Source organism: Sebastes umbrosus, chromosome 18 (genome assembly GCF_015220745.1).
Source record: "Sebastes umbrosus isolate fSebUmb1 chromosome 18, fSebUmb1.pri, whole genome shotgun sequence".
NCBI classification, from domain to species: Eukaryota; Metazoa; Chordata; class Actinopteri; order Perciformes; family Sebastidae; genus Sebastes; species Sebastes umbrosus.
The window spans coordinates 17,692,531-17,952,728 of NC_051286.1; the positions used below are offsets into that span (position 1 = coordinate 17,692,531).

General features: G+C 40.6%; 4 protein-coding genes and 3 long non-coding RNA genes across 12 annotated transcripts in view; 5 read left to right on the forward strand and 2 right to left on the reverse strand.

Annotated features, from left to right (window-relative positions):
* Positions 1-2,072, forward strand: part of vps18 (VPS18 core subunit of CORVET and HOPS complexes) — a 7,765-nt gene extending 5,693 nt beyond the window's left edge. The window contains exons 7-9 of the mRNA XM_037751697.1: positions 188-397; positions 779-1,015; positions 1,178-2,072. Of these exons, the coding sequence (XP_037607625.1) occupies positions 188-397; positions 779-1,015; positions 1,178-1,474 (744 nt within the window). The 3' untranslated portion in view covers positions 1,475-2,072. The remainder of the gene's footprint in view (positions 1-187; positions 398-778; positions 1,016-1,177) is intronic.
* A 5,994-nt stretch (positions 2,073-8,066) lies between these two features.
* On the forward strand, positions 8,067-50,253 carry ino80 (INO80 complex ATPase subunit). Its single transcript, XM_037751696.1, has 35 exons — positions 8,067-8,218; positions 8,526-8,686; positions 8,786-8,853; positions 8,961-9,107; positions 9,217-9,337; positions 9,478-9,683; positions 9,797-9,850; positions 9,939-10,142; positions 10,238-10,442; positions 10,904-10,971; positions 11,070-11,291; positions 11,691-11,771; positions 12,189-12,284; positions 13,124-13,183; positions 13,310-13,452; positions 14,587-14,671; positions 14,774-14,891; positions 15,099-15,184; positions 17,111-17,278; positions 17,640-17,773; positions 18,116-18,183; positions 18,803-18,896; positions 19,056-19,272; positions 23,425-23,565; positions 24,261-24,486; positions 33,813-33,940; positions 40,521-40,615; positions 41,040-41,112; positions 42,575-42,733; positions 42,832-42,934; positions 43,074-43,162; positions 44,515-44,673; positions 45,133-45,304; positions 47,706-47,924; positions 48,601-50,253. The coding sequence occupies exons 1-35, from the start codon at positions 8,067-8,069 to the stop codon at positions 48,846-48,848; spliced, it is 4,770 nt and encodes a 1,589-aa protein (XP_037607624.1). The 3' UTR covers positions 48,849-50,253.
* A 2,380-nt stretch (positions 50,254-52,633) lies between these two features.
* On the reverse strand, positions 52,634-54,987 carry chac1 (ChaC, cation transport regulator homolog 1 (E. coli)). The gene is made up of 3 exons (XM_037751226.1): positions 54,366-54,987; positions 54,195-54,230; positions 52,634-53,577 (listed from the first exon to the last, which is right to left on the reverse strand). Exons 1-3 carry the CDS (start codon positions 54,546-54,548, stop codon positions 53,185-53,187), a joined length of 612 nt encoding a protein of 203 aa, XP_037607154.1. The 5' UTR covers positions 54,549-54,987; the 3' UTR covers positions 52,634-53,184.
* Positions 54,988-62,131: 7,144 nt separating this feature from the next.
* Positions 62,132-72,505, reverse strand: dll4 (delta-like 4 (Drosophila)). Its single transcript, XM_037751220.1, has 11 exons — positions 72,077-72,505; positions 71,682-71,942; positions 71,249-71,306; positions 70,342-70,605; positions 67,191-67,251; positions 65,768-65,898; positions 65,386-65,555; positions 65,075-65,294; positions 63,960-64,698; positions 63,717-63,825; positions 62,132-63,282 (listed from the first exon to the last, which is right to left on the reverse strand). The coding sequence occupies exons 1-11, from the start codon at positions 72,128-72,130 to the stop codon at positions 63,277-63,279; spliced, it is 2,073 nt and encodes a 690-aa protein (XP_037607148.1). The 5' UTR covers positions 72,131-72,505; the 3' UTR covers positions 62,132-63,276.
* LOC119477247 lies at positions 67,380-162,683 on the forward strand. Of its 6 annotated transcripts, XR_005204209.1 has the most exons (5): positions 67,380-68,047; positions 70,036-70,110; positions 105,822-105,988; positions 130,348-130,479; positions 131,597-132,235. It is a non-coding gene; the product is annotated as an uncharacterized LOC119477247 (long non-coding RNA). The 6 variants fall into 6 exon arrangements; XR_005204212.1 differs by lacking the exons at positions 130,348-130,479; positions 131,597-132,235 and adding an exon at positions 161,705-162,683 and having other exon boundaries at positions 67,380-68,141; positions 105,819-105,988; XR_005204208.1 differs by lacking the exons at positions 130,348-130,479; positions 131,597-132,235 and adding an exon at positions 161,705-162,683 and having other exon boundaries at positions 67,380-68,141.
* A 17,291-nt stretch (positions 162,684-179,974) lies between these two features.
* On the forward strand, positions 179,975-181,315 carry LOC119476681. Its single transcript, XR_005204079.1, has 3 exons — positions 179,975-180,180; positions 180,289-180,369; positions 181,079-181,315. It is a non-coding gene; the product is annotated as an uncharacterized LOC119476681 (long non-coding RNA).
* A 52,320-nt stretch (positions 181,316-233,635) lies between these two features.
* On the forward strand, positions 233,636-244,182 carry LOC119477427. The gene is made up of 3 exons (XR_005204231.1): positions 233,636-233,776; positions 236,509-236,511; positions 244,172-244,182. It is a non-coding gene; the product is annotated as an uncharacterized LOC119477427 (long non-coding RNA).
* Positions 244,183-260,198: the final 16,016 nt, after the last annotated feature.

A 260,198-nucleotide genomic window follows, 5' to 3' on the forward strand; every position in this document is an offset into this window, starting at 1 on the left:
CATTGCATGTAACTATTCAATTACAAAACATATCCAAATCATGCCACTACGGCATCTGTATTTTTATAATTATGTATAAATAATTATCCAGATTATTGTCAAGAATTCCTGTTATTTTAAATATTTAATATTTATTTAAAATATAATACAGATTTTAACGAACTTACAACGCATTTACCGTCCATAGGTGGATGTAGACTTGGCCAAGTCGTGCGCAGACCTGCCTGAAGATGACGAGGAGCTGAGGAAAAAGCTTTGGCTGAAGATCGCCCGGCACGTGGTGCAGGAGGAGAAAGATGTGAAGAAAGCCATGAACTGTCTGTCCAGCTGCAACCTGCTCAAGATTGAAGACATCCTGCCCTTCTTCCCAGACTTCGTCACCATCGACCATTTTAAGGTCTGTAATAAAGTAATTCCTTTCTTGTTTAAAGTATTAATAAGAAATACACCTAATCAACACCTACTATTTTTTGTCCATTTCATTGACTGTGGAGTTGAACCTGAGTGTCTCCTACAATACTTTATTGATACTATGTATTATGAAGTGAAATTAGTCTCAAAATGGTCACAAATGTGTATTACATGATCTACAAATGACAAATAAGATTTACAAATGTGTACGATTTGTGCATAATTTTTGGTGCTCACAAATACCAGTTCCAGTCTACACACAAATTCCATTTCAGTCATTAAGTAATGATGGTTAACATACAAACTAAATTTTATATATCGCTTCAAAATGAATGTACTTCATCCTCTGTTCACTCTGGTTTCTCAGGAAGCCATCTGCAGCTCCCTGGAGGAGTACAACCAGCACATCGAGGAGCTGAAGCAGGAAATGGAGGAGGCCACGGAGAGCGCCAAACGCATCCGAGAAGACATCCAGGAAATGAGGAACAAATACGGCGTGGTGGATTCCCAAGAAAAGTGCGCTGCTTGTGACTTCCCATTGCTCAACAGGCCCTTCTATCTGTTCCTATGTGGACACATGTTCCACTATGACTGCCTGTTTCAGGTAACTGCTCCGAGGCTGCTTCCATACTGCTTTATCTATGTCAATATGTGCCACTGCACACATAAGATGTTCTCTTTTGGCTTTTCTTTAATTAGTAACTATCTTATTAAATATGATCATGTTTGAAACGTATTCACATAATTTTCTTCTTCCACCTTCTAGGAAATAACCCCTCACCTGACGGCCTATAAGCAGAGTCGTCTGGAGGAGCTGCAGAAAAAGCTGGCCGCGACCACGCAGTCCTCCAGGTCCCGCCACCGCCCGGCGCCCAAGGACGAAGGAGACACCGCCAGCCTGGGGAAGGGCAACGCAGGCACGAGTCGCGAGCAGATCAAATCAGACATGGACGACATCATCGCGTCTGAATGCGTGTACTGCGGCGAACTGATGATCAAGTCCATCGACAAGCCTTTCATTGATCCGCATAAATTCGAGGAGGAGAAATCCAGCTGGCTATGAACGAGGCCTCCTCTCCTCTCAAATGTGAAAAGACATGACCATCTTATATGTCAATGACACTGCACCATCCGTAGGACTGACCCATTCAGTGGATACAGACATTCACCTGATTGCCTGTTAGTAGTGCCTACTGTTGAAAACTCTTATCAGCTTCAGTTCTTCTCTACAGAATACACTTATTTTGCTGGCCGTATTTAAAGCTGATTTAAAGACGTTTGCACTTCGTATGGGAGCGTGTAGTTAAAGGTGGACATTGTTGGCCATTGTTCCAACATTATGTTGTGATGTACAATATTGCCAGGGCTGTACGGTGCATACAATGTGCCTGAACCTCTGATTAGAATGGCGGAAAATAATTCAAAAGCTAGAAACAGATATAACTGCACTATACATCTATTAACAACTTACGTTATGCACTTGTTTTGTCTATTGGAAACATAACCTTGCACTTGGACAACATTCTGTGTCTCCTTAGGTCAACCACTCCACCCTACAGCTCTGTGTTCATCATAACATGAGGCAGATTATCAAAATGTTGTTTCATGTATTCTCTGTTCAATTGTGGTACATTAAAGCTTGTCAGCACGGATGGACTGATTATTCTGGTTGTTTGATTGTTATAAATATTTAACAAATTATTTTAACGATCATCTGGACTGAGAGAATTTAATACCCTTCATCACAGTACCTCTGGAGGGCATCTACAGCTCCCTGGAGGAGTACAAAAACACCCATCATATAGGGGAGCTGAAGCAGGACATGGACAAGACCATACTTATGGTTTGGGTGTAAGCTGTGGTAAAACTGGTTATGAAGATTTGAGTTTAGGTCACTGACAGTAAGCATTGTTTGACTCCCTACCAGCCCCATGATGAACATTTTGTGTGTATCACATAATCATTACTACTATAAGGGACAATAAATGTTAATAAATTTATATATGAATGAAAGACTTTATTTCGAACATAAAAATAAATAAAAACATACAAAATAAAAACAAACAAAACAAGAGTAATAGTGTCCGAAAAGGAGTAGGTAGAAGTAAAACTTATATTTCCCTACCCCTTTCTCACTTCTCCTCTAATAACTCATATATCATAGAATGCAAATATAATATAATATATAAACTATCCCAGATGTATTTACATCCCAAATTAAATATATGAACAGCATCCCAAGTTTATTTACAACCCACATATCCATCCGGAGTTAAAAAGTAGATATAAACCAACTCTTATCACAACTCTTCCTCAACCATATACCTCCCAAAAATATATTTTTTCTATAGCTTTTTAAAATGATTTATATATAATAAGTAAATAAGTATGTATGGAGTTCATAGTCAACACTTGACATCAGAATAATTATAATAAAAGTCACATTTTTACTCTGGGTATCCCAACTGCCTCACCATACCTAATAACCATATACCTCCCAAAAATATCTTTTTTGTATAGATTTTTAAAGTGATTTATATATAATAATTAAATAAGTATGTATGGAGTTCATAGTCAACACTTGATATCAGAATAATTTGTATAAAAGTCACATTTTACTCTTGGTACCCCAACTGCCTCACCATACCTAATAACCATATACCTCCCAAAAATATCTTTTTTTGTATAGCTTTTTAAAGTGATTTATATAATAAGTAAATAAGTATGTATGGAATTCATAGTCAACAATTGACATCAGAATAATTATAATACAAGTCACATTTTACTCTGGGTATCCCAACTTTTTAGTTAAAAAGTAGATATAAACCAACCCTTATCACAACTCTTCCTCAACCATATACCTCCCAAAAATATATTTTTTGTATAGCTTTTTAAAGTGATTTATATATAATAAGTAAATAAGTATGTAGGGAGTTCATAGTCAACACTTGACATCAGAATAATTATAATAAAGTCACATTTTTACTCTGGGTATCACAACTGCCTCACCATACCTAAAACGGAGTTCCCGTCTGATGACGTCAGACGTCGCTCGGTAATCTTCGGAATGAGCAGACGCTATTAATCGACATCGGAAAATAATCGATGCGTTTGTATTAAGTGTGCATAAACGCTCCAAAATGACATATATAGTGAACGTGTGCTTTAGTAAATCAGCGACAGATAAAGCTGGGATTTCTTGTCTTAGTCATGTCCACTAAGACGTCGACGAGCGAGCGTCCCTCTCTCTGCGATTGATTAAACCGCCTGCTCCCTTGCTGTACCCTCGCCATGGCGTCGTGTCTCTGCTCTCCCTCAGTAACAGAAAGTGGCCGCCTCTCTGCTGCTGCTGCCGACTCACAAAGCTCAACCAGTACTCCGCTCGGCGCCTCTAACCGCCATTTTGGAGTCAAGCGAGAGAACCGAGAGTCGGCAGCAGCAGCGGAGAGGAGAGAGAGACACGAGGGCCGAGGTGAGAGAGTGGTTGTTATGGACGAAGGAGCAATGGGGGGAAGATGGCCGAGGAGGGAGAAAGAATTAAAAACATGGGGATCATTCTGTCACCAGGCAACCCGAGAGCTCCAACCCGCTGCCAGGGTAACGAGAGGAGCGGGTTGACAACGGGGCCTTGCTGAGTGGCGACTAGTCTGTTTAAAAAGAATAGACATTAAAAGCAATAATCATCTTAATACATTGTTGAGGGAGGTGGTGGCCTTAAAGAGACAGGGCCGGGATTTGAATACTTCATATTAATGGAGTCAAAACGGAGTGTTTGATGTGAAGCTAACACGTTTAGGATGAAAAGCTACAAGCGACAGCAAAGGAGAGTGTGGTAACTAATGGCTACATGTTTATGACATCAACTACTAATATATGATGTGTTAGTTTACTTAAAGCAGTAAGAAGCTGTCACTGTGTGTGTCAAAACACCTTGACCCTTTACTATCAATGATAGGAGTGAGCTGCTTACACACACACAGCGAGGCAGCTAACGGGGGTTAGCCTGCATGCTAAGCTACAACCCATCCAAGGTTAGCTGGCTAATGCTAGCCTGGATGTGCTAGCTAGCTAACAGCTAGCTAATCATAATAACGATGGGTAAGCAAAAGAAGATATGTATAATAACATGTTTTCTTTATTTAAAAAAGAGGATCAAACTCTTTGCTTGGCTTTAGTTGTTGTCTTTAGTTGTCTTTATTTATGTTCATCCTCTCACACAGGAATCAGTGAGGTTGCCTCAGAAAGTAAAAGTGAATATGTAATGAGTAGTAATTACAGATGTCAAAACAGTCACTGAACACTTTGCACACTCAGACATGAAATCACGACTTAGACAAGGTTTCAGGTTTATTTGTTATATGCATTTTAAAAGTACAGTGAAATGCAATGAAATGCATTTTACCCTGGCTCTCTCTCTCAGCCCTTAAAATCTATGAATAGTACACTAGACAAATACTACAATAAATAAGACAATACCTGAGAATACAATGTAGTAGTACTTGGCTGGCTAATCCTAATAACGATGGGTAAGCAAAAGAAGATACATATTAGTTATAATAACATATTTTCTTCATTTAAATAAACAAACTCTTGCTTGGCTTTAGTTATTGTCATCCTCTCACACACACACACACACACACACACAGGAGACAGTGAACATGCCTCAGAAAGTAAAAGTGAATATGTAATAAGCAGTAATTACAGATGTCAAAACAATCACTTCCACACTCAGAAATAAGATAAGATATTCCTTTATTGTGTCCCGCAGTGGGGAAATTTGCAGTGTCTAGCCTGGATTTGTTAGCTAGCTAGGGTAAGCAAAAGAAGATGAATATGATTTATAACAACATGTTTTCTTCATTTAAAAAAAAAAGAGGACCAAACTCTTTGCTTGGCTTTAGTTGGCTTTAGTTGTCTTTATGTATGTTCATCCTCTCACACAGGAATCAGTGAGGTTGCCTCAGAAAGTAAAAGTGAATATGTAATGAGTAGTAATTACAGATGTCAAAACAGTCACTGAACACTTTGCACACTCAGACATGAAATCACGACTTAGACAATGTTTCAAGTTTATTTGTCATATGCATTTAAAAAGTACAGTGTACAGTGAAATGCAATGAAATGCATTTTATCCTGGCTCTCTCTCTAAGCCCTTAAAATCTATGAATAGTACACTAGATAAATACAATAAATAAGACAATACCTGAGAATACAATGTAGTAATACTTGGCTAGCTAATCATAATAACGATGGGTAAGCAAAAGAAGATACATATTAGTTATAATAATATATTTTCTTCATTTAAATAAACAAACTCTTGCTTGGCTTTAGTTATTGTCATCCTCTCACACACACACACACGCACACACAGGAGACAGTGAACATGGGAAATTTGCAGTATCTAGCCTGGATTTGTTAGCTAGCTAGGGTAAGCAAAAGAAGATGAATATGGTTTATAACAACATATTTTATTCATTTGAAATAAGAGAGGACCAAACTCTTTGCTTGGCTTTAGTTGGCTTTATTTATGTTGATCCTCTCAAACACACACATGAGACTGAACTTGCCTCAGACAGTAAAAGTGAATATGTATTGAGTAGTAATTACAGATGTCACTGTCAACAATGATACTTGCACACTCAGACAATTAAATCATGACTTAGACAATGTAGTAATACTTGGTCACTAAGACACATTTATAGTGAAATTGGTGAAATCAAAATGTATTATAAATTATATATCTTATATATATATATATATATTTATATATATATATAAGATATTCCTTTATTAGTCCCACAGTGGGGAAATTTGCAGTGTACAGCAGCAAAGGGGATAGTGCAAAAAAATAAGATGCATCAGCTAACACAGTAAAAAAAAAAAAGCTAAACAAAGTGTAACAAAATATGAAACATTTAAATAGAAGGAAGTATAAAAATAGGAGCAGTATATACAGTATTGACAATAAACAGACTATTAACAAAATTGCACAAGTGGAAAATGATATAGCACAGTGAGAATGAATGAAATTCCACCTGGAAATATCAGGTTATTGAATGAAATCATGACTAAAGACAATGTAGTAATACTTGGTCACTAAGACACATTTATAGTGAAATTGGTGAAATAAAAATATATTATAAATTATTATTATATATATATATTATATTATAATATATTTTATTATAATTTATCTATTTATTTTTCCAGTCTGACCTTTTTTAATAAGATGAAGTGACTGATATGAAGTTAGTAACATTATGCAGTATAATGGTCTTTTTTTGTGTGTTATACAAACAAGAGGAAAACAACTCTTGTTGGAAAAAAAAGTAGAGCTGATTCAGCCAGTGCATTTCCTTTCCTTCAATTAAGTATTAACATTATAAACATGATAGCAAATCATGTACAACTGAAAAAGGCCGACTAATGCTGCAGGAGCTGTTGTTTGCTTTTTTGAACATTTGTAAAAAATATATGTTGTTATGGAAAAGTTCCTTGAAAATCATGAGCACTCACATTGTCTATATTTTTTTTCCCATATTGGCATTTGATATAGATATCTTATTTTGAATTTTAAACTCAATTTATTGTACAAATATGAAATATTTTTCCTTTTTTCCTCTACCTCAATGTAATGTAATATTTTTGAACATAGGTGATGGATTTTCAGATATATGAGATGAAGAATAAGACATAAAATAACATGCTTGATATTTAGAAGCATGATATTAGAAGTATGCCTTTTTCTATTATTGTTTTTATGTACTTTATCAAATTGTGAATTGTCTGCGGATGTTTTTATCACGCTGGTGTTTTGGATGAACTACACCTGTCATCATAGAGCTCGTTTGTCCATTGGTGTGCTTTATGGATAAATATGGGTGTGGTTTTCACATTTTCAAACATTTTGACCTGATGAAGATCCAAGCAGGATCAAAATGTAGTCAATAAAAATATTGTGGTATGGAGTGGTGTGCAGGCGTTACCTTTTTCTTTACTGACGCTGTTCTGATATAGCCTCGCACCAACATGATGTGTGTATAATTAATCTTCTTCAAAAGAGCACCAACTTCCCATAAAAAACACTTAATTATTGTCATGTGAGTATCAGTGTGTGACTGTGGGCTTCTTCTTTTCTTTTTTTTAGGGGAGTTCCACCATTGTCTGATCAATTATCTTGGAATCAAGAACAATGGCATCCCTTACTGAGAAGGTAGGTCCACTGTTTATACTGTATTTTTCCTCAATGAAGTCTGCCAGTCCCATACTGCATGCCCAGCCATTGGAAGAGAGTGTTGTTACCATGACAAAGTTTGAGATGTAGGCAGTGATTGAATCAGGCTAGAAGGAGATTATCTCCCACATCCCAGACTAGCTGGGAAAATCTGGATTGGAAAAAATGAAGGCAAAACTGCTTATGAGCCTCTCATGAACCATTTTACAAATCCTTTAACCTTCATACCTTCCGGCTATGGTTGAGGTGAATAAAATAAAACAGCGGAGCATTATTCAACCCGTAGTTTAACAGTGTCATATGCTGCTCACTCTGACCTTGAGCCATCTGCCTATCCCCTTTCTTTCTATCTCCTCTCTACTTCTCTCTCTCTGCAGTAAAAGTTGCTGCCCTGCTGGGCAGAGGTGTGTGTGTGTGGTGCATGGCGTCAGGGCAGGGTGGCCGACTGGAGGCCGGGGCATCAGGGAGCTCCGGCCTGGCCAAACCTCTCTACCTGCAGCGCTTGGAAAGATCCCTGAGGTTGGACAGTTTCCTGCGCCAGACTGCTGCCATCTTCAACGGAGATATAACCAGGTACAGGCAAAGTGTGTTTAGCTTTGTATGTATAGATTAGTTCTGTAAATGCAATGTTGTTGGTATGGGGCTGCAAGCTGAACCAAATGCAGCTAAATGAATTTAAAAACTGTGTGTATTGTGGCAATCTTCCATCCTATCTGCAGACCATCCAGTAGATCAGGTCATTAGTAACTAATGTTCTATCCCAGTATGCACCCTGTCATGGATACAGTATTTATACTACCTGATACACACCCAAAGAGAACATTTGATATATATAGGATGCAACGAGTGGGCTTACAGCTACATACTTCTCATGCTCTAGTGATGACAGCGATGACAGCGATGGCGCGCTGGGGACAGGGCTATCCCTGGACCCCTCACTCACTCAGCACTCAGCTTTGACGGTGAAGAGTGAGCCGTGTGAGCAAGGGGACGGGCTGTCAGAGGGGAAGCCTCTCAACGGAGTTCTGCTGCAGGGTAAAGGTAAGATGCATTCAGTAAATATTTCTTGTTATTCACATGTTACTACACACCCTCACTGGTGTGATTTCATATTTTTTGCCCCCCCTTTAAACTCCACAGATCAGAAGGCAGATAAAGCTAGCCTCTACAATTTCTCCAAGCTGAAGAAGAACAGGAAATGGCTCAAGGTATTTTTTATACACATGTTCTCTGTCGTACTACAGATTTAAGCCTTCAGTTGATTTAATAGATTACACAACTTCCTTTAACCGTGTTCCTCCTCTGTCTCCTGCAGAGTATCCTGTTGAGTGACGACACCACAGACTCGGACACGGACTCAGATGACTCCGACTTCAGTTTGTCTCGGGAGGAGCTGCATGACATGCTGAGGCTACATCGCTACACCAGGCAGCATCAGAGCAAGTTCCACTCCGACCGGGAGGTACTAACGCACACACACAACACACAGAAACACAGTAGCCTGGTAATATTAAGAATACCTCTGACGTGTTTTTGCAATGTCATCACTGTGTGTTTTTATTGTCCTGCAGCTTCACCAATATCAGTATTACAGCACTGGACTCCTCTCTACCCATGACCCCTTCTATGAGCAACAGCGCCACCTACTGGGCCCGAAGAAGAAGAAAATCAAAGATGAGAAGAAATTCAAGGGTAAAAGACAAAAGAAAAAGAAATCTGTGGGATAATGTTGAAGTCGTGATTATGTCAATGTCCCGAGGAAAAACAAGCTGAATGATTATTGGAATAGTTGACAAATTTTTGATCATTCACACGCCTTTGTTTGTCCTTAGCCAAACTGAAGAAGGTGAAGAAAAAGAAGAAACGAGGAGATGGAGAGTTTCTGGACGACGGGCGTCCTTATATCACCAAGATCTTCGCAAAGTTTTCCCACGATGCTCCGCTGCCCATGGTGAAGAAGAAACATCTCACCATCGAGCAGCTGAACGCACGGCGACGTAAGGTCTGGCTCACCATCGCTAAAAAGGAGATTCCCAAGGTTTGTACGCACGACACTGACAAAAATGAATGCTCAGGAATTTTCCTTTTTTTGGTGAAATATTCAGCACCATCTTTAAAGGTGCTAATTATCCTGTTGTACCTATTTTGCAGTCGTACAAGCAGAAGACCTCTGCTAAGAACTTAGTATTGACCAATGCTAAAAAGGTAAGTTAAGTAAACACATTCAACTTTTAAAGGGTAAATTGTGGATTATTAAATGCAAAATGTAACCTCTTTTTTTTGTTTGTCCCAGTTGGCTCATCAGTGCATGAGAGAGGTTCGGCGTGCAGCCATCCAGGCTCAGAAGAACTGCAAGGAGACGTTACCGCGGGCTCGCCGCCTCACCAAGGAGATGATGCTTTACTGGAAGAAATACGACAAAGTGGAGAAGGAGCACAGGAAGAGGGCGGAGAAGGAGGCCCTGGAGCAGCGGAAACTGGACGAAGAGATGAGAGAAGTAGGTGGAATATTTGCATCGATATCAGTTTTGAAAACATGAAAAAACAACACAAGTTTTAAATATTTTCTCTTGCTTTTCTCTGTCCCTCGCAGGCCAAGCGTCAGCAGCGTAAACTGAATTTCCTAATCACCCAGACGGAGCTGTATGCTCATTTCATGGGCGGTAAAGCCAACACGGGGGGTCCAGAAGGAGACACTGATCAGGAGGACATTCTGAGTAAGCTGGAAGACACTGCGGCGCACAGACAGATTGACATCGGAGGAGGTGTGATGGTCAACATGAATCAGGAGGACTACGGTATGAACGGCTCGGTCAAATTCATTCTGTTGTTGGAGCAGAGACTTAAGTCCCTTGGAGGAACTGTTGAGCAATTCCCCAGAAATATGTCAGTATGAAATGAAATGAAATGCCAAATGGGCCACTTATCATTATATTTATTGCCTCTATAGCTTATTTTCTCTCTGTGGATTATATTTCATTGTTTTCTTTCCCCACAGTTTTAATATGCTGTTGAGCAGTAGAGATATTTATGCAGTGAACTACAAAAAATATGAAGCAGGTCATTCAAAGGGGCTTATCACTTATCACTACCAATTACAATCTAATGACCATATCCTACTCTTTCATTATTTTCATCTTAATTAGAAAATACATGGTCATATTTGAATATGGTTTTAGACTTTGGTAATATGCTCTTGTGTATGGGAATGAATTGGATTCTGTTGTTTTATGCACAAGCTGATTGTTTGCGATTTCAGATAGCGATTACTACAAGGCCCAGGCGTTGAGAAATGCCAAAGAAGCCTACCTGATTCATCAAGAGAAAGTAAGTTAACGTGTTCACGCTCTTAGAGATACACTCATCACACACACGCACACTACCCCGTCTATACTTGTGCTAATCTCTACATCTCTCCCCCGTAGACGCGGATGTTTGACGAGGAGGCTAAGGACAGTCGCTGCGCGTCGCTACACACAGACGTCGGCTCGTCCTCGGGCGCCGGCTCCGGGTTCGGAGAGAGCTACAGCCTCGCCAACCCGTCCATCCATGCGGGCGAAGAGATCCCTCAGCCCACCATCTTCGACGGGAAACTCAAGGGTTACCAACTGAAGGGCATGAACTGGCTGGCCAACCTCTATGAACAGGTATTTTTCTGACATCTGTCTGGATCTGCAGGGCTGATATTTGCGTCTTTGATTTGTGGCGATATTTCTGTAACACTCAGTGTGTCTCACAGTCATTTCGTGGCTAGAGGTATGAATTGCTAAAAGAGCTCAATGCTAATGTTTTCGCAAGGTTATACTAATAATATGGCATTAGAATATCCTGGAATTATCTGCACTCATGTGGTGAGCAACCACTAACATAATACGGTTGCAGTGCCCTTTTTTTGTCAGCAGATGTTGTGCATGGATGCTCGGTTCAGTATTTCTGAATCAATTCAAACAAGGTTTTTTGGCATTCAAATGTTTCCATATTTTTATGTGCATATGTATACACATTGAGTGATTTCTTTTCTCCTCTGTTTTCCTCTCTCTCTGCAGGGAATCAATGGAATCCTGGCAGATGAGATGGGACTGGGGAAGACAGTCCAGAGCATCGCCCTGTTGGCACACTTAGCAGAGGTAAGAGAGAGAGAGAGAGAGAGAGAGAGAGAGCACCACCACCAGGCCAAAAGGCTTTCATTCATCACACACTTTCAGAAAGCTTTGTGGAATATTCAATTGTCTCCGCTGTTGTTGCTGACTTATGAAAACATCTAACATCCAGCTTCTTTGTGCACCTGCATCCTTTTAAAGGGTCCCTTGTTTCGGGATGTGACTTATTCACATGACTTATTTCATTGTAGTGAACAGCTGATTTAGATCGTTTTGGTCTCAGAACACCAAAAGGAGAAAAAGTGGAATTTTTGGGTTGAGGTATCGCTGACAGGAACATGCATGCCGTGTTCCTCCAGGGCTTCCTGTTACCACAACATACAAAGACCACCTGTTGTTTGCGGTTGACGACGTATTCTTCTTTTTTTTTTTGTTCCTGCACAGAGAGACAACATCTGGGGTCCGTTCCTGATCATCTCTCCTGCATCCACTCTCAACAACTGGCATCAGGAGTTCACCCGCTTTGTGCCCAAATTCAAGGTGAGAGAATTCCTTGGCGCTGCCGGCGGAAACACCTGCGAAAAACACAGTCCGCGGGAACCCTGACATCCACATTTCTACTGCTCTCTTTAGTCGTTTTCACTCCTCTATGAACACGGTGCCGCTTTGCTCTCGTTAGAAATCCTGTCAAACATCTGAGAACTACTGTGAAGCGAGGATTAAGGGCTCAAAGCTGCAAGCATGTCTAGAACTATCCATTAGGGGGCAGTATTGTACTACTTTGTACATTGCCTCTGTCAACACATGACTCCGAGGCTTGTTGAGTGGCTGCACTTGTAAAATCTTTTTGCACGTCTTAACCGGCCTCTGACAGGCTGCATGCATTCTTGAATTTAAAAAAAAAACGATTCATCAAACACATCAATATGTCGGCTATGCTTGCGTGCACACCCACACACACCATAATATGCATAACTCTTTGCCGTGCTCAGCACTCAACTATGCCCATTTTTCTGTGAGAGTTTGAAAATAAATCAATCCCAGTCTGTTTTGCTAATGAGGTGTGAAAAGACCCTATTACACAATTTGGAGATAAGCTTCCTGAACACTCAAAAGCAAGACTGACTGAAAACAATGGAATACCAGCATGCGTTGAGTGATGTAATGATGTGTAAATCTTTTCACATCACATTTTTACATCAACAACTCAACGGCTGAAGCTGTGATTCATACGTGATGCTATGCCCTAAAGGTTTCCCCAGGGAACATCACTGTAGCTCTGTTTTCATTCCATTGCTACGAGTAAATGTTAGCGCTTTAGTTTGACGGACTGATTCACTGTTTCCTCTTGTTTTAACTTTACCGATTTGTCCCGTCAGGTGTTGCCATACTGGGGAAATCCTCACGATCGCAAGGTGATTCGGAAATTTTGGAGCCAGGTAAGGAAGAGATGATTATGAACACCAAGTTGTGTATTGTTTGCACAATAAATTCTCTTCATTTCTTGTTCTTCTTCTTCTTCTAGTCCATAACTCTGTCTCTGTATGCTGTTTATGTCTGAATAGAAAACCCTTTACACGCAAAACGCACCGTTCCATGTGGTGATCACGAGCTACCAGCTGGTGGTCCAGGACGTCAAGTACTTTCAGAGGGTCAAGTGGCAGTACATGGTTCTGGATGAGGCCCAGGCGCTGAAAAGCAGCACCAGGTACAGTAAAACATTATTGCTTTATCATCATGTAATACTGTATTACCAAACACATCGCAGGGTTCCTGTGTGTTAAAATATGTAATTATGTAGATACTTTTACAGAGTTTGAGGAGCATACTGGTGTTTTCTGCATGTTTCAGCCCACTCATTATGAATGGAGTCTAATATACAGTACATTTAGTATACATTTTAAGTTTTGTTTAAGTTTGTCAGCGTTTTATAGATTGATAAATGCATTTTTCCTGTCCCAGATTCAAGATACTTTTATTGTCATTGAAGGCATGCAACAAAATTACATTTGGCATCTTTGGTAACAAGATAAAAACAAGACAATAGGATGAAAACACGAAGTATAAAAACATGTAATAAAAGATAATAAATACTAAAAATGTATTGCACAGCCACTAGTTTCATCAGATAAACAACACACCATCCAGAAGACTTTCCTTTGACACAAAAAACATAGTAATATACTGTATAATATAATGGAAAGATTCAATTGTCTGCGCGTTGATTCCTATACAGCGCTAACATGAACCAGTAGTTCCTTTTAAATAGGTTTGATATGCAATTTGTAATAAATTGGCTTGTTCAGTTTAGAAAACTTGATTATCCTCAGAGAGGCAATTTATTTATTACAGCACAACAACGCTGCGTCAGCTGTCCCAGCATCCTTGGTCAAGGCAATTCAAATCATGAATAAATAAATACATACATATATTACACCCCGTCATATAAGGCTACCGCATCTTATTTAATTGTGTTAATACCATGGGAATAAAATTATGTTTTGCCCAGTTGGTTCTTATTTTGGGGTATCTGTACCTGCAGTAAGAAGGTAGTATCTGGAACTCTACTGCTAGTGTATTGCCGTGATGATTTTTCCACATAGGGAAAAAAAATGCTAGAACAACAAGAGTAGTGATATGGTTCTTAAGACATTTTGAAAATGAACAGACAGTCTGAAAAACGGTGTAAGAAAATATTTGTTCATCTTTGCAACTACATAAGTATGCAACATTTCATGGCAACTATTATTATTATTATACAGTGGCCAAAATCTATAAAACAAACAAATGGCGTTCCACATTGTTAGTAATTGGTGTTACTGTTTCCCTCTGTGTTTCTCAGTGTTCGGTGGAAAATCCTCCTGCAGTTCCAGTGTCGAAACCGTCTGCTGCTCACCGGGACGCCCATCCAGAACACGATGGCTGAGGTGAGCAGCGTGTGATAGTGTGTGTGTGTGTGTGTGTGTTCATGTGAGTCGCTGTGAGCGAGACAGATGTGTTGACGACTGTGTGTTATTACTGTCTCCCAGCTGTGGGCCCTGCTGCACTTCATCATGCCCACGTTGTTTGATTCCCATGAAGAGTTTAACGAGTGGTTCTCCAAGGACATCGAGAGCCACGCCGAAAACAAGTCGGCCATCGACGAGAGTGAGTGCAAACTCTGAGAAAATATGTTCCTCTCAGCTGCTTTCTTTTCATGTTTTTTCTCTCCTGTGTTGCAGCTGCCAACACGTCAGCTCATTTATGCGGATAGTCTGTCATTTGTGTGCCAGCATTGAATTTTTTAATCTCTGCTCAGTGTTGCATGTGATGTGTTCTGGAGCTAAACACGACTGTTTGATGTCTGCGTTTCAGACCAACTTTCCAGACTGCACATGATCCTCAAGCCTTTCATGCTGCGCCGAATCAAGAAGGATGTGGAAAACGAGCTCTCGGACAAGGTAGGGGAGCAAACTGTCTTCTCTGTGTTTGCTGAACCGAGCTTCTTCTAGCCAGAGCTGCACATTTAATTGGACACAAATCCAACGGTTTTCCATGTAGATTCTGGCATATGATTGGACATAATTCTATTATATTTTGTCAATATTTTGTCTCTCCTCTCCTGATTAAACCTGCACCCTTCCGCCATTTGTCTCACCGCAATGACACACAAAGTGTTGTAATAAGCTCATGAGCGATGCTTGTGCTGGCAGATCCTGTTGACAGATGTTGGACACTTGCTGTCACACAACGCACACACACACTCACTCATACGCTGTGGGAGTCTCGATACACAGAGTCAAAGGAATGGCAGAGTTCACCGCTCCCCCACATCTGTCTTTTTCACTTTCCTTTCGCACCCACACGGAGTCCTGCCAGCCCACTTCCTTTTTTTTCTTCTCCACTTGTTGCTTTCTCTCGTCGTTTTGTCAGCACGCTGAAGCCAACGGTAACTGGCGAAGTTCACTCGCGGTTCATGGTTGGGTCTTTACGGTTTGTTGATGTTCAGTTTCGCTGCTTTCATCAAACCGTGACACCAGATAAAAACAGATATTTAGATGTGTGTTTAAAGAATGTGGGTCAAGCTGGGCATGAAGTATGCACATATTTTTAGCCTATGTGAAAATACTGTGTGTGTATAATGGAGGCATAACATCATTTATCTTTGCTGTAGCCACATGTTATATACGCAGCCAACTTTTACTTTATAAATCAATCTTTTACAAACCAAGTCCAATTTAGAAGATTTTCATTCACTGTTATCATATTACACATATTCCATACTTACTTCAAGAAAACCAATGAGACTATTTACAGTGTCATTGGCCCAATAAAAATAGATTTTGATGTTCTAAGTGTTCATTTTTGAAGAAGTGAAACATGAAAATGAGTAGTGACATGAAGGAATCGTGTATTAGTGTGTCATAGTGTGTTAGGAACACTAAAGGCATCATAACACCCACCCGTTTTATTTATTTATAGAGTTGTTCCGATACCGATGCCAGTATCGGAAATGAATCCGATACTGCCCAAAATTCGGCATCAGGTATCGTAGAGTACGCCAGTCTATGCACCGTTCCGATACCATAATTTATTAACACAGAAAATAAATCAACTTGTTCAACTGGAAATCAATTCTTCTTCGCTGCTCCAAAACAGTAGCCTTCACTGTGCTGTCGCCTTGGATGATTCATGGCTGCCACTGGCAACTACTGTTTTAGAGCAGCAATGAAGAACTGATTGCAGGTAGTTTGTCACATGACGATATGCAAACAATAGCAGTGCGGTGCTAATGGAGAGTGTAACAGTAATGGTAGTCAGAGCGAGGAAAATGGAAACAACTATTCCAAATTGGAAAATCCAACAAGCTGTTTAATAATAATAATGATAACAATATCTATTTTATTTATCGGATTGGTACTTGGTTACGGCCGATATCGCAAGTTCAGGTATCGGAATCGGTATCGGAACATCTTTATTTATTTATTTATTAATTTTATTTTATTTATATTTCTCCCTTATTTAATTTTTTTTTATTATATATTGTATTATTGTTTATTTTTATTATTTATTTACTTACAGTTATGTCCATATGTTTACTGTTTTATTAAGCTCAGGCTTGTAACAAAATGATGATGTTATTGTTAATGTGGAAAAAATAATAACATTTTATTATCAAAGAAATCCTACTGCACATACAGGAACTTCTTAATAATCCTTTTCTCTTTCCATTCTTTTACTCAAAAGACAAGATAGTAGTAATGATGGTGCTTTAGTAGCACAGTCTAATAGCTCCTTCTTTTGGCCTCTCCAGTCAGGTTTGTGTATATCTGTTTATCGTTTTAAGACTGTTAACATACACTCGTTCTACTCTCCCCCCTCTACAGATCGAGATCCTGACCTACTGCCAGCTGACGTCCCGGCAGCGGCTGCTCTACCAGGCTCTGAGGAACAAGATCTCCATCGAGGACCTGCTGCAGTCCTCCATGGGCACGGCCCAGCAGTCCCACACCACCACCTCCTCCCTCATGAACCTGGTCATGCAGTTCAGGAAGGTACGAGCTGCGGCCTGTCCTTTTCTGGTTTCCAGTACAAAAATAGAATAAAGTGCAGCGAGATGATTACAGCTTTTAAAGAGTTATGGTTATTTTGTCTGACGCAGCAGTTGCGATGACTGATGAGAGTTATTAGTCCTAATGGATCACTTGAAGTATCATATTATCAAAACTCAGATTATTATTGTCTACAGTGGATTTTCAAAGGATGGTCCAAATGTAATAATAGCCCTTTATTTTATGAGTGGAAATAAAATCTGAGGTGTACAATTAAACAATGAGTTGGCAGTCTTGGAACAAGCAGAAGCATGAGTAGTAGTCTGAATACACTGTCTGTGTCTGCTTGTGTGTGTGTGTGTAGGTGTGTAACCACCCCGACTTGTTTGAGCGCCAGGAGACACGCTCTCCTTTCCACATGTCCCTCAAGCCCTACGTCATGTCTAAGTTCCTCTACCGCCACGGCCTCGTCCACGCACAAAACCAGGCCAGAAACAAGTAAGCTCTTCTGCACAGATGCACTACCTACACATACACCCTTGATCTTTGCAAATATGCTCGAAAATCCAATGAAAACAAGTCTATTGCAATTATTGCATGAGTTGTTTTGAATAGGATTAGGGTTACATTTTAAATAACTGTGTAAAACACAGTCAAATATTGACTTTTTCTACGGGAATCTGTTCTCGTGCACATTTGCTGATTCAGGCTATTATCCCCAATTATAGCTATTAATACTCAGAAATGTTGTGGGTCAGATAATCATCACCAAATTCAGTCTCTTTTGCTTTTTCTCACATTCAGTGGTGTAACTCTGTCCCGTCTCTACTTCCTCCTCAGATTACTTCAAGTGCTGCTGTCTCCGTTCTCTCCAAATCACATCCAGCAGTCTCTTTTCCACAGAAAAGGTGAGCATAGTATTACGCTTTTGAATTCAGACGTACACAAAGCTCTTGTCAGAACCAGGAGTTTCAAACCTCAGTTTCACCCATAGACTGTATATAAGAAGTGGACGAAGTCACCGTGACGTCACCCGTCGGTTTGTGGACTGCTGTTTTGAAGCCTTGAGTTTGGCATTTTGGCTTTCGTCATCTTGTTTTTTTGCAACCAGAATTGACTAAATGGGACCATAATTTACTAAATGAACATCATGCTGTTTTGAAGAAGACTTGAAACTAGCAATTGAGACCATAAACTCATGTTATCAAGTGAGAAGTAGGCTCATTTTCTCATAGACTTCTATACAATCAGACTTCTTTTTGCAACCAGAGGAGTCGCCCCCTGCTGGCTATTAGAAAGAATGACAGTTTAAGGCACTTCAGCATTGGCTTCACTTCTCAGACCCGGCGGTAGCCCACTAGTTTCACCCCAGTCCCTCTCTTCTCCTCTTTCTTCTCCTCTTCCTCCTTTGATGTTTTTGTCATTCCTTCCTATTCTCCCTGTTTGTTATTTCCACATTTTTTCCTTCTTTCTTTCTTTGTTTCAGTCTCATATTCTTCACTCTATTTTCTGTTTTTACCCGTCCAGGTGATGACAAAGGAAGCTGTTTCTCCTTCCTGCGCTTCATCGACGTCTCACCGGCTGAGATGTCCAATCTCATGCTGCAAGGCACCTTAGCCAGGTGGGCTTTACGTTTCCATCTTCAGTTAAATAATTAATAGTGGCCAACGTTACACAGCAGATATATGGTGATGGCAGAATTCTTTATAAGTATTTATATCAAAACTCTTTTTGTTATTTAATTTTTTCCTCTCCTGCCTCCTGTTATTTTCTCTCTCAGATGGTTAGCCCTTTTTCTGTCCCTGAAAGCTGCATATCGGCTCCACCACCAGCGCCTGTTTGGCCTCGAAGAAGAGGGTCAAGAGGAAGCCGGAGCCTCTCAGGGGGAGAGGGGAAGGTTGCAGCCCAGGAGTACGTGTCTGTCTCGCAAGGACCTCATTCTGTGGCTGAACAGACCCACCAATTTCCCCAACACGCACACCAGCCCTGTCGTACAGGTGAGAAACATACAAGACACACTCAGACTAAAATCTATTTACTGAAGCCTCTGGAGTGGCCATCTGCAGTGCAAGTGGGTGTATGACAGACGGGAGAAACTCCAGCGGCGAGCCATGTGCTGCTGACGATGCTGAAATTTCCCCCCAGAGCATCAGTCAGTGTTTGGCCACACAGCTTGCTCTCTGCCCCAGGCTTCCTCTCCCTCCGCTGGGATCCAGTGTGGAACTCAATCCCTCTGTAGCCCCGTGACCCAGTAACACTGTCTTCCCTCTCTCTATGTGTCTCCAGGGTCTGTTCACACCAGCGTCTATCTCTTCTTCTACTGTCACACATGTAGAGGAAAGACACATTTTCAAGATTAAAAGATGGAACCCAGGGGTTACTTTTTTTTGACGGCCAATATGGTCATTATTATTACAGAATTCCGGCCATATAGAACAACTACCGGACATGTGTGTTAAATAGCCATATAATAACCTGCATTTGACATATTGAAAATAAGTTAAATGAAGAAACGGTCTAAAAAATAGAATGATAGGCTGGTCAGTCCGATTTCCGCATTTGTTAAATTCAAAATAGAGTTGTGGGGCTCGTAGGGCTGTAGCCTACCGAATAGTTTGAGGCTTCATTCATCACGTTGACATTAAAATTATTATTATTAATACTTTACCGAAACATTGAGTGCAATATTCCATCTCCTCATCCTCTCTCTGTCTCTCTCAAACACGTTCACTCTCACAGCGAGCGCAGCAACGCTCCTCGTCTCTCTGTAAGTTTCTCAGTCCAAAGTCCAAAAGTCAAAATGCATTGAAAAAAGACGAAAGTAACCATTTCCAAAATTCACAACATTATTATATCTAACAAAATATTCTGCTTCAGTCTCCATATTTGTTGGCTTTTAGCCTTTCAAAAACAACATTTTCACTGCAGTCAAAAAAACATCATAAAATGTGACGACAGACATTCAAAGCTTCATTCAAAAACCTCAATAGAAGCTTTGATTATAAAAAAAACAAAAGCCAAAATAAATGACATTCAGTACCTAGTGGCTTTGTTTCCCATGTACACAGTCAGCTGGCTGTGTATGAACACTGGCTTATTTTGTTTCAGTGCACACACAGAACGGGCCGTGAGGAGATGTTCGCTGAATTTGACAAAAAGTGTATTGGATTAGAATCACAGTGGAAGCATATACAGTAAACTTTTGTATAATATAAGTTTATATTTAAGTTGTTTGGCAACATATATTATAGGTCACACAATATTAGGATATTTAATGTGCTATTAATGAATTTATTTATTTGGCATATTTCCCAACCTACATTTTGGACATTGCCAATTTCATCTGATACTGGCAAAAAAGCCGGCATATGCCAGCTAACGTAAACCCTGATGGAACCCCTTCTGTTTCTTGTTGCTATTTTAGTCTTGCAGACTTGTTATGGTGTGATAAGTAAACAGTTTGGTTGACCGCTGTTCTTTCAGCACCTCAGAAGCTATAATGCTTACAGGAAAGCTGGTTCTGAGGACATATGGCGCTGTATGGTTTGGAATGATTGGCACATTGTTTTTGTTCCATCAAACTATCCTGGTAGCTCAGCCGTCCAGTCTGTAGCGTTTGTCAGTTTCGTATCTCAGAGGATAAAAGCAGAACACCACAGTTCTTTTCAACTGCGTATCAAATGCTTTCATATGTGTTGGATTCAACAGCGGAGAACCACATGGTTACATTGAGACAGCCCATATTTCCTCCATTTTTTTGTATTATTTGGCAATGGGGAAACCTAATTGTTGGTGGTGAAGAGACAGCACAAAGCATAGGTGCCAGTTCAAATACAGAGACCGCCTCGAAAGAATGTGAACAGCTGCAGCCTGGCAGATCCACCACAAGGTCACTGTGTTTTCTTCTCGGCTAAAAAAAGCATTAAAAACACATCCCATCAAATCTTTCACCGAGTGGACAGTCACCCATTGGCAGATATGTATCACATTACCGTCCTCCACCAATTCCAACTTAACTTGTTGGGTGGAAAACGCTGTCGGGGTAATTCCATCCTCCTCTTCCTCTGTTGGCCTCATCGCCTCGTCGAGTCAGGCAGATGCCTAGCGTCTTAGGTTCCCCCCCGGAGCGGCTTAAGGAATGAAAGAGCAGGAAAAATATATAAGAAGCGAGTTCAAGAGAGAAAACTTCCAAACACCTGGAGAGCTAATACTGTGCGACCACGCTGACCCCCAGACTCCCACTTAAGCTTCTGGAAATTACACACTCCCACAGTTTACGTCTTTCAACTCCTCATTTTTCTTTTGAAGCAGTGTGTAGCTGGCAGTGGCACACACACTACCTCTTCTCTCCGCTTGGCTCATCTCTCTCTCTGGCTGTGTACCTGACAGTGTGGTCAGCATTGCTTTCAGCTTTCCTGCTGCGTCCTGTTGAGAAATTGAGAGAACCGGGCATCTCTGAAATACCTCCTTAACATGTTTTACTCATGGAGCTTTTTGGGGCTTTAAATGGGCTCTCTGTATCAACTCAACTTTATTTATATAGCACCTTCTAATACAAACATGCAGCCCCAAGTGCTTCACATAGCAAGATTAAAACAACACAGACAAAACAATAAAAAAAAAAAACAATAGATACAATTTTGCAAGACTGAAAATTACAACAATAAAACAATAAAATGTTGAAATAAAATAAACACCAGGGATAAAATGATTCAAACTTAAAAAGCAAGGCTACGACATAACTCCAAATTAAAAGCCAGATTAAAAAATAATAATTTCCTTTTAAAAAATACAGAGAGAGCTTGTCATTCTAATATCCAGAGGCAGTGAGTTCCACAGTTTAGGGGCATAAAAACAGAAGACACTCTCACCGGTACTTTTATGAGACACATAAGGAACATTTAAAAGAAAAGCAGTGATCTGCCCGGAACATAAAATGAAAGAAAATCTCTGATGTGTGTAGGCACAAGGTCATTTAAAGCCTTATAAACAAGTAAAAGAACTTTAAAATCGTATCAGTCTCTTCCTCTGTCCATCCCCATAGGAAAGGCATCTTTCAAAACCTTTTTTTTTACATTTAGAATATATACTGTCTTGCCATCTATCTATCATGGATGTTAAAACTACAGTATATGACTGCACTCTGTGTGCCTCTTGAGCTCCCACACTGTAGACACTGTAGAACGTTACGCTGCATTGGTACCGCTTTTGCACTGGCAACATAGTTTTTAAATTTGATGTCTCATCTGATACAGAAAAACAATCTGATCAGTTACCATTTATGAAGAACTTACTCTTGAAAACTTGCATTGAATGACCAATATGTTCTATATTTAGATGGAGGAAACATTGCGTCTTTAAAAATCAAAATGTATTTTTCTCTCACAGAGAGCTGTAGCATCGTCCTATTTGCCCAAAGTGTTAAAAACGAACAAATACAGACGACCTATTGTGAAGCAGAGAAATGAGTATGGTGGAGATGACCTGAGTCTGGCTGGAAAGGATGTCATCATATAAACTCTGCCATTAGGTGGCACTGTGGATCCACCATTTTTGTCTGTGTCACACAGGAACATACGCATAACCCTTATATATTCCTTTAACACCTACCACTGCATTATATTTGAATTATTCATCATTATCCTTGCTTTAATCAAAATGTATGTATAATGCATGCCTTGCGCAAAAGATTACATGATAAGGCGTGCTGTTTAACCTCGTGACATACGCAATTAAAATCATATAAGCTGCATATTCATTGATTTTACATAACATTTTAAGCTGACGTTTTATGTAGCATTTCAGGCATGTAGCCAATGAAACTTAAATATAATGTCAGAGCAGTTTATAAAAAAACAAAAACATGAGCGCTGCACTCGGTGAACTCTGTAGCTTTCAGTTTGTTTACCTCGGTTCTTTCTTTTGCTGCTTATTTTTTTATATTTCCTATAATTTGAAGATAATGTTTTTCTGTAATTGCCCACTTTGCCACGAATCAAAGCACACAAATCAGTCCTGCGGGAGGCGTAAAATCAATTGTGATGTTTTTGAAATGACGAGCAATCTACCGCTGAGATGTAATCACTGTGTTTGTGAAGTTTTGGGCTTAATAAATCAGTGTAGTAATATTGTGTGTGTGTGTGTTTCAGAACTTGGTGTTCACAGCCTTAAGACCCGGCATGATGGGACACACAGACGTGACGATCCACAGTCGAAACTCTTCCACCTCCACGCTACGGCCCTGCCAGCTCACACTGCCACCCAAGTTCCTGCTAGCTGCCGCGCCCAGGGTATGTATGTGTGTGTGTGTGTGTGTTTGTGGGAGCATCAAGTGTCCCGATAAAAGGCACTCTTGCAAATCCTCTGAGTGTTTGTGTGTGTCCGTGTGTGTTTGTGTGTGCTGACCCGTGCAAGACAGACAAGCGTTTGGGTGGTCGTGGAAAGGGAAGAGGGAAGCGCTGTGCACATTGCCTTTGTAGGCTTTCAACAATGAGCAACTCTTATCTGTGAGATGTGTGTGTGTGTGTGTGTGTGACTGTGTGTGGTTGGGGTGTGGGGGTGACCGCTGTGGCTTCCAGCTGCATTTAAAACAAACAGAGCCTCTAAAAACAGAGGCTTCTTGCTCAGGTTGTTCACCAGTGGTTAAGCTTCCTCTCGCCCCCCCCCTCCTATACACACACAAACAAACACACACACACACACACACACACACACAGAACCTGCTGATTCAGTGAAACCAGCGTTCATGCTGTGGTTTTTCCTTCTATCTCTAGTGTAAAAGTACAAATCTGAAAAATAGCCACATTCAGATAAAAGCAAATGTTTTCAATAACTAAAATGTAATGCTTAGCAAAAGTAATAACATCCTTTGTAACACATTATCCTAAAATCTTCCTTCTCTTCTACCACACACACACACACACACAATATTTTCTTTTGTTTCAAATGTGGAAAAAAGCCCTCATCTTTCCTTTCGGTTTCCTAGGTGACAGCAGTTCCCATGGAGCGTTATTGCGACGACCGCAGTGCAGAGTACGAGTGGCGGGTGACACGCAGCGGAGGGGGCACGGTCTTCAAACAGTGCTTCCTCTACGGCTCCCCCGAACTCGCCTCAGACTGGCGCACGAGGGCCAATGCCTTCCACCCACAATGCCCCGGGGGTGTGATGGCCCTCTACCCGCGACATGGATGGTCCTACATCCGGATACCTGGTAAGGACTTTGAGTGTTTGAGTGTTATGTTGTTGCTTATACTTTGAAGTTTGAGTTTCAGTTCCTGCCGTGACCTCATTATCGGACAGATGTGCAGCTCTGCTGTAGCTCACACTGGCTAACTTTATGTGATGTGGCTGAAGGGTAAAACATAAATGAGTGTGCAGTATCTAAGTCCATTTTTAAGGTTGTAGCTGGCTCAGTTTTAAAGCTGGAGTGAAGGTACTGGTATCATATGAAACTTGAAAACCTAAGGAATCCATTGGAACCATTTCATAATAGCATGTCGTGAAGGGGGGTAAATAACGCTCCAAACTTATGCTTTTAAAGGAGTCCCTTGACCTCTGACCTCAAGATATGTGAATGAAAATGGGTTCTGTGGGTACCCACGAGTCTCCCCTTTACAGACATGCCCACTTTATGATAATCACATGCAGTTTTGGGCAAGTCATAATCAAGTCAGCACACTGACACACTGACAGCTGTTGTTGCCTGTTTGGCTTGAGTTTGCCACGTTATGATTTGAGCATATTTTTTATGCTAACTGCAGTACCTGTGAGGGTTTCTGGACAATATTTGTCATTGTTTTGTGTTGTTAGCTGATTTCCAATAATAAGTATATACACACATTTGCACAAAGCAAGCATATTTGCCCACTTCCATGTTGATAAGAGTATTAAATACTTAACAAATCTCCCTTTAAGGTACATTTTGAACAGATATACAATGTGCGATTAATCACAATTAACCATGGACGATCATGGAATTAATCACGATGAAATATTTTAATTGATTGACAGCCCTAAAAAAAAGTCAAAATTCTCTGATTCCATCGTATTAACTGTGAATATTTTCTGGTTTCTTTACTCCTCTATGACAGTAAACTGAATATCTTTGCATTGTGGACAAAACAAGACATTTGAGGATGTCATCTTGGGCTTTGGGAAACACATTTTTCCCTATTTACTGACATTTTATAGACCAAACATTAAACCGATTCATTGAGAAAAAAATCGACAGATTAATCGACAGTGAAAATAATCGTTAGTTGCAGCCCTAGACAGTTTTATCAAATGGTGGATATCCAGTTTTTGACTGAAGGGTGCAATAGGGGCCCCGTGGGAGAATCAACAGAGGCCAGCCCAGGGTCAGCAGGGCAGAGCCCGGGCACGTCACCCTCCTCCGTCTCTGCCTGTCAGTCCGCCAGGCAGCCAATCCCTCACAATCTAATGGAACTGCTTCTTCAGCAGAAGTTCACTCGCATTAACGCATACCAGCGATTTCCGTTAAGGTGTGAATACGGGACCGTGTGTGTGTGTGTGTACGTGTGCTTTACAAGCGCCTTTTATCGGAAGAGCTCGGGCTTGTCGAGTTAAGGGGTCAGCCGGAGCAGAGTGGGAGCTGATTCGCTGCCAGGGTTCAGATGACTGATGGATGTCCAGGGGTGAGAGAGGCCGTTACAGTTTTACAGACAACACTTCCCTTCTCACTGACCCGCTCGGCCCCCTTCTACGTCTGATAAACTCTCTCTGTCGGTAATTATTATGATGACTGCTCTCTTTTTTGTTTTGTGTGGCAACAGAAGTTCCTGGCACCGAAAAATGGACGTGTGTGTCCTTTTTCATACGTGTTTGATAAGCCTGCAATGCAATCATTTTGTGGGTTTAACACACAAAATGAACATCCCTAAACATGCCACAGGTTGCAATATTGTAATGCTTATTTCTTTTTTTCTTCTACCCATCTGTGTATACATGTGCTTGTGAGAGTGTTTGTGTGTAAAAGTGAGAAACAAAACAAGTATTTGTGTGTCTGTGTGAGAACCGTCTGAAAGCTCTTGTGAAGTTATACGGAGGCAGACAAAGCGAGGAAGTTTAGCTACTGGTCATTGTTCAAGTGCTTAGTTAGGTAACACTAATAGATGGTCCGTCTGTGTTTGTGTGTGTGAGCGAGTGTGTATATGTGTGTGTCTGTGTACCATCAGGTCCAGTCAGGGAACTGTGCGGCGCTCACACAGGGGGCCCTGAGGTGTCCCTCACCTCTCCCAACACACTCTCCCACGCTCGCTTTCTTCTCACACACAGCCCGAGGACAAGCCTCACCTCCGTCTCTCCCGCTAACAGACTGATCTGAAATCAGCATCTTGGCCGCTGGCCTCTCGGTCCGTCTGGTCTCCCACTCCTTTCTCAGCCTCGGTAGGAAGGAAGTGACCCAACACTCCGGCACCCGTCCCTCCGCTGAACACATTGTTGCCACATCAAGGCCCAGATATGTACAGTAGCCCAGCTGAAGTTTCCCACCCTCTCTCTCCTCTGCGCTCCCAGCCCCACACCTTGTTAGAACAAATGGCAGAGCTGAATGACTGTTTGTTTTGAGCGCCATGGCGTGAGTACGGCTGCCCCGCTGATATCGACGGAGGAATCTAATCAGAGGGAATTATTAAGAATCGGGCTGTTAGAGGAGGAAAAAACAATCCAGGCTGTAATGTCTTGGACCTCAGATTTGTTTGTTTTTGATGTCATTGGTGATGGCAAGGAAAGATGTATTACATTCAAACAAGAATCTACTCTATGCTGATGACGTAATGTGATACTGCTGCACCTGATCACAGAGAAAGCAAGATGCATGCAGGGTAGCATCAGCCACGAATCGAACCCCATGCAGTCATCTAGTCTGAGCCACCAACAGAAGAAGAGGTTTTGACTATAACCAGAGTGACATTCCATGTTGTTTGTTCGCTAAATCGCTGCAGTTCTGTGGTCGCCTCCAGAAACTTTCACATATAGACAAATTTCATGCCGAGAAATGTCATGCGTCAGGTTTAAAAAAAAATCAAAGGAAATAGTTTTGCGTGCTGCGGGATTATTTGCAGAACATTCCAGTGTGACACAGAAATAACCCTCCTCGTAGTCTCGCTGTGTGGCCCCCTTTGCGTCGCTTCCAGTAATTAGAAGGAGCCGCTCCACAAAATGACGGCCTTTCTCGCTATAGCGCCGACTCTTGGCTCGCTTCGGTGCGAGCTGGGAATTGACTGGAGGGTAAAGGACTTTGTTTGTGTGTGCATCTTTCATGTGCAACTTGTGTTTAATGACCGTATTTGAACGCATGTCTGTGTTTGTATCAATCAGACTATGAGAGAGACAGAGCGAGAGAGAGGCCAGTCAGGTCTGGCCCAGCAGCCCACATCAGGCTGTGGGAAATGCAGTTCTGCCTTCCTGTCCCTTCAAAGAAACTTTGCTCTCCAGCAAAATGGCAGGAAGCTTCCCCGGCCCTCTGATAGACAGGCACAAAACAACACAGACAGACGGCCAGCCCTCGCCACATCACCGTCTGACTCTGCCCCTCTCAGTGCACGTTAAACTGGCACCGGTAACCGTCTGCGGAATTTTTCTGGCAGCAGAGGAGAAAAAAAAAACATAAAGGGATGGAGATGTTTTGATTTCCTTGTCCCAATTCATAGCCATTAATGTGTCCACAAGATGGAAAAGCGTGTTCACTAAGAAATTCCAAAGTAGACTGAAGGGGGAGACATTAGCCACATTATACCTCTCTGATGATGATGATGATGATGATGATATCTTTGAACATGGAAGCCAAGTAGTATCTAGCTCACCCTGTCCCTCAGCCAGATAGCTTTCATCTGTGGTGTGTGTCGAGTCGGTGCCGGCCAAGGGTAACTAGAAGTAATCTGTCTTAATGACAGAGTTCACAGTGGGCTGCTGTGGTGTGGTGAGATTCCCCCGCGAAAACTCCCGAGTCTTCATCAGACTGTCTGTCTCTTCCCCTGACTCCCAGAGAACCAAGAGAAGTGCTCCTCTTGCATGTTTGAGGGAAGACAATGATGTATATATGTATAGATACACACATAAACGCAGTCCATCGCTCATTTTCTGTCACAAAGTGGTCACTCAGATGCATTTTTGGGCTTATACGTTGGTCATTTGGCTCTTCTCCAGATACTTTCTTGTAGATGCAGATGCATTTTTTTGGGGGGTAGCATCTGTAAAGCTTCACCGAGCCCTAACAAGATGCTAATATCTCCGGTTTTTCTGTCAGCCACTTCGCTCCCAGCTTCCAAAAACCTCCCGCTGGCATCTGGCTCTTAGCGACACTACTGCGAGGAAATTAAGTTTAAGTCCGACTTTTGTCAATACACGCAGAAGCAGCAAAGTAGTGTCGGGGCTAATATTTCCATCATCGCCGGTGCTGAACAAGTGTTGCCCATTGACTTATTGATTGCACAGTGTAATGTATCATTATACAGTGAGAAGGGGTTGGTTCGATCGTGGCCCCCCATCTGTCTCTCTTTCTCACATAACCGTCCATCTATCTTCTTTCATCAGCTCATCTTGACTTTTTTTTTTTTTTTTTTTCATTCTGCAATCTCGCTGCTGTTCCGTCTCCTCCTTTTGCATCTGGTCCCTCCCTTGGTTAGGGCGGCTCCACTTTTGGCTGCTTTTTGGCAGCAGCCAGCAGCAGAGGGGACAGGACAGGACAGAAGATTGTAGTGGCGTATTAATGAAATTAGCGCCGTAGTTGGTTTGGGAGTATCAGGCGCCAGGCACCAGGGCTGGGCCGGGGTTAATTAGCTGGCAGCAGGCCTCTAATTGGGTCAGGACCGTGTCAGGCCCCTGGCTCTGGCCCTACAGGGATTGGATTACACTGTCGGGGGACAGACAGTAGGGGGAGGGAGAGAGGGTGTACAGGGAGGGGGGGAGAGTTTGTAGTAGCGGAGGAGGGAAGGATGGAGAGGGAGCTGGAGGGTGCAGAGAGAGGAGGGACAGGGGAGTGTGTAGCTTAATCTGCCAGCAGGAGGTACGGAGAGGAGGAGACGGGGAGAGGGCTGAATACCGCTGTTAGACTGGATTGGATTTAGGCGGGTGGGTGTGTGTGGTGGGGGTGCTATGAAAGGGGGGGCAGGGCAGGTGGTGAAGCTTGATATGTGTATCCATAGCAACAGCAGAGTGGTGTGACACCACATGGGATTTGCTTGTGTTTTTGGGGTGTGGTCTTCTTAACGCAGTCCTTGTCCTCGTCAGTCCACAATTAGAAAGTTGTTTTGTGTCCCATTTCGGTGCATTTTTTAATCCCAATTTGAATTTAGACACTCAGAAATCGATCCCGAATGTCCTGCTGTTTGGTTTTTGTGTGAGGTGATCCGAGGCTCCTTTTGTTTTGCCATCGGCTGCATCGACCTCACGTCGCCTTTGTCTTGGCCAAAAAGTTGCACTTGAACACACTACAAAGACAACAGCCGACGGCCAACTACCACGTACGTTCTGCGCCTGCGTGAGAGGAAATAACTCCTTACCAGCAGGTCGCAGTAGTCTGTATTCGTCATTCAAAACCGGAAGACCAAGGACTGTTGTTATGATACGTTCATGAAACAAAGCGACATTTGCCCGACCATTTCACACCACTCTCATAGCGGAGGTTAATAGCTTATATAATAAAAGATCAATACTTGACGACGTCCGTGTATCGATACACTATTGCCACGCATAATATCGCGATATTATGCTGCATTGATTATTTCCTCCGTCCCCGTATATGATATGACTGTAAACTCATTTTGACTGAATTTCAACTGAATGAATCCCGAAGGCCAATTCATTTAAAGCGCCATGCGAGTTAGTCGTATAGACGTATCCATTTTAATCCCTCGTAAGCTCTCCATAATTCATGCTACATACATGGTTACTACATCCTCACGTTTATGACCAGTGGTCATGCATTTCACTGCAGCCACATGTAGCTTATAATGTAAGCCATAAGTGTTATGTTGGAATGAGACGGCCCACCAAAAGCCCTCCCGAAATCCCAATTATTCATTTTCTTGGCTCCGTTTCACAGGGTATGGCAGCGATATTTAGAAATAGGGATTTTCTGTATGCTGCTCTAAATGTTTTGAACTCGGCCACCTCTCTCTCTCTGTAAGCCACATCGCCGGGCTTTAGGGAGTTTGGATAGTTGCAGGGGTCAGACGGCCTCGTCGTTTTCTGTCGGACATATGTTTCCCTGCTTCCCTTCGATAATGCAACATCTTTTTTTTGTTCTAATCATTTCTCTGCAGGCTGAATGCCACTGAGTTTCAAATATGTTAGTGATCACAGGCTGCCCTCAGCTAAAGATCAAAATGTAGGAGATATCATCAGTGTGGTCAAATATCAGAAGGTGGCTTTCTTAAGGAGCAGAGCTGCTCTCCTATTAATGGTCTCCTTCATAATCCTGCCATAAACAAAAGGATTACCCCGACTGCCATGGTCTCTTCGTACAGAAATAATAGCATCCAACTGCTTAACATGGGATTTTCAGATTTACAGTTTATGCCCTTCAAGAATCAGATTAAATACATACAACATCCAGTCCTGTTTGACCACAAAAATCCTCAGATGGGGGGCTTTAACCCGTCTTCAAACACGACAGCGGAGTCTGGAGGCTTAAATATAATCTGCTAAACAGAAACAGATTGGTGGCAGGGGGTTGAGCAATTTTGCCTTTTATATGAGCATTTTGCGTCTTTGCCAAGCGGTGGTTTTGCATCTGGGTGGTTGGTATAGCGTGGCCCGCCCGCGCTGGTTTGGTCAGTGCCCTTGACTGAGCAGCAACCCTGGTTAGACTGGCACCTGCGGTGAGGAGGCCCCCACGTCTGATCTCGACCACAACACCACCGCTGCCGCCACCGTGCTAATACCGCCTCGCTGTAGCCGGAGCCACCGCAGACCCCCTTCACTCTCCGTCTGGACCTTTTTTCTTTTCCGCACGTCTCACGCTCTCGCTTCCTTTTACTTTTCAATTCATCCACTTTTCTTCGACGCCAAGGCCAATTATAGGCCTTTGATGGGAGGATACAGTGTTTGTGTATCTCGAGGGAGTGTGGTGCGCTGGTCTCTTGGTACATACCGATTTGGACCACAGCAATGTGTAATAACTGCCTACCTTTATAGTAAATCTATAGTTAAGTTGGGTGTGCTTCAGTTAGTTTATTGTCTCCTGCTATTAGTGTATTATGAGTATCTTTTCTTATCCCCCTTGTCCATTTTCCCCTTCTTTTTCTCCATCTCTCTATCTTTTACTCCCATTATATCTCAGTTATTTGTATTCACTCACTGAGAATAAAAAGGAATGACAACAATAGTGAAAAGCATGTACACTTTGCCCCGCAATACACCAGCTGTGTGGAGGAAAAACCCAACCATATAACTTTGATTCAGAACTCAACACTTAGGCGTTTTAGGACTGTGTGACCAGGGTCGAATGTATTTCACATGCTGACACCACACTCTACTATGACCTGTAGGTGAGCGCTCCAATACCTCCCCAGAGTGTTTCCCCTGTTCATCTGTTCTATTAGTTCCTCTTTAACACCTCTACAGGGCCTGACCTTTTTTTGGGAGGCTATACTAAAGGGTCACAGGTCAGGGTTCAGCCTGAGTACACATTAGCATAGAATGCTTCTGGTTAAAAAACGGAGAAAGATCCAGTTTGTTGCATACTTTAGCGCGTGTGATTGTCTTTGTGATGACTTCATATCCGGGTTTTACACATATTTGTGGCAGGAAGTTGCTGTATGCATGTATCACAGCCTCAGTTTAAATTTTCCGAGCATGTGTTTTGGATTAATGGGACGCGATTTTAACGCGTTTGGTTACATTACATTGACAAAGCAAGGAAATAGGACTGGGAAATATTTATAAACCCATGTTTTCACTGTACAAAAGGGCTTGGGAACAAGTGTCCCAACTCGAGTGCGAGTACGGCCGAGCCTGACTCTCCCACAGGGACTCTCTTGTAACCCTGGCCCGACCCAATGTCACCCGACCCTGGACCTGGCCTCAGGTTCTCCCCGCTCAGGGTCACGACCCCTTGGTCAAACACCATAGTGTGCCTGTCGCCGGGTCGATGGTGGCCCCGGCCCTTTTTCTCATTGTGCCATTGTGCCAGATGACGTTAATTCCTCATCAGCTGGACGTGGAGGGAACCACTTCAACAGCACACCCAGGGTCAGGTTGCTTCCCCATTTGTTGGTCGTTTGAGGGCCGAGGAACACCTGATGTGGTGCTGGCAGTAACGTGACCAAGGCCAACTGCCAGGCCTGTTTGTTCGTCTTTTGTGCCATTGTGTGAAATGGAGTGTAAATCACCTTTTTTCTCCTCACAATTTCTCTTTCTTTCTCGTTCTCTCTCTCTCTCTCTCTCTCTCTCTCTCTCTCTGTGCTCTCATCAGCAGTCCAGTCAATAAGGGCACACGCTTTATTTAAACAATCACCAGATCAGGGGCAGATTTAGAAGGATTGATCCCCGGGCTGATCCGCTCTGGAGGATACAGTCTTATTATCGAAGACTTGTATTGATTAGGGAAGAGTTAATACCCTCTGAATTGATTGGGCTGCTTTTTTCTCTATTCTGCCAGTGAGCAAGTAAGTCCATTCTGGTAAACGATAAGAGATAGATGGGTGTTTTTCAGGTTTTGTTAATGATCTAAACGTACTAGGGCTGTCAATCAATTCAAATATTTAATCGCGATTAATCACATGATTGTCCGTAGTTAATCGCACATTTTTTTATCTGTTCAAAATGTACCTTAAAGGGAGATTTGTCAAGTATTTAATACTCTTATCAACATGGGAGTGGTCAAATATGCTTGCTTTATGCAAATGTATGTATATATTCATTACTGGAAATCAATTAACAACACAAAACAATGACAAATATTGTCCAGAAACCCTCACAGGTACTGCATTTAGCATAACAACATATGCTCAAATCATAACATGGCAAACTGAAGCCCAACAGGCAACAACAGCTGTCAGTGTATCAGTGTGCTGACTTGCCCTAAACTGCATGTGATTATCATAAAGTGGGCATGTCTGTAAAGGGGAGACTCGTGGGTACCCATAGAACCCATTTTCATTCACATATCTTGAGGTCAAGGGACCCCTTTGAAAATGGCCATGCCAGTTTTTCCTCATTAGAATTTAGCGTAAGTTTGGAGCGTTTTTTTGCCTCCTTCGCGACAAGCAAGTATTACATGGTTGGTACCAATGGATTCCTTAGGTTTTCTAGTTTTTTTCTGTTTTCTAACTACAAATTAAAAATCGGAAGTTGCGATAATGCATTGAAGAAATTAGTGGCGTTACTGTCGCGTTAACTTTGACAGCCCTAAAATGTACATAATGTGGAGATCTCATATTTGGATACAACCTCAGGGAATGCATTTTTAAAAATGTTGTGCTTGACATTCTCACTGTGTAAAATGAGTCGCATCATTCTCTCGCTGTCTAGGTAGTTTGGGTTTTCACTTCTCTTGTCTCTTCCTCTTTTTAGATAAGGAGAGCCTGATCACGGAAAGTGGCAAGCTGCACACCTTGGACATCCTGTTGAGTCGGCTAAAGGCCCACGGACACCGAGTCCTCATCTACTCCCAAATGACCCGCATGATAGACCTGCTGGAGGTATAAACACACACACACACTGGACAGTTATTGTGATATGTTTAAACTCTTCCTCTACTGAAATTAGTTATTAATTAAACGATAGTTTTGTTTTAATTTGAGTTAAATAAGAGTCCAATGTCACACAGAAAACACTTAAAACAAGAGTGTTATTGGCAAGAATCTGGCGATACAATGCGTATCATGATACAGGGGTTACGGTTCAATATATTGCGATATATTGCGATACTGTAAGAAAGGCGATATATTGTCATTTTTTAAAATGTAATTTTAGGAAAACTGTCACAAAGAACACACCATCATATGCATAAAATCTGAGTAAAAAAAGTTGACTTTTTTTATGCAATGAGAACAATGGGATCTGCATTTATCACTGTCCCTGTAACATCCGACATCATAGCACTACTGTGAGAGGACACACACACTGAGAGGTTGCATATCTTTGCAAATGAAACAAAGTATTGACTGAGTTAATCTTTGCATGTAGACTACTTATTGAAAATCGATACCGTGTTTTGGAGAATCGATACAGTATCACAAACCATAATTATGCAATACTCAATATTTTTTCGATATTTTCTCACACCCCTAGATAACACACCTTTAATGTGTCATTTGCATATACTTGTGTTGTTCCGAGCCAGTTGTTTAACCGGTCGGCTGCCACCGGCGAGGTATTGAGCTGCAGTACCTCTAATCAGCCTGCCTGTCCCTCGTTAGCGGACTCATTAGACGGCTAATTAACAGGTCAGGGCTAATTAGCGGGGTCTCATCTGCAGGGGAGGCAGCCAGATGGGAGAGAGATGACTGGAAGGAGCGAGGTGGAGGGGAGAGGGGGGGAGATGGGAGTGGCAAGGGCCTTGGGGTTAGAAGAGAGTGAAATTCAGCAGAAGACAAAAGGTAGTTGAGGAGGCAGAGGGGGATAAAAGAAGGGAAAGAAAGATCAACACAAAGCCAGAAATGAGAAAAGCCAGGACGATTTTAAGTGACTCTTATTACTTTTATCTACACAGCATAAGTGCTGTAAGCTGCCTGGATGGGCACAGAGTCAACACACATACGTCATTATTATCGTTTAGGTCATTTATGAACAAGGACTGTTAAATTCATGCTGAAGAAAACCACTACATCAAACAGAGAGACACTGTCTCTGTTTAAGCTTCTTGGCTCGCTGTAATCTGTTTTTTGAAGTTGGGGGCAATCAGGTTGAAGTACAATTAATTTATATAAACCTGCGTCACCGCCGCTCTCCGTAGGAAAAACAATGGCGCAAAGCAATTCTGCCGGCGGTCATGTGTCGACAGCCTCGGTGCAATACTCTATTGTTGCCTCCATATTTGTTGCAAACATCGCCATGGAGCCAAAAGCCTCTGGCATGATGTCACTGGGAATTCCTTCCCCATTCACACGGTGCAGCGCTGTTTCCACGGCCAACTCTTTTGACGGCAGATGGACCCAGCCCAGGTGGTTAAGGGCTGTCTTCCTGCGTGTCTGGACAACAGTGGGAATGCCTTGTATTTAATTTAAGGCCGTAGGAAAACAGCAATGGTGAGAAGATGGCTTAGATAACGCAGGCTAATTAAGTTCTTTGTTAACCCTTTCGGACCCAGGCCAAAAAGTTATTTCTTTCTCCTGCCAATTATGTGCTTCTTAAAGGGAACCTATTATGCCTTTGTGCTTTTTCCCTTTCCTTTAGTGTGTTATAGAGTTTATAGAGTAAAAGGTCTGCAAAGTTACAAAGCCCCAAATCCACTCCAAAGGGAGTTACTCTCCCCCACAGAAACACTGCTCCTGAACTGCCTGAAACGCCTCCCTTGAAGTCCCGCCTTTTCTTCCATAATGTGGTGATGTCACCAAGTAACACGTTTGCATAATACCTACCAGCTAGTTTGGCACGCTCTCGAACAAAGCTAGTTAGAGCAGAGCTGGAGCGGAGTCCGAAGAGTTTGTTTCGGTTGACCAGTCACAACAGAGTGGGCCAGCTGACCAATCAGAGCAGACTGGGCTTTTTGGGAGGGCGGGGCAGGAGCTGAAACAGAGCGTTTCAGACAGAGGGTGAAAAGAGGTGCTGCAGCACAGCCAGTATGAGAAAAGTAGAGCGTTTTTTTTAACAATAAAGCGTGTAAACACGTTCTAGTAGAAACACAAAATACAAGTATGCACCTGAAAATATGCATATTAGGTCCTCTTTAATGTCTCTTATTAGCTTGAAATATGGATGTATTGCACTTTTTTTTCTCAGAATGACCAAGACTATTTAAAAATGAAGATTTATATATAAAGTGAATAGTTGCAGTCAAGATTTCTAATGGATTATATATACAGTATAAACATGTAGAATTTGGTTTCGCATATCATTTTATTAGAATTGTGAAGGTGTCAAATATGATAGCTCATTACAGGACAGTAACACAACCAACCAGCATAATATGTGTTTTTTTTTGGTGAAACTGACAGCAATTATGAGCTCAAAAGTAATTTATGAGTAACTTTTATCCAGGTTTTACTCGAATCAAACCATATTACTAACCTTTCTGACTTCAGAGGGGTCGAGACTAAACACCTAGAATGTGAATAGTTCACTAAAACATCATAGCCAATGAATAACACTTGGATTGCTATAACAACATGCAAAGAGGGGTTACAACCAAGTGTGATGGTTAAGTTTGTTCATGTGCACCAGGGCTATTTATATGTTGAATGACAGCGAGATAGACCAATCAGTTTAAGTGCAAGCCACACTTAAACAGTGAGTAGGACGGTGGTATTCTGCTGAGACTGATTAAGGGTTAATGTTCTTCTTACTGACAGCCCCACCAAGCAATGTTCTCCAGGACTAATGAGCCAACATTACAGTGCCTTTTTTACAGTATAAGAAGTGACCTCATACAGTAATGGGAGGCCGTGACAGCGTCTCCTCTACTAATGCGTTAAAGAGAATCAAGAATTCACCCAATCTGGCTTCAGTTTTCCTAGACCGTATTATCTTTGTCATCGGTTATGGGGATAAAAAATTCTGCAGATGGAGTTGATTTCCTGAACATGAGACTGTGACTAAGAGAAAGAGTGAAGGAGAGGCTGATGCTAATCTCTGTCATTAGCGTCATTGTTTTCGTCGCCGGTCGGCTGCCTGGTTCTTCTGGTGACATCACGTAGCTTTGGGTGATGGATCGTCGAGGTCCGGGTGGCCCGAAGAAAAATAACATTGTTGAATTTCTCTGGCAGCGGCCGATAGTGGAGCGGGACCGCCAAAGCCACTGCCCTCCTGCTTTGGGTTGTGTGTCTGTGGCTGCTTAGACGGCACTTTACTGTACTGCAAGTCTGCGGCTTAGGTTACAGCGCTGGCGGGAATGCCCACAATGACTCGATGGTATTGCAGCCAGAAAATCAGCAGCAGATTTTTGTTTATAATGTGGGATACAGTGAGCCACCATTACGCAATACCAAGCATGGATGAAATTGGGATAGTTTTATGATACAGTATATTTCTGCTACACTAAGATTGTAAATACAAAGAAAAAGTGTGAATTAAGAGCCATGTTATAGGGATTATGGTTGTGGATTTTTATTTATTGTAAACATTAATTTTGATAGATGGATGGATAATGTTGATCCACACTTCTATTATGGTTCATGTTCATGCGATAGTCTGACCCGTGACGCTGTTCTTAGATGTGACTGGCCCAGAAGCTACTGTGAGTCCATGTGTTATTTGTATAACACACTTTTTAAAGAGTACTCCACTAATTTAGCGTTACACTCCTATAACACTGTAGGACTCATGATGGACAGTGTGAAACAAAAATGATTGAAATCGATACAGCACAACCAGAGAGTTTGTCTTTTCGTCGTTCACTCTGAGATTTGGAAGTGTTATGCTTGTAGCGGCTAATGTGGCCTCAAGCCGCTAGCCCATGGATGTATTATAAGAACTGGATACCGGACGTCAAGATGCCGCCTATTCATTCCAATGAGGATTGCTCGCCTGGCGCATGCGCCAAAAAAGTTTTCTAGTTTCCTGGTTTACTTGCGTGGTATGCGGCCCACTGAATATGCACAGTAGTGTTTCTGCCGCTGGCTCCACCCGCGATCTCCTACTCGGCCCATAGACTCTACATTGTGATGACATCACATATTTCTTTAATCGCCTTTCTCGGCTTGAGGAAAGTTTTACAAATATATAACCTCCATGGATCAAATATTCACAATAGAAAGAATTGAATAGACCTTGTTTGCAGTTTTGAGATCTCCTGTCAACAGTTTTACAGACGTCTATAAAACAATGGTGGTCTATGGGGAAAATGCTTTTTGGGCCACAGTGGAATTTTTTTTGTTGCTGCAATACAAGTGCAAGTGGCCACTGGAAAATATTGGAAGTAAGGCTGATTGGCAGCACTGTATCCAGATCTTGTTTCTAACTTGTTTCTAACTCCACACCCCCGTATTTTTTTATTTCCAAACTTATAGTCGTGAGACCCAACCAAAGCTGACTCAAATGACATCACATGGGGCAAAATATCAGACTCAGCGCAGCTCCATCTGGAGTTACAAAAAAGGCTTTATACAACTTTTTTCACATATTATGCAAGACCTGCAAACAGACTTCGACGTGTCATTTACGTTAATTGTAGCACTCAAAGTTGTTCTGCTGTCGCTTTTCCAGTATCAGGCTGGTAGAAATAGTTTGCTACTGTATGTATTATGGCACTGAAAGCAATTATGACACACTGGTGTGAGATGCAACTCAGCCCTGATAATGGCTTTTGTTATAATGTTGGCAATCTACGCTGTTCGCTGGCAAAAAAAAAATTATTTATAGTGCCACTACATGTTCTTTTCTTTTTCTGTAGTATTTTTAGCAGTTGTCGGGTTGGGAACAGACTGTGACTGTGCACACTGTGTTCCCAACCGGGGAAGTTGAGAACAACCTGGCTGCAACTCCTTGCTTTTTTTGGTTTTGGTTTTCATGCACGTCCAAGTGCCAACTCGGAAGATTTAAAGTAAAAATGCAATTTGAGCAGAGACAGAAATATTAGACAGGAAAGAGGAAATGTCACCATGCTTTTTAACAAATAGCTGTTCTCCCTTGCCTCTCTCTCTCCTCCCATACATCATTTCAAGTTTGTGGTTATCATATTTCACAACCAGAAATATTTTGTTTGACTAAATATGCTCTTATAATAAGGTGCTGACAGAACAAGATTAACATTTTGTCCAGTTAAAGGTCGTCCTGAACCTACACCTTGATTTATAACATTTGCATTGGAACACATTACAGAATCAGTGAAACACTTCAGAAATAAAGCAGCGTCACTTATGATTAAAACCAAACCAAATGAAATACGAGAGAAAACCGCCAGCTGTTGAGGTAAAGATTTCAGGACTCGACAAGCTTTAAATCATGGCAGCTGAAGGTTGCAGAGATTGTTACCGACTCTGCTCAAGACTGAGAGACCTCTGATCTGTTTCTGAAACCTTTTTTTTCCGCTGATTTAGCCACAGATGAATTTTTAAGATTAGGGAGGCTGAGTAAGGCTTTCTGTAAGAGCAACAATATCTGCAACATCCTGCTGGCAAGCTATCAAAACCCAATTCAACAAGGTTAGCGGCATCTTGGCGAGCAGAGGGGCTAATGGTCCCTAATGTGGTGTTCACTCGGAGCAGATGGGGCTGTTGGGAGCGGAGCCAGGAGGGCAGTCCCTGCCGGGACCGAGGCCCCGAGTGTCATGACAGGGGTTTGTGGGGGTCACAGAAAACATAGTGTCAAATCATTGATATCATCGTTAATGATTGCGAGAGGTGACTTGTGATGTGCGCCAGCGATTGTGGCTGGTTCATCGGTTCGGGGGCACCGACGTGTTTGAGTGAGGAGGTCGGGGGTTCAGGGCAGTGCTTTAAAGAGAGATCAACGTGTCACCTCATCACTGCTGTTGCACTTAAGTACCCCTCCCGTCAGGACCCACACACAAACACACTCTCACACAGAACAGCTTAGCGGACATTTGGGAGGATAAAGTATCAAATTCTGCATTTCTCAGTGTCTCTCTGGGCTTGGATTGAGGTTTCAACTCTAGAAAATGCACATAAGAAATGTGGGATTTTGACATTTTGGACTTTCTGTCAGAAACAGAAATTCTTACATTAAAGATTAGTATTTCTTGACCGTTGGAAGTTGACAAGTAGACCTGCGGGGCTTTATCTGCTCCTCAAGAGAAACACTCAAGTAGCAGTGCATGTTTGAGAACTTATTAAATTCAGAATAACAGTTTCAGATTCCAACTTCTGGAAGTTTGTTGGTTCCAAAGTCAGCAGGGAAAGTGATCCAGGAAGGTTTAGTTCAAATCCATGTCTTCAAAAACCTTATTCATGAAGTCTATGCAGGACAGGATGAAAGTGATTGTTTATGACAAGTTATAGCAAATATTTTTCTAATATTTGAATATTTGGAGACAATCCATTGAACTTGGACTGTACTATACTGACCTCTGGCAAACAAAAGAATAAACGTTGGGCTAAGTACAACACCACATATTGTCTCATTGGTTTTCTTAACAATTTTTTCCCATCTCTCTCCATCCAGGAGTACATGGTTTATCGTAAGCACACCTACATGCGCCTCGATGGATCCTCCAAGATTTCTGAGCGCAGAGACATGGTGGCTGACTTCCAGAGCCGGTGGGTAAAGATATTTGTGTCTGCATGAAACCAAACACCCACTTTTTACCACTAACTAACTGTATATCCGCCGTTTTCGTATATTGCAGCAATCAGCAAATGGTTTAATCTTACATGTGTACGTCCAAATATGTGTGTGCATATATTTCCTAGTGATGCTCTGGTTTACATTAGTGTGCAGCTCGGAGGCGCCGGTGTTATTGGTTCTTTTGTGGTGGGGGGGGGTTGTAGGTGAGAGAGTTTGTGGTTTATTCTGCGGCACTCTACCGTTGGTCTGTGGTGTTGAGAATGGTTCTTAACTTATCCATTATGCTGTATATGGATATTTGTACTTGTACAGTTGTAAATGATATCTTTACATTTTTTTGTGTGTGTCTCCCTCTCTGTCCCCCCTCCTCCACTTCTCCCCCTCTACCCTCTGTAGGACGGACATCTTTGTCTTTCTGCTGAGTACGAGGGCCGGAGGGCTCGGCATTAACCTGACTGCTGCTGACACTGTAAGTCTCGGTTCCTCAGCATTAATAATACTAGTGCAGTGCCCATTCTGAGCGCGTGCCCGTCTGGAACGGGCAGTGTTGTCGAGATCTGCGGTATGGCTGCTTGTACCCACCAAGTGTGAAGTTGACTGGATGAACAGTTCTCGAGATATGCGAAAGACAGTCATATATACATACACAGACAGAGAATACGTCCTTTATAGTTAGGTGATGCTGCTGCAGCGCCAGCTATTGGCCAAATGGCTCCAAATTTGCCATGGTCATTCAGACATGATATCTACACACATCCACCAAATGTGGTCCCAATAGCACAAAGCGTTCAGGAGCTATGACATTTTTTGTAATATAAACCCTGCCAAATTTGATGGCCAGCTATAGCAAAGCTGTATGGAACATCAACAATCCAAAACTTTTTCCGGCTTGGTTCAGAGATGTTCTGTACCAAATTTGGTGACAAAACGCCCAACATTTGTATGAGGAGTAGCAAAATATCAGATTTGGACACAATTCAAAATGATGGAAAATCAATCTAGATGCAAATGGGCGTGGCTTATATAGATAGATTCGTCTGGACCCACAGAATCCAGGAAATTGTGTTAGTTTTGAGAGTTACGGTTCATAAGTTACAAGCCAAAACGAAAAAATTCATTGTTATAGCGCCACCATCTGGTCAAATTGCACCACATTCGACACCGCACTCCCTTGGGTCCTGAGCAATACACCCGCCAAGTGTGAAGTAGATCGGATGAGCGGTTCTTGAGATATGCGAGGGACATACAGACAGACAGACAGACAGACAGACAGACAGATTCCTCGCTTTATAGTTAGATGTTAATATAATGACAATATATAATGTGTGTGTGTGCATTGCAGGGGGGTGATCATTCATATAAAAACAATGATCTTGTAACAGGAGAGACTTCAGAGAGCAGTTCCAAAGCACACTAGAGCACACGGATTGAAGGCAGTAAACTTTATTAAAGACAAACTGCGTCTTCAGCAGAGTCGACGCAGTTGGCGTCGAAATGTTAATCTTTAATAAAGTTTACTGCCTTAAATCCGTGTGCTCTAGTGTGCTTTGGAACTGCTCTCTGAAGTCTCTCCTGTTACAAGATTGCCCTGCTCTGTGAGCACCGGACAGGCCTACTATTCCTTGTGAGATAAACAATGATCTCTCTCTGTGTGTTTATCTCAGCATAATCTCCCTTTGTGTCCCCATAGCCCCGTTCAAGTGGGATTAGCTTTCATGACAATGAGTTTGAAGTGACTGTTAACACGGGACATCTGTCATGTTAAAGGGCAGTTCACTCGGGATAACACACCCCTGTAATTAGACTCAGGAATTGCAGAGAAGGGGAGTGTCCGCATCGCGTCCGGTGCTGTCGTCACGCAGATTGACCAATGTGGTAAACAATAACAATACGGCAGAAAAGTGAAGTTAAAAGATGTTTTTTTCCTCCAGGTCATCTTCTACGACAGCGACTGGAACCCCACGGTGGACCAGCAGGCCATGGACAGAGCCCACAGGCTGGGTCAGACCAAGCAGGTCACCGTCTATCGCCTCATCTGTCAGGGGTCCATCGAGGAGAGGATCCTGCAGCGGGCCAAGGAGAAAAGCGAGGTCCGAAACACAAGCACTCTTCCATACGACGCACAGAACATGACAAAAAGTTTCAATTTGAGAGTTTGATTAATGCTTTATTGTTCTTGTGTATTAAGATCCAAAGGGTGGTGATCTCTGGAGGCAACTTCAAACCAGACACACTCAAACCCAAAGAGGTGGTCAGCCTGCTGTTGGACGACGATGAGCTGGAGAAGAAATGTGAGCGTTCTTTGAGGCACCTTTGTCTTGGTTTAATTCAGTGTTCTTTGCACAAAAGCTAACTCTCACCACAACTATATAAGGAAGGAAGAAAAAATATATTAAAAAAACTAAAAATACATTGTGTCTTCACCTGCAGTGCGTCAGAGACAGGACGAGAAGAGGCAGCTGGAGGAGTGCAGCAAGGTGAAAGAGCGCAAGAGGAAGAGGGACAAGTATGCCGAGAAGGTACAGTACAGCATGATCAGCGGGAAACCCTCAAACATCAGCAGTTGTAGGTAGAGCAAAGAATACATAGAGGAAAAAAGAAAGGATAGAACAAATGTAGGGGCGTAAAATAGGATAGGAATGAGGTAATGGAGGAAAATAGAGGCTGCATTAAGACCAGGGGGGGGGGGTAATTGAAAAAAGGTTCACCCTCATGTGAGCATGACTGTGCTCAACAACCTTAATTGCATTCTGGCTATGAGATTTTAACCCTCTAAGACCCACAATAGACCCATTTTTGTCTTTTTTAGGGGGGTACAGGGGGTCTTTAGGGGTAAATAGCAGGTCAACAGTAGATGTCACATAGAAGTGGTGTACATCATCTGAAAGCTGGGAACCTGAAGATTGATTTGAGATGCAGCTCAGCACTGTGTCTGTGAGGAAATAAGTATATATTATATATATATTTTTAGTTTGATACCACTTGTTACACAGATTTGGTGCTAAAATTAACAATTTTTCCCCCATCGAGAATTGATCAAAATAATCAGTAATCCCTCCAAAATACCACATCAAGACACCAAGACCTTGAAGAATACCATAGAAAAAGCCATGCTATGATTTGGTATCAAAAACCTTTGACATTTGGACATTTCTGCAAGAATTGCATTTTTCTGCGATTGAATGGCGAGCACTTCAGTTCTGGAAACTGCTCAGAAACGCCCTCATCTTCAATCTACCTAGGAAAGCCATCCATCCTCTGAATACCCTAGGTCTCGTCAAAATGTAGCCACATTTTGGAGCATTATTTAGCCTCCTTTCCCGACAAGCTGATATGACATGGTTGTTACCAATAGATTCCTTAGGTTTTCATATGATATCTGTACCTTCACTCTAGCTCTAAAACTGAACCTGCTACAGCGTCTGAAAGACAGTAAAGTCAGTCGGGTCACGGGTCTCAGGGGGTTAATATGTCTTATATATAAGCGTATAGTTTTTCCTGATGGTGAATACATTGGGATTTGTTCTCTGGAAGACCACAACTATTAAGGGCAAATTTCAAGGAAATCCAGCCATTTGTTTGAAATACTTTGTCATGGACTTCAGAAGAGCTAGATGTGAGGTCAGACAGGAGGTCACAAGCATCATTAGCTATCATCCTCTGGGGACCGTATCCACAGATCCACATTTCATGGCAATCTGGCCCGTACTTGTCGAGTTATCTTTCTCTGGACTTGAGTGTTGGGACAGATGTCCTTAGACCTCTCCAGAGGTGACTAAAGGGTATGAGATTTTAAGCTGCGACAAGAAACAGAGCGGGTGTGTGAAAATGTATGCAAGCTGACCTTTCCCCCTCATCTGTTTCTAACCAGAAGAAGAACAACGAGGAGTCGGAGAACAAGAAGAAGAAGGAGGTGAACCTGGTCATCTCTCACGCGCCCTCGGCAGACAACTCCAACCTCTCTGCAGACGGAGACGACTCCTTCATCAGCGTCGAGATGGACTCGGCCATGCCCAGTCCCTTTAGTGAGGTGAGGGAATCCAGGGGGGAAATATAGAAGGGAGAGAGTGTCTGTGAGGCAAGTGGAGGAGGGAAACACTGTATATCACTGTGATTTATGTTGCAGAGAATGGTAATGGCTGCTCCATTAGGATACTTTGGAGTGAATCCACAAACTGTCTCCTGTACTCCTTTTTTTGGTTATTGATTCCTCTGTTACTTTCTTCTTTCATTCTATCCACCTCTCACTCTTTGCTTTCCCTCCTTCCTCTCTTCTTTCTTACTTTCTATATCCTATCTATTCCATCCTTCCTTCTCTTCTTTCTGTTGCCTCCTTGTCCTTCGCTTCTCCCTTTCTTCTCCTCGTCTTTCCTTACACACCGTTCCTCTATGGTTTCCCTTTGCCGTACCGGCCCGGTTCCCTTTGCTCCCCCGTGGTGCTGACCCCCAGCCTGTGTGTGTGTCTGTGTGTGCTCCTGTTCTCGGCCAGATCTCCCTGAGCAGCGAGCTCCAGCCCGGCTCGTTGCCCCCGGATGCCGACGCCGACGAGAGCAGCAGCGACATGCTGGTCATCGTGGACGATCCGGTGTCCTCCGCGCCGCAGTCCCGCGCCACCAACTCCCCCTCGTCTGTGTCCGGATCGGTCTCTGACAACATGAACGGTGAGAGAGGAAAAAAATAAAATTTTAGCCGAGCTTTGACCTTGAGGTGTGAGTGAGTTGAACAATATACTGTATAGCTGCTAGTGTCTTATTTCAGGATCGTACTGGAATGATTGATGACGGGATATTTGCTCGTCAGTGTCCCCCTGAAATATGTTGGAGCTGAAGACCTGATTTTACTCAGCCAGCTTCAGAAATTGCAGTCTGTAAAATTGTAAATGAACTCTTGTTATTTTGCCTTATGAAGCAATATATCACAAACTTTATTTCTCCTTTTAACCTAGACAAAAGCAGCACAGACCAGATGTCAGTTCTTACCTTTCACAATAAAAGCCCTAGACATATAATATTCGCTAGGCAAGCATTTCGCGTTTTCGTGTTGTTTATTCGTCACATCCCTGTTGTGTAGCTGCCTTAAAACAGTTGTGGAAAGTAACTAAGTATAGTTACTCAAGTATAGTATTTAAGCACACGAGGTACTTGAACTTGATTATTTCCATTTTATGCAACTTTATACTTCTACTCCATATTTTAACTGACATCTATAATTACCGTTTAATTTGCGGCTTTAAATTTGATATACAAAACATATGATCAGTTTATAAAATCGTATATTAAGTAGTTCAAATGAGTTTGAACAACATTGAACATTGAAATTCTGCTTAATGTAACCCCAAAAATGTAGGCTATGATAAATGTAATTAGTGGATAAACTGTTCTGCCTCCTATCTGGACACTCTATTTATACTCACAATCTGTCATTCTAAAAGCTCCAAATGTGCCAAATAAAACCTAACCTGTGTGTTATCTCTGAGACAGTATTATCGTGTTTGAACGCTGTTGGAAAAGCAAATCTCACATGAAGGTCATTACAGCACAGAAGTCCTACTTTGTTATGTTCTCTTCACTATCAGGACTTGTGTTTTAATAGGCTCGCGTCCATCGAGACAAGTAGTCTGTTACCTCACATGTATTACGCAGCTGATTATTTAGATTTATGAGGGTTTTATTTTTGCCTTGGACGCAATGTTTCAGTATGTTCCGTACTGTGGGATCCAGATAGATAGTGAGCCTATAGTTTATATCGCTTGTACTTTGGATGCGCTGCAATAAAGTAATCCCTCCTAAATACATGCTGCTCGGTTGAAACCCATTTGGGCTTTTTGCCGCCATGCTAAGAGGCTCCTGCCAGAGAGATGATTAAAGAAGCCCAGCGTGCGGGGAGAAAGTTGGTGCTTTCATAGTTTCGACTGACGTTATAATGACAGGTTTGAAAGAAAGAATGAAGGTTAGAATCAGTGAATTGAGTGAAAAGGGAGGAAGGGTGAGATTAAGGCCTGAAGGGGAGGGTAAGAGTGAGGGATTTATGGAGGGTTTTCATCTGTGCCTGGGTGTTAGTGATAGGATAGGCTCATCTCCCCTCAGAGAAGGGTCAGATATACAGTATTTGGATGGGAACATGCAGAGAAACGCAGACCAGAGGAGAGAGGAGGGGAGTCAGAAAGAGGGAGGGAAGGTACCGGAGGGATTAAGCACATTACCAGTGAGGCACAACACTGGCTCTGATTCTGCAAACACTATGGAAAATGAGAGCAATATTCCAGTTTGTGCTTGAGCCTGTACTTAGGGTAATGATGAGTAATGATTAATGTGTAGTTATTACTCTACATTACAGTAAAACTATCATGTCTGTATATTTGAAGGACTCGGTTAATGCCAAGCTAGACAGAACATCTCTCTTGCAGTGCTGCTGTGTATTCCTGCCTATCTGCAATTTGTTTAAAGGTCCCACATCATGCTCATTTTCAGGTTCATATTGTATTTTGTGTTTCTACTAGAACATGTTTACATGCTGTAATGTTAAAAAAAAACTTTATTTTCCTCATACTGTCAGCCTGAATATGCCTGTATTTACCCTCTTCCTAAAACGCTCCGTTTTAGCGCATTTTGACGGAATTGCAACGGAATTGCAACAGAATTGCGCTGCTAGGCAACAGCTTGAATCCATGTGTACTTCCTGTCAGCTGATGACATTCACATACACTGCAACCCGGAATAAACTGGGACACATTTAGAATGTTTACATTTAAAATTGTGTCAAGGGTCTAAATATTGTATATTCGTGACATCACGAATGGACAGAAATCCTGATAGCTTGTTTCAAATGCAGAGTTTCTGAATACGGGCTGTTTGTATTTCCCTGTGGATTGAGTGTTTCGATACTTTCACAGTATTTATATAGGACTTAAGCCTGCTTTGTAATAAAAAAACATGAAAATATCACTTTATTATAATATGGGACCTTTAAGTCATTATGTATTCAATGAACTTGTACCACTTTGCTTTGGTACAAGAGCCTGATTTTTGTTTTTACTTTTATGCGTTTGCCTTCCTCCTTCAGGTGTTTCAGCCTCGGAAACGATCAGTCCTGGCAGAGGATGCAGGTCTGGGCGGAGTCGGGGGCGGCCCAAAGGATCAGGAAGCGGGACTAAGTGTGGAGGGAAAGGACGTGGACGCAAGTCAACGGCAGGCAGCGCAGCGGCCATGGCAGGAGCGATGGCTGGGGCGGCAGCTGCATCTGCAGCAGCTTATGCTGCGTACGGTTACAGTGTTTCTAAAGGTTAGTGGATATCGTATACGCTTTCACACAAATGCACTGACACTGGCGGGCCATGTGTGCCCTGCACAGTAGGGCTGCAACTTACGATTATTTTAGTAATCGAGTATCCTACCGATTATTCCATCGAGTAATCTGAGAAGAAACATTTATGCTTTATTATTAAAGAGCAATAGTGAATATACAAAAGAGAAAATACGACGCGTCTTTTAAAATGAACAACTAATTGGTTTCTTTAGAACAATCAACATTTTTATTACTTAAAAAATATTATAAATCATTATTATAATATTATACAATAATAGTATCCGTCAAAACTAAACCCATTTAATGCTTTTAAGTGCAATATTACATTCTGGGTTTCAAATAAAACATTTTCTGAAATGCAAATACAAATAAATAGAAAAAATAGTTTCAAATTGCTTTAATAAACGGTCCACATCTTATGATCTACTCCTATAAAGGTTCTATGACTTTAACTGATTGAACTGTTATGATGTGTTCCAATTCAAAATTGATATTGAAATACAGGAGCTTTATCCACCATTACAAATTAGTAACTAATTGATTAATTAACTAAATAAAGGAAGCTTCGATGCAAAGAATTTGCCACGTTTTCTCTTGACGACACACACACACACAGAGAGTAACCATGCTCCATGTCCGTCCCACCTTCCAGCAGGCCTCGCTGCATCCAGCCTCGCTGCATCCAGCCCCCTGCAGCCTTCCCTGGGCCGGTCCGGTACCAGCCCCGCCTTCAACCCCAGCAGGAGCTCCTCTCCCCAGGCCAGAGGAGGCGCCTCCACCCCGAGCCCCCAAAAACAGCTGGCCCAAAGCCACCACCACCACCACCACCACCACAGCAGCAGCAGCAGCCACGGCACTGCCAGGAAAGGCAAGGGCCCCGGCGGTCCTGGGGCGCGATAAATAATGCACACACACACGCTGTACACACATGAATGTGCCCTCACACACACACGCACAAACTGTCTCAATATAGAACACACACACACAGATAACTGACCTACTCTCACTGTGACGCCCTACGCCTAAACTAATAGGGAATACAGTATATATATACAAAGTAACAGAGGCTCACTACCTGGAGGACCATGTTGTGGCAACTAAAATGACCCTCTTGACACCTACACACACACACACACACACACACGGTCATTTGAAGGTACAGTCCCTACCAGCCTCCAACATTTCTTCAGTTTCATTTTAACGTGTCCGGGTCAGTGGACAAAAATCTGCCTTGAATATTTTTGTTTGCGTCGCAACAAGAGTATTTCCAAGTGCTTTCTGAGAAGACAGACTGTACTTTTCTATTCGTGACAGGAAACTCTTTTGATCGGCTACCTAGCTGTGACGTGAACCAACACATGTAGCTTAAAGGGCTTTGAGATGTTCGCCCAGTTTAGGGGAGGCAAAGGAGTTTCCGTCAAAATGCACTGAGCCACGTCTTCCATGTTTTTTTTTTTGTTGGCGTTATTGATTCTCATACATGTACATTAGGTTATTTAATTGTTCTGTAGATACGCTCAGTGCAAACTGGTGGATGGTTGTGCATTTCACAGAGCTTAATGTGAACCCTTACAAACCCACACCTTACCAAACCATAAGCTTTTCTACTAAAGCTCCTATTTTTGTAATAAAACGACGTGAGTACCCACACCGACATGGCAGGTCTTAACATTTTGAAAATCCGTAAAAGTGTATTCCCGTACAGACGCAAATGAAACCCGATGATATATTTTTTGTCTGATGGGAAAATGAATGAATGGATGACGTGAAAAATGATATTCCAAAATGAGGGGGTACTGGTTGATCCGGCAATGCTGCTAACGGTAAATTTATGAATCACTCAGATTATTTGGTTGTCTATATTTAAGTTATTTGAGTTATGTTTAAAAAAAAAAAAATGGCAATTTTCATGCTAATTGCGAAATGGGGTTATTCACCTGTAAAACAGTGTACATTGTACTGAAGCCATTTTTTTATTTTTCCGAAATTAGTTTTTTGTGATGAGGAGTCTGTGGTTCTCTTTGATGTCATTGATGTTTTAGGAAGAAAAAAAACAAGAAGAAGTTTGCATCAGTGTCCTGAGTTGAGCACTACATGTTATCGGTTTGTTTGTTTTGTGTTAATAGTGTGATTAAAATATGATGTTCTATATTGATTGTACATAATGATGAGAGCGACATTTCCTCTGGCTTTTCCCTCATTTGCCTGTCTATTTTTATAGGTCATGTGTACATATGAAGAAAATGCATCTGCCGTTTTACTAACAGGAGGAGCCAACTGAGAATAAAAGAGTGCTAAATCAGCATTTCTGCTTCTTTTCAATCATTTTGTTTTTCCAACTCTGTCTATGTTAAAACATCTGAAAATCCTGAATCCACCTTGCCAGCTGAAGGGCATCCTTCGGCTTTTTCTTGAAGATAAACCCTTCTGCATGCAGCACACTTTCTTTTATTGTTCCTGGGTCCATGTTTTGTGTTTTATACTCCAGGTTTATGCAGCTTTGCAGGGTTTTTTAGATACAAATTGTCGTGCTTTTGCAGCCCTGCTACGAATATCAACTTCACGTAGCTCAAAAAAAATATGTGTAGACTATCACGGAGGTATTGAATCAACTGTGGCTTTTGGAAACCTTACCTTTGTGGTCTTTGGCACCAGATACGCCTGCAGTCAGAGGTTCCAATTGTAGTGTGTAAACATTTCTGAGATATAAAAGTCACTGACACATGAAGGTCATTCCAGATCTCTCACCAAGTCTGCAAACTATAACCACATTTCCCCGCTTTGTGTTCAGTTTTCAATTCAAAAAATCCTGCACACAGTTCTCTATACTAGACAATGTTCAATCTCATTTGGAAGACCGCCCCTATGTACCCACACAGGTCACCAACTATTCCAGAAACCAAGTGTCCAATTAGTTACCCAGGATAATCTACAGACCTCACCAAGGACGGTTTTCATTGGAACTACTTTCTATTGAAGAAATAGTTCCTATGAAAACTGTTCACAGGAATTGGGACATTGTTTTTGGAAAGAAATGTTGCTATTTCCTAATGTAGTTTTTAAGTGCTTTGAGCAGCAAAAAAACAAATTCCATTCACCTCCGTTGTATTGGTGGATGAGGTGGAAATGTCAAAGGCAGATATTCAATAGCACTGTGAGTTTGTGAGTAAGATGGGTTTTTTTTTTTGTAATTTGGGTGAACCGACCCTTTAACAAATAATGTAAATAATGCAGTTTTGACGTAAAAAAAAAAACAACCCATAACACAATCAAGGTAAAGTATTATATTTTTTTATGATTTGTATTTTACTTGAGTTTTCAGAAAATTATTAAAACAATAGAGATTGAACATGAAACACAAAACAACAATTATAACTACCTATAAATGTATAGCCATGTAAAATACAGTAAACAGATACAGAAAATATAGCTGTATAGAAAAGGAAATGAAAAACTTAAATACGTACAAGAATAAACCAAAAATAGACAATAATAAACTAAATACAGAATAAAAATAAATTAATAAAATAATGTGAAGTGCACCTGATCATGTCAGTATACTTTCTCATGGTTTTGGTGAGAGGCCGGTGAGATTTTCATCTCGATGAGCGCCTCAGCAGCATGTTCTTCCTGGTGCACTCTGACATGACCACCGAGCACACTGTAAACACAGGACTTCCAGGTCTGAGCTCGTTCCCGGCCGGCGGTTATATAAGCCTCTGCAACTAGATGGACTCTGGACTTGACTCGCGTCCAAGGTACAAGCTGCTCCGGCCAGCGTTTTGGGAGTGTCTGATGTATGTTTGTATATGGGGCATGTATCCAGAGTCATCTGGATGATGATGATGCTGAGTACATTCTGCAAACAAGTCAAACCTGCATCTTGGAAACGAGCCTCAGGCCTGGTGTGGTTGTCCAATCTGGCATGTACATATGCGGTTGACATATCCATTTATGTATTATGAGCAATATTTTGTGTCTGTCTGGTTCCCAACCTTTGACTGTTTGATTCTGAGGCTTTTTAAAGGCCTAAAGGAGGTGATTTTCAGTAATTCTTAAGAAAAAAAGCACCAATTATTGAAGTGCGTTGCCATATTTTGTTAAAACCGTAATCATCTTGTGCCTCTCAGATTTATCAAAGGACCCCTTAGGGGGGTTTTGATCAGTGGTCTAGGTCTAATTCAGCCTTTGTGGCCTTTCATAGATGGATGTAGACGCATCACACTGCCCTGTTCTCCAGATGTATCATTTTATTCACCACAAAAACTATAGAAAGGAGGTCACATAAATGCACAACGCATATTGTACTTTCAATTTGCACAGCAGCTATATCTTTAATTATGTTTTATTGTATTAATTTCTTTTACCTAGTTAAAAGTAGTTGGTATGTACATTTATATTAGAGATTTGTAAATAGTGTTTTTCGTACGTACTGCATGTTTTTTGTGTGAGCAAAGCACATTTTTTATGAGCTATGTTAATTGCTACCGTAACAATCACAATTTTCTCTGCAGACGATTAACAAAGTCTATCTAAATGAAGCTTTATTGGAGTGATCAAAGCTATGACCCACATCTTATAGGATGTTTTGTACAAATCAAATGAGGTTGGTTGGCAATAAATTTGTATAAATTCCATGTTCAGAAGAAAATTCATTAGGGAACAAAACACAAAAACAAAAATAGTTCTTTTCACTTTTTATTGGTGTTTGTAACTGGATGAAAAAGTTGCCACAAGCAACTTCTTAAAAAACAGTCTGCACCTTTAAAAAAAGAAAAGAAAAAAAAACACAGCAGCCACTTGGTGAATTGCAAACCGTTTCAACCATCACCACAATTAATTGCTGTACCGTCTGTGTGGAGCGGACGGAATCAGAGCTGTGCAAATAATAAAAAAAACGTTAATGTGCCTTTTAAAAGACAGCAGTGTACAGATGTTTACAGTTAACAATCCAGTCATCATAAATTTCGTAACAGATGTACAAACATGTACCAGGTGTTAACATTACAACATGCTTCATCAACACTGCATAATGCTTCGGAAAAAAAACACTTGATGACATGCTTCCCTTTTGTTAACACGTCAGTATTATTCAATGGATTCAAGTACACTGGATGGTCCATTTCACAACATGAAACATAGATGAAGTGGTATGACAGGTGACAAGCCTCAATGTTAGTGTGTAGTGTAAATGTATTCATCCACTATATGAGCTAGTGAGACAAAGGGGTACGAGCTACTGGGCTGCTAACAGATAGGACACCGCGGTCAGCGCCGCCGCCTCGATGGAGAACAGGTGATGGTCCTCCACGTGCGGGCAGCTGCTCCTCATGAACTTGGCCAGCCGGAGCAGATACTCCAGGTTGTGGCCCGTCTTCCCTCTGCACACGGCGATCTGGACGCCGATCATCTCCGGGCTGGCCGGCCCCAGGTACAGGGCGTTGTCCGAGGTGGCGATGTACACCAGCGCCTGAACCGGAGGCTGCTTCTTCTCCTCCTCCCCCTCGGGGAAGAAATCCACCATCTTGGTGACGTAGCCCCCGCAGGCCGTCTCGCGCACATTCAGGTACTTCAGGGACTCCTCGACTTGAGAGCCCGTCACCTCGAACGCCACACCCCAAGTGCTCTCCTGTGAGGAAAGAGGGAAAACATGAGTTATTATTATGCATTATACACTGAATTTTCTGAAGCCTGTAAAGCAGTTTCTACAACACATCCACCTTATTCTCAGGGGTGTTACTGTAGAAATGATTATATCCGTAACTTCCGGTTAAGTTAAGATCATTAAGCTTAACGGTATTTATGGCTCAGAGTGACGGCCAGCATTAGACTACAGATAGCTTCAGTACGGTTATCTGTGCGTAGGAAAAAACTAAACCTCGTTACTATTGAAGTACTGATCTGCCTCAGAGCTTTTCAGATTGTTCATCACTTCACCGTCTGTAGCAACGGAGTCAATAACGTAGCAAAATATTCTAGTGTATGTTATCTAAGGCCACTTCTTCAGGTGATCCTCCATCCGCCCATAGTAGAAGGCAGAGCTATGTGATCACATTATCCTGTCTGAGCTGTAATAGGTGGTGTTTTACTAGATTTATTAATACAATCGCTCTAGGATAGCGTTACAATGGAAAATTATTCAGTGACACCACGCACTGGAAGTTAGGAACAATTCACCCTAGGCATCATGGGGACTAGGAATAAGGTGGGTAGCAAAACCAACAGGAAGTAGAGCGTTCCACTTACGTCATCATCTTCAATCAGCGTCACCACTCTTCCGGGCTGCAGAGAGAGAGAGGGGAAAAGAAATGAGGTCACGTCATTGGACAACGCCTGAAAGCAGTCTGAGCTCACACCGTGCCAAAGTAAGAACATTATGTGCCACAAAGTTAAGCAAAAACACATTTATTATCTTACCAACTCATTGTTCCCGCGGTGGAAGTTGTCTCCGTGCCAGAAGCGTCTCTTGTAGCCTTGAACGTAGCCCACCTGGCTCCTCTTGTACCTGAAGTCAGGCTTCCACACCAGCGACCCGTACCCGAAGATCCACAGGCTGGGGCTGCTGCTGCTCTTCACGGCGGTGATGTCTTGAGGCTTCATGTTGTGTGTTGACGACGTTCAGATGAATAGATGGATAACAAATTGATGTTATTAGATAGATAACTAGCTACCTAGTGTTATCTTCCTCCGGTCCAGCAGCAGCGGTACCGGCTGGCTCGCAGGTATACCGCGGACGGTATTAGAGCGAGGTGCGAAGATGGAGGTTCGCAGGTGATGGTGTTGCCTAGCACTATGCATTGCCGTTGCGTTACAGTCGCCGCATTATGACCTTAAAAATCCATGGCTACCACCGCCTAATGCCTTTAAAACCAAGCAAAAACAATCACAAAACGTGTGACATCGCGAATTTAACGCTGACGAATGAAAAAGATGAAGGTTTTGGTGGTAATAATGGCGTTTCTTGGATGTTAATCTTCCCCGACGGGACAAGAAGCGGCGGTTGGTTTGAAGCGTTTCCTCCTCGATAACATGGCGCAGCGGTTCTTTACGTGTTTATATACCAGTCCAGTGCGAGTGGGCGTGTCCATGTCAGTGTGTTCGACCAATCAGGCTCGTCCTCTATTTCGTTTCATCCAATCAGATTTCGGTGCGTTGAATGAGGCGGGACTTCAAACCAAACCGGTTACGCTATTGGCCTAAATTTAACTTGAATCTTTCAATCTGATTGGCTGATGAAATGTCCCTCAAACGAACTCGATTTGTGATTGGTCGCCTCTATTGTCACTCTCTGAAATATATTTCCATATGGTTTCAGGATGATGTGGCTGATGCAACTTCTCACAGCAATTTCTGGGCCTATAGCAGCAGCAAACCAAGCAACATACCAAGACATTGCATCAGACTTGAACTAGGAGAGAGACGCCTATATATAGGGCAATGTATATTGTTTATGTTTAATGTATATTTATTGGCATGACTGTCAGGTGAACAATATTGCCAAAGCGTCAATTCAATAATAAATACAAATAAAAAAAAGAACAAAATAAAAACAAAAACATATATGTACATATATAAAATTCATTGAGCAAATTACAATATATAGATAATTAAAAAGAACATGCATGTTAATGGAAGAAAACAAAGAAGTAATTAATGTTTGTTGTGTCAATAAAACAAACAAACAAATAAAAAACAATTAATAACAATATATTGCAGTATCAAAGGATAAATGTAAAAAACAACAAAAAAAAAACATTAAATATATTATTTCACAATATATACCACAAAGAAAACAAAAGGAAGAGTATATAACATTTTATTTGAAGTTAAAAAACAACACAAATAGGCATAATTCTTCCTGTGGGAATAACATGGCCTGAACCCAGTACAGATGGAAATCACTCTTGTGTGTGACATGTGAGTACGTTAATAAGCCCCTACATGGATGTTCAAATGAGCCAGTGCCTCTATAGTCCCACAGCGCAAAAGATCCAAAGGCAAGACAAAGGTCACTGACTGCTGAGAATCTCTCACCACCACCACATACATCTCAGCCCTCTGCAACCAGGGAGAGAACTTGTTGAATGAAGGTGTGGACAGGTACTTATCTTTACACATTCGATGTAGCCTATTGTACAGTGTCGGAAAGTAATGAAGTATACGCCTATATTCACTCAAGTACTGTCCTTAAATACAATTTTGAGGTACTTGCACTCTAGGCTACTTGAGTATTTCCATTTTATGCTACTTTATACTTCTACTCCACTACATTTTCAGAGGGAAATATTGTACTTTTTACTCAACTACATTTATTTTACAGCCGTTGTTACTAGTTACTTTAATCAACTTATTAAATATGATTCATTATTAAATATTAAAGGCCCACATCCCTGGGAGAGCCCCTGAAGCAGAACCTTGAAGTTTTCATAATTAAACACCACAATCTGAAAGGGACCAGTTTGCATATTGAGGAATTTTACTTTTGCTACTAAAGGGACTGTTTGTAACTTCTTACACGTATAAATCAATCCGGGCTCGTGTCCCAAGCGTGCTCGCGTGTGGCTACGCTGTTCAGACTCAGACTCACCCAACACAAACTACACGGAAGCACCAAAACCGCAAAGTTATATCTAGTGAAGCCCGTCTTGCAAAACAGGGTTGGCCGCAGTCGGAGAACGTGGGGGAGACCGTAGCTTTGGTCTACAGGGCCGTAGTCTCTGCTCCTCTGCTCCTCTGCCTGCTTGCCTTCACTCACACACCGCGCGCGTTACTCACTCAGCTCGCTCAGCTCGTTCCACCTCTACACATGCATGCATGCTCACTCCTCACTGCAGAAGAGTTAGTTTAGCTCTGAGAATATCTAGTGAATGTACAGTGGATGTTTTTGCAGAAATAACTGCTGCAGCTCCTCCAGACCAACAGAGGTTTCCCGTGTCTTCTGAAGTGACGGGGCCCCACAGCGAGAAAAGTCATCGTCTCCGACCGGGTGCCGGTGTCTCCCTCCGGCCGCGGTCGGGAGGCTGAGGCAGGAAAAGCCAACACTATGATCAGCATTGATTCATGGAGAGACCTTCGTCTGGTCAGCTAACATTACTGCCAAGCAGGTGAAATATAGAGTGATATTGTGGTTTTAGCTGACGTGTGTCGCCTCACTGTTTCGAGCGATGCTCGTTCATGTCTATTTAGAGCGAGCAAGTGAGAGCCCGACACTGAATTTCGTTGACTTAACGGCCACAGGTGTCGTTGTTACAACCAATTTCTGATTCTTACAAACAGTCCCTTTAAAGTACATTTTGCTGGTTATACTGTAGTACTTTTATTGTAGTAGAATTCTGAACACATGACTTTTATTTGTAACAGAGTATTCTTACAGTACAGTATTGTTACTGTTACTTAAGGAAAGAATCTGAGTACTTCTTCCTCCACTGCTATTGTGTGTAATCACAGGTTAATTGCAGAATTATTCAAACTTTGCTAACACACACATAAGTCCCTTTTTCCTACTTTGGCAGCCATCTATAGTCTCATAGAAGAAATGCCTGATTTCTGAGTTGATAACCACCCCAGGTTTAGACTGTGGGTGGACAACCCATGCACACATCTAATAAACCAAATACTTGGAAATAAAATAACTAAAGTAAGAAAAACGCAATAAAGAATCAAAACTGCCAAATCACCGTCCACAGCAAAGACACACCAAGAGAGATAACAGTGATCAGAGAGATGGAAGACGTGATCAAATGTACAATAATGCCCACCTCTCCTGCTGGATCAGATATACTGTAATAGCAGAGGCTCATCTGTGCTCAATAGATAGATTATCTATAAATAGCTGGCATTATCTGCCTTGATAAGTGGCCAGACAACTGTATCAGCTCTTCATAAATCTAAAGCGCCACACAATCCAGGCCTTTTGAGCGACCCTGTGTCATGCACAAGCTTCCATCCCATTATGCCATGGCCTTTCATGTCCATCCACTCCTCCAGCCTGCTGCTGCCACAGTATCTCCGCCGGGCTGCTCTAAGCACAGGCCACTATAAGGCTCCACTAAGCCATACTGACAGCACTGCCTGCATGTAATCTAATCTAGCGCTGCTTGCTTCGATGTTTTGACTAGTCGATTTATCAAATATTCACCAGTCTATTTGTCTTTGCTGTCAAAATAATGCATTTAAAATAGATCGTCATTCAAGCCCCAGGCTAACTACAAATATGAACTCATGTAGTAACATGTGTGCCCTAAATATCCCCGCGTTTCTGCTTGTTTATCCAGCTCACAAGATATGAAGTATATGCAGACAAACAAGATATACTGCCCTGGTTAAAGAGGGGTGGAGGCAGCACTGCATATATCACTCCTGCAACAATGAAAGTGGAGGTTGTGTTTTTTTTAGTATGATGTAAACATTCTTTAGTAGGTCGGGCGTTTGTTACTCCGAAATCTGCGACCGCAGAGACAGCAACGCATGAGGTCACCATTTCTGGCGGCTGTCATCGGAAAATGTGACTCCACTGTACCTGTATAATATGAGGCAAATATGTGACAGAAATGATATAAAAGTAAATTGTATAAAAACATAAATGTATTTCAATATTTTTACTAGGGCTGTCAATCGATTAAAATAGTTAATCGTGATTAATCGCAAATTAATCGCACATTTTTTATCTGTTCAAAATGTACCTTAAAGGGAAATTTGTCAAGTATGTAATACTCTTATCAATATGGGAGTGGGCAAATATGCTGCTTTATGCAAATGTATGTATATATTTATTATTGGAAATCAATCAACAACACAAAACAATGATAAATGTTGTCCAGAAACCCTCACAGGTACTGCATTTAGCATAAAAAATATGCTCAAATCATAACATGGCAAACTCAAGCCCAACAACCCATGGCCCAACCCATTTTTCAGTCACATATCTTGAGGTCAGAGGTCAAAGGACCCCTTTGAAAATGGCCATTCCAGTTTTTCCAGTTTGGAGCGTTATTTAGCCTCCTTTGAGACAAGCCAGTAGGACACAGTTGGTACCAATGGATTCCTTAGGTTTTTTAGTTTCACATGATACCAGTATCCTCACACTTTAGATTTATAAACGAGCCTGCTACAACCTCAGAAAGATCAGTTGCATTAATGCGTTAAAGATATTATTATTATATATATTATATATATATTATGTGCCAAATTTTTCCAGTAGGTTTGTCTGAATTATTGGTTCATCTTGTATTTATGATTTATGGTTGAAGTCAACATAATACAAATCAGTTTATGTGCTGAACAAGTGTACCTGTGGTTTTATTTTGGCATGTACTGACCACCTATTTCCTGTGTGTGGGTTTTTTACTGACACCTAGTGTTAATTAATGAGACGACTACAAGCAGCAGTACAGGGCAAGGTTACAGAGGACTGAGTAACAGCATCATAATGTATCAATATGATCTCTCCACACATGCATGTACAAACACATGCGTGATCAGGAGCCAGATGAGGAAGAGACAAAGAGTTGCAGCTATGAAAGAAAGAGCTAAGTAGCAGTTCTGCGCTCTTGATTGTGATTGAGCATCACCATTTTTTGAAAAAGTGCCATTTAGAGGCACTTCCACATTCCTCATGAAGAGATGGGAAGATTTGAATTTCAAATCTGTGACATCCGCGTCACAGATATCCCCCCCTCTTCCTCCTCCGGAATAAATAGTTGCTGATTAGCGTGTTTGTCTGCGCTCTCTCTCGCTTGTTTTGAGGTTGTTTTCCTGAAAACCCCGAGTGCAGATTGAAGAAAGCGATGCGTGAGAAAAGCAGTTGGCCTGCGCCGGCATGTTCTGCATTTTTTTTTAATCAGGGAGGAAACAGGAACTGATGTCACGCAGGTCACAAACAGGATGCTGTGATTATAACACAATGAAAATGCCCGGCCGTGGCTGTGGAGGACCCCGAGGCCAAAGAGCAAAAAGCTCTAGCATGTGTTTGCCACCGCGAGCGAGTGTTAAAAGAGGGTGTGTGTCTGCTTATAGGTGTGAAGGCTGGGTCAGGTAACAGATCACAAATCACGAGGGACTTTAACTGGATGATTAATCGTTGTGAATGTTTTTCTTGAGCCAGACCGGAAGCACCTTTTTTTTTCAAACTTTTTTACGCACACACAAGCCCCTTAGATGAGGATGCCTAGGTCAACAGGCTAACAGGATGCGTGCGAGGGAAAAGCCATCCAGATTCCCAGCCGAGTGTTGATTGCTGATGATTAGGGGGTGTTGACTGTCGCAGGATTTCTGTTAATTGGAGGCAGGAGAGGTTTTGCATTTGATGTGGACAACACATTTTCATAAAAGGGATTTTCAGACACACTGGAACAAATTATAAGACTGATCCATGCATGATATCTCTTCAACATCAAAGAATGTTTTTGGCATCATTGGGCAAAAATTCCATAATAACTTTTCATCATATTATAATTCAAGTGTTCTGAAAGAGACTTCTGCACCTCCTCATGGCTGTGTTTTCAGGCTTTAGAACATCAAGCCCGTGACGGGAGACGTTTGCCAATCACAGGTAATTTCAGAGAGAGCGTTCCTATTGGCTGTTCATTGACCGGAGGAAAACAACCATTCAGAGCCGAGCTGGAGCCTTGCTGTCTCTGAGCAGCTGTCAATCACTCGCAAACTCCAATGAAACGGTCAAACTAGGCAGCGCTGATCAAATATGAATCAATATTCTATCACTGTAATGCCTATTTCTCACCTCAAATGTTTTCAGAAGCATCTTGTAGTGTACTGTTTAGCTGGAAAATGAGAAAGTTTGCTCCGGCTGGTGGGCGGTGCTTGGTATTTCCTCAACTGATCTCAACATGGCTGCAAACTTTCAAATTTTACAGCTAAACAGTACACTACAAGATGTTTCTGAAAACATTTTACGTGAGAAATAGGCATTACAGTAAGAGAATATTGATTCATATTTGATCAGCGCTGCCTAGTTTGACCGTTTGATCGGAGTTCACGAGTGATTGACAGCTGCTCAGAGACGGCAAGGCTCCAGCTCGGCTCTGATTGGTTGTTTTCCTCCTGTCTGTGAAATCTTGCAGATGCCATTAGGAGCACCTGAGGACAACGGAGGACATGATTTTTTTCAGATTACCTGTCTCATGCACTACTGTCAGGATATAGTGACCGATTTAGAAAAATAACTTTTTTTAATCATATTTGCTCCATTTCTACCCACTGCAGCTTTAAACTGTATGGAACGACAGCATAAGGCAGAGCAGATGGCTCTGAGAAGTTTTCTAAAATCATTTTATTTCTGTGGATTCATAGCAGATCCATTCGGTTTCCCCCTCCCTCCCCTCCGGTGCCAGGCCCTCTCCCCCCAGCTTTGTCTGCAGGAGTGGGTGGTACAGAACCGGGCATTGAAATATTGCTCTTAACCCTGAAGGGGAGGCCGGCAGTTGGGGAGCCTGTAAGTACTCGAGTGTGTTTTTTTATGGGAGGAGGTCTGTGCACTCTGTGTCATGCACACTGGGCGAGAGGCCTGGCATATGCTGCTGTTTTTATGGCACTACAGACTCACTCCGCGCTCCCCCCACGGCATCTGTTTGGTGGGCTGTGTGTGTGTGTGTGTGCGCGGACGCGTGTGTGTGTGCGAGCATTATGAAGGGTGTTGGTTTGTGGGGGGTGGGGGGCGTTCCCCTTTGCCCTGCGCCTGGCTTTGTTTCGCCATTTCCAGCTTGAGGGGGTGGTATCCGTGGAAACGGATTTGAATTTCAAGCCAATTTAGGGCCAGAGAGAGAGAGAGAGAGAGAGAGAGAGAGAGAGAGAGAGAGAGAGAGAGAGAGAGAGAGAGAGAGAGAGAGAGAGAGAGACAGAGAGAGAGAGAGAGAGAGAGAGAGAGAGACCGAGGGGTGGGCGAGCAAGCAGGGTGGGAGCCAAAGGCGTTTCCAGGAATTACTCGAAGTAGTGATGCTACAGTTCATGTTTCTACCTACTGTCCAAAACATTAAATATGATGTGTGAATATGGGAGAGCAGCTGGGTTTCATATTCATAAACCTGCTCACAATTTAAGAGGTCTAGCAGATGGGTATGAGAGTATACAGGATGAAGCAACAATCTTCCCTAGATAAAAAAAATAAATACAAGACACATTTGATCATCATTTGTACTCAATTTCATTATTTAAAAACACCTCAAAAATAATTTTCCATTTACCGACATCAAATTAAAAACAGTTTTCAAGGAAGTTTTATTCTTCAGAAGTTTGGTCCTTATAAATATGCATTATATACAAAATAATATTATAAAACATATAAAGAGCAGTGTGTCATATTTAAATTAAACTCTGGAAATAATCATTTTAAAAAAATTACATTATTGGTTCTGTAGTTTTTGAAATTTATTATAGGCAGGCAGTGGTGTGACAGTCTTTTCTCCTTGTTTTCGAGTCTCTTTGTTTTTCTCAGTTGGGTTGCATAAAAAAAACTTTTCTATGCAAACTTTTTCTCTTGGATCTTGCTGGCACGGCACTGACTATTGCGCTCCTGTGGTTTTTCTCTTCAAATCCCTGTTGATTAAAAAGTATTTTCCCCGATTTTTTTTTTGTAGTAGTGCAAATGATCCAAGAACAGACAAGGGCACAAATTTAGCATTCAAACCCCCTCTCTTTTAAGGCTTCTAGTGAATTTGGGCTGCATACAATCTTCACCGTTGCGTGGAAAAGTCTGTCATTTTCACGTGATTGACAGTTGAAGATTAGTTTCAGACATTCATAACTCTCAGTGTTTGTGAGGTTGGATTGTGACAGTGGGTGAGTTCACTCGTCTCGACCCTGAGTCTTTGCATAGCAGGCGAAGCTGGCAGGAGTGAGTGTGTTGGGGGTGAGGGGGGGGGGGATTGGAAGGGGTCGAATCTTAGGCACCTTTTTTTACTGATTGGTTGGCTGTCAAAGTCATCATGATTATCACACAAGGCCGGGTCAGACACGAGGGATCCACCTCCTTCTACTGTCCAGGATGGGCGAGATTTTAAATTAATATTTGAGTCTTCACACCTTGCGTAGTCAGTCTATTCGCCAGTCCTTTTCAACCATTGTCACAACTGAGAGGAGGTCCTTCACTGTACATGTTTTGCATACAAACACTCGGTCAACATAAAGTTTCTGTTTTTTTTTCAGAGCAGAAGTTTCTGCCCTCTCCAGTTCTCAAGTGTTCCAGAGCAGCAGTGGACATCTAAAACAATCTCCAGTCTCTTCTCAGCATTTGTAAACAATCCAGAATATTTTATTCTGCCTCGATTGTGTCTTTTTTTTCCTCGTTCCCTTTTGCCTTCGGACCCCTCACAGTTTATACCTGGAAGGAAAAAAAGAAGAGAGAAAAATTGTAAAAAATACAACAAAATAAAGTTACACTCTAATGTGCTTTTTGAACTCTTGTAGGTCATGGTATCACCGTTATATTTTCCTTGGAAATGAAACATCTTAAAAATTCCACAAAATGCCACAGCAGTAAAACATAGCACCTCCGAGACAGAGCGGAGCCAAACATGTGTGAGGAATCAGTATAAGTTCGGACTTAAGGTCATCACATAGCCAGGATAAAGAATCGCCGGTGTAATTTACACAAACCAATAATGCAGTTTACCCAGAATTCAATCTTTCTACGATGAGCAGTATCCTCCTGTCATAAATGTTGTTGCACCAGTGAGGAATGGTGCACCTGGGACAACGTTTCAAGTAGGAGGATGGGCGGAAATGCAGATGAAGATGTGATGTTTTTTGGCTTACCTCGGTCGCTATGACGCACTCCCTCCTCGCCTCCGCTATAACGAATACCGACTGGTACATGGAGTCTCTTGAGGAACATATCGTTGATATCCGACACTCTGGCTTTTCACTGCAAACACAAATCACGCTTTGCGTTATTACACAAACTCAAAGCACATGGCGGTGCTGTGCATTATAATCACATATACAGTGAGTTGTTAAATATATAGAAACTATGAAGAATGTGAATATGGTTTTTCTTACCTGTACATTCTACTCAAGGGCATTTTGTCTTCTAAACATTTGTCATAAATAAGACTTTTATCCTCGTGTGACTTTTCATCCTTGAACTCCTTCGATTTAGAGTTGTAAGAGTCCAAGTGATAGTTTTTATGGATAAAGTTTGATTTCTCCGAATCGCAGTCCACCTCCAGGCTCATTTTCTGGTTGGTGTTTTTCAGCTGCGACTCCGGGATCAGGTTGTCTTTCTGAACGTTGGACAAGTTGTTCATAGTCTCCGTGTCTCCCCTCTCTCTCTGGGCCTGCCTGTGGATGTGCCTCAAAGCCAATCCCACCATGCACAGCAGCACCAGCAGCGCCACCAGCCCCACGGCCAGAGACACCGCCGCCCACTGGAAGCCGTCTTGGGTCTCTCCGTCGGTCACGGGAGAGGTCACGGCGGCGAAGAACTCGCAGCGAGGCCCGGTGAAGCCTGACGGGCAGATGCAGGTCGCCGGAGACTTGCCCGGCCCGCTGCCCCCGGCGCAAAGCCCCCCGTTGAGGCAGGGGCGAAGGGAGCACTCGTCCAGGACTCTGTCGCAGTTGCGTCCCCCGTACCCCGCCGGACAGGCGCAGGTGTAGTCGTTGATTCGGTCTTGGCAGGTGCCTCCGTTGAGGCAGGGGTTACCGGCACACTCGTTGATGTTGATTTCGCAGCGTTGGCCGATGAATCCCGCACGGCAGCTGCAAACGCGCGCGCTACTGTGGATCAGACACAGTCCTCCTACAGAAGAAAAAGGAAGACAAGACAGAAAAATTAGCATCCATAAACCTTCCCATGAGGCTTCAGTTCACACATCTCCATCAAGTGTGACCACAGCATTGTTCTCCCAACGCAAGCCAATCTCAGAGCCCGACATGTTTACAAGAAGACAGAAATCAAGCCATGCTGGATATTTGTCCCCTTTTTCATCAACAACCGCGGCGAGCCGTGGCGACATTTACAAGCTGCTGCTCCGAGCTGCCGAGTGTTTATACGGAGGACAATAGACACCAAGTTCCCACCAATTCCTGTTGTTCCACACTGCTTCCACTGTTGCAGGAATTTGAAGGGGGGGTAATAAGCGAGGGGAAGTTCAGAAAGGGGAGGAAGACTGTACCATTAGCGCAGGGAAGCGACGTGCACTTGTCCACTCTCTTCTCGCAGTTGAGTCCGGTGTAGCCGCGGGGACACTCGCACATGTAGCTGCGGCCATTGTCCTTCTCCCAGCACTTGCCGCTGTGGAAGCAGGGGGAGTCGGCGCAAGTCAGCAGGCTGTGCTCGCAGTGGGAGCCCTCGAAACCTTGGATGCACGTGCACATGTAGCCACTTTCCAAATTCTGGGGGGAAAAAGAAAGTAAAAGTTAGGGCGGACAGTTAAAAAAAAAAGTGAAATATACTAAAATATAATGTGTGTTGTTTCCAGCTTACTGTGCATATCCCTCCATTCCTGCAGGGGTTGCTGTCACACTCCTGCATCTCCAGCTCACAGTTGACCCCCGTGAAACCCGGCAGGCAAGTGCATGTGTAGCTGCCCTGTCCGGTGTTCATACAGGTGGCGCCATTCACACAGGGATGGTGATGGGTGCAGAAGTTCAGGTCTGGGGGAGAGAGAGAGAGAGAGAGAGAAGAGTGTTTGTTTACAGGGAGGAAAAAAAAATAATCTACCCCGGATGTGCACAAAGCTAAGAAACAACTTCAGGGGTAAAGCTAATTTGCTAATGCCTTCAATTTAATTCAAATGAATACAAGTAATATGAGAAGATCTCTTAAAAAAAGGAACAGCAGCAGTGGTCCAAGTTGTCGAGTGTACCTTGGTCACATAATAGGCCTCCCCAGCCCTCCTGACAGTTACACTGCCACGGCAGCTGGCAGGTGCCGTGCTTGCAGGCCGGGTACTTCTTACACTCGTCGCAGAACGTGCCCTGCCAGCCCTCTCTGCATCTGCAAAAAATGAAAAAATATGTTCCTTGATTAATCACTTATTCCTCATATTGTAGAACTCCTAATTGCCATGAATAACATATCTGAATCTGGCACTTGAAACTTGCCAATTTCAACTCTATTTAAATCATGCACACAGTCGACTTAGAGGAAACGAGAGCAGACATCTATGCTGTACAGCCCTGTCATGGATTAGCTGGCGATTACATTAAGAAATCAGTCATCAATCACGTAACCAGACATTAATAGCTGCACCAGAGTTGGATACAGTCATTAAATGCTCATATAAATCCATCACCAAAAAATTAAAAATTAAAAGTGATTTTCAAGCACTGGTAATTGTTTTTTCCCCTCAACCTCATGACATCATTACACATTAGTTATTGCATGCAAACAACTTTGTTTTTTTTTGTGTAACCATGACGAATAATGATATAAGTGTAGTCTACATTGCAAACAATGTGTATGCAGTGATTACAGGGTAAACAGAGGCAAACAATCACAAAGGTTTGTGCAGTATATTAAGGATAAATCATGACAATATAATAGCACAAAGGTGAAATATTGCTTTCAAGATTTCTGGCAGCAAGCCAACAGTCGAAGCATTTTTTTTTCTTTTCTTGTTTCCCATGAATATCCGTTTCTCAGCAACCTCGTCCAAACCATGAGATTGTGGGACTTAAGATGTACTTTTAAGGTTTCAACATTCGCTGAGTGAGCAGAGGCAGCTTTACGGTGTTGGGTATCTGAAGGGTTTAACCTACATTTGGGCTAGGAATTTAGCGCTGGGAATGATGGATTTGTGTCTAAAAAAAAGAGGGCAAAATAGGATTCAGGGGGGAATTTCTCACAGAGAGCAGAGCGAGTGGGTGTGTGTATGTGTGTGTGTGTGTGTGTGTGTGAGTTATCCTTGCTGGTGAGTGAGTGAGTGAGTGATACTGGGGTAGTGACAAGAGAGGAACATGGGAAGCAGAGCGAGTGACGCAGGGAGACGAGTGAGGAGGGAACATGCTTACATTTTGTTGATTTCCTGACCTTTAACCTCTCTTGATAAATGCTATGGATGCTAGAAAAGCCTATGTGAATCTTCAAGGGATGAAATATCCCGCTTTGATTAGTTGTATATAAATATAATTTGTAGGAGGAGACAGAGTTGCTGATGTAAGACAATGAACTTTAAAAATTGTTTTTTTTTTTTAGAGAAACATAACACTGTGTGTCCCATATGTGTACTACCTTCCTACTCAACAGCCAACACCTATTTCAACACTTCCCAATTTATTAATACTTACACACACTCCCCGGGTTTGGAGCAGTTTCCATTCCTCTCGCTGCAGCCCTCCAGACAGATAGCTAAAGGAAAAAGGAAAAAAAAACTTTTCAGTAAGTCTGCAGATGTTTCTGGTGTCAAAAGTTTCACAACTTTTCAAATTGTTAAAAAAAAAAATATTCAGATGCAATGTAAGAAATACTCTTACAATGAAATATATGCAGTATAAAATAACAGTGTGGAGCCACTCACACTCTATAACAACCAATGCTGCAGAGGCCTCATTCTCTTGAAATAGCCCACTGTGAGCCTGTATATGTTGAAGTACATGAAGGCCTCAATCTGTCTCAACTTTCCTTCATTTGATCTAAACCTGTCCGCCACACCCCCAGCTGCCACAAATCGGTTGAGGGTTTTGTTTGTCCTGTTTTAAGTGTACCGGTCTTTGCATGACAGTGATTCTGCAGGGCGACATATCAGACGGCTGACGGTAAGCGGCCGGTTTAGTGCGGAACAGATGCTCGCTCTCAATAGCAGACAGCTGTCACTATTGTTGTTTGTGGTCTGCCACAACCATATTTGCAGCTGCTACTACCGCGCGCCCCAACAATGGGTAGGGGGACTAAACATCGATGGCGCGTGGCGGATAATAATGCCCGCGATTAACCTTGGCGCGTGCAGTCAGTCGCCCGCCCGAGCTCCTCCTATCGATGCACGCTCACCCCCCCCCACCCGTCTGCGGATTAGGTTACCGGGCACGCGCGGTACAGTATGGAGGTACCAAAAAGAGATAGATGTTATTTTAACAGCAGCAGGAGCTCTCAGTTCTAGGTGGGTGGGACTTTCTTTAGGCACAAACTGGAACAAACAAAACTCCAGGTAAATGCACACCTGTGTGAGCTGATTTAAATATTGACAAGCTAAAGAAGTAGCTGAGCTCGAAAGTGACACTTAAATTGTAACAAAACACCAGGTAAATGCACACCTGTGTAAACTGATTTGAATGTTGAGAAACTAAGGATGTAGGAAGTGACTCTTAAATTGCAACAAAACGCCAGGTGAATGCACACCTGCGTGAGTTAATTTGGATATTGACAAGCTAAGGAAGTAGCTAAGCTAGGACATGAACCTTAAATTGCAACAAGACGCCAGGTAAATGCACACCTGTGTGAGCTAATTTGGATTAGTGATGGGAATTCAGGCTCTTTTTAGTGAGCCAGATCATTTGGCTCAGCTCACCAAGAAGAGCCGGCTCTTTCGGCTCCCAAACGGCTCTTCGTTTTTACCACTTCTGCCTTTTATAATTCAGCCAGATTTATCACTGTTTTGACCTATTATTAGCATGTGTGCACATATATCACTTAAATTATTCAATATAATTATACTAAACCTTGTAATTTCCAGAATACCATAATTTTACATGCTGCTTCGTTTCAGACTGTCACTCATCTTTTCTGCTATTCGCGCACCGCACTCCTCTCTCTTTCTCTCCCTCCTGCTTTGTACCTGTAGACCGCGCGGAGAAGTTCGTCCTATCATTCTACCTTGAATTAAGTAAAGAAAAAAAGAAAAAAACGTCTCTCGGACGGGAGCCGGCTCTTATCGTTCACTTAAAAGAGCCGGCTCTTTGAACCGGCTCGTTCATGACCAACACATCACTAACTTGGATATTGACAAGCTAAGGAAGTAGCTAAGCTCAAAAGTGACCCTTAAATTGTAACAAAACATCAGGTAAATGCACACCTGTGTAAGCTAATTTGAATATTGACAAACCAAGGAAGTAGGAAGTGACTCTTCAATTGTAACAAAACACCAGGTAAATGCACACCTGTGTGAGATAATTTGGATATTGACAAGCTAAGGAAGTAGCTAAGCTAGGAAATGAACCTTAAATTGCAACAAAACGCCAGGTAAATGCACACCTGTGTGAGTTATCACACCTGTGTGAGTTAATTTGGATATTGACATGCCAATGAAGTAGATGAGCTAGATAGTGACCCTTTAGCCTTTACAGCTGTGCTCATTAGCTAATCTTCTGGTTTAATTAGGATGATTTTGACCCCTACTGCTTGCCTGTGGTTATCTTAAAATCACAGTTATTGTGCTTTTCAACTGAGTTTCTTCCAACTTCCTAAACTATTTAGGCCCAGGCTTGTTTAAATTGATGCATGGGAGTGAGAGAGAGAGAGAGAGAGAGAGAGAGGGGAAATTATAGTGTGTGAAAGATGCCCAATCTATCTTTCTCATGTATATTTTCTGTAGTCACCGGACGATTGATGTGTCTGTAATTGCAACACGTGAGCCCATCTGGTTAGAATTTGGCGCCACAGTCAAAATAGCACATGCCAATTTCTCTTTCGCCACCGAGTGACATGGATGACAGATCCGCTGTCACCCCGTGCGGCCACACATCCAGCACATGGTAACTATTACTCTCACGGTGCCTCCTTCCAATCTACTCTTTGATTAATTTGTTTTGGTGAAAAAGGGCCCTTCGTATTGTGGAGCCAAATGGCACCGGGCCTCCTCCTCATAGACCCATTCAGAGCTGTCCAAAACATGGGAGTGTTGGCCTATGATTTGGCAAAGCGGGGTTAGCACGAGTATAATGTGCCTGTTGTCATGCTAAGCCGTCTGTCCCTCGACCCATATTCAATGAGTGTTCACAAACCCACAACCAATTACACAACGGAATTATATGACTGCAAATTATATGAGGCATTCTACACCAAAATTGCCTGTCAGACTTGCCAGATATCATTACGTCATGTCTCGTTTTAGCACTCAGCATCTTGTGGCCTTAATGATGATGACCTTTGGGTTATCTTGCAGCTTAATAACTAGTGATATCTTTTTTTTCTCTCCAGGACTTGAACCATGATGATGAAGGTCAAAGGTTGTACATCATGAGGAGACCTCGCAGAAGTAACAACTCTTTTAAGGTAAGGACCCGATCCTACAACGAGTTCTTATCATACCACAATAGGCCGAAACAGATTGCGCTATCTATAAGTCATTTGCAAACATCTGGATGACCCTCTTGTGTTAAAAAAATACTTCAACACAGGCTCAGAGCAACACTGAACAACAAAACTCCATATAAAAGAGAGCAAGACCAGTGCTGATATACAGTAAATCATCCAGGTGAATAGGCCTAATAGAAGATTCCTTACGTTCTTCGCAGTATTTCCCCTTCCAGCCAGGCAGACAGGATAACTGCCCGTCACGGTTGCAGGTGTAGTGGCCAAATCGGTCATCCCGGGGCGCGCATTTTTTGGAACAACTTTCTCCGTAGTAGCTTTCGTTGCAGATGAACCGGTAAGAGTATCTGAGCTCTGTCTGCTTTTCAGGTTGTGTATACTGAGTCCAGTCAGTGCTTACACCCAGCTGTCTTTGGATGGCCATGAAGCTAATCAAAAAGTCTGGGTTGTTGGTATCTGAAAGAGGAGAAAAAGAGAAGGAAGTCAGAATTAATGTAGGAGATCTATAACCTCTTTTATGTCCTGGGATGATTGTGTGGTTTTGTGTCAAGAACTGCATCATAAATGGCTTGTGGGTTCAAAAGTCATCCACTTTCGCTTTAATAATCTGCCCAGCACCAAGCTGCATCCCTTATCAAATCCCGTACAGCTTAGATGAAAGATAAACTCAGGTTGAAATTTCCTCTTTCTTTCCGTCAGCGAAAACATTCCCAGGCCCAGTCCCCTCTTCCAAAGGGCGGAACAGAGTAAGGTGTAAAATACAGGAAGATGCAGTCAGGGGTTTTTGGCAGGCGCTGTGTATTCTCACCAAAGCCCACGGCTCTTTCCCACGACCAAAATAAACCAGAGGAAGTTCAATTGTATTGGGTATAAGAATGAAAAAGGTGTTCTGAAGTTCATAACAAAGGAGTGAAAATGTGTGAAATTATGAACAATTAACGGGAGGGAAATGTTGGGTGACTGAGCTGTATTTAATAGGCAATAAACATTTTGCTTTTTTATGTGCATGTATTTGTGCAAAAAATGGGGAAACTAGTTGGAAGGGTGTTAAAATGTACAGACAGAGCTCCCTCCTGTGGTGAAAAAACGTTGCACTTACCTACAGGTAGATTTCCATAAGGTGAATGCCAGGCTTCAATTATTAATGAAAATGACCCCTATAAGGACAAAAACACATGCAGTTCATTAATATCCATTGTATTTTTTCTTAAGATCATAATTTACACATTTTCTTTTTTCTATTCTGTTTGATAGACTGCTGCTTTTCTTTAAAGAGCCATTATCAATTAATATGTGTCACAATGATCATCAGCATGGCCTTGTGGGGTTTTGAAATGAACGACGTCGCAGCAGTCCAATCTGTTTGTCTGCTAGAGTATTACCTAATGATATGGATTAGATGAGCTGACCAATAACCGGTGCGCTCCCAAAATGCACAGCAGTTTACACACATAAACAACACAATAGCAGTCGCTGTATACATAAAAAAAACCCAAATAAAAGTGGATGCACTGATCCATGCATGCTCTTACCGGCCATCCAAAGGTGAAGGGTATCTGGATCGGTCTGGGTAAAGTGCCACTGTCCTTGGCGCTGAAAGAGTTTGTCCCCAGCACCGCTGTCATTGTACTTCCAAAGATGCAGTCACCTGGCGAGACCACAGCCTGATAGTTCTTCAAGCAAATCCTGAAATAAGTCCTGCAGCTGGGTTTGCACGCGTTCCCATTTGCCAGCAAACCTTTGTGGTTTTTAAATTCGTGCAGATCGAGCTCAAAAACACCGGATCCAAATACCTAAAAGAGAAGGAAAATAGCAATATTTAAATAGCTTATTCTTGTATAAGTGAAACAAAGTGGCTCATCTCCATCTCCATCTGTTTGGACCACCCTTGCATAGGAGATGCGTTTATCCTCCTTCATATATATACCTGTGATATCAACGAGGTGCTGAATGCGATGGTAAAGGTGAACCAGGCTGCCATCCTTTCTCGCTTCTCCAGGGCAGCCAATAAAAGCAGTTTCCTATTCCAAAGTATTTACACCAAGGTAAACAAATGGAGAAAAAAAAAATAAAAAAATCATGTATAAATCCTTCTTCACTCCCAGGGAGTAGCGTATAGCTCCTTGTTTTTGGCGTGCGTCAAAAAGCTGTCCAGAGAGAAAAAAGCGTCTCCAAGTTATCCAAAAGGTGAGACCAATATCCACTGCTTCTTTTTTCTGTCAGCAGGCGTCCTCTGTCTCCTCGCGTGGTATACTGTATACTCCACAATGGTCACTCCGTCAGAGCTTGTTTTGGTGCTGAACTTGGTGCGTCAGTGCGCCACACGGACGTTCATCACTCGTCTTATTACACTCAGTGAATGAACCGTGGTGCGTCTCCTCCCAGATATATAGACTTTGCACTGCGCTTGCTCATTACATAAACCGTCAATCACTCCAGCTGACGCCGCCCACTCTACACTGTTAAGAATCTCCCAGTAAAATAACAGTAAAGAACTGATGGCAGCAGAGGGTTGCCTTTATGTTACTGTAACATTAACATTATTATACTGTCGCTGAAATGTACAGCTTTGTACTGTCAATGAAAAATACAGTTTGAACTGTTTTTTTTTTAATTTTTTATTAATTTCACAGTATTTTACAGTTAATTTACTGTTTAAAGATACATTATATAGCTGCTTTTCACCTTTCTTTTACATTATTTTACTGATTTTCTTTAATGCACTATTTAGGTTGTGTTTTTTTAAATACATTTTAATAAACATTATTTTTTTGCCTTGATGAATTATTTATTTATTTGACCTTTTATTTAACCAGGTAAAATCAATTGAGAACCAATTCTCATTTACAATGATGACCTGGCCAAGAGGCAGCAGCAAGAGTATAAAAACACAGTCCACACAAGCGACACAAACAGCACAGATACATTACAGTATGACAAAAACAGCATAGGTAAATAAATAGGTCAGAAATTAATAAACACTATGTACAAAAAAAGGTGGATTACTGGATGTTCTTTGTAAAATTGTAATGGAAGAGAGAGAGAGAAGTGAGGGCTGGTCAGCAAGTACAGCAGTCAACCATGACTTGTTGCAGCTTTTGTTTTAACATATTGAGAGATGTCAATGAGATGAATAGACTTAGCAGGTTACAGACATAGGAATAGTCACACTAAATACAATTAAAGGCACTTGTTAGGAAAAAGGCTATAATAGACTTGTTGACACTTTTCCCAAAATGTCTGTCTATATCTGGCTACAAGCACAGAATGCAAACCAGAACAACATGTGAGTGAAGAACAGTAAAGCTAATTCACTGATTTTACAATCATGTACAATGTACAAGCCTCACATGTGCAGATCAGGTCCCAGAATTAAAAAAAATACTGCATGAAACTGTTACTTAAGATACTTTAGACAGTTGATCAGCAGTAAAGTGCAGTTTTTTAAGAATGCATTATAGTTCAGTTAAAAAACGGCCTATGAGCGTAATTTAACAGGTTTTCTTTTGTATTAACAGTAAAGCACTGTAGCAATAACAGGTTAATACTGTTGAAATCCTGCTGTAAATTAACAGCAATTGTTTACAGTGTACATATTCAACCCCCTTCCCTTCTAACCCAACAACAATTATCCAGATTTAATACCCACACTGGCACTGCATGCACTCACCACCACCATGGATATACTGGGGGTGATTATTAACAAGCCCCCTAACATCTGTTGACTTATTTTTAGCGCACAATGCGAACCCTGACGCACATTTTACACATTATAGGACAGTGAGGACAATGAAAGAGAGAGCTGGAACTTGGAGAATGGAAAGCAAGGAATTCAATTTACTCCTTTGCACCCTTTTGCCCTTTGGTTCCACTCAATTGCACGCCTAATTAGCCCTCACTATACTACTTTCCTGTCAAATCCTGCTCTTTCTGTGGGGGTCATACGTGTCTCTCTCTGGGGCTGTATCACAAACAATGAAACTAGAAATGAGATTAGAAGAAAATGAATCCCCAGCATTTTTTTTAATAGATGTTGAAATTCACTTTTTTTTTAGGTAGTCAGAAGCAAAACAGATTCATAATCTATACCAGATACACCAGAACAGAACAAATGTCCTATAATATAACCTATCTAGATTAAACTACAAAATGTGTATTTCTTACATTAATATCGATTTATCCATTATAGAAAGGCAAGGCAGCTTTATTTGTAGAGCACATTTCAGCAACAGGGCAATTCAAAGTGCTTTACATAAACATTCAAGAACATTGCAACAAAGTTCAAAAGAACATTAAGACATAATTAAAACAGCTATAAAAACATTAATGATTAGAAAATAAAAACAAGCTCAAAATAAAAGCTAGGATAGAAGCTAAAATAGAATAATAACACACAAGAGTAAAAGCTCTAGTGCAGTATAAGATCATTATCTGGTTTAATAAAAGTCAGCAGCAGCAAACAGGAAGGTTTTAAGCTTTGATTTAGAAGAACTCAGAGTTGGAGGTCCTGCAGGTTTCTTGGAGCTTGTTCCAGATATTTGGTGCATAAAAACTGAACGCTGCTTCTGCATGTTTAGTTCTGACTAATGCAAATGTGGTTACTTTTACGCACGGATATACGCAGGCCCTCATTGTGTCCAAACTGGCATTTTGTCCCTGACATGTCATTGTGGGTGTGTTTCATGTTGTTGGCGGCTCGTGCCCCTTCATGCCCACCCATGATGCGTTTTACGGTTTAGAGGCAGCGTGCCTCCTATTGTTGCGGCGCGTGTCCCTCTCTCGCCCTCATGCGGGTGTAATGTGCGGGAGACAGAACTATTCAGCTGTATGCAAATGAGCTCTCTCTCTCTCTCCCTCTCCCTCTCTCTCTCTTTCTCTCTCTCCATCTCCCTCTCTCTCTCTCTCCCCTTCTCTCTCTGTCTCCATCTCCCTCTTTCTCTCTCTCTCTCTCCCTGTCCCTCTCTCTCTCTCTTTCTTTCTCTCTTTCTCTCTCTCCCTCTCTCTCTATTTCTCTCTCTCTCTCCCTCTCTCTCTCTTTCTCCCTCTCTCTCTCCCGCTCATTCTCTCTCTCTCTTTCTCTCTCTCTCTCTCTCTCTCTCTCTCCCCCCCTCTCTTACACGTGCACATATATATACACACACACACAGTCACCTGGATCCATAAAATTGGTTTATTCTCCCCCTTGGCCTTTAACAGCTAATAGGAATGACATGGGGCCCCGCGCGCAGCGAGGTTCCCAGGATTGAGATAAAAGATTTAATTTGATGGCCTGACATTGACAGTGGTGATGCGCGTGACTAATAAAACTGACAATTCCTCCCTCCTTGAATCAGTTGGCCATGACGAAAAATAACTTAACACACTCTTGAATATTGAAGGATGCCATTACCATAAAATCACTATACTATAAAAAATAATAAAAAATAAAATAAATAAAAACAAAAAAAAATATTAAAGTCCCTCCATATACCATCTTAAATTAGTGGATTTTTATTCTATTCACAAATGAATATAAGGCTGAACATCTCAAAAGGAAATAGTCCTTAAAGAAATTAAAGTAGAAATTAAAGTAATCCATGTAAACACATTCAATTCTATACAGTACATGCTGTGGTCAGGGGTTTGAATTAGATGAATATTTCATGGTGTTTTTTCCCTTTCCACATGGGTTGTTTTTTGATAGTCTGATTGGTTGTATCTGTTATTCGATCGCCCGTGTCTCTCTCATTTACCATCTGGTGGGAGACTGGCAGCCCCGACGCACCGTTTTTCTATCGTCTGTTCACGGAGGGGGACAAGCCAATTTCCTCCAACCTGTTCATCTAAATTCTGTTTGGCATCGGTTGTGCGGTTTGTGGAAAAAGAACTACAGTAATCCTGTAATAACATGCAGAAGGATGTGTTATTTCCCCTGTTGTAGAAACTGGAAATATGCGGCGACACGATTTGTCCACAATTATGAAGAGGATACAGTAGGCTTCTGTGAAATATGATAATAAGGTCACTGATCAAGTACCAAAACATGGAATATTACTGTCATTCGTAGTGTTTTTTATGTCAATAATGCTTAAAAAGTAGTATACAAAGATATGAAAACCTATTCTATTCAGAAGTGAACACTAATCCGTCATTTTTGCTCAGTTGCTATTGTGTCATTGACTAGTTTGTGGTTTGAATTTTGATAAATGTTGTGATTAAAATCAAGTTGGTAAGTTTTAACATATGCAAACTATCACTTTCCCTCCTAATGGTATTATCCATGAATTAATGGATGATATCATGTATAGAAAGTGGATGTAAAAATGATTGTTTCTTAAAAGAAAATCACACTTTTCCATTAGTGATTTGCCCTCGAACTCCACATGATCTCCAAATGTTTGCGTTCCATCCATTTTCGTATGGCATGTGCACCGCTGAGAGTGAAAATGGAAAGCATCTATATTTGTTCAGTGTTTATACGAGCCTGACATAGTGGGATCGGTTGAATGCTTGTCATATTGACACACCTGTTGTGTCTCCAATGGGTCCACAGAGACACAATGGCATCGCACGGCCGTACGCCACGCGGCTCCTCTCTGTGTCTATTTGCCCTCGGCTGCTAATTCTGTCACTTGTTGACATTACGATGTTTGGTGATTCTTTGTGATTTAATGAAATGAAATCTCAGACTGAGCAGAGGATCTTTGGTAAAGTACAGCCAGGATTTGATACTCTTCATAGAATGAACTGAACTCATTGGCACAGTGTGCTAAACAGCAACATTATTCATCTGCACTTAACGTGTTTGTTTTACGTCCTGGATGGAGTTGTGATTGCAGCAGGTTGGCCCTCATTATTGCATCGCCTGTCCTGTGCCAATAATGGTAAATATTACCCAGCTTATCTCTTTTTATAGCCATATATCTCCTGTCCAGTTACCCAGTAAACTGCCATAAAACAGGGTGCCAATTGCACTTTATAGTAGCTCTAACAGGTGAGCACAGCTGATAACACAAAACTCTCTTCGCTATACGGAAAAGTGAATATGTGAGCTGTGTGTTCTTTTCCACACAGCTGAAATAAACCATACACACCGGCTGTACTTCATCATAACGCTGTCAGATGGTCTGTGCTTGCACTAGACACACATCTCACATGTTGATTCACCTTAGCGACCTGTTCATTCGTCAAAAAACAAATATATAAATGTTTCAGGGTGAAGTAGTTGAGAATTAATTGAATGATAGTGTGGAAAAAATCAAAAGCAAGAAAACCTTTAAGCCCAGTTTCTAAACTTTAAACACATGTCGTGTGATGTCTGCACGAAGAGCTTATCTGCTGTCAACAAACTCTTTCTGTGGTTTTATTTATAACGTGCCTCGCTGAAAAAGCATTGTATTATTACACGCTTATGCAATGCCAGGCGGCAACTGGAGCGTACGACAAACCAACTGCTCTCATACCGAGGCTAACCACAAGCTGGGACCCTGCATAATGTTAAGATGTCGCATCAAAGCCATTCGCTTTACTGCAACACAGCAGGATCTGACTGACCAGACTTTAGTTCATACTCAAGTATTTATTCAAAAGCTTTGATGTTTTGCATGTGTGTGTGTGTGTGTACAAGCTTTGTGGAAGACGAAGAGAAGCATCTCATGTCTCCTCTGCTTCCCCTCTCCCGTGGGTTCGCAGGTCCACTTCAGATTTTTCCGTCTGCTTGACGGATGCCTTTCCGATTGTTTGTAGGATTTGAGGAGAGAAAGCCGCAGTTCCTGTTCTCACCATTCTGGCCGGTTCTCGTGCATAAACCGTGATCTTCTGACAAGGGAAGTGTAAACAGTTTGATTGGTCAGAGAGCGGATACGAGAATATCTATTGTTGCCGATGGAATGTGGAGAATGCTGCTCTATAAAATATGAGACAACAATGCCGCCATGACATCGGCTTCCCGTTTTGTCACCTGCTTTATATGAGTCATCTCAAAAAGAGGAGTGAACGCTTATAATTTATACGTTAAGGCACCTGTAATGCAACTTGAAATGAGTAACAAACTTTTGGACAAATATACTGTTATGGTGATATGCTTTGTCATTGTCAAGCCAAGTCAATTTTATGTATGCAACCCCAAAATCACACCTCCAAGGACTGTACAGTGAGGATCTGTACAGTATATGACACCATCTATCCTCAGACCCTCGATCATGATAAGGACAATACTAAAACTAACTTAAAGGTAGGGTGGGTGATCTTGAGAAACTAGCAAGAGTACACTACAAAAACCAAGCCCAGTCTTGACAACTCTTTTCCAATGAAAGTAGGTAGCAGCACTCGCTCCAAAAGTCCCTAAATCTGGAGAGAAATTCGCCAAGTCGGCAACACTGACAGTCCGTCGCTTCAGGCCTACCTCCAAAGCCACTCCCTCCAAATTATCAATACGAACATAAACATATCATAATGAACATGAACAGCTAACATGGCTATTGTTAGTACTTACAGCTGTCAAGCTAGCAGCTTGTGGAAGACTCTGGTGACAGGCAATGCGTGCACGGGCAGAGTGCCCGCAGGCAGGCAGATGGACAGGTAGCCCGTCCAATCATTACGTTCCGTCCGAATGAAATGATTGGACGGGTTTATGACAGTCCTGCAACAGCCACATATACCAGATATTCTTTTCTTTTTTTTTTGTCAGGGCATTTGATTTATTGATTGCTGTCTGGATGTAATGAGAATTTCAACTAATGTAACAAAAAGTGTTTCTAAACTCTTTACCAACCCGGCCTTTAAGGAGAGGTTCAGCCACAGCAGTCAACAGTGCCAGTCAGAATCAATGTAGGTCCCAGAAAGAGATCTTTAAAACGTTTAGCTGGTAGGTAGGCAGTGGGGTTTAGAAGTCAACATCAGCTTTGAGAGAGCATCTCATAATTTGTGGGAACAGGGATTATGTGGGCCTGTAGAATTAAGTGAAAAAAAACATCTATTCTTCAAAATGACTTTGTGCAACAAGATGAATACCAGTCCTAACTCTGGTTGTCCATATTTGGAGTTGTTGTTGTTTGTTTGCGCTGCTTCTCAGAAGTGACACAAAATACTTCACAAAGAAATCAAACCACACAGTTTTATAATAGCAAAATTAAATGTCTTCCAAAATATATACTTTAATTCTCCAGACAATTAAACTCCTTTTCATGCAGACAAAACGCCTCAACATGTTCAGTTTTAGACTGCAGACAGTGAGGAGAAGAAGAAAGGAGCCGTCATCAGATAACATGTCATTCATTTAAAGCCTTGACAGTTTCTACATGTCTTAAGGGCGGACATGACTCGGGCACATTTTCTGTAAAAGTAGCACAAGCACAGCAGGTTAAATAGATTTGACAGCAGACTGAGTCGGCGCTAATATACCACGTATCTGTCATATTTATCTGATCTTGTTAAGCCTGGCCGACGGGCCACCTGTTATATTGATCAGGAGGCCCCGGGGCCATATTTGCTCTCCGTAATGCAGCTTATGTTTGAAGTCCAGCTGGGCTTTATTGTAAAAGTATTATAAAACGTGATTTAAGTGAAGGGAGGCCAATATGCTGCGGCAGATTGACAGTGACGTCGGCGGTCAGACCAGAGGAGGAGGGTAGATTTATGACCTGCCCTTCAGAGGCACAGGTTCATGTTCCTTGGCTGTAAGCCGGGTCCCGCCGAGCCACACCTGAAAGAGCTCCCTTAAGGAAGTCACTACATAAAAGAAAGTCAGAGAAAAAAAATCAGCCATCAGATTGGAGACTCTCTGGATTTCTCATTTGCTCCAGTTGCAGGTGAAGGAAATGACCCGCAGAGGTCAAGCAGTTAAGATTTGTTGGTTTCTTTGATGAGAGAATGTAGAAGTTGAATATTGTAAAACGATCTAAAACCTGAAGTCTTTTATGTTGTATTTGATCTGATGAAAACGGAATATAAGACCGTAAAGACGAGTAACTGAAACATACTGTAGATAAATCCACAAATTAACATTTATATAGAAGTCAGTATGACCCGTCACACTTTTCAAGTTCATTAGTTTCGTTCTGACATTTTGGCTTCACAGAAGTGTATTAAATCTCATCCGTCCGCCTCGGTAATGCTCTCCCCCATGCTCTGTTTTGGAACTTTCTTTTCCTTTCTCTGACTTTTTTGCTGTTTACTACAAACAGCAGTGCACCAGCACTGACCTGGCCTTTTGACGATTACACTGGCAACATGAACCAACAGGGTTGTTTAGCCGTGCTGGGACGGTGTCATCATCGTCATCAAAACTCACCTTTTCCATCAGAACACCGTGATCTGGAGGAGGGGTTCGAGGTCAACTTTATCAAGTTCACATGGGGTACACGTGTTTTTCTTTTAATGTTTTTAAGGTTTAAGGTGACCTTGTAGTTTGCAGAGCACAATAAGGGTTAGGCAAGAACGAAAGAAGTCTTAGTTGTCAGGCTATACATAATGGATTGGATTTGAGTGTAACTGAAGAGGGGCCCACTTTTAGTGGAAATCAAACCAAGCACAAAGGACTCATGATTGTAGTGAATCGTAACAGGATTCTCCCATTTTTAGGGATTTAAATAAACCTTATTGCACTCTATTTAAAATAAAAAAAAAATGTCTTCTCTGAAAATTGCTCTGTGGACTGAGAGCATTTTGGAAAACCCCTTTAAATTGGACGCAGTATGTCTGTAAGTTAATGACATTTAGGTGCATGAATCGTATTATGGGACCCAGGTGGAAGTGATTCAGAAGTCAGACACACGCTGTGATTACTGACGTGATCTCAGAGTATATAGATCGTATAAATTTGCTGCCTTCAGCACACTTCAACTCCGGTAGCCATGGAAACACAGGCTGTATAGGCTAAATATAGTGACAGGCAGCTCCTGAAGTTGATAGAAGCATTGAATATCATTCACCACGAACAGAGAGCCTTCATTACTCATTCAGATAAGTAGAAGGACTCATACCTCTCTCTGATAATTAATGAATTCATGAACATGTAGTCCAGGATCTAGACCATAGACTAATGAGGAGTCCTGCTGTAAAATAACGGCTTTATCATGTGGTGAATGATAAACAGTTAATACCAAACTCAAGCACAGTTACTCCTCGTTTTGTGCGTTTAATATGAAAAAGAAATGATGATTCTTTATAACGTGCCTAAAGCAAATTCACATGTTTATTTGTATCCTTTTAAAGCTTATAAAGTTCTTAAAGAGTTCATATATCAGTGATTTAAACCACCCGTAAGATGAGCAGCGAGCGAGAGAATCCGCTACACAAATCCCACCTCGGGCATAAACGTCCCAACGGATTGGTGCCACAAATGCGAGTGTTTGGGAGTGAGAGTGAAGTGGGTGTACACAGTCTCTCCAAAGCCTTAACCACAATGAGATTAGTGTCAGTCGGCAGCATTAATCCCAATAGTCTCCCAGCAGCAGCAGCACCAACCAAGCTGGCCCACCGTTAGCCGAGGAAAACACCACGAGGAGACCGAAGGGAGTGGGCCGGAGCGACTTACCCAAATAATGGATTAATCAGATACAGCTAGAGGAGGAGACGTCTTTTTGCATAATACGTAAAGCAAAACAAATGCCGGGGTGTCAGTGATACAATAGTGTCAGATGGGGCAGGCTGAGTGATGTCATGGAGGAAGGTTTGGTGACATGCTGGTTTTTAATTAGGGTCCAGTTTTAAGGGTGTGACCCTAAAATGAGCTTAACAATCCCATCGACACGAACACTAAGGCTGATTATTTTCATTGTTGATTAATCTGTTGATTATTTTCTTGATTAACTGATTAGTTGTTTGGTTTATAAAATGTCAGAAAATGGTGAAAAATGGCGATCAGTGTTTCCCAAAACCCAAAGATGATGTCCTCAAATGTCTTGTTTTGTCCACAACTCAAAGATATTCGGTTTAGTGTCATAGAGGAGTAAAGAAACTGATGAAAAATATTCACATTTAAGAAGCTGGAATCAGAATTTTTACTTTTTTTTTTTTAACAAATTACTCAAACTGATTTATTGATTCAATCAATTGATTTAATTTAATAGTTGACAACTAATCGATTAATCGTTGCAGCTCTAACGAACACCCAGACATAGGGTTAGGGTTAGATATGTACTGTATGTTTGACCTGTGGCCTGTATTGCAGCTATTTTTTAGATGCTATGACATATATATATTTTTTGTCATGTTTTTTGTTCCACATTCTGCAACGATTAGTTGATTAATTGATTATTTGACTAATTTGATCGTTTTAGTCATTTTCAATCAAAAATGCCAATTACTGATTTACTCTTTTCTTTGTCCTATATGACAGTAAACTGAATATGTTTGGGTTTTGGAGCGTTGGTTGAGTTAAACAAGCCATTTGAATACACCATTTGAGCTGTGGGGAATTATAACGTCTTTTTCAAAACAATTTTATGACATTTTATAGGCAAAATGAATCAGTTAATCAAGAAAATGATCAACAGATGAATCGATAATGAAAATAATTCTTTAGTTGCAGCCCCAGTGGCATCTAAGTATTTGATCTCTTATGTGTATTGATTCTGACAGACTACTTTGATAATCGATTAATCAGTTTGAGTATTTTTTTAAAGAAAAAAAGTAAAAATTCTCTGATTCCAGCTTCTTAAATGTGAATATTTGCTGGTTTCTTTACTCCTCTATGACAGTAAGCTGAATATCTTTGAGTTGTGGACAAAACAAGACATTTGAGGACGTCATCTTGGGCTTCGGGAAACACTGATTGCCATTTTTCACCATTTTCTGACATTTTATAGACCAAACAACTAATCAATTAATCAAGAAAATAATCAACAGATTAATCGACAATGAAAATAATAGTTAGTTGCAGCCTTAGATGCGATAAAATTTAAGGTAAAGTGATTCCTGTATGTATATTTTGATGATTATCAGGATAATATCATGAATCACAATTATTTTGGCCAGGATAATCGCAATATGAAATGTTCATATCGTCTCATGCCTTATATTAACATTAGTTGCTGAAGAGGACTTTAAGATTTGGTTGAATGCTCAGAAAAGCCAGCAAGTGAAAATTTGAGGTTTGTGTTATTATTATTGGATCATCGATGCTTATGGAAAGTGTTTGAAGTTTCAGCCAGTGTTGGTGACACACACCTTAGCAACACACCTATCTGTTTTCTCAGAGATCAAACCTGTTCTGCTCTTTTTGGCAAAGCAGCAACTCTTCTGCTGCAAAACCTCCGTTCTACCCACTGATTCCCCACCAGAGACATCCCCCGGCTCCCGTCCCCTCCCTTCCCCTCCGACGTTGGTACGATCCAAAAAGCCCGGCGGTTTGTTTGCTTGGGAAAGGAGAATATCCTCTGAGGTCAAGTCAAACAGGATGTGCTAGAGTGTGGTCCTTCGCTCCTATTGGCTCTTTGTAATAACGCTCTCAGTGGGGCGAACACACACACACACACACACACACACACACACACACACACACACATGTACGAACGTTTGTGCACATACACATCTGAAACGCCATACCTAACAAACCACAAACTTAGTTTTGTGAAATGCCTATCTGACAGCCCATCCAGTTGTATTTACCTTAAAAGAGGAGTTTGTGATTAAAGCAGCGTGCTCGGAGCAGGCTTGTTTGAATAAGACGTTGCGTTGGGAAAATGTCAAACACTAAAACTAATAAACAGAAACTGCTGCAGATGAAGATCCACTCAGTGAGAGCGAGAGCAGGACGGCGCAATCAGAGGATTCGCTGCATCAGCAAGCGATCGTCAGAGATTTATTTTTTCGGAGTTAATCAACAATGCGGGAAATGTTTGTTAGCTCGCAGTGTATCTAAGCAAACATGAGATTTTGTTATTTTATAAAGCATCCCCTGAACTATCATTTAAAAAAAACCAGAAATTCTTTTGCTAACTTGAGGCCGAGTGCCAGCAGCGTAGGGGAAAGATAGAACAAGCAAGTTATGAATGTTTATTTCTTGGCGACAGTGTGGTCTGTAGTTTTTGTCAACAGCTGCACAATAAACAAGTTTTACTGATGAAGCATTATCTGCATTAGCGGGCTTTCATTAGCGCCTGCTGTTTGCAAAATGATATGAAACATGTTTCAGTCACACTGATAGAAACCTGATAAAATGAAACCTTATCCAATGGCTGCTTTGATATGAGATAAAAGTGAAGTTTATGCTATTCCTCATCCAATTTCAAAATGCAATCCATGTTGTTTGAGTCAACAAAACATCTGGCTTTATTGTGAAATTCTCAAGTGCAGTGGTGGGATGTATTATCTCCATGAGATTTTTTAGTCAAATTTGATCAGCTGAATGAATAAACAGACACAAGAACAAACAGAGGGAGAGCAATCTGGAGTCCTCAGAACTAGTTTAATTACCCTGATGTCGTATTGTGTTTACATGCACACAAAAAACGGGTCTGTCTTAGGTTGAGTTGTTTACGGACATTAATACCCATCTGACTCGTCTCCTTTATACGTCTCTCTGTGATGTCATCATGGAAACTGACCCACTGCGGGACACAAAGCCAAGTGACGGATAGGACAATACGTGCATGTCTCGGTACGAATAATGAAGACGTTGATATTCACAATCAGGAAAATGAATCGGCACCAAAAATTTTATGTAACTGTTAAATGGATAGTTCAGGTGTTTTGAAGTGGGGTTGTATGAGGTAAGCTGGCAAATATTCTAAATATAGCATACACTTACACTGATATTGATTTATTTTTAGGTGAGCCTTTCTTTTAGGTGGATAAACTACATTTTGATGCCGGCCCTGTCCACAGCAGTATATTGCTTTGGTTACGTGCAGTAATTCCTGTCTGCTTCTCCAAACTAGGGGCGTGCCAAACGACATCTACTGTAGGTAATATGCTGACTATGGATAAGTACCTCATACAACCCCACTTCAAAACACCCAAATTATTGCGTTAAAGCTACAGTGGATAGAAATGGAGCAAATATGATTTAAAAAAAAAAGTTATTTTTATAAAACGCTCACTATATCCTGACAATAGTGCATGAGACAGGTAATCTGAAAAAAAAATCATGTGCCTCTGTGTCCTCCGGTGCTCCTAACAGCATCTGCAAGACTTCACAGACCGGAGGAAAACAACCAGTCAGAGCCGAGCTGGAGACTGCTGTCTCTGAGCAGCTGTCAATCACTCACGAACTCCAATCAAACGGTCAAACTAGGCAGCGCTGATCAAATATGAATCAATATTCTGTTACTGTAATGCCTATTTCTCGCCTCAAATGTTTTCAGAAACAGAAACATATAGCTGTAAAATGAGAAAGCTTGTGACCCGGCAGCCATGTTCAGACCAGTTGATATTGAGTTGAGTTGAAATACCAAGCACTGCCCACCAGCCGGTGGAAACAGCCAATAGAAACGCTCAATAGGAATGCTCTCTCTCTGAAATGACCTGTGATTGGCCAAAGACTCCCGTCTAGATTTTGTTAAAGCCTGAACACAGAGTCATGAGGAGGTACAGAAGTCTAGTTTTCTCTCAGAACACTTGAATTACAATACGCTGAAAGGTTATTATGGAATTTTTGCCCAATGATTCCAAAAACGTTCTGCCTACTGAAGCTTTAAGTGCACAGTGTTAAAGGGTGACCACCACGTGCATGTCACTGCAGAAACAGTACTGTTATCTACCCGCTGCTTGTCTTGCGCAGCAGTCAGCCTGGAGCCTCGAACAGACGGTGCCTGAAGGCAAAATAGTGGTCACATGGTGCCTTCCACTGAATTGTCTGCAACGTATGACACAGCAAAAGGTTCGGTGCAGGGGCAAATGATCAAATGTAAGTTTACAGCTGATCACATAACAAAGCATGGAAATTCATATAGTGGAAAAAATACTGCAGTTTTATATCTGACACTATTAAAACTACAGTTAACTTAACATTTCAAAGACACGTTTGAATATGTCCTTTACTGTATGTAATACATGGAAATAATACTTGATATTAGTTGAATGCTGATCATGACACAGCTAATATTATAAACTATAAATTACATATATCGTCTAATCTCTGAAGTGCCAGATGTGAATTTCAGGTATAAACACATTGCTGTTGGATCTCATTCAAGACAATTTGAGAGTTCTTGGGTGTTACTGTGGCCGCAAACATTGTTCTTGGATGCTATCATTTAGCTGCAGGTAAACTTGAGATGACTCAATCACCATGTTTTCTTTTCTTTTTTTTTGCCACTTGCAGTCCCACATCTACAGCATTCCGCTTCAGCTCAGCAGATGACGTCACTATGTCACCGAAAGGTTAATTATGTCATTTAAAGGTTATTGGTATTTTTAGAGTCGGGGATGGAATTTAACTGCATTTAACTGACATCACATGTGGATAGGATGACAAAGTTCAGTGACACAAAATGAAAATGTGTCCTTTTTTGGAGACAAAGGAAGAAGACGTTAAAGAGGAGGTGTATGGGTCTAATAGAACATCCTAATAGGAGACCAATGGCTAGGAAATTGAATCAATTAGGAAGGAGAGGTCAGAGGAAATGACCTCAGGGTCAGTGAACCCCACCTCTTAGCACCCACAGGAAGGGCTCCGTCACGGTGCTGTCCTCTGGATCTGACAACCTGGTTAACTTCTAACTGCTGAAAGGAGCAGATCTTTATGAAAAGCTTACATTAACTTACATTTAGTTTGGTCATAATGAATGGTCCAGCCTTTCTATTGAAGTTTTACACCCCAAAGAAACATCATGAGCATCCATACACCATGACACCAATCAATACAACATTAAACAAATACAGCAAAAGCAGTTGTCACGGGCAGTTAAGACATGTATACATTCTCAGTTATTCCATAGCTTAACAGTTAAGTTACTTCTTGGTATCCTGTTTCATGTAAATGATCCGCTTTTGTCGAAGATATCTCCTTTAATTTTTAGTTGGTATGTCGCCTTTTTTCCACTGAGTAGATGTCCTGAACAATCTCAAACCATTGTTCTCTCCCTGGCGGTTCAGCTTTATACTAGGGCTGTCAATCGATTCAAATATTTAATCTTGATTAATTGCATGATTTTCCATTTATCGTTATTAATTGCAAATTAATCACACATTTTTTATCTGTTCAAAATGTACCTTAAAGGGAGATTTGTCAAGTTTTTAATACTCTTATCAACATGGGAGTGGGCAAATATGCTGCTTTATACAAATGTATGTATATATTTATTATTGGAAATCAATTAACAACACAAAACAATGACAAATATTGTCCAGAAACCCTCAAAGGTACTGCATTTAGCATCACAAATATGCTCAAATCATGACAAACTAAAGTCCAACAGGCAACAACAGCTGTCAGTGTGCTGACTTGACTATGACTTGCCCCGAACTGCATGTGATTATCATAAAGTGGGCATGTCTGTAAAGGGGATACTCGTGGGTAACCATAGAACCCATTTCCATTCACATATCTTGAGGTCAGAGGTCAAGGGACCCCTTTGAAAATGTCCATGACAGTTTTTCCTTGCTAAAATTTAGCCCAAGTTTGGAGCGATGAGCTAGTATGAAATGGTTATTATTAATGGATTCCTTAGGTTTACTAGTTTCATATGATACCAGTAGCTTTAAAACTGAGCCCGCTTCAAACTCCAGAAAATCGATAGCATTAATGCGTTAAGAAATTTGTGGCGTTAAAACAAATTTCCATTTACGCGTTATCATGTTAACTTTGACAGCCCTACTTTATACCAGTTTCTTGTTATAGCTTTTTTTACTGGCTAAAAGCAGAATTTTTGCCTGGTATCTATCTCTTCTTTGCACATCCATCTCTATGTTCCCCAGCTACATCACGGTACAATTGTTTGGAATAGCATATCACACAATGTGAAAACATGGGTATGTTTGGCCTCCAGGTTGCCACAGAGCGTCCACCATGGCTGCTTTAGCTGTCTGCTTTTGATCTGGGGTGTTATGAAGAATTTCGTCAGATTCTTCCAACCAAGATCACCCTTTTTTCTCTCTATATGCATGACTTGTTGACACATTTCAGAAGCGTGTGTGACTGTGGTGCAATGCAAAACCTTACTACACCACTTTAGGAAGCTAAAGGAGAATAGGAAGTAAGACTGGACCACTGGCTGGGGGTTTCTGGTCTGCTGTTGAAGGTCCACTTAGCACTGATTAGCTCAGGGCCGAATGATATTCTTACACCTTCTGCATGGCTTTCCTGACCTGTGTGAGATTGATGCATGCAGAAAGACCTGAGGAGCACATTGAGCAAATATCAAAAAGCCGTGCTACTCGTGCGAAAGTTTCCTCGATGTTGAGTAGCCAGCCAGTAGCAGAGTTGGGGATGAAGGAAGTGTGTAAGGAAAACTGTCCCGAGCGAGAGGATGAGAGTAATGATATTTCTGTTTATCTGCGGAGATGGTCCTGAGGTATTTTTGGATGGCCGTTGTTTTTTCCTCCGTAAATTCCAGGTTCCGGCTGTTTTTCCTTCTCCTTGTTCCCAGCCTGTGAATGCAGGGCCGCTTCCTCTCCCTCCTTCCTATTCTGAGCCTCTGATTGCATGGAGGAGGGGGTTGCTTAACAGGATAGTGTGCATATGTGTGTGTGTGTGTTGTGAATCTGGGGGGAAGGAATGTTGCAATATGTATTATTTTTTTTCTGTCGGCCGGTTTAAACTAATGAAAGCGTGTAGTGTCTCGGGTGTTGGGTGTGGAGGATGTAACCATTAAAGAGATCAGCGTGTCAACTGTTCCCCAAGTGCTGCTTTCTCTGATCCAGCTGGTGATGGGAGGTGTCTGCATGTGTGTGTGTGTGTGTGTGTGCACTCTCCGCCCCGCACACACTCCTCTCAGCAAGAAACAGACAGATGGATCTTTGCTTTGGCCAATGTTGTCTGCTTCTGATCTAACTGTACAGCCCTGCCGCAGGCCAAATTACTCTGCATTTTTCTTTCCCCCGTAAATAAACCCGCTTTTATCTACACAAGCTGCAACACAACCAGACTGAAGAAAAGATAAATGCAATATTTAGATCTATATGATCAAAGTCTGTTCTGTGGTTGCATGTCAAGCAATAAACATCACATAAACAACATGCTGCATTGTTGCCTTTTGGTTGCCACGCGATCACACATGTTGCTGCAACATTAATCTCGGTTAAGCTCCTCGTTTGACACTTTGGAACGGGGTTCCTGATTGGACTGGCGTTTTATCTGCTGATGCCTTCAGTTTTTGCTTTTTACTATATTATAGTAAGGTAGGCTTGGGCGATATGGAGAAAAACAAATAACACTATTTTTGACAAAATACCTTTATCGATACGTGACGATATTGTAGGGTTGACCATTGGTGCTTTAACAAAATATTTACACAATTACATTTTTGATAAATAATCATCAGTAATGTGGATATAATGACTAAGTGGGCAAATAATAGAACAGCTAGAACAGTCTGGTAATTTCAGACAATGTCATCACTTGACTATAATGCAGCCTTGAAAAGCCAACACTTATGCCATATTATGATATTACGATATCCAAAATCTAAGACGATATCTAGTCTCGTATCATGATATCGTTAAAATATTGATATATTGCCCAGCCATAAAACTTGGTAAGTTGGAAACAAGGGAGTTAACATCTACATTTGGCTGCCAGGTCAAAGAACAAAAAAGCTTGTTTTTGTGATTTTCTTCCAATTGGAAATGTTTCTGTAATTAAATCGGATATTTCATCCAGCTGTTGAATTGTGACCTTGGGACTTGATTGTTAGATGTGATTGTAAACACTTGAAAGAATCACGTGTTGAACAGAAACACATTTCTGGACCTAAACTGTGAGCTTGTTGGGATTCTTGAGGCTCTTCGGTTTAGTGCAGCCTTTCTGTTTCATTTCCTTTTACAGCATTGAAACAATGAATGATATATTTCTCCGTTTACATAGCCCAAGAGAGTAATACGTGACTCATGTTGTAGGCTACATAACACAGGACAAAGTACAACTGAATTTGTATTAGAGTTTCAGGGAAATACACCTACTCAAAAAGGGAGGTTAAGTGTAGTACATAAGTACATAAAAGTGTAGATCATTACACCAAACTCTTAGTCCGAATTAGTTTTTTTGAATGAAATCTTCGTCATGCTATGCTTTATCCATTGTTCTTCCAAATCAGTTTATCATTTAACTAATTAATAAAAAAAAAGTTATATTGTACTCTAAAGGTAAAAGGTTGCTGTCAGTTTATGTTTTCTTGTGTAAATTATTCAAATTCATTGTAACTGAAAAGACATATCTGCTCATTCGATCACATTTAAAATGCTAATATAAAGTAGTGTGATATCCTTAAAGGGAACTATGCTTATTCACTGTCTTCCTGAGAGTCAGGTGAGAAGATTGATACCACTCTGGCATCTGCACGTTAAGTTTGAAGCTAGAGCCGGCACTTATTATCTTAGCTTAGCATAAAGACTAACAGCAGGGGGAAACGGCTATACTTGCTCTGTCCAAAGGTAACAAAATCCCCCTACCAATACCTCTAAAGCTCACTAATAACACATATCTTGTTTGTTTAATCCGTAAGAGGAATTATGTGCACTTTAAAGGTTAACTTTGGACAGTGCCGGGCTAGCTGTTTCCCCGTTTCCAATCTTTGTGCTAAGCTAAGTTAAATGTGTACAGAAAATGTATAAAAACTAATTTGGTGGGTTCTTATGAATGCTTGCACACCACTGCAGAACATTCGTGCAGGGGAAAGTAATTAAGCCGGACCTCGACTTTAGCAGATTTAATTTTGCATTGCACTGAGCTTCATATTTACCGGACAGATTTGAGACTGGTATCAATCTTCTCATTTAACTCTCGGTAAGAAAGGGAGTAAGTGCATTTCACAAAATGTCTAACTATTCCTTTAAACTGTTCCTACTGGAGTCACACACATTTGGAGCAGGTGACATAGCCTAGCCTACAGAAGCAGGTCAAAGGGGAAAGATGAGAAGACGTGTGTGTGTGTGTGTGGGTGTTCTCTGGTCCTCTGGTTGAACAGCTCAGTGTTGACATAAAAACAAAGGCACACTGCAGCCTGATCCTCTGTTTACTGCACAACAACCAACCTAAACCACCGCCATATTGGATTTTTCCTCTGTCTGCAGTTTTTAGCTTCATAACCAGGCTGTCGTTTATTGTAGAGCGTAAACACACCAACATGCACATGAGAGCACTATGTCAGACTTGTCTCATTGCGGGGGTCTCCCATTTATCTTCTCATTTCTCCACATGGTACTTGAGTGTTTTATGCGGCCTGATATATATCAGATTTATAGTTTGATGAATCTCTCCAGCACTTCCAAAGGGGATGTTTTCCCCGAAGACTTGTGAAGTTAACAGCACAGTGGTCTTCAGGAAAGTGCGCAGCACATTTGTAAAAGTATTGTTTGTATCTTTCCCCATCTGCCTCTCACAGTAAATCTTCTAGTTTGCTCTTTGTCTGCTTCCTCTCAGGGACTTTCAGGGTTATTCGGGCCGACAGCTAAGACGCTTGAACTCTCTTTCATTCCAATTATATCTAGATGGGAGATATAGACGCTGTAGCATTTGCCGGGGATTATGAAAAATGTTTCTTCCCTATAGACATGCAAGAGCTTTCTGCTTCAAAAGACATATTCTTATCCCCCTTCCCCATTGGACGGTTGGCTGGAATTTCCAGCTGAGGGCAAAGCGATAGGGGTGGTGTTATCTGTGTTTAGACTATAAATGTTTATGAGGGATATATTTCGGAGTGTAGCAAAAAACAGACCTCGTGTGCGAGTGTGTTTTATTGCATGTAAGCATGCGTGAAGGCCAACGTTACACCGTCAGGTTAGAAATGGATAGATAGGCGACTCGCCACTGCTAAGGTTTGTTTTACTGGGATAGAAGGAATTTTGTCTTTTCCTGGCCTCATACATCAATATGGCAGATGTTTCCTAAAGGATGGATCATGAGGCCTTTCAAACGGATTCACAAACTACCTTAATTGCTGTTTGTTTTGTCTCCCTCCAACCTCCCCCCTCCTCTCCCCCTCCCCTTCCACTCTTGGTCTTGCGTCAAACATCTGAGGAGCATTTTCAAGAACAAAAAGGAACTCATATTGCCGCTGCATATTTGGCTCTCGGACACACGGGGAACTGGGTATTGTTTCCAAGCTTTTTATCCATCCACCATTTGATCTCCGCTCCCATCCACGGTGCAAAATGTGCTCAGCCTGCTCATTTTTTAACCAAGCAGTGAATCCCATTCATGGTGTTTTTCCATGCCTGAGATGGGTATTGGGCGCTGATAGGATATCAAGCACACCTAAGTGCTTCCCTTTCCTCCCCTCTCTTTATTTTCTTTCCTTTTCTCATCGGCCTCTGCCTCTCTATCAGGCCCCTCGCACATGCTCTGTGTCACGTCCTGTAGCGAACAACAGCCCTACCTTCCCTGGAAGGCTCGGCAACGATCGCTGCCATAGATCAATCGTCTACATTTGTGAGCGATTGATGGAAAGCTTTAGAGAAAGATTTACTGTGTGGACTTTTTTATAGAAGACAGCAAGATTAGTCATGTTTTATCCCTCCAACCTTCACGTTCTCTCTCTCACTCTCCACCCTTTTCCTTCTCATTCACACATACAATAGACACCCTTATTTCTTTCTTGCTTTCCCCATCCCCCCAGTAATGCACGCTGAAATTAATGCAAGGATTCAAAGCATTTGAAGCTCGCTCTCATTTCCCCGCTCTCTGTGTGTTTGTTGACCCGCAGCCATCTTTCAGCCCCCATCATCATCAGGTAGGACTGTGTTTGTTGATGTTGTCCGGGTAACAACATGGGTTGCCAAGAGTTGTCCGTCCGCGGCTGAAAAAGAGCACGACCCCAAAGCTTTGTGTTTTTTAAAATACCCTCAACTCCTAAAACAGTCAGAGAAGATTCATGTTAAACTCCCCATAACTTGAAGGAAATGTTCAAAGTGCAAGATTTGGTGAACACTTCTTGAAGTTGCACAGACATATCTGAAACTTAAGACGAACGGTGTCATCACTCAAGCTCAAGTGGCGTTTCATCCCGAGCTGTCTCTTTTTTTAAATCCTGGCAAAAGTTGTGTTTGCTGTGAAATACAAGTTGTTAGGGCTTGCCAAGGACGTACGAACAAGACAAGCTCCATCCTGACTGGCATCTTGGTTTCACATCCAACAGAGAAAGAGAAGGGGTGGACCTCATGCGCAAGTGACTCAGCATTTGTCTACTCTACGTGCACAGGAATATATAAGCTAAAACAGCACAGTAATAAAATAAAATCCCAAATAATGCGGCGATGCATGCGACTGACTGGCATTGGTTTACATGGCATCAAGGGGAAGAAATTAGCTCATTGTGCAGTGAAAACTATACTGAGTTTGGAGTGTAGTTTATAGTCGCCGCCGGCCCCTCGCCCTCTCCGTGGCAGCGGTGATTCATGTGATTGAGAAGAGTGTGGGAGGGGAAGTGGGGTGGAAGGGGAGGAAGAGAGGCAGGAAGTAGGGGGGAAAAGCTGGTCTATCAACGAGGCCTGATAATGGAGACCCACAGGAAACCGCTGAGGAGGATTTTCCACGATGTCGCACAGGAGCCCTGGCACTAGAGCCGACTAACACACACACACACGCATTATTTTACCCCTTCCCCACCCCCACCCCCACCCCCACCTCTAATCCCACACAAACAGGGCCACCCACGCCCACACGGGTGCCGTCTAACACGACAGCGTCCCCTCAGCCAAAAAAAGTAGCCTCGCGTCAATCGTCTCAATCAGTGTTTTTAAGTTGATCGGCAGATCTGTCAGCATGTTTCTCCTTATCTCTTACTCTGGCTGCACCTGCTCCGGCGGTGGCACCGTGCCAGCTCTCGTCCCGGGCCTGTCATTGGCTGGCGGGCTCTCAGGACCACGGGGCATGTTGGCCAATAAACAAGATGAAAAGCGAGTGTACACAGAGATAGACGTGGCCCTCATCTTTCCTCCTCATTTGAAACTTAAAGCTTTTAGGGACGCACGAGCGGAGCTGCACGGCACTGTGTCTGATCTAAACATCAAAACATATCCATCAAATACGAAGCACACTAAGAGAAAGGTGTCCAAAAGGGAACTCTCCACATCAGCCTGACGCAGAGCGAGGAGGTGTGTGTGTTAATGTGTGTGAGTCGAACATGTTTGTCCCGTACTCGGACAGGGAGGGGTCCTTGTTTCCCTTCTGCTCTTCCCTTTGGTTACACTGTTGTTTCCCAGGCCCCCCTTGTATACAACATATCCCATTAGGAAGGCTGCTGCTGCTGAGACCTCCTTCACACACACACACACACACACACACAGCATGGACCCAGGAGGAAAATCAATGCTGAGAAGACCTTGTTTCTCTTCCTATGGTGCAGTCGTTAGGGAAATGGAGAGGCAGTTCCATCTGCGTACGCCCGCTGCTAACGACATCTTTAGGCCCTCCGACTCTGTTTGGCTTCTGTTGCTGTTTTTCCAACCACTGGTCATGGTTAAAGCATCAGCCGTTGTGTATCTCTCCCTCATTAACATAAACAGCTGCTTTTTGAACGTCCGCCAGATGAAGATTTAACCGTTACGTCGTTAACTCCCTGATATTTAACGTTTGGTTTTGATGGATGGGACATTTTCTCATCAGCCTTCGGGGCTCAATTGTGATCATTTGTATCGTATGTGAGCCCTGTATGGCTTTTGACGTTGTGTGTGGCTCGTCCCTCCGTTTCAGAAGCTCGCCATTCTCAGGACGTCCTGTAGAGTAGTCGCCCCCTCCCCCTCCACCTCCACAGAAAAAACACACACACAAACAGACGCAAACATGCACACTTCATCCGAGCGACCCCCCCCCCCCCACCTCCTTCTCTCTCACAGCTCCAGCTCCTTATCTTCAGCGTCCAGGCAGCTGCGTGTTTGTCTGTGTGTGTGTGTGTGTGTGAATGAAGGGAGACAGACAAAGTGTGTGTGCATGCATCCATGTGTGTAAGCGCTGTTGTGTGTGAAGGCAGAGAAATAGGTGTGAAGTACAGTCACCGAGGTTGCCTTTCAAGTCCTCCTCCCCCCGTGACTGTGGTCAGTAGTTGGAGTTGGGAAGGAACAGGATTAACAGCTGCACACAGATGAAGGAAGGAGCATGAATCGCTCCAGACGAGCGTCTATACTCCAGTGAGCGGTATCATGACCAGAGTTCATCCTAGGACTTTGTCTGCCAGCAGAAGTGTCCAGCATGATGTCATTTTAGAGACAAATTAAAAAGCTGAGGATAAACAGTCATCGTAGGGCTTCACAGACCTGATTATATGTCAGAATGATCTGAGAATTTTGTTTCCCCCTTCATGATATACATGCTTCTCAGATATTTATGGCTATTTATTGTGTTTTTTTTTTTATCTTCCTTCTTGAATGTCGTTATCTTGTTTTATGAGTTATGTGACTCATGTGATTTCCCACATTATTTAGGGCTGGGTATCATTTGAAATTTGGTGGATGTTGTCGCCAATATGCTGCCTGAGTTGCAGGGCAGATGTCAAAGCAAGACTTTTTTTGTCCTCCTCCTTCACCTGTTTCCTTCTTTATCTTCTGGTCTGTTATTCTTTTTTTTGTATCAACTTTAATATCTCTTTCTTTTAACCTGAGCCACAGTCCGTAACCTATAAAGGCCCTTACGCACCAAGCTGACGGTCGGCCGTCGGACAGTTTGGGGACGTCGATGAGTGTCCAGTCAGCCTATTACTAACATACGCTCAGTGGTAAGAACAAAGTTGGCCGGTGCACACGTGTCATGAATCGGATGGTAATTTCACGTGTGCACTTATTTTGTGCACAAAGTAAGAACATTTCTACCATGTTGTTTAGCAGATTTGACCATGTTCACCATCTAATGACAGTCTAGTTATTGAGACCTTTCACTCTAGACCACAAATGTCAGGCTGCTGCGGCGCTAAAGTCAGAGGATCACCAAAGTCATTAGGATTCAAGCTCTGGGGACCATGAATGTCATGGCAATCCATCCAATATAGGATATTTCAGTCTAGGTCAAAGTGGTGGACGGACTGACTGACTGACTGACTTTGCCATCCATAGAGCAATGCACGGCCAGAAATAATTTTGCTGAATTACATATTGTTGATGTCTGTCTGTCTTCGAGGCTGAAGCTTTTCATTTGGCTCCAGGCTTCTCAGATTAATGCTAAGTACCATTGCGCAGCACGCCAATTAGTAAGCCTATAAAAAAGGTTGTTTGTGCGTACAGACAGCCAGTAATTTTACATGTTAGCTGTAAATCACCCAGCATACACAACTTGTGAGACTACATCAGACATGAAGAGGTGGGACCAATCATAACAAGCGCTGAGAGAAATAGTGTGCAGATGGTTGCCGTCGTGCGCAGGGCGGAGCGAGTCAAGGAATCCCCGCAGTATGCTCCTGTCTCTGTGTGTTTGTAGTGCATTAAAACATTGGCTCCAGCTGTTTGCAGGCAGGGCGAGAGGTTCATAGTGGATTTATTTGGCCTCGACAAAGATCGGTATAGGCTCACTGTTGAAATGAGGCACAAAGGCAGTCCTCGCTGCTATTGGCTGCTAACAATATAGAAATATGATGTTCCAGTTTTGTATATTGGATGATAAGTCGGAGTCTAACATGAAATATGTGGTGCTGGCTCACAGTTGGGCCTACAAATTTTGTCACACTATCCTTTGTTTACGCCTGTTAGTATCCCTCTCCGCACACATCTCCAGTTGTATCTACATGTCTGGTTCTCTGTTTACTGGATAGTTTGGGTTTACAAGTCTTTGATTTGGTGCGTTCAATGTTCTCTTCTCTCTGTGTGAATGTGGATTGTTTGGATTTCTCCGGCGTGTTGTTGCTTTTGGGGCCGTTGTAAGTTTGTGCAAAGATTCGGGGTCGCATGTCCGTGTTATCTGTCACTCTGTGCGTCTTGCTGTGATTTGGGATTGTTTGTCTGTGTTTTTGTCTTGATTATTATGGGATGCAGCTTGCTGCTGAGCCACTTCCTGTTTATTGTCCCCATCCTGGCCCCGGGATCATCACTGACATCACAAGGTTGTTTACGGTGTGGGAACCAAGGTAAGCTATATATATATATCAGGAGTGTGAAGCCATCTCTTAACCTTTGAACCTATACAACTCAGCCGTATGATTTTTTTATATTACAGCGGCGCTTTGCGAGGAAAAGAATATATTCAGCAGTTTTCTTTTTTCTTTTACACATGCTCTCCTCATTCCCATATATGGATCTAAACACTTGTCAGCCTCTTTCGTTATGGATCAGAAAACATGGACATTCACACCTTTCTTACATGCAGCCAAGTGACGGCGTTTCAATGAGTTGACTTTCTTTGGAACATTTTATGAGAATGTCTCAGAGCAACATATTTTACATGTCGGAGTCCTGTTCAGACACTGTCTCTGTCTGGTGTCTGCACCCCTCTCATGAACTGTAGTACAACATATAAACTATAAGCTTGTCTACTTACCACACTTCAGAACAGTTTATAGAGCATTGACCACATCCTCTTTTGGTGATGAGATACGTTTATAATGCATTTTCTAACATATCTCTATCTCTCAGTTATAAGGTTTAACATTTTGCATAAGAAGCCCACTAGCCGTTGTAAACGCAGGGTTGTAATTATAATTTTGACAGGGGTCAGTCACCTCAGGGTTTGGAATTTGTATGAGCATTCTACAAAAATGTGGAGGGAGGCGCAAGCAAATTTACAGCCCTGTGTCAGGGCACAAGCGTACAGCCTGGCGTCAGCCTTTAAGAGAAATATGATTTATCACTTTTGGCCTTCACTGTCCTGTTTGGAATTTTTAGTGCAATTACCCAATGTAGCGACTGTCAGCAGCTGGTTAGCTTAGCTTGGCATAAAGACTGGGAAAATAGCTAGCCGGGCTCCGTTGAAAGACAAACCCATCACCCATTGGTTTGTGGACTGACGTTTTGAAGCCTTGGATACTGCATTTTGCCCGTCGCCATTTTGGTTCTTTGCAACCAGAAGTGACACGAGAGGGTGGAGCTAAGTACAGCCGAACGCTGAATAAGACATTTTTAAGCGACCAAAATAATTAGCTCTCATAAACTGAAAACACGCTGTGAAAGTGTTTACGTTGTACGACAAAAACACGATTAACTCCCAGCCTGGACAACGTTGTGGTAGTGACCTGTTAATCACAAGGTAGCCACGCCCTAAAGCATCCCCTGCTTTATGGATTTGACTCTAAATGGGACCATAATTTATTAATGAACATCATACTGTTTTGAAGAAGTCTTGAAACTGGCAAAATAACACGATTAATCTTGTTTGACTACATGTTATATTTTGACAGGGGGGTTATGTGCCGGGTTTCACTCTGTTTTATGTAGCCTACAGATGTAATAAACAAGATATAAGATGTTGATTAAGGAGCTTTAGAGGTACTTGTAGGCCCATTTTGTTGTCTTCGGACCAAGCCAGTCTAGCGGTTTCCCCCCGGTTTCAAGCTAAGCTAACTGGCTGCTGACTGTAGTGGTATCAATCTTCTTGTCTAACTCTTGGTTACAAAGCAAAGAAGCGTGTTTCGCAAAATGTCAAGCTATTACTTTAAAGAATAAAACAAGATATGACAGATTAATTGGTCTCAGATTACCATATAAATCAATGCTGAATTAATAAATATCCCAGTTCGATAATTGGATAAAATGACAAAAGATTTGATACCAAACAGAGACGTACGCCCGTACAGTTGTGAAAGGTATAGGATGAGAGCAGAGTGCAGCAGAGAAAAGACAGACAGAGGTAATGAGAGAAAGTTTGGCAGCTCAGCGTTCATTCTGAGGCTCCAGGAGGGTGAGTCACTGTTCAAGGGTGGAGACTGTTTGCTGCCTCAGTGCCAACCGGGCCGGCCGCTGTGCTGCCAACTTCTGTTAAAACAAAACAGAAGAGGGGGACGCAGGCAGGCAGCCCCTCCATTTTCCTCCTCCTCCTCACCCCATTTCCTCTAAGATCACAGCCAGCGTCCTCTTTCATCTCTTGCCTCGTCCTTATCTCATCCACCTCTACTGTTCACCGACGTCTGTGTGTAATGCACGGGGCGGCAAGAACAAATATCTACTTAGCTGGTTAATTGATCTTTTGCAAGATTTTTTATCTTGTGGAAAGCAGTTGTCAGTTTTTTTTTTTATTGCAGCGATGCAGATTAAGATGTTTTATCACATCAGCAGAAGTGCCCTTTCAATATCAGTCATCCTTGAATTTAAAGATTCAATGTTCAACAAATCAAAATACCAAGTCACCCTCTTGCCTTTCTAGACTGCGCCACCCTTATCACCCATATTATTGTCCTAATCAGCATGTTTCGTTGTCTGCCTCCGAAGCGTATCTTCCAAGTGATGGGCGCCCATCTCACCGAGCCTGTTTTACCACAGGCTGCTCAGCAAAAGCAAACGGAGATGTTGAATTCGATGCTGTATACAGTAAATTATACTTATTGATGCTACTACAAATAACGGATTTACTTACCCTGTTTCTTGCCAACTGTCCCCAGTGAGCCCATGAACTGTGAGCCATGAACTCGCAGCGCCACGTCTTCTCTGCATTCTTTATGATCTTTCTACAAGATCAGCACATTTTACTGGAGTTTTATGCAAACACTCACAGGTTCACAAGGGCATATAAAATGGTTATTGTGTGGAGCAAGCAGCATATTCTGCACTAGAGGTACAATGTTACTGGGAAGGTTATTAAAGCAGCACAATAACATATTTTTATGGCTGCTGTAAAGGAATTATTGCCTCATGCTTTTTACCCTCCTTCTCTGCAGTGTGACATGAATCCAGACTTTATAATGAATTTCAAATGAATTGGCTTAACGGGTACAATACATTCATATGACACTGGCCTCCAGTGGCTTTTGAAATATAGAGAGACCTTAAGGTGTTGTGAATTATGGAGTTTGTGGCAGTTTCTCATGGAATTCTTCCATGAAACATTAAAGGCAGAGTTAATAAAGATTTTAGAATTTTTTTTTTCGTTATATTAGTTGAAATTTTCATTACATGCCAACAGCAATCAATTAATCAAATGCTCTGACAAAAAAAAGAAAGAAATCCGGCATCTGTTGCTGTCAATAAACCTGTCTAATCATTTCTTTCAAGCAAAATATAATGATTGGATGGTCTACCTGTCTACCTGCGTGCACTCTGTCCGTGCACTCATTGTGCGTCACCGGAGTCTTCCACAAGCTGCTAGTTTGACAGCTGTGAGTACTAACAATAGCCATGTTCAGGTTCATTATAATATTTTAATGTTCGTAATGTTAATAGTGGGGAAGTGGTTCAGGAGGGAAGCCTGACAGACTGTCAGTGTTGCAGATTTGGCGACGTTCTCGATAGATTTAGGGACTTTTGGAGCTATGCTGCTAGCTTTTTTCATTGGAAAAGTGTTGGCAACTGGGCTTGGTTTTTCGGTTGGATCATTTTTAGAAATATAGTGTACTCTTGCTAGTTTTTCAAGATCACTCACCCTGTCTTGACTGAACTCTGGTATAACCTGATTAATTTTAGCATAATATACAACATGTTTTCGAACATGGCTTGTAATTCTGGTTTATCACAACTTGAGTCTTATGTTTTATACTTTTGGCCATCATTTCTATGGGATGTGATAAGATTGTACTCACCATTTCCACCAGTGTTGCTGAGTGCTGGGATTGTGGAGAAACACAAGTGGTCAGACGATCAGCCAAAAGTTTAGCCGCATCATTAAAACAAATATTTGGAGATAAAACTGAAAGTGATTGCACTCAGAAGTCTAGTAGCTGTGATTTGTTTTTCTCTTCCAAATAAGTTTAAAAGAGAAAAAAAAAATCTGTTGGCCAAACCTACTTTTCCCCTACTCATTTCCAAAACCCAACTTTTGTTAATGTTAGTAACTAACAGCTATTAGCTTGCCAGGAGCTCTCCCTGGTTCCTCCCTGCTGCGGCCTGCCGCTGTGGTTCCAACCGCAACCTCGTTAGCGGCTTGCAGAGCCCAACACATACTTTGCTATGGCTCTTTCAGCTTTACTTCCCTAATGTGGCTCTTTTAGGCCACTTTAGGGAAGTAAAGCTTTGCGTGCCAATATCACATCTTTTATTGCATGAGCTGATTAGTCTGATTAGTTTTTATACAAAGAGCGGGAAGGGGCAACAATGTGGTAATGAGCCGGGGAGTGAAGTGAAACGGGCTGGGGAGTGAGAGAGGGGGGGTGGGGTGGCACTGTGACAATGCAAGAAGTTGAAGCTGTAGTTTTTACGACAGTTACCTTGTGTGAGTGCCCTGTCTGTACTCCCCGCTCCAGATGATGTGACTGGCTGTTGGGACGCGTGATTTAAGGCCACGCCTCCCCTTCCTCCATCTAACTAATCAGCTTCAGGAGGTCGCCATGGCTACAAATGCTCCTGGTAGCAAAGGTTTCCTCTCCCTTATTACCTTCCCTGACATCTCTCTCTCTCTCTTTCTCTCTCTCTCTCTCCCTCCCTGCTCTCGGCCTTATACCTCCAAGCCTGGGAGCGGAATTCTGGGAACATTTTTCCATGTGAAACGGCGAGGGTCAGCGCAGGGGTGTGACGCCACGGCATTGTTCCCGCTGCGAGGAGAGGAACCGTGCGCCGTGAGGCCAATTCCTGTCCGCTCCAAAAAAACAGCCACTTTCTCACACCGCTTTCCTTCCTCCGCCAGACAGCTCAAAACAATCCCAGAGTGTTTCGTGGGTACGAGGTGCAGTGGTGCAGGGAGAGAACAAGCGAACACAGTCAGAGGGAGATGCAGGAAAATTAAATTAAAAGTTTTTTTTTTTTCCTGTTGGTTTATACAGACTGTTTATGGGCCATTGAAAACAAACAAAGGGGGAAAAAAGATCCCACTGTGCCCAACTGACGCTCACTCAAACAAACGGCAGGCTGACGTTATATCACTCTGGGCCTGAGCTGCCGGCTGTTAGCCCGCCCGCCCGCCTGGTCTCAACATAATCTGTTTTGTTGTAAAAACAATGAAACATTCTGGTCATAAAAAAATGATTGCTGCTCCCTCGGCCATGAGTTTCTCATGTTTTCCTGTCACCCACATTCTCATAAACATGTATGTGTATATTCAAAGAGTATGTGGAGGAGTTCGTGCATGCATGGGAGCGTTCAAAGAGAATATTTAAATGAAGCTTTCCAGAGCATCCTCAGCATTTTGGTGTTGGCCTCTTTTGACTTGTGGCCATTTTTTCCCCCATTTCACCATAAATAGTCCCCGGAGAGCCAAACTAGTGGCTGTAATCATATCTTAGAGAGACATAACCCAAAACTAAAAGCCCTATTTCTGTCAAGAGCAAAGCTGCTATTAAAATTGCGGGATGACACACTGACAAAAGGATGCACTTCTCTGTTATCATATATAATTAGTTATTTCCTATGATTTGGGAAAATTACAGCATGTTTCTTTTTTTTTGTCAAGCTTCCACAGAGTGAAGCCAGAAAGACGTGTGTGTGCAGTTACTCGTCTTCGGTTGCAGCCCCCCTTAGGTCGGAAGTTTAATAAGTTCCAAATGTATGTATGTGTGTGTGCATATGTGGGCTGTGTGTTTAATGGGGGGACCCAGCATTGCATACGTGCACCTCTCGGCACTGACTCAGACTATTCCCCCCTCCTTCCTCTCTATTCTCGTCTCTAACCCCAACCGTCCCCTCTCACGACCCCCTGGAGAGCCGTGATGGTCCCATTGTTTATTAATGCAATCTGCACGTATGGACGCCACATTCCTCCCTGCCTTATCATACTTCAGTCGCGGTATAGAGCTGATACAGAGCGGCCTGGCAGGAGTCTGTATTCAATGTATGCTTTCCTGTAGACGGCAAGAAGGAAACTTGAAAGGAAGGATGAGCCATCCAAATCCCTCTCACACGTAAAACGGGAGACATTCCTATTTTGGTGCTCAGTTTCCTTTTAATACTTTCTTCAAGGTTTATTTGACTTTTTAATAGTTGTCCTGTTTGTAGTTTTTTTTTTTTTCATGACCGTTTTTTTCCAACATGTTTTTATCGTAAATGGAAACTGAGAGCGCGGAGGAGGAGAGAAAATAGCAGCGGCTGCTCTCTAGAGTTTCCTGCCTGTTGTCGGGCTCGTCTGCGTGCGTGCCCTGTCCTCCGTCCTCTTTGGCCCGCTTGTCCTCCCCACCCCGCCCCTCCTGTCTGAGGATGCATGTGTGTGTGTGTGTGTGTTTGTGTATGCCTGTGCGTGGGCTGGATGTCTGGGAAAGCCTCTGACACACAGCTGAGGGAGGAGATGAGCAACAGGCCTAATATAGTTTGCAAGTGTGTGTGTGTATTTGTGTTTGTGTGTGTGTGTGTGTGTGCGCGAGTGTGGTGTGTATCATTAAGGAAGCACCTGTCCCGTGTGACCGTCAGTTCTGTTGCGTTTATCTGACCCCTCTCACATCAGGTGGCTTCCTGGTTTGCGTCAGATGCTGCTCCCCAAGGCCTAATGGGATTGGTTGACATAAGCTCCTCCTGTTCCTTTGCTGCTGTTCATTGATCTTTAGAGGGTTGTCGCCTCCCTCACACTTCTTCCAAGGCCCGACATTAGACACAGAGGCTTTTCTTTTCATTCATCCTTCACAGTATTGAAACTGTTGTATAAATGGAACATGGTTAGAGTTAATGCTTTTAGATAAAATCATGGTTTTCAGGTGTATAAACCTAAAATTATAATGGAAAATTGATTTCTAAATGAAGATTATGTAATATACTAAGTCTTGATGAATAGACTAGTCGCTAAACCTCTCGCCCACAAACTTATTTTCTAATCATAGTAGTAGTAGTAGCAAACGTAATTGATATAGCAGCTTTGGATTTCTCAACATGTTGAAGTGATATGAATGGGGCTGTAGTAAGAGTTCAGAGGGTTTGTCTTTGGAGCTTTCCCAAAACCTAAAACACAAGTGTAAGCTGCAATCGTTACAATGTCCGGCTAACTAGCTTACTACCTACAGTAGTGCCGAGCGTCGCTTTCAAGGCAAAGGAGCACATCGTTAGGGGGTGTAAGAAAATATTGAAAATATCGTAAATATGTTTTGTGATACTGTATCGATTCTCAAAAACAGTGTATGGATTTTAATTAATAGACTGCATGCAAAGATTAACTCCGTCAATACTTTATTTCATTTGCAAAGAGGTTCTTTTTTACTCAGATTTTATGCATATGCTGATGCGTTCTTTACACTATGGCAGTTTTCTTGACATTAGATTAAAAAAAATCGCAATATATCACCTTGCTTACAGTATCACAATATATGAATCGTAACCCCTGTATCATGATGCGTATCGTATCGCCAGATTCTTGCCAATACACAGTCCTAACGCTTATTTTAATTAATAAAATCAAAGACCATATTCCCAACTAGCACATAAAAATATTACACATTTAAAAATATGAAGAAGTATGTAAGCTAAGCAGGCAAACATGTTAGGTTTCAATTAAATAGCAGTCTATTTCGTTATCGTACTTACAGTAGTAACCAGCTCAACCCTGCAATGCAAGAACTGTGCTGCTCGTTTATTTCCTCATGGGTCATCAACTAGTCAGGATGCTGACTTTTTGCCTGGGACATGCAGCTTTAGCCTCAGCGTTTAAGCACAATGTCATGTGTAGCCTTCAAGTGCAGATTTCAGGCCCCTTTTTCAGGTTTTCTCATTTTAAAATGAGTCGACTGGAAACATTAAAAAGTCAGACAGAGACGTTGTTTTCAACCAACTCATAGAGCCAAGGTTAGCTTGATACACTAGCATACTACAGCTCATGAAATGTGTTAGCAACAGCTGTCATTTCAGCTGGGAAAAGAATCGTCAAGAATCGATCGTCAAGAAATTATTGCTTTTGTCTATCTCTGTTTGAAATCAAGGACCCATTGCTTCAAAAAGTGTGAGAACGGAAAGCTTGATTAGAGTAGCATCAGTAACAAGGGGGGGCTGGGCTTAGTAAACGGTTTTTCGTCACATATTTTGTATATTTGTATTTCTCATAAGGATTATAGTTAAAGTAAATGGCAATACAGAAATATTGCACAAGCTTTACAGTCTTACTAGCTGTAGTCTCTTTAAAACCCACTAAAGACACAGCAGACTTCCTTGACCCCTGCGCTCACTGGATCTTTACAACCTTCATCAAAGTCTGTCTTCACCTGGTAAACAGGACACTCGTGTCCTATTATCATCCTTCTGTTTATTACTCTGCTGTCTGCCTGCTGGTTCGTTCCCATATTATGCTTTTCAGATCCCCAAGAGTACTGTTTCTCATAAGGAATGTAATGATCTACTGTATGTCAGTCTTCTCATTCAGAAAACAGTTCATTTGAGAATTTTGTCTTACTATATATTATAATATAATAATACTATACTATAATTGTAGTTATAAGCATGTCCTGCACTCTTTCTCAATAAGTTTTCCTCTCTCTGTCTGCCCTTTCGTTATAGCCTATTGGTCCCACACTCACTGATCTATCAAAGCCACCACAGTTCTTTAAATTAGTCCTGCTCACAACAAATCGACCCTGTTTTTTAACCTCCAGCCAGCGAGGGTTTGAACTCTGTTTGTTTACCAGCAGGAGTCCTTTCCTTGATCCCTTCAAAGGCGGCCTACTGTATTCTCTGATCCAAGCCCAGGACGAGACCAGCGGGGCTACTGCACACATCATTTGGGGAATTAAATGATGGCGGGAGCACAGAAACAGCAAACAGAACCAGCAGACCTCCCCCCATCGGACACAATAAGGTACTTGTGTGCTAATGTTTCCTTCAGAAACAGTCTGTTTATACATTATCGATCCCTTTTAATGAAATTTTCTTGCCATTTACTTGCTCAAGGACACTTAAATACTGCAGTGCAAATGGCTGCTAACTAAATCAATTTCCTCGAGGAGCAATTTTATAAAGCCTCTCAGGATGCTGTAAAAGTTTCTTGAAAACTGTGACCTCCACAGTGGCTTCATTGGCTCTTTACTTTATACAGAATATATAAATATCAGCCTCAGCTCTTATGTTCTTTCACATTTGAGCTGCACAAAGAGCTTCAGACTGTTTGTGATGCATGGTTTCCAAGCAGGCGCTGTAGCTTGAAGCTGTCATCGTGTTAACGTCAAGGTCAAAGTGGGAGAGAGGAGCAGATGTGAGAAAGTAATAATATATAAGCAGTAATAATAATTTGGTTGAAAAAGCACTTTTTCTTCACTGTCCTTGCCTGGACAAGGACAAATCCTCCCCTTCACCAACTAGCAATGTGTAAAACGCCACTGTGACACTGGATTTTTGACAAAAACTGTTCACTGACAACCCCACATTGCTAAATTATACCTACTGTTATTCCTTAAGAGCATCCTGACTGCCGCTCTGACTTGATAAGTGGACCCACAGGACAGCTAACTTAAGTGCATTTATGAGTGGCAGTAATTGAATATGGCTTAAAGGAAGCGATTCAATTACTTTTGTGTGTGACACGGCGTGCCCTCTCTCGCTTTTTTCTCTCTCAGTCTAATGGTATGGTGCCTGTAAAGAATGCAGTCCCAATAGCTCGCTGTCATTGCACTTAAGAAGGGGACTGGGATCTATATGTGGGAACCACAGAGTGCTTTTCAATTGTCTAAAGTGCCCTCAACCCTGTAATGATGAGTAAATGCTAATTCCTTGGGTGTATTGATCATTACATATTGGCACATTCTCTGTGTCTGTAATACCTTTAGAACTATTATTCTTTAAGTGAATCAGTTGCAGCTTGTGTGTTAATGCCAACACATTGTAACAATTAGGGGTATCTATTGGCAGAAATGGAATATAATATATGTTTTCTTTAGTGTATAATCACCTGAGTTTTTGTGTTTTCATTAGCTTAGATTGAGCCCTTCATATGTACATAGGCAGCGGGTCCTCTCTTCACGGAGTCCGCCGTGTTGCACCGCCATGTTTCTACAGTAGCCCAGAACGGACAAACCAAACACTGTTAACTTTTCCTGCCTGGGCCGGAGTCGATAACAACACTCACCTCCACTCTCTCTCTCTCTTGCTTCACCACTCACTTTCAACGTACACACACACTCAGACAACACTAGTTTTCTCCCGACGTCGGTCACATTCCTGTTTTGCAAAACGGGTTTCACTAGATATAAGTCTGTCTTTATATGCTATATATGAAAGCGAAGAATGGTATTTCCCAAGATGTCGAATTTCCCCTTTAAGGAGGTACAACTGTGCACCTCAGTCTTCATATTTCCTTCCACTGGAGTGTTTTTGTATTGCTGCATGCAGTTACCGTACACACATGAAGTACAGTAATACTGACCCTAGACAGCCCGTGATAGTAGATTACAGACACGATAGTACGACATGTTTGGAGCCCGAGTTTAGCCTCATATCACCTTATCTAGATAGATTGTGATTGTTGTCAGTACAGTCTGGTTTGTAACAAAGACTCCCAGAATCTCCCGCCACAATCAGCTTTTAACAAGTTGCTTTCTGTTTCTGATCATCAACAACACGGAAACCTCGCACGACAACAAGCCGGTCGCTTCCTTCTTGTAAACTGGCCCGTTTTCTGGCACTTTACACAATCATTCAGGGTTGTGTCCATGTTGTTATCCAGCAGGTGTTTCAACCCCCGCTCCCCCTCCTAAATCCTCCTTATTTGACCTCCTGTGACACACTGACTGAAACAAGTAACTGATAAAGGTGGCTGGTTCCCTCATGGCTCCCCATCCCCCCCAAATGCTGAAGGAAAAATAATGAGCCTAATTGACTTGGGGGTAATTTTCTAGTCATTTCCTTTTTAATGGGCAACGGTTTGATGCCATTTGTTTGGTAAATGGCATGTGGCCTAATGGTCTCTCTGTGAGTGAACCCCCCCTTTTTCTCCCAGAGGGCTTAAGTTAAAAACAAGTCTAATTTAAAGCTGGGCTGTATACCCAAGTGGGACGACAACAAATGTCGCAGCGAGTGCTAATTGTGTGAGTTGGCTTTGGTTCAGATTTCAATGCACGCTGATTAGGAGTCAGGCTGGTCACCTCAGCATCTGATGCTTTGGGTTGTGCTGTGACTAGTTTTAATTGCAGGTGAAGCGATTGATCTCGAGTTTGACGTTATGAAACCAAGGGTCTTGTCACTATTTGCGCAGGCGTTGTCGTGTTTTTTGTCCGTGTGACACGAGGTTTGAGGGTGTGTATACATGTGTTGAGTTCAGTTGTAGAGGTTTTCTCATCAGGGGCTCGGTTCCCAGGGATATTTACTCCCCGGGGCAGGAGAGTGACATTGGCCAGAGTGTGATTTGGTGGGAGAAACACGGCCCCCTAGATCATACAGTGGAACACATGGCCTCTCATACACACAAACACAGTCACACACACACACAGCCATCTGGGCAAGGCAAACGTCAATTATATCCAATTCACCTCATGTCACTCAGGAATTGAAGTCACAGTGTAGTATCATTAAAACAATGCTGTAGTGCAGTGATATATCGTGGGGACAAATGAGCAATACGTTTCTTATCAGCTTACCTGCAAAACATGAAAGACGTCTCCACCAACACTAATGTAAAAACATGACAATGTGGTGATTGTTGGTCCACTCAGATGAATGCTGTGTCAGTTTTCGGCCTCGCCTCTGGGCTTTGCTGTAGAGAAACTGTATTTGCTGATGTATTGGCTCAATTATCCCAAAATGATCCAGCTGTGAAAAACAAATATTTCACCGGTTTCATGATGTCAGAATTATGTACGCGGAGGTAGACGCGCGTTTCCTTGAGTGTTTCTGGGAAATGTACACGTAGAGGAACTAAATGTTTTTCTTGTTCGCCGGTAATTTGGCGTCAAATTAATAAGAATTGTGTAAGCGGAGATGAAACAAACCTGTAAGCAGTGGAGGCCTGTGTGATGGATGAATGCCACTGAGGAGCAGTTTCCTTACAAAATAGCCCGGGGAGTATTGTGACGTCATATGAACTCCACATTGACTCTGTAATGCTGTAGCAGGGCCTACATTTAATCTGAATATTAATCTTTGAAAATAAATGAAAGTCTTAAGCTGTGCTTTAACTCAAGCGTCTATATATTTCTTCCCAAAATCAAGATAAAGCTAGGGCTCAGGACTCCATGCATTTTATATAAATATGTTTTAAATACAGGAAGTGTAGACTCATATTTATAGATGTACTGTCTTAAGGTATGTCTAAAGGCATTGTGTGCCTTTATTAGACAGACTACAGGAAATGAGGGGAAACAGAGATGGCAAAAACAACAAAGGTCCTTGGCCGGACGCAAAACGGGGGATATTGTGGTTGATGCTCGGCGCCTTAACCCTTAGACCACCAGGGCAATGTGTTCTCATATTCGAAATGCAAGGTGGACTTCTGTTCCTGGATCTTTCAATCAAAGCACAAGCCAGAGGATTTACAGTTTAGATTGCGTTTAGAGTATTTACCATATAAATATGGGGTGTTTTCCTACTAACACGTGTGCCAATATGCCTCAACGTCACAATGTGATTTGCCATTTGTGATGCTCTGCAAATTCAAATTACATCCTTATTTTCGTGTCACTTTTTTACTTGAAAAATAAAGTGACTTAGGTCGGGTTCACACCTTTTTTAAATCATTTAAGGTTTTGTATACATATATAGATATGCACATATATCACTCATATACACTCAGTTTCAGGTACATATGCACACACTCTCTCACACATATAATGTTGATTTTCTAGTTGCAGGACAGATGTAACAACTCTTTAGATGTAATCTAATCTCCCATCTCCTGCTTCGCTCCAGACCATTTTTCTCCTTCTTTCTTCTTTCAGCAACAGTTTCAACATCACAACAGCCGTCCTGCACTGACTTGCACCGCGTCTGCACGTGAAACTCATGTCAATGCCATTTCTATCCGATTGCTCATGCAGTGTCAGGGGTGCTTTCCTTATTCCCTGTTATGTTACAGTCCACAGTATGGACACTCTCCTTATCTCTTGTCCTGCGTGTGTGATCTTGTTTTGGGAGCATTCTTATCTACGCCTCCCAATCCACTGATCTGCAATCTGAACACAGCTTGAGGGATTTTTGTGGAGTATTTCTGCAAGGAGAAATTCAATCAAGTGCCTGGACAGAGCTTTGTGGTTTGACTTGACTCGAGCAATGCGTGTCCCCTCGAGAGCTGGCATGACAGGAAGATTGATAGTTTGTTTGTTTCAATCTGGTTTGCTGCCGTAACACACTCTAGAGAGCTGCAATAGTATTAAACGCCTTACACAAACACCATACACCCAAATACAAAACACCTGTATTTGCACATACACATAAACATTTGGTAGATATTTTATCGTATTACCAATGAAGATATTCGTGCATAGAAAGCCTTGAAATGAATGTTATCAATCATTTTTGCCAGGCATTGATTTGTGATACGTGTGCATGGTTTTGCTTGCAGTGGGAAAAGTAGTGTGTCACAGCAGTCCCATAGTGCTGCCTCTGGCCTGAATCAGCCAAAGTCAAAGCGATAAGTCCCCTTCCTGTCTCCCACTGTGTTTTTTGTAGCGGTATTTCACACAGTAATGCAATGTATGACATCGTCTCCTAATGAATCCTAAGTGGAGTCTGTTTGACGTGATGCCAAAAAGTCACAAACAAGCCGTGCCATTTTTACCCCCCTCCCCCCTTCAATCTTTTTTTTTTTAACGTGTGAAATCAGCAGGAGGTTTTCCGACATTCCAGAGGCTGGAAGAATGACAGCTCGCCTGGTGATTGTCTGGATCTGGATTTTGAGTGGAGGAGAGAGAAAAACATTGCAGGCCAAAAGAGCAACAAGGGAGGGACCTTCAAAATGCAGATTTCTATTAGATGGAGAGAGAAAAAGCTGGCTGTTTTTGGAAGCAGTCACATGCAATATAAATCATACTTCAGATGCATTTAATGTACAGAAGAGTTACTCTTTAGAGATAGATTAATAAAACGACTTCCAGGAAGAAGGAAATTCTTGCGTGACATCAAATGGTATTAGAAAGTGATACACAACATGTCACTGTGTGGATGGAGACATCAATCTAAAGCTTATTCAGCTTGAATCTATTATGACTGGCTAAAATATTTCTGGCTTGGAGAGATATTAAAGGAATTTCCTCGTAGGCGAACACAGCTATCCAAAGCTCTTGAGTGGGGTTGGATCAAATATTCATTAATGTTTTTAGGGGCCGTTTTTTATTGGTGAAGTGGAAATTGTGAGTCTGTGTTTACAGTATAGACACTTCATTCTAACCACATAACTCTGGATCAATCAGACCAGTGGGCAACCTCCAGGTCTGAAAAATGAAGCCAATGCAGAAATGCCTTAAACTTGTATTCTTTCTAACAGCCAGCAGGGGGCGACTCCTTTGGTTGCAAAAAGAAGTCTGATTGTATAGAAGTCTATGAGAAAATGAGCCTACTTCTCACTTGATTTATTACCTCAGTAAACATTGTAAACATGAGTTTATGGTCTCAATCGCTAGTTTCAAGTCTTTTTCAATACAGCATGATGTTCATTTAGTAAATTATGGTCCCATTTAGAGTCAAATAGACCCTAAAGCAGGGTAGGATTTAGGGTGTGGCTACCTTGTGATTGACAGGTCGCTATAGAACGTTGCTAAGAAGTGAAAATCAACTGTTTGTTCCATTGCAACGTCAGCACCCAGCAGCAAAGCTACGCCTCCGCAATTTTGGACTAAAAGCGACTGTTTATGCCATGTTACTAACACTACTAGCTACTGGCTGATAGCCGGTTGTTTGGGAACAGAGATGTTAATACATCCATCACGGTACAGGCTTACAGCATACAGCCCATTAGTATATTATAAGATAGTAAAAGTGATGAATTAAAGCCAATATATCCATTATTACAGCCAATACAGCTAGCAGGAAGCTGGCAGAACCGGATAAGTCATATAGGCGTGCAGGGCGAAGCAGTCCTGTGGTTCTGATGAACGTTCATTATGCTGAGGAAAATAACTCTGGAGTTTCGCCTCTTTGCTTTTATACTCTTTGTCGCTACCACGGCGTTGTCCGGTCTGGGAGTTGTCCGCGTCTTCCTCTTACAACTTTGACACTTTAACAGTGTGTTTTCAGTTCATGAAATAATATTAACATTTTGGTCACCTAAAAATATCTTGATCAGCGTTCGGTTGTACTTAGCTCCACCTTCCCGTGTCACTTCTTGTTGCAAAAAAACAAGATGCGACGGCCAAAATGCCGAACTCGAGGCTTCAAAACAGCAGTCCACAAACCGATGGGTGACGTCACGGTGACTATGTCCGCTTCTTGTATACAGTCTATGGATCAGACACTGAATCCTGGCCGTGTGCTATCTTGTTCTGGCCCCTGAATACTCACAGATTTCCAGTGACTCACTGGTTTCCAGTGGCTGAAACCCAACTCAAAATAGTTTTAGCACACTATTCTTTAAAGATGGCAGCATGCTGCTTCGTTTTGTGAGCCGAGCACAGCTGCCATCAGTTGACACCGCTGTATGGATACGTGTTTATTGAGAACAGTCCAAATAGTTTACAATGTCCCTTATCGAAATATGGCATGCACATTTTCCGAACACTCTCGTAAACTGTTCTCTGCCACTCGTGTTCCCTCATGCATTGTTGTTCTTATCTCCCTGACACCATGCCCCTGTACCAAACAGACCATGGCACAATGAGAATAAAAAAATAAAAAAACAGAGTGGAAACAAATGTGATCTTTGGGTGCCCTTGAAAACCGTTGTGTGTGTGTGCGTGTGTGTATATCTGAGGTTTTTCTGTGTTCAGTATTGCAGTTTTTGAGCATATATTACAGCGTGTGTACTGTACACCAGTCCCCCCATGGCAGCAGTAGAAAAGCTCAAACTGTTGACGGTGATGACAGGTCAAAGCAGCAGTTTAATTTTCCACTATTTTATTGTAAATACAGCTCGGGGCTTCAGAGAACGCACTCTGCTCGTACTTAGAAAGTGAAAACACAGGCAGGCACCTGGATGAAAAAGAAACGGGAGGGGGTGGAGGATGAAGCGTCAAAATGTTCCACTCCATCAAACAGCCACGATGCGACTCCTCAGTCAAATGAGAGACAAGCGTCTTTGGCAAACACCAGGCTACAGCACCGACGATTGGGTTTCAGCTTATCAGGCGTTCTCAGCAACTTTCTTTTTTTTTTTTTGTAAATATATTTTATTGATTTTCAAAGTTTTTATCCCACAAGAGTAGAACACACAAAACATATATATTGGACTTAAATTTTAATTCACTTAAACAACCCCCAACTACGAAGAGTCACCATTCAACAAATACGTTAACAAATTAAAGTCCTCATTACCATTCCTACCACCCCACCACACCACCCACCCATAGGATTACAGAATACAGTGAAGGACGGAAAAACACAAGATAACCAAATAATTGTATTGATTACTCAATGAAAGTAAAAGGGGAAAAAAAAAATTAAAATAGATAAATAAGTAGATTAATAAATAAAAAAATAAAAAAATAAAAAAATAGATAAATGAATGAATAAATGAATGAATGAATACATAAATAAATAAATAAATAAAATAAAGGGAAGGGGGGGATTGCTCACTACTGTAATCGGACATTTATGGGTTCCACCCTATTCTTTATCGAGGGGTTATTGCAGAGAGTCGTAAAAATCCAGAAAGGGACGCCATATCTCAACAAAGGTTTGAGAGGACGCGTTCTCAGCAACTCTGCGAGGTGGATTAAAATCTTAACAATACACACACATCATAAAATCTTTTCCCTTAAACACCTTTTCATTGCACTTCCTGTCTCCTCGCAGAATGACTTAAACAATTTACTCTCAGGTCCTCGCTCTTTTCCGGGTCTACAATGCGGTAGCGCGACTGAAACACTAACTGTAATTCAGGTGGCTCTCCTTCTGTTTAAACCATTAGTCTAGAAATGTGGCAGAGCACAATAAGCGCGGGAGACACACAATGGTGCCGACATATGCAGACAATAATGGAGTAAATTTATATAGCTGCCTTTCCTGCCCCCTTGAAGCTCTTTACATTGTAAAAGAGGGGGGGAACTCACACATGGAAAGGTTAGCAGAAAAAGGAGCTCAGGTGGCTTATTGAGCTTGACACAGAGCATCGTTTGATCCTACAAACTAAAGCTGACGTCTGGAAATCATAAGCCTTTAATAGCTGTTTTTTGTTACAGTACAGGTCAACATTCTCCATTGGATGAAGCTGCTTCCTTTAAGATCAGTGACTTATTTTTAGGGAAAGTAGGAAATTGGTTAAGTTCAATGGTCAAACAGCAAGAAAAGTCTGTTTCTTGTCTCTCTGAACCTAAAAACGACGCCAACGTGCTTTTTACACCCCACGCTGAGCCGAGTGTTTGAGGTGTTACCTGTGCCTGACCTGAGTGACCTGCCCAGCTGTAATATTATGCGGCAGCACGCGGTTCAGCTCTCATCGCTTGTTAAGCAACCTGGCAAAATAGGAGACGCAGCAACTCAGGCATCAAAAGCCGTCTTAAATAACAAGCTGAGAAAGGGAAAACGGTTTGCGTGTAGAAAGCCCCAAGAGGTCAATCAGTCATAGGAGAGACTCAGGAACATTTGGAAGAGAATAGCTTGACATGTCTGTTTTTCAGTTGACGCGCTGGCGTTTGGAAAGTGTTTTATGATTTTGTCATCTCCAATGCAAAGAAAGAAAACACCTGATTCTGCTTCTGCTCCATTATCAAGCAGATCCAGCAACTTTCTTTCCTATTTTTTCATTTCTGTTTCAATATATCTCTTGCCTGTTTCACAACTAAGTGGCACGCAACTGCATTTTCATCCATGATGGCTCTAGGGATGGCATTGTTCGTCTGTCAATAACATTGTTTCCATCTTGAATATCTTATCGGATGGATTGCCATGAAATTTTGTACACACATTCATGGTCCTCACGGACCACATTTGTGGTTTTAAGTGAAATGTCTCAACAACTATTGGTGAATGGACCATGAAATTTGGTACATTTGGTTCCTCTCAAGCAGCCTGGTCTCCTAAAAATAAAGTTCCCGTAGAACAAAATTGCATTGTGAATTACGTTCTGAGTTTGTTGCGGATTACGTTTGTTTTTGATTTATCACAAATCCGTTTGTAGTGATAGTCCGTGGAGCTCCGTGTAGTGAGGAGTTCGAGGTGGTGGATGGATCGACAAACACTGGACTTTTGCCCAGAAGACTGCTGTTCGTGTCCCATGTGAAACCAAAAGTCAACATTCTCTTACTTTAATCATGATATTTTTTTACTAAACCTATCCAAGTAGTAACGGAGTAGTTTTGTTGCATTTTTTTGTGTTTTGTTTCAATTTCATAGTAATTTTAATCCAAGCCATGATGTTTTTTTTACTAAATCTAACCAAGTAGTTTTGTTGCATTTGTTTTGTTTTAATTTACGTATTCAATTTATGGAGACCGGGTTGCCTCGAGATGGTTTTTATTTGCTTTGAGCTTAATTTTACCATCGGCATGCTAACATGCTCACAACGACCATGTTAAGCAGGTATAATGTTTACCATGTTCACTGTCTTAGTTTGGCATTTTAGCACGCTAACATTTCCTAATTATAGCATTAAGCACAAAATTCAGCTGAAGCTGATGGGAATGTCTTTATAAACCAAAGTATTTGACAAGTTTAAATTTTGACCTGATGATGGCGCAAGATGAAGAAATAAAGAATCACCAAAGTGATTAAAAGATAGATAGATAGCCTTATCTATCTTACTCTGGTCATTTAAATATTACATGTGATATTCGCAGGTGAGTATTTTGCATTTTCGTGTTGTTTATTTTTAATTTTTATCGTTTTATTTATATATGTCGGTGTGTAAAAGGCCTTCAGAGAGACATATTCTATCTGAGAACCTAAGGTCGGCTCCTAATAACCACAATAATAACACTCAAGAGGTCTTCCCTTAAAAGCTACAAAGTTGGAACATAAACTTGTAGTTTAATGATAGATGCATTGAAACAGAAAACACACTCTTGAGTGTTTTCCTTCGGTCATGACCCAGGCAAACCAGCAACACTAAAAGCATTCTCCAAAATGAGTGTGATTAGCACACACTCCCGCTCTTTTACGACGGCTCGCCCAGTATGATCCCCTTCTTTCTCAGGTACTTTCCTTACCCATGGTCGGGAGTTTTTGAAGGCGGGTAGATAGAAAACAGATGCTGGCTAACACACAGGAAGCATTTTAAAGGTTTGGATCTAACTGTGTGTGACACACTATGTCGATGCAGCGGGCCAGCCGAGCCAGCTGCGCGCCTTTGTCTGGGAACGATGAGGGGCGTAGCCGATGACAATGTGTATATCTTCACCTGTGTCCAATATAAGGATGAAGTTTTGGATGAGAGCATCCTGCTGCAAACAAGCCGTGACCAAAAAACCAAGCCGCTGAACAAAAGGAGTTGAGCTTAAAATGATTGGTTTTACTGGAGGGGGTGGGGTCGGGGTTGCTGTGGGTATAGTTCAAGTTATTAAAATGTGCACACAAGGTTTTTAGTTTATTAAAGTTACTCTCTGGGGCCGATGTTTTTGTCGATAGAGTCATGTCATTTCCTTTTTGGGTGGGAGCAGTGTAAATGTGTGTGTGTGCTTCTGAGAGAGTGTTATTCTGTTTATTGCTGCAGATGTATCTGACTGAGCTTTTATGTTATTCTTTGGAGCGAGGAGGTCGGATTACAATTTGGGTGTTCTTCACTGGACAAAGACAGCAGCGCTATCATCAAACAGAGATACACATTGTTCTCATTTAGCTTTCCATGGGGAGAGTAGAGGTTTGGCAGAAAGCAGCAGAGGCCCCCTTGTATCGATACAAAATGGCCATTTAATGTAATGTAAGTAGCATTTAACTGGAAACATTTGACAAAATCAGTGTAAGTGATGAGTTGAATAATACAAGTGCACAACATCTATTTTCTTGGTTAAATGTACGCACTTTGCCCTAGTCACCAAATGTTGATACAGTCCAATTAGATTTCTTCTTGATCTAATCCCAGAAACAATTAGTTTTAAATATTTGTTAACGTGTTAATGATGAATGTGTTAACGACTAGCGGATGATTGAAAACATGTGTACACCAGAAAGTTTCTCCTTCTCATAATGAGTGACAGAAGCCTCATGTTGACTTCAACCATTTGTAGTTCCATTTTTTTCTTTCAGAGAATATGTTTAAAGACATACTGCTATAAAGGACCAGTGTGTAACATTTCGGGGAATCTATTAGCAGAAATGGAATATAATATTCATAAACATGTCTTCATCAGTGTATAATCACCTGAAAATAAGAATCGTTGTGTTTTCGTTAGTTTAGAATGAGCCCTTCATATCTATATAGGGAGCGGGTCCTCTTGTTTCTACAGTAGCTCAGAACGGACAAACCAAAGCGTCTGACTTCTGTTGCTCCTAAAGTAGTGTTATTATGGTAAGGATGGCCTCTGAGTGAGGCGAACGGCATTACCACCATTTTTTGCACTCGGCGGCTCACGTTATCACAGTCTTGGAAAAGGAGGAGTACTCAGTTGGTTGCAATCTGCAACCACACCGCTAGATGTCACCAAATCCTACACACTGTACCTTTAATGAATTGACAGTTCAGTCCAGAAATCACAGTATACACTAAATGTACTGTAATTTAACTTCCTGGTTAAAACAGAATCTACATATTAGCTAGTGCTCTGAAATGTATATTAATAGCTAATAGTTGGGCACTGTGATGGCCAAGGAGGTCTAAAATGTGTACCATGGATTTGTAATATCTCTGAGATGTTGCACAGGTACACTAGTGATTGTGGCAGAGCGTTAGAGGGGATGTTTGTTGTTCTTCCTGCTAGTTTGGGTAGAAGGAGTTCAGAGAGCTTACAACAAAGATAACAGGTTTATTGTTTTGGTGTTGGCTGTGACCCACTCTTTCTTACTGGCCTTACTTATTATTGTTACCATGGCTCTGCTGCAAGGGGACCATGGTGTAATGGAACTCATTAAAGGGGCACTTGTGTTAAGTTAGGGGACTTGAAGTCTCAAGCGCAATCTAAAATAACCCTGATGTCATCATCACATTTTGTCGAACTTTGGAAAGCTACTTCCACAGGATGAAGAACACTCCTTGTGACTAATAAACTATAACCGTTATGTGTAAAACTGGCAGTGTCCCTTTAATTCTTTACATCTCCCGGCTCTTTTACTATCTACTTCGTCTTGTTCTTTTTTCCATTTTTTTGTGCTGAAGAAGCATGAAAACTGAACAAAAAAAAGAAGAAAGAAGCAAATGGTACATTTTAAAAGGTATACCCTACGGAGCAAGGTTTTTACAAGTGGTTCCCCATTTTGTTTGTATCATGGCACGCAAGTGACACCACACATATTCAATAATTTCAGCAAGTAATCATGGATATAAACAATGTACGATTTAAAATATTCCAAAAATCTGCTGTTTTATGAGGAATTAAATGCATTCAACACATGCAAGTTTGTAAGAAACGCTTCTTGTAAACATAACTTTGTGTGTTTACAAGAAAACTCCACAGGGCATCTTTAACTTTTCCAGTCATTTTGGGGTTCTTTCCCTCACATTAATTGCATCAGTGGTGTAGCCCCCCTGTCCTCATCTCTGTATAAGTTACTATAGAGTCAGCCGCTATTCGTCAGCGTGTTATTCTGAGTTGAAGGTAATCTACTCGTTCACATACTGTACAGTACGTAGTCACGCTTGGAGGCTGAGATTACAAACGAGCAGCGTAATCCTTCTGTGATTACACTTCTGTGTGTCAGAGTCTTAAGTAACAGTGACAGTAGTGGTGTGGTCTGGAGACAGCTGGCATACAGTCTCTCCTCTGACTCACTGAAACAGACGCCCTTGTGGTGATGCTCCATGTATTTAGTACCTTTTAATGTTTTAGGGGACTGATTTATATTAAGATACATATCTGCCCTATTTTTAAATGACCTTACCTGGGTGTTTCACTGCATTTGGCTCTAATGGTGGACGAAAAAGCTCACAACAAATAGATGAGGGTCGAGTTGAGTGTATGCAGGGTAGTGGTTCATTAAATTGGTTGCTGACAGTGGCAGCCACTACAAGGCCACTGAGTGTAATAGAGTGGAAAAGCTGGTCCACGCAGCAGTGTGTTTGTGGTGTGCTGACAGGTGAGAGCAGGAGTTTAGCTCTCACTTGGGATTGATTCTTTTAACGTGTATTAGTGCCCCGCTGCTACCTCTACACCTGTTCCTGCAGTGGTAAGCAACTACAACAAGAGTGTTTGCAAAATACTGACTCATACACTGTTGTGTTGCTGGTGCAGCTGAACCTCTCAATGCTGTTAAGGCACAATGCCAATTCAGTTTAGAAAACATGTTCATCACAGCAGACAACAAGGCTTTTTATTTTTCAAGTAATAGTTCGACATTTTTGGAAATATTTTACGCTTATTCGTTTTCTTGCTGAGTGTTGGATGAGAAGCTCAATACCACTCTCACGTCTGTGCGATAAATATTAAACTACAGCCAGCTGACCATTAGCTTAGCATAAAGACTGGAATAAGGGGGAAACAGATAGTCTCTGCCTAACCCCCAAAACCTTACTAAAACCAGATTTTGAACAGATTAAACAAACAACATTATGTTTTAATTAGTGAGCTTTAGAGGTGCTGGTGGGCAGATTTTATTACCTTCAGACCAATGTTATATGCTAATAGTTTTGAATTTTCAATTAGATTTTATTTTATTTTAGTTTTGACTTTTGTATTTCATTTTAGTCTAGTTTGAGTTAGTTTTCAGAGTGTGTCTGCTAGTTTTAGTTTAAGTTTTTCAGAAAGGTTTAGTTTTAGTTTTTATATATTTAGTTTTAGTTTTACAGTAGTTTTTGTTAGGACCAGGTACAATGTCTCAGAAGTATGTAGCTATAAACATCTGCTTGAATGTCAAGTCCGTTCAGTTTCTGTGGTTCAACGTCACGAGAGTTGACGAAAATTCATGCAGTCTCCTTTTTCGGTAGTGATATATTAGAGCTAAAAAAACAAAAACTGAAATTAATTTATGTTAATTTTGATTTTATTTCTATTAGTTTTTCCCCAGGCAATTTAGTTTTAAGAATATAGTTTTTATTTAGTTTCAGTTTACTATTTTTCACTGCTTATTTTTGTTTTAGTTTCAGTTTTAATTTACTAAAATAACCCTGCTCTGGACAGAATCATGATAGCACTTTCCACAGTTTCTGGTCTGTATGCTCAGCTAAGCGAACTAGCTGCTGGCTGTAGCTTCATGTGATGCGAGAGTGGCATCAATCTTCTCATCTAACTCTCGACAAGAAGGCAAAAAGGCATATTTCCGAAAATGTCAAACTATTCCTTTAATAACTGAATTAGTAAAAAACAAAATAAAAAAACAGTCTATCCAAAAAGACACTTTGTTCCTCAATGAAATTACATCCTGTTGTGGTAAAATATCTCCATGTACTTTCTGCCTAGAGGGCAGAAACAGATCTCTGCCTGTTGACTGTTGAGTTCTGCCCCGAGGGCTCACCTGTGAGCTGCTGGTGGAAGAAGTAGTCTTTAGTGCAGTGTGCACGTTTTATGCATCACGCACAAATGAATTTCAGCCTAATGCAATCAAACTAAATAATTGAGCAGCTCCTAAAGCTCTGCTTTTTTCGTACAACATCCACATCACAAACATGCTGCATGCTCAAACTGCACAGATGTGGTATTGATCCTGCGTATTTCCCAACATGTCGACTGCTTCTTGCTCAAACCGAAGCCTGAACACAAGCAGAGTTTTGTAGCGTGAGTTGAATCTGCTCTAACAGGCCGGTGATGCTGGCCAAGAGGAGGAACAGCAGGGTAGATGGAGTGATGGCAGAGGAGAATTTGATGAAAGCTTGTGAAAGATCTCCGAGCTGATAAAACACGGAGGGTGAAAACTACAAAACATCCAAGTCATGCCGAAACGTTCAAGTCTTCTCTATCATCGAGCCCCACTCTGTGTGCCACAGTAAAATAAACATGCCCTTCCCAATGAACGTCTCTTTGGATCTTGTATTCTAAGGAGTGCCCCAAAAGTGTTTGGTACTCTTTGTTGAGCAACTGGCAGACAACATTTGGCACTCCAGACTCACAATAGCACAATCTGGTCCTATCCCAGTAAACCACAGAGGGGTCACCGTGAGGGCACAGGGGGCCAAAAAAAGACACAGGCTGCTTTCTCACTTATCATTTTTGCAATACACCCACCATTTTCCGTTATGGTGTGATTTAAAGCTATTGTTTGGGAGGGAATGAGCTGTTACTGGTCACAATAATGTCAGTGTGTGATTTGCAGCCCGAGAGCGGGCACGGCGTAGCAGCTAAGGCTCCCATTCCCGCGACGTGGAACTGTTGTGCTTGGATTCACAGGGGAGCTGTTTGCTGTGGCACCACTCATTCTAGCCATTGTTTCTGCGCTCTTAATGACAGACTCGGCCACAATGGATATCGAAATGGAGACTCTGTGCCAATGCGATACGCATGCAAGCTGAAAGTTCACGGCTCCGGGAGGTGAGGAGCGGGCCTCGACGAGGAGTCAAAAAAAGCCATAAAAAGCTGAAGTGATTCAGATTTGAGTGGATTCAGAGGGATTTGGTGCCTCATTATATGCAACACGTTGTATAAATATTATGAAATGACATTCACCTCCCGAGCTTTAAACCTGGTTTCATTTATTCATAGATCACAAAATATTTTTCCACTGCTTTATTTCATTAAATGTGTGGTAACAGACTTTCGTCCATTGAGTAATGACTATAATTAGCCAGAGCACTGATGTCTGGATTGTCCGTGTAATCTGCTCTGTCCAGTCTCTGGGATATTTAGCCCTATAAGTGAATCAGTCAGCACATCTGCAAATTAATGAGGCTTGCCTCGTGCAATTTCATGGTTTTCCTCGCAAATGCAGACAATCTGTAGTTATGTCTAATGAAAATGTGTCACAAATAATGATTGAGGGCTTATCTATATATTGCTAAAAAGTGTGCGACAGGTTGTCAAACTTGGAACATGTGTCTTTGTGTTATTGTATTATTATGTCTAACAGTTCAGCCGCTGCAGTGCCAATTAATGCTTCACTGCAGTTTACACGCTGTCACTTCACGCACCGAGTAATAACTACATTTCAATCACGGCCTTATTTGCCTGTCATGCCAAGGCCAAGTAATGCCGTCTGAGGTGTGACTTTCTGCGGGGAGTTCCTCTCTTTTAATGCTATTAAAAACACCGGCCTGACAGGCAGGTTTTCCCTGCAGGGCTTTGTCAGTTACTCAGCCCGGTCATGTTCTCCAGCTGCTGATGGAGCGCCAAAGCTTACAGAAAACAAAGTGGTGGTTTTGTCAGACAGGTTCCAGTGACCCTCTGTCCTGTGTTTCCTGGTAAATCACCCTGACTGAGTTTTAAAGACAGAGCGGAGGAGAGGGGAGGCAGAGCGGGGGAGGAGGAGGAGGGAGGGAGGGAGGTGCGACTCCTAGCCAGCTAGATAAAGGCTTGTGCCAAGGCCTGAGCAAATAAACAAGGGGATGATTATTTCAGCACACACGACTCGGCTAATTCAGAATGAATTAAGAGTGCCCCGGCTCACTGCGCCGATAAGCCAGACCCCTGTCGCTCTCGGGCCCTCGCCTCTGTTTTCTTAACTAATGCCCTCCTCGCTCCCTCCCCGGGCCCATTTTAATCAGTTTAAGATCTGCGTTGGATCTACTCGCCATTCACGAATGAAAATGTCAAAGCAAATTATCCGATTGAGCCTATTCACACATCAGGATGTGTGTTTTCAGACGACATCAGTGCGTTGTATTCCACTGTATATTTATTGTAGCTTTCTTGGTGCTAATCTGCTATGCTGTCACTTTATTTGCTAACGCCCAAACGACAACACACTGCAAAAAGTTACTTAGTTATTTTCGACAGACAGTGTGTGATTTTTTTTGTAGATTTACAGCCAGCTTCTAGCCAAACTTCTACTCAGTGTCCAAGTGACATTATGCTTTATACATACTCCTGGCAAGCAGGATTGGGATTTACTTTATGAGATGATGCATTGCAGCCATGCCTTTCTTGCACAATATAAATAATGATTCACCAAATGACTAAAACAAGCAACTACTCCTCGAAATAATCCAATTAATCCTCCTCTTTTTGGGCAAGCTCCCCTCATTTTGAGACTCATTCCAAGTGGATGGTTTGCAGATGTTTCCTCGTCGGGTCTCATCAGTGAACTTCTGTACCAGGGCTAGGATTACACTCTTTTGGTTTTTCTCATGGTGAGATGGAGCTGAAGGTAGATAAAAGAAGGAGTGTTATTCTATGATTAGAGCCGGAGCAGCTCCTTAATGACCCCCCTCATCCCTCCTCCTCCTTCCAGGTCACTCATCGGCCGTCTGGTCTCTCTGGCCAGCATCACGTAGACCACAGACCTCTGGTCCCCATTAGTAACCCCCCCCCACCCTCCTCTTCTTGTACAGTATCTCTGAGTCCGATGGCTAAAAGACTCAGGCGCCGGGTTCCGTTCCACATTAGCTCTCCTCGATGATGGAGCGCCGCTGAGTTTCCTCTGCTTTGATGCCCAAAAACTCCCAAGATAGAGGGAAGGACAGACTGTGACATTTATTTGTGACCATTAGAGCTGCTTTCTTCAGTCACATGGACGCCAATACAAATACAGGTTGTTGGAAGAGTTGGCGTGTACTTTCTTACGCATTAACAAGGAAGGTGTGTGTCTTGCTCTCATGGTCCAAAAGGCACTGAGTAAGAGGAAACAGAGCTCAGGGGAAATGAGACTGTTAGTCAGGTCCTGTTCCCGTTGGCGATGTTGTCACCACGATGAAAAACAAGCAAATAGGAAGACATGACTTCATCACTATTACACAGGAACTACATCCACACCTTGACAGGATCTGGATCAATATCACACCATAGCTCTAGACATATAGGGCTGGGAGATATGGGCAAAATCTTCTACCATGATTTAGGTAATTTCATATCTCGATAACGATATGTATTTAATTTCATTTCATTTAATTTCAAAATTTATTTCGAACATGTAGAATACAAAAAAATTAAAGAAAAAATAAAGAAAAAGAATGATCTTACCAACATGTGGACAGTCAGAAACAAGTAGTATTTACATACAATGAAAAGCATAAGAAAAATAAATTATCAAACAGTTGATGCCTTGATTTACATATTCCAAAAGGAGTGAGAAGAAGTATAAATTTATTTAATCCCACCCCTTCTCCATAAGTCGATTATTAATTATTAACCAGCTTCCTTATCATGATAAAACAGGTTTTTTGGTAATTCAATTAAAAAAAATAGTCTATGAAATAACCACATGGTAAAGCCTATTTTTGTATTCTCCTTTGTGAATTAAATACTTGACAATTTAAATGTATGGATTATTTGCTCATTTTAAGAACTTCAGTGCAAAATGAATATAACAGTTTTGAGTGAAATTATAGAGAAAAAATAAATAAATATAGGTCTAGCCTATATCCCTATAGAAAAATATATACGAGACATTTTTATATGATTTGGATTATATATATCGTCATATTGCCTAGCCCTATATCTAGACAGGATTATTCATTGTTTTTTTCTCACGTTACTCATAATTGTAATATTGATCAGCTCTAAAGACGGGTACCTAAAACACATGCTTTGACAACACTTTATCAAGACTGAAAAAAATCTTTTAAGATGATTTTTTGGGCATTCTGCCTACATATAACGATTAAAAGCTAAAATTGAACCAGGCGACATTGCAAATATAGACCATTAGGCCACACAGACACCTCCTGAACTGTGAAAGTTTATTTTTTATTTCCCAAATGCTCTGTGTCACATTTATTTGAAATTTACATTTAAACCCATTTGTGCCCAAAGACTATATTCATTATGATAAGAAATAACGCCACAACATTTGTTCAGATTGGTCAAAAGTCTTGTAATTTGGTATGGACATACTTTTGGCAAGTATCTAACAGTAAAACTTTGAAATTTTTAGATCACATGAAAAATCACACTTTTATTAATAGTCAAAATTAGGATTTTTAAAAAAATTAAGAAAAATGCTAACATTGTGTTTATTAAATGTTTTCCATATAAAATATTCAGTTCATAAATACCAAATACTTGATTGTGCTCCTTCTAGTTTCTGAGATACAGCCATTTACTTGTCATACTATATCTAGTATTTGGGGACATGGGACTACTGTTTTTTCCTAAAATATAATGGAGTTTATTGCAAAAACAGTAGTGCCATGTGCCCAAAGACTAGCTATAGTATGATAAGAAAAACTCACTTTTCGGCCAAACGGTTTGACCGATTTTGAAAATGTCTTCACATAGGCAAGCCCAGAGAACACTTTTCAGTTGCGGTAACAAGTGGTGGTAAAATTAAATGTTTTTATCTGGTTATCAGCCCGGTAAAAAACAAGGAGACAAGTAGGTATCTTATCAGCTGTTTTTTGACATACATATCTGATTGTTGGTCAAGTGGAAAAGCTCACTATGTGTGGTACCAAGTGCTGGGGACGTTTTAGTCCCTCTTCCTCTTTGTCACTGCATACCGTTTCCCCTGTATCCTCTTTTTAGTGGAGCTCAGGTGTTTTTTCCTTTATACTTACCAGGACCTCGTCACCCTGGTGACAGCATTGCACGTTAAGCTCTTTAAGAGGAAATAGCCTCCAGTACGTCAATTTTTCTCAATCACAGATAAAAATCAATTCTGTCAGTGAATTGTTTTGTGTTCTAACATAAAAATTCTCCCTTTTAGTTGCTTTACTTATACTTTCACAGATCATATGAGGGAACACATGGTGTTAATTCATGGTTAATCTGATATGCAAAAGAGGGAGAGATACTACAATTTGCCTCCAACCACTTTTGCTGACATGCTTCCAATTGAACAAGTAAGACCAGCCAGTATTCACAAATGTGCATATTCTAGTTGTTCAATTGCATAACAACAGTGTCTGTGATTGTTGTGAGTACTGGCCCTGTCTCTGTTGGTCAAAATATTACAACAGCCAATCAGAGAGCTCTCTCTATCTCTTTCCATCCTTGGAAATCTGCTGAGTGACAGTGGCCATGGCAACAGCTCGGGCTCCGTGCAGCTCCCTTGCACCCCCGCTGTGCAGCGTTTGATGGCAGTTAAACGTGTCGTGGAGTAATTGGGTTGTGGACCGGATGAGATATGTCCCCTAAGGTGTGACAGAATGTGAGAAATGGAGCAGGTGGTGGGAGCCCAGAGGCTCTCCCGTACCCATCGCAACACTCAAGCCAATGGTTGTTTCCTCACCAGGTGTAAACAGCTCCGCTCTGTCATCCTGTCTGTGTGGCAGCAACGGAGTGTGCACAGGTCTGGAAAATTAAATCACCAGTAAGTTATGGTGTCGGATAAGGATGTAGCAATATACTGTGGCATATCGTACGCATGCATATGGCAATATAGACTAAATCTGACCAGTTATGACTTTGGAAAAGTAATTTATTTGCGGGCATTAAACATGCCAGTGGGTGCAATTGACGTCATTCATTAACATGTCGGGCTGTCAGAGGTCTCAACTGCTGCCTGGAAATGTTAAAACCTAATGAAAATGTCCATTTCCAGATATCAGTTTGTTAGAGATGTTTAATTTGGAGTTCGTAGTCTGCTAAAAATGTTTGAATTTTTCTCCAGCCAAGTTCAGACATTTGCTTTTTATCTATATGAGGGCATTTTCATTCTTCAGTTCTGTTTTTATGTAGATATTCTATTATTTGCATATCAAAGCAAGTATATTGAGCTAGACAGTTGATTCTTCACCCTGGAAACTGCAGTTGGTAAAACAAGATCTCAACTCAAGGTCCATTCAGCTTAGCTTTAGTTCTGTAGCTTTTGACCGAATCTTCATCTTCGTAGATAAAGTTTGCTTAGTTTTCATGCAGCTGTACATGTTCAAGCTTTACATGATTCCGAGCACTTCTAGGACTTTTTGTCCATGTTTGCTTGAAACCATAGACTGTATATAAGAAGTGGACGTAGTCATCTTGACGTCACCCTTTGGTTTGTGGACTGCCATTTTGAAGCCTCGAGTTCTGTATTTTGGCCATCGGTATCTTGGTTCTTTGCAACACGAAGTGACACGAGAGGGTGGAGCTTAGCACGACTGAACGCTGAATAAGATATTTTTAGGCAACCAAAAAGGTTATAATTAACTCTCATGACCTGAAAACACAAGGGTTAAACCGGACACCGCAGGGGTTGGCAACCTGTCAATCACATGGTAGCCACGCCCTAAAGCATACCATACTTTATGGTCTATTTGACTCTAAATGGGACCATAATTTACTAAATGAACATCATGCTGTATTGAAGAAGACTTGAAACTAGCGATTGAGACCATAAACTCATGTTTACAATGTTTACTGAGGTAATAAATCAAGTGAGAAGTAGGCTCTTTTTCTCATAAACTTCTATACAATCAGACTTCTTTCACTTTCTTTTCACTTTTTAGACTTGGAGATTGCCCACTGCTTGGAACATGAAAACACAGTGCTTGCACATTGTAGACTTAAGGCGTAATGAATAAGGAATGTTTTACTGTATAGTCAGTGTTTACTTCTAGCTTTGTTAAAAATAGCATGAGTGAACCTTGAACTAACTGTATTGTTATGCTCCTAGAATTGGAACTTGACATTCTGAAAATGTTTCAGTACATTTGCCGTGTGAATTAAAGTGATGAACGAGCCTCTCGCAGTGTCCTCAAAGCCATGTATGCGCCAGACAGCCACTGGTATCCACAAAATGCACACCTGATCCAACTCAATTGACAGAAGTGATCCAAATGGATCTGCCTTTCCCGTGTCTTGGCAAGTGAAGAGCGCTGTAACTGAGTAGCATAAGCCTATCGGCGTGCGTAGAGACGACATCAGTCGGATGCCATGTGAAAGGAACGAGCTGTCACATTACACTTGTACCAACATCCATGAACAGCGCCAAGGCCATGCCAAACACGATCGGGTGTCACAGTGGCAGCGGAGGCTGGCCAGGTGCGTGACATCACCCGGTATCGCAGCCCAGAGGGGGGATGCCAGCAAGGGCTGCCATGTGGCACAGCAGGGAGTGTTTTAGGGAGGTTTTAGGGAAAGATCGCAAATGTCCATGTGAAGAATTCAGAAGAAATTATTTATTTTCTGTGTTTTGTTTTCACGTTGATACTTAATATTTTAGAGTGGTTTGGCCATTCAATTTTATACTATTTTATACCTCTACTTTTATACTTAACAATGCACTTTTTACTCCACTACTACATTTATTGACTGCTGCAGGGACTGGTTATTTTGCAGATTGAGTTTTTTCATAGAAAGCATATATCATCTGGTATCATATGATGCAATATTATAGATTAAACAATCTAGCAGTATGTTAAGTAGATTGGTCTCCCTCCTCTCTCTCTCTCTCTCTCTCTCTAGATTACTGCATGTTAAAGGAACAGTGCGTGACTTTTTGAGGGATCTATTGGCAGAAATGGAATATAATATTCATAACTATGTTTTCATTAGTGTATAATCACCTGAAACTAAGAATCGTTGGGTTTTTGTTACCTTAGAATGAGCGGTTTATATCGACATAGGGAGTGGGTCCTCTTCACGGAGTCCACCATGTTTCTACAGTAGCCCAGAACGGATAAACCAAACACTGTTTTGGGTTGGGCTATAACGTTACTCGCTCCCGTCGCTGCCTCTCTCTCTCTTGCTTCACCACTCACTTCCCACGTGCACACACACTCTACACCCCTTGCTCTGCTCCAAATGACCTACGCTACTCTTACAACAATTGGCTCTTGAGAGGGTCATTCACATTTTCGCGTCGGCCACCATAGTTCAATTTGTTGCATTCTGCAAACTAATCCCATGATACCAAATCCTATAAATGGCCATGCTGTATAATGAGTACTTTTTTTGTTATACTTAACTTTACTTGAGCAGTATTTTGAATGCAGAACTTTTACTTCAACTGGAGTGTTTTATACTGCTTTTACTGAAGTGAAGAATATGAATACTTCTTCCACTACTGATGATGTGACATGTCATAGCAGAAGATTTACAGCATTTGGGATGCTCAAGGGATTGATAAATCTAATGAGGTCCAAGATCATTAATAAGATAGGGGAAAAAAGAAGAAAAGGAGTTTTCACTAATAATTTTTTCTAGTAATACTGGGGAGTTTAACCTCTTCAGGACCCCAAGAAGTAACAAAATGAAGAAGGGAACTCTTTGGTTGAACTGCTCACAGCTTGTTGACATACATATCCGGGTCAAGAGTTGTCATTGCTTGGTTGTGAAGGGCAACAAGCTTAAATGTTGTCTAGTGTCACAGTAACAGTGACCCTAACACTACACTTCCTTTTACATTTTACACTCCATAAAACATTTCCACACACTGTAGGCAGCCATGTTTAAGGCATACAAAGGCTTTGCTTAAGCCTTTGGAGCCATGACCCGAAATTGATAAACAAAAGACTCCCAGTTCCTGTGCTTGGCACCATAAATCTAGAGTGTCCACAGCATGAAGGAAGTATGTTTAAATCATCAGTGAAGTGCTGCTGGTCATTCATAGGAAAAAAAAATGCATTTCCATAATACCCTTAAGGATAAACATAACTACCGGACTGAGTGGGATACAATGGTGTGAAATTGTACCCTGGTGCAGGACATCTAGCCGGCATAGCAACAACACAGCGCAGTGTGCCAGTCGGAGGGATTAAGTTGTTTTGAAGCCACAGTTGATTGTACAGCAGATAGTGAGGGAGGGAGCCGGCCCATACAGCCAGATAATGGTGTGAGATAGCCTCCCACAAAGCTGCATAGCCAAGAGCCTGGCTATACTGGGAAGTGTGTTTGTGTGTGTGTGTGTGTGTGTACTTTACGCAGAGGAGAGTATGTGTGAGTTTGCGTGTGCTTACGTACGCGCGTCCATCTGTTTGTATACACATGGTAATCTGAATCAACCGCGAAACTTGAGCAGGCTCGCCCACCACGTGTTTAATTATTCAAGGTGCTTTGGCTGAAAAACTCGATCACCTGGAGGATCCGTTCTACCGCCACGAGCGCCCCCGTGAGCGAGGGGAGGAGGGACCGAAAAGGAGACCACTGGAAAGGAAAGAAGATACCGCACTTGCTCTCTGCGGTATGTTCACCTAAACAGGCAGAATGAATTATCCAAAAGATGGTGTATAAGGCCTAAGGAGCCGTCTGCAAAGCTGTCATGTAGAGGAATTATTAGACTCAGTGAGAGATTGCGGAGGGATTACATACTGTAACGCCAGACCTGCTTGATTTTCTTTGTATTTTTTTTAGTTTAATTTTCCTAGAGTTTTTCTGAAAAATGGTGTGTCCCTGGTTTCTGATTTGAATCAAACCATGTCAACTTCCTAATCCCCCACGGTTCTCCAGCAGCTGCCTTGATTTCATCCAACCTAATTTACAGAGGAAAGCAAATTGTGGGCATTTGACCATCTGGTCCTACGCCTATCCCCAAAAATAGAGTCTTTTCCCGCCCAGTCAGAGGTCCCAATTTTATTAACAGCATTGGGCAAAAGACACCCGGGAATTAACCCTCTCCCTAAGTATACCATGGGGGCAAAAGCCCCGGCTCTGGAGGGGAAGTCAAGCCATGAAAATAGTGATTTGTCAGTGTTGTAGCTGTGAAAGGAGTCTTCCCAGGGAGCAGAGTGTCTCTATAAGCCTCCAACTGGCAGGAATTACGTGGTTCAGTAGAGCAGGGTGCTGAGGCTGTTCAACATCCCTGTGCCATCCAGGCCTGCAGGATCATGAAGCCTCATGTGGGCCAACAAAGGCCCAGAGCTACTTATTCTGGTTCCTGTCAGGCCAGCCAGGTCCCGCCGCCACGGTTTGGGTGAAATTCTGTGGTTAACTTTCCCCGGAGAATTTAGGCTAACGTAATCATAACAGGCATGCCTGGCAATCCGTGTTTTCGTTCTCACTTTCCTTTAGACCACATCCCAGGGGCACCGAGAAAATTTACAGTTATTATGGGCCAATATCCTATCCGTTATGATGTGCTATTATTTAATGATATTATTGAAACAATATGTATGACACAATCATGTATTCCTCATAAGAGACGTATACTAAAAACATGTTACACTGTTTGCTGGCAATAAACTGAACCTCATGTGTTTGAATGGGCCCCTCAGCCCCCATATAAACCCCTGAGGCAGCAACACAAACATTGGTGAGCCTATCATTATCTGGCCAGCTAAATGAATATTCACACTCAGCAGACCGACTGTGAAGCTGAGATAGCAGCTGGGGCCCGGGGCCTGGGGCCCAGACGCCCTACAACTGCTCGTTGGAACGGCCACTATTCATCTGGATGAGGAGATGGCCGCAGCAGCCAAGCTCCCCAACTGTTGCCAGAACATTATAGACTTTACAGGCCACGCCAAAAGAACAAGGAGGACCTGACCGAGATAGGGTGGACACTTTGGGTGACTAAACAAAAATAAACAATCATAAAATAGAAAATGAAAGATAGGATGACTCTACCACGGTTTAGCTATTCCCCATCTCTAGCATGATGACATGTTTTAATCAGATAGCAGCGACCACAGAAAGGTTTGATGTTTCTGAAAGTGATACACAATTGTATGTAATATTGCCCCACAACTCAATAAAATGGAAGATCAAACTATGAAATATGCTCCACATACTGAAACACATACAGTAGCCCAGAGACTCCTGCATTACTTTGTTTATGATCCCCATTAATGTGTGTAGGGACTGTATTATGATTACTAGTTTTCCTGGAGTATAAATTTATAACATAGAAAGAGGTATTTAAAAAAGCACCTAACTAAAGGTGTTGTACTTGGAATTATTAGTTTTTGCCTAAATTAGTTTGTGAATGGGGTAAAGCCCAGGTGACCCATATAAACATATAAATGATCCTGTGATAAATACTACAAAAAGTGTCTTTTTTATTTTCACATTATTGATACAACATTTATACATTAAACAAAACAGCAAACTAAAAAGATAAACCTACATAATTTCATGTTATTTAAACCGGCATGTTTTTCTTTTTTTCCCCATTACTTGCTGTTACACACAGACACGTGACATATACACACAAATGAGGGCTCCTTAAAAATGTCTCTTCCCATCTTACGGTTTTATCAGTGAGGTCAAACCAGGTCAAAGATTATCTAGTTTTGCAGTCAATAATTTGTTTTTATTTCTTACTGGTATAATACAAATTTAAATGAAAGGAATTTACAATTACTAATTAAATCACTTTTTTTTTCTTTTAAAGATTGGCTCTAAGATTCAAGATCAGTGTGGTTATTCACCAATTCAGTAATGCGCTGTAGTTTAGTAATTTAATTCTCCTGTAAATCCACTGATGTGATAGAACAGAAATGAGTAATCTGCATAATACAGCTTTGCCAGTATTTTATTTTTACCATTCATGGTAACCCATCGGTATAAACAGAAAACAGAAGTGGACCCAAATGGCTTCCTTGTATGACTCCACAGGAAATATATGTTTATACTGTACCTGTTTAAAAATTAACTGCTAGAGTTACAACACACTGATCTATTAATGATATGCTCATATATACAGTATGTACTGTATATGCACATGAAGACATCATGAATATCCCATATATGCTAATTTAGAATGAGACCATGTATTTCTGAAGTACAGCAAGTTTCAATCAGTATAATAATTATCCTTCTTTGATTTTAAATGTAATTTTCTCATCTTTTCAAAGTTGTTAGTCTACCCTCTAATTACAATATTGTATATCTGCTGATATTAAAACTTAGGATTGATAATATCTGAATATTAACTGAAACAGAGCATCTAAAACACACACAAGCACATTGTTTCTCCTTTCCATTGCTTTATTGTTTGTGACCATCACTTGTTCAGTCAAATAATGACCAGTGAGGCAGACATAATGAAACACCTGTCATGTCTGTCACAATAATAATATAACATTGCATGGCCGAACCAACTGCAGTGATCACTCTAGGCTTTAATTGCTACCTGGAAAAACACACAGGTGTGCTTTAACTGCGCCATAAAACAACTGTTTCTGCTGGTCTCTGCTTCTCATAATGGATTTTATTAGATGTTTTATCAGTGATTTGTACTCATAGTCATCCATTAAACAGTCACTGCCATATGCTCCTTTTAACATTGGAACACGACTAAATAGCTTTTTTATTGTTCCTTTCCTTGATTGTGTTTTTATAGTGCGTGTTTAGTCGGCCACCATACAAAGAGGTCAGGCAGGAATCTTTGAAATGTATGGGGTAAAAACAAGATGCCCCATTTATGGGATGTAATAAAAGCATCCAGGAGATGGCCTAGAAATCTGATGGCTGAACATGCCTTATAAATCAGTAAATATACTGTATGGATTAATTCATAAAATCATCAAACACTCATCTAGAGCTAAGGCCAAAAAACAAAGGCTATTTGCTATGTTCCTGTCACACATCTTTTTGTTTATGACTCTGAGTAAAGTGTTTCTGGTTTCCCTTCTGTATCCAATGATGCGATCCTCTGCCCCAGTACCAAACAAAGCAGTAAATATCCCTTCGTTGTTTGATCCCTGAGAAAAGGAAAAGGCTTTGAACACTTTTCCTGGAAGTCCCAGCATAGTGGCACAGAAAACAGGGTGTTTTTTCCTCACTGACGGAGATTTAGTAGTGTAGAGGTAATGAGCGTCAACTTAAATACAACAGCCGGCTTCAAAGATATCAAATTATATGATTTACGAAAGAATGAAAGGATACAGATTTCTCAAATTTAATCATGGGGGGCCAAAAAAAAGTACAATTTTATTATGGGGGATAAAATCAAAAGACTAAATTGATACTATCACTGCCAGTGATTTCATCCTCAGTCTTCTGCCTGCAGAAAATCTGAAAGCAAGTCTTCTGCAAAGAAAATCAGGCTTTGCTCTCAGTCACTTTCTATAAATAAATTAATATTTTATTTTGATTTGACATAATAAAAAAGTGCCAGATTGGCTTTATTACAAAAAGGGACAGTATCATCAGAACAGAGGGGAACTAATCACTAATCACTATAATCACTAATAATTATATACTGTATGAAGTTTGGTCAAATCATACAATACAGCATAAAAAGTATAGTATAATATAGTATATTCATGTATTGTATAGTAGTATATTATGGTATAGTAGTATGATACAGTATAGTATAGTACAATACATTAAGGCATGGTATTGAATAGTATGGTGAAGTATAGTATAGAATATCATAGTATAGTGTTATATAGTATAGTACAGTATGATATATTAAGGTATATTATAGTATACTATAATAAAGTATAGTAAAATATAGTATTGTATAGTTAGAATATAGTATTTTAAAGATCCCAGTGTATGTCATTTGAAAATGATAGAAGGATAAATAATGAGTTGATGTATTCCACTAAAATGACACATGCCTGCTTATGCCTTTTGCATGTTGTGGTTGACCAGCAGTACATGAGGTGGCTCACTTGACGGACCACTGCAAAGGGTCAAATATCACTTGGAGTAACCAGTTCGCCAGGTCATACGGTGCAACCTGCAATAAACAGCCCTGAGGATGCTTGTATAAAACAGAGTCCTATCCAATTACACTGCATACATATAGTATCGTAATGCAACATACACATACATACACACATGTGCACGCAGACAAACAGGGCATCATCCCTGAGGAGCAGTAGAGGATCAGAGAGCAGAGACAAGAGGATATCCATTAGGAAGTCTCTGTAATTGGGATGCAGTGGGGGGCAAAGACTCATGCAGAGCAGCAGTGCACAAAACACTGTGTTTTAAAACTGAATTACAGCCTGCTGTCCACACATGTATAATAGCTGCACAAAATATATCTCAATCCCTGTTGCCCAGCTTCCAATGATAATAGGAATCTGTCTGAACTCTCAATATGTCTCTCATAAATCTTTGCAGCTCAACATGAAGGGTGGATGTTCCACAGATGTTGCCTTTATGTTTATGGTGGGACTCATCGGTGATAAATAGAGATGTGCGAGTGACAGCAGCCAATTGACTCTTCTTGAGCGCTCGCGTTATCCAACACAGCTGTCAGTTAAGTCTGCCTTTTGTACTTGTTGGACTGCTGCCGCTGTGCTTCTACTTTAAAACCATGCAGAATTGTTTAGAAGGGGAGAGGGGCTGCATTTGTGAAAACAAGACATGCTTCTCTGTCCACAAATACAGAGAGGATATTTGACTTGTGTTGTCTACATGGCTTTTGAAGATTAACACTGATTTGATTTCTTCAAACCATTATCTGTTAGCCATTAGCCATCCACTGGGGAGTCCAGCAGAGGTTTAAGTGTGAGGTATTAAACATTACAGAATCTCTGCCATACTCCGCCAAGTCATGACGTGTTATTTCCAGAGGAGCATAGGTTGCTTTTTATTTGTCTTTCTCCATCTCTTCCTATCTCTCCACGTCTCGTTTCCTTTTTTTTTTGTCAATCTATTCATCTCTCTCTTTGTCTTCCGTCTTTGTCCATTAAACTCTGTCGGTCGTTATTCTGTTTTCCGTCTTTTTTTATCGCTCCCCTGTCCTCTCAGCATCCATCCATCCTCCCCGCTGTTTGACAGGGCGTGTGTGTTGTTTTTATCCGAGTGACATCGGGTCTCTTCCCAGGGCACGTCCCGGGAACAGCGGGTTCAGCCTGATGGCTCCCCTGAGTCCTGCCCCTCCGTGAGCCTCTATGTTCCCTTTGCTAAATTACAACCTGTCACACGCAAACACACGTGGACATACACTCCGAAACATACAGAATGCATGCGAGTAGCAACAGTCCCTCACGCTGTATGTATAGATATGCACACACAACTCTAATGAGAAGAGGACTACCTATTGCAGGAGTGTATGGGCTGTGTTGCTCACTCACACACACAAGCACACACCCACATATACACACAGTGCATGTTTATTCAGGTATATCCTTCCTGACTTTGCAGCAAACCTGTAGTAGTCATGTGGTTAACTCTCAACCTTTGTGAGAAAGAAAGACAGACAGACAGAAAAAAAGGAATAGAAAGACGTCAAACTGCCAGGGTCACACATTCCTTTATGAATGTACACCTTTGTGGATAAATATGACTGTCTGAGAGAATGAAAAGTGAAAGACACGGAGGGTCGGGTCACTCAAATGAAAGAGAAAGCCATCTTCGTTGATTCAAAGGGAGACAGATCGAAAGAGAGAGATTATTTGTCCGAGATAGGGAGAGTGAGCGACAGACAGTTTGCCACAGGCTCTGTGATAGCAGCGCTCTAATTAATAGGTTGTAAAGGCAGATGAGGATGGAGGATGTCAGTGTCATTGTACACACACACTCTCACACACACATGCACTTAGCAAGCCTGCCCATTAGAGATAAACACAGCCACTCTGTGGTAAAGGCGGAGCCATCCTTCTCCTCGACTTTATGTAGAATGCTCCCACGTCAAATTAGAACATCTCTAACGGCTTTAAACAAAAAAAAAGCATGAACTTGTGTGAATGTCGAAACGTGTGTAAAACTCACACCTCAGTGACACTTCAGACTCAGTTCCTGAATGTTACCTAACAGACATGTTACCTAATCTTTGTATTTAGAACAGCCATCATGGTGATGGATTGGCTGTCCACGCTGTATACTCTATTAGCCCATTAGCTCAGATTCAAATCCTTGCTAATAAACAAACACACACAAGACAGGACAGCAGGCCTGCAGTTTATCGGTGGTGCTGTCAAGCCATTTTATGTCTGTACTTTGACCCTTGGCAGCTTTACTACTGCTTGGTAAATACCCACATGGACTATATCTGCTGCACCTCACTACTAACATTTTTCTTCCCCCTGCAGTTGCTTTTCACCACAAATGACCCCCTGACTGCGTTCAGCTATCAGAGTATTTTCTTAGATCAGTTGATCTCTCCCTTCATTGTTTTTTTTTATTTCTAAAGGTGAATCTTGATTTATTATTATTTGTTTGTGCGCCTGCTGTTTTGCAGCAATGTACGCCTTTCACTGACACATCCACTCTGTCATTTGGTATGACCGTAAGAGTTTTACTCGCAAACACTGTGTTAGCAGGGGAGGGTCATTTCCTGCTACTGAGACATCTTTCAACTCCGTGGCCATGTTTCCATTCAATTGTCACCTCACGACCTTTTGAAATGTTGCAGAAAAAGAAATGCAAATTTGATCAGAAGGCGGCGCTATAGGCTACGCATGGCTGTAATCCTCCAGTGAACAGAGTTGAAGAAGTAAGAGGTTGCGAACTGGAAACAAAACCAGTCGGCTTGGCCATTTAACCATCTACGAGAGAAAAATGGAGAGAGGTCTGCAGGAATTTGTAGCTAGTATTGGCCATGTTTCATGTTGTCCGGAGACGAAGACAAGCATTTGCAGGTTATAGGAATATCAGAGAAGGCACGACAGTGAAAACAGTTGATCAGTCATGTGAGTTAAATGTTCACTACGTCAGAATTTATTTGGCAAATGCATTTACATATCCCATTTAGCGCATCGACTCTTTTTTGACAAAGGCACAAACCACCTCAAGTGAGTGTAAAAGCATTATTTTTCGCAATTGAGGAGGTTTTAGCGATTTTTGCTGTTTTAATACAGCTTTCCTAATGCAATATTTCAAAATGCGCATACAAATATGTGAATGGAATCACGGCTATACTGTCGCTTTCTTCCTATATACAGTATAAAATCACCAATTATTTGTTTCTATCTCTGATTAAGTGTCTGATTATGCTCTTCTGAGCTGTGAAATTCCTCAAGGGTCAATCCTAGGACCTGTCTTATTCTCCCTTTACATGCTCCCTTTTTTATTCATCAGTTTGCTTTGTTTCTTGTTGTTCTTGAGAAAGTGCCCCAAAACTACACGTTAACGTTCGAGTGACAAAACCTTCTAGTGGCTGTAGTAATCATGAGCAGAGAAGGAAGTCAGGTGATGCTGTTATAGAGCGACAAAGTCTGCGTAGGAAGGAGGTCAGGGTGGATGGATGAGTCAACAAAACATCAGACTTTAACGAGGGAGACCGCTCTTCGTTTCCCGTTTCCAACCGACAGACAACGTTGTTTTTCTTAAAGCTTGACCATGATCATTCTGTACCACATGACGATGAAGGTCCCCTAACCTTAACAAAGTATTGTAACCCAAACCATGATTTTTTCCCCTAAACCTAACCGAGTCGTTTGTGTAAATAAACCTAACTAAACCTTAACCATAGCGTTGTCATATCCTATAACAGATTCATTTTTAAAAAAATTTGTGAAGGTTTTGAAAGGCACAGAGAAATGATCCTATCAATAAGGGATCAGAAAACGTTTCGGTGTGTTGTTCTAGAAAAACTTATTTTATCATTTAATTTAGAGGAGTTGTTCTTATTATTGCTATGCCGACAATGTCCATTGTCTTAAAGAGACGAGTGCCTGGATGTCTCGGAGTTTCCTGCTTCTTACTCAAAGTTGGTTTCCAGAAACCTCTGCGTCATTTTTTATACACAGTTGAGAAACATCTTAAGTTAGTTATTAACTTTAGACCTTCTCTGACTTTTCTGTGTATTCTATTGTCTTACAGACCGTCTATTCTGTACAATTCCTGAAAAAGTCAGATTCCTGCTGGTCCCATTTGTTAACAACAGCAGTTGTCTCAAATGTTGTCCATCTATGTTGCACTCTGCCGCACTTTGCATGATGAAAAGGTCACCTGCAGATGTTTTCACCAGCCGGCCCTTTCAGCATTGTGTTCCTCCTCCCTGTAGACCATCAGCCGTACACACAAATGTACACCTTAATGATAAAACTTGATAGGGGCTGGCGTGTCTGAGTCTTGCAACTTTTTTTTCCTCAGCCACGCCATCTTATAGGTCATAGAGGTGTGTACTATCTTTACAATCACCAACTCAGCACATTATTTAGTGTGCATGTGTTTGTATGAGGCCAGGAGAGAGAGGGGTTTTAAAGGAGTGATGGCGGGAGTCGAAGGAGGAAAATGACACCGCAGTAGTCCACCGTTCCTTTCACCTCCCTCCTTTATTTTCTATTGACAGCCGCCGCTCTGTCTTTCCCTCCCTCCTTTTATGCATCTCCCGCTCATACCACACATACTGGTGTCCATTTCTTTCCGTTACTTCCTCCCCTCTCTCTCTCTCTCTCTCTCTCTTTCTTTCTTTCTTTCTTCTCCTTTTCTGCATTTCTATTAATTTGTTCAATCTTTTAGACTCTTCCTGAACACTATTTTATGCTGTTTCAATGTCATGACATAAACAGCTTTACTGTTCCATAGCTTATTATGCTTAAATATCACATCTGTCATGTCAAAACATCATATACACTATCATCTTTTTAGGAAAATAACATAAACTGCCCTGTTTTTTCATAATGGTTAAACTGAATGGTGTAAAAATCATCTCAATTCATGATGTTAGTGAAAACATAGAATTTACTGAAGTGGAGTTGTATAAGAGTATGGATATGCAACTTTTTTAATTCCCTTTTCAGTTTCTTTGTGAGCCTCATACCATTCTCTTCACCCACAATGCCAATGTCAAAACATATTTTTGACATATCTCTGTGTTTCCATAGTAACGGATTGTAGTGCTAGAGGATAGACAACTTGAAAAATTGTACAATTGCACATCAGTGTATTTTCTTTTTCACTTTAATGTCTCTCTGCACTTTGCTCCCTCACCCCAGACTCCATCCATCCATCCATCCATCTATGCTTTCCTCAAGGCCATGATCCTTCACCTCCTGCAACCTGTACACCCACAGTGGCTGTTACATTTTACTAGAGGACTTTGTGATGGTCATTGACCCCTACTGGTCACCCCCAGAACAGCATCGTACTGTAAATTATGCAAGGTTAATCACTGATGCCATGATAGAAAGTACTTTCAATCATGCATGCGTGCAAAATGTGTTTCGAGTGTAAGACATGTTGAAGTTATTTCTCAATCCCTGGTCACCGATGCAAATATGGATTTGCGAGTGTGTTTAGAAGCTAGTCTTGCTGGTTCGATTCAGCTCGAAATAAGGAATAGAGCTTTCTCTCCTGGCTCGTCCTTTTCAGATCTGCTTTCAGCTCCATCCCTCCCTCTCTCTCCCTCTCTCTACGGCCCACTCAAACTCCTACGCACCATTTATATCTACCTCTCACCTACATCCTCCTCTCTTCTTTTGCCTCTCTTTCTAACTCCCTCTCTATCTGTTAGCACACACACACTTCTCTAAGCCCCTCTCACCAGCCAATCATCGATGCTTCTATGCCAACATCCAGAACCACAGGGTCCTGTTATAACTTTGTGTCATATAAGGAAAGAAAAAGACAGAAAAAGAGAGAGAGAAACTGGGTGAATTTTCCTCCTGACCCATGTAATTTGGACTTTGGTTGTGGAAATAAACCACAAAATGCAGGTGACAGTATCAGTTCAGTATTTTCATTATCACTGGAAATAACACAGTATAAGGAAATGAGAAAAAATAAGAAATTTCTGCATAATGATATTCGTATTATTAGACTGAGAGATGTCTGCATGGAAACATAAAAAATAGCATTTCTTTCCTATAAATATCATCCACTATTCACACCACTAGAGATGATAGCTGTGTGCATAAATGAATATAATCTGCATGTGTACGCACACACACACACACTGAGGGTAAGGCAGTGGAGTGGCTCCCATTTACACACGACTGTAAATTACCCAACACTTCTCAATCAATTATTCATAATCCGTAATTAATTATGAAACGATCAGTAATCCAACACCAGTCCACTCGGCTTGTGGTTGCCTAGTAACCATGACCCATATTAAATGCCACCATTGTTGCCCGTAACCAGAGCGCCAATTTTTTTTCCCACAGGGCTTCGGGCCTGGGGGTATTATAGTGGAGAGTAAATAAAGTGTGCGTGCGTGTACGTGCAGAATGAACGCGTGGACGCCCGGGTGAACGCGTGTGGCCATATCATACTGGTTGCTTTGAAGGTTGATCACACAGGGTAAACAAGCAAGGCTGATTAATAATGCAGTATTTTGGCTCGTGCCGGGAATGAGTTGTGGCCTGATAGAGCCCACTAATGGGACACGCCACGGGGAGCACGAGCAAAGAGCACGGCGCTCACAGCCAGACAATGATGCTATAACACGTCTGTGGGGACACATAACTGCGCAGTGCGCTACTTTGTCGGCACTTGTTCTGGAACTGCATCAGCAAGTCTCCGTATGGTGCTCTGGAGGCCCGAATTAATGATTTATAACAGAGTTTTGGGGTGTTGAGTGGCCATTTTTAGGAGGCGAGTGTACAGTAGATCACTTTCCCTGCACTTCACCACAACAGCACATTGGAAATTGACTGCCTGCGTTCTTTTCTCCTTCTCTATATTCCCTCTCATTATCTCTCTCTCTCCCCTGGTCCCTTCCTCTTCCAAATTCTCCACCGCTGTCTTTTTAAATACAACTTCCACATCCTTTTTCCACACCAGGAGATAAACACAGCCTGTAAATATAGAAGCTGTGTTTTTTGCTGTCATGCCATGCCAGTGACATGTAAAAATATCCTTCGATCTGGGGAACATCCTGCCTCCAGTGAGAAAACGTAGCGTGTTTGTTTGTGTTCGCCTGCAAGAGGTATAGTTTTATTTCCACAGTGAGAATCTGTGTGGGCCCGCTGTGTGGGAGGTGAAGGGAGACAAAGGTGAGAGGAGCGAGGAAAAAGTCAATGACATAAGAGAGATCGAGAGAATGAGAGAGAAAAACCGGGAGAAAGAGAGAGAGAGGTGTGAAGAATGGAGAGAGGGTGGGTGCGGTGGAGGTAAAGGGGGAAGCGGTGAGCACCGTGTGACCAGACTGCGGTTCCTTCCTGAGCCTGAGCCTGAGAACCAGGAAGTAGAGCTGCTTGTTCTTGCATTATTGGGACTAACAGGAAATGCAAAGGTCTTCAGGAGGGGTAACGTGTGTGTGATTGTGTGTGCGTGTGTGTGTGTGTGTGTGTAGACGGTAGCTTGTTGTTGTTTCAGCTAGTAATCATCATTGTTTTGAACAGGCCAATGCACCTTACTCTAAATATGAATTAGAGATGCTATGATTCATATTTTTATATTAACAATAGATCACCTTACTATGTGTTAGTTAGTATGTTAAAAGCAGTGGATAACTCTGGGTCTGAAAAGTGAAGCCAATGCAAAAGTGCTTTAAACTTGTATTCTTTCTAATAGCCAGCAGGGGGCGACTCCTCTGGTTGCAAAAAGAAGTCTGATTGTATAGAAGTCTATGAGAAAATGAGCCTACTTCTCACTTTATTTATTACCTCAGTAAACATTGTAAACATGAGTTTATGGTCTCAATCACTAGTTTCAAGTCTTCATCAATACAGCATGATGTTGATTTAGTAAATTATGGTCCCATTTAGAGTCAAATAGACCATAAAGCAGGGTATGCTTTAGGGCGTGGCTACCTTGTGATTGACAGGTTGCTACCACATCGTTTTCCGGTCTGGGAGTTGTCCGTGTTTTTGTTTTACAATTTTAACCCTTTCACAGTGTTTTCAGTTCATGAAAGTGAATTATAATCTTTTTGGTTGCCTAAAAAAGTCTTATTCAGCATTCGGTTGTACTTAGCTTCCCCCTTTCGTGTCACTTCTGGTTGCAAATAACCGAGATGGCGAAGACCAAAATGCCAAACTTGAGGCTTCAAAACGGCAGTCCACAAACCAATAGGTGATATCACAGTGACTACGTCCACTTCTTATATACAGTCTATGGTTAAAAGGCATCCTTTGCAGTGACAAATTCACTAAGAGTTATTAGCTAACTCTGCCGTTCACTTCAGCTCTACGGAAGGTTTTAGCTTCTTACAGCTCATATTTGTTTTGGATTTCCAGCCAGTCTCTTTACTGTTTTGATTCACTCTAACCGCTCTCATCAGCGTTGTTTCCAGCACAACTCACAATTAATGCTAATGTTGCTTTTTATTTATGTATAAATAAAAAAACTGTTTCCTATTAAGTTAGCCATATCAATTTAGACAGGCTGGTCTCATACACTGTTCGTACCTATGAAAAGTAATGCACTATAATTCTTGTGTATCCCACAAAATCAATTTGTGTGTAATTCACATAATCATGAATCGTCCAGGAAATATAAACGGCGCATAGGGAGGTGGTCAGGGTGGACGGGTGGGTCAAAAAACACCAGACTTTCGCCCAGGCGACTGGTGTTCGTGTCCTATGTGAAACCAGAAGTCAACGTTGATTTATTTGTCTCATAAGTTACGTTCTTACGGACGCCACTTTCTTATTTAGTTATTTTAACCCAAACCACGATCTTTTCCTAAACCTAACTAAATAGTTTTGTTGCCTAAACCTAAGGAAGTTGTTTCCTGTGAAGACGGAAGTTTATTTTGAAAAGACTGTATGCATGTAACAAGCGGAAAATGACACGTGTTGCTGGACATTTGTAGGAAAACAAACAAAAAAGGAGGAATAACTTTTTCATGAGATATCATACGAACAGTTTTATGAGAATACGTTGATTTAGAACTTGATAATTTGTCAGTGTTGTGTTTTCAACTTGTTTCCGCTGCTCCTAAGTGGCCTAAAACAGTCCAAGGCCATTTTAGTAGTTTCAAAAGCTAAATAACTGTACAATAGGCTTTGTCATATGGTAATAACTTTGTAAGACTCTGACTCAGCTGTTTCCTACTAACCATTCAAAGAGCACTTGTCTTCTTCTAAACCCCAGTGCAGCCATTTTTCCCTTCAGTCCTGCAGTATAATTGCTATTTATGGGCTGTTTATGATTTCTAAATAGTTTGATATGATACTCCAGGGGCGGTTGTGCTGTTATTGCCCTTTTACACCAACACAGAAACACACAGCAAGCGATTCAGTGGCCTAATATTCAAGAGTTTGATTTTTGCTCCACTTTTATACTGTGACCCGTCAAATGCTCGTCGATGCTTTCATATCCTCCGCCAACATGTCATCGACTCAAATCCATCCAGCACAGCTCCCACTGAGATTCCCTACTTTGATAGAGAGTGTAGAAATTAGGCTGCAACACATCACTGGGGATCCATCGCTTAAGGCTACGCCAAGCATGTCGCAACCGCCCCGGCTCTGTGTGGATTCAGGGGTCTGATTGTTTCTTTACTCCTGGGCTGGGTCCTTTCTTGTTATATAGCATTTCCTCAACACATTTCCAGCTGAATAAATGAATGACATCTAGAGGGAGATGTTAGATCAGTGGATATGGCCCGCGATGTGGGCTTCTGGCGAGCCAAGAGATCATCAAAATAATCACTGTTGCCTGTGCAAACAGTGTGCAGGTGCTCAGGCACAACACAAGATGAGACAGGGCCCCCCACGCCAGCTCGCAAGGGCCAGGGAGCAGCAGGTTGCCTTGGGAACCCTCGGCTCCCTCTTTCTTGTCATTACTCCTTTGCACACTCCCCCTTTTTAATCTGCACCATGCTTTCAGTGACAACCCCCATCCCCCTTGATATATACACACAATACATGCACACACATATAAAGAAGCTCTGACACACAGGCAGAAATATGGGTACATGCGCATACACACACACACACACACACACACACACACACACACATGCATGAACATCAGGCCTATAAAGATAAACATGCTATTATATCCATCACTGAGCCTGTAAACCCTCTATCAATCTGTCTGTGCCTACGCTGTATTTGGATTGCTGGCAGGAATTAAATAAAGCCATTGTAAAAGATTATTCCGCTTATTAATCATATAATATAGAACCCTGCTTTGGATCAGCTTGTAGACATCTCAACATTATTTTAATATGAGAGTACCCTCAACTATTCATTTAGTTGCATTTTGTCTGTATTTAGTAGTACGTCTTTACCTTTTTTGTATCCAAAGACGCAAACCCACCCTTGTCTTTCAACCTTAGTCTTAATTCTAGCATAATCAAAGCCTCCTTGAACAACCCCCAACCCCTTAGGTCTCGACACTCTCCCCCACACACACTTTTGTCAAGCCACACATTTACTTATGTATACATAATATATACAACTCTCAGGTCGCCCGGCTGAGGATGTGACCTGTGTGAGTAGTTCAAAGCTCGCTCTGATTGCCCATTCACGAGCAGAGGGAGCGGGGTGACATGATGTTGGCAACCTCCGCCTAAGTGCCCTGGCTCATCACCAAGTGAAATGACGCCACTCCAGCTCCTCAAGCTGAAATTGTTCACATAGTAAATCTTCACGGAATAATGAACAGCAACCTGTTATTGTTCCAAGGCGTGGCCGTAAATCAAACCACGAGTGGACAAAGTGTGTGTTTGTATTTTGATAGAAATGTTCCTTTTATGCGGTGTGAATGTAGGCTCGGAATATTGCGGTGATATATCAGCAGCCTTTGGTATCGTGTGTTTTATTAAGGTGAATTTGGCGCTTGATGTAATGTGGTTTTGCCTGCAGTATATCAAGAAATATTGAAAGTGTTTATGATATGCTTGGCTCCAGGCATAGACAGCACTTAGGATTGCATGGGCGATGTGCCTAACACTGGAACTCTACTGCCTCTCAGTGGGCAGTGGATGACTCAGAGGAAGATTACTTTAATCTCACATCTGGAGCTGAGAACAGATTTGACAAAAATACAAACCTTGTAAAAGTGAAATAATGAAGGGAATGACAAAAATGCTTTGATTTTGACCAGAAAAGGCTTGTTTACAATAGTTGCTGAATCACTTTATTTATCAATTAGTGGAACAAGAAAAAGAAAAGGCAATAAATACCCCAAATTCTCTGGTTTTAGCTTCTTAAATGGAATCATTCGTTGCTAGTTTTTTTTTATATGTGACAGTAAACAGAATATCCTTGGATTTAAGACTGTTGGTCGGCCAAAAAAAGCTATTTGAAGGCATCAACTTGGACTCTGTGATATTGCAATGACCATTTTTCACTTTTTATTTTTATAGATCAAACAATTAAAGGAACAGTGTGTAACATTTCGGGGGTTATATTAGCAGAAATGGAATATAATATTCATAACTACGTTTTCTTTAGTGTATAATCACCTGAAACTTACGATCGTTGTGTTTTCGTTAGCTTAGAATGAGCCCTTCATATCTACATAGGGAGCGGGTCCTCTTCACGGAGTCCGCCATGTTGCTCCGCCATGTTTCTACAGTAGCCCAGAATGAACAAACCAAACACTGGCTCTAGAGAGAGCCTTTTGCACTTTTACGGTACCTGAAGGCCACCGTAGTTCTCCGACATGCTTGTGGAACTGCGGTAACGTGAGCCTCAGAGTGCAAAAGTGCTGTCTGACTATTGCTCCTAAAGTAGTGTTATTATGGTATGCATGGCCTCTGTGCAAGGCGAACCACGTTATCACGGTGTTGCACTCCGCTGCTCACGTTACCGCAGTCTTGGAAAGGGAGGAGTGAGCGGAAAGGTACTCAGTTGGTTGCAATCTGCAACCACACCACTATAAATCGTACATACTGTACCTTTAATCAAATACTCAAGAAAATATTTGCCAGATAAATGGATGATGAAAATAATTTTGCAGCCCTAACTCTTACTATTGAGTCTCTGTAGAGTGACTGCGCTGTGTTTCAAGTGCACAAGTTTCTCAGAACAAAAACCTAATTGCCCTTTAATTTAATCACACTTTTGACATCCACATTCGTTTTTGAAGTAAAAGTACTTTAAGTATCGAAAAGAAGCCTCTCAATTTCCTGAAAACACGTCTGTTTTTGTGTTTTGTATGTGCCGGCAAAAGCAATCTAGTTTAAATTTTCAATAAGATCTGATGATTAATTTCCAAAATTTTTTAAAATGGTCTGGCTGCTGTGGATGCCTTCGTTTAGAATCCCACAGTTTAAATCTCCTGCATGCTTATTTCTATGGGAGGTACTAGCTGTAGTCTAAACTCATGCAGGGAGTTGGCTGGGTCAACAACACGACACTCCTGGTTATCTGGCTGACACTGAACATACACACCCACGCACATACACACTCATACACATCCAGTCATTTTGGGTCATGGGAACGCGACGGTGAGCTCACGCTGTGTTTATTCTGTATGGTTTCCTATTTGAATGTGTCCTTCTCACGGGACTGTTAATGGCTTCCCCTTTCCCAGGGCAGGGCAGCGCGATCAGACCTTATCCAGGTCATGCCAGGGGGGCAGGAGGTACCAGGAAGAATGAAGTAAGTCTCGGACCCTACGTCCTCCTCAAGGACTCCTTCCTACATTTTTTTTATCCAGGAATTGAAAGGGGCCTCAAGAAATATGAACTGAGAGCCTGAGCATTTGTTGGAGAGGGTTTTGTAGCTTGTTGTTGGCGCTATTGTGTGCACTAATATGTTATATCTGTGTCGCTGCTGAGCTTTGCAGACTATTGAAAATGATATATCTATCTATGGAATGCATGGATTCTGGACAACAGTGCATTTACAATCAAACAGAAACTAAAAACAAGCTACCTTATTAGTAGTCACATCAGGTTTTGTTCACATTTGATGAAGATTTGCAGAATGATATTAGTGAGCGGATTCATTTCATAGCCTACTGAAGATTTATTGACTGAGGTATGCTGTGGCGAGAGGCCTTATCCCTTCAAAAGTCTAGCCTGAAGGCAGAAGGATGTATCTTAGCGGAGAGCTGCGGGGGGAATTGGCCCCTCCAAAAGAATGCAAATGTGGCATTTTGGGTTGAATAATCTTCAGTGGTCTGAACAAATGTTGACATTTTGTGGAAGTGATCCAACTTCAGAGACCGACAGTAAGCTGTGCTCGTATCCTGCTTTAGTTTCAGCTGGGAAACTTTTAAACATACATGAGATAGGTAAAACTCCATCCTGTGGAATACAAATTAGGAGATCATTGTAGAGGAGCTTTTCACCACATGAGGGAGCTGTTGTTAGATGATTGGCAAACAATGGACAGCTTCCAGAGCAGCAGATGTCACAGAACTTCAAAACGTGTTTATATAACCAAGTGCAGTACTTATAAATAACTTTATAATTTATGAGTAATAGTCTAGTTATAGAGGAGGTCACTGGAATTTATCGTGAATATTCATCCTGCATAAACAGACTGCTCACATACTGTAGCTCAGAGCACGGGATTGCTTACACACATACACTTAGGGTCCTTGAGGGCGTTTGGTATTCAGCATTGCCGCATAAAGGAATGATAATGGCCTTGGACACCATAGTTTAGAATACCTCACACCCTCTACTTGCCAGCAAATGGACCGAAATGTTAACTTCAATATTTGCAGCTGCCCCTGGGATTCAAAGGTGCCCGAGGTTGTAATTGGGAGTGAAATGAAACATGGTAGGCACTTTAACTTGAGAAGTGAGGTAAAAAACTGCCACTGGTATCTCATTAAAGAGCCAATGTTTAGTATGGACTATATTAAGGCTGCTATCGATCTGACTGAGCTCTGCACCTGGATCGATCCGTTCAGTGAGGGGCCTGCTGTGTAATATTCCTGCCCCATAGGTGCTGAGAGTAAAGGTCATACCCCCTCCTGCCATCCATCTACTTTTTCATCTACACCTGTCTCAATCCAGATGTCTTCATCTTGGTCTCCTTCAGATTGCATCTTATTATTCACAGCTGCATCTCATTTTCCACTGAAAGTTATCCTGATGCCACTGAGAGAAACGTCGTTATCATTGATTTTGCTGGCCACATAATCTCCATGGTTATCTTGTTGTCCGTACATGGCAATAACGGGTATTTTCACACTTGGTGAGTTTCAGATGAAGTGGTAAATAGTGAGCGCTTTTGCCAGTTGATGGTTATGTGAACGATCCAGCTACTGATAGACCTGTTTATTCTCTTTTCCCAAAACCTCTTAAGTCTAGCCCATTATCTCTGCCAGTCGTAAGCCTGGAGGGGATCATGCGTTTGCTCGTGTGTGTGCGTTTGTGTATCTGTCCGTCCACAGCTAATCTCGCATTCTACTTGACCCATCAACCTAATATTTTTTGTTCTAATTTAGGACTGAATGCTGAAGGACCTCTCGTGGTTGCAGTTTTTCAATTACCACAATGGTATAAAACAACATTGACTGTTGCCTCCTCACTACTCTTGACCGGCCAGTATGGTGATCAATAACTGCTTCAGTTTGGAATCAGGTCGTTTGTAGAGAATTTTCCCTCAACTGTGGTTTCCCAGAGCTTTTTAGCATCTTTGCTCATTGCTTTTGTTTTACACCCACAACTTTACGGTTTTAGTTCACTTTTCTGTGGAAAAACTCGCAGTTTTAAAGCTAGAGTAAAGATACTGGTATCATATGAAACTAGAAAACCTAATAAATCCATTGGTACCAACCATGCCATACTAGCTTGTTGCAAAAGAGGCTAAATAACGCTTCAAACTTGCGCTATACTTTGGCAAGGAAAAACTGGCATGGCCATTTTCAAAGGGGTCCCTTGACGTGTCACCTCAAGATGTGTGAATGACAATTGGTTCTATGGGTACCCACAAGTCTCCTCTTTACAGACATGTTCACTTTATGACAATCACATGCAGTTTTGGGGCAAGTCATAGTCAAGTCAGCACACTGACACACTGACAGCTGTTGTTGCCTGTTTGTGTTGTTCATTGATTTCAAAACATAAATATATACATACATTTGCATAAAGCAGCATATTTGTCCACTCCCATGCTGATAAGAGTATTAAATACTTGACCAATCTCCCTTTAATGTGCATTTTGAACAGATGACAGCCCTACTATTTACTATGCACTGCACTAAATTTACTATCCACCATTTTATTTCAGTGTCTGAAATCTGAAATGTATGCACTGTGCTGTACAGCTAACGCCCACAAAATAGCATGTACTCAACTTTTTGCTAACATCTCATATGCAGCTTGGTGACACTACACCTGGTACTGTACTAGGGGTTAGTAAATGAGTGAATGAGGTGGTGATTTTAGACAGAGCTGACGTTGGCGACAAGCTAAGGATAGTGAAGCATTTAGCAGCTAAGAGATATTTCCCTAAGGAGCTGGTGGAGACCAAAAACAGAGATAAAAGGACAGTGAATATTGGCCTTACATTCACCAGGTGACCAGACTCCAAATGATTGTTAATAATGATGAAATAGGCAACTCTTACAAGTTTGCCATATCAACTTAAAAGGTTATGTCAGTGTTGTGTTAATAGCTTGTTTCCGCTGCCTCCAAATGGCCAAAAATCTGTTATTGCAGGTTTAATCAATAAATTTAGACCTTATTTTTCCTCCTTATATCTCCTTGAAGAAATCGAGCCAGAAATGTAGGATAATAATTTTAGCCTACTAGACGGCAAAATAAGGTGAAATAAGACTGGGCAGACATCTTCATTATTTCACTATAGCTCCTAGCTGTGATTTCCAGTTTGTGGTGTGTGGCTGCAAGGCTCCAGCCCAGCCAAGCCATTAACATAACTGACATGGTGCTATACTGACTCTGCTACTAATGAAATGTCGATATAGACCACCATCTACCCTAATCAAATGTTAATTGAGGAAGTGATGGATTGTGGCTGCAAGGTTTGGTCCCTATATATATCTTCTTTTCCCTGTCTGTGTGTGTCTCCTTCCTTCGTCTGTGCTCTTGTGGGAGAATGAAAAAAGTGTCAAAGCGCTTAGAGACTGTGTTGAGCTTTTAATACTTTGTCTAACACTCCCATGTGCTTCCTACAAGCTACGTCAAAGGTAGAGTGTTAATCATTCATGTTAGTCCTTGAAAACTTGCTTCTCAAAAGCCTGTTTCTAAACCTCTGTAAAAACATCACACAAGAACAGGAAACAGGCACAGTTCTTTTTGTGATATTTTTAAAGCTTGCTTCTGATTTGTACCCCTCCATGCACACTGCAGAGTGTAGCCTACTGTGCTTAACCTATTGTGAGACACTGTTGCAGCATAAGATGCAGGGGTTAGCGCATAAAGGTTGACACCATGTAAAAAATGGGAGACATAAAAAAATGATCAGGCGGGCTGGCTGTAAGTGCTCACGGTTGAGTAGTTCACCTCTAGATATAATCTTCATGAAAGCCCCTGCTAGATGGCTGTGCCCTTTACGACAATAAACAGAACCACAACTATATTCATCTTCCTCCTCATGAGTGCTGCAGCATTAACTCCGGCTCCAGGCATAGATATAAACTCACTTGCGTCTTTGGGTAGCCGGGATAAAGATAAGTAGCGGAGCACACTGGGGTCATTAGTGGTATGGAGGAGAAATGGAAAAGGTTAGTAATTCTTGCTCGTGTTAATTGGCTATCAGCATTAATGAGATGCTGTGGCTGAATAGAAGAAGAGGGGAGTTAAAGCGTCGGGTGCGAAATGTCACGAGCGAGTTCACCTCACCTCCAGAATGGAAATGTCGGCTCACTTTTTTGTGTACACATGAGTAATGGTGTGTCTCAATGTGTGTGTGTGTGTGTCCTCACAGCCTGCGGTCTGTGTGCAGATTCATATGAGAAATTAGATACTCTGTCTTGTTAACATCGACCTTTAGCCTAATTACTATAACTGCTAATTACGACCTCCCTCTCCTCCCCTTTCCTGCACCCAACACACACACACTTGCCAACCTTGCCACAGGGTGTAAAATAATGCATGTCCTACGCCACCTCGGTTAATGAGGAGTTGTACATTTGTCAGTGTTGCAAACATGGGAATCTATCGGTCACAGACCTAATCGTTATTGATCACTATTGAAAAAAAAATGGGTGTCAGGAAATTACCAAGACCAATGTTCCTTCACCAAAATGGCAATTTAGTGGAGAAAATTAATCTCTTAAAGCTGCAGTACGCAGAATGTTTTTTGGCATCATAGGGCAAAAATGTCATAATAACCTTTCAGCATATTGTAATTCAAGTGTTCTGAGAGATAAACTAGACTTCTGCTCCTCCTCATGGCTCTGTTTTTCAGGCTGTAAAAAATCTAAATTGTGATGGGAGACTTTGGCCAATCACAGAGAGCGTTCCTATTGGCTGTTCATTCAACGGAGGCAGCTGTCAATCACTCGCAAACTTTGATCAAACAGACAAACTAGGCAGTGCTGATCAAATATGAATCAATATTCTGTTACTGTAATGCCTATTTCTTGCATAAAATGTTTTCAGAAACATCTTGTAGTGTACTGTTTAGCTGTAAAATGAGAAAGTTTGCTCCGGCTGGTGGGCGGTGCTTGGTATTTCCTCAACTGATCTCAACATGGCGGTCGGGTCACAAACTTTCTCATTTTACAGCTAAACAGTACACTTGTCCCACTACGATACAGCGACCGAAAATAACTTTTTTAAATCATATGTGCTCCAATCTCGTCTACTGCTGCTTTAAGCATGTGAGTGTTCATCATTTTCCATTTTTGTCCAATGTTATATGTGTTCTGCTTGGGAAATATTTGCATTTAGTAGCAGTTCTGTGTGTTTATCACCATATGTGTAACACATAGCTGTTCATAAGCATATGTAAACATAGCAGCTGCTTAGGGTCCTGCAGAGGCCCCTAAACAAGTGAATTATTTATAAATTATCTGTTTTGCTTTTGCACTCTGGTGCCTGGTTTGCTGTGTTACTTTTCAGTGAACAACATTCCTAATGTCACAAGTGTTACTTTACAGCATCACAATAATTAACAGTTCTTTCTTAAATACCTAAGGGTGTATCATTTTGCACACCTTTTGTCTGCTTCCGCAGCCAGCACAGTATGATGTAGTTCTAGGTAGAGTCAGTGGGGGGCAGTGAATATCAGCATGTCAGTACTACTCTATATGTATGAGACTGTGAGAGCATTAAATGGAAATATAAGAGTGAATGCTGTTTCCCTTCCTCCCGCTCTGGGGTTGAATGGTGATGACAGGTCATTTACAGTAGATTTAAATTTGACGGCCAGTTTGATGGTGACATATCTGGTCTTTGGGGCCCTCGGCATCGCAAAAAAAAAGAGGTGATGAAAGAACGGAGGAGCGAATTGGGGGAGTCTGGCAGCTAAGACTCCTTTAGAGTGCTGGAGAATGTGAGTGGATGGAGGATGTACAGCCAGGTGTGTGAGTGTGTGTGTGTGTGTTTTCTCCTGTCTGTTTTGATTTGTACAGAACTCTGACCTCCATCAATCACTGTTGAGCCTGCCAGTTTGGGTTGAATGGCCAGAACAGAGCGGTGCTAGCCCAGCTGTCTGGTACGGTAGTTGACACACACACACACACACACACACTACGGTATATCAACACACACACACACACACACACACATGGCCTCGCCGAGACCAACAGCAGACCCATAAATCAGACCCCTTTCATGCTCCTGAAGGACAAAGAGGATAGAATAAAACCTTTCACTCATATTTTTCCCCTCACTTGTCACATTCTGTGTTGTGTAAGAAACATAAATTTGTTTACTTGTTCTGGCTGATTTACAGAGGAGCACAGCATAACATCACATGAATCATTTTCATCTTTTATTCCCCCCGCGGTGACTGCTGCCAACAGCTCGGTGGTGGCATTGTGGGGAGGTGTTAGGAATGGAGGCTTTCTGCTGCTGAGACAGTACTGAAGGAGGAATTAGTACAACGTGCACTATTGTGAACCGTCACTGGGGAGGAGGTTACTAACTGACTGGGGGGTTTAATCTAAAGATGGAGGCATTCTAATGGGACTACTTTGCTATTTGCAGCATAAAACGTTAAATGTATTGTTCAAATGCATTATGGAGTCATGTGGAGGTTAAACACAAACAGACTGAGTCATGGAAAATAACAAAGCTGCTTTACTGGTACTTTATTTTTTTCCCTCTATCCTTTCCAGCATGTATTTGGCCTTCTGACCTTTTCATTGTCTGTTTTTTATTTATATCTGCCACAACATAATTTATATTTTAAGCTTTATTAAGTTTTATTTCATAACTGAGCTGGAGCCTTGCCGTCTCTGAGCAGCTGTCAATCACTCGAGAACTCTGATCAAACGGTCAAACTGGGCAGCGCTGATCAAATATGAATTAATATTCTGTTACTGTAATGCCCTATCTCTCCTCAAATGTTTTCAGAAACATCTTGTAGTGTACTGTTTAACTGTAAAATGAGAAAGTTTGTGACCCGGCAGCCATGCTGAGATCAGTTGAGGAAATACCAAGCACCGCCCACCAGCCGGAGCAAACTTTCTCGTTTTACAGCTAAACAGTACACTACAAGATGTTTCTGAAAACATTTTATGAGAGAAATAGGCATTACAGTAACAGAATATTGATTCATATTTGATCAGCGCTACCTAGTTTTACTGCTTGATCAGAGTTTGCGAGTGATTGACAGCTGCCTCCATTGAATGAACATGACCTGTGATTGGCCAAAGTCTTAAAAAGGATTGTTTAAACCCTGAAAACAGAGCCATGAGGAGGTCCAGAAGTCTAGTTATCTCTCAAAACACTTGAATTACAATATGCTGAAAGGTTATTATGGAATTTTTGCCCAATGATGCCAAAAATATTCTGCCTACTGCAACTGCCTTTAAAGGAATAAGTACGCTTTTTTTCAGTTTATATTTGGTTTTTCTAGTTTGGTGCTTTTAAATTCTAAAATGTAAATACACCATTTAGCATAATTTGATATCAGCTGTTTTTTAATTAACATTAATTATCTGACTGATGTGCACATTATCATATTATTTAATGGGAAGTTTTGATATGAAGGCAGGGTTCGGTTAATTAAAACCTCTTGATCAAACTGAAATTAGCATATCAAATGTAGATTTTATTAGCTCAAAATAGTAGAGATATTTTTAAGATAGAACTCATTGTGAAAAATGTATGTGGACCTTGTAGGGTGGCTTCATGGTTTGACATTGGTATCACGCAGAGTATACGTTAACCCAAGCTTTGACCAAATACCTAAAATGTGATGTAAATGCAATGCACCTGGGTAGAGATGGTAGATGTACCCTGGGAATGGGAAATAGTCAAATCGAGATGATTATTCAATAAAACAACCGAGGAGTGTCTGGGGATTAACTGAGAGGACATAATAGAGGAAGAGTATGGATAAGATATATCCAAGGCTCTTCAAAATACCTGTCTAAGGGGACATCTAATCTAAAAATAGAAAATCATCAAGCCTACGACCCCCCCTCTTCTTTCTCCCCCAGCCTCCAGAGACTGTATCTCAGACAGAAATGGTAATTGGTTCTGAGATTTTTTTTTTTTTTGCACCAGCACTTTTAAATGAATTCTTAATTTGTGAGGCAAACATTTGTGGCACCCCCCCTGAGAAAGTGACTCTTTGTGTGGGAGCACTCCTGTCTTAACCCAGGGCTTTGCTGGCTTCGGCTGCCTCCCCGTCATGAAAGGTGAAACACCGATACATCAGCCATTCAGCCCACAGCACAGCCAGCCAGCCAGAAGGAGAGAGGAGAAAGGGTTTCTGTTTGGGGGGGAATGTGGTGCAGAGTATTTAGAGGCAGTTGACGCACCATGCTGGGCACACAGACATTTGATACCTTCCCTAAACTTTTGTGATTTGGCGAGAACAGGCACAGGCTGGGTTACCAATGAAGCAGAACAATGAGCAGGGGATTAAATACAAGAACAACTTTATAAGCTTTCAGTACATGGCCACACCAGATACTGTTTAATCCACACCGTTGCCTCCAGAATTGTGATGCAGAATTTGTTTTTATACAGTACCAATTGGATTTGTTTGTTTCTTCAAAATACCATAGTACCCTACCAGTAGTACAGAGCCTGTGAGATCAGCAGTATGAGATAAATACAATCACATCAGCATAATATTACATTCATAATTGCCCTTTGTGGGTCATTTTGACTTCAGATAAACTGACATGCTGTGTAACTTGGGGCGGCTGTGGCTCAGGGGGTAGAGCGGGTCGTCCTTTATTAACAGGTTGGCGGTTCAATCCTTGGCTCCTTCTATCCACATAATACTTAGGATGGGTTACATATGTATGTATGTGTATGTAAAGTTTCAGTAACAACACCACGTACAACAATTGTCTGAACTTTGCTGCTGTGTTAGCCAGTTGTTAGCCAACCAGTAGGCTACTAGCCAGCATACTAGCCAACCAATATCTAGGCTAGATCCCAGTAGGTAGCTATATTGAGCTAAACATTAAACAAAATCTCTCCATCAAAAAGGACATTTAGGTATGGTTAAGGCCAAGTCACGCCAGCATTTAAATCTTGCAGTGAAATCAATATCAATGGAATTGCCTCGATCTGTTGGTTCACTCTTAGGGGGCAAAGCAAATTTGCACGATATTTTGTGTTATATTCAACTTTGTTGAACTAAATGTTTAGTTGAACTTTGCAACTAACTTTGCATAGTCCCTTTTACTCGCCAGGTGTGGCTACACGTTTTGAAAAATAAATTCAGGTCTCAATTATACGGCAGGTAACTTTTGTCAATATGAACATGTTACACATCGTTAGATCGGTTAGATTCTCCACAATTCAATCGTCCAGTACATTTTACGAAAACCATGAGCACCAAAGTATAATTCATTCAGATTTTTGGATCGGTTCATTAATGCTAGACCGCCCTATTAGTTGCGTGCCTCCCAGTGAAAAAGTTGTTTTTGTTAGGATAAATGGCAGCAAATATGGATTGAAGCAGAGTGTTTTGTTGGATGGCCTGTTGTGAATTTTGGAATCTTTTTTCAATAAATGTTGACTTTTGGACTGAAGACTGAGACAACTACAGTCAGAGATGCTGAACACCGCGTCACTCGTGTATGTGAAAGAGAGAGAGATAGAAAAAAAGAGAAGACACTCAATGTTTCTGTAAGTTATTCATAATAATAATTAAAACGTTATTTAGCTTCAAACTATTCGTTACAGTGGTAAACAAGAGAGACGTATAAAAAGTGGCGACTCCTTACCTTTGAAGCGGTCAGAAAGGCTGAATATATCTTGATTATTATATTCCTTTGTCCGTTTGTCTGAGTCCACCAATCAAAAGAATAGTTTTTTCATTCGAGTTCAATCAAGTTATGAATATTGTCATGTGAAGTCCACTACAAAATAAAGATGTCCCCACCCTTCTCTTTTTCACCCCTTTTCCTTTTTGGTAGGCCAACTTGTCGCTGACGGGCAGGTGGGTTTTAACAGGATAAAGAGAGGTTTTGTGTCGGTATGTCGATGCAGTAAAACGAGCGTCGTTAACTGTTTCAGAGCTAGATCAAATTAATGATTCACAATTGATATGTTATTCAATAGCGTTATTTTTATACAAGTAATATTCGGTTTAAATAATCAATTTGATAGTATTTCCCATCTTTGCTCAGCATGAGTTTTGTGCGAAAGGAATTAAAGGCCTGTTCCATATAGACGCCCGTCCCAAATATATGCCGGTTGAGTTCAATGATTGCAGCAAATAAAAGCCCGGGCTATTAATTGCAGTCATAAGTAAGTAAGTAAGTATAAACTGCTCCACAGAAGAGGCATGGTTTGCAGGCTGTTAGACAGAGGTTGATGGTACTGATATGTCTTTTGAATAAAATTATTGAATGAAACTATCTGAAAACAAAATGTCAGGAGGGAGTAAACAGCCTGGTACAGAGAAAATGGAAAGAAGCTCGGAGCACTATTGTGAATGCCCAGCGGTAGCACGTTCCCGGCTTCTTAGCGCGTCAGCGGTTAGTTTGACAGCTACATTGGTTCACCAACTAGCAACACAGAGTATCCCTGTGTCGCCACGCTTCTAGAGCCACATAGCCTACTGGTATGTTGAGAAGGCGCACTGGTGTGACCTGGTGTTATAACCCTTGTTCTATTAGCACAGGTGGAGCCCTCTGACAAGCAATGAGGGTTGTAGAGGTTGTATGAGGGGGAAGCTTCTGGGAAATGTATATCATATATCATAACATGAGGCGTGATTACACTGTTAGCATGATCATTGATTTTTATGTCAGCGTTACAAATGATCTAGTTGCATTAAAATGCAATACTACAGCGTGATGCATCGAGATGTTGCAAAATATGCTACGGTATCTGATGTTGTTAGTAAATTGGAATAAATAAATAGGAAAAATCACTTTATACTGACAGTGCAGATTCTTGAGATGATGATGGGAGATCTGATGTGTTTTTCATCTACAAAAAGATAAATGTTTGCATGATGTACATCCTGCTACACAACAGTGGGGCATGATTGCTTCTCCCAGTACTGCTTCCCACCTCCACTGTGACATCAATTGTAAACGGACACAGTCGTTGGGAGGTCTATAGATTGCAAACTTCTCCCTTTCTGACAATTAGAATTCAGAGCAGCACAATCTGTCAGCAAAAGCCAGGTGTCAGAGAGGCTCCCAGCAGGACTGAGATGCTGAGAGACACAGAGAATACCTGCCGCACTTCTCCAGTATTTCTAATAATCAATTTATGCATGCATGCTGCTGAGGGAAACAACAGATTAAGGAGAATCAAAGTGCTCTTTAACCCTTCTGGCTGCTTGTCCGTCTGGATCTGCACTCATTAGTTTGCAACACACACCTATACGAGCACACAGGCACATTTCTCAGTATAGTTAACTTGAGAGTCTGCTCTTTCTCACACTGTGCAGAACTTACTGTATTATTACAGAACTGATAACATTTTGGAAATGTTTCTCCAATTCTTCTGCCCTCCTTTATTATTCCCATAATTGGTGTTGGCTGAGGTGGAGGGGAAAGGTGAGAGAAAGAGAGACTGAGTAGTTGAGAGTGAGCGAAGTATTGGTATACACCTACTGCATGTATTGTATTAAATATAGAAAAATAAATCGTAATTTTACCTTCACCTGAAAGCCTTTTCTGAAAGGATTTTCTTTACACCAGCAGCTCAGAATCCTCATGTGTAAAGTAAATGAAAATGGGGGTGGGAGTCTGGATTTCATGCAGCCTCATTATACCAGATACAGTAGGACCTTTGTCAAACAAAGTTTTCTGTTTATATGTTTTTCTGCCAGCAGAGATTTGATTCTGACAAAAATGTAGCAATTAAAGATTAAAGCCCACTTTGTGATATTTTCTTCTCCAACAGATAAAAGACAAAAGCTCCCGTAGAGCATCATCTTTTCAGCACGCCATGCTTTCTATGGAGGCTCTTATTGTAATGGTTAGAATGATTATTTCTCTTTCAGTGGGGCAGTGTTAGAATCGAAGCTGTTTGCCACTTTCATACCACTTAACTTCCCACAGTATTTCCCTTTTAAAGCCAGACCTTTCAGATTTCCATCTTTTTTCTAACACACACCGAATTGAAAGCATGCTTTTTCAAGTTTTCATTTCACTAGACTGTTTATCTCTGGGGTAATCCACAGTACAAATTCCAGTGTTACATTTAGAAAATATAAAACAATAAAGATGATCTCCATGTGAACTATGCTCCCCCCAGCCTCATTAGCCTCTCTCTGTTTTGACAGTCAACAGTACAATGGATATCAAGAGAACACCAGCTTTGATGTGAGTTAGTAATTGTGTTTTTAAAGTTTTTGGTTGAACTTGAGATGATTTATGAGGCGGTTTATGACGTAAGTATTTTTAGAATCCACCCAATGGGTGAGTTTGTATATTTAAAAAAACAAAACCAATTGGTTGGTTGGCTCAAGTTATGCTATGAGAAACAGTGTAAATGTTATTTAAAGCCACGCTATAAGAACACTTACACTTACTGTGATGATCCTCTGCCATTTTTCACACAATGCTATTTTCCTTTCAAGTGCTCAAGCACTTCCTTGCCATACTGCTGAGAAAATATATTGTGTTGGCCATTTTTCAGAAACAACCCACTAGTAATTCAAATCGACAATGTAAATATAATTTACAGTGTTGTGCAGAATTCCCAGCCAGTATGCAGCGCTACATATCATGCAGCAGATACCCATTTGTTTTACAGTGTTTTGTTGCAGTTTCTGTTTGGGAAAGTGAAAGCACTTATTTTCGACTGAGAAAAATCCAGAGCTCTGTGGCTATATTTATTGTAAATTCCTTGATTTATTAAATGAGTATACAATGAGTGAATATACATTTTGTCCTCATCAGCAGTCAAAAGTCCATAAGCGCGAGAACATTAGCATTATTTATTAAAAACAAAACATTTATCAAATGTATACATACAAATGTATATATATATAAATATTTAATCAAATCAATGATTTTCCATAGTTAATCGCGATTAATCACACATTTTTTATCTATTCAAAATGTACCTTAAAGTTAGATTTGTCAAGTATTTAATACTCTTATCAACATGGGAGTGGGATATATGCTTGCTTTATGCAAATGTATGTATATATTTATTATTGGGAATTAATTAACAACACAAAACAATGACAAATATTGTCCAGAAACCCTCACAGGTACTGCAGTTAGCATAAAAAATATGCTGAAATCATAACATAACTCAAACCCAACAGGCAACAACAGCTGTCAGTGTGTCAGTGTGCTGACTTGCCTTTGACTTGGCCAAAACTGCATGGGATTATCATAAAGTGGGCATGTCTGTAAAGGGGAGACTCATGGATATCCATAGAACCCATTTTTATTCACATTAGAGGTCAAGGGACCCTTTTGAAAATGGCCATGCCAGTTTTTCCTCGCCAAAATTTAGCGTAAGTTTAGAGCGTTATTTAGCCTCCTTGGCGACAAGCTAGTATGACATGGTTGGTACCAATGGATTCTTTAGGTTTTCACATGATACCATTGTTTTCACTCTAGTAAGACGCAAGTAGGGTTAATGCGTTAAAGAAATTAGTGGCATTAATTATTATAAATAAATATAGCACAATCTCTTTTAGCTTTCTTGCCTATGTTAACTTCAGGAAACCAATCTAAATCCTTCTTGGTGAGGTATATACTGGTTCAAAACTAACCTAACTTGTAACATCCTGCCACAAAATGTATGTCTTTACATTGTGAAGTCCTCTTACCAAATTTCCTTACATGTTGTTTACCTATACCATTGCGATTGCTTACGCACTTGTTGCGACTCATTGTGTCAAAACTATACATATAAGCCAAATAAGACACAACACATGAAATAAACATCTCACTTCTTTGTCAAAACGAAACATAGCAATCACAATCCATTTTCAAAATGGCAGTTTCGCAACAAAATGATACACATATGCACCATTTGAATTACTCTTTCAGAGCGGAAACAACACACTGATGTACTTTATATAAAACACTATCTTTAGTACTTTGTATACTTTTTAAATGATCTCATATACATGCTTCTGTGAAAGATTTGACATCCACTCACATCTGACTGGAAAATAAAAATAGAAAGGCTTCAGAAAAAAAAATATACACAGCTTTTGCCATTGCAGGTTTTTACTACAACAACGACAACGAGAAGGAGAAGGAGAAAGGAAGAAGAAGTCGAAGTTTGGCCACATCTCGACTCATCCACATCACAAGCAATGTCATCCCTGGTCCCCTTCTTTGTTCTCCTCCTCCCTCTTCCTCTTCTTCCTCTCACTCTCACTGCCTCCATGTTTGCAAAGTTCTTACAGAAGAGGTGAGTTTACCGAAGGTCTATTTGTAGTGCTAAGGCTCAGTCTGATTGGTTTGTTTTGCATTTTGAAAAGAAGTGTTTTCACAATGATTGCAACATATTTCATTCTCGAACGTTTTTGTCGAATGTAAGAAACAGTGTGTAGTGTTTTGCAAGAAGTGTGTGGCAGAAGGGCAAACAAAGTACAGAGCAGAGAATGTGTTTGTACTTCTGGTGCCTTTGTTTAAGGCATGGCTACAAAAGTTATGGTTTTGATGCTTTTGTCCAAGCATTCACTTTTAGTGTGTAAGCTGTCGGGAAAAAAACTGTAATTTTCTCATACAGTGCAGTACATCTACTCATATTTCAATGAACACAAAATAGAAAGGCTTCAGAAAAGTTTACAGTTTATTTATTTAGTTTTTTTGCCATTGCAGGTTTTTAACAGCAATAACACAAACACAAAAAGAAAAGTAGATTATCAGTACAGCAACCAATACAATATGTTAGTTTTATTATTTACTTTATATGTTTATATGATATTTGTTATTTCTACGGTGGCCCAGCTCAACACACCGCAAGTAGGTTCTAAAAAGTACAGCCACCTAACATACCGTTAGCCTGTTTCATAATTAATTAATTTTGTCAGATTATTCGGGTAATAATAAGCAACAGGCTAACGCTAGGTAGTAGATCTGTAATCTGCAATATATCTGATACATTGGCTTAAAATAAGCCAAAAAAAACAAAACCATGGAAACAACAAGTGGTGCAAACAGTTTCTGTTGTGAGTGCTTATTCTAAATGCTGTGCATGTGTCGTGAAATTAATGTTATCTTTGTATAAAGTCAACTTTTTTTGAAATACTTTTTTCCATATGCTTAATTTTTTATTTACTTTTTTTTTCGACATGCTATAGTAGGACTTTTTTGACATACTATACTATGACTTTTTTCGAAATGCTATACTATGACTTCTTTTCACTTTTTTTGACATGCTATACTATTAATTTTTCATGACTTTCTTTTCGACATGCCGTCTGACTTTTTTATAACTTTTTTGGACATACTGCGCTATGACTTTTCACTACAAAATATACTCTGACTTTTTTACTTTTTTGAGATGCTATACTAAGACTGTTTTATGACTTTTTTCCACATACTCTACTATGACTTTTTTCACTTTTATTCATCATGTTATACTATGCCTTTTTTATAACTTTTTTTGACATTCTATACTATGACTTTTTCATGAAATTTTTCAACATACTATACTATGATTATTTTTTCATGAAATGTTTCGACATACTATACTATGAATTTTTTTTCGACATGCTATACTATGACTCTTTTGTATGCGTTTCAGTCCTTTTTGGATAATACGACAGTATAGAGAAGGACAAAGGGAGCGAAAGGGTGATGAAATGCGTCAAAAGTTCTTGTCTCTGTGTCTCAACACTCAACCACCAGGGTGCTCCCAGTGGGACACAACCAGATGATGTCAGAAACTTTCTTTATTAATCTCTACAATGTATTTGCTTTGAGTTAAAAATGTTCTTCCTCGGCCTGACAACAGATACAGTAAACTACAATACCTCTAACTCCACATCTATGATGCCCAGAAAGGAGCAATTTGACGAAATATTCCTCAACGCCATGGTCCTCAAAAGTTCAAGCAACATAAATAATTGGTTGAACCATTTGAAAGCAAACAGCAGTGGAAGACTGGCGTCCATTCTCCTCATTAGGAGGACAGACATAGTCGGAAGAGGTGACCCTTGACTGCTTTACTTAAAAAAAAAGGGCCCAGTCAGACAAAACACAAGATCCTCATTACTGACTCTGTTGTTAAAAAGCAACGTTTTCTCTCTATGGTTGTCCCTAAAAGCTAGGAAAGCCCAGCAGACTTTTGATTATCCAGTCAGTGGTGAAGAGAGCGAAGCAAAAAGAACAAAGTATCAGCAGAGTCTGATCTGAAGGCAAACGGGGCTCAAGGTGAGCTGTTTGAGATAGGATCAAGCAGAAGATACTCAGAACAGATGTGTGTGTTATTCTAGAGAGAGGGAGAGAGAGAGCAGACAAAGCTAGAAAGAAAGAAATAAAGAGAAAGACGGTTTTGTTGACACTGAGAAGACATGAGAAAAAGAGAGAAATACAAGGAAATGAAGTTTGTCAGATATGTGACCACTTTTTATGTCTCCTTTCTTTTGGCAGAATGACCTGTTGCTATGGCAACAACACGGACCATATGTGTGAATATAAATACATTTCAGCTAGTGATTACTGTTGAAACCTAAATTGCCATCCTTCGTTTACGGCTCATGAAGAAAACATATTTGAAGCCTATACCACACAACAAATCTTTATTCCTTTAAATAATAAAGTATCTGCACTCTTTTACACACTCAACACACCAACACTCCTCTAGCTGCCTTTCTACATGCTGAGTTAAACACCTTAATGCATCGGCTGCCACTTGACCAGTCATTAAACTCAAGCTGTGCTGCCAAATGTTGTCCAAACCCACAGAACTTTATTAAATATTCTTTTAGGAATACAAAGGATTCCAAAGATACAAAATATGACAGACGTTTGGGTAAATGCGTATAAATTGATACACAAGAAGCGTTTTCTTTTGCTGAATGTAAACCGGTGAAGACCGAGGAAACAACAATGAGCACCAGATTCATTTGAAAAACGGAAAAAACAATGTGGACAGCGATTTAGAGGTCTGGAACCAGGCTGGGAACAAGCCCACACTGGAATTAGATGATTTTAACAACCTTTATCAGAGAAAATAGGGGAAAACTGGATGTTAAAGGGTTAAAGATTAAGTTCCTCGCTCAGAGAATGTCAAAGGAATTGAAGGGGTGACAATAACAACCAACCCTCTTTATTGGTTGGGGATTTCAGGCAGCACCTTTTTGGTCACGGGCTTCGCCCTGAGCCCGAAGTTGAGGCACCGCTTGGCCCTCATCGCACTCACTCTGTTTGATCTTGCTGTGCTCTCCATCCAGGCTTTACGGTTCAATAATGCCAAAAACTCACTTGGGACCTGTAGCTATGTCTTCATACTTATCAGCAGTCCAGCTGAAGGAAGTCCGCTCTGACCTTTTCTAAAGCAGTGTGTTAAAGGAGGCAGGCCGGGTTGAAGGCAGCACAGTGGGTCTCAGAGGGGAAAACAACAACTTGGCATGGAACAGTGTGTTCCCACAGCAGCATATTGAATGTGTCAGGAATGAGCCGACTCCATTCTCCTCTGAGTCTCTCTTTCCTTCCTTTCCACAACCTACCTCATTGCCTAATCCTCTCTGACTCTTTCTCGCACTCCGTCTCCCCAAATTTCTCCCTACCTTTCTCTCAAAACCAATATTGCATAGCTTTATTTGGAGGTGAATGTAATATTGTCCTCTGTGTACAAAGTCAGTTGGAGGAAGTGGGTTATGTAAGTAGGAAGAAGAACTCTTTATCATGTTAATTTACTGGTGACACTGCAGAAAAGCTTTAGGGCCCCCAGGATTCAATTTAGCTTGTGTTTTGACTGCTTGGCTTATTTTTTTCTTAGAAATAGCATGACAATGTTTTACAACCCTTCATTATCATTATTTCCGTGTCTTTTCCACTTTATTAAATGCACTGGAAACGGCTGAGCATAACAAAGGGAACACAAAGTCAGGAGTAAATTATACGCAGTTTAATTTGCTGATTGGGACAACAAATGCCTATTTTGTCTCGCCAAAATACTGTACACCTTAATTACATTATGTCATATTTCCACACAACTACTGTACACAAATTCTGCATAATATGTCAGTGTAATAACATACTTGGGTGCAATTTGAAGGTACAACTTCTATCTTACTTAGGCCTACTATACACAATTGTAGAAACAGTGCAACATACTGTAAAAGCCTGACTAGTAAGATTTCACAGGTTGTATGATAAAGCCTACAGTGTGTTTCAATAATCTTTCAGTGCATCGTCTTATTATACAGAAATACAACATAGCATTATCCAGCCGATTAGACTGTTGTCAGGCTATTTAACAGGCGTTATCAGTCACTACAAGCCCCATAGATGTGGGTCAATAGGGGCCTACTACACCCACTAGTAGATTTGATCATAAATTCACATGGTACATCACCGAAAGAAGGTATAAAAGAACACGACAGCGACCTCTAGCAACCGTAGTCATTATGACAGGAGCAGAAGCGGAAGTCAGGTGCTGTAGTATAGGCAGTGTGAAAGTCCATAAGGGTTGGTGGTCGGGGACGATGGACGGGACACAAAACACAGGGCTTTCACCCAGGAGACTGGAGTTTGCATCCCTTGTGAAACCAACAATGTGTAGTTGTCTTTGTAGTTATTTTAACCCAAAACACAATGTTTTCCCTAAACTTAAGAAAGTGTTTTTTTTGCCTAAACCTAAAGAAGTTAGAGTTTTACTGCCTAAACCTAATTGTTTTTTTTGCCTAAACTTAAAAAGATGTAGTTTTCTTATCTAAACCTAAAGAAGCCTTTTTGTTTGTGTTCAAAAGGTAACGTTTCATTCAGTTTTACAACATGTTAGAACATGTTGCTTTTAAGTTTCACCTTCACTTTTACAACGTAGTAGGCCCCTATTTACCCACATCTATGGTGCTTATAGTAACCGATAACGGTTATTTAATGGCCTGATAACAGACAACTCGGCAGCAGCATCAGTGCTTATAATGTGCTAAAATGATGAAACATTATAAATTACCCATGTATGCTGTATACAAAAGAAAACATGATGATGTATACTTTGGGTGAAATAATGATATTTAGTGATGGTAAAATACATCTATGTAAGCTTTACTGTATGAATAAATGCTTTTTACATTGTTTGTATTATGGCTACTATTAATCCCCTCATTTTTTGATTTGTCAAATCACTTAATAATTCAACTGTTGGCATTTTTTTATTTCATATAATTTGTCATTAAATAGTAGATCATTTCCATTTTGTTACGTCCAAACCTCACAGATTAATTTGACAAGTTTCCATCCAAATAACATCAAAAATGTCCAGAATATTGGCAAAAATGTCTCATTAACTCTCCAGTCCAGTGCCATTAAAACATTGCAGAGGAAGAGGGCGGAACAAGATGATGTCATTAAAACAGTGCCAGTCAAAAGTGAAAAAACTAATAGGAATACTATACTATAGTTGGAACAGAACAGTTGAATAAATAGTTAATTCTATTCATAACGCCTGTTGTTTAATGCAAACCCACAACACCAATAATTGCCATGTTTTGTGTTGTGTTCTTCCCATTAGTGACAGGCTAAAAAAACCTTAAAGCTGATGAATGCATCAAAGCCAAACAACAGCACATCCATTTCCATTGAGAATATATTGTTGTGCACGGGAACCACAGATTAAGAGCAGGGATGTCCATGTACCCTGAGAACAGTGCTGGTACACCTACTGTATATACCATTTCCATATAGATTGCCTGTCCATCATTTCCATTTTGATATTGCAGGAGAGGCGGGGCTGATAGAATAGACTGTGAAAATAGCAGGGAGTGGGGAGACTTAGAGGCGATGATATGTGTTGGTATGCGATATGGAGAGAGAGAAGAAGAACAGAGTGAGCAAGCATAAGCTATAATATCGACTTAAAGTGGAAGCTCCAGTTGCATATTTAATGCCTGTACCTCAGATATTCTGATGAATTCCAATTTGTTGGCAAAAAAGGAGGAACAGGTCTAAATGTGTTCACGTGCCAAAGCCCTCATTGACCCTGTATGTTTCAAACCTCACAGAACACTAGCATGATGGCTGCTGAGGTGTCACTGAGGTCATCGATTTCATGACTATTGATTTTAATCCGCAGGTGAAGGTGAGAACTGAAATTTTGAATTCACCTCACTTTTTGTAGGAGTAAATATAAACTAATGGTACTGTTGCCACTTAGAAAGTTGAAGCTTGTTAACCTGGCTAGCTAACGTTAGAACTGATTCCTACTAGTTATGTTTCATGTAATGTTATTTCAACACCTGCGGAGTCATTGACAGCTCCTGGACATTAAGTGTTGTGTTTCATTACCCTGTGATTCGAATCACGACACGGAGTAACCATAGCCTCTATATAATTGATGGACAACATGACAGACATCTCAATTGCCCCCTGGTGCCTGGTTGCAGTATATGTTATAAATCCCGCCCCCTCAGTGTTAGCAGAGGGGACAAGGGCCAAACTAAAAGCTCAAAGTACACCTCAAATAAGTTGTTTCTAAAGATTGTTTCTGTCATTTTAGATAGTTCTTATCATGCTGATGTATGCTTAAGTGTTAATTTTTCTGATAAGTTTGGTTTTAATTTGTTATTTGATGCTATAAAAAGGGGGTGAGATGTCATGATTGACAGCTGTGATTCTCTAATCACTAACAAGCTGCGGCCGTGCTCGGCTCGTGATTGGCTCGTGCGGGTGTTTGGGCGGGACCTCGATACTGCGGCCCCCCGATCACTGCTGCACAGACTCTGGCTCCAAATGACGTCAAAATCTCAAGATGGCAGCTACCATATGCGGGATATTTTGGCTTCACTTTTGTATATTGGGAGGAAGTGGAGACACGTCCATCTATAGTCTATGGGAGTAACGTACAGACTAATGTACCATAGGGAGTTATCAAAGCACAGATGGGATAAACAATGGCTAGCAACGTCAACAACTTGCTGGTTAACTGATTTTTCATTTTTAGTGCCCAGACAGATATTGCAGTAGACAGTCAAATAAAACATACATGTTTTTATTTTTGTAATCAGCCTTTAATTTTAACCAAATTAATAAACACCACCAAGTATACTGATTTCTTAGTAAAATAAATTTGAGTTTCAACTTTAAAAACAGTTACTTCAAAGATAAAATATTGATTTTTTAGTGTCACAATTGAAACCCCATTTGTCTTTATTTTGTGTTTTGCTCAGTACTGCGTAGTTTCTTGGAAGCTCACATTTCTCTCACTAGAATATTAAGCTCCTTCCGTTAAGCCCATACGGTGGCTTTTATGTCCCATGCATGTTGTTTTCCACAGATACAGCCTGAACTCTGCTCAGTTTCATGGTGACAATAAAACATGTTGGTTCATGTGTCATTCATGAGAGGTCACCTTGTCCCCAGAACCAAGAGCCTCATTAAGAATCCAGCACTGACCCTCTGTCACCCCAATTATTGCATACATTAATCCCATCACTCTTCCCACTCACACACACATACACACACACACACACACACACGCCAAAGCTTCCCTGCATCAATGGCTTGCTGATTGTTTCTTTTGTGCTAAAATCAATCAGGGCACGGGGTTTATTTGCAGCTTCCACTAAATACGCACTCAGTTAAAGTAATTGGAGTTTGCTATCGAATGGTGTTGTGACTGTCACCTTTACACGTGAGGGAATGTCATATTATGACCATGAGTGCACACAGCATATCTACGCAATATAATACTGGACCATACACTTAAAGGTCCCATATCATGCTCATTTTCAGGTTCATACTTGTATTTCGCTTTCTACTTGAACATGTTTACATGCTGTAATGTTGAAAAAAAACTTTATTTTCCTCATACTGTCTGCCTGAATATGCCTGTATTTACCCTTTATCTTAAACGCTCCGTTTTAGTGCATTTCAACGGAATTGCAACAGAATTGCGTTGCTAGCCAACAGTTTGGGTCCATGTTTACTTCCTGTCAGCTGATGTTATTCACATACACTGCAACCGGAAATAAACTGGGACGCATTTAGAATGTTTACGTTTAAAACCGTGTAATGGTCTAAATATTGTATATTTGTGACATCACAAATGAACAGAAATCCTGACAGCTTGTTTCAAACGCACAATTTCTGAATACGGGCTGTGTATTTCTCCGTATATTGAGGGTTTTGATAGATTAACAGTATTTATATAACACTTAAACCTGCTTTATAATATAAAAGACATGAAAATCTCACTTTTTACAATATGGGACCTTTAATACCACCAGAAAAACAGAGCGACTCTGTCCTTGGTTCGGTTTGTTTGTGCCGTGCATCACTTCCTGCTGAACGGTACTGCTTTTAATCTCTATTTCATGCCACTCAAACTCCTGTTGATAGGATAGTTGTGTGCTGCTTCACACCCACTAAAGCAGTGACAAGTGTGAGTGCGCATGATGTGCCCAAGGTTAAAAAAGAGTCTTTCCCCCCACACTTTTAGCTCATAAAAGCCCATCTTTTTCTCCTCTATGATTCACATCTCTCTCGACAGTCAACAGAAAGACAGATATTCGGTCCAAAAAATGAGGTGCAGAGAGGCTTTCTCTTTAGAGGGTTTCAGAGTGCACGGTGGATGTGCTGGCTGCCAAATACTTCAGAGTAAATGGATCAAATTCTTATCTTGGAGGTTGGATAATTGTTAGCACTCCCCACTCACTCTCTTGGGGTCACTCCTCAGCAAGGCTGCTGGAGATAATTGGCCTTTCTCGGTTTAATGAAGAACCAAACAGAGAGGAGAATGAGTTGTAGGTGCACATACAAATAAACACACAGTAATTCATCCAGTAGCCGTTTTCAAAGGTTGAAAAAGAAAAAATAATGGGGGTTAATTTGTTAATTTGTAGTCTACAGTCCTGGAAACACTATTCTAATGTGTAAAAAACATCATTTGAAAGCATTCTCATTATACCTCTGCATTTGTATTTGAAGTAAGCTTTAATGATGGATTATACTCTAAAAGGCTTTTTTCTGTAACACAAAGAGGAAATTATGTATTCATGTAATTATTATTTGAAAGCAGATAACAAAAAGCTGCAGGATTTTATTATAATGGTTATACTCACAAAATGCAGTATAATTTGTTACAGTATTTACCTATGAGAACATAAATGCTACTTATTATTCCTGCTGTGTTTGAGCAAAGACATAAAATAGAATAAAATGGCCTGGTTATGCCGCGGCAGAGAACTCTACTATGTCCATGGGGACAGACAAGACAGCGTGTTGGTTTGCAGATAGAAAAGTCACTTAAAGGTCACCGCTTCACCGCACCTGCTGCAGAGAACACCTCAAGGAGACGTTGCCAACAAACTGGAGAGAGATATCAGGAAGTGGTAAGACGAACTGCAGGAAGACCTTGGACGGATGTAGACAGCTGACTGTTGACAGTTGCTTTTACTTGCTTTTAGAGCCGCTATTATGACTGCTCACCATTAACATTAATTGCTCAATTTGTCTTCTTTCTTGTTGGAGACTAAGGAGCTGTAAAGGTCACCTGTCAGGGCATGAATTAACTATTCAATTCATGGAAAAGAGCCTTCACAGTTTGAAAGCAATGCTGTTCATCTTGAGACATTTCTTACATTATCACTTTTTAAACACTGAAAGGCATCCTTTACGAAGATTGGAGATGATAAATACATGTTTTATCCCTCATCTTACCAACCTATTTAACATACAAGGACTACCATCTGGACCCTAAGAATAAACTAAGAAACAACCATCATTGCAAAAATGTGATTTTTAAAATCTTTTATTTACAGATTATTATTTGAAGAAAGTTACAGTGAATTTGCATATTGTGTAAAACGTGTATAGACATAGCACACTATCTATCTATCTATCTATCTATCTATCTATCTATCTATCCATCTATCTATCCATCCATCCTATCTCGCAATTGGGTTCTTTTGACTGGGATCCCCTAGGACCTATATTGGTCTTTTTAATTTCAATTCAATTCAATTTATTTTTTTATATAGCGTCAAATAATAACAGAAGTTATCTCAAGACACTTTTCATATATAGCAGGTCTAGACCTTACTCTATAATGTAGAGACCCAACAGCATTAAAGAGCACAAATTAAAACAGAAAACAGTGATATGAAGTCATTAGGAACACATTGATTGGCAAAGTCATGTGAGATATGACAGAAATTACACCTCTAAGGTCTGCAGGGACCCCAGTTGGTAGGATGAGGGTTTTAATGAGTTAACAACCATTAATAAGAACAGCATTTAGGTTTCCAGGCTGTGAAAAATCTGTTGTCGTTGTTGTTGCGGGGGTGGTGGACAGGCATGTTTGATTTTCATGCAGGAGACTGGTTGGTGTTCAGGACCCTTTAATGGCTTCAACTTAACCAACTGTTTAGTTATCTAACCCTAACCATACCGTAACCATAATCTATTTGCCATAACCACGATCTTTCACTAACTTAGTTTCCATGCAGATATAATGTAAAAAGTAAGAATTTGACATAAAGAAAGTTGTCATTGAATGATAAGAAGATAAGAAGTTTTGCCGAACTGTTCAATATTTACATTGTTGTCTGGTGATAGGTTTAAATAAGCTAAGTTGTGTGCAGATACAAATGTTAGTAAGTCATTAATAAATGGTAATGGGGTCTAACTTTCCAACAAGCCTTCAATTCTGCAGTTACTAATGCTATTAATGACATTAATAAATGGACATGGATCTCTCAACTTCCTAGTAAGCCATCAGCAAACGTTATGTGCATTTCTGAAGGTTAATAAATCAGTAATAAACAGTTTTAACAAAAGTCCACCATGTCTGCAGCTCTATATTTTGAAAAGTTGTTAATAAATAGATTTTGGTCCGGATACTCTGCAGCCCTTTTCCAGAAGGTGACACCGAGGTCAGACTACACAATATTTTGGCCTTTCGAGATGGTCACTGTGCCATATCAGGCGATCAAAGAGTCATAAATTCTTGCCGTGACTTGGCAGGCACACATGGCAGACATGTTGGACCCTGACCAATCACAGCTAGCCAGATACCAACTTCTCTGTTCCACTTGACAGCAGCGACAAGGTCATTCCTCTTTGCTTCGAAGAAGAAGAGCCAAATTGTGTGTATGCTGATACTGGCATACAGTATGTGTTCAAATTGTCCATTGGCAAGAGCTATCTTAAAATACAAAGCAAGATGACAAAGACCAGGCTGGTGACCAAAAGTGGTTCTTATTCATGGTTTATTACTAATCTAAAAAGTCTTAATAAATGATTTATCAATTATAATCATGGTCATCAGGTGATGTATCCTAACGACTTTGGTGATAGCCTTTATTTATTTACTACTTTGGTTTATAACCAAATACCTGCAAGACTAATGACATTCACGTCAGCCTCACAGTAGTACTTTGTACTTAGTGCTAATTAGAAAATGTTTGCGTGCTATGATGCTAAACTAATATGGTGAACACTTAAAAATATTATAATGACTGAATAACATGTTGGCATGCTGATGACATGTTGGCATGCTGATATACTACAAAGTAGGTCTTCTAGCATGGCTGTAGACTCTTGGCCGTGTCCGAAATCACTCCCTCGTTCACTCATTCGCTACTCCCTATCAACCCGATAACACACCAAAGTGTGTAATAATGTGCAGTACCAGAAGGAGGCAACAAAGCCACGGACTTAGGATCAGGCAAGAAAACCACTTAGTTAGAGTAAGGGAAAACGTCATGGTTGGGCTTAAAATAACTACGTAAACTAATTAAAACACTTACGGAAAAAACTTAACATCAGTGTGGAAAACGGTTGTCACGTGACGTTTGGGACTTGACAATTGGCACTACAAAACATGTGACAAACGTCATTAACGTAACTTACAAAACAAAAACACCTGTCTCTAACACCGGCGTCCCGGTTGAAAGTCTGGTGTTTGTTGGACCCACCCACCTCCCTGTGGTATTTCTAACTTTTTATACTACATTTCTAGCTCGGAGCATTGTACGGTGTGCGTAAAACATGTGACAAATAGCAAAAGTCACTTCATAACACTGTACCTTCATGCAGACGTGTAATATTCACGCCTTGGCGAGCCACAACGTGACACTGACATGCTTTCTACCGGTGGACAGGTGGGTCTATTACACGCTTTGCCATGAGACTGGGCTGATATAATAGACACTCAACAGGCAGTATATGAGAAGTAAATTGTGATTTTGGACAAATCTATAAAATGCAATGCTTTGCATTGTGGAATTGTTTGCAGAAAGTAGAGTAGGTTACATAACATGGACTTGACTTTTTTTTGTTACATTGTGGAATTTTTGAGTGCACTACATTGTGGACAGACTCACAAAGTCAGGGTTTGGACACTCAAATGGTGGGCCGTACAGTAATTATAGTGCACTATGTAGTAAAAATGGAGTGATTTGGGATTTTGGCTTTAATCTTCTTGAGTTGTACCAAATCTACACTGAACACCGTCTGTTGCTGTATTTACTTATTTTTCTAAATGTAGTGTTTACTCAGGGCTGAAGCGTGAAAATCTGAACAGATTTACACAAACAAAGGCATTAGAAACCCATTCCCCTCTGTCACTTTCTCTCGCTAATTACAAACACAAGTAAAAAAGGTAATAAGCCTTGAATAATTTGTGAGGTCTTGTAGACAAACTTATTGTCTTGCCTGTTTTCGTCTTCCCCTCATGTATGTAAACTAAATATTCACTCGACTGCATCGATTAATAAAGAGAGGCCTACTTCTGGATCGTGATAGGCGGAGACGGAAAAGATGGAGAAAAACAAAACATTAAGCATTCATCTTCCGATCCCAATTTGTCATGGTAAGAGGGAGCGGAGGAAGAAAGGGAGCGCCGGCAGCAGACTGTAAAGTGAACGGGTGAAAGGAAGTGTGGGGGATCTGCACGGCTGTGACATGCTGACTAGTTATGTCAGAAATCGCAGCTGTTGGTCCTAATTACCCAACTGTTACAGCAAAGCAAGCGAGGAACTTTGGGGAGCTGGAAAGAGTGTGTGTGTCGAGGGAGAAATAGTGTCTGGTGAATAGATGGAGCATAGAGATCCATTATTCACATTAAGCTTTTTTTTTTTTTTTTTTATATAAAAACAAGCCTGAGGCTCTTGAAGGAAAAAATGCAATTATTCATTATCGCAGATTCATCCAAAATTCAACAAAGCCCCTGACCCATGCAGTGCAGCTCTGTATTAAAGGGGCTTCATGGGAGAAAATCAAACAGCGTTTTATTTCTTTTCCACTTGTAGTTTCATTCTTAAAAGGAAGAAGCCACAAAATGTGTCTTCCTTGAACGCATGGTGCGTCTATTTCATATCAGGGAGTTCACAGGTTGATGGCGATGTGATTCCACACGTGATTACCTGTGGCTGTTTGGGAGAGAGCCCAGGGCCTATCACTGCAGATCAAGAAGAAGCAGTGAGGGGTGGTCTTCAGTGAAGAGTGTTGGTGGCTGATAAGGTGATACGTTGCGGTGCCCTCAGGAGCTTCCTCTCTGCTGCCGCGTCTTCTCCTTACACACACACGCTCACTCTCACAAACACACCCACACACTCAATGTTCCTGCTTATCTCCGAGGAACGAGAGCCACCCCTCTCCAAACCGCACAATCGTTCTGCCTTTTCCCTTCTCTTTATCTCCTCACAGTCATTTATTTGGGAGATGGAATCGGAGCAGCTCCCACAGCGAACATACTGTAGCTCTGGAGACGTATAAAAAGAGGGGAGAAAGAAAGAAAGAGGAAGAACGGAGAATTTGAAAGCTTCGAGAAAAGGAGGTCAAAGCTAGGGATGGTTGAGAGCGAGAGGTGACGGAGTAAAATTAGGGATTGAGGGAGTACAGAGAGAAAGAAGTGGACGAGAGAGGATACAGAGGCTCGCACGCTATGATCACCAACTTTGTGTTCCACTGATGCTTTTTCCCACAATTTAATTAAGTGCTGAGAAGAGGTGACAACATGCGCTGTAAAAAAAAGGGTTATACAAGGACGGTGAAAGTAGTGAGGCAGAGGAAAAGTGTGGATAAGAGGAAGAACGGAGCTGCGGGATTAAACTTAAGGAAAGGGGGCCCGACAAAACTATACAGGAAACAATGGCACATAGGAGAAGACACCATGCTGAATGGGTGCACACAGGGGCAAAGAGGTGGAATTGTTTTTTAAAAAAAAAGTAATATATGAGGGGCTGAATCCGGGGAGAGTTGGGCTTTCTCCAGGAAATACAACCCAGACTCATATTAGAGTTGGCTGTCATTTTTTTCCCTATTTGGCCTATAATTTTGGGCAGACTCACCTCCCTCAGGCAGCCTTAGAGGCCAGATGAAATCTCACGCTTCTGTCATCGGCTGACAGAAGGTTATAAGAGGGGCCTAAAGCTATCTGCTACAGTAATGTGCATCCTAAAATCAGGGGAGCTGTCATCAAGCATCTACCTTGTTAAAGTCATCTTGATTAAGATGCTGAATCTCTACCTGCACTCAGTTTCACAAGTATGTTGTACACATGATTTCACTCATGGCTACAAGTAATTGGGTAACACTTAATTTTACAGGTCCACAAATTTCATGGTAATTAGGTGATAATTAGCAGGTAACCTATTTGAAATTTCTTTGGAATTACTGCCAAATTACACCAATATTTACATCAAAATTTATCGAAAATTACTTTATTATTAACATCATTTAATAATTATATTCCGCTATTTTCCAATAGCTGGTTTCTCTTTATTTAATACATTTCCAGGAAAAGAATACCATTTTCATTGATATGCTTTATTTCCATGTCTGCTTATAAATAGATAATAATTAGCAAATAACTTATTTGAATTATCTCAAAAAACTCCCTGAATCATTACATTAGCTACCAGGTTACAATGTAGACAATAAGTCACACAATGGTGAGATTTGTGCCTGATCAGAAGTGTCTTATATTAGTTTTGGTTTTCAAACTCCGATGAAGAGCAGCGCACAGCCGCTTCTCAAGCCCAAGGGCTCTATTCTAACGATTACATGCTATTTTAACATATAATGATTAAATAATCTTTCTAATTATGAGAAGATAATCTTACATAATGGTAAGCCAGGCCAAAAAATACTATGGCATATAACCCTCTGTGAACCACAATCTGTGATTAGTTAAATATTGCACCCAATTCGACTGTTATCAGGCCAATAAATAGACATTATTGGTCGCTATAAGCGCCATAGATTTGGGACATTATGGACTTACTATGACTACTAAACTGTAAAAGTGAAAGCAAAAAATTAAAAACATAATTACAACTTATTTAGGTTCAGGCAAAAAAACACTTTGTTAAGTTTAGGGAAAAACGCATACGCTAGGTTCAACGCTTGTGAACACATTGTTGGTTTCCAACACGTTCTCCCGCATTGTCACGCCCCTTGGTGTCACTTTAAGATTAGGCAACAAAACCACTATAGTTAGGTTTAGGAAAGAACTACATGGTTGGGCTTAAAACTACTATGTTCCCAAAATGTTGAACTGCTCCTTTAATGCGACTGGCTTGTTGTGCATGTGCAACTGGTTTTGCCGTCTCATTTTTGGTTCAAGCTGTTAAAAGTAATTTGGGGATCAGGTTAGAGAAAATTAAACTTGAAAAATAAGATAATTAATGCGCATCAGTATGCCAGATGCAAACCCTGTAAGTGCTTGGGTTTTCATCATCTGTTAGACACTTTCAGCCTTAAAACAGGGGGAGCGGATCCTCCCACCCGCTCAGAGGGGGATTTTACTCAAATGGTACAGTAGTCTCTGTAGCGCCCAAAGCATGACTAAATAACTTGATGGGTTTTCTGAAATTAGAGAAGATCAAATGCACACTTGGGGGGCCACTAATCCTGTAAACCATGGGACCATATGTCCTTTTACAAATTTCTCTCTTTTCCATCTAATTATGCAATATTTTAAACACAGCTTTCAGACGTGTTTTAATTTGGGAAAATGTCCATTAATATTTTTATGTAAAAAATTATAGGTATTATCTAAAATTCTTACTATATTGTACTTCATCTTCCAATCTTTGTCGTGTTGCTTTTCTTATTTGCTTTCCAAGTCATTATTTTGTTTCTGGTTTTGTAGTTTTGTAATGATAATGGCTCATTATGCTTTATGTTTGTTGGTAGTTGAGAAGAAACAGCTGATACGTTGTTAGAGTTGGTTGGAAGATGAGGGAGAAATAAATGAGAAAATTACATTTTCCATGGAAACATCCTTTTATCTCTTGTGAAATGTTCTGTCACTTTCATGCATATTTAACTGTCTCGCCATCTGACATCTTGGTTTACTAACTCGAAAGTAGAAATTCCACTTCTTAATGAGGCTCAGTGTCTTTGGGAACTTTTTGTTTTTTTGGCTCCCCCGCTCCCTTTGGTGCTTTTCTTTTAAGACACCATATCGCCTCTAAAGTATCTTTTTGGTGCCTTGGTTCCCCTCAGTGCGACACTAGAGAGACTTTCTCGCTCATTCTGCTCAGTTCTTATCAAAACAGTTCCTGTGAACCTCATTTCAAGGACACAGAATTTTAATTATCTTTGTATTTATTGTTTCATGAGCAGCATGGTGGGATCATTAGTGAGATATTATGCTGCTTGTGAGTGATTATATTTGAAAGGAAGAGGTCACTGAGATGGATGTTACACCAAGGTTAGTCTTTTAGGTTTTAATTTCTGTAATTAGCAGCCAAGGCAGAAGTGAAAAAAGTGTGAAAGGGGTAATTTGACATCCTTACATGCCTGTGAAATTTGGAATAGCTAATTAGAATTAGGGGTGTAGTGTGAAGGATTTGACGCCATCTAGCGACGAGGTTGCAGATTGCAACCAACTGAAACTTCTCTCGTGAGCCAAGCGTGTATGACACCTACGTGGCAAAAACGTGAAAACACAAATGGCCCTATCTAGAGCCAGTGTTTGTTTTGTTGTCTGGGCTACTGTAGAAACATGGCAGCTCCATGAAGAGGACCTGCTCCCTATGTAGATACAAACGGCTCATTCTAAGGTCACAAAAACACAACCATTCTTATTTTTCCGGTGATTATACACTAATGAAAACATACTTATATTCCTTTTCTTCCAATGGATCCCCCTAAATGCTACACACTGTACTTTTAAATAGTGATAAGCTGTTGATTTTGGTTTGTTTGATTACTTTAAAAGGACGTAACAGTACAATACTGTAGCTAGAGTGCAATAGAGCAACAAAAGAGTGCTCACAGTGATGCAACAAACTATAACAGTAGAACATATCGTATTGACAAAACAACAAAGAAGTGAATATATATAGCATATTTGTTGAGCAATCAGCCATTTGCAGCTTGTAGATCAGGTCTACAGATCTACATTGCCCTGCATAAAATATGCCCATGTGTGCAAATGTGCTGTGTTGGCTCCCCACGTTATTAGATTTAGAGGGAAGATATGCAAGTTTATATAAATAGCTCTTTGTGGTGGCAAGTATAGATAATGTTTGCATTTGTTTTGCAGTTACAGAAAATTTGGAATCCTCAAAATTGCTTTTCTTAAAAGAAGTCTTCACTAAACAAACTAATAAAAAGCCACTCAGTGTAATGAAACAGCCTCAATTATATTATCTGTTCTGCTGCAACAGCAAATCTTGAAAGCATTGTCATAAAATGACACCTCCCTTGACAAAGTGTCTAGTTACACCCTTTAAAACACAAGGCTGTGGATTTGAAGCAACGTCTGTGCACAGACGAGGAATGTACCATATTTTCTGTAATGCATGCATATGACATTTTGTATTCCCTGGTTTATTAGTCTTTATGACAGTCTCGAACCAGCTTCGCATCAAGAACTGTTTCTAGTTTCGGAGAAAAAAGAATTAGATAACTCAATCGCCCCTTTATGAATTAAACATCGATCGGGGAATAACGAGCTGCGTGTTTTCAGAATGTGCCTACGATGCACAAAGGCCATATTAAAATGATATGCATTATGCTTAACGTACACTTTATGCTATGTGTGAAGCTCTTTAAAAGTCAAACAATCATGTCGAATGCGTGAAACATTTGCATATTTGCCCTTTCATGGTTTTCTTTCGCAACCTTGAAAGAAGTTACATCTTACTTTTATGCTAATCTCTTCCACTTGCACACATTTCAAGGGAAACACACAAACACATACACGCTAACCAACAAACAAACAAACAAACAAACACACACACCATAAGTTGTGACTGACAGCAGAGAGGTTATGAATCCAGGCACTGAAGGAAGCGTGCCTATTTTTCTTTACTCCTGCAGGGTAGAAAGAGGGAATGATGAAAGGAGAGTCGTGTACCTGTGGGAGGTCAATATCGACACAACCCCAGCTCGGAAAATGACTGGCCCGAGGAGCAGAGCAGTTGTTCAGGGAGAAGCCAGATTGAGTACATGGCAGCACTGTAACAGTAATACTGTTCCAAGCCTGAAGGCTCTCGGTCACTGCTATCAGTCCTCCAAGGATCCCCGCTGAAGGTGCTTTGCTGTTTCATGGGGCAGCAAAAATGTAACTATGATATCTGTTTACAGATTTCAGTTCAGCGACAAATACAGAAAAGTTTTAGAGCTAGAAGCTTAAACAACAACAAGAAAACCTCTTGCATTCTTGTTGCAGGTATTTTTCTGTCACCATGCTGCTGGTCAGAAGTGGCATCTATCAACTGAGCCAGGGCAACCACAGTGCAGGATGGTCCAGGTAGGTTAAAAATCTATAAACTATGACACCAGGAACACAAGACAAGCCAAAGTACCTAAAGCCAGCGTTATAACCAAAACATTTGTGAATGAGAAACACAACCAATCATGCTCTTGTATACAAATGTATGCAAATGTGCTGCAGTGTTTTATAGGCTTTTACACCAATGGGGCAAATTGCATGTTGAATTTATCTAACAAACTAGACACAGAAGTGAAAACAGCACAGTGGTTCCAATAAAAGATCTAAAGCAATAAAGGCCGCTGAGGCAGTTAGGCTGTTTTCATACCTGTTTAATGCAGTTCAAACTAACTCTGGTGCATTTTCCTGGATGGTTTTGTGATAGTAGATTATCTGTAGGATTTTTACAACCCTGTCTCCTAAAGGTTACGTTCCCATATAAAGAAACTGAATAATACGTTTCGAGGGAAACATATTTTGTCACGGATTACCTTTGTTTGTGACGTATCACAAATACGTTTGTAATGATAGTCCAAGGAAGTCCGCTTAGTGAGGAGGTCGGGGTGGATGGACGGGTCAAACAAACATAAGACTTTCACCTAGGAGGCCACTGATGTGAAACTAAAAGTCAACGTTCACTTATTTTAATTTACATCCATAGCTTAATGTAACAAACAGTCATTTTAAACCAAATTATGATGTTTTTTTCTTACTAAACCTAACCCCCTCTCCACCACCTACTGGACAGACAGCGGAACTCTTTCTCTAACAGACTGATGAGCTTCGCTGTCACAAGGACCGATACAGGAAACATTTCCTTGCCAAAGGGATAACTCTCTACAACACCTCACCTCTGTCAAACAGAGAACTCTCAGCTTTTTAGTTTTTTGTCTCAACCACACTCCACTCTGTTTTGCTCCTGCAATAATCTTGCACATGTTGAATTCGCATATCGGTTTACTGCCTCATTTATTTTTTATTTAAAACAAAAAGTGTAGCTTGCACACTTTGCCAATGTACACTTTTTATGTTAGTTGTAGTAGTCTGGTATATTTATAGTGTATTCTAATGTATTCTTTATATTGTGTATTCTATAGATATTATCTCTAATGTTGATATGTACATTTTATTTACTGTTCCAGTGCGTTGCCTGGGATCAATAAAGTACATCTATCTATCTATCTATCTATCTATCTATCTATCTATCTATCTAGTACTTTAGTTTTGCATTTTTTGCTTTGTTTTGTTTCAATTTCCAACATTTACCAAGTGTTTCAAACTGTGACAGTTATCTGGGAGAAAATGTTTTTCCCTCAAAACACAATGCGGTTGAGAATGCAGTTTAGTTTTATGGGAACGTTATTTTGTAGGAGACAGCTTTGGATTTTTAGCATGATTTGAAAAGTTAAATCAATATTAAGTCCATCTTCAGTCTAGCTGTCAGTCTTATAAGCATCAGCAAGTGACTGCAGCGATTTTCCATGTTCAATCAGAAAGAAACAAGACTCATGGTACATGTCCACAGGGGTGTTTTTTATCGCAAATTCGGATCACCTCCCAGCATTGGACACTTGATGGGCTGCCACCAGACACAAGGCACCTGATTGGATGAACGCTTTCCTTCGTGGGCTGCTGCTCCCAGCTTTCAAACCGGAATCAACATGGCGGCTCATTTGGAAACTTTCTTCTCTTACATTATGAAAATAGTTCACCGAAATGTGTTTCTGAAAACATTTTACGCGAGAAATTAGCTATGCAGTTGCTGAATCTGTCTTTATTTTAGATCGACAACGTTTAGTTTTAAAGTTTCTAGGGAGTTTCCAGAGGAGGCAAATTGTGCCGGATGCCCCTGATTTGCATAAAGCAGCTTCGACCTCAACTTTATGCAAACGAGGAGCAGGCAACGTGAAGGTCCATCGCCACGCAACAAGATGCTCTATCTCAACAAAGAGAAAAAAACGACACTTTTCCACAACACAATACCACCAGTCATATAGTATTTTTTTAATAAATGTTTGACACATTGGGAGAAAATTAGCAGATTTTTATAAGATCTTCCAGCAAACCTCCTCACACTGACGCCAATATGATGCTTTTTCTTGTAGAAAAAGTGCACAAAAACTGTTGAAATGTAATTCTGCAGCAACTAATCAATCCACCAACACAAAACCTGTGATCAGACTTCACAGCAGTCAAAAGATTTATTGCTAGAGCATAACAGCAAGAAGAGAAAGTTATGGTTCACAACAACAACGTCAGTTTTTTGTGGCTCTGCTGCCCAAATTATTTGCCAAAGTGAAATATCTCTTTAATCCAGTCCATCCAGTGGGGAGGAACTTGTGAAACAACATGATATTCTGTAGAAAACCTCAGGGCGCCATATTTATTATCTTACCACTGCAGAAAAAAACATGCTACACCTCGGTATATTTCAGTTGCTCGGCAGGGTGTGTTTTTGATCTGATCTGTCCATTAAAAAGCACCTCATGTTCTCTGCCTCTCTCTGCCCCACACACTGAGAGGATGCAGGGGTAACAGGTCAGCCTTAAAGTGGATGCTGCTGGTTTTTCCACTTGTAGCACAACACAGTCTGAGCGTATATTGTGTCCACAGAGAGAAACCAATCAGTTCACAGGATGCTGCTGCTGCACCAGGCATCAAGCAGTCACAAATTCAAACACACACACACACTGAATTAAAATACAAAGACATACATGCACAGCAGTGCTTTAGAAAATATGTCAAAATGAGAACAAGAGGAGAGAGATGAAAACATTTTAGGGCTGTCAATCGATTCAAATATTTAACCGCGTATAATCGCATGATTGTCCATGATTAATCGTGATTATTTGCAAATTAATCACACATTTTTTGTCGGTTCAAATGTACCTTAAACAGAGATTTTACAAGTGTTTAATACTCTTATCAACATGGGAGTGGTCAAATATGCTGCTTTATGCAAATGGATGTATATATTTATTATTGGGAATGAATTAACAACACAAAACAATGACAAATATTGTCCAGAAACCCTCACAGGTACTGCATTCAGCATAGAAAATATGCTCAAATCATAACATGACAAACTCAAGGCCAACAGGCAACAACAGCAGTCAGTCAACACAGCCTCACGGCAGTTTGTGAAATAGTCACGAAATTTAATCTATTTGATTTTTGTACATATGAATTTCCCCTTTTTTTTTTTTCTTGATGTTCAGCACAACTTTTAACACGTGACGCACATGTCAATTTCCTCTCCACTCTTTTCAAAATAAAACTACTTAGTTAGGATTAAGAATAGATCGACTTGGTTAGGCTTAGGCAACAAAAATCTTTTTAGGAAAAGATCGTGTTTTGGCTTAAAATAACACCGGAAGCGCCGTAACTTAAGTACGGAAGTTCCGTGACAAAAACAATGTAGTTAGCTTTAGAAAAAGATCGTAGTTTGGGTCAAAATAACTCTGCCCTAACTTAAATGCGGAAGTTACGTGGCAAATTAATCAACTTTGACTTTATACTTACCACCTCACAATTACGTGGATTACATATGAACTGATTGTGTGCTGACCATCATGAAAATAAATGTGAAATTCGTGAATCGATAGATCCAATTTCGTGGCTACTTCACAAACTTCAGTGTGACTGGACTGTATGTGTGCTGACTTGACTATGAATTGCCCAAAACTGCATGTGATTATCATAAAGTGGGCACTCGTCTGTTCCCGTAGAACCCATTTTCAGGTCAAGGAACCCCTTTGAAAATGGCCATGCCAGTATTTCCTCGCCAAAATTTAGCATGAGTTTGGAACATTATTTAGCGTCCTTCGCCAAGTATGACATAGATTCCTTAGATTTTTTAATTTCATGTGATGCCAGTATCTTCACTCTAGCTTTAAAACTGAGCCCACTACAACCTAGATAGATTGCATTAATGCATTAAAACAAATTTGCGTTAAGGAGTTATTATCGCCTTAAAGTTGACAGTCAGGAGGAACACATAATGTGGGCTACATTGTGATTAAAATGTTACCCAATATGACTCCCTATTTAGTCTTTCTATCGTCTGTAATAACCATGAAGTGACGGTGTGTCCTGTATCTCCTATATTATACTGATTTCTATGGTTCTTACTGTATGTTGACCAGTCATGATATTGATCAGGCTGACAGAGGGAGAGAGAGCTACAGGGCAAATTCGGCCTCTGCTATTGATCAGCAACAGCAACATAAAAGAAATATTCCTGTAAATGTCAAAAAGGGATCATTCAGAGTCTCTGAAGACGCTATGTGGGAGTTTGCATCAGTGTGTATGTACTGTAAAAGAAGAAGTCTGAGCAACACTTCTTCTGCTTGCATATGTGTAAGTGTATGTGTTGCCTTATTAGATGCTCAGTGTGCACGTATGTTTTTCCAAGTCTTCTTTTTTTTATCTGTGTGCATACAGTATGCATGGAATGCAAACATTGTTTTTTTTTATGTTTGGCTCTGCGTGTGTGCTTCTGTATGCGTGTTTTCCACGAATTCATGAATTCAGAATGAACGCTGGAGGCCACCCACCCAGTGCCTTCGAGTTAGTGTGAAACTCAACAGCAGAGCATGTTTAAGGGCCGTCTGCACCACTGGAATACTCAATGTGAGGGAGTTTGCTTGAGTTGAGATTAACAACTTTGGCCGAAATATACCAGCAATAGGAATTGAATGCTGATCATGTACAATTACAAAAGCGGGAATATTTTAAGAGACACGCTCACAAACATGCAATTGATGTGGTCGGTCTTGGCTTGACTTTATGAATAAAACACTTTACCCTCAGAACACAACCAAAGCTTCACACACTTGCCTCTCCATTAAAGCATCACATGCCCGAAGACATGTTAACTAATTAATCAATGCTGCATTATTAATGATGTTGCCACTGTACGATTCACAGATCATCAATAGGGATCTGTGTTGCCATGGCAAAAATATTGAGTTTTACAAACTGCTGTAATGGGGGCTATTATGACGGAGACGCAGTGCTCCCGTCTCCAGTGGCGATAGATAAATCTGTTTATAGTGGAAACGTCATTATACATAGTATGGTCAGAATCTGGAAATAAAGACGCATTACAGGATTAGTTCGCTCTCTTTCCTGCTCGCCATATAGTCGCCGTTCCCACCATCACGGCTTGATAATGGATTATTACAGCGGAGAGGGTATTCACACAATTGGTGACTTTTACCAGAGTGGAACATTTGCTCACTTGCAAGAGTTGTATGAACTCCCTAGAAGTAATTTTTTCAGGTTTTTGCAAATCAGAAACCCTTCCTTTGAAAGAGCTTCACCCTTCCCCAAAATGTGGGTTCTGACAGAAAGGTGTCACACTTTTACAATTCATTACAATCTGTCAATCCCCCCCCCCTCTATAACTGCAGGGGAAAATGAGCTGGGGATGCAGATGAGACCCGATGAGACCTGGGAAGAGAACCTTAAAGAGGTTAATGCTTGCTCTATCAACTCTAGGTATTGTCTCATTCAGTTTCGGGTTATCCACAGACTCCACTATTCAAAACCAAAGCCTCACCAGATGTTTCCGGACATCTCCTAACAGTGTGATGAATGGGCAAATCTCCTCCATAGCTTTGCTCTCCATCCCAGGAGAGAGATATTGGTCTACTTTGTAAGAAACACTCTCTTAATATCCACATTGAACCAGATCCTGTCTTAATTGTGTTAAAAAGAGCCCAGCAACACCTACTTTCCTATGGTCTGATTACAGCTAAAAATATAGATTTTGATATTCTGGAAGAAGAAGGAAGTTCCCACTTCACTACAAGCTGTGGCTCAATGAAATAACCAATAAGCTACCCTTCACCTTGACAGAATATGGTTCTCTCTGAAGAATACACAATTCAATAAGATCCGGCTGGCCCTCGTCTGTTACCTAAGAAACAACCCATAGCAGACACTCGACTGTCAATTATCACTTTTCACCTTTATTATCATACTCTACTGTACGTACTGAGCAGAAGGAAGGGAAGAAGTGTGGGTGTGTTAAGAGTACATATATATATTTCCAGCCCGTTCTCATTCCCATGGCATCAAATACCGAGGCTTTGTTGCAGCCATCGGCGTTCGATTCCGCAACACAAGGCAGCCTTTAGTATGAAATGCACCGTCCGTTCCATTAACTACAATGTAAACCCATGCGCGGCAACAGTAAACGCTCAGTGTAAGTGCTCCGGGAGTGTGGTGATGTAGTTAAAGAGCGAAAAGACACACACCTTGGGGAGGTGGATGGGTCCAACAAACACAAGGATTTCATCCAGGAGACCGCTGTTCATGTCTTGTGTGTTAACTTTCACTTTCACTTTACAATCAGCTGTTCGCTCGTGTCCGGTGTTCACAACGTTCAGTTTCATTTTCCCTGTACAAACGTATTTAGTTTTAAGCCCAACCATGTAGTTCTTTCCTAAACCTAACTTTAGTGGTTTAGATGCCAAAAATAAAGTGACGCCACTGGGCATGAGAAAGCGGCGGTATGGGACGAGTTGGAATGAGAATGTGTTGATATATTTGGTTTATTTATGTTGGATACCATCTGCTGTATTTGCTTTGTTTTTCTTAAAATTAAAATGTAGACTGCATCCTCATGCTCTACATCTTGAAACCCCTTCTTTAATAAATCATACATACAATAAAAACAACCTAATAAGATAGAACGAGGAAGAAAGAATCATGTAAATTGTTCTTGTGTGAGGACGGTAGCAAAGTACTGAATATCAATTAGAAAATTTACATGCATTAAGTAACACTTTCATCACACATAATGTCAAGGTAATGACAAGTATTGGGGTGTTAACTTGGACATGAATTCAAATACGGTCCAGATATTAAACATATACAGGATGTGGTTGTTGTGAGACAGATTATTAATATACCTTATTGTTTTTAAACTGGGTAATATACATTAAATTTGGATTAAAGTCTGCCCAATGTGTCTTGAAATGATATTACTCTTAAGCATATTCAGTTTCAGTAATTATTTTACAGCTTTTAAGCTTTTTGTGTGTCTCTCTCTTGTGTGTTTTTCACTCAAACCCACACTGACCAAACTCAATTTTCGTCCCCCATTATCTATAATTGAAAAACAAATAAAAGCAATATTACTTCTTCATGGACGACACAAAAATATATATTTCCTCGGTCCAAAATTGCTGTGAGGTTCAGCACACCATGCATCTATTACAACTGCCTCAGGAGTTTGGGCACACACAGTGTAAACAGACAATCACGGGGAGAGTGTTCTCAGGTAATTTGCAGAAGCTATTTGTCTCGGTGCAAAGGCCACAGAGAGTTTGGTTTCTGAGTGAGGGGGCCGAGGGATGGCTGAAAGCCAGGAAAAGCTGGTTTCCTGACTCAAAGTGGGAGGTTGGATTTACTTAAAGCAGTGCTGCCGACACAGACTGTGATAAACTGATTCACTTATCACCCATACAGTATGTAAATGCCGTTTACCCACCACTCAAAGTGTGATTTAGCATTTAGACACATGCCCCTGCGGGTGTTTATGCAGAGTTTACTCAGGTCAGCATGCTGTCTCACACTTTTTCCTCCTGTATAAATCCAGGGGTTGCTGGTTCGGTCGCTAATGATTCATCCTCATGTGAGCATAGAGCAGCCATCAACCTAACACCTACTCATGCGAGGCAGAATAAAAGGAAATTAACCCTCTGCATAGCGAAAGCACAGACTGCTGCTGAAAAAATAGACCGAGCAGGCTTCCAACAGTTTTTGAAACATGATACATAACAATAATTACAAAGTTAGTTCTAGAGAATTGCTATAAAGTACTTTCTGATTATATGTCAATCAGGGACACAAGTAGTACATAATTATAATATACTTGAAAGCAGACTGCTAGATAATGAACCCACTTAGGATGGTAGTGTATGACACACTCGACTGAGGCCTAATGTTTAAAGGTCTTATAACATTTTGATGTAGATGAATATTTTAAAAAAGAATAATACATCCACAGAGTGTTTAGAAAGGTGCCGAATAAAAGTATGGCTTTTCCCGAATTTTTTTTTTATGATTGTGAATTAATCATTTTAAAAGTTTTGGTGGGTCCAAAATTAATGTTTTGTTTATCTCTGTGGAAGATATCTGACGTTTGGTTCCCACTTCTAACAAGGCTTGTGAGCCAATAGTAAAACAACATCTCTGGGTTGTCAGTTAATGTGGAAAAAACAGATAAATGGCTGAGACTGACAGTAAGTGTCTGCTAATGACTTGTTGTGAAGTAAAAGCAATTGAACGAGGGAGGGAGAATGAGACATCTAGTGTCTGAATGTTATCAATGTTATTAATTGCACCTTTAAAACAAGACTATGAGTCATGCTGCCAGCTCTGTAGGCTCGACACCAAAGTGTGTAATAGACCCGCCTGTCCACCACAGATAGTGTGCCACTGTCATGCTTTGCTTCGCCGAGGCGTGAATATTACATGCATTTATGGAGGTGCAGTACTAGCAGGGGAAAACAAAACCATTTAGTTAGGTTTAGGAAAAACATCATGGTAGACCTTAAAATAAGTATATAAACTAAATAAAACACGCACGGAAACAACGTAACATCAGTACGGAAAATGAGTCACAAACATCACAACCAAGTAACCAATGTAACTAACGTAACTTTACGTAAATGCAATGGAAAGGGGGGAGGAGAATGCAACATCTAGTGGCTGAATGTTTTCAATGTTATCAATAGCACCATTAAAACAAGACAAGCAGTCATGCTGCAATGCCAAAGCGTGCAATAGACCCATCTGTCCACCAGACGATGGCGTGTCAGTGCCACGTTTTGCCTTGCTGAGGCGTGATATATTACACACGTGTATAAAGGTTCAGCACCAGCAGGGGGCTACCAAACCACTTAAGTAGGTTTAGAAAAAACATCATGGTTGGCCTTAAAATAAGTATACAAACTAAGTAAAATACGTACGGAAACAATGTAACATCAGTACGGAAAATGCGTCACAAACATCACTACAAAGCATGTGACAAACGTCACTACAACACTAACGTCACTAACGTCACTAACGTAACTTGCAAAACAAAACACCGGTCTCCTGGTTGACAGTCCTGTGTTTGTTGGACCCATCCACCTCCCTTCCCACATGCCATAAGCAGTCTTCTCACTTTTTATTCTACGTCACTAGCTCTGAGCGTAGCATTTTAAAGCGGATGCGTTTACATTGCAGTCAGTACAGACTACATGGTGTAAAATGGTACACCAAAAGCAAGAAGGACGTTTTTATTGCACACTTTTGCCCTGCACATTATTGTGTCATTCACATGCCTAACTTCACCTCGCTAACATAGTCACAATGAAAATGTTACAAAGACGTTCAGCTGTTTCCATGATTAAGAACCTCACTTTATTTTAACCGAAATGGACGATAAATTAGGGGAAAATGGAAATTTTAACAACTTCTCAAATGTTTTGTTCATGGGTGTCATCAAATTTTAATTTTTTAATTTGCGCAGCAGAGACTGAATGTCATTATTTTTGCAGGTATTCGGTCATAAACCAAAGTATTGGACAAACTCAATGAAACTTTATCACAAAAGCTATTACAATTTATTCAGAGAGACATGAATTTTTGTACAAAATCTCATTACATCTGAGAATGTGAATCCAGAACAGACATTTACTGTGTCTTTCATTCAGAGATAAAAATCATCTGATCACAGCTACTGTTGCTCAAGAACTATACGCTTTCATTTTCCTTCCATGCTGCGTCACCTCAACGACCTCTATTCTGATCAGAAGAGCGGGCAGAAGGCCCAAAAGAAAAGGAACATTATATATTGCATTTCTCTAAGCTCTAACCTCGTTTTCTTTTTACTTAGACAATACCCTCGATGTGAATGCTTTTTTTTCTCTTTTATAAAGAAATTCAAGTTTGTGTAGTGTGTAGAGAAAGGTCAGCGCCACTGCATAGCTGTCAGCAGTGTAAATCTTATTCTAAGAGCAGGATATAAATCAAAGATGTCACAGTGGTGCCTCAGTACTGATCTGTATGTGTACCTGCGTGTGTGCCTGTGCAAACTCTTTGAGGAATTCCCCTCTTTTAGTGACTCACGTTGTTTGTCCTGCTCCTCACTTTACAAATTCTTGATGTATAATCCCAAAAGGTCTCCTTTTGATGCACACGATGATCAGGATGATGATAAGCCGTGTGACATTCACTGGTTGAGCAAAGAGCTGCATCTCAAGTAGCAACAGATTCTGTGTTGTGAATGTAATGCGAGATATAAGCTTATACATAAGGGAGATAGGGTTAGTAGGGTCGATTTTTAGTGGTAGATAAAGAACTCAAACATCTGTGCCCTATCCTTCTTAGTGAAGTCAAGATGACGGTCAATCGGCGATTTTTGCCTTGAAATGTAATCAAAATATGACGATTGAGTCGAAGGCGACAAATGCTGAATACTGATTTTTCATTAATACCTGCCAAAATACAGATTTTTTTCATTAATACCTGCCACACATCTCTACAGCCAGCTGTGGCAGACAGCAGTTGGGGGAAATGACTAATCTCCAAGACTCACATTTTATTAATAGGTCTCATTTTGTGAAATACCGGAATGAAATGACACACGTTCACAGTCTCTAATCACGGCTTTCCCCCAAAAGGTCTGCAGGGGAATTTAAGAATATCACATTAAATGGAAATTGGATTACCTTTTAGCTTTCATGCCCTTTCCTTCATTTCATTTCACTGTCTCTCTGATGAAATAGACGGGGATGCTTACGGAGAACAAAACACATCAAAACAAAAAAGTTTATTCTTCTAAACAGACGTCTCAGAGGAAGCAGTCACGTCACTTAAAATATGCAAAAACTCACTTTTTGATACAATTTCATGTGAAAATGTTTGGGGTTGTTGATAGACAGTAATTTAAACAGAAGAATCATTTAATGAAATTGACTCAAGGCTGTACAGCAATCCCAGATTATGAAATGCAGTCTTTCCGTAAAAGCCATTTCTTCCTGTTTAAACAGATCTGTTTCCTGTCTAATGTAATTCTGTCAGACCTGCTTTGTATTGAGAAACCACACAATACTGATGGAGTCTTTCTCTCTACAAAGAAAGTTTCTCTCTATCGACCGCCGTGGCGAGCCTCCCTCCGAGCCAATTAAAAGATTACTGTAAGTACAGTAGATCAGCAGAGCTCTGTCGTCCGCTTCAGCAGAGTTAAGAGGAAAAAAAACACACATAAAACAAGTTGGTTTATCATCTAAAACAACACGTAATCTCGTCTAACCAGCTTCCACACCTCCCTGCCCTCTTCTGGGCCTGTTTACTCAGCTCGGTGTCGACTGAAAACGACTTGCAAATCAATTAACTTTGAGAAACACAATGAGGCCTGAGGTGCAGCAAAAACCAGTGGCATTGATGATGAGAGGCGGACAGGCAATTTGCCACTTGTGTGAACTTTAATGGTGCGGTGTAATGTTTATACGGGGGGAAATAAGGCTATTTGGATTCCCTGTTAAACTAGGGAGGCTGGGTAGCCGATAGCAACCGCAATTACTCTCTGTGTGTGAAAAACAATATCAATTCACTGCTTGATCAAGGTATTTAAAATAAACTGTTTAAAGAACGTCTTCCTTGGTAGCAAAGCTCAAGGCCCACCTCTTTTCTTTGGCTTTTGAATGTACTTGAATTGCGAATACTAACTGGCCTCTTATAATGCTTTTAACAGTCTATTATGGATTTTATCTTGGTCTCCGTTTGTGGATATTTGTGATTTTGCTGTCTGCTCTGTTGACCTGTTTTTATTCTGCCTATGTCTGTAAAGCACTTTGGTCAGCTCATGTTTTTTTAAATGTGCTATAGAAATAAATTTGACTTGCTCCCACTTTATATACCGACAGTGTTACCATGGGGGCTGATCTGGCTTGAATAGACCATGAAACCAATAGTTAATACGAGATGGGGCAGAAATAGCAAAGCGACCTTCATCCAAAGAAAAAGTCACATCTGTGAGTGTAAAAAGGATTTCTATGTAGCTTCTATTTGTAGTACACGTCCTTTATGTGTGTGCAGCTTTGATAATCAAATAGAAGGAAATAGTATTTCTGTACATGCACTTTACCACCTTCTATCAATCATCATCTGTTTAGTTAATACTTTCATACATAGTACTATCTAATGCTTGACAGGGATTCTTTGATTAGCTCTATTTGTTTGGGATTTTCCTAATTTCCTAATTTGACGGTCATGATGGCGGCAACATGTATCTTTTACAACCGATAAGTGAATCAAGAGCCAGCAACAGATGGTTGTTAAAAACAAATAAACAATTTAATTTATTTTTTTCATTTTCGTTTTATTTGTTTGTCTTCATTATCAACTCGTTTTCTTGTTCACACAGCGCAGTGCCAAGAAAAAAGAAAATTAGCCTTTTGGATTTCTCTGCATTTTTGCAAATTCTTGTCATAAAATGTGGCCTGATAGTCTTCACAATAAGTCACAATAATAATTTGCCTAAAATATATAAACAATCGCTTGTTTTAGTGTATTATTTGCTTGAACAGTTAAAGTCAGGTTGGAAAAAGAAAGTGAACCCTTAATTAAACCTTATTTTACAAAAGTGACCTCACATCTCCACATTAGACTATTTCCCTGCACAAAACTGTTTAATTATCTTGATATTTCAGGAATGCCTTTCTTCCTTTCCGTGTTACATCTTTCAAACTTCTATTAAGCATGAGATGACTGACAGCTACCCTGAAACTTGAAAACAATATTTTTATACATTTGAGTGCATTGTTTCAATGAGTATCCACATGGTTATTCAGACCCAGCAAAATGATGGTGATCCCTACTCTATGCTTCACATTAAGGATGAGTGAAGCAACAAAATATAGTCTTTTATTTCAAGTTTTCACAACACATTTTCCCGCAACATAACTGAACATTGATGTTGCCAATTTTAAACAGAGGCTACAATGTCATCAATATATTTCAAGGGAGAACCATGCTTTCCTCCATGGTGCCCTTCCATGAGCACTACTTTCGCCCTATACAGTATTTTTCATATTGTTGAGACATAAATTGCGACCTCAGTGACTAAAGACGGGTCCTTAGCTGTAACCCAAGGGTTCTCTCCCACCTTTTTAAACATTATAGCCATTTTGCTTCATCTGAAGTACTCTAAAAGCACATGTAAATGAGAGATGGTTCTCATCCACTTGTGGATAGATGAGTGTCAGTAACCAGTAGCCTGTTTTGTATGGAACAAGGCACAACTAAACCACTAACTACAATTTCAAGTCATCAATGGGAAAATCTGACTTGTAGTAGCTTTTTAGAGGTAATTTGTGAACATACTGTTTCCTATTTAGATTTTTAACATCGAGATTATCATGTCTATTATAGTGACTTTGATGAAGATCAGACCAAACTTTATGGATGAATTATGCATAAATGTAGGTAATTCCAAAGGGCTCACTTTGTTTTTCTTGGCACTGCATGTTAACCATCTGCTTTTATCTTGTATCCTCTCTTTACTATTGTTATCATCACACATTCAGCAGTGCAATGGAGTAATGTGCAATAAATACACAAGCATTTTAGCACTTTAATTCCACAGATTCTTCTTTTAAGCTGCCGTGTTGTCGATGTCAAATGTAAAGTCGAATGTCTCTTATGTTTTAAGATGTTTTCATGTTGTTTTTTGTGATTTTTTTTTTAATGTACAGTAAAGCAACAGACACTGAGCCCAAGACAAATTTCCCCTCGAGGACAATAAAGTTGACTCTACTCTACACCCACACATGATGAAATAACCTCTATGTTCACACAACACAGTAGGGCTGTGAATTGAGAATCTGGCGATAGGATATGTATCATGATACAGGCATCACGATTCATTGCGATATATTTCGATACTGTAATCAAAGCGATATATTGCGATTTTTAAAATCCAATTTTGGGGAAACTGAAATAGTATAAGGAACCCAACGTCATATGCATAAAATTGAAGTTAAAAAAACACCCTTATGTTACTTCCTGTCTCAGTTTAAGTTGTTACGTTGGATTGGAAGAGTCAAATGGTTGAAGATAAATTACAACACCGCTACAGTATCCAGCGGTTGAGGGTTTAAACATAACACAAAATGAACCACCATCTGCCACGAATCTTTGCTATTAATTAAAAATTGAAAGTACAATACAATGTTTTTGAGAATCGAATAGAATATCACAAACATTATATATACATAGATACAATACAACATAATATTGTGATACTCAGTGTATGTATATTTTCTTACACACCTACAACACATGTTCTGTACAAATAAACAGATAATTTTAAAAAGGGTCTTCAGGGACAAATCTTGTATAGCAAAAAATCCTGGGTTTCAGCGTCTTTCAGACATAGACTGTATATAAGAAGTGGACTTAGTCACCATGACGTTATCCATTTGTTTTTGGACTGCAGTTTTGAAGCCTTGAGTTCAGCATTTTGGCTGTCGCCATGTTGTTTTTTTGCAAACAGAAGTGACACCAGAGGGTAGAGTTAAGTACAACCGAGCACTGAATAAGACAATCAAAAAGGTAATAATTAACTTTCATGAACTGAAAACACGCTTTGAAAGGGTGACAGTTGTAAGACGAAAGCACAGACAACACTCAGACCGGACACCGCCGTGGTAGCGATCTGTCCATCACAAGGTAGCCACGCCCTAAAGCATCCCCTGCTTTATGGTCTATTTGACTCTAAATGGGACAATAATTTACTAAATGAACATCATGCTCTAAAAAAGAACTTGAAGAAGACATGAAACTAGCGATTAAGACCATAAACTCATGTTTACAATGTTTACTGAGGTAATAAATCAAGTGAGAAGTAGCCTCATTTTCTCATAGACTTCTATACAATCAGACTTCTTTTGCAACCAGAGGAGTCGCCCCCTGCTGGCTGTAAGAAAGAATTCAAGTTTAAGGCATTTACACATTGACTTCACTTCTCAGACCTGGAGGTTGCCCACTGCTTTCAGCTCATTGTTTAGTTTTTTTTTGGCCAGCAACGTCACTGTTCGCGCCTCACCAACCCTGTTTCCAACTGAAGCAGGCTGTTGTCTACAGCAAAAAAAAGGTTCTGAGAAATCCACTGAACACGATCTGCACCAAAGCAAAGATAGACAAAGTGAACGACTAGCTGGTGAAGATAGTGGAGCATTATCAGACCCATATATCTTTCTCAAGAGGTAGTGGACACCAAAAACAAGGCCAACAGAAGAGAGAATATTGTACACTAGTTAAATCCATTCGGTGGAGAGAGCATGACTCTAAATTAACTAATGCTAATGTTGTTTTATATTAATGTCGTGCCTGCTGAATGTGTAAATTAGCAACTCTTCGCCAACACGTTATGCATTTCAACTTGATAAGGTACTAATATGTCAATGTTGTGATTAAAGCTTGTTGTGCTGCCCCCAAGCAGCCAAACAATTAATTAAAGCAGATTTAAATGAGCGCTGTCGGCCAACAACCTATGACAAACATTATGAAATGAGCATACGATGAATGTTAATGAAACAGGACATTCATTGACACCATGGAGCAATTGAGTGCTTGAAGGCCAATAACATAAATACCTGTTATATATAATGAATATCATTCAATTGATGGCATTAAGAAGCTTATAGTGTAATATAAATTACCTGTTGACAGTGTGTCAGAGAAGTGTTGATACAACTATACAGGTATTTTATTATATTGCATTTTAATGGTATTATTAGGTGCTGTAAGACCTCAATAAATAATGTTAATATATAATGTATCAGAGGAAGTCAAACTGCACCGCGTCTGACACATTCATAACCAAAAGCTTATGTGTTGCATGGCAGTAGGTTACGTTTTATTTAACAGGTATTCAAGCTGTTGCATCCGCCCACTGTATAGCTACTTATGCACATATAGCATATGGCTACAGATTAGACTGAGAAGGTAATAAAATTATGAAAAGATGTTAGCATTTGAAAGAGCAAAGAACAAAGAGCAAGGTTATGATATACAGCACGATGGAGACATATGGTATACGCATGCAAGCACACACACACACACAGCCTCATAAACTCAAACAATAAAACAAAGCGCTGTGGGAATACTCTTCCTGTGTTTGCCTGTGGCGACAGTAACATTTGTTAAACAGAAAAGTCTCTTTTGCACATCATGATTATTTCCCATCCTGTCTCAGAACAGAAAAAAAAAAAAATGTCTCCCTTCCTCCCAGCCTCTGTCTCGCCGCCTTTTTCCTTTGTTTTCCCCCGCTAATTACAGCTACAGGTGAAAGGACCTGTGTAATAGCCGAGGCTGTTGTGTTGAGGCAATCTGTACAAACCGATTGTTTTTGTCTGACATTCTCACATCTGTTTTACCGTCTCTGTATTTCACACAAATGTCACGCGTAGATTGACGCACGGACAAACTCTCTTTCTCTCACCCACACACATTCCGGTAGTTCATTGTAAGGCTACGCACACACCTCGGAGGTTGCAGAGGGATATAGGGAAACGGCGTCAGGTATGGTAGAATGGCAGGTCATTAACTGAACCAGTGAAACATGCACCGGGCTCTGCTGCTCTGACCTGTCTCGGCAAAGGAGCAGACAGCAGTGTTATCACACACTCCATCGCCCAACCTTGCTAGGACACATACAGATCTGGGGACTGCATGCATCTGTGTGAGATTGTGTGTGGGTGTATTTGTGTGTTTATGCCTTAAGGTTGGCCTTAAGGCATACATGCACTTACCTTGGTCGGTGAGTGTGGAGAGGATGGGGCAGGGCTGGAGTGTTAGTCTTGACCTTGGTGGTTTTCAGTAGTTATGAAAAAGGATTCAGTGCGATGCCTCTAAACCTCGGCGTTGCGATCTTCGCGCTTGTGAATGCTGCGGATGAAAAGCAGGAAAATGGGGAGTTGGTGCACAATACGTGATTACAGATAGAAAAGGACTTCAGCTTTGTTTAAAAGCCTTTGAAATTATGTTCATGGATGTGAGTGTGATGGATTTGACTTGTTAAGAAACACAATCTTTTCAAAGCCGGGGTTAAGGACTGACCCTGAAATTCAGCAGTACAACTCATGTACACAAGAGAAGAAAAAAAATGAAAGGAAAATGCCTGACTTAGTACAAAAATCACATCCTGACGTGTGTGTTGATAATATTTTATAGGATCTTAAGACATTTTATAAGAGTAATTAATTGCTGTGAGACGGTAAAAATCCAGAGTCTTTGCAAAAATGCATTCTTAAGTGCACTTATTCTGTTACTGCAACAAACCTATATGCAAGAGAAGGACATTTTGTAAAAATAGATACAGACTGCTGAAGCCTCATATTAGCTTTGGCTGAATGTAGAATCACCTAGATTGCTGCACAACAACTAGGCAACAAAATGCACGACAAATAAATATTGTATTAAAGCAGCAGTATGCAAGATTGGAGCAAATATGATTTGTAAAAGTTGTTTTTATACAACGATCACTAATTCCTGACAGTAGTGCATGAGAGAGGTAATCTGAAAAACATGTGCCTCTGTGTCCTCCGGTGCTCTTAATGCCATCTGCAGGATTTCACAGACCGGAGGAAAACAACCAATCAGAGCTGAGCTTGAGCCTTGCCGTCTCTGAGCAGCTGTCAATCTCTCCCAAACTCCGATCAAACGGTCAAACTAGGCAGCGCTGATCAAATATGAATCAATATTCTGTTACTGTAATTCCTATTTCCACCTAAAATGTTTTCAGGGACATCTGGTAGTGCACTGTTTAGCTGTAAAATGAGAAAGTTTGTAAGAGCACCATTTAAAAGACTGGTTTAAATTCAGGCAGTACAACAGAAAAGTACCAGCAAACTGGAATCGGAGCTATCTTAAGCTTTTATTAGTGATGTTTCAACCCAACACAGGTCTTCCTCAGGCAAAATGTCAAGGTCAAAACTATGTTAATAAAAGCTTAAGAGAACTCCAGTGTGTGGGTGATTTTCTATTGTATTCACATTTATCTTTTTAGTATCCAGCACCTACAGCAACTCTATTAGATATTCTCAGACGGATGTGCACAGAACTGTTAACTTCTGCCTTTAACTGTTGCTGTCCATGGTGCTGAAATAGTATCTCACTGTAACACCATCATGACTGACGGGTTTCTTTTTTTGTCTTAATGTCCAGTACTCTATTCCAACTCAGTGTGCACATAACTATGATAATCTTATTTGCTTTATAATTAGGATGGGGCATCCTGTCCTCTCATGCCTCTTTGATAAGGGCAAATGATGAATATTTTATGTATGCAGGTCAGAGTGTCAGCGTTAAACAACCTAACCATGTTACAGCAAACCACGCCTATTTTGCTCTAACTGTTGTGAGCTTCATTACTATTGATTAAAGGATGCATGTATGATAAAGGACAAAGAAATATATTGATGGAGAGAAGAAGAAAAGAATAAACAAAGAAAAGTTGTGAAGAAGCTATACGCAGATGACTAGATAAAAACTCTCATTTCTCCCTGCTCGCTCCATGACTAAGCACAACTTTGAAGATGATGGTGATGAATTCACATTCAGAATAAAATAGTCTTTCAATTGCTTGAGAAGACTTTGAAAAGAATGAGTTTTTGCTCGTAGTTATGGAGACGAGACAATGGAAAATTGGTATTTTCAAGTTACAAGAGGAGTTGTAAAGCTGCACAGCGAGGGTCCGTTTCTGGGTAAGTTGTTTCTCTATATTCTCAGCTCACATTTGAAAGAACAGAGTATTCAATTTATCAAGCAATGACCTTTTCTAAACGCAGAATGTTTGGATGATTATATTTTCACAATGCCTTTTCACAATGTAAAAATACCACCACTGCTTTTCCGGTCTCCTTCATACGTTGGGGCTCAAAATTACCAACAAAAACTAAAGGTTAATGTTAGTTTCAGCCCATTAAGCCAATAGCAAAAATGGGATGAATCATTGTGGCTGCTTTGAAATCAAATTGGCTTCTTATTATTATATGTTTTAAGGTAAAAATTGTCACCTGCTGCCCACATATTTGTGTTAATTATATTAATAATAACTCAGACAAATGTTCAAAGTAAGCAACTGAAAAGAAAATTGCAACATGGATTATAGAAAGTATATAGATTTTACAACATAAACCTGAGGTAGCCTTGGAGTTTGTTTTGTACCTGCATCTGATTGAATGAAATGAAAGAAATAGAGCTCACTGCATCAAATTGTTTCCGATTGAAAAATGCCATTTTCGTACCGTTCCAATCAAAATACAATGATGTGTGTCACTGGGTGCATACATCAAGGCTGCATTACCATTACAGCTGCGGTGGCTCATCACCAGGTAAAGTGTTAATTACAGGAGAATGAAAGAAATGCTCCCAGGGGCCCCTCCTGAATGGAGTTTCATGGAGCAAATTAGTGGGCTTTATAGGAGATTCATTCTCTCTCTCTCTCTCTCTCTTATACACCCACATACACAGTCTATGTCCACGTGTGCAGCCACAGCTATCACGAAGCTTTGGCTTCACCCCGGCCGACCCTTTGCTTTCATGCCATTGTGTGCTGCCTTTCAATTTCAGTCCGCCCCGCAGTGGACACAAGCCATTTTGGAAACTGCTGAGTATATCGAACTTTTCTGCATGGCTACCGAGGAAGAAAAATCAGCTCATCAGAAAAAGCTCTCTGGGGCTTCCAGACAGGCTGAGACAAGGATTGGTCAATTTACACCTCGAGAAGGTGTTTCACACTTGTGTTGGATGGTTGTCGCCGCGGGGTGTCTCTCTGCAGTTTACCGTCGGTGAATTGCTCTATTAGGAACAACATGGATGAGTCATTTCAATTTCACATTAATTACAGAGTGTAGAAGTGACTCAAAAGAAGGTAATGGATTAGATAGCCCAGGTAAACATGATGCTTGATGATCTCTTTAGTAGCTTTTTGTTCATTTAGATAGGTTTGTCCTTTATTTTATAGCTTTTTAGCCACACTAGCAGCATGACTCTAGGGATGGCAATGTCGGTCCTCCTCTTTGGACCAGACTTAAATATCTAAACAACTATCAAATGGATTGATTATATACAGATGTTCATGGTCCCTACTGACTTTTAGGGATCCCCTGAATTTTACTTTATGCCACCAGCAGGCCGAAGTTTTCCCATATCCAGTGAAATACCTCAACATCTGCCAGAAATATTAACACTTATTTGGGCAGAGACATGCATGGTTTCCAGATGATGTGTCCAAAACACTTTGGTGATCTCTTGACTTTTACTCTAGCGCCTACTTGAGGCTGACATTGTGTTTTTTTGTGGTGAGATGTCTCAACAACTATTGGATGGATTGCCATGGAATTAGGTACCGACATTCATGTCCCCTTGAGGATGAACTGTAATAACTTTGGTGGTCCCTTAACTTTTAATCCAGCGCCATCATCATGTCAACATGTGTCCAATACTTTGGTTTATTACTAAATACCATCATCGTCAGCTGCACTTTGTCTTTAGTGCTAATTAGCAATGGTTAACATGCTAATACACTAAACTGAACAAAGTAAACAGTACACTTGCTAAATATTGGTATGTATCAGCATGTTAGCATTTAGTTATTAACTACAGCATAAAGGCCTTTGCACACCAAGTCCGTATTTTTCGTCTGAAATTGTCGCACGTTTAAAAATAAATAAGACCTCACGTTGTGTGATTCACGTTTACACACCGAATCTGATCATTAAAGATTTTGGAACAGGTTAGATTTTCTGCATTTTTTCGCATCCATTAAGTCAAAAGAGGGTTGTTTGACCACCACCGTCCGATCAAACGGCATCATCCAAAAGGGCATCTGATAAACAATCACTTTGTTTCCCAGCACAAAGCACTTTACGATAAAGAAATAAACGAATACAGAGATGCTGAATTTAAAGACAGATTGTGGCAGGTGATTGCAGAACAGCTTGGAATCGGGAATGGTCACAAAACAAAGGATGTAGGAAAGATTAGTCAGTATTGATTGTGCTTTAGGTAGCTAAACAATAGCTTCTTGCTACTGTCATTCATTCAGTAGCCCCGTTTTGGACTAGCGCTATCCATTGCACCCATGTAATTTATTCAGTTTTGCCTCAGGTTGGTGTATATATTTACACACACACACACACACACACACACACACACTATATATACTTTGCCATCTCCACCATGTAAAAGGTTGAGGTTATTTTTCTTTGCTTCTTTGTCTCTCAAACACTGCCTATAATAAAGTTCACCCAACAGCGGCTGTTTGCAAAGCAAAGACTGGTCTGAATCACTTTTCCATTTTAATCAGTTCAGCTGCTGAAACTGTTACGGCAGATTTGCTCTTTCACCACTGTTTGCTTTTCTCTCCTCCTCATACCACTATTCCCCGTCCGCTCTTATCTGCCACTGTAGATCACCTATTTCTACCCCCAGCTGCTCCGTGATTATATTTTCACTCATAACCCTCCCACACTGCAAACACACGCACACACACACACATATATCTCTCCTTTCCTGTGCCTATCTTAGATTTTGATTTAGGTTTGGCCAGGGCATGTTTGCTTTCTTCCTTGTGCTTAGCAGCCAATACAGAAAAAGAGCAGCTTGGTTGATTATTGTTTGCGAGATGTGTGTGTGGGAAGAGAGAGTAAAGAAAAGAGAAAGAGACAGAGTCAGGGATGCAGAGATTGCGAGGATTTATTTCATAGAGAGAACCTCCAAATGGGATATGCGGTGTTCAGCTTTTCTGTGTCTGACAGGAGGGTTCATAGCCCCACTGTGTTGCTTGAGACCGAAGGAGGTGAAAGACTCATTCATCCACTCACAACCCCCATCTAGCTGGTACCCCTACTGTGGCACCAGACTGTGCGCATAGACTGTGATTTTAGTTTTTTTTAGATATCATTCACATCGCGGGGTCTCAAGACATTTTTTGAGTGACATGAAAAATCCATTTATGTGTGTTGGTTGGGAAAGAGAGCTCAGAGGGTTCTAACAAGCTGGTGAAGCATGTCAGATTTTCAAAAGGGCTACCAAAGACAGTAAAAGGTACCAGAGGTTAGGGAGTAAATCTAACAATTTAAAAATGCTAGAAGACAGAAAAGTCTGAAAAAAAAATAGCTTTGGTGTTTGGGGATTGTGAAGTATGGTTTGCACAACAAGTCCTGCACTTTTATTAAGTGCAGTAAGGCAATATTGCAACAACAATTTGGATGGGATTCTAAATAAAACAAAACCAATGTGGTAAAGGCTATATTATTTAGCCAGCCCGTTTGCATGAAAAGGCAATAGTGAAAGACACAATAAAGCGCAAGGCAGTTAGCGTGCAATAAGAATGACTTTCTTGCTTTTGGCGTGTCATTTCTACGCCGTGTAGTCTGTACTGACTACAATGTTAACGCCTCTGTGTAAATATGCCACGATCCGAGCTAGTAATGTTGAATAAAAAGTGCTTACGGCGGGTGGATGGGTCCAACGAACAAGACTTTCAACCAGGAGACTGGTGTTTTGTTTTGAAGATACGTTAGTGACGTGTTTTCTGTATGCATTGTACTTAGTTAACGTACTTATTTTAAGCCCTACCATGACCTTTTTCCTAAACCTAACTAAGTGGCTTTGTTGCCTAAACCTGGGGACATTACCGCAATTTTGTTGCGTGGCGTATACAAATGACACGCAAAAAGCCTAAAATGCGTCCTCATGACACGCGGAATGTCCTTGTAATGTCGTGCTGTTTATATATATATTTATATTCCTGTGAGACTGGGTTGCATTTAGAACAATGCTCAAGGCCATGTTTTTTAAGGAATAATTTTGCCTGCTCAAATGTGCCAAGAAAGTGGCGAATGATTGTGTGCCCATTTGTTTAGAAAAACAATATCTTCAGCCAAATTGGAATTGGAGTTTTCAGGACCCCCACCAACTTAACTCTCTACTATCATTCAAAAGATCTTTTTGAAAAGATGAACTGGATCAGAACACAAAAGCAACCACACCAACCCATTTTCTTACTCTTTTCTTCCCAAACAATGACCTTTGTGAGGACCCTGCCAACTCCAGAACCGATCAGGCAGAGAGTGGTCCGGTGGGGCCGCTGTCTGAGTCTGTGTGTCTGCCAGAGAGCTGTTGCCCTTTTCGCCTACTAGTGCACTTCCATTTGAAGCAGCTGATTGTTGTGGCTGTGCCCGGGGGTCCCACGGAAGAGACATTCAAAGCCGTGCCCTTCTGCTCATTTTACGGCCCACAGACCGCGGCACCATTGATCGGCTACTTGTGCCAGCTACAATTTGACAAAGCTGCCCTGTGACTCAAATTCTACAACCTGTTCTGACTTGACTATGAGAAGCAAAGAACCGAAGCAGAGCCGCATTGAGCCCCCCGACTGCATGTGTTTTATGATTGTTTATCTGGGATGGCTAAGAGAAGCAGCAAGCATTTCAGAATAATAACATAAACTTGGCTGCGCTAAGCTTGTTCAGACAATCATAAATATAAAGTAACTTCTTCTTCTGTTTTCACTATTTGTCATGGGCTGTGTGCTTATCTTACCAAGAGAGATAAAGGTGTAGGGACATCGCTTCAAGCAGCGGAAAACAAACAGCAACAAAAAAAAAAGCATAATTACTGTGACTACTGTGAAAAAAGCATAATTGGTTTCCATCCTTGTGGTTATCTCACATGAAGATGGATGCCAAGATTTACTGAGAGGATAGCCAACGTCTCTGCACTGGTGGAAATGGAGAAAGAGAGACAGAACAAGAAAGGAAGGAAGAAAGAAAAAAACAAACAAACAAAGATTTGACTAGTGTTTCGCTGTGGGAGCTCTGTGGTAAAGTCCTTGTCTTTTTGAAGCTTTGTGCGAGACTCCAGAAGTCTTTGGAACATGCAGGATTTAAATACGATCTGGGAGTGCTTGTTACCCCTTGTGGGAAAGGACCTGATGTCCTGAGTCACGCCACAGCAAGACAGAAAGACAGAGACAGAGGAAGATAAAAAACAGGAAGAGCTAGAGGAAGATTAGAGTAGCAGAGAGAAAAATCTGAGAGTGCAGGAAAAAGAGGGAAAAAAAGAAAGTTGAAAGAGAAAGATAACGCTCAATAGAATATTCATGAACCCTGCCTCATATTCATTCATGCTCAGCTGCTGGTGATGATGGGACCTTGGCACCAGGGCTCCTGCTTTCTGATAAGTATGCTTTCACATGCTCCCACCCACCCTATAGCTCTCCCATAACCCCAGCATTCTGGCTCCCTAATCCTCAACCTCCATTTGGATCCCCAGCTATAGGGACCAAACCGTCTTCTTCCCCAGAAGCCTCCAAGGCTCCTGAGCTGCGCTTACTGTGTGTAATATGATCATGCTGGAGCAGAGTCCTCCACCACTGAGGACAGCTTGCTGTGGAGATAATTTCAGACTGAAGGAAATGTCACATTTTTTCCTCTTCCTCCATCGACTGACTGGATCGGGATGTGCACGTAGTGGGAAGTGGATGAAACACACCAGTAAACTAGTAGAAACCATGACCAAACCATGAGTTTAACACACAGGAGTACTTACCCAACCTTTCCTCATACAACGGTTCGTATTATATCTTACGAAAAGTTATTCCTCAGTTTTTGTATGTTCTCCTACTAATGTCCAACAACACATGACACATAGGTGTCAATTTGTGCTCCAGTCTTCTCAATAAACTTCCGCCTCAACAGGAGACAACTTGGTTAGGTTTAGGCAACACAACTACTTAGTTGGGTTTAGGCAACACAACTCCTTAGTTGGGTTTAGGTAACACAACTACTTAGTTGGGTTTAGGCAACACAACTACTTAGTTGGGTTTAGGTAACACGACTACTTAGTTGGGTTTAGGCAACACGACTACTTAGTTGGGTTTAGGCAACACGACTACTTAGTTGGGTTTAGGCAACACGACTACTTAGTTGGGTATAGGCAACACAACTACTTAGTTAGGTTTAGGCAACACAACTACTTAGGTAGGTTAAAGAAAAGATTGACTTGGTTAGGTTTAGGTAACAAAACTACTTAATTATATTTAAGAAAAGGTCAACTTCGTTAGGTTTAGACAACAAAACTACTTAATTAGGTTTAAGAAAAGACTTGGTTAAGTTTAGGCAAGAAAACTACTTAGTTAGGTTTAAGAAAAGATCGTGGTTTGGGTTAAAATAACTACAGAAGTGGCGTAGCTTAAGTACAGAAGTTACGTGACAAAAAAAAGAAATGTTGACTTCTATTTTCACGCGAGGTACGAACACTGGTCTCCTGAGCGAAAGTCCGATGCATTTTGACCCACCCATCAAGCGTTTGTCCCTCTTTATACTTTCTGGTTCATAATTACATGGATTACATACAAATTAATTGTGTATGTATTTGTATAATAAATACAGTGCATTACTTTTCATAGGTAGGCCATTGCTACAAATGGTGTATGAGAACAGCCTGACTTACTGCAGTGGTATCATGAGTATTTGTTGTGGTGCGGGAATTCAATTATATGTGTGTTTTGCCTTGGTGTTCTTTTTCTGCAAGTTAATGTGCTTTCACCTTGGCTTAAGACCGTCTCCACACTCCTTAACCACTTGAAATGCAAAGTTTCCATATCAGCATCATCTGGAAACAGAAGCTATTAATCAATATTCCATAAAAGTTGTTCCAACAATTTCTCCAGGGATACAGTGTGGGGATGAAGGATGCAAAAGGTTACACTGGTCTCAGCTACCGAGATGACCCCATCTCTGGCACTGCACTAGAGTCAGGGTTGTTTGTTAATGAGAATCATAGCAGAAAAAAAGAAAGATACTTCTGTTATGCTCATATCTGGTGTCACAGTCTATTGATGGTGCTTTGGCAAAGGTATAGACTGTATAATAGAGGTGCTGCAGTATGCAGTACATACAGTATAACATAACAGCATACATGCACAAAGGAAAATGTTATACAGCATACAATCCCATTTCCAACACCATGCAGGCTGACTTTACAAGAGCACAGTCAGCAAACAGTTTTTGCAAGCAGTAGCCTGTAAAACATACTGACATAAGCAACACATCTATAGAAGTCTTTGCAACAATTTGGATTGAGTACAAAATAAGAGAGGCAGCAGATTTCCCACATATTATGTTCTCCTTTATTTGATAAATAATGAGAGACTTTGGTTGGTTTGCTGCGACATCTCTTTAGGTTGCTTAAGCCTTTCCCTAGTGTTGCCTACAGTCAGCTGGAAAACAAGCATTCAACTGCAAAACATGTTTTGAAATCCTTCAATTAGGCACCCTGATAATTCAGATGCTCTTCCTCTGTGGCGTCCTTATTTCAGCCCAGTATCCCTGGGAATTATGTCCATATTTGACCGATTAAACAATGTAAAGTGGTCACGCACATCCAAAACCATAGTAGGCCGGTGCTGGACCAGTAGAAGACAGCAATGAAAAATGTAAAAGAAGTTCTTCTTCAGACTTAATCAATCTGCACAGAGACGACATTTTAAAAGGTAAATGCTCTGGTCACATGATAGTCACATGATACCACCAGTGACCCAAAAGTCCCCCAGACCGTCCCAGTTTAGGCAACAAAACTACCTAGTTAGGTATAGGAAAGGATCGACTTGATTAGGTTTAGGAAAAAACTACTTAGTTGAGTTTAGGCAACACAACTACTTAATTGGGTTTAAGAAAAAATTGACTTGGTTAGGTTTAGGCAACAACACTACTTAGTTAGGTTTAAGAAAAAAAATGACTTGGTTAGGTTTAGGCAATAAAACTACTTAATTAGGTTAAGGAAAAAAACTACTTAGTTGAGTTTAGGCAACACAACTACATAATTAGATTTAAGAAAAGCTTGACTTGGTTAGGTTAGGTTTAGGAAAGAAAACTAATTAGTTAAGTTTAGGCAACACAACTACTTAATTGGGTTTAAGAAAAAATTGACTTGGTTAGGTTTAGGCAACAACACTACTTAGTTAGGTTTAAGAAAAAATCAACTTGGTTAGGTTTAGGCAACAACACTACTTAGTTAGATTTAGGCAACAAAACTACTTAATTAGGTTTAAGAAAACATCAACTTGGTTAGGTTTAGGCAACAACACTACTTAGTTAGGTTAAGGAAAAGATTGCAGTTTGGGTTAAAATAACACCAGAAGTGGCGTAACTTACTTTGAATACGGAATCACAGGTAATGTTGCATGTATATTAAGAAAAACACATATATACATAATATACAACAATATTTCGTGGATTAACCCCAATTTAAGTGACCATAACCACCGTAAGAACCATCATCTTTCCCCAAACCTCATATACACTGGAGTGTCATATAGATATTGAAGAAAGAATGCATTATAAAACTGTTTGCATTGAACATAATCCAAAGTTTTGCAGAAACAAGCAATATCAATCCTTTCATCGCTTATATCAACCATTGCTTCCGTCTGTGCAGAGTATTAAAAAAAAAGGCTTTATGCATGAGGTATGACTGCATTTAAGCTAGGCTACACATGTAACAACTTCCATTACACTGGGTTAGGATAAGGGTGCTGTTTTTCCTCATGTGTTGCCACAACCTCACTTTCCTTTTACACCCAGGAGCTTTTCAGTTTATCTGGAATGTCATGATGTCTGGAAACAGACTGGTTAACACATTTTATTAAAGGGGACCTATCTTTGTGTCAACATCAAAAACCACTACCTTACCCGCATAATTGAACCCCCTTACAATGTTGCAGGCGCCCTGTTTGAAAGAGGCCTAAGTAGACACTGATACCATCAACAACACCTGCCGCTGGTTGGCTCCTCTTCACAACACACCAGCCTATTCAACATCACTCTCCCTTTCATTCCCATTTTATGCACCGTCTGACTCCAGCATTCACTCTTATTCAGCTCCTCTCCTCTTTCGATGCTGCCAGCGCCATTCACGCTGCTTCATGTACATGTGTCACCATGGCAACTGGCAAATAGAGCTGTATAGCATCGTTCAACTTTTGTGGTAGACATGTTATTTGCAAAACGCTCTGGGTGGATGCCAGGCAATGTCAATACACAGTCATATCTGGGGAAAAAGGGTATCTTTACACACAACCCTTTATTATCTACCTAATCTGTTGTGGCTTTATGTTCTCACAGATAATGAAGTTTGAGGAAAAAGTTCAGACATCATCAGTGGCGAATTTCTTTTGCTCACATGCCCATTATCAATCCAGCGACTCTACATCTCTAATCCCTACATGTGTTTGAATCATAAACATAGGGAATAGTTTATGTTTGTGCGGATGATTAAAGCATCCAGATATTTCATTTATCTATCTGAGTCTGCTGATGTGCTGCCTGCAGTGTGATGTCTGTTCTTTGATGCATCAGTCCTGTGCAGGTACAGTCTATTCCCCCTATTACCATCTTAGTTTCATCCATAATAGTGATGGCCTGCTCTGAAAGATGAGCATCTGCATGGTTGGAAAGCAGATGAGCTGAAGTTAAGCGTTTATCAGAGATTTTTCATTTTTTAGGCTGGTGGCCTTCATGAAAGTACACTCTTGACATACAAGAAATTATATTAATAGACTATTCAGCATCTGAATGAGACGCACCCCGCTTTCAACTAGCGCCATTGTAAACACATCCGTGTCATTATTTGATGCTCAGAGCAACTGACGTAGTATTAAGAGCGAGAAGTCTTTTAAGGGCGGAACGAAGGGGGTGTGGATGAGATAAACAAATGCAGGACTTTTACTCAGGGGGTCGATGTTTGTGTCCCATGTGAAACCAAAAGTTGAGTAATTTTTACCGATGACATTATATCACGTGATGTTATGTCATGTGACCTGACATTACATCAGTAACTTAGGTTACATTATAAGCATACTTTTTTAACCACATGTTACAACCATAGACTGTATAAGAAGTGGACGTAGCCACCATACCGTCACCAATTGGTTTGTGGACTGCCGTTTTGAGGCTTCGAGTTTGGCATTTTGTCTGTCGCCATCTTGATTTTTTTGCAAACAGAAATGACACAAGAGGGTGGAGCTAAGTTCAACCAAACGCTGAATAAGAAATTTTTTTGGCAACCAAAATGTTACAATTAACTTTCATGGACTGAAAAACACACTGTGAAAGGGTTCTAAGACAAAAACATGGACAACACCCAGACCGGACAACGCTGTGGTACAATCAAAAGGTAGCCATGCCCTAAAGCATACCCTGCTATATGGTCTATTTTACTCTAAATGGGACCATAATTTACTAAATGAACATCATGCTGCATTGAAGAAGACTTGAAACTAGTGCTTGAGACCATAAACTCATGTTTACAATGTTTACTGAGGTAATAAATCAAGTGAGAAGTAGGCTCATTTTCTCATAGACTTCTATACAATCAGACTTCTTCTTGCAACCAGAGGAGTCGCCCCCTACTGGCCATTATAAAGAACGCAATTTTAAGGCACTTCCACATTGGCTTCACTTTTCAGACCCGGAGGAAGCCCACTGTTTACAAACTGTGACCATTTCACAACGTTAATCACATGCGAACTTTCAGCGTCAAGATACTACGCAAAAGGCTGGGGGGCTCCTGCCAAAATGGCAAAATATGACAAATTTGGATAAGATCATGTTGGCTGAGCAGTGCTTTGAGCTAAATGACAACATGCTTGCAGTGAAAATGCTAACATACTGATATAACAGGTAAAATATTCACCATATTCACCATTTAGTGTGTTGGTATGCTGACTTTGGCTAATTTGTTTTGCAGGTATTTGGTCATAAAAGTATTGAACAAATGTAAGTGTTGACCTGATCATGGCACTAGACGAAAAGTTAAGGGATCACTAAAGTTCTTAAAATTCATCCTGAGGTGGGAATGAATATGTGAATCAAATTTCATGACAATCCATCCGATAGTTGTTGAGACATTTCACTAAACAAAAAATCTATCACCTTTTAAATCTGTATTCACCTCAGCTGTTGTCAGACAAACCTAGTAGGCATCGTCTCTTCCTCAAATAAACACACACTCACCACATTTTCTAGTTACAGCACCGCACAATTTAATCCTCAACTTTGGCTCGCAGTGTCAAAACAAGTGTGATCTAAAAAATAATAATAACTGTAGGCTTTATGTCCAGTTGACATATTGCTGATTGCAAAGGGCTCAATTGAGATTACAGCCTGTGGCACAGGTGTAATTGATTTGCCGGGAACCTGCGAACAACATCCACCACAAAGTTCAAGCTTGTGAGTCGCTATATGAATTGATCAAACTCAGACGTCTGTGCAAGGCTTCCCCGGCTAAAACAACCACCCCGTGTGACTCCTCTGCGTTGACATGCATCCGAGGCATCGGGGCTTCTCCCTTGTTTAAGATCGACGTCTGACAGAAGCGCTCCCCCTCACTCATCATCTGTCTCGGTCAATGACGTTCATGTGATCTCAGGCAAACCGGCCCGTTGCTGTTGAGGTTGATTAAAGCGGCATCAAAGTCTCAGCCTCTGGCTTTGAATACATCACATGTCAGCTTATATGAGAGTTGTAGTGAATAATAGCCCTCGCTTAAACATCCCTCTTCAATCTAAGATGGAAAATGCATCCTCACCAACAATATAATCTCTTCGAGTCCAGCCCAATTAATTCCTCCTTGTAAACTTTGCAGAAAGTTTTTAGCTAGTTTGTATTCCGAGCCTATTCATTAGCTGGATCGAGTGGCTTGAAAACACTCTTCTTTTAATTGTTTCTGTTTGATTCCCACCAAAGCAGGATCTGTAATTAAAAGAGACACAGACAGAGGGGAGATAAATTGAGTGTTTAACTGCCAAAGTGATCCTCAAAGTGCCCAAACAAGTAGAGGAAGTAAAGGCTAAGGAAGAGACTTCCAGGCCTCTTAGCTGATACTAACGTTTACTCAAAACTGCACAATAAAGACTTGCAAACATGAAATTGATACACATAATGCCATATTCATGTTTGCAGAAATATTACGGGGAAAGTAATTCACCCAGACTGAATGCTTGTCAACAGGACAACAAAACCTTGACTTTAAATATGTTCTTTTCTTTAACTTTCAGCCTGGAAATAGGGGAGAGCGGGGTCAGTTGGGAGAGAGTGATAGTGCCTTTTTAGCTAGTTAGCTTAGTTAGAAAGCAACTATGCCATTCACCATGCTTATTCTCATCCACACCCTATTCACTTTCAACCTCAAAGAGGAGACATTCTGACTATTCCTCACTTTTTATTCACAGTTTTGAAATATCCAGCATGTAAGTACATTTTTGGCCATTTTTGTAATTTTTATTCTACCACATTGTTTTTAGTTATGCCACATACAAAATAACATATTGTTGGAAAGCTTATTTTCTCGCCTTTCAGTTGATGCAAAAGTGTTACCTGTCTGAATTTTTGTTGGTAGATAGCAGAGGAGTCCAAAGTGTGTCTGCTCTCCCTGGGACGGTTGGGACAGTATTGTTTATAGTTCCTACCTTTTTAACAATCAACAAAAAGCAGACAAAAACAAGACAACCCTTACAAAAAAGAAGTATACTCCAAGTTTATTTTATGAAATAACATAAGTATAGTTCAAGTATAATCCCAAGTATACTTTATGTAATAAGTATACTAATATCAATGTACTAGTAAAATACTTGTAAGTGTACTACTCCAATACTTCTTGGGACTTAATTGGCCTAATTATTAGTTTATAAAAGTATACTTTTAAGTAAGTAAACTTTGAGTACACAATCCAAGTTGTATTTTGTAATGCAACTATAATATGAACCATACTACAAGTGAACTTATAGGTATACTATTAGTTTACTAGTTATTTGTAGCCCACTTTTTAGTTAATGAAAGTACACTTTCCAAAACTACTTAGCTAAATATACTTATACTTTTCTGTAAACTTTTCAGTATAAGCCAAGTATACTTGGACTTTTCTGTATACTTGCCAAGTACACTTAAGTATACTTAAGTATAATTTTGTTTCTGCTGGAGCTGTTGCCCCCGCGACCCGATCCCGGATAAGCGGTTGAAGATGGATGGAAGTATAATTTTGTTAAGTATATCTCTGATAAGTACATCAAAAGTAAACTGAAATCATACTCTCTTATTTTAAGTTTAAAAGAAGTATACTAATGGCACACTTGAATAAACTTATTTTTTGAAAGTTTTTACCTAATTGAACTAGAATGGCACTCGGAGAGCGCAGACCTCCGCCCCCCTCCTTGTGCAGCTTGCGCCATCATCCACTTGTATTTTTGTTTATGTTGAGATCAGCTGTATGTAGCGGAGCATCGTAAAACACTTCTGGACAGTTACAAAATAAAACTCACCTAAACCGTCGTCGTTACTTTTTCCAACAATCACCAAGTGTGCTTTGGTCGAATTCAACTCTAATTTCACAGAGTTTAATGTGAAAAAATGCAGATTCTACAGTTGTTCCCCCCACCCACTGCCCTCTCTGTGTCCCTCTCTCTGAAGGAAAGAGGCTGGGTCATGCGTCAACAACGCGTCATCAGTTACACTGCGCATGTGTTATACCCAGAGGTCTTAATGTTCTGGCTGATCGTCTTGCTTAAAAAAATTCCTGAAACCGGACCATGATCCGGAAAGCTACCAAAATCGAATGGATTGTTCATTGTGTGACACCCCACCGCTCAAATCCATGCGGACTTTTGGAGTAATCCTCCAAACGGACAAACCAACAAACCAACGCCGGTGAAAACATAACCTCATTCCTAGGCCTTCGGCCTTGGCGGAGGTAATAACACCCACTGAGTGAATGTTTACTCAAGTGGCAGCCAGTCAGAACCCCCCCCCCCCCCCCTCCCCCTAATTTATGAAAATATAATAATTTTACAAATATTTTCTTTTTCTCCCAAAAATGTTTAAACATATCACATTGTAAATATTAGATCTTCAAATGTAGACTCTGCATTTTTTCATTACTTTTCAAGTGGTAGGTTATTTGGTGTCGATACGAAAGTGTCCCCTAATCATCAAAACTTTTCCACCCGGACAGCAAAGTCTGATGCACACAGGGATCATCAAGTACTGCCAACATACTGGAGCTGTACATGAACTGTTGCAACTACAGCAAAAATAAATGAAATATCCTCTAAAACTGTATTTTAATCATCTGTTATCTTCATGTGTCGCTGCAGTAACTTCGCATAGTAGCATTAAATCTGACATCGCTATCGTCGGGCAGCGTGCCACCGGCCCAGGTCCATTTTCCATGTTACACAGATAACCATGTTCACACAGTGACAATATCCTGTTACACATATTTTTGCCCACCACCATCAAAGCGGCGTTATCTCTCCGCTGACCCACAGGCTGACCTGCTCTGTTAACCGGTTATGCTGAAAAGTGCTGAGTGGCCGTTTCCTACAAATGGGATTTCCTTATCTCCAGTCTGAGAGTATTCTGTCACCGGCAATAGATGACTCTTTCCGTTTTGCGCTGTAATTCATTTCCTGGCTTTCTCTTTGCCTCGCATTCTTCCTCTCTGACAGGTGAGGAAGATAAAATAGCGTGAGCCCGTCGTGTGCTGATGGCTGCTGAGGATCTCAACTTCACAAGGAATAGATAAAGTCGACGCAACAAGCCTCTGTTGGTGTCTTTAAAAGCTAAGTTGGAAACAGACTTACAGATAGCATCCAAATTTGATTTTATAATTAAAAATTGATACACATTTTCAATTATTTAACATGCAAATTAGGGAGATAAGTTTTAATTTTAAAACTCTAAAAGAGCCTCTGCAGTGCTATCAGCGTTACTGATTTATGCTTGTATGCTAATCGGCTGTGTTTAGAATTTGCATTCTGCAAGAATTACACTTATCAAGTACCACACACACACACTGGTATTGGCGTCAGTATGGTGGCCTGTTGGTGAAGCCTCTGGGCCCAGTGCCAGCAGAGTGCCATCTCATTATCTCCAGTTACACACATACAGTGGAACTGGTGGGAAACGTGCAATTCATCGCAACAGTCGTAAGTGACGGATGAAGTTGGGACATACTGCACAAACACCAGCAGCCGGTACAGAATGGCATAATGGATGGCGATGCAAGCTGTGGTAAACGTCCATTTTTCTCTCTCAGAACTCATTCTTCTGACAACTTGGACACACTCGCGTTTACAATCCGTCTGTTTGGGGAAATATCCATCTGAGAAAGAGTGACGGGAAAGCTGCTGGTATGAGATTTTATGTTTTCAAAAACCGGACGTGAAGGAAATGTATTACACAGTGAACAAAGCATATGTCCTTGTTGTGAGTTCCAGTCTGACAGAAGAAGAAGAAAAAAAGAAAAGTAGTCATGGCTGAACATACAGTAGAGTGCTTTAATAGTCTGGATAATTCGGTTCTTTCCTCACTCATGTCCTTGGCAGTATTGCAGTTAATCATGTCGACACTCCTCTTGCTGCAAGCCCGGGTTGCAGCAGACAAGAGCCCCATTCGCTAAAATTGGCGGTCAAGGTCATTAGCGAGTCATTAGAACCTCCTCCTCGCACATTTTTCAACTCTTTAATGATGCGTGCATGCACCTGTCAACAGACGGAGAGAGCGGCGTGAAAAATCACACGTCTCATTTTCTGACCTCCTCCCGAGCTCTCGCTCTTTAAACTCCTCGTCTCCACCCATCCATTAACGCCACATCTCTGCTCTGTAATGTTGACTAGGCACAATATCTTTTTGACATTGATTCCAGTGATTTGAATCCTCCAACTCGTGACACAAATTACCTGCAATTTACAGCCAAGCCCCATCCATTTCCCTCATAATATGCTCCAGTGATAATTCAATGTTCCTTCTGTCTCTTTCTCTTTTTTCCCCTCGTCTCTGTTCTTTGTTCTCCTCAAACCCCCTTTTTCTGCCTCTCTTTTCAGTCTCCTTGCACTCGCACCTTTACTGCATTACGATTTATGGCCTGGGCTCAGCTGTTCCTCGCAGGCAAAAAGAAAGCCTATGCAAGCACAGAGTGAACTCGGACAAAGTCTAACACCTTCCTTTTGAACGAGCGACGGGACGTAAAGCTGAAAATGAAGTGTCAGCCCTGCCACTTAAACAGACAAAGGCTGGATCCATCAATACTCAGCAAAAGATAATGTTGGCATACATCACAGGAAAAGGCCTATTTTACTGTAATACCCAGGGTATTTGTTCGTCCTCTGGTTTGAAAAACTCCCTAAATTGATCCGCTTCTCCTCAAAGGCTCTTCGACGAGAGAGAAAGAGAGGAAATGTTGGCGCTTGGCTGGGGGATACTGTCAAGTTTTGAGGGGAGGGTTTTTTTCATCCCTCCATCCATCCAAAGTTAAAAGCAATTCGATGGTTGATTCAACTTGTGACAGCATAAATCCTGACCATTGTTTCCCCCAAGGAGAAAATTCAAGACTACATCAAATAGCATCACATCAGACGCATCCTTCCCCACACACCAAATTTCAGGCTCTCTTGGAAAGGAAAAAAAAAAAAGGGGGTTGGACTGTGTCACAAACCACTGAGTGGAAAATGTCGTTTGTCATTTCAGTGTCTGCAGGTAGAAGCCTTACAGATATGGCACTTCAAGAATGGAGGTTCCAATCACCTCTGAAATGGAATTATGGAGCACTTCACAGCTCACTGGCATTTGAGCGCTTTCAGCAATATGCAATGAAGGGGAGGACGTTTAGACAGCTAGAAAATGATACAGACACCACTATAGGCAGAGAAAGAGAATGCACATTAAGGATTCTTGCTATAACCCTCTCTTCTCTGTCTGTTGTTCTCGCCTCAGTCTTCTTTTCTTTCACCAAATTGCAGTATCTCTAACATGGATTGTGATTGAGACCTTATGATCTTCAGAGTTAGGGTGTCGATATAAGACTTGAAACTCGACTTGGACTTGCAAAAAATGATTGTGAGCATCTCTGCTTTTTAGTTCATGAAAGTATACTTTGTTTACTTTAACTTATTTAGTCAATGATTTATGTATTACATAAAGAGACTTGCTCCTTTTGCTATTTGACTTGATGATTTGTGATGAGATTAAAAAATGATTACAAATGTGTTGTTCTCACATGCCTCTACGGTGAACCGGATAATCAAAAAACTTGATGAATTGAAGTAAATTCATATCAAAACATATTTTTTTAAACTCTCACACTTTAATAGGCTACTTTTTCAAAAAGTAAACACAACTACAAGCCAAGTATTCTTTTCTGTAGGCCTGTAAGATAAGAATACTTAGACCTTTCTGTATACTTGTCAGTGTAAGGGTTAGGGTTAGACTTGAATACACTTCATTTTGGTAAGGGTAGTGTGCTGAGGAATACAGATATATGGGGAAAAACTGAGGAGAGAAACTTCTGTGATGGAGTGGTTTGTTTGTTTAGGCAACCATCTTGAGTCTGTAAACTAAACTTTTCTTTTCAGAAAACAAGCAACTGAATATTCAAAGCTTCTTCAACGGTTCCGTTGACTGCTGAAAAAACTATAAATACACTCAAGGAAATGACATTTCTCTGACCTTCAAGAATACTGATTAAAAGGAAATATGTCTCCTTAGAGAGTAAAAAATATGGAGACAGCGTAGAAGATGGTGAAGGTATGATCAAAGATGAGCAGAAGATAAGAGAAATGACTGCAGTTAAAGAAACCATCGGCGTTGCAGACTGGGAACAATACACCGAATCTAACGGACCCCATTTAAATGATAATGAAATTGGGAAATTGGGTCCAGCTCGGCTCACAAAGTCCACAAAAAACAATCTCGAGGGAGAATTTAACACAATCATATTAAAGACGTGTGCAGAGGGAGATTCGGCAGTAAACAGACCGCTTGACATTTCTATTTTCATTTTGCGTTGACCTGTAATTTCCTGCCAAACAACCTAATGAAGAAAAAAGAGGTTACATTATGTCTGTGTTCAGTCAATGCAGATCTTATTGGAGACAATACTGTGAGCACAAACACTAAAACATTCCTCTCATTAAAGTTTCATAGCTTTTTATATGCTTCTATTATTTTTTATTATTTGTTTGTTCACCTATAGAAGTTTGGCTTACTAGGATCGATTTGATGTATAGTTCTGTATACGTAGAAGCATTAAAGTGATGAAACGTCTCAGGTCAATAGCTGGCAGACCTGTGCTTTCATTGCACTTAAAATATTGCAGCAATACTATAGACCAGGAGGATTCCACTTGAATAGTTGTTGATTGAAGTGCTGATGTGTTGTGTGTGTGTGCTCCAAGTGAAAAAGAGAATGATAGAGTTGGCGTGTATATTGCTATTGTGATACTTGAGTCTTCACACACACACACAAACACACAACTTTAATCTCCATCTAACAGTTTGCCCCTGCCTGATATTGTTATGCTTTACAACCAGCAATCAATCTGTGGAGAGCCAGAGCTGGTTTCAGCACCAAAGGGATTAAAGTGACCGTCCAATTTAAGTTTTAGTATTCTACTGTCGTGGCCAAAAGTAACAACTCAATACCAATGTGATTTTTATATGACCGTACTACTAGATCTGTTTCCAAATGAGCCATAACACTTTCTCTTTAACCCATTTGTAAAATAGTTGCTTTGTAAATCAAAATATCTCTTATTGCCGCTGCACCCTCGCGCTCTCATTTGCTTTCTTGGTCTGCCCTTCCTTCTCGCTTGCAGATGTGTACTGCTGTTTCAGTGTAGGAGTGATGGAGGAGGCAGCGAGTCTCCTTAGAGTTGACTCATCCGAACCTCGTCCCTCCAACCGCATGCTCCAACTGCTCTTCGCTTCAGCCCCTGAGGAGATTTTAATGACTCGAGTCGTGGATTGCATGTCGGTAAGGCATGTGGTGACCCATCAGGAGGACTTAATGAGTGGTGAGAGGGTGAGTGAGATACGAGGAGGGTTTGGGGTTATGGGGGTATCATCTAGTGAGAGTGAGAAGTCAGAGAGCTGAAACTTCATCACAGAACTGCTATAGATGCAAAGTGGTGTGGATCCATAGAGGTGTATGGTAAATGCAGTGAGAGGTGATAGGAGTGAGGAGGGTATGTTTTTCAATTCTTATGCAACAAAGCTGGAGGGTGCCTGTCTATTCAGTGATGGAATGCAAGTTCAGTCAGGGCACTTACGTAAAAAAAAATTGACCATTTATAACAACTAGCAATACAGTTAGATTTGGTGGAAAATACTTTACTCTTCGAGGGAGCTCTCAAAGAATCTGAGCAGCAGTGGGGATTTTGCTGAGAGAGTTAATACCTCCTCAACAAACACATAAATGAACATGAATCTTAGTTAAATAAACAATAGGCCTAGCAAGAATACGGCTCATAAGGAGGTTTGGGTGGTGGAGCAAGCTGGGCCAGCAAACAGCGTTGGCATGAGCATATATCAGCAGAGTAAAAGTGTAAAAGCGACAAGTTTCAGGTTATAATAGCTGCATTTAACTGCATGCATATAATTGGACATGACTAGCTACATGACAATTGCTGTTCTGTGATAAGTATGCATCTAAAAAATATCAACTTTTCATTAGCTAACAAAAACAGCTCTGATTTTAGCTTTGTCACAATGTTTTTTTTATTCAGATATTCCAATAGTTTTAATGATTTATGTTTTGGAAAAGGAGGTTGCGCTTCAACAATGGGATTCACGGTGGAGTGCTAGACCGAAAGTCCAATACCCATATAAATGTGATAGGGTAGCAGATCCTACATTTCAAAATCAAGGATGACAAAATACTAACATTTCACTTGGCTCACATCACGTCACGTGATCATGTGATGTGACATCACATTTTTAGTTTTAATGGTTTATTTAGCATAAGAATGAGGATAATTCACTCAACACTCAATCCTTCAGTTTGTCTCGCGCACATAGCCACCTTAGGTTTGGCATAACCTGTTAAAGTTACAATCTCGAAGATCTCCATTTCGTTCTCTCTTTGGCGGCAGCTATTGGCGATAAGTGGCAATTGCAGGTGTGTTTTTGGTTCTCACTTCCCCGAGATCCAAACAGTGTGCGAGGCTTGTGATTTTTCCCGGGAATGTCACCACAGACTCCCAGCTCTTATTACTGTAAATGCAAAGGCTTTCATCAGTGAGCCGCAGGCTTAATCATCATTGAGTAAATTGGGTAAATACAAGACTTTCAACCAGAAGACCACTGTTCATGTCCCATATGAAACTAAAAGTAACGTTGACTTATTTTGTCACGTCAGTTGTTAGTCACGTGACTCGTCTGCCTCGCTAGTCACGTGAGTCATTAGTCAGTGAATTTGACGTCAACCACGACCATTTCCTAACCCTAACACAACCAGAAATTAGCCTGGTTACAGACCTCAGAATTTCCACCCTCATCTCAGATTGAGGGAATTAAAAATGTAGACTCATCTTCCCACAGAGCAAGCGAGCTACGTCCTACATCAATGAAAAATAGCAACAGAAAAATGGCACCAAGCGTGGAAAAGATTGATGCAGCTGCACGAGTTGTTGCAAGCAGACTTAATCGACTCTTAAATCGACATTTGATTGGTCAGCTGCTCCAAGGAAACGCTATTGTAGATTGCATGTCAACTGAAAATGAAGTCAGCGGGACGGATGCGTCACTCATCACTTAGTGGATGGGGCAGAACAAACACCCCCTCAACAGGAAATTGGCCAACCGGAACACAATGCCAGAAGGCCAACATGAAGTAAAACAAAGTTCAGTCTGATTATCAGGCAACATTAGTACAGCTTTAATGGTGAAATCAACCCTAAAACATTGCCATCAGTTTTTATGTGTTACTTGCAATAATGTTGGATGTGGCTTTCAGTTAATGTATTGGTGAGTGTAATCTCTAAAAATGGATGATGTGTGGTTGGGTTTAACCCAGGCCAAGGCAGGAATGAGGATAAGTACACGTGATTGTACTCTTTTTTTGAAGTCCAGTAAAAAGCGTGACGATACACTCAGACCAGCTAAAAACCCACACTTATGCAAAGCAGCCAGACATCATATCTATTCTGAGGAAGCACACAATGTGGAGTCGGGCTCTCAGTTGTCAGAATGGTAAATGTTTCTGCTAGACGGTAGAATTCCATTATAGTTGTAGTATCTGTTCATGATTTCAAACCTGGAAAGTTGAGGGGCCCCTGGCATTACCCAAGGTGCATCTGACTTAATTTTCACCTCAGAAACACAAATGGGACATTTCCTCTCCAGAGAAACAAAACAGAAGACACAGCAGGGCACAGTGTGGAGAATATAAAGTACCTGAACAGGGGGATGGCATTTAACTCAAGACTAGACTGTCAACAGTAGAGGCCCAATCCTCCAAATAATGTGTCTTCACATTTCCATTTTTATGAGAAGAGTTTATAACATTTTTAAACTGGATTTTAATCTAGTTGGGTGGATGCTGGACTTCTTGACTGATAGGTCCCAGTGTGTGAGGCTCTTTTTCCAATCAGCTGCCCTATTTCTCCTCAAGGCTGCAGTCTCTCTCCACTATTATACATTCTTCTGTCGCAGTAACCATACAAACAGACACATTATCAAATGTGCGCTTGATTCTGTGATCATAAATCTTCTTGAAGGGGAGGAGCATCAGCATGGGCCTGTGGTCGATGACTTTGTATCTTGGTGTGATGACTCCTTCCTTCAATTAAATGTTTGACATGTCATTTTAGAAAGACGACTAACAACCATCAAAGGAGCTGGCATCGAGTTGGTGGATAGCTGTAAATACTTGGGCTTGAGAACAAACTGTGTTTTGAATCCCATGCTGCTCCCACAACAATGCCCATTTTTTGAAGAAAATCTGTTCTTTTAACGTCCTCCGAGATGATGACTCATTTTTATAATAGTTTTATTGAATAAGTTTTAATGTTCTATATTGTTGCTTCGAGAATGGGAGCTTGACTTTGGCCAACAAAAACTAGGCTTGGTAGCCTCATCAAAGTGGCTAGTAAGACTTCAGGGAGGGGTCAAACCCAGTTTACAGACTGTATAACAAGCAGGTGCTTTGGAAGGTTACTTCCCTTCCTGGTCACCTACAAATGACTTATTCAGCGTTTGGTTGTACTTAGCTCCTTCCTTTTGTGTCACATCTGGTTGCAAAAAAACAAGAAGGCGAAGGCCAAAAACCAAGATGACGATGGCCAAAATGCAGAGCTCGAGGCTTCAAAACCTCGGTCCACAAACCATTTGGTAACGTCACGGTGACTACGTTCACTTCTTATGTACAGTCCATGGCTAAATGACAGATAGATTGCTCATTTGCACAGATAACTTAGATTGTTTACTTGTACTTCAGAACCTCCTGCTGAACCACTAGGTAAACTATGTCCTGTTGTTTTGTTGTTGCTGTCCTTCAGTATTTAGAGTTTTGTCTGTGACCTGGCTGCAAAATAATTGCCTTTTAAGAGACAATAACGATATTTTAAACTTTGAACATAACATGTCTGTCATATTAGAATTATTTCAGACATCTGAACTTTTACCAAATATCAGTTTAGCTCTACAAAACAATTTTATCTTTATGTTCACTTTACTTAAGTTATTCCTCTGTTGCTGCTCAGATTAACTAAAACCTAAACCTTGCTAAAATCCTTGTAGGATATTGAAGATGCGTCTTAATTTTCACAAAGTGCCGACCAATATCTTTTGGTGACACAATGCAATTCAGGGTAACTGCCGATCCTAGCCTTTTCTGTATTCTTCATGCCCCTGATCGCCTGTATTATTGCACATATTGGCTTTTTTTTTTTTTTTTTTCACTTTTCTGTATTCGATGGTTCCCTTCCTCCTTTCTGTGTATCATTATTGACCCATTTAGGAATCCTTTTCCAACTGTTTTCTATGGATTCCTGCAGAGCCGGCCCTAGGCATAGGAGGTATAGGTGAATGGTAGGGGCGCTATCCGTCCATTGGGGCACCCCAAATGAGGAAAGAAAAAAAAAAATCAGAATTTATAACTTACTATTTTTTACTGATACTATTTTAATACTATTATTTTGAAATATCACAAAAAAGCCCACAACATAACTATGTAGCCTATTATTATTATTATGCTCTATTTATCTGGGTTGCCTGTAGCATCACCCCGGCGCATCATCCTAACAGCTTATAAATAGCTGGAGTTAACCTCAGTTACTCCCAACTCAAATTCCTTCCTCTGCATAGATTAATCTCAAGGACATATGCAGTTTCTGTGTGTGAGTTTCTGAGTGTGTGAACACAATGATTGGTGGTGGAATTGGCAATGTTACAAGGGACACCAGCAAAAATCTTGCCTAGGGCACCAAATTGGTCAGGGCCAACTCTGGATTCCTGAACAATATAACAGCATAGCTCCGGGGAATGTCGGCAAATGTTAGCTTTTCCTAACATGCAAACTGAGATGGTGCACATAGTAAACATTATACCTGCTTAACATCAGCATTGCCATTGTTAGCATGCATATATTAGCATTTAGCTTGAAGCACTGCTGTGCCTCATTACACCTTCACAGAGTTGCTGGTGTGGCTGTAAACTATTAGTCTTGTTTGAATAGCAGCAGGCGATTGGTACTCTATGCTGCCTTCTGAATTAGGTTGTGTGCTTCCACATTACAGTGTGGGTGGTTTCCTAGGAACTCACAACCGGGACATACAATTAGCTTCCCTCCGAACAAACCTTGAAATTCCTGGTTGTGATTCCTGGCCTCGAGAGGCGTGTGCTCTGTTATGTCTAGCATGTACAACAAGGTATTGCCATGGACTCAAAAAGGGCATTTATTTGCTTTTGTAGGAATGCTCTGTACACGGCGCAATTATCTATGCATAATTACCTTGTGCAATATGATGGATTTCACAGCTTGCGTTTTACAGCGTGGGAGCTAATGCAAGTCGACAGGAACAATTCCTCTTCATTAGACCGTTCCAACATCCTCCGTGACACGCGATGCCCGCGTTCACGCGATTGGAGAAAATACATCAACTGACACCACTGCCATATGCACCCTTCTTCTGTCTGCAGTCTTCATTAACACTGAGCAAAATATTCCAGCATAGAAACACCTTTCTTCTAACCAGCCAGCAGTATCCCTCCAAAATAGAGGACTCCAGACTTTCATCAGAGGGACAGATGTTGGCAGGCAGCTTCTTTAATCCAATCACAGTGAAGCATATTGCCAAAATGTTTCATGTTACACATTGGCAGCTGTGACAACAAACCTTACTGTCATAGTAGATGCATCTGTGAAGCTGCAGCAGTGGATGTACTGCTCTGTGAAGATAAGTGATAGTGCCTTTAGAGAACACAAACACAGTCTGTTGGAGGTGTTGTGTATGTGTAGCGGTGTAACGTGACGTCCAAACAGGAATTTGCGATGTTAAGTCCATTTCCAACATCTGCCAAAGTCACAACTTATGTGTGTGCGTGCATAATGTTGTGTAGTAGTAGTGAGTTATTTCAAAATGCTACCAAAACCCTAAAAATAATGTTTGATTGATTAATAAAAACTAGGGCTGTCATAGTTAACGCGATAATAGGACGTTAACTAATTTCTTTAACGCATTAACGCAATCAACCAGAGGTTGTAGCAGGCTCACTTTTAGAGCTAGAGTGAAGATACTGGCATCATATGAAACAATAAAACATAAGGAAATCCATTGGTACCAACCATGTCATACTAACTTGTCACAAAGGAGGTTAAATAACTCTCCAAACTTGCACTAAACTTTGGCGAGGAAAACTTTTCAAAGGGGTCCGTTGACCTCTGACTTCAAGATATGTGAATGAAAATGGGTTCTATGGGTACCCACGAGTCTCCCCTTTACAGACATTCCCACTTTATGATAATCACATGTAGTTTGGGGCAAGTCATAGTCAAGTCAGCACACTGACACACTGACAGCTGTTGTTGCCTGTTGGGCTTGAGTTTGCCATGTTATGATTTCAGCATATTTTTTATGCTAAATGCAGTACCTGTGAGGGTTTCTGGACAATATTTGTCATTGTTTTGTGTTGTTAATTGATTTCCAATAATAAATATATACATAAATTTGCATAAAGCAAGCAAAATTGCCCACTCCCATGTTGATAAGAGTATTAAATACTTGACAAATCTCCCTTTAAGGTACATTTTAAACAGATAAAAAAATGTGTGATTAATTGCAATTAATCATGGACAATCATGCGATTAATCGCAAGGATTTGACAGCCCTACAGTAGTAAAACATGTACCCAGTAGTGAAATCACTTCCTTGGAAAGATTAAGCATGGAGCAGTTCATTTACATGCAAAACCAACATTATGTGAACACTACATTAACTTTCTATCTAATTAAAAGACAAAGACACAAACATTACACCTACGCCACTGGTGTTCAACATTTCTACTTCCTATCTAAGTCTGTGAGAGATTGGTATAATGTTAGAGATTTATATAGAACTGTATGTGGGTGTACGCGTGCGTGGAATAGGACTGGATACCAATGGCTACCGTATGTTCCCATAGAGCCACTGCCATCCATGGTGTGTACAGTTTCTGCTTGTTTGTGTCTGAAGAGGTGAGTTCAACATAACATAGTTATATTAGAGCTCTTGAGGATGGTAGAGCGTATACACTGTGAAATGTATGTCTGTTTTGTTCCCTTTTTTTCTCAGCTCATCCTTGCGGTGTGGAGAGGAGACAGGGGCGGGTGCTTGTTGCTGGGTTGGTAATTGAGGATATGGTGGGGGTTAGAGACAAGGCCCCTTCGGAAATCCCCAGCAGATCGGCCATTATCCGGCGCTGAGGATTGGGTAGCTGCTCCACAGCTGACATTTCCATTTATATCTGTCGCGTTTGGATCCCGGGAAACAGAAAGAACACGAGACAGAGAGAGAGAAAGGGAGGAGGAGGAGGCAGTTGATGCGATGCTTGTTTATGGCTCTAAACAAAAAAGTTTGAAGCTTCTCTGTGTGTGCCACAAAAATAGATTGGGGTATAAGTGACTGTTGGTGGAGTGTGTTGGAAGCTCACAGTCTGACACTAGAGAGGCTGACTTCTAAGAGAAGCACAGGTGTGTGCACTCATTGGGGTCAACAGCAGTTAGGAGCATCCCAGCGGGAATTGAATTCATTTTTATTCTTTATCTTGCACCTGAGTATCTTTGCCTGGATGTGCACACCGCACTTGGTCCCTCAATTGAATTACAGCTGCAGAGGGTAGAAATGGAGCAAATATGATTAAAAAAAGTTATGTTTTATAAAACGGTCACTATATCCTGATAGTACTGCATGAGACAGGTAATCTGAACAAAATCATTTGCCTCTGTGTCCTCAGGTGTCCTCCGGAAAACAACCAATCAGAACCGATCTGGAGCCTTGCCGTCTCTGAGCAGCTGTCGATCACTCGCGAACTCCGATCAAACGATCAAACTAGGCAGTGCTGATTAAATACGAATCAATATTCTGTAAAATGCTGTAAAATGAGAAAGTTTGTGACCCAGCGGCCATGTTGAGATCAGTTGAGGAAATACTAAGCACCGCCCACCAGCCGGAGCAAACTTTCTCATTTTACAGCTAAACAGAACACTACAAGATGTTTCTGAAAACATTTGAGGAGAGAAATAGACATTACCGCAACAGAATATTGATTCATATTTGATCAGCACTGCCTAGTTTGACTGTTTGATCGAGTTTGCAAGTGATTGACAGCTGCCTCCATTGAATGAACAGCCAATAGGAACGCTCTCTCTCTGAAATGACCTGTGATTGGCCAAAGTCTTTTTTAAAGCCTGAAAACAGAGCCATGAGGAGGTGCATAAGACTAATTTTCTCTCAGAAAACTTGAATTACAATATGCTGAAATGTTATTATGGAATTTTTGCCCAATGATGCCAGAAACATTCTGCCCACCCCAGGTTTAATACCCATGTCTGTTGTTGATTTTGTCTTTTTGTTGATAGTGTTTTAATATGAAATAAAGCCACTTGTAATGAGGATTTGTCTATAAAAAGTATTTCTCAGATATCTTAAATTCTTAAATCCCAGCAGCCATCTGGGCATTCATTAGCTAAAGAGAAATGATCCAGCTATCTCTATAGAGCATTTAAATTAAATGTAACTTAATAAGTTCAATAAAGAATTGATGTAGTGCTGCATGATAGAAGGCATGGATTATATCAGCCGAAAATCTGTTCAGCCACAGAAATGATATTGAGCTTATTTGATATTCAAAACTTAAACTTATTTGAAAAGCTGCATCCTTCATGTACTGTGCGCTCCGACTGATGCCAAACCTTTTCTTATTGGATCGAGTTGTGACAAACCACTTTAGAATAATGATTGTAATGAACAGATGCTGCCATTGCCACCATTATAAAAACATTACCCAAAGCTTATGTAAGGCTTTGTAGATTTGCGTTTAGTATTCTATTAAACGCAGTTTACAGCAGTGACGCTTTAATAACTTGCCAAGGAAGAAACTACTTTAGCAGCTAATGGAGTTGCATAATGTGCATTTATGTCTAGGTGTTCTGTGCTTACAAATGCATTCCCTGCTGTTCCTCTCTAAGGCCTTCTCAACCTACCTGTCAATTTTCCTACAGTATAATTTCCTTGCATTTACATAAAGTGCTCCCACTGAGACTTCTAGCAGCACGATTTCTCCAACTTTATGTAAAATCCTTTTCATTTGGCGAGTTAACTGCGCACTTCAAGGTGACAAGCAATCGTCAATATAGAGGAAACAATTAAATGGAGGAAGAGGAGGAGGGGAAATATATGCGTGACATTATTGAGAGATGGGTGTACCAATATATTTTGAAGTAAACTAAAACAATGCATTTACACTAGGGTGTACTTTAGTCATTTTTTTAAAAATGGAACTGGTTTATAAAAAGAAAAAACATTTTTTTACTTAACTACAGTATAAATTAAATTTGACTTTAACACAACGTGTAAATTGGTCTTTGTTTGCACTCTTCCATCAATAATGTAAGCGAGTCCGGAGGCAGAGGGATGGGTGAAGACCACTCTGCCTCCCCAAGGAAGCAAAGGAGGTGAGAGGTCTCACACAGGTGGAAAAAAAAAATTACATCCAAACCAAAGCAGCTGCAATTTATATGTGCCAGACACCCACAGGTCCTGAACAGGAGGATCTATCCACTTGTCTTGGAGTAAAAAGGCCCATGGGTTCTGCACAGTAGTAGAATGAATGAGGTGTTGTGCCTGACACCAAGAGATTCGAGTTAATAAATGATGTGCTTGAACTGGGGCTGGCTGTGCAATTGTATTTGGACAGTCTGATGAATTGGGGACCGGGAGCTGTCCTCACTTTTTTCCTAAACAGAGGTGATAATTCATGTCGGAAAGCTTGGTGTCGTCCCTAAACTGTAGGTAACAGAGAGCCCTCACACCGCTAACTGGATTACAGAATGGTGTTCATTCGTCATTAAAGACTATGATCAAAAGGATTCATTGACCATTTTTATTTCCACCATGTAAATGAATACTGTGAAAGACTTACAAATGGATAAATTAACTAATATTACACCGTCATCCAATGATCAGCATGAATTCTCATATCTGTTCTTATAGACTTGACCTGTTGCACTGAACAAGCATCATCTTGGGTGTCAGTGGCATTGTCTCTTAGCTGCCTGTCCTTAAGAAAAACAATACTCAACCATAACCATCTAAAATCCCACTGAAAAAGAGACAATGAAAACACAGCAACAAAACAGCTGTGAAAAAAAACCTTGGTAAGCGGCAATGACTATAGCGAATGACGCACCAAAGATGGCAACAGCTGTAGCCTTAGAAAACCGTGACAACAAATTAGAAACACTTTCAAAAGATATATGAGACAACAACATGGTGATGGATCAGAGATCAGCAATATCTCTAATTGCATCTGGTTGTACGGAAGCCCTGAAAGGAAAATGAGAAAAAAAAAATACTCTGGTGATCAATTTTCTAAGTCTGATCCAAATTGTTTTCTCTCCTGTGTTAACGACTTAAGAACGGGTGAAAAAAAAGGTTTTGCCAGGATAATCTTTCCAATTTTCTCAAAAAAATAAAAAGTGTTCATCTGTGAAACAGGTAGAAAAAAAGGTTTTATCAGGTGAAAAAAAAAGGTGAGGATCAAGTGTTTGTTTTTGTAACACTCACTATTCGGCCTTTACAGATTGAAATGAGTGCACCACTACCCCATGTTCTTAATAAGACTAAAACCATTAATGATGTTTTCTTACAGGTGAGATTTACATAACTTGCTAACACACAATGTGCCTTTTGTTTATAGTTTATAGTGAAATGAAAAAATAAATAAATTTAAGGCATCTACTATAAGGAACTAGAAAGATTATCCTGGTAAAACCTTATTTTTCACCTGTTCTTAAATCATAAACACAGGAAAGAAAACAATTTAAAAGAGATCACCAGATTTTTTTTTCTCACTTGCCTCTCAGGGCTTCCATATAAGCTCAGAGGTATAAACTACTAACAATCCCATAAATCCAGTGTCCAAATCTCTTTACTCCACCACAGACTGGAGGCTTGGCTATCTGGCGTCAGGATTTCAGGTTGTTCAGAAATGTTTTTGTTTACAAAGATGACTTGGCTCTCTAAGATGACTGCATCAAGTACAGACGTAGGCAAAATCGTTGGTACCCTTCCGTTAAAGAAAGAAAGACCAACAATGGTCACTGAAATAACTTGAAACTGACAAAAGTAATGATAAATAAAAATTCACTGAAAATGAACTAATGAAAATCAGATATTGTTTTTGAATTATGGTTCAACAGAATCATTTAAAAAAACAAACTAATGAAACTGGCCTGGACAAAAATGATGGTACCCTTAACTTAATATTTTGTTGCACAACCTTTTGAGGCAATCACTGCAATCAAGCGATTTCTGTAACTCTCAATGAGACTTCTGCACCTGTCGACAGGTATGTTGGCCCACTCCTCGTGAGCAAACTGCTCCAGCTGTCTCAAGTTTGAAGGGTGCCTTCTCCAGACTGCATGTTTCAGCTCCTTCCACAGATGTTCAATAGGATTTAGATCAGGGCTCATAGAAGGCCACTTCAGAATAGTCCAATGTTTTGTTCTTAGCCATTCTTGGGTGTTTTTAGCTGTGTTTTGGGTCATTATCCTGTTTGAGGACCCATGACCTGCAACTGAGACCAAGCTTTCTGACACTGGGCAGCACATTTCGCTCCAGAATGCCTTGATAGTCTTCAGATTTCATTGCACCCTGCACAGATTCAAGACACCCTGTGCCAGATGCAACAAAGCAGCCCCATAACATAACCGAGCCTCCTCCATGTTTCACATTAGGTACAGTGTTCTTTTCTTTGGATGCTTCATCTCTTCGTCTGTGAACATAGAGCTGATGTGACTTGCAAAAAAGCTCCAGTTTTGTCTCATCTGTCCAAAGGACATTCTCCCAGAAGCTTTGTGGCTTGTCAATATGCATTTTGGAAAATTCCAGTCTCGCTTTTTTATGATTTGGTGTCCTCCTCGGTTGTCTTCCATTAAGTCCACTTTGGCTCAAACAGTGACGGATGGTGCGATCTGACACTGATGTACCTTGACCTTGGAGTTCACCTCTAATCTCTTTGGAAGTTGTTCTGGGCTCTTTGGTTACCATTCGTATTATCCGTCTCTTCAATATGTCATCAATTTTCCTCTTGCGGCCACGTCCATGGAGGTTGGCTACAGTCCCGTGGACCTTAAACTTCTGAATAATATGTGCAGCTGTAGTCACAGGAACATCAAGCTGCTTGGAGATGGTCTTATAGCCTTTACCTTTAACATGAAGGTCTATAATGTTCTTTCTAATCTCCTGAGACAACTCTCTCCTTAGCTTTCTGTGGTCCATGTTCAGTGTGGTACACAACATGATACCAAACAGCACAGTGACTACTTTTCACCCTTTAAATAGGCAGACTGACTGATTACAAGTTTGAAGATACCTGTGATGCTAATTACAGGACACACCTTAGTTTAATATGTCCCTATGGTCACATTATTTTACATCTTTTCTAGGGGTACCATCATTTTTTGTCCAGGTCAGTTTCATTAGTTTGTTTTTTAAAATTATTCTGTTGAACCACAATTCAAAAACAATGTCTGATTTTCATTAGTTCATTTTCAGTAAATTTTTATTTATTATTACTTTTGTCAGTTTCAAGTTATTTCAGTGACCATTGTGGGTTTTTCTCTCTTTAACGGAAGGGTACCAACAACTTTGCCTACGTCTGTATATGGAAAACACGGTGTATGATTTCTATTTGAAGCAGGACTGTTGGATGCAAGAAAATATTTGCATCCAACATTCACTTACTTTTTATTAAAAAGGTAAGTGACTCACCTTTTATTAAAAAGGTAAGTGACTCACATCACTCACCTGTGTGTTAGCTTCTAGTGGCTGTAAGGAGCCGTTTACAGTCAACAAAATTGATGCCACATGTGTGTGTGTATGTGTGTGTAAATGCAAGAGGCATTTCTGTAACCACCAAAGTGAGGCTCATATTTAATATTTCATTCAATCAAGACGGTTTGTTTTTGTCTCTATAAGAAAATGTGAATGTTGTTGGATTAAATCAGATCACAACATAATTGGAAATCGTTATCATGACTTCATAGGACAACAGCAATTACAGTAGACACTGTAATTGCACTGTGCCGTATTAAAAAATGACATTTTTATAATTGCATGTAGATTTGTTCCTGGCACATCCTGCCATGTTTAGTTTTTTCTCTCGCTGATCTTGAGGCTTTTGTCTGTCATGTCCATTTCTAAACCTTTTCCTCAAGCAGAGTCTGAAGGATTGTAGAGTTATATAATAATAATAATAATAATAATAATAATAATAATAATAATAATAATAATAATAATAATAATAATAATGGCTGTCAATCGATTAAAATATTTAATAACGGGTAATTACAAATTAATCACACATTTTGTATCTGTTTAAAATGTAGCATAAAGGGGGATTTGACAAGTATTTAATACTCTTATCAACATGGGAGTGGGCAAATATGCTTGTTTGAAGCAAATGTATATATGTATTTATTATGAGAAATCAATAAACAACACAAAACAATGAAAAATATTATCCAGAAACCCTCACAGGTACTGCATTTAGCATAAAAAACTTTGCTCAAATCATAACATGGCAAACTCAAGCCCAACAGGCAACAACAGCTGTCAGTGTGTCAGTGTGCTGACTTGACTATGACTTGCCCCAAACTGCATGTGATTATCATAAATCGGGCATGTCTGTAAAGGGGAGACTCATGGGTACCCATAGAACCCATTTTCATTCACATATCTTGAGGTCAGAGGTCAAGGGACCCCTTTGAAAATGGGCATGATAGTTTTTCCTCACCATAATTTTGCTTCAGTTTGGAGCGTTATTGAGCCTCCTTCCTGACAAGCTATGACATGGTTGGTACCAATGGATTCCTTAGGTTTTCTAGTTTCATATGATGCCAGTATCTTCACTCGCTTTAAAACTGAGCCTAAACAACTGCAAGTTGCGTTAATGCGTTAGAGAAATTAGTGACATTAAAACGAAGATTTGCGTTAATGCTTTATTATCGCATTAACTTTGACAGACCTAACAATAATACATTATATTTATAGAGTGCTTTTCATAGTACTTGTAGACACTATATTTAAATTATCATTTAAAGAAAAAAAAACATAATAGGCTATATAAAACAAATTAGTCACACATTACTATATAGACCTACAGTGTGCATAAAGGGCTCAAAATGTCTGCTCTCTTGCACTGCGCACAGCTGGGAACCCCCAGGCCTTCGCACAGTTCCTTTATCAGCATCGTACGTCAACCTCTGTGAGTGAGCGAGTGCAGTCACTGAGATTGGGTAACTGACTTAGTCCCGCTCTGCCATGCTGCTGAACTGTATGGCTTTGGATCCATGAAACTGTGCACGGTTGTTGCTTTAAGGCACATGCTAGAAGAGACCAGATTGTCCTCGGTTGCTACACTGCCTGAAACAACAAACCACATATCTCTAGTTCATTTCTCTCCAGCAGGGACAAGGTGTATGTGAAGGACAAGATGTACTTTACTCAGCCAGTTATAGTCCCCACAAAAGAACATAAATGTGTGAAAGTGTGAGCATTATTGTTTGGTATTCATAAGTACAGTCTGCATTCTTGCCAGAGAAAAAAGAGTAATAATTTGTACCTTTCTCCACCTCATTCATCGGGTCAATTTTCCGACTGTTCACTGAACAACAACAACAAATGGTTTACATGTTACAATACGAGCTACAAACTGCATCCAAAGTTTTTAAATGACCTTCAATGTTGCAAAAGAGACACATCTATAATTTTGCCAAACCATACACCGGCAAAATCACAGCTTCATCTTTGTATGCAGATGAGAGAGAGAGTCAAGCTCTGTGCCCAGAATAGCTAGTGAATGCTAGACAGAATTCAGTATAACTATGGCTATGCCAAATTACTACCTGCTTACATGGGAGACATGAACATAAACATGAAACAGCTCTGCTTCATTTGCGTGTGTCTCATACCGGATGCATAATGCATCCAGAGCATGAATAATTTACATAAACAAGTGGAGGGAATCTGTTTGGTGCTCTGCCAACCCTTTCCTCTTCTACTTCCACCTAAAAGGATGCCTTTTTTTTTCTTTTGTGAAAATCCAAAAACAAACCTCCATATTGGAGAGACAGATGGCAGACAGGGTGAAACTGAGTCTCCTATCCAAAAATCACACTGTGATGGAAATGGAGGTTGCCATGGAAATCGGGAAGTGGAGCAATTTGCTGAATTCCCCCGAGAGGACATGGTGGTCACTTGACGGACGCACGCAAAGTCATTCACATCTGTAAATGCACCTGGACTGTTGGGAAGTTTTCAGAAAAAAAAGTGAAGCAGTGAAGTGGTTTTAATGTGTTTTATGGACAAACAAAGAAACTGTCGATATCACTTTAAATTCCAGCTCGGTAATAAGGGAGTAATCTTGTTAAACAAATGAGACTAGTTGTTTTGTTTCTGTAATAGTGTCATTATGGGGTGAAAACAGGAGGGAAAAAAGGGTGAAAATATCTAATGTTGCAGAACATTTCAGCAATAATGCCCCTTGGCATCACTTTATTTTCAGCATCAAAAATAAAGTGTGCCTAATCCTAAAGTGATGCCAATTTGGAGTCACTTTAGGATTAGACAACAAAACCACTATAGGTTTAGGATAAAACTACATGGTTGGGCTTAAAACTACTATGTTTGTACAGTGAAAATGCAGCCCAGTCACACAGCAGTTCGTGAAATAGACACAAAATTCAATGTATTGACTCATATATAAAGACACAAATTTCATATTTTTTTCGTGATGGTCAGCACCAAATCAATTCCTCTGTAATCCATGTAATTGTGAACCGTTAACGGAGGAGGTTGGGGTGAATGGGTGGGTCAAAAAACACAGGACTTTTACCCGAGACCGGTGTTCGTGTCCTGTGTGAAACTACAAAGTTAAAGTTGATTTATTTGTCACGTAACTTCCGTATTTAAGTTACAGCACTTCAGAGTTATTTTAACACAAACTTCGATCTTTTCCTTAAGCTAACTAAGTAGTTTTGTTGCCTAAGCCTAACCAAGTCGATCTTTTCCTAAGCCTAACTAAGTAGTTTTATTTTGAAAAGACTGGAGCGGAAATTAACACGTGTTGCTGGACATTCGTAGAAAAACGCACAAAAAATACATTGTTGAAAGTTGTACTGAGCGTCACGAAAAAAAAAGGAAAATTCATGTCTATGTACACAAATCAAATAGATTCAATTTCTTGACTACTTCACGAACTTCCATTAGACTATGTTCGAAAATGACAGTGAACGTCGTGAACACGGGACACAAACAAACAGCTGTCACCTGGATGAAAGCCTTGTGTTTGTTGGACCCATCCACCTCCCTTCCTGCCCACCCTGTGTGTCTCTTTTCACTCTTTAAACTACGTCACCACACTCCCAGCGCACTTTCTTGAAGCGTTACGGATGGGTTTACATTGTTGTTAAACACCAATGGCCGTGACAAAGCCTCAGTATTTGACGCCCTGGGAATGAGAAGGGGCTGATTAATCAGGTTATATTGTTCTCTTCTAATAACAGGATATTATTATAAAATCTATCACTGGCGGTATTAAAAATGGGTGGGGCAATACTAAATCTAATTACATAATGAGCATTTCAAATAATATAACAAAAAATGTTTCTAAAATGTTTACCAACCCTGCCTTCCAGCTCAACTCACGAGGCTGTTTTCTTTTCTAACCTGTGATGTTTTTGTGTTCGAGCAGCAAGTCATGCTAAAATGTGGTAATGGACTGTCAAGGGAACGGTGGCGGTGGTGGTGGAGCCAAATTTCACATTGGGTGTATTTTTTTAGCAGAGAACACATAACACACGTGTTGTTTTTCCCTCCTCGTCTGAAGTGCCATGTAGTGTCTGATTTTAATCAGAGGCTGGTTTGCTGCTGGTCCTGCAGTCATCAGCTCCCATTAAGAAAAGACAGGAGAAGAGCGTCGAATATCTTCTGTTGCTAGGAAACTGAAACAACATTATGGAAACACTGTGTTTCGAAATATTCGGTATACGAGAGAGTGATGGTTTGTGCTGATTTATGTTCCTACCGCGCCTGTTTATTCAATTACGTTTAGCTAAATGGAAATGGCCACTGTCCCAAATTGGATACATTTTCATTTTGATTGTGTGATGATTAAATTGATTACTGCGGTGCTGCACGGTAATGTCACTCTTAATTGCTTCACAGGTGCAATGTTTGGCAAATTAATAGCAATAAAAACGAATTCAACAAGTGCAAATGATATCATCGATCATTAATCACTGACAAAAATGTTCAAATTGATGTTCAAGCTCCAGCGTGACTTGTTGGCAAAGTTTGAAATTTTAATGCTCCAGTCAACCCACACTTCATCCCACTTCTGTCAATATGTGCTTTAATGTTATAGTCCGTAGGCTACACCCTCTGTATATTTGCACAGCAGGCGATCTCTTTATTTAACTATCAGCATTTTCACCTCCCACATCGACGAGAGACGAAACGTGTTGTTCTGAAAAGGAGAGCTTTTCTGCAGCAAAGAAGAAGAAGAAAAAGTTAACTATGAGCCTCACCTGTTTTTGGTGCTTTGATTGTTTTACGTGTCCGCGTTTACCGCTTATGACTCACCAATCATTCACATTAGCAGAACTGACTTTACTCTGAAAAGAGGACGCTTTTTACTTTCAAAGTTTCGAAGAAATCCATGAAGCTCAAATCCATGTGTGCTTTCATGGCCTCAAAGATTACCATGCGCACTCTTTCATACGACTGCTTTCATACTTTCCCTCAGAAGCTTTGATGCCGTTAATTGTGAGGTTCACCACATCTGTCAGAAAACAGCACGTCTCTCTCAATCATGGTCCTTTAACGATTCAATTTGCTGTGGATTGACAGCTTCCAGAGGCAGCCGCGATGATGGACGACCTGCTATGCTTCCAGTTCTGTGCAGAAACAGATACGCCTCATATGTGGTTGTTATCATGAGGTTATGGTGAAGAACACAGTATGAGCGTGAAATCTTGCATGATGGGTCATCTATTTCCTGGACAATCAGCATCATAAGCCTTGCCTGGAGCGTTGAGCTTCAGAGAGCCTCAGTATCGCCGCAAGGGATGTTCTCCTGCAGCTATGGGATAATGGATTTACTGTATTTTATACATTTATCTGATTAGATATGCAAAGCGTGTGATCAAACTGCACATTTGGCTCCAGTAGTGGGTATATCTCCGGGCTCTGCTGTGCTGCCGGACCCGTCAAAGAAAAAACCTCTTTCTCAAGTGTTTGGAGGTTTCACGGATGGCTGGAGCTCTGGGTCACACTTGCACTTTCATTCCCGTCTCTGACGTCCATCTGGTGCGCACTGATGTGAGAGCTGCTTGTGCGGAGGCCCTCCGCAGGTGCATGTCTGAGTGCCAGTTTAGACAAATCACGGCAGGTAGCCGTTTAAGCCACTTGTCAGCTTGTTAGACGGCGGCACGACGGGACAGCCCACATGTCCGGTTCACTGTTGCTTCCAAATGTTGCTTATTTCAGGCTGCCGTGTTGGAAGGGATAAAGCGGGTACAAATGGCCGGCTGACACATTGCTGACACATGGCTTTGTGCTCAATTTATATAGGGACGCACACACACATATACACACACACATAGAGAGATGCAGTCTCATACACACTAACAAAAGTATTACGTTGAATGTGGACGTTTCTGAACCAAATATCGATTCATGAATACGTTTCATAGCCTCGTATCACGCTTGCAGAAACGTAATGCCACATGGTTAACGATGTGAAACGATTGGTTAGGCTTAGGCAACAAAACTACTTGGTTTAAGTTAGAAAAACGATCATGGTTTGTGTTCAAATACTAATGTAACAACATAACAACGTAATGTAACAACATAACAACGTAATGTAACAACGCAACAAAACCACTTTAGTTAGGTTTAGGTAAGAAATATGGTTGGGCTTAATGCGTATAATACACAGCATCAAAATATTAAATTAAAATATCTTCCTCTTCTTCTTGAACAAATGAATAATGCAGAAAGAAAGCAAACATCCATTGTGGTCCATGTATGCTGGGAAAGTAAGACAACCAAGTGTGCCATCCATCGTAGCCACGGCAAGTAGGAGTGCTGCTGAAGTATGCTACTTTTTCACATTTAATTTTATTTTAAAAACAGTTTTTCTTGCATTACACGCCACCCCTTCTGGTCCCTGCCCAGAGTTATGAATACATATTTTCCCTTTAAAAAATATATATATTTTGAGCAGCTAGTTTACTGTTCCCGGTTCAAAGGCACAAGGTGAAGCTCTGCCGAGAAGTTAATTCAAAATATGCCTCAGAGTCACAAACGAATTTCAGATTTTTTCAAAAATCCATATTCCAAAATACTTGCCACTTCAACGACCAAACACATTTCCTCGACAACTACCCCATCGACCATCGGCCGTGGTAACGGAGGAAGAAGGAATGTGTTGCGGGGCAGCAGCGCACAAGCAGCAGCTACAAAATTTACGTCTACTACTATCAAAGTGGTGGGAGCTAGCCTAGCTGAATTCCACTGCCCTTTCCATCTGAAGGACTTTAAGTTTCCAATCAGGGGTATAAGAACAGAAAATTATTGGCGGATTACAATTGCAAACCAGACACAAGAGTGCAATTACATAATGGTGGCTAGTACAGGGGTACAGCTCGCTCTCCGTCGATGTTCATGTGACCTTTTGCACCCAAAATGACACTTATACTCTAGCATTGCTAGAGGATGCAACTATGTCATGACAGGTGTATTGCTCAGGACCCAAGGAAGCAAAGTGTCGAGTGGGAAGTTGTTTGGATGAGCGGTTGTCAAAAAAGCCTCAAGCAGCAACACCAGAGGCCAAGCAATCAGCCCTTTCCGAACAGGCACACTTTGAACTGCAATTCAAAGGGTAGATGCTCTGGGTAGCTACAATGATCTCTGCCCTGAAATCAGACGTAGCTGCTAAAGAGGAGAAGCTGTGGATTTGGTGCATTCAGAGATTGGACCAGGACAGCATGTGGATAACAGCAAGACCAGAGACTATGCTAATTGATGCAGCAAAGGGCCACGCAGTGGAACTGGACCTCTAACCCATTCATCTTCGCATGCAGCTGGACACAGGCCGCCTTGCAGCTCCAACTCAGGATGTTGTGAGACATTACCAAGGATTCTACATGCAGCATAGTCTCATATCACACCAAACTACACCCACAAACCAGATGTTTGTTCAGAGGAGTAGAGAACCTCATAAAGCTGTGCCTCTCTTCCCATATCATGTGGTACCATCAGAGAGATGTTTCTCCACTCTTCTGTGCCTGAAGACATAGATGATTCCGAAAAGATTGACCCCATCTAACAGCGATGCATGTACACAGTGAGATTTTTGTAAAACTTAAACATACATGCCCTGGTGAAGGACTTTATCAGCAGCACAACAGAGCAAAAATACACTTTTGGAGTTATATAATGTAAGCTGTTATCAACATTGTGCAGAAAAGTCAAGGAAAGTTGTATTGTCTATTGAGTATGTGTGTTGAGTTGAGTACTGTCAATGAAATCTGTTATTGGTTTATTAGTGCAACAGCAGGGTTGTACAATCATACATTAGTTAATAGTTTAAGTTACTGTGAGGAACTTTGAACTGGTTATGAAAGAAACTCAATTTAATACTGATGCTTCTATATGACCTACATAAGTAAACGAGATCAACAGCGAGAAGATTGGCAATATAGTCATTCTTAATGCTTGTAATCTGGGCCATCGGGTCTGATTTCACGCAAAATCATGCAGGTTCCCTAGAAACTCCTTCAGCTTAGACTCCAGTGGTAGCTTTAAAGTAACAATAATAATGGCAAACTTATGTCTACTCTTGAAAAAATATTTTTTTTAAGGATTTGTTTAATTTTGCAATTTCTACTGATAATATTGGACATTGTTTTTGACATGCACTGGTACTCGTAACATTACTTGTTATTTGTGTCCTGTGGTGACATTGTTCTTGCACTACATGAGTGACTCTGGCCTTTACCAACATTGTTTTGCACTGCTATGAGTGATATGCCTGTTCATTAAGATGATTAAAGTAAGGGTCTTATTTATTTTCTTGTTGTATTACTTTTTGACTGACATCACATCAAGGTACTGTGATGCATATGATGTATTAATAATATCACATTAATACTATATGAAAAAAAAAAATCGAGGTTCGGCTCAATCAACACCACCCACCCTCTACTTAAAATAAGTTCCTGCGGGTATGCCATCCATCCATCAATAAACTGATCATTCAAACAAATTATAATAAAATACACTTATAATTCCAATTCCAAATCCATTACCTTTATACAGTTCATTGAAAAGCAACATGGCTCCAAATTAAACAACATCATGATGCCGTCCATGACCATCAAGCAGCATTTGTCTTCATGAGAGGTTGAAAGCTCAGAGATATAATCAAGCTCTTGTCCAAAATGAGCCGTGAAAGTGATGAAAATCAATCCTATGCCACACTGGGAGCTAATTTGCTGTTGCTTAGCAGCATTACAGACTAACTGGGCAGATATGTTATGCTGGGTAGGACAGGAGTTCAGGGCGTTGCAGCAGTCAAAGCGTGAAAACAGAGGAATCAATCACAGTTTCCAGGTGATTAAAAGATAGTAGAACTATCATTTGAAAGTCATATAAACAGTTGCACAGCCTTTTTTAGCTCCCCAGACTCGTCAATAAAGTAAGTATGTATCAGATAACACACTCTCACTAATTGTAGTGATTTCAAATTGTAATATATACTTTTAAGCTGTTTTGATATAGTTTGTCTAATAAACGGGAGGAAAAATATTCCAAATAAAACACACAATTTTTTTCATGCAGGCAGCGAAGATGAGACATAATTCAAGAACAGAATGACATCAGGCTACGGAGTGGGAAGACAAAGTAGTAGAAGAACAGATCTCATGAATAAGAGGTGAGATGAGCTGGAGTGAAAAAGAAAACACTTGAAACAGAGAGTGACGCAAAGAGAAATAAAAAGAGGGAGAGATGGTGAATGGAAATACGTAATGCACGCTGAACAAAGAAACTAAAACAAAGAGTATGATTGTCAGTCTAGTTGCCTGTGAGACTGTTGCTAGAGACATCTCGGGGTTAATTAAAGCCTCTAATCACATTACAGAGGTAGAGGTTGAGAAGGGACTGACAGCAGAGCTGAATGTGCAAGTCACACTCCTGGGGCATGCTAGTGGCTCATTTACATCCCTCACCGAGTCAGTCAAGCTGTCATTGTTCTCTGTCACCGGGGCGGACTGGGCCTGTCACTTCCTCTACCTCAACATCAGGTGCTGCTGCCGTAGCGACGGTCCCCCAATGTGTGTTTGTGGATGTAAGCGCTGAACATCCTATGCTGCAGCTGGTACATCATCTAAGTCTACAAGGAATCTGATGGGAAGGATAGACTCTGAATGGCTGTTCACTAAACCCCCCCCCCCCCCCCCCCCAAAAAAAAGTGATTGTCCTATCATTGCTTAGCAACTCGGTTTGGCAAGTTTTAGATTCCCCCACATACAAGCAGTGTGAAGCGGCGTGAAGCGATTAGAAGCGGGGCTGGAGTACGGGTGATGGCTCTGTCTCGCTCTATTGGATTCGGGGAAGTTCACACTCCAACAAGCACAAACAAATTCAACATCCACGATAGCGTTATGTTCGCCAAACACATTGGCTAGTCCTCGTCCTGAAAGCTCTTAATTCTCTGTGATGTTAAAAAGCAGAAATCTAACATCGGTCTTGCCACCCGATTCGACTGTTATCAGGCCATTAATTAGACATTACCAGTCACTATAAGCACCATAGATGTTGGTCATTAGGGGCCTACTACGCCTACTAGGAAACTGCTTGTCCAAATATGTAAACTACGCAGCTAAACGGTGTTATGTTAGAGTAACAGTCTGATGATACATTTATTTTCTTATTTTACTTACACAAGGACCAGTGGCAATTTTAGACCCTTTTTAGGGGTGCTCAAGCACGCCTAAATTTCATCTGCAGAAACCCTAAAAAATAATAAGAATTATTATTATTATTATTAGTTTCTAATTAGATTTTTGTTAATTTGTCTGTTAGAGGCAGGGGACAAACAATTACTGGTTCAAAGGGCTTTATTTAAACAAAATTAGCGTTCCCATACAACTAAAATGCATTCTCAATTACGTTTCAAGGGAAACATATTTTCTCCCAGATTAAGGTCGCAGTTTTAAACACGTGGTTAACGTTGTAAATTGAAACAAAGCAAAAAACGCAACAACATTACTTGTTTAGGCAACAAAACTACTTGTAGGTTTAGTAGGTTTAGTAAAACATCGTGGTTTGGCTTCAAATAAGTACGTTTCTCACGTTATTTAAGTTACGGACGTAAATATTCTCCTGGGTAAAAGTCCTGTAGGCCTATTTGTTTGACCTGCCCATCCATCCAGTTATGTCTAGAAGGTAACCCGCAAATTGTGAAATCTGATCTGAAATCTGCAAAAACTTGCCAAGGCTCTCTCTAGACGACGTAATTTTTAGGAGACCAGTTTGTGCAAGCACACACATGCATATTTGACATCTAAAGCTGTGTCTCTGATGAATGCAATTCTTGGATTGACAGTGTTGACACACAATGCGAAGCACAACAGAAATAGCTACTCCCAGCTGGGGAAAATAAAATGTGGACAGTGGAATGACAGCTCTAGTGACAGTTCAGAAAACAACGATTTTTTGGGGGGAAAAATGGTCAGCTTTTAGGAAAGTTTTAAAATGTGAAATTGGTCTGAAGTTGGAGTTTGACTGCTGTTTTTCAGTGAATGCCTAATAGAGATTTTCTTTCTATAAAAAAAATTAGAGAATATTAGAGAATTAGAACAAAGGGTCTTTGAGGATGACAAATATAGTGTGAGGGATTAACGAGAAAAAAGTATGCGATAGTCGTGAAATATATAAAAAAATGGACACAAGCCATTAAAGATGAATTGTGGGTTGAAAGGAGTGAGGTACTGTATGACATAAACTAAATGCGAGCAAAAAGGGTTTCAGGATGGCGGGCAGGAAGTGGAAAGGCTTCAAAGGAAGAATGAAAAGTGAAAAACAGAAAACATGTCACTTGTCATATCTTTTCAAAAGAGAGAAACCTGCACAGAATCATTTAGTCAGAAACTGACTGGAAAAGTTATTTTTTATGGAATTGAATTTCCTCCAAATGCACCGAAAAGGAAGCAGTTGTAGAGCCGAACAAAAAGTCTGACCACCCAGAGGCTTTCATTTGCCTAAATTCAATTCTGGAAACCCGCTTTGTATTTTGAAGTGTGGAGAAGAAAAAGCCCTATGAGGTGGTTTTGCAGGATTAGTCCTTTGGAAAGCGACAGGCATTTCTTTTCACGTGTTTCTAAATAGATCTAACCTGTCTGAGGCAGCTCAATGAACTGCTTTATATTCCTGCTAGGATGGACGACATATCCACCTACAAAATGAACACATACCTTATCACTGACAGACCAGACAGCTTTAACTTAATAAAAGCCTTCATGACAAAACCAAGAGAACACAAAATGCATTGCAGTTTTGATAATGAAAACTGTCAGCGCAAATAAGGAAATTCCAGTCGCTATTTCAAACATCATTTCACAAGACATGAAAAGGATTAAAAGGAATAATAAGTCACCATAATAGACAAGACAGTCATCCTTCAAACAAATCAACAAAAGGAATACGATAATGTTGATTTATTTCTCAACCCTCAGTCTCTTCATTCATGTCCTGAACAGCGCTGAAATTAAATGCAAGTGTGGGACTTTTCCATTTCAATGGCAAAAAAACATCCTCTACAGTTTCCAATTTTGCTTCTGCACAATTTCATGAAAATCTTGAGCAGTATGTACAGGTTAGATGATTGAAATTACAGGATTAAGGACTGGTCACAGACAACGAGTTTCAGGAATAAGATCAGAAGGCATTGATCAAATACATACCTGGTCAAAAATATTGTTTTATATGTATTTTTACTAGGGCTGTAAATCGATTAAAATATGTAATCATGATTAATCATAAATTAATAGCACATATTTTATTTGTTCAAAATGTACCTTAAAGGGAGCTTTGTCAAGTATTTAATTCTCTTATCAACATGGGAGTGAGCAAATATGCTGTTTTATGCAAATGTATGTATATATTTTTTATTGGAAATCAATTAACAACACAAAACAATGACAAATATTGTCCAGAAACCCTCACAGGTACTGCATTTAGCATAAAAAATATGCTCAAATCATAACGTGGCAAACTGCAGCCCAACAGGCAACAACAGCTGTCAGTGCGTCAGTGTGCTGACTTGACTATGACTTGCCCCAAACTGCATGTGATTATCGTAAAGTGGGCATGTCTGTATGTCATTTTCATTCACATATCTTGAGGTCAGAGGTCAAGGGACCCCTTTGAAAATGACCATGACAGTTTTCTTCGCTAAAATTTAGTGCAAATTTGGGGCGTTATTTAACCTCCTTCGCAACGACCTGGTATGACATGTTACCGATGGATTCCTTAGGTTTTTTTTAGTTTCAAATGATGCCAGTATCTTCACTCTAGCTTTAAAACTGAGCCTGGTACAATGTCCGGAAGATCGATTGCTTTAATGCGTTAAAGTTTTATTCGTTGAAAACAAATATGGGTACCATGAATCAAAGTTTGAGAGATCTAGCATGAACAACCATTGACTTATTGATGCTGAACAAAAGCTGTTACTGTCATCCCCGGTCTCCCCTATGACAAACTAATAGAAAACTAATTCTAAAAGCGACTACATAGATGTCAGTCCTAACAGTATACAGAGTATACAACAAAATATAAAACAAGGGAATACGATTGCCATTTGAACTCTATTTTTCAGTCACCGGCTTTTAACTTATCCAAAATCCCTGTTGGATAAACATGTTGCCAGCTAAATAAAAGGGTTGCAAGTTCTCTAAAAGTGTCTCTGGTCTGATCCTCGGAGAATTTAAATGTCAGCTGGTTTGCAAGAACTCCATTTTCTCCTCTAAAAGGACCAGTTCACACCTCCAGTCGTTCTCTGAAGGCGTCAGTTTAAATGTGAGACGGGACAGAGTGGAGACGAGCGAGTGGGCTAATGATGCTTCATCTTCACTGAGAGGGAAGGCTAGGCAAGATTCAAAGATGACAGAAGGATAAAGACTAGAAGGAATTAAATCAATTAAAATAGATATAGATAGGTTAGATATTAGGGTATTTTATACCTATTTATTTCTTTAAATTCACAGTTTCCTGGCAATTCAGGAGCGCACCGTGTTGATATTGTTATGGTGCAGTGTACAGCATGCAGCATAATGCATACCCAAGATGACGAGAGGCTTTGAAATACAAATCCCGGGTCTGTATCACTAATGAAGCTCAGCTAGCTCACAAACATAACACAGGTTTAAAGAAGACAACAAACAGACAGACAGAGATCAGATTCCTTTCTTCTTCTCTCGTGGGAGCAGGTGATTTTGTGGGCAGGCGGGCCTCATGGAGCTTCTCCGGGGGCTCGACTACATGACAGCTTCAAGGGCTGAAAGGTGACTTTAAAGACGATTAGGTAGAAACCGCAGTATCAGTTTGCAATTTACTCTGCTGTTCTCCGAGATGTGGCACATTTGAAAGTAGAATAACGACTAAAAGGTCATTCCCTAATTGAGACAAATTACACTAACCATTTTTTTCTTAGCGACTGTGAAATAGTCACATAGTTTTTGTGGATTATTTGGAAGTCAACTTGGATTATGTCAGCGCCACCATGTCTCCTCATTGCCCCACTGCCATGTGATTTTAGCTTGATTTGTAACTTCATTTTGGATTGATTTTAGCACATATTTAGCTTGATTTTTATTTCGACTTTCAGCTTGATTTGTAACTTGATTTAGATTGATTTTAGCTTGAATTTAACTTGATTTTAGCACAAATTTAGCTTGATTTTTAGTTTGACTATAAGCTTGATTTTGATTCGATTTTTAGCTTAATTTTAGCCTGAATTCAACTTGATTTTTAGTTAAATTTTTTGCTTGATTTGTAACTTGATTTTGGATTGTTTTTTAGCTTGACTTAAGCTTGATTTTTAGTTTGACTTAGTTTGATTTGTAACTTGATTTTGGATTGGTTTGTAGCTTGACTTTAGGTTAATTTTAGCATGGATTTAGCTTGATTTTTAGTTTGACTTTTAGCTTTATTTATAGCTTACTTTTTAGCTTGACACAAAAAGCTCCTATTTAACATACTTTTGGCTTTTTTTTTTCTGATGTCAGTATTATGCAGGTTCCCTTCTGCTCAGGCCTGCTTGTCATGATGGCTGAAAGCATGTTGGCATTTTGCCACGGTATTCCTCAAAGCACAGTAGCAAACACCGGGTTTTGAGTAATTCATACATTTGTAATTCATACATATTTGAGAGCAGACGAATATTTTCCTGCAGGGCATTTACAATACAGCAAGATAATTCATTCACGGTCGGTTTGTATCATTTTCACTGCAAGCACATTTCAGCTGCATTTCCACTATCCCAGAAGGTAATCTTGTAATACTGTGTAATTATGTTGCACAATGTAATCCTAACTATTTAAAAAAAATATAAATATATTAGCTTAAATTATATGTTTTCAATTGTGGGCTTATTTGTCACATTTGAAGGTCTAATGTGTTTATCTCTCAAGATCAATGAAACAAGTTGAGGAGCAAAGACATTTTGCTTCTGGATGCCAGATAAAAGAAAAGAGCCCCAGTGGCTCGATATGCGGTCGCCTGTGAAAATGGAAAAAGTCCAAGTCAAAAGGCTAATCATAATAGCTTCTGATTTGCTGAGTGTTACTGTGAAATAGCGGGTTTTATGGGGGGGCAGGACCGACTCAGACTCACACTCATCAAGGGATTCCATACACCCTACTTTTCCTTTTTTCATTTTTTTAATACAATTTTTTCTTCAACTGATTTAAAACACTTGCCATTTGGGGTGAGTAGGCAAACGGCCCACCTGCTGAAAAATGTGTGGTTTTAGTGGTACTGAGTAACATGCAATGTCAAGTGCCCCAATTGTGGGAAAACAACAATATGCATGCCCAGAGCCTTCGACAATAAAAGCAGACGGCATTAAATTGATGCCAAGTGGGGCTTTGCCTGTTGCCCCACTGCAATTCTATTGGCTGTTTGCCAACTACTGCTGTCGTCATTTGCTTGTGGTTGGCATAAATTAATATTTCTATAACATTTCTGTTTGGTATATTACTGTGTGGATTGCATGGCCTCTTGTTTCTCAGGGGTAAAGTAGTAGTAAAGGCCAGTAACACCGGGCTGGGTGTGGTGATATTTTATGCATATTCTGCTTACTCTGGCACCTGTCACTGGCTGACAAATTTCTTCCCTGTTATCTGGAAAAACTCTATGCATAGAATGCCAGTTCCTATAATATTATACTAGGGTTGTCAACCGATAAAATATTTATTATTATTGTAAGTCAGTTAACAACACAAAATAATGACAGATATTGTCCAGAAACCCTCACAGGTACTGCATTTAGCATAAAAAAATATATGCTCAAATCATAACATGGCAAACTCAAGCCCAACAGGCAGCAACAGCTGTCAGTGTGTCAGTGTGCTGACTTGACTATGACTTGCCACGAACTGCATGTGCTTATCATAAAGTGGGCATGTCTGTAAAGGGGAGACTTGTGGGTACCCATAGAACCCATTTTCATTCACATATCTTGAGGTCAGAGGTCAAGGGACCCCTTTGAAAATGGCCATGACAGTTTGTCCTCGCCAAAATTTAGCACAAGTTTGGAGTGTTATTTATCGCGTTAACTTTGACAGCCCTATATTATACAGTTATCATATGAGAAAAATATCAGAAACTCACTGTTGACTAGCTACAAAAGAACGTATGTTATTATATGATATGATCAAATATTTTGAAGTGATATTACATGCTAGACTGTGGTAAGTACTGTTGGTAAACTGCATGTAATATCTAAATTCAGACAGAGATTTGACAGGTTAGTATATAGTGATATTAAACAGGGTCTAAAATTAATAACTATGAACTAGTGTTCTGATTTTTTATATACAATTTTGACAATTTCTATACTGTGTCAATGAACACACAAACACACGTCAGCCTCCCTTCCGTCAGTGGGCCTGCCCCGCCTCTGTTACTGCGAATATCCTGACTCAAAATGTCACACTGCCCCTGGCTGCCAGCATCCCATTTGGTTCACTGCTCTGCATGCGGTCACCATGAGTGGCTTTAGGGACAAGCTAAAATGGTGTGGCCACTTTTCAGAGTAGTCAAAGAACTATAAAAATTGTGTTATATGTGCTTTTAAGCCCTCCGATAGGATGTTCCAAGGTCACGCATGAGTCAGGCAGAAATCCTGCTCCGAAGTGTGATGATGGTTTCCTGGAGCTCTTTTAAAGGTGATGATGGACATTAGAGGGAGCTGTTAAGGTAAAAGAACACCGACTTTTCATCTCAGCAAGCATTTTTACAACAATAAAACATTAACAGGGTCCAGGTCACTCTGATCATCCATCATTACTTTCTGTACCGATAAAGAGAGTTTTTTCTTTCCTATTCTAGCGATGGCAAAGACCACAGACACGCACGGTGCTGTATAAGAGGTCAGAGTTGTTTCCCATTATTATCTCTTCCGAGGAGGACATGTTTTCTATTCAGTTTGTTTGTTGTTTAACAGTACATCCGAGGTCCACAGATTGCAAAGGCTTTTGCAGAAAGTGAGGCCTTTCATTCCTTTTGTGTGTGGAAAGGATTTTCTTACAGTACAATCAAGTCAGGAATGTGACTTCTCCAATTCATGTGAAAGAAAATGTTACTATCAATGGCAGGTCCATTATATTAATATTCTGTGGCTTCAGTAGTGTTCCTTATGTATTCAAATCCAAACATTCAAATTTTGGTCAAAGTACAGTATGTATGTTTTAGCATCAAAAATGTCATTTTTCCCAAACCCTTCTAAAAACTTTTTCCCACGTGACCTGACGTAGGTTTTTGCATGATGACGCTGCTAAATGAACAGTTTATATACATCCTTATAGTCAGTGTAGTAATGTTACATACAGTAACTTAGATGGCAGTTGGCACACTCCCAGTCTGGAGAAGTAGACAGCAGTTCAGGCATGTAAGCCAGGCAGTGTACTGCTGTGGACGCCACATTAATTTGGATCTGAAAGTCACATAATAACACAAATAATCCAAGTGATTGAGGCAGACGTAGACCAACTCCTGTGTTCTGCTATAGGTACAATGTATGCTTTTGTCAATGGAGTCTGGTGGCTTTGAAGAGAACGATATCGAACGGCTTCAGTTCCCTGTCAGAAACAAGTCGGCAAGATAAAACAATGGCAATTTTCTAAATATGGCGTACACTTAAACTAATGTTGATTTTTTTTTAGGTGGCTAAAATGATTTTTCTGCTGCTCCTGTCCATAGCCGCTTTTCCTCTCCATCAGACAGCCCTTTCTGACAGGGAACTGAGGTCGTTATATCGCTCTTTTCAAAGCCACCAGACTCCATTGACAAAAGCAGTAATTTTACCTTGCAGAATGCGGGAGTATACATACATACAACCTCACTTAAAAAACCTAACCTTTTCAGTTATTTCCAAACTTAACACAGCTAACATTATTTTGTTAATAGTCTGTTTATTGTCAATACTGTATATACTGCTCCTATTTTTATACTTCCTTCTATTTAAATGGTTCATATTTTGTTACACTTTGTTTAGCTCTTCTTTACTGTGTTAGCTGATGCATCTTGTTTTTTGCACTATCCCCTTTGCTGCTGTATACTGCAAATGTCCCGACTGCGGGACTAATAAAGGAATATCTTATCTTATCTTATTGACTCAGCTAGTGCTGAATAACTTAACCTTATTGATTAGTTTACTTTGGTAACCTACGTCACTGCTTTTTGCTAACGGCTAAGAATGCAAATGGACCCAACCTTTAAGTGAATTTGAGGAGTAATTATTTGCTTATTTGTTGTGATATCTTTCTGTCAACCTGCTTCATCTGCTTCATCATGACTTCATACATTTCCCAGAATTTCTTTCAGGGAAAGTGAATCTGGACACTTTTTACTTATATATAGAAAGCAGACACAGGGAACTATAAAACAGATAAAAAAAGAAACCTGACTGAAGTAGTGCCATATAGCAATCATAAATTACTATACGGAAATTGGTAACTGGCCACATTACAATAATCACCTAAATGAGAATTGTGTGACTATGTGGCTCCAGGCCCCATGAGGTGGAAGGAAATCAGATTCAGTTCACACTTGCAAACTGCCAAACCACTTGGCCAGGAGCCAAGCTCACACTGGGATTAGAATTGCTCGTGGTCTGAAATCAGACCTCCAAAAACACTTGGAGTAGGGAACCATCATGACACCGCTCTCTGCTCAGCACGCGTCGTAATTGAGATCTCAGTCAGGATCTGCGATGCCATGAACAACATCAGGTCCGAAAGAGAAAGAGGAGCTGCTGACATTCAAACTCTTTAAAACTCCAACTTTCTTGTTGTTATTCTTCTCACAGATTTAAGCCCGTTCCACATCTGCTCTCCTTTCCTTAGCTCTGAACAAGATATAATGAAGGCATTACTTCTGTGGACTGTTTCAAACTGATCTGCACATAAAAAAAAAGAGCACCAGTGGTGGCAACAAGTAACTAAGTACATTTAATCATGTGCTGTACTCACAATTATCAGTGAGCATTAGAATTTGATGGTACTTTACACTTTTCTTCCATTACATTATTTGAGAGCTGTACAGTTACTTTCTACATGATGATTTTAAAAACCTATAAGGAGCATTCAAACACAATGCATTGTTAAAAATCAAATCAAACTACCCAACAAATTGAGTGAAAATTAAAACATACATGTTACTGCATCAGTAGTATAATCCAGCATTTATGGAGCCCATTTTGGCTGGGCACTGTGTCAAATTATTTTTTTCTGATAATACTTATTAAATACTTTTACTTAAATAATTACGATTTGGAATGCAGGACTTTTACTTGTAACAGAGTATTTTTTAAGTGAGGTATTGTTAGATCTTCAATACTTCTTCCACCACTGAAGAGCACCAAAAAGTCTTCACATCTAGCTTTAGACCATTTTTTCCCTGAGTAAGTTAGCCCTTTGTGGCAAACCTCAGTCAACACCTAACAGTAAAAATCCCTCCAGTCATGTTTGCTACCTTGCTTTTGATTTACAACATTGTGAGAAATGTGAATAAGACGACTCAGGTGTGATATGAAATGAGTAGTGCAATTGTCTCATCTACAGTATGGCCCTTCTATGTTGAATGCTGATGAAAAACAATGAAAAATAGTGAATGTAAACAGAAGCTAAGGCTATAATGTGTCTGCTGTCAACTCTGTTAGAGCTATGAAGAAAACAGAGTATTGATTAGACATTGCATCATTAAGTTGAGGGTTACCCACTAGAACAAGAAAAAATATGCCACAAAACAACAAAACGAAAAAAAGAAAAAGAAAGATAAAGTGCTGCATAACCAATGGCTCTTTTGAACAAGGCTAAATTATTTTCATCTTTCCTTTGAATAAGCCACACGGCCTGAATAATAATGAATCAGTAATAAAACAAGGGAACACAATGTATCCGACAAATGAGTGAACGTGCCGGTCTGAAGTCACCGCCATGCCTCAAAGAGGACCTATTATGTTCATTCTCAGGTTCATACTTGTACTTTGGGTTTCTATTAGAACGTGGTTTCATGCTTTAATGTTCAACAAACACATTATTTTTCTTATTATCTTTTCACCCTCTGTCTGAAACGCTCTGTTTGAGCTCCTTTCTGCTCAGTCTGCTCTGATTGGTCAACTGGCCCACTCTGTTGTGATTGGTCAACCGAACCAAAGTCTTCGGACTCCGCTCCAGCTCTGCTCTAGCTTTGTTTGAGGGCGTGCCAAACTAGCCGCTAGGCAGGTATTATGCAAATGTGTTACTTGGTGACATCACCACGTTATGGAAGAAAAGGCGGGGCTGCAAGCAAGATGTTTCAGGCAGTTCAGTTGATTCTGTTGGGGAGAGTAAATCCCTTCAGCGTGAATTTTGGGATTTGTAACTTTGCAGACTTTTGACATGCACAAAAAATTATCTAACACACTAAAGGAAAGGGAAAGAGCACAAAAGTATAAAAGTAAATACTTCCAGTCCACTTTTTAGTTTATGAAATTATACTTTAAAGTATACCTCAAATAAACATATACACTGTATAGTTAGTTTACTTGTTATGTTATAATAGTCCACTTTTCAGTTCATGAAAGTATACTTTAAGTATACTTTAATTATAACACTAGTAAACTTTGAGTTTACAAATAGTTTACATCTAAATTGTATTTTGTACTGCAACTATACAAATAAACTTACAGGTAGTAACTAGTTTACTAGTTATAAACTTCTAGCCCACTTCTTAGTTTATGAAAGTATACTCTCAGTAAACTAATAGTTTATATACTTCAGGTTTACTTGAATTTTCTTTAAAGGAACTTAACATCATACTGATAATGTGCTAGTAGCCTACTTAACAGTTTTATGTCAGAGGGCAAGTCAATCCAAACCTGTTACTTGTACAGCACACAGACATGCAGCAAAGCGATCCCTCACCTCACCTGGGCAGCTCTAATGACCTTGGAAGTGGATGGCCACTCTCTTTGCAACTATAAAAAGACTTCCAGCGACGCCACACTTGTCTGGCTGAGATAGTAGCAAGAGGGGAGAGGGTGTGGGGGGGAGGTGCACAGCTGTGAGCCCTGAGTCTGCACGCTGTACCGTGGGGGTCAGGCAGCAGCCGCGGAGTCCATTAGCACATTACACGGCCCTCTCAGCCAGGAAACGAGAAAAAGCCATTGAACATCCCATTCCACCCCGCCACACAGATTAGAGTGGCCCTAATGCAGCTGCAGCAAGGTATGCTACTCATGAGAGGGCGAGGAGGCGAGGGAGACGGGAACAAGAGGGTGAGAGCAAAACATAGAGTGAGGGGGAGAGAGGAGGCAAAGAGAATATAAGACAGAGAAATGAGGAGGTAAATGAAGTGTGTGCCAATGATGATCATTCTCTTTGATGGCGCATCAGTATAGCATCCAATAGACCGTGCACTCATTAGGGGACGAGAACAGAGAACAGCCATTTCCCTCCACATGCCAAGCAGGCCAAAAAGTTAAGTTGACGAAACCATATCAATATTAATCCTGCTTTATCAGCACAATAGTCCAATCCGCAAAGTGTCGATCTTGTCTTTTTTTATTTATAGTCCCTCTGATGACGAGTGTGCGAAGGAAAGAGCAGAATATGTAACAGCACCTCATGGGAAAACGGTGTCGAACACATCCCCTGTATGCTTGAGTTGAACGATAAGGCACATACTGCATCCTTTTAATACTTTGTGTTACAGTTTGTGGGTTTCTGGGCCACCGAGAGTACACCGGGCATGTGTCAATGCATTTCTTGTGTATGATGAATTGCCCAACTCCCCTGGTTCTAGGAGTTTTCCAGCGAGGGAAAAACAACCTGCTCCGTGCTAAAGGAGGGGCTTTTTAAATGACTCTAAAGTGCTTTATTCACTCGTTGTTTACCACATATCGCCGCCGCCATTGCTCTTCCTCGTTCGTCCTTGCGGGTTTAGTCTGTCCTTTGATTTGTTTCCCTTTCACACACTGTAATGAACATTTGCGAGAATACATAAAAGCATACTTTTTATCTCCAAGGCAATCTCAGCCAGAGGGGTTCGGTATTATCATACCAACGATAATGCAAACTGCCTCGGAGGCAAATGAAACCAATCCATTTAATAAATAAACTTTTTTTTTTTTTTTTTTTTCTCGCAATCTGTGTGCGCGCCTGTGCAATGCTTCATCAAAGAATAGGCTCACAAAAGCTTTCAGAGTGTGTGCTGCCTTTATAATTTTCTCGAAATCATTAAACGAACATCGCATTTCTTTCCTCTCGTTTGCCTCCGATATCAGAGGGTGTTGATGGAAGAGAGGGGGTTGGGGGGCTTAGATATAGTAATGGAGGCATGTAGACAACTCAGCTCTATCGTATTTATTTCTGAAAAGCATAAGAGGAGGAGAGTGAAAAAGATTGAAAGCAGCAGAAGGGAGGGGTCTGGGTGCACAGCAATTCATTAGAAATGACTTGTATGCTTGGTCATATTCGCTGCTATCTGCCCCTGCAGACATGAAACGCCTTTGGGTATGCTACAGACACAATGGGAGGATGTGATATATTGGATGTCCTGTCCGTTGGATCAGCAGATGGCAAACAACAATTTATAATCACTTTTAATATACCCCTGTCTGTCTATGATATGTATTAAAAGTGGATGAAAATGTCTATTCCTGGGAGCTGAACAAGCACACAACCATCAAAGGAGGCTGTATCCATGGACTTTTTGCCCAGCTGTCGTAAATAATCCTTTCTGTGATATGCTAAAATAATGCAAATCACAATGCTTGTCTTTATAACTTTATGAGTCCAGCGAGATCTCACCCTTTAATCAGGGAGGAAAACATATTTGGCCACCGTGTCACGCCTGTAATTTCATCCAGGGACATTGCCACCGTCTTTATGCTAATATTCCATTAAACTAATCAGCGTGCTGTATTATGAGCGAGCCAACTGCTGGTATGAAAATAACTCCTGTCACAACATGTTGCTATAGTGACTACAAGCCTGTCTTACCTAATTTGTGGCCAGTGTGGATATTTTTCTTACAAGTCAAATGTCCCTTTGTCCCAGCACTGAGGATAAAGTGTCCTCGCATGATTAGCTAATTGATTGATTAGGTAATTAAGATTTCTCATCATTTACATTTAATTAAAGTGATTAGTAGCCATTGTAAATTCCAGGCAGGCATGATAATCACATGCAGTTTGGGACAAGTCATAGTCAAGTCAGCACACTGACACACTGACAGCTGTTGTTGCCTGTTGGGCTGCAGTTTGCCACGTTATGATTTGAGCATATTTTTTATAATAAATGCAGTACCTGTGAGGGTTTCTGGGCAATATTTGTCATTGTTTTGTGTTGTTAATTGATTTCGCAAAAATAAATATATACATACATTTGCATAAAGCAAGCATATTTGTCCACTCCCATGTTGATAAGAGTATTAAATACTTGACAAATCTCCCTTTAAGGTACATTTTGAACAGACAAAAAAATGTGTGATTAATTTACGATTTATCACGATTAACTATGGACAATCATGCGTTTCATAGTGATTAAATATTTTAATTGATTGACATCCCTAGTAAAAACGTGAAAGGCTCTCTCTAGAGCCAATGTTTGGTTTGTCTATTCTGGGCTACTGTAGAAACATGGTGGAAAAAAGCTGAAAAGCTGAAAAGCTGAAAAGATTAGGCTGAAGATTCCTGTTTCACGGCACTGCCGGAAGAATCAAACACTATAATAACATTGTAGGTCGTTTCTTTCTTGGTGAGTTTGTGTGATAACCAGGAGATGCTGCTCCAGCCTCACCTTCACATCTCCGGTGCATTTTAAAATCTTGCACACAACAGAAGTTGACATTTTCTCTCCTAAATTTATCTCTGTGCACAGAGACTCCCGCCTCTTGTTCCAGACACAGAACACTGGAGGCTTCGTTCACTCCTGCACTAGTCTGTCATTTCCCATAACATGCCCCCTATGACTTAGTTGAAATGCCAAGCAACAGCGGCAAAGGTATTGCAGAAACATCTCCTTTGTTTTAATCACAGACTTGTCAGATGGAGAAAATTCAAATGAAAACTCTCAGTTATCCTATGTCCAGCTGGGCTGTAGCCTAAAGGACTTTACAGGAGAATGTATCCTTCGGGGAGTAAAAACATGTCGGTAGGTTTAGCATATGAGGCTCATGCAAATGAATCTATAATGATCTACAGTGAAAGGCTGATTCCCTTCGAAGTAAACAGAACATCTGTTTAATGGGAAAATAAAAGTGGTAACTAAAATGAATGGTGTTCTCCATAAGATGACTGATTATACACACCCAGCATCAAATCTGAATCTTTTGACAACTGCAGTGAAATATAAGTTTTATTCCCGGTAATTATCTTTTGATTTATTGCTGGAATTACAATTAATGGAACGCCCCTGATTATTTTGCTTTCAACCGAACACTAGTTTCATGCCAACAAGTCTGTAATGTTTCATATACTCTATTAGTGTTGTAATATGCTGAATTGGGCAGGAACACGAAAAAAAAAAAAATTCAATTACTTCTATTTCGAGTCATTGATTCCATTATTCATTTACTTGCCCTGCATCATAAAATATGTGTATTCCCGATATGCTCGCAATGATACGGATTATTGCAAAGAGCAAAGGAAAGACAAAGAAGACATGTGACATGACTTGTCAGTTGAATGACTGCTTGAATAGCTTGCATCAGTAGCAATTCCTCTGACAAATGTCTGTTTGTAATGAAAAAGCATCTTTTAGAAACAAAAAGAAGTCTCAGCAAAGACACAAAGACCCAGACGGGAGGGATAGACAAGAAAACAAAACACATCAAACCCCGATGCCAAAAATGCCGCCTCTCATAACATCCTATTTTAAGCAGACACTGCCAATCTCTATCTGTCACTCAGGAAAGCCGGCATTTATGTGTCTTCTACTGGCTATTGTGATTATTTTTGCTCGAGAGAAAGAGGGAAAACACAACATTTGTGGTGAAGGAAAGGTGTGCTTATACGTGCATTTGCAGCCTATATATAAACACTGGTGAAATACAGCACTAGAAGACAACAAGCTGATTTAAACGGCCAATTTGGAAGACAATGTTGTGCCGTTTTAAAAATAGCCTTTACACGTAAAGCCATTTAAATGGCTTGGCTTGTTCTGGGCTGGTTCATTTAGCCTGTTCAGCTTTTCACAACATAATGGAGCGAAAATTGCCTCTGCCTGCTCAGGGATGAGGATTTTTGGAAAGCAGGAGCAGAGTGGGACGGTGTTGACATAAACAAGCAAACATTATTCTATTTTTGCCCGGATTGCTCAATATCAATATTGTGCTGATTTGGGAAAAATACTATATATAACTTAGATGTCTGAGAAAGATTAACACACACATAAAAAGCTTAAACCCAAGTATTTTCCTTTTTTTTTGCAAGCGTGGCACAAAAACTGCACAGTGTGTTCTAACAGCTGTGTGTAATATGCAGCACTGTATGAACATTAAACGTTTGGCTCACATTTTTGATAGTTAAACCCAAACGGTTTTACTTAGTGGACAAAATTGAGATGCAAAGAGACGCAGTGAATAAAAGGGACATAATGTACAGGTAGCATCAAAAACTCTTCCTAGTTGCCACTCGGAGAAAAACAATGAAACATCTGAATTTGTAGCTTTGATGGCGTTGTTTCTCATGTTTTCAAGCATGCTTATTTACTCTAAAGTCCTCTGTCCACTGTCTGTCCATGTGTCCCCTCTAGTCAAGAGCGAGATCTGTTATGTTCATCACTACCTGCCAGATTAGCATCAGATTTTGCGTTCTTTTATTTTACTTTTAGTCTATCTTTATTTAACCAGAGAAGTCAATTGAGAACCAATTCTCATTTACGACGACCTGGCCAAGAGGCAGCGACAGAAGGCAAGTCCATACAAGACATTAGAACATAGATACAACTAGTGCATTAAAACAGCAGTAGACACATTTAAAACATCACAATATATAAAGTATATACAGCAATAGAGCTCTATGTACCGCGATCATAGGCCACAGATGATGATTCTTAATGATTTTGGTGACCCCCATGACCTCTTGTCTAAAATTTCACCAGGGACAATGTAACTTTAAATTTAATGGTTGGATTTCCATGAAATATGTGTCTCATGTTCCTCACACTCGTTAGTATCGTTACCGTGAGCCGTTAGTCAGTGATGTTAATATCAACCAAGACCTTTTCCTAAACCTAACTAAGTGGTTGTGTTTCCTAAACCTAACTTTTTTATGAAAACGGAAGTTTATTTTGAAAAGACTGTATGCATGTAACGAGTGGAAATTGACACGTTTTGCAAGACATTCGTGGGAAAACGAACAAAAAAGGAGGAATAACTTTTTCGTAAGATATCATACGAACTGTTGTATGAGAATATGTTGTTACAGTTACTAATTTTCCCTATTTTTTCCAGTGTTTGCCTTAATATAAAAGGACAAAATTGCTCTGGTGAAAATCAAGCTGTCAAGAATTGCAGTTCTATTCCAAATATGGAGGCCCATTCATTTACATAGTGACACATTTACATCTCTTCAGTGCACTGTGATTTTGTGGTCCACAGTTATAACAGCACATACTCACAACTGGGTTACATGAAATATGGGGTTGATAGGAATGAATATAGGTTTGTGGACATATGCTTCTTGTTAATGCCCCAATTCAATTAAAGCGTCATTTAGCGTGTCTCATATAGCCTAATCTCTTTGTAAAAGATATTGACGACTAAAGGAGGTTATGCGTGGAGCAATGAATTTCCTCTCACTTTGCAGAAAGTGATGGCACCCTCCGGTTACCGAGATTATGACTGAACGACTCAGCCTGAGGTTGGCCGATATTGGAAATAAAATTTAACTTGGAGTTACTATACCATGCTGAGAGAATTTGGCTGTCAAGGCCTTTACTTTGTAAATTCAATTAAAATGTCAGACTTTGTGTTGGTCCATGCATAACGCCGCGGTGTATTAAATGTTTTGAGACAGAGGAGTAGAGCAAGCGGGTGAGAAGGTTGGAGATTCGAGTGGTTGCCCTGTAAGTAAATTACTTCTTCTATAAAGCAGCTTGCAACAAGGTCACCAATGTGGAACAGCAGCAAGGAAGTTGAAAGAAAGAATGAAAGTTTGGTTGACTTCTCACAATGTGCTGGACTGTAGAGGCCATAGACCATAGAGAATTTTTCTCTCAAAAGCATTATTCCTTTGTCATTTGCGATCCTATCCTCTACTATACACAATATAAATAGAGAATATAACCTAGATCATTCTTATATATCCAAGTAGACAGATAATTACGTTCTTACAACATTCTTACTTACTTAGTTTCGTTCTTTTCAACTTTCCTCTTGGTAGGTCAAATTCATAATTCAATAGAAAACACACCAAGAGAGTTCATATAAGGTATCTCATCAATAATTAGGACGTCTGCATGTTGTGTACAAAACTAAATCAATTGCAATTTCTTACACATCATTTTCGGTTCGGCAGACCGACAGAGACAAGCACGGCTCTGTGCGAATATCATAAATCTGCCATTTTTCACAGATGAGGATTGATTAATACAGCTGCCAAACCATTAGTCCTGTCATCGAGGAGATTTATTCATCCGTGTTGTTTTTTTTTTTATCGTGTTTGATAACAGTCAGATGTTATCAGTATTCCTGCACCACCCTACTCCAGGTATGTCGTAGATTATCACTGAAATGATGCTGAGTGCTCCGACATTATTTCTGACAACGGATACAGGGAGTGACTCACTCCCTGAATAGTTTGGTGTATGAGAGAGCAGGATATACATACAAACAAGACTGAAAGTCCAAAGCTCTGTTGCGGACCCTAAGGGCTGCAGTGTTCTTTACGAAACTGTTGGATTCATGTTGGTACAAATAACATATTGATGCCAGAGCTTTCCCAGGATAAACATTTTCTCTTGTAAGTGACACTAGAGAAAAGGCTTGGCGTCATTAAAATCAAAATAGTTTATCATTCATACTCCCATATGAATGTGCTAAAAACTAATATGCATGGTGCATTATCAAGTGAACAAAGCTGACATTTTGACCTCAGGGTGGCGCAATAGGACAGTTCATAGAGTATCCAAAATGGAAAAGGGTACATCCTCTAGGAAGCATGAATGTGTCAACACATTCTCACTCCCAACTCGTCAAATACCGCAGCTTGGTCAGTGCCCCTTGGCATCAGAGACTGTCAAACTGGGTACCCTCCCTTGTCAGGGATAACGTGTTTATATACGCTCATTACATGCATAGTGTCTTTTCAAAATAATCTTCCGTTTTCATAGGAAGTTAGGTTTAGGCAACACAACCACTTAGTTAGGTTTAGGAAAAGGTCGTGGTTGATGTTAACGTCACTGACTAACGGCTCACGGGACTAACGATACTAAAGAGTCACATGACTAACGACTGACGTGACAAAATAGGTTTAGGCAAGAAATCTTCTCAGTTAGGTTTAGGGAATGATCATAGTTTGGCTTAAAATAACTTCAGAAGTGGCGTAACTGAAGTATGTAACTTACGTGACAAAAAAACTTGTCCAATCATTTCATATGAAATGATTGGATAGGCTACCTGCCTGTGCACTCATTGATCAACAGCTGTGAGTACTAGCAATAACCATGTTCATTGATTACATTCATTATGATAATTTTGGGGGAGTAGCTTTGGAGGGATACCTGAAAAGACGGGCTGTAAGTGTTGCTGACTTGGCGACAATCTTTAGCGACTTTTGGAGCTTTGCTGCTTTGGAAAAGAGTTAGCAACACTGGACTGGGTTTTTAAATTGAATATTTTTCTTTAAATCTAGCATACTCTTACTAGTTTCTCAATGTCACCAACCCTAACTTTAATATCTTAATACACTGGAAATACATATTTGGAACTACTTGTTCTATTTGCAGAAATAGCCCCATCTACACATTTAGCTTAAATAAGTAAAATGTCAAAGTTTTAGAGAAAACAGTGCAAGTAAAGTTCACATTAATTTTGTATTAATGTCAAAATGAGCTCAGCACTAGAAGCAATTTGAGCTAGAGACCAGTGAAGCATGGTCCTGATTGTGTCTTGTTTTGCAGTAATTCTGGTCTCTCCAGGTGTGTGTGTTTGTGTGTGTGTGTTTCAGAGCGCAGTCTTGCCTGGTGATTAGACTCCCTTGCCTCCTTCCGCACTCAGCTGTGAATATTCCTGCTGCAGTCCCTCATTGTGCATTCTGACTCATCGAGAGATTTCTTCAGATGTCTGCCCACAATGAAGGTGACTCCAATAACCACCTTTCTGCACAAGTAAGGCAGATTTGCATTGTCAGTAAAGGATAATGATGCTAAAAATATGCCAGTATGTTTCAAACCCCTTCAATCTGACATTTTTTTATGTCAACTCGA

Excerpts from the sequence above, each read along its gene's own strand:
- ino80 (XM_037751696.1), top strand. The coding sequence starts at position 8,067 with ATGGCGTCAGGGCAGGGTGGCCGACTGGAGGCCGGGGCATCAGGGAGC. Across the intron at positions 9,684-9,796 it reads CTAAAAAGGAGATTCCCAAG|TCGTACAAGCAGAAGACCTC; the intron begins GTTTGTACGCAC and ends CCTATTTTGCAG. Across the intron at positions 41,113-42,574 it reads ACCTGACTGCTGCTGACACT|GTCATCTTCTACGACAGCGA; the intron begins GTAAGTCTCGGT and ends TTTTTCCTCCAG.
- chac1 (XM_037751226.1), bottom strand. The coding sequence starts at position 54,548 with ATGAAGCCTCAAGACATCACCGCCGTGAAGAGCAGCAGCAGCCCCAGC. Across the intron at positions 54,231-54,365 it reads ACCGCGGGAACAATGAGTTG|CCCGGAAGAGTGGTGACGCT; the intron begins GTAAGATAATAA and ends CTCTCTCTGCAG. Across the intron at positions 53,578-54,194 it reads CGCTGATTGAAGATGATGAC|GAGAGCACTTGGGGTGTGGC; the intron begins GTAAGTGGAACG and ends CTTTCCTCACAG.
- dll4 (XM_037751220.1), bottom strand. The coding sequence starts at position 72,130 with ATGGCAGCCTGGTTCACCTTTACCATCGCATTCAGCACCTCGTTGATA. Across the intron at positions 64,699-65,074 it reads GTCGCTTCCCTGCGCTAATG|GAGGACTGTGTCTGATCCAC; the intron begins GTACAGTCTTCC and ends TTTCTTCTGTAG. Across the intron at positions 63,826-63,959 it reads CCCTTGAGTAGAATGTACAG|TGAAAAGCCAGAGTGTCGGA; the intron begins GTAAGAAAAACC and ends TTGTGTTTGCAG.